We start from the raw sequence: 213,648 nt of genomic DNA, 5'->3' as shown, positions 1-213,648 counted from the left end.
TTCATGCTCTGTCTCAAAAATAAATAAATGTTAAAAAAAAATTAAAAAAATAAAATAAAATATTTTCATGATTCTCTGATTTCTTCTTTGCTGTTGGAATAAACTCCATTGTCAAACAATACAGAGATACATAAAGAGAAGAGTCATTCCCATAGTGTCCTTACAAACCCATCTCTCTGATGTAAATCAAGCTATATATCCACCCTATTCTTCATGCTCCCACAAACATATATATTCATATTTATGTTAACACACAAACATGTAGGGTTTTTATTTTATAATAGTATTCTTTGCAACTTGCAACTTACTTTATCACTTAATGGCTGGTCCAGCCACAGACATATAATTGATTTTAAGGAACACCGAAAACAGATTCTGATTTGATTTGCATCAAGATGTATTAAAGTGGAGAAAGAATTTTTAATTATATTATGTTTTTATTTACTAACATGGCATAAGTTTTCATTTATTGAGATTTTATGTCTTTCAAGAGAAAAAGTTCTTCATATAGTTACAATTTTTATAATTTTCATTATGATATTTGTTAACTTCATTTTTGTTTTTGTTTTTGCTATCGTGAAAAGGTGGGTTTTATTTTTCATTTGTATTTAACTGGTTATCACTAGTATGGTGAATTGTATTAATGATCATTATCTACTCCCTCTATGGTAAGAGGATTATACATCCATGCTTGTTGAATATAATTTGCAATACCTTCTTAGAGAGGAAGCATACTTCCTTTCCCAATTGGGCTGGCCATATGACTTCCTTTGGCCAATGAATATGAGTGAATATGACATAAACACACCCAAACAGGAGCTCTAAATTCAATTGTGAGATTTCACTTAGCCTTTTGAGTTTCTGCTTTTTGACATAAAAATGAGCAGGTAGGAGCTGCTCCTTCAGCCTAGCTCCTGGAATGAGAATACTTGTGAAGCAAACCTGCAACCAACCCATAGCTTAGAGAAGAATAGCAGCCAACTGTCAAGAACTTGAAAGGTCTCATATTTTACCCCACTTTGAAGCTAAGGACTTAACTTGCCAGTTTCATGGATACTGAAGGAAGAACTTACTCCTGGGTCACAGACAAAAACTATCACAACAAAAGCAGCATCCAGAATGTCAACATGATTGTGTGGCTTTCCTGAGTTTCTGTTCCCACACTGGTGATGTGAAGGGGCTCAGATGGATACCTGAACAAAGAGTAGGTTGCATTACAGGAGAGGAACATGGAACTTGAAACCCCATCGTTTCATAGCAAGCCGTGATCAAGCTTGCTCTTTGTCCTAGAGGTAGAAATTATGTTCTCCCTCAAGGTTGCTCATTGCAAACACACCTGAGAAATGGCTGGGTAAAAAAATGATTAGGGTCTTAAAGGCTTAGCAGACCCAACAGGACATGTAGAAGCATGAGACTCATGAAGCAGTGTCTACCAACACCAACCCTCAGCCCCCAGGTAATGAAATTGAGAAATAAATGTTTGCTATTGAGAAATAAATGAAATTGAGAAATAAAACTGCCATATTAGGGTTGTTTTGTTACACAGCACAAAGTTAACCAACACAAAAAGTACAGAGACAAGGCACTGATGTTTGTATATTTGTCTTATATCCTGCCACCTTACCTAATTCTCTTACTTAAAAAATAATTTACTAAAGTTTCTTGGATTTTCTAGGTATAATATCTTCTGCAAGTAAAGTGATTTCTCCCTTTTTTCATCCGGTGTTTATACTGATTATTATTGATTATTTTGTTTTCTTACCTTCCATATTAGCCTAAATCTCCAAAATAGTTTTGAATAACAATAATAGTAAATATGCCATTTATTAAGATATTGTCTCTTAGTTCCAGACCTACCCTTTGATATTTCACTTCTGATGCCAGAACCAGAACTCTGCAAACCATGTTTTTGCTTCTCATGGTGCTCCATGGTAAATTGCTGACAGGGATACTGCTGGGAGATCCCAGGCTGCAGAAGGAAGACTTGTTCTTTCCTATTTTTTTTCTGGGGGATTCTTATTTGTTCCCAGTTCTTATGAGTGTCATCTCACCAATGCCTCTTCATCTTGGCAGCAGCATTTCCATCCAATAGCAGTAGGAGAATTCCATAAATGGTTTTCCAATATGTACAGAAGCCATCCCATTGCACTCCCCTTCCCTTACTCAGAGATGCCAGGGGTCTGAGTTTCATTTTCACAAGGGCCCTTCTCTAAACTTCTAAGTTTTAATAAATCCAATCTCTCTTCTTGATCCCACCCAATCATAGGATGGTGGCTACTTTCTGCAATTACTACCTCTGTGATTCCAAGTTCTCTCTCTTTTTTTAAACTTGTTTTACTTTGTGAATAATTTGCCACTTAGGGAATAATTCCTTATGTTAAATTCTCTCTGCTAGAATAACTGGTGTGATTTCTTCCTTCTGATTGACCCCTGATTGTTAAGTAGGTAGGTATTCCTATTTATTTTCTGATTTTAATGATGATAACTTTAACCATTCACTTTTTAGTATGTGGTTGCTGGATTTTGGTTAACTGCTGTTGAAGTTTGCCAAATGTGTTTATTATATATTGACAAATACATTTTTTCTTTGTTGATGTACTAAGCTAGGCATTTTTCATAATGTTGAATCACCTTTACATTTATGGAATAAATAGCTAATAGTTAACACTTTTGTAGCACTACATATGCTCTAAGAACTTCATATATATTAATTCACTTAATAAACCTACTTGATTATGGCTTATAATGACATTGCCAAATCTGATTGCCAAATGTTTATTTAGAACTTATATTCATAGCTGAAATTGAGTAATAGAATTTTATATCATGTATTGCTTTACTTGTTTCCTACTATCTTATTGTCTCTATTAAACTGAAAGATCCTTGAATATCAGTGCTTTACCAATATTTTTCTCCTACTCAGTCAATATCACAGTACCTTGTAAGACCATATGATTGATAATTATTGACATAAGATATGGGCACCTGGTTTGCTCAGTCAAGCGTCCAACTTCAGGTCAGGTTGTGATCTCATGGTTTGTGGGTTTGGGTCCCACTTTGGGTTCTGTTCTGGCAGCTCAGAGCCTGGAGTCAGCTTTGGATTCTGTGTCTCCCTCTCTCTCTGCTCCTCCCCCATTCACACTCTGTCTTTCTCTCTCACAAAAATAAATAAACATTAAGAAAAATGTAATAGATCTTAAAGTAATCTACTTTTTGAAAAATTAGCATTTATTCTGTCATAAGTTTTAATTTTACATCTTCTTCAATATAAGAAATTAAAACATATAACAATAGATACATTTAATATTATTTCAACTAGATCTCTCAGGGCCTATGTGTTCATTTCAGAACCCTGAAATTTTGTGAATTGTTGCTGATGCTCTCTCCTTAAACATGCTTTCATAGAGTTTTTAAATTTTCCAACACTTAATTAGTAGCAATAATTACTTTTGCATATTTTTGGGGTACTGTGTTATGTTTTGTAAGGTAGATTGTCTCAGCATTATTTCTTTTCTCAGAAGATTAAAGACAAATTAGTAAAATATATGCATCAAGGATTCTTAATGTATGAAACCATTTTTTTTTTTTTAACGTTTATTTATTTTTGAGACAGAGAGAGACAGAGCATGAACGGGGGAGGGGCAGAGAGAGAGGGAGACACAGAATCGGAAGCAGGCTCCAGGCTCTGAGCCATCAGCCCAGAGCCTGACGCGGGGCTCGAACTCACGGACCGCGAGATTGTGACCCGGGCTGAAGTCGGACGCTTAACCGACTGAGCCACCCAGGCGCCCCTGTATGAAACCATTTTCAACAAAATACTTTTTGTTTAGGTTAAAATTGGATTTCCATGGTTTGAGGCTTCAGGGCTTCTCCCACTTTGCTCCCATTGAAGACTTGAACTAGTCATCAAAGTTTATCATGTTGCCCTTTTAAGGTACTAGCTAAAGGATTTGGCAACTATTTTCTATGATTTAGCTTTACTTGATTTTTTTCCTTCAAAGCATCTGTTAATATGTCTTTGTGATTAAAAGACAAGCCTTGCTATTTTTTTTTAATTTTTTTAACGTTTTATTTATTTTTGAGACAGGGAGAGACAGAGCATGAACAGGGGAGGGTCAGAGAGAGGGAGACACAGAATCCGAAACAGGCTCCAGGCTCCGAGCTGTCAGCACAGAGCCCGACACGGGGCTTGAACTCACGGACCGCGAGATCATGACCTGAGCCGAAGTCGGCCGCTTAACCAACTGAGCCACCCAGGGGCCCTGAGCCATGCTATTTTTTATTTGTGTCTTTTTTTTTACATTAAAAATTTTTTTAATGTTTATTTTTGAGAGAGAGAGAGAGCATGAGTGGGGGAGGAGCAGAGAGAGAGAGGGAGACATAGAATCTGAAACAGGTACCACGCTCTGAACTGTCAGCAGAGAGCCCCATGTGGGGCCTGAACTCGGGAACAACGAGATCATGACCTAGGCTGAAGTCAGATGCTTAACCAACTGAGCCACCCAGGTACCCCAATTTGTGTCTTTTTTAAATTACATTTTAAGGATCTTCTATGTGCACAACACAATACTGGGAGATAGATAAGTAAAAATGTATTCTGTACCACCAAGGATCTTGAAATTTAAGGGAGTGACCAAATGCTGGCTCAAATTTTATATTCAAATAATAGTGTAGGGCAAACGTTTTTCAATCCCAATAGCAATAGGAAAAAAAACATCAAAATTAGACAAGCATGTTGCTGAGGTGGCACTCTGAGAGTCTTTTCCCTATCTGTTTTTGTTTTAATTCTAGGTTCTAATTTTTGTGATTTGGTAGGTAATGATTGGGGATTTATAATCACAGTCATGAAGGATCTTTTTCTCACGTTGTCATGTCATGTTTGGGAGCAGTAATGTAAATGATTGTAATCAGAATTTCTGCTCCTACTATTTCCTTTTTCTACCTTCCCTACTATTCTAAATTTTGCGTTCTAATTTTGATTATAAGGAATGATTATTATGTATCCTTTTATTAAAATGCAGTTTTCTAAAGCTTGAGCTGGACTTATTTGAGAAAATACTCTATTTTTAATGTGTTATGTAGCCTGAAAATGGCCTCAAATACTTCTTGTCAGTTTAATTCAGTTTAATTTGTTCAATTCAGTTTAATTGTTTACCTCAGCTTCTTTGGTATGTGTGTGTGTATGTGTTTATGTGGATCATATCCCTGATGATGGCAAAAACCTACACACAGTTTTGAAAACCACAGATACAGGGAACTATTTTGATGATATTCATCTAATTTTAAAAGTAAATTATGGCAGAGAACTATAGTTTGATCATATTAAGTATAGTCTACATTACTATCCTATATTTTTATCTCAGCTTTTCATTTACTTCTAAATATGAGATCCTTCTTTTCAAAGGTTTTCTGGGATTATGATTTAAAGACAAGGAAATAAGAAATACATATAGTTTATAGGGTGTTAAGTGACAGACATAGGAATCTACTTCAGGAAATTAAAATGGCAACTTGGGGGAATTAGTTTTTCTTTTAAATTAGGTTTATTAAGATATATAAATTGTCTCATTCACATCAATTACGTGATATTTAAAAATATTAGAAAGCTTATAGTTTAAAATTTCACACTACTGACTCAGAGGTTTGTTCAAAGTTTTTCACCAACTGTCTGGAACGCCAACCAGACGATAAAGCATAAAATATACTAGCTATTTTTAATATGGTGTAGCAGCCCCTTTATTATCTTGCTTATTATACAGTTATTATGTTTTTCTGATGTTTTTGTTTTTTTAATTGATTTTTGTTGTTTGGTTCTTTAAAAAATGTTGATGCTATTTTCATAGAGAAAAAAAAAAAAAAAGCATAGACCAAAGGAAGAAACTGATGTTGAGCAAATGTTAATGGAAAATTACTTTCTTGGTTTTAAAATTGAAGTTGACACCTCTGAGTTGTCAAGATTTTTTTTGGGGGGGTGTATATTAGTTAATTCAAAATCTCTAAGATTTTAGGAAAATAATTGAAATCAGGAGATGGTCTTGAATGTGAAAAGACAAAAGATGGGGGAAAAAGCGTAAAGAGTAGAAAGGAGAAACTTTGGCAAATGTCTTTGTTCCACAGCAACATCTTTTCTGTTTTGAAAATAAGTCTTTGCAGGTGCATTTCCTATCTTATTTTCCTGCTCAAGGAAGAATGTTGATCATTTTCTGAATTTACCAGCAATTGGTGTGTGCTGAGGGCTCATTTATTTCTTACAAAATGTCGCTAACCCATTCCTGTCCTCTTAAATTTAAAACAGCTGCTACCCACTGGCAGGATCTAAATCTTAACAGAGACAGACAGAATTCCACATTCTCTGTACGCCTGTATTACACTATTGTTAATAATAATCTCTGTCCGTCAAGGTGACAAGGGCACAATGTGCGTCTACGCACATAATTTCTTTGTACGTATATAAAAAGCTAAGGCTTTTATTTTGTTAATAAAAACTCATGATTTAATTAAAAAAGAAACCTCTGACTGTTGCTGCCATTGGAAGCACTATAATTTAGTTTGCTTAAAACACTGCATCATTCAATTGCTGTTTCCTTTCTCTACAGTTTTATTTTTTTTAATATTCTCTGTGAACTAGAATAGCTGATTTACTGAGCAAAAATAGCAGAAGGGTCCAAGCTAAATGTTAAAAGGTAAAGCAAATTTGGAAAAAGGGACATATTTTTAATTTTAAATTTATAAATTTATAATTTTATTTTCAGAATACATTTCATCATTTAGAATTTACACTCTTCTCAACATTTATTTTGCACAGAAGACAGTTCCAACGTTTCCAATGAATGCTTCACTGTTTAAAATATGAATTTTGACATAATCATAAATACCTGGATTTTCAAAGATAACACTGCTTGTCCTTGTTCATTTTTTTTACTTGCTTTTACATTGTTACCTTACCAAAAAAGAAATACTTTTGTGTTTTTCTCTTAGATTTTTCCTGCAGCACAACTTCAATTTCCATAAACATAGATTCATCTGTTTTGAAAAATGCTAAAGCTTATTTTCATGCATAATATAAATCACTGAAAGAGACAGTAAAGAATTCAAAAGGTACTTCATGTTCTACCAGAGTGAAATCCAAATCATTCTTCTCCACAGTGGATTCATGGCTTCCTGCAAGATAAGATCTCGTCCTGGTAAGGACTTCATCTGTAAAGAAAAGAGAACATGATTTCTCAAGGGAACTCCAGTATCATAATTCATAAAATCAAATATATCAATAAGCACAGCTCTTCTTTTAAAATAGTCATCCAAGTCTCTGGAAACTAGAGTCTAGTGCATTGATGTTAAATTGTAATATGCTATAACAATGTAAATATGTAAAAGAGAACACCTAGTTAATTATTAAAAAGTTTTCATTCTCATGAATAAAATTAAAATGCCCAGTAATCCTTAATTAATACATTTAGAATCCCTTCCTTAGTGATGAGAATTAACTTTGCAATTTAATTTGACACTTTGCAGTGTGAAAAAGAAAGATAAAAAATAAGCCTCTTGGGAAAGGGAGGAAAATTTCCAGTCTCTAACTAACCAATCCAATTTAATCAGGTCTCTCTCCCCACCTCTTTCTTTCTCTGTCTTTTTTTTCCCCTGAAATAATTGATATTTCTACCCCTAGTCTCTCCGTCCTCTCTCTCTCTCTCTCTCTCTCTCTCTATATATATATATATATATATATATATATACAGAACTAACTTTAAAGATCTGAGGTTTGGATTTCATTTCATCTTAAAGTATTTGCCTGGATTTGTTGCCAGTCAACATGGTAGTCCAGAATCTTAAAAAGATTAAAAAAATATATAGACTATGTTAAAGGAGATACATGACACTCTAGATATACGAAACCATGAACCAAATACAGCAAAAGTTTCCAAATGTTGAATATTTTTTACAGTGCCCATCTGATCTTGGTATATATTATTCATGTATTCACCAAAAATGTATTGCAAATCTATAATCCATGATGGCACAGGGCCCAGGATTCAGTCCCTGCCTAGAGAAGTTCATAATTTAGTACGAGAGTCAGATAGGTAAACAAATAAGTTTCAGTATTAGATGGCAAATTCTTATATAAACAGTTATATGGTACTGTGGGGAGAAACATGAAGACTTCCCAGAGGAGGTGACATCTGACCCAGGGCAGAACAGAAGGATAAGCAGAAGGTGGGAAATTTATCCTTGGCAGAGAGAAGCTCCATATGCAAAGAAGTGGGTAATGGGGAATGAGGGGATATAAATGAATAAAGTTATCTGAAGGACAGAGTCCATGGTGACAGAGGAAGTTGGGGAGAGAGAAATGAATTAGAGCCAACCTATGAAAGCCTTTGTATGCTTCACTGAGGAGATACTACTTTAGATTGTAGGCAAAGGACTGTAAGCAGAGAAATGACATAATCAGCTCAAGATTATCAGAAGTCAGACTCCCTGAGAAATAGTCACAGAAGCCCTGAGATTTGCATGCAGCAACTCATATAGGGAATAGTTTTGGGAACAGTACTTCTAAGAGAGTAAGGAGAAGGAGGACTGGGAAGAGGGGAAGTTGGGCCTTAAAGCAGATGCATCAGAGGCTGTAGCCGATCCCTTGTAGCTCTTGAGCCACAATGGCTGTTCAGAATTGTCCTACCTTGAAGCCAGGCCACTAGGCCTCTTACCCACACTGAGAATGACTGGATGTGGGCTGTCTCCAGAGATAAGGGGTAGCCTTGGGCATGGCTGATGCCCGCAGATGGGAGAATGCCTGGAGAGGGACACAGCTGTGAACTATCACCAACCAACACGTCCAGAAGCTGGAACAAATGTCTCTATCCAGGGATCTGAAGAGGAGGAGGGATCTGAGCAATGTGTCACAGAAGCCACTGCAGAGGTTTTACGTTTTTGTTGGTGGTGGTGGTGGTGGTGGAGGTTTATTTTTTTAGCCTAAATCTGACCATACTGAGAAGGATGATCTCAAGTGAGGAAAGATTAGTTAGAAAGAGATCAGATGGGATTTTGTGGGGGAAAAAAAAAAAAAAAAGATGACAAAGATGATGCCAAAGGTACTACGGTAATTCAGTTGGGGAAAGATAATTGTAACATAAATGGTGCTTGAACAACTGGCTATTTATATGGGAAAAGGAAAAGAAACTCAACTCTTGCTTCACACTATACAACAATCTAATTCTAAATTGATCATATTCTTAAATGTGAAAGCTAAGCTACAAAACTTGTGGAAGAAATCAAAAGAGAAATTCTTTGTGACCTTGGGTGAGTCCAACCTTTCTTAGATAGAACACTAGAAAATAAACAACAAAGGAACTGAAAGATTGACAATGCCAAATGTTGGTGAGAATGTGAAGGAACTAGAACTTTCATACATTACTGATGAGAATGTAAATTTGTACAGCCACCTTGCACAGCAGTTTAAGATTTTCTTGCAAAGTTAAGGACATACTAACCACAAAATCCAGTCCCACTACAAGGTATTTGTCCAAGACAGAAGAAAACATAAGAGTTGTATTCCAAAGCTTATAGGTGTTTAATCTATAATAGACAAAACTGGAAACAACTCAAATGTGTGTCAATGGGTGAATGGATAACATAGATTATAATATATCCGGAATATTGTATACTATACAGCAATAAAAAAGGGTTTGAACTACTGATACAACAATGTGGGTAAATCTCATAGACATTTCGCTAGGTAAAAGATGCCAGACACAAAACACTATATTATTCTATTTATATGAATCTATTTATATAAAGGCAAAAGAAACACTGGTACTAGGGACCAGAGGAGGGGAAGGGACTGACCACAAAGTAGCAAAAGGGAACTTTCTGGGTGATGAGAATATTCCATAATATATGTATTTTAAAATTGTTTGGTGGGAACATGGCTTTATTTATTGGTTAAAATTCATTGAATTATGTATTTGTTATTTGTGAAATTTTTTAAGTTTATTTATTTATTTATTTTTATTTTGAGAGAGAGTATGTGTGCGCACATACAAGTGGGGGAGGGGCAGAGAGAGAGAGAGAGAGAGAGAGAGAGAGAGAGAGAATCTCAAGAAGCTCTGCACTGTCAGCAGTGTGGAGTCCAATTCGGGGTTCGAACCCACAAACTGCAAGGTCATGAACTGAGTCAAAATCCAGAGTCAGACACTTAACTGACTGAACCGCCAGGTGCCCCCATCCTGTTTCTCCTGACATCACCTCTCTGCTTTGTATTCACTCTAAAGCATAGCTTTGTAGTTCTAATCAGATAATAATTAGAGCACGAGAACTTACATATGACAATAAACTATTGTTTAAATATAAGGTATTTTCCTGCACATATATCAGCTTTTGTCAATCCACAATTTTGTTCCCTGATATCTGAGTCAAAAGAGCTATCACATTTCTTTAATTTTTCTAAATTAAATCCAACCTTAGTTTCCACACTAGAGAGGTCAAAAATGCTATCTATCTATCTATCTATCTATCTATCATCTATCTATCTTTCCTGGCTCCTATTCCTTCTCTTAGGGTTGTACATAAACCCAGAAATAATGGGGAAGAGCCTCAGCCCTTCAGTGCCTGGTAACTTCCAGTCCTGGTCATCCTGGCCCAAGGGTTTTCATCATCCATTCACAGATATGAAGCCTCGTGCCTCTGGATCACATTCGGCCTCAGGACCATCTGTATAGAATCCTAGGCTGGCATCTAGCTTCCCTGGCACACATACTCCCTAGGGCCCTGTGTACACGTGAGCCTCGGACAGAACCTACAACTGGTGTGAACTCCCTCTCAACAGCCCCCTTCCCCGGCCCCCAGCTGACAGTCTTCTCTCACCTTTGCAGTTGTTCTCCAAGTATGGATCCTGGACCAGCAGCAGCACCTGAGCACTGCTTTTTCATTTCAAAGTTTGTCAGGCCACTCTAATGTGCAGCCAAGGTTGAGAATCATTGTTCTAGATTTAAGAACAATGGTGATGACAGAGATATTGAGACTATGCATAATATAAATACATCTTAAGTATTTAAATGATTGAAATCTAGGAAAAGTCGGTTTTAAGTGAATTTAGAAATCAACACTTCGGTCTCTTAATTAGCTGAGAAAAGCTTCTTGGAAAAAGTGGGATTTGAGGAGTACAGGCTGCAGAATATTCTGGAGCTTCTCCTTCTTGCATGCTGGGGGATTACTGGAGCTAGGGTGCCATCTTGGACTGTGAGATGACTTTGGGAATGTAGGTCATGTATGACTGAGCAACAAGATGGAAAGAGCCTGAGTCCCTGATAGGTGACATGGGCAAACTGGACCTGAATCACCTATGTCCAGACATTTTTATACAGGAGAGAAATAAACCAATCTAGTTCAAGCCTGTTATCTTGTGGGGTTTTTTTGTTTTGTTTTGTTTTTTGTTTTGTGATTTGCAACCAATGTCAATAGCAGTACCCACCACATGTCTAGACAAGAGAATCTCACCAAAATAACAGACTAATGAAATGCTCACATTCTATAGAGCCTCAGAGTTTACTTTAAAGTGTAACGTAAAAGTGACCCTGACTACCATTTGTGGTATAGAACAACACAGGAACCTGATAATTAACACTCACTTCCCTCCTCCCATGTGTCACAAGAGAACTGAGAAGCCAAGGAAAGCAAGTTGCAGGCTAAGTGCGTGTTCTGCGAATCAGTCAGTACAACAGTCGCATATGCCTGGCCGTACTGTGAACTCTATTGTCTATTTGCCCTCTATTTCTCTTAAGTATTTTTCTCTTTTGTTTAAATACCAAAAAGGAATATCCCTAATGCACAAAAATACTTCTTCTCTAGAAGACATATATAAACATTGTGAAAAATCTATTTCTAAAGGAAAATGTGACTATTGACAATCATTTAGAGCATTACTGAATTTCTGGGCAAAGCTGTTCATTTTGCAGGTTTTATGATCTTTCTTAAGCTAGAGACTTAAATGATTAAGCCCTTCACTTTCAAGGTTCGTCATAAACTCAAGTGCCTTCAGGGGTAGGTTAAATAGTCCCCAAGGTGGGGTTATGGGAAAATGGGGAACATCTGCACCTCTGAACCAGGCAGCTTCACTCTAGTGATGAATGCCCTGGGGGAGTGGGCAGCCGACATCATCGGAGCTTCTGACTTTTTGGAAGAAGTCAAATGCCTGCTTTTAAAATATGTCATCTCCTGGGGTGCCTGGGTGGCTCAGTCGGTTGAGCGTCCGACTTTGCCTCAGGTCATGATCTCCCAGGTCGTGAGTTCGAGTCCCGTGTCCAGCTCTGTGTTGACAGCTCAGAACCTGGAGCCTGCCTTGGATTCCGTGTCTCTCTCTCTCTCTGCCCCTCCCCCACTCACACTCTGTCTCTCTCAAAAATAAATGAACGTTAAAAAAATTTTTTTTAAAAATAAAATGTGTTATCTTCTTTCTGATAGTCCACTCAAAAATGTAAAAACACAAATCAAACACCTCTGTGAGCTGAGTACCATCTCCAGTTTAATTGGATCTGAGTTTTCAAAATCAGATTTTAAAATATTACTCTGATTTGGCCTTAGTATAATTGCTTTAATTGGTTAAAAACTGCGTGACCCCAACATAAAGGGCAAATAATAAATGACAATTTGTCAAGTGGAGAAGAGACATGTTGAGTTAATTGCCCAGGGGCACTATCACGTACCTTACACGGACTTAACCAGGATAAAACTCAGAGATGGTGGTGGCTTTGTTTTCCCAGGCCAATGAGGTCTTGGGGATAACCACAAATTTTGGTGTCAACAGTGATGACTTTTGTCTCCTAGGTTGCTCCTACCTGTCACTCTGTCCTGGAGACGAAATACCTTCTCCAACTGAGTTCAAGAAGTCTGTCAAATGTTTTTTTATGTGCCAGGAACTGCATGGGGCGCTAAGGACACAAAGTGGAGTAAATCATGCTCTGTCTTCAAAGAATTCACAGCTTTGTGGGGGAGAAAGAAGCATAAAGAGTTTTAATACAACACACTATTTGTTATTAAATTGAAGATGCCATCAATTACAGGAGGCACCATTAGCTTTTGCACCTCTAAGAAAAAAATGAATTGTTGTAAAGATTAAAGGTTTTACAGAGAGTGCTGAGCCTTAGATCTAAGCAAGTGCTCAGTGAAGGTTGGCTATTATTACTAGCAGAGATAGTTAATGGTAGAACTTGAACTTGAAGAAAGAGTAGGTATTTTCTAAGAGATAAGGGAGAAAATAGATTCCAGGGAGGAAGAACAGTATATACAAAGACCCAGAGGTCTGTTTCTGGAATATTCTGCCTGTTGTGCTGTAGTAGGTGAGGTTTTTTTTTCCCTTGAGGAATTGTAAATATTTTTGACACCCTCTCCTTTCTCCTGCATCTTTCACCCTTGCCCTCCAATCCCAACACACTCACAAAAAAAAGGCAGTTTGCTTCTTTCAACTTCATACTCAAAAGCATGCACCTGGCCCTGTACTCAATCATGAACTTGGCTCCTGGGAGCAATGACACTAGTTACTTGTCTTCCATTTCCCTCCATACTCCCCCATCCCACCCTCTTGTGGTTGGGGGAAGCCTTTGTCCAACATCTTTTGTTTAAAAGGATTAATTGCCAGCTCCCAGTGCCTGTCAGTTTCTTTTAGGGAACTTTATGCAAATAAGGCTCCAGGTGGCCTGCCCTGATTTCCCAGAGTTCCCCTGGGGCAACACTCTATTAGGACCTTCACTACAAATAACATTTATTGAGCCCACTGAAGTCTCTTAAGAAGTTACTGGACTTGAACAAAAGTACTCAGTTAATAACAGAGTTGCTCCTGTTCAGTGTTCTGCTGTGATACACTGCATCGTTGTTCAAAATGTTTTTCCTTTTAAAGGATTTTTCTTCTCAGTATTATTTCTATTAACACAGTGTCCCCTTTTCAATATTTATTTATTTATTTATTTATTATTTATTTTTTTTGAGAAATAGCGTGAGCGGGGGTGGGGCAGAGAGAGAGAGGGAGACACAGAATCTGAACCAGGCTCCAGGTTCTGAGCTATTAGCACAGAGCCTGACGTGGGGCTTGAACTCACGAACTGTGAGATCATGACCTGAGCTGAAGTCGGACACTTAACTGACTGAGCCACCCAGGCACTCTGACACAGTCCCCCCTTTTAAGAAAACAACTAGCATCTTGAATAAGAAAACCAGCCAGTCTTTAAATTTGAGTTCATCAATGCATTCATTCCTCCTTCCTCACATAGTTCTTGAGTGCCTACTTAGGGTGTTCAGCTACAAGTTTAGAGGATTTGAGGTTGAACAAGACCAACATTGTCCCTCCTCTCACAGAGCTTACAGTCTAGCAGAGAAGGAAAATTAAAATCATTTTCAAGGCCAAGAGCAGAGACAGCTTAGGGAAAGCCTCTCAGGGGGAGTTCCTGAGAAGAAGAGACCAAAAGGTGGGGGGAATTAGCTAAATAAAGGGATGGGGGAAGACAGCTGATAAAATGAGACACGAAATACTTTGCAAACTGTGTGACAGCAGACGTGTGAAAGACTGTGTGGTTATTAATCACACGCTCCTCCATAGCTCTCCAATCTGTCTCAGGTCTCCATTCCACTAAGCTCCTTATCTCTGCTCCTTGCTCTGAACAATCTCTCTTTTATTCTGTGTAACTCTTGGTTTGTGGATGTTTATTCTATTGTTAAGTTATTAGGACCCTTTTGGGCTTGCACTGGAGACAGGAGCATTTCTGGATACAAGAGTGACCTGATTATTATCTTGGCTGCCTGGAAAGAGACATCTCAGACCAGATCTTGGAGCTGAGACAGATGCAAGGGGGTGGCAGAATGGGATTTGGTGTCTCTTGATCTTAATTCTGAAGGATGAAATATGCATGGAAGTCAGGCAAGAGGTGGCTTGTAATAGTGTTTTTCAAACTTCTTTTGATTGAGACCCATAGTAGGAAATACATTGGCACAGCAACTCAGGATACACACACATTACTGAAACAAGAGTTTCCCAAAGTTTATGCTTCGGGAAAAATTACCCTCATTATGTGTGATACAATCTGATATTTTATATTTTGGATTCTGATTAGGGTTTTGCAGGGTGGCAATCTATTAATGGTTATAAAATCAACTTACTGGGTTATGATGGGCACCTTAAACAATGAAATAGAAGAATCCATGCAAAGACAGGCTGGGGAATAATGAAGAAGATACTTATGGAATCAGTCTTTAGGAGCTAGAATTTACATTTTTGGACTTTCTGAGTCTCTGTTCCCTTTTTTTTTTTTTTAAGTTCATTTATTTATTTTTGAGAGAGAGAGTGCAAGCTGGAGAGGGGCAGAGAGAGAGAAGAAGATACAGAATCTGAAGCAGGCTCCAGGCTCCAAGCTGTCAACATAGAGCCTGACATGGGGCTTGAAACCATGAACCATGGATGAGCCCAAGTTGGATGCTCAACCAACTGAGCCACCCAGGCACCACCCCCTGAGTTTCTGTTTCTTGTGTTGTTACATGAAACTTCATACGGATCGATGGTTATGGCTGTGGATTCTGGCGAATGGATTCAAATCTTGACTTTGCTACTTAGGGGCTGTGTGATGTAAGATACTTGACGTAGTATCCTGTACCCTGTTTGCCTTGTGTGTAAAATGGGAATAATAACAGCATTTATCTTCTCCATTTGTAAGGATTAAGTGAGATAATGCAGTGCCAGGTATATTTAAACACTCAAATAGTAGCTATTATATTTCGACCTTTTATTTTCCCCTAGTATTAATATTAAAGTCCAGCTTTTCTCAGTCTGTAGTGTAGGACCAAGGGAAGTGTTATGAAGTAGAGTGTTCTGGGAGCTAGCTTGCTAGGAGCAGCAGATATCAAAGAGAAAGAGCCATCAGGGGAAATTGAAACCCCAAGGGCCAGAGCAGAGGCCCTTAGTCCCTCTGGTGCTAACCCTTGAATGTCCAGGGCTTTATTTTCTTGAAGAAATAAGTTCTTCTTACAGTTCCTCTCTCTAATATCAACACACTTTTGACCCTAGCTCCTGGCTTCTTATTTAGGTCAGATTCCAGTTTGTCACAGAAACTTGACTAAATCTGGGTGTGTATTTCCTCACAAATTTTTACTTGATGTTCCCTGAGGTTCCTCTTTGGGTGCCCTTTCTGCTTGTCAGTCTTTTCTTAGCCACATTACTTCTTTCCTGCATCTAGAAATATCGGAAGTTTTTGTGTTTGCTTTTGCTTTAAATCTTGAGGTAGCAAGAGAAAAAACAAAAACAAAAACGAATAAGATGGGGAAAAAAAAGAATGCATCCTGTTAAACCATCTTACAGAAGCAAAAGTATTCTATGTTAAAAACACGGAATGAATTTGATGTACACTTCTTATCCATTTCCACTCCAAAAAATGAGAGATGACATTTACTTGTGAAACACTCCCATGGGTACATGTGGAATCTCAAAAGAGAATTCCAGCTTTTGGCATGATATACATAAAACATTTTATAAGTATGTTAACAATGAAATTTACAATTTCTTAAAATTGTTGTTTTGCAAAGAAAAATATCAGTATAATTATTTTGAAAATATGTAGCATTTTTCAAAACTGCTTATTTTTCTATAACTCTGCTCCCTGGGGGGGGGGGTGGGGGCGGAATTTAGTGTTGTAATGATCATGTACAGACTTCACAAACTTCTTATGTTATTTGATAATACTTAAAACCCTGCATAAAAATATAGTAAGAGGTACAAATATTATCCACATCAGAAACTTTTCAAAAATTTCGATTTCTCCTGAATACACATTTTTTCTAACCAGCTCAGATATCAAGAGTTAAAGGCTAATAATATTCTCCTGTAATCTCTCCTTTCTGTGAAAATACTACAGTATTTTCAATGAGAGTGTAAACAAACCATTGTTTCAAGTTTTATTTACACTGGAGCTGCCTGGCAAAATCCCATGCCTGATCTAGCCATTTGTCTTGATTCCAATTAAGTATTTAAGAGATCCTTGCTATCTACAATATTTCCACCTTTGGGTTTACTTCCAAGGCCTGTTTTTCCCATCCTTTATTTTTCTCCCAGGACAAATGTGTCTGAGCCACTTTTAACCATAACGTTTATTGTTTTTCCCGCTTATGAGAGCAATGTAAGAATCCTACAAGCCAGAGATAATCTGTTAATACACTGTTGTTAGTTCCTCGGGCATTTAGTTTTCCTTCTACTGAGTCCTCTTTTAAGCATAACTAGTCCTTTCTAAGAGCAGAAATAAAAGCATTGACCCGGGGCGCTGGAAGGTATGGTCACATGAGTGGGAGGCTGTGGAAAGTTTACACCCGCCAAGAAGTGTACATATTTGTTTACACGGAACCACCGTTTGTTACATTTAATAACGGTGAACGGTAATCCATAAGTAGTTACACAGAGGCCAAACGGGTTATTCAGTAAGAAAGACACACTAAAACCTCTAAGACCGCGCCGGGACAAGGCGGGGTAGGCGGGCGCGCGCTGGAACCGGGAGCCGGAGCCGGAGCCGGAAGGGCGGACTCGGAGGGGCGGGTCTAGCCATCGCGGGCGGGGCCTACCCAAGGCAGGTCCGGTTGGGGCGGAGCCGGGGGCGGGCCCGGGCCCGGGGGCGGAGCCGGGTGGGAGCTGGGCACGGCGGGAGAGCTGACTCCTCCCTCTCGAGGAGTCGCAGGCACCTGGTGAGGAGCTAACGGCTGTTTCCACACGTGGAGAACTTTTAATGAACACGTGAGGGAAGGAGGCAATGTCTGCGGAAAGTCTACCTCACAACTCTGGCGTCCGACTCCAACCCCCAGGGCGACAGCTAGTTCGATGTGTTCCTGGGGTGGGGGTGGGGTGGTCTACGCCCCTTTCCATTAGTGTCCCCGGCCCTCGGCCACAGGTTTTCTGAGAAGCTTTCTCAAGCAGTCCCCGCCCCAGGAGGCGGCCACACAGGCCACTTGCGCCTGCGCCTGCTCCGGGCGCCACACCGCGGGGGCGGAGCCGCCGAGGAAAGGGGCGTCTCTCCCGCCGTCGCGCGCAGGGCGGAGCCGTGGGGGCGGTGCGGCCGGGCGCCCAGAGACCTGACCTTCCCGAACGCCGGGTCCCGTGACGTCACCTCGCCGTGACGCGCACGCTGTAGGAAAACTGTAAGTTTCTAAGGATTCCTGCAGCTCCCTGGGCCTGCGGGGCTCGCTCTGTTGCTCGCATTCCCGGTGTCGGTGGTGGCTGTGGGCGTTTGATCATTGGGCGATAGGGGAGCCGCCGAACGTGGCGAAGGGACAGGTGCCCGCCCAGAGCGGGAGTGCACCTTCTGCGACGGGCGGGACCGAGAGTGCGGGGAGGCGAGGCCGCGCCCCGCAGGACAGGCCCTCACTTTTCCCCTGGGGCCGAGAGGGCTCAAGGAGCCTGCGACCGAGGACAGGGAAGGAGGAGGGTCCACATGGGAGCGACCCCCTTTTTTTCCTTCTTTGATGAAGGGTCTTAGATTCCCCTCAGCCCTGGAGTTTGACATGTGAAGTATGGTATGGAGGGTTTCTTCAGAGACTCCACATCTGGGCTTCTTTGGGGATTCTGCAAGTGACCAAATCGCTGAGGACCGGTTATAAAGATAACCACCTGCTGCCTCAGTTTCCTTTTTGTGTAAAATGGAGGTAAAGCAGCCCCTGGCCTAATTGGCATTCGTACAGAACCGGGGACGTTGTGAGAGCACGTGAGGTAACACAAGCATGTAAACTTGGTAGGTGAAAGCTTAGAAAGGCAGTCCTTATTCTAAGAACGTGGTGGCCAATGGCCATTTAACAAAGGTCTGGTAGGTAGGGATCTTTCACAGTTTTGCCTCCTTAACCCCCTGGTGCCCACTGATCATGGGCAACACTTGAGTCTGATGGGCGATCTGAACTGTTGTCACTGAACTTAGTGGAACAGGGATCAAGAAATGACTGGTAGCCTTATCACAATGTTCTTGACAATGAACAAATGAGATCCCCTTGTCTGGGTTTTTCAGAGAAAGCTTTCAGCTTGCTTGAACTAGTGCATTATAGTCGACACAGGTATACTCAGTTTTAGAGTTTTTGTGTCCACTTGGAATATCTGATGGTCGTATTTGAATTTGAAAGTTTTGGCTTGCCAAGGGTTAGCGCGTTATTGATGAGTTAGTACTGTAATACTTCTCAAATTCAGGGGTAAGTATTTGTTAGGACCTTTGAAGGGAATACTATTGTACACATCACAGGGTGTATTTATTCCAGAGATGGAGAGATCACATTTCTGTAAATTCAGTTTAACCTCCTTTGAGAAGCCTTAGAATTAGAGAGCAGGGGTTTTAGTCTTTGTTCTACCACTTAATAACTTTGTGTCCAAGGACAGCTCACCCAAACTTGGGATTTTCTTTTCCTGTCTCAAATGGGAGATGATGGTGTATTTACTGTTGCTTTCTCAAGGAACCAATGAGAGGGTAAGTGTAAGGATGACAGGGTTTCTAAGTGTGGTTATTGTTATTAAGAAACCTCCGTAGGTCCCCTAGCCTGGGTAAGAGGTGTGTTCGTTCAGAAGTCAGGTTCTGAGTCAGAACTAGAAATATAGCAGCAAGCAACTATCCTGCGAGCTGGTGGAGCTCATTTTCCAGTGGGGGAATGGGCTACAAAGAATAAGAACACAGTATTATTTCAGACAGTGATTAAGTAGAGTGAGGTGAAGGAAGATAAGAGAATGGCAGTGGGGGAACAGAGCAGGTGTAGATAGGGTCTGTCAGGGAAAGGCTTCCGAAAGAGGTGACCGTCGAATCCATGAAACCGGGAGGAAGAGCGTGAGATAAGAACATTTCAGGCAGGGATCATACGAGCAGTAAACACATGGACTCAGTGTATTTGAGGTAGTCTTGTAAACACCAAATTTTTACAGCGAACTTACGAGGTAGGTACTATTATCTCCCATTTTTGTGGATGAAGAAACTGACACCCAGAAAGGCGTGCTCGAGGTCGTACAGCTTAAACATACTGAATTTGGGCAGTTTGACGCGGAGTCCATGCTCCACGTGGCAGTCCTGTCGTGCCTCACAGCAGGGGCAGCGGAGGAACGATGCTGGGAGGTGGACGCTAGCCTGAGGTGGCCAAGGCGTGGCAAGATGAGCGTACAGATCACAGCAAGGAAAGGGGGAAAGTGGTGGCAGGCGGTGTTGGAGGACCAGGCTGGATTTTGGGGGCCCTTGTAGGCTATGGTGGTGTTACTCTAGGTGTGGTAGGAAACCACTGGGAGGTTTGTATCAAGGAAGTAGCATCTGATGTTAGTTTTCTTGGCTGGAGGACTAGCCGTAACGTCATGGAGTGGGGCCACTTGACCATGGGGAGGTAGGAGGCTATCGTTCTGTGCTGGAGGAGAGATGCTGGTGTCTTGGCCTGGGAAAGTGGTTGTAGAGACGATAGTACGTGGTCGAATTCATGGTATGCTTTTGAGGGTAGAGCTGCTGGTGTGGGCTTACATCTGGAGTGTGAGGAAAAGGGCGAAGTCATGACCTCCTCGGTTTTAGGCTGGGAGAACAGTGGTGCTGTTGACGGAGCAGGGAGAAAGGGCTTGGCCGCGAAGGTCATGAATTCGGTCTTGGACAACTTTTAGATGCCTCGTAGACCTAGTAGTACCAGAGCTAGTAGTAACAGGAAGCACTATGTAGCCGTCAACTGTACTGGGCAGGGTTTTAAGCACTTCACGTGTATTAATCAATTTCATCCTTGTAACAGTTATATGTGCTAGAGATCATTATCATCCCCGTTTTACAAACGAGAGGACAGAGGCACAGGTTAGTTAAAAGTGGCTGGCCTAAAATCACCCAGCCTGCAAGTGACGGAGCCAGGATTCAAAACCAAGCAGTCTCTGGCTTCGGATCCACAGAATTAACGTCTGTAACCACCTATAAGTTGACTGGTTGAGTAGGTAGTTACAGACATTAACTGTACATTTGATTTACGCATTTGGAACTTAGAGGAATGGTCAGAGCTGGATACTCAGCATTTACATTTCTGAAAAGAAAGCCTGCTTTTGTGCCTCATCTAAGCCTTGGTTGGCGATGGAGTAAAGAACGCAGGCAGTTGGGCCATGCTGACTAGACTCTCGTTACTTTGCTCGGTTACACGGCCAATATCCAGGATCCCCTTTCCATGAGGTTCTATGAGGGTGAGGTCTGTATGTTTTTTACTTCTCTGTCTCTGGTTCCTAATCCAGTGCCTGCCATGTAGTAGCTGTTAGGGATGACTTTATATGTAAGACATTTGATTAAGTTTTGGGAGTTCAGAGATGAATAAATCATAGCACTCTCCTTGGAGGAGCAGAGTGTGAGGAAAAACCTGTGGGAATAAGACCAGAGTAGACTAAATGCATAAATACATGTTGATTATTTCATTCTGGCCTTCTGCAGCCCCCCCATCCCCCACCCCATATACTTGAGGGATGGGGCATGAAGAGGGTCAAAGGAGCAAAAGAATGCCTTAGCAATTGCATGGTGAATTTGAGGCTCCTCTTCCACAAAAGAATTACTCATAATCTTGCATATTTTACTATATTTGCATTAGTTTCATTTGGCAACGGTGTAATTTTTACCAAATGAAATAAATTCTGCTATTTTAGTATCATTGTGGAGTGATGAGTTTTTCCAGTTCTATTACCTCAGTGTTGACAGGACTCACTAGTGAAATAAGGGAGTTGGCTTGAGATGTTGCAGCTTGCATAATAGAGGGTGATGCAGGGGCTGTGTGAGGTATTTAGGCAGGTTTCCACTGGTTTCAGTGTATCACGCCAAAGTTCCACATATTGGAGTAAGTTTCAGTTTCTCTGCTGATGATCTCTTTAACACTGAGATATGTACATATATACACATACATACATATATATATATATATATATATATATTTTTGTCATAGAAAGGGGATCTGGTGGTGTATGTCATAGGTGGAATTATAGATTACATCTCATATCTGGAATGTGGTAGAACCTAGAAACTAGAACAATATGCACAAAAATAAGTGTCTTCTGTAGATCTCTGTAAGGGTATACTATAACTTCAATACATTTGTCACAATTTTATTACTTCCTATCAGGAGTTTTTGAAATTTGAACCATTACAAGATTATATAAAATTGCACCATGGTAGATTTTGGATTCATTTCAGAGTTTTTTTCTTACAGTATATAAAATTATATCTTGTTTAGCTTTTTTAGCTTTCCATGGGAGAGTTGATCTGGATAACCCGGTTCACCATCACTCTAAACATCTAATTTTTTTTTTTTTAATATTTATTTTTGAGAGAGACAGAGACAGAATGTGAGTGTGTTAGGGGCAGAGAGAGAGAGAGAGAGGAAGACACAGAATCCAAAGCAGTCTCCAGGCTCCGAGCTGTCAGCACAGAGCCCGACGCAGGGCTCAAACTCGTGGACCGTGAGCCGAAGTCGGACGCTCAACTGCCTGGGCTACCCAGGCGCCCCTTCACTCTAAACATCTAAACAGGAACCCTCCACAAATACAGATGTGCCATCTTGTTTTGCAAATTTTAAATCTGCTATTGTTGCTTCCCTAAATTTAATGGAGTTGAAATGATTAGTATTCCTTTATACCACAATCACAGCTGGCTTCCCTAGGAATATCAGATATGCATAAATGGTACAAAGTATTTTGAAGGGCCTGCTGATTGTTCAGCCTTAGTCACTTTTTAAGTTTAGACTTAGCGAGGGCAGGTTGATGGTTATTTAATTGTGCTAGATTGTGGTAAGTCTTCCTGTTTGCAGACAGAAGCCCCTCTTTCTAAATCTGACCATCCTAGATAACTTATACAATCCAGATTCTTAAAAAAAAACAAACTATATTTACATGAGCAAATTTAGAAACTACTACTTTATGTTAAGAGTACACATTTAAATATATGGAAATTGTTTCTTGTAGAAAATTATGTCTAGCCCAGTGATGTTAATGTAGTGGCCATTAAATATAATTTCTAAAATTCTACTTCTTGTAGTTTCTTTTATTCCTGCATATTACCTTCAACTTATATATATATGTATGTACATATGTGTATATATTTATATTTTCTGTATTTGCAGTAAAAGCTGAATATTAGTTGTGGCCTTTTACTTAGCATTGTAAATGATTGAATATATTTAAATAATATAAACAATTGTCACTTAATTTTTTTAATTTTAGTTTTATTGTTTAAAATTTTTTATTTTAGAGAGCAGGGGAGAGGGACAGAGAGAGAGAGATAGAGAGAGAGAGACAGAGAGACAGAGAGACAGAGAGAGAATCCCAAGTGTGCTCCATGCTGCTGCAGGGCTTGATTCCACAATTTTGGGATCATGACCTGAGCCGAAATCAAGAGTCAGAGGCTCGACCGACTCAGTCACCCAGGCACCCCAAGTGTCACTTAATTTTGATTCATTTGACACGTGGTTACTTACAGATTAATTGAGGCTTGATTTTTTTCACATAAACAATAATTATTATTAGTAAGTCTTGGTGGAGACTAAGCTTTAGTGATGGGTTAACCAAATTGCTTTTGCAAAAGAACATGCAAGGAGAAAATTTTAGAGGGGATTAAGCAAAAACAGAATGTTAGTGGAAGGGATAATTTAACCATAACAACCTGCCATACCTAGAATTCTTAAGATGTTACTATCCTATAGATAGCATTTTTTTATTTGGTTCTATATTGCAAAAATGTTAGTTTTAAGCTGCATTCTAGGCCACCAATCTATAGTGAGATAAATACTGGAATATATACAACTATGAATTTAGCTCAGTGGATCTCAACTGGGGATGATTTTGTTCCTTCCCCCAACCTCACTCTTGGGACATTTGGCAATGTCTAGAGACATTTTTGGTTGTCACAACTGTGTGTGAGGGCATGGCACCTGTCATATAGTAATGGAGGCCAGGGATGCTCTTAAATATCCTACAAGGCACAGGACAACCCCAACAGTAAAGAATTATCCATTTCAAAATGTCAATACTGCTGCTGAGAAATCCTGCAAGATATACCTTTTTTCTTTCTTTCTTTTTTTCTTTTTTTTTTGGTGTTTTAGAGATTGAGGTAATTGCAAGTGGCAAGCACCTTACTTGAACAAAAGATTGTGTTCAACTGCTTTTAGTTTGTTGGAGAACTGAGCTAATTTGGTTCATTTATTGCAAGGAAAAGAATTTTTGTAGCTGATGGTTTTGAATTTTTTTTTTTTTTTGATTGCTAGTATGTCTAATGTTTTTGGTTTGTTTTCAGCCATGATTTTTTTCTTGATAAAATTAATTTTGGCATTATATAATCCTGGGTTGTATCAGATTTGCTAGTATGAATCTCCTTCATATTTTGAATTAACTATCTCAGTTACATGGTTGTTTATTCACTTCAAAAATCCTTTCACATTCATTTTGATTCGTGATTTTCATGAACACCCCATGAAATGTGCAGAGCATGCATTACGCTTACTATTTGCCAGATGAGGAAACAGATCAAATGATTTGCTGTATACATTACAGCAAGTTAGGGATGAAAGCAAATTGAGGACTCTCAGAGGTTTTGATGCTTAGGACATTTTTAAAGTTACTAGTTGTTGTTGTCTCATTTGATTTTCCTGGCTGTCCTTTGAAAACTGGTAACTTACTTAAGGTCACCCAACTCATAATGTAGTTTTGACTATTTCCAGTGACCTATGCTGCTTCTCCAGGTATTCTCTAATAAGTATATTTGACAGTTTCTGGATAAATTCACCAAATCCATGCTTAACCTAAGTAGGTTTCTTAACACTGTAAGGGAGTTAAATTTCTCCATCCTCTTTGGTTCTCATTCTGGGCCTAAGTATTAAACTGATATGACAGATTGATAGTCGAAAAACATACAAACTTTATTAAACTTACTTGTACATGGGAACCTTAGATGAAGACCTACAGTAGTAGCCGGAACAGGAAGCTTTTATACATTTTAGACAAAGAAACAATAAATTTGTGAAGAATTGACAAGACCAGAGGAGTTTGGGCCAGGGGTAGTAAATGGTGAAGAAGTAACTAGGAAGATAAGGATTAGTGTAATAGGATTTCTTTGTATAGGTTTCTCCACCTCTAGTTCTCCCCCACCCCTCCCACCACCATCTCTGCTGATAAGAATACTTTTCACATGGGAGTTTTATCTTTTGCTTTCAGGAGGGAAAAAGGAGAGTCATAATGTCCTTGCACCTGCTGTTTCTTAAATATCTTTGATTCAAAATAATCAGAATATCAAAATGGCATATGGGGGGGGGACATTCTGGTGTCCTGCAACACCTGTCAGATGTTCATGTTGTCACTTGAATGAATAGGTAATTCAGTGTTTGTAATCCTGTGATTGGACTTGAGTGGAAACTTCGCTGAATTTTGATAAACCATAAGGTAGTGCTACTTGCTATTTAGAATTTATTGTTCGAGCAGTCTAAGTCCAAAAGCAGACTGAAGAGATGGCTCTCAGCTGTATTTGAGTATATTTGGGTGAGGCAACCTACTTGGCATGATTCATTTTGCCTTTCTGATGAGGGATGTATATTTGGGATAGTACCTCCATTGGTTCTGATTTTTAAATTAGAAACCTATTATTCTTTTCAGCCAGTGCCATCTTCTATGTCACATTTGAGGCTGTTTCTCTTACTTTTTCAAAAAGACTATATACTCAAATATTTGATGAGTTTTCATGTTTGAAGATTATTTGATGATATTCAATTCTTGATGTAAGTTTCAGTAATCAGAAAATTTTTTTTTTTAATATTCAGAAGTGGAATTGGTGGGGCATACGGTAGTTTTATTTTTATGTTTTCTTGAGGAATCTCCATACTGTTTTCTATAGTGGCTGCACAAATTTACAGTCCCAGCAACAATGCACAAGAGTTCCCTTTTCTTCACAGCTTTGCCAATATTTATTATCTCTTGTCTTTTTGATGATAGCCATTCTAACAGGTGTGAGGTGATATCTCATTGTGGTTTTGCTTTGCATTTCTCTAACAATTAGTGAGACTGAGCACCTTTTCATGTATCTGTATGTCTTCTGTGGAAAAATGTTTGTTCAGTTACTCTGCCCATTTTTAAAATCAGATTGTGTTAATGAAGGGCAGTTGGCACACAGTGTTTAATTAGCTTCAGGTGTAACAGCATAGTGCTTCCTCAACCCTATACATCGTGCTGTGCTTACCACAGTTGTCACTATACAAAGCTACTACAATACCTTGACTATATTCCTCATGCTGTACCTTTTATCCATGGGACTTACTCATTCTATAACCAGAAGCCTGTACCTCCCATTCCTTTCCCCCAATCTCCCATCCTTCTGGCAACCACCAGTTTGTTCTCTGTATTTATGTGTCTATAATTGGAAATTTTAATGTTTCGTATAATACATCCACTGGCTGAATGTGGACAATTCATAGTGTGAAATTGTGGGTCTTGGATTAAGAAGGAAAGGAAAAAGACCTTCGTCTGTGCAATTGTATATTGGGCAACAAGGACTATAATTATATTGAAAAGGTGAAGATTTTCAATTTTCCATAAAACTGAATTATCCTGACAAAATATTTTACTTATCTCCATGAAGAAAAATGCCATATCCAAGTGGACATAATATTGTATTACTGAGGGGAGAGACCACCACTGATGTGTAACTGAAGCTGGGCTGGATTCCATACTTGCTAAGCAAGGGAGAGCTCTATGTGCAGAATATAATCCTCCAAACAGGCAGAGATGTACTTAGATAGGGTTTTGAGGAAGCATGGAGTTGTAGGATTGGCATATTTTCAGTGAGACAGTTTAAGGATTGGCCAACTTGAAACTTGGGGTTTAGGGTCTGGCTGGTGCTGAGGAGCAAGTGTCCTGAAGCAAGGCAGTTGCCGCTCGGCTGACTTCCTCAGCTGAGTACTTAAGTGGAAATGTTGAGTAGAGTTGAAGGGTTGATACATTGGGGCATATTTACAACCGGTTCTGTGATTACTTGTTCCCAGCTTGGGACAAGAGCCAAAGAATAATCTTTTCCTTTCTCGAAGCTGGAGAATAGGTACTTTTTATTTTCCACATTTGTGTCAAACATTTGTTAGCAATCGCGCTAATATACACTTTGATTTTGCTTTCCTTCTGAAACTTGTAAAAAAAGAAATGAGTGCAGTGAATGTAATTTGTTTCCTATCTACCAGTCTCAGGATTATATGTTATTTGGGACCCAGGCTGCTTCAAGGATTATTTTGATATATAGTTAAAAAGGTAATATGTTATTTATGGAAATACTTGACTATTTTAAATACTGTGGTGATAGCTGTTACTTTTATGTCTGTTTTTCTCTCTTGTGGGAATGTGTCGTATCATATGCCTGCCACAGTAGTCTTGATGGACGCTGAATTATAGATCTACAAGTTTGTTGTTTTGCTGTTGTTAGAGATACATGTAGAGGTGATTACTTTTTGAAAGTTAACTGGCAAATTCTTATCAACATTTAGGAGATTTAATGGTTATATCATGTGTCTTATATAAGGTAGGCCGAATGATTTTAGTGTCTGTGAATCATTTTACCACAATTATATCATAGTATCATTTTTATGAAGTATTTCGGTTTAATTTTTATTTAGAATATTTTAATTTTTGGAATGAAATAAAGAGCTGTTTATGACAATTGGCTGGAACTGTGATATTTTTCTAAACTGATGTTTCACAGTAGTATTTTAGCTTTAAAAATGTTTTCCTTTGAGGTTCTAAAATAAACTCAGAGGGCATTCTTTATCCTAGAAGTTAGAAAAAGCAAAAGGAGTTTTTGATATACTTTCTATTTTGTGTTGAAGTTTTATTTAAAAGAGCCTGTGTACTGTATTTACATGGAAAAACGTCATAATATTTTAAAAAAAGAATGGGTACTGCCACGTTTATATGCAGCCCTTATTTCCTTTCTTAACCTACAGCTGTATCATACCTCACTGCCTTCCAGATGAGTATTATCCAGTGATAAAGCTACATTTATGATTTAGATAAAGCATTTTTGTGTGAAAGCTCTTTGAAAACGTGAAGCCTGATTCTTGTTTTTACCGATAGCGCAAGTTTCTGACTTGCTATGATAGTTAACCTTAAGAGCTTAATCTCAACCCATTATTAAACTTAACATCATGTTGTTTATGAAGAGCTATTGTTTAATTGGTAAATGATACTCAATCATTTTTAGCCTCAGCATTTAAATTTTCTAAATCTATACTAAATAGGTAGTTAAATTTCCTAGGAAAAAAGGTGTCTTTGATGCCTAAGCATGGTTACACTTTTGTTTATATGTATGAAATAATGGATTTGAAATGTGGTTTTTCTCTGTGCATATAAGCCCACCTCTGGGAATAGGTGGGCTTATATTGCCTAGTGATATGATCAAAAATAGAGTCCTAGGTAGGTGATAGTAAAATGGAAAAAACTGATAATATAAATGGATATAAAATGGTATTTCGTAGTTTTAATTTGCATTTCTTTGATTACTGCTGAGGCTGAGCTTCTCTTCATTTACTTGTTAGCCATATAAATTTCACCTACAGTTTTCAGATTTAGCAAATAAAAATACAGGAAACCCTGTTAGATTTGAGTATTAGATTAACAACAAATACATTTTTAGTGTAAGTATATACCCTTGCATTAGTGGGGATATACCTATACCAATTTTTTTATTGCTTATCTTTAATTCAAATATGATGGGGCATTCTGTATTTTATCTGACAGCTTTACTTCTCAAAATTGTCTGCTTCTGTCTCTTACAAAATTCTTAATTGCATTTCCTGTCTTTGTTGTTATCTTCAAGAGTTCTTGGCATACACTGGATATTAATCCCTTGTTGTTGTTGTTTTTTTTTTTTTGTTAGAAGTTGCAAACATATTCTCCCATACTTTTGCCTGTTAGTTTTGTAGTGTTTTTTTTGTTGAATAACAAGTCCTTCATTTTGATGGAGTCAATTCTGTCAGTTCCATCTGAATTTTCCCATATTGTTTATATTTTTGAGATCTTAAGAAATCTTTCATCACTCCAAGGTCACAAATGTATTACCCTACTTTTCATTTCAACAGCTTCCTAGTTTTACCTTTCATATTTAGATCTTTAATACATTTGGTGTTTATTTTAAGGGAAGAGTATCAGGAGATGAAGTGAGAGAGGTAGTGGAAGGAGCAGATTGCATAAGGATGGTAGGCCATTGTGAGGACTTTGGTTTTTATACTCAGTGAAATAGGAAGCCAGTGGAGGTTTTGAACAGAGGGTGCCACTGTCTGAAATCTGAAATACGCTTCAACAAAAATTCTCTGATGACAATTGAGATTAGATTGTATGAGGTATGGCAGAGACTATTGATTCTTCCTCAGTATCTAGGATAGCCTTTTCTCTGTTAGTATTGGAACCCGTCTTAGAGACTATATCTTCCTACTTCTTCTGACTATAGGAGATATCTGTGTGTTTAGGTTGGGGCCAGTTAAATGTGAGCAAAAGTGGTATGTGCAACTTCTTCAAGGTGAGGTGCTTGTCCTGTTCATCTCCCTACGCTGCCTCCACCTTCCTGTTGACTGGAAAGCTGCATCAACTAGAATGGTAACAACCACCTTGAACCCAGAGACAGGCAGCCTGTGATGAGGATGGCAGAGCCATCCCTCGTCAGCCTAGGTCCCCAGATGACCTTGTGGAACAGAACCAACTACTACTCATCCTCCCCTAAGCACTTGCCTATCTCTTTACTGTTTCCAGGAAGAGAATAAACTTTCTTGTTTCAGCTACTGTATTTGTTGTCATTTTATCACAACAGCTTTCTTCATACCCAATTTAATGCCAAAATTGGTACCTGAAGCGAGGTGTTGCCATAATAAATAGCTAAAGTACATGGCACTGGCTGAGTGGTTGGTCAGCAGACGGTTAGGCACCATGTCCTAGGCTGGAAAACTGGTGACCCTTGTTACGCTATGGCAAAAGCTTGGTGAAACTGTCACCTCTGATAACTTGGAAGGCAGTCAGTGTGTCTACCATTTTGTACCCCCAGGGAAGTGATTGGAAAGACTCCTAATGTGAGGCTGCTAACATAGGTTGACCAGCTGCTTTAGCAAGGAACTGCAAGAGGGTGTCAAGTAAGAGAACAATTAGCTAGTTTGCAATTAGAGCTGGGAGGGGGTATTATTTCACTAAAGGAAGTTCTGAATGCCCATGGCCTATGCTTTGAATTAACTGAAAGGACAGTAATATGGGGTGTTGCAGGGTTGGAAAGATGGTTTCTTCTTCCCAAACAGCGAGAGGTTAGATTTGTTCTTAGGAGACTTCATTAGATTTTCTTGGCCAGAGAAAGGTGGAAGCCAGTCTAGGCAAGGATCAAATAAAGGATTTATCTTCCCACCTGAACCAGTCAATCAAGCTAGGTAAAGCTCCAGTTACAAATACAGAGTTTCAGTTCCCTAGAGCAACAAAAGTTTATTTCTTACTCATAACATGTCTGTGGCTCTGTTCCACCATCCTCTGTCACTCCAAGCCAAAGGAATAGGTTTTTGGGGACATTGCTGTTCTGTTTCCGAGGGAGAGGAGACTTGCAAAACCGCTGCTTGGAAGTAACAGGTGTTACTTTTGTTCATATTTTATTGGCCAAAGCTAATCGGGTGGCTGAGCCTGAAATCAGTCAGGCAGGAAGAACATTTTAAGTCACATGGCTTGCACTGATGTGAATGGGGTGTGGTGGTGTAATCATCCTGTCCTGTGGATCAGATGACCTCAAATTAGCTAACCTTAAATTGAGGGACAGAGGGATGGATCTGCCTCAGAGATCAGCTAATCAAAAAGGCAGAATTGACAAACTTAGCATCTACCACCAGATTAAATCTTTACTTGTCCTTACTTTCACGTGGCACTGACTGAAGACAAGAAGACATGGGGGATTTTGAGACGATTATGTTGCCACAAGTTTAGCTTGCCAAAACTTGTGATGGTTTCACATTGTTTGACAACTAAAGCCATCTTTGACCCCCAAATATGTACCCCCTGGGAAATAGGCTATTAGCTCTTTCCTGCCTCTTTGGAGCACATACTCTCCTGTGTTCACTTCACAGATTGCCAGAAGGGATAATGGAAAAAGATATCTTCCAGAGACAAAGCCAGGCTTCAACAGACAAATGAACAAATGAGTCTCTCTCCCCACCAGGCACACAGAACCTGAGTTAAACCAAGGAACTTGGTTCCCTGGTAGAGTCGGGAGATTTGTTGCCATTCCTGTCCAGTAGTGTTTTGTCATTGGTAAGAATACCTATTTGCCATTCTTTTCAAAATGACTTAATTGCATTAATCTTACTTGTATTCCATTGTATATTGGGTGTGATGGTGGTGGTAGAGAACAAAGTTATTTCTCTATTAGTTTGTGGGTCACTGGATTGGGACAGAGACACATTGATATCTGTTGAAGAGGTTGCGTATCACCCAGAGGTCTTAGGCTTTGAGCTGAATCCAGTAACTGGTTGGGACTTCAGGTTATCCCTTTAGAAAAGGAGAGGAATGTTTCAGAGTGGGAAGAAGGATGCACTCCGACCAGCAGTATTTTGCTGGCACATAGTTCCTACACAGAAACTGTATTCCTTAGGCTTCTTGTAGCCAGATGAGACCACGTATCTAAGTTTGGGCCAGTGGATGGGAGTGGAAGTGATGTGTGCAACTTCTAAACCACATTTATATTAAACATCTGCTGTATGTCGTAGTCTTTTTTCCCCTGTCCCCATGGGTGAGGTGTAGGTGAGCCAGCTTCCATCATACAGACAAGGGCAGTGCCCCAGAGGAGTGACAGGACAGAAGAGAAGGACCCTTAGGAGGAACCCTCAGGGAGGAACCTGCCCACCTTGCTGGGACCACTTGTCTGTCTCAGGCCTACTGCACAAGACAGAAGTAAACTCTGGCTTGAGCCACTACATTCTTGGTTTTATTGTAGTAGTGTAGCCTATATCTTGGTTAATACAGATGGCAGTGATGGAAACAGGAAACAGGAAAATTAGAATCATTTTTAGTGATTTTTTTTCAGGTGAGGCTTTTCATTTATATATTCTTTCTGTGGAAGTTTATCTTTCAAACTGTCTAACAACGAGTTTAGAAATAAAGAAACTCCTTTGAACATTGTGATTTCCTTTATATTTCAGAGGTGTATTTACATATTCATGTAAAAATCCTGACATTTTCACATGATACCAATTTTCTTCGTTGCTGTAGAGTTCTTACACTTGCAAAGTTATTATTACATAACATTTGGTTTCACCATCCTATACTTTTATTACTGTTTGATGGGCAGCAGCAAGCAAGGACCTGCTGAGATGGGAGACTGCATTTGCAGCATCTCTGGTCCACTTGGGTGGGACTTTTATAGCAGCAATCTCCAGTGTGGTTGTGGGAGGGAAGAAGTAGGTTCTTAGATTGGTTTAGGAGAAGGACAAGCCAGCAAGAAAGTTAAGTTTAGGCAAGGGAGTGGGCAAAGCTGGATGATCAGATCCTAGGTTTATGGTGGACACGAAGTGAAGCCTGGAGCATGGCTAATGGATCGGGGAAAAAAATAGGGCATGAGGAAAAACTGGAATCTTCAACATATTAAGATCAAGTGAGATTTATTTATTCATTGATTCAATAAATATTGAGTATTTATCTTCCAGACACTGTTCTCTGTGGCATGGCTACTAAGATCAAAGCAGTGATCAAAACGAAGCGCCTGCCCTACTAGAGCTTACTTCTACAGGGGAGATAGATAATACACATGAATATATGAAAATGTTAAAAAGAAAAATGAGGAAGGGTAAGGGGGTAGAGAGTGATTTAGATGCTATTTTAGATGATGTGAACAAGAAAAGGCTCTTGGAAGAGATGATCTCTGAGCAGAGACTGGAATGTAGTTAGGATACAGCAATGTGAAGAGCATCCCAGGGTATGCAAATAGTATGGCAGACAGAGCCCTGGCCCAGAGCTTGCCTGAGGAGTGGCCAGGTAACTGGGGAGCGTGAGTGAGGAGGAGTTATAATTACTGAGGGCCATGATACTTTAGGGCTGCGGTACGATTTGGGATTTTATTCAAGTGTCATGGGAAACCCATTAGAAAATTGGAATCAGAGAAGTGACGTGATCTATTTTACTTTCCTGAAGGCTCATATTGGCTGCTTTGTGGAGGATTGATTGGCAATGGCGGGTAAAGAATCTAGAGAGCTGGACGGCAAGCGACTGTAGCCTATAAGTAGCATATTGGAGTTTAAGATGTCAGCAGTTGAATGCTTCTGGGTGAAGGATCCCCTTGCCGCTCTTATAAGCAGACACACCCACTCCACAATAGGCATTATTTTCAGTGGATACAGGTCTGACCCCGACCCTTGGCTTATGCCGCACCCTTTCCTGTTTTTGACTCTGCCCCTCACCAGCTTCATTATTCATTCTTCCGTTGGGTCCTCACTTGTCTTTCAGATGTGATGCACAGTGTTATGTTGTCTGCCTAGCCAAGACTTCCTCTACATTTAGGTTCTCAGACCTTTTTTTTGGAGTCTGATTTTAGTCTTCAGAGAACTTACCTGGAAGCCTGCTGTGTAAGACAGGTGAAAGCAGTGGAAACGGAAGTTGGCGGTGTTGTGTTCTGTCCACTTAGCAGCTATTCTCTGACTCCCTGAAGCAACACTGAGCCACCTCCAGGAAACCCCAGCCTCTCAGTTCACATGGAAAGAGCCCTGCCTTGATCTGTGCTTTTGCCTGTCTTGCAGCAGGCCATCTCTGGGATCACCTCCAGTCATACTCTCCAGGCTCAGCCTGTGCCTTCTGAATCTTTAGGCACCTAGCTAACCAAACGACAGTATGCATGCCCTCCATTTAAAGTGGCGTGTTGAGGACTCTCAAAACTATGAGGTAGGCATGGTACATCGTCCCGAGTATTAGTTTTACTTGCGGTTATTTAATTTACTAAATTTGCACAGCAAAAATTAATGTAGTTCTAATCATAAACTATCTTTCTCAACAGATTCTTTTATTGACTCTAATTAAGAATGTAAACTTTTTGGGGCACCTGAGTGGCTCAGTCAGTTAAGTATCCGACTTTGGCTTAGGTCAGGATCTCAGCGTTCTTGGGTTCGAGCCCCATGTCGGCCTCTGCACTGAGCTTGGAGCCTGCTGCAGATTCTGCGTCTCCCTCTCTGTGCCCTCCCCACCCCTGCTTGCCCACACTCTCTCTCTCTCTCTCTCTCTCTTTTTAAAAAATAAATAAACATTAAAGAAAAAGACTGGTACTGAGGACAAACTGAGGGTTGAAGGGGGGTGGGAGGGTGGGGAGGGTCGGTGATGGGTACCGAGGAGGGGATCTTTTGGGATGAGCACTGGGTGTTGTATGGAAACCAATTTGACAATAAATTTCATATAAAAAATAAATAAATAAAAATAAAGAATTAAAAGAAAAAAAAAGAATGGTAACTTTGTAAAATAAGAAAATAGACGTATTGGGGCACCTGGGTGGCTCAGTCGGCTGAGCATCTGACTCTTGATTTCAGCTCAGGTCACCATCTCAGGGTTGTGGGATTGAGCCCTACATTGGGTTCTGTGCTGAGTTGGAACCTGCTTGGGATTCTGTCTGTCTGTCTGTCTCTCCTTCTGCCCCTTTGCCCCACTCGCTCTCTCTCTTTCTCTAAAATAAAAATGGAAAAAATAAAATAGATATATTATAGTTTAGAGTGTAACATCTGTGTGAACTCTTTAAGGGGCAAAACACAAAGCCAAGAAATGTAAAGTTCGTGTGGGCCATTTAGTGCCATGCCTTCAGCCTCTTGAGGGCTATTTGGTCCCTCTGCTTTGCATTGAGGATACTTTGATAGGCAAGGTTAGAACTACCTTTTTAGCTGGTTGGATTTGTAATTCTATATTACTGTTTTTATGTTTAATGGAGCTATATAACATTTTTTTTCAGCACGAGTTAGGAACTGGCTATGGTATAGACTCTGAATCTTTAGGCTTTTCTTGTTAAAGGTAAAAATATGAGTATTTTCTTCCTTTACTCAGGTTTCATTTTGACAGATGTCATTAAAGTAAGCACTGCTGCATTATAAAAAGGTCATCCTGGGCCACAAAATAAGTTTGACACTTTGGATTAAAAAAAAAAATAGGGTATCCCATTGCATTAAAATCTGTAATGTTTCTTGAGTTGAGGGGGATTTTTAAGCAATAAGATAAATTTCTTTGTTTGGACTGTTTGCCATTAGGACATTGATTTAGCACTAGGGATTTTGTCTAACACTGCCAATTTGTAAGGTTAATGAAGGACTTGGTCATGTTCGCTGATGCATCCTGAGCATAGCACCTGCCATGTAACAGTAACTATTTTTTGAATGAATGAATGAATCATCTTTGAGATACCTGTGGAAATAATATTGTCTGGTTATTGATACGGGACAGCATCACAGTTGGATGAAGGCTCCTTCCTTGATGTGCTGTCACAATGTTGCTATGGCTCCTTCAAATTAATGAAAATAGGACATAGCTGTAAGTTGTTTTTATTTATTTATGTTTTTTGAGTCTGCCAGTTGTCAAGTCTATTTAATCATATAAAATACTAATTCTCTCAGTAAAATAGGGGTGGTAGCACAGAATTGGTTTATTGAGTGCGAGTAGCTGCACTAAGATTAGATGAGGTACATAGAGTGGGACAAAATGCATACAGGCAGATGAGATATCTGACAATGGACTTATATCCAGAATTTATAAAGAACTCTTACAACTCAGTGGTAAAAAGGACACCACAGTGAAAAAATGGTCAGAGGACCTGAATAGACATCTCTCCAGAGAGGACTTATAAATTGTAAATAAGCACATGAAAAGATGCTCAGCATCATTAGTCGTAGGCTTATACACATCAAAACTACAAAAGAAAGCACTTTGTACCAACTATCTGCTTATAATCAAAGACAGACAATAACAAGTGTTGGTAAGATTGGAGTGAACATGCGTACAGTGCTGGTGGGAGAAAAAGAGGCAGCCACTTTGGTAAATGGCTTGGCAGTTCTTTATAAGGTAAAAACATCGGGGCCTGGGTGGCTCAGTGGGTTAAGCGTCAGACTTCGGCTCAGGTCATGATCTTGCAGTTTGTGAGTTCGAGCTCTGCATCAGGCTCTGTGCTGACAGCTCAGAGCCTGGAGCCTGCTTCGGATTCTGTGTCTCCATCCCTCTCTGCCCCTCCCCCGCTCACGCTCTGTCTCTCTCTCTCTCTCTCTCTCTGTCTCTCTCTCTCTCTCAAAAATAAATAAACATTAAAAAAAATGTAAAAGGTAAAAACAGAGTTACCATATGTTACCCAGCAATTCCATTCCTAGGTCTCTACCCAGGAGAAATGAAAACACACATCCGCATAAACATTTATACACTAGTGTTCATAACTGCATTATTCCTGATAGTTAAAAAGTAGAAACAAGCCAAATAAATGTCCATCAGCTGCTGAACGGATAAGCAGAATGTGGTGTATCATTCACACGATCCAGTGGAATATCATTCAGCATGAAAAAGGAATGAAGTACTGACCATGCTACGACATGGATGAATCTCAAAACATGCCACGTGAAAGAAGCCAGACACAAAAATGCTCTATATTGTATGATTCCATTTATATGAAATGCCGAGAAGAGGCATGGGGACAGAAAGTCAGTTAGTGGCCGGGGAGGGTTGGGGAAGGGAGTTGGAGAGTGACTGGTAATGCCTAGAGAGTTTCTTTTTAGAATGAGGAAAATGGTCTAAAAAATTGTTTGTGGTGATAGTTTTACAACTCTGAATATACCAAACCAATGAATCGTCTACTGTGAAAGGGTTAATTGCATGGTATGTGAATTATATCTCTTTAGCTATTAAAAAACGAATAAGTGAGGTAATGTGTGGGAATATACTTTGAGCTACTTGAGAAGATATTATTGTAGTTTGACTGTAAGGCCTTTAAATAGTAGCAGGATGACTTAGATATTTTTCCTTGCTTGCAGGTCTGTGATTTTTATGCCATGACTCAACTTTATAAGGCTGTAACTCAGCAATATAAAATATTGAAAATGTTGAAACATTAAATGAAAACTGCTTGGCTTACTATTTTTATTTAATAGGATTTTCTGAATCTGTTAATTAGCAATAAGTAGAATGTCATTAAGGAATTAGGTTTTGAACCATAAAATTTTAGAGCTGGAAGAAACTTTAGAAGTCATGTATTCTAGGCCCCCTCATTTTGCTTTGCAAGTGAGAGAAATGAGTCTAAAGTTAACTAAGATGTCTTAGGTCAGAGAGTAAGTTCTAGAACCGAGTCAGTGCTCTTTCGCTGGACTACCATTGTTTTTGGTGCTGTAATAGTAGTAGCACTATTAATATCTTTAGCAGCTATTTGAATACTTCTATATCCTAGGCATTCTGTTAGGTACTTTATGTATATTTTCTTGGTTACACAGTTTATGAAGTGGATTCATTTTACCTGTGTATTAGTTTCCTGTTGTTCTGTAACAAATTAACAAAAACTTAATGGCTTAAAACAATGCAAATTTATTACCCTATGGAAGCCCAGAATGGGTGTTACTGTCAGCAGGGTGGCATTCCTTTCTGGAGATTTTAGGGGGCATCAGTTTTCTTGTCTTTTCCAGCTTCTAGAGGCTGCCCACATACCGTGGCTTGTGGTCTCTTTCCATGTACAATGCCAGCGGTGGTGGGTCAAGTCTCACATGCAGTCTTTCTGGTTCTGACTCTTTGGCTTCTCTCTTTTCCCTTTAACACCCTTGTGGTTACTGTGGGTCCACTTAGATATTCCAGGATACTCTCCTTATTTTAAGGTCAGTTGCTTAGCAGCCTTAATTCCCGTTTCCATGTAACATAACGTATCCACACATTCCAGGGATTAGGATGGCAGATATCCTTGAAGGGGCATGGTATGCCTACTGTGCCTACCACAGTTTGTTAAGAGGTATTAGATCAGAGAGGTTAAGTCATTCAAAGTTGCAACATTAGCAAATGAAAAAGCCGGTATTTTATAAACTGTGACTGTTACTTAGCATATTTTTTATGACAGCATGGTCTTTTCCACAAATGCTGTTTGACCTGACAAAGTAAATTGGATGGTGAGCAGTGTCCAAATAGTAAATACCTCTTTCTTATTAAAGTAAATGTGATTTTACTTTAATAGTATCAAGGTATAGGCTATATTATTATGGAACAGTTACAAGCATGGTAGAGGAGTATATTTATTGATATGGAAATGTGTATGACTCATCAAGGCTTTTCAGTTCATTAACACCCTCCCCCATTTTTCTCTATTCATTAGTTCCCTTCTGTCATCAAGTTTTTCCTTATCTAGCCTAGCGGCCCCAATTCAAGCTGCACTCCGGAAGATTCCCTCAATTCCTTTGCATCTCTTTGATCTCTCCTATCTGGCAAAGCCTTAGGACTGGATGAGCCCAACTACCTGCTTGTTGATTTCACGTCAGGGATATACTCAGCAGTCTCAAAACTGCCGAGCAGTCTTCCCACGTGGCTCTGTTATCTTACTCCCACAGCATACCTCCTCCATTCTTTCAAACAGCCTACCCCCTCCCAGTGCCACTTGCCATCTTAGCTGTTTTCCATGGAGTGGACTGCTGTTGAGCATCGGTCCTTTTAGGAACACTCTTCTTTTGGCCTTTGTCACACCACCTTTTCCTGGGTTTCCTTTTCCCGTTCTGGCTAACCCTTTTTAGTCTTCTGTGTTGGTTCTTTCACTTTTACCTGACCACTGAAAAAGAAGTTCCTCAAGGTTCTTTTTTTTTTTCCTCACTTTGCACTTTTGGTTTTAAAAATGATTTATATGTCTCCCATATTTATTTTTCAGGCCCAGGTTTTATCAGCCTCAGCACTAGTGACATTTAAGGTGGGGTAAATTTTTGTTAGGGGGCTGTCTTATGCACTGCAGCATGTTTAGCAACATCTCTGGCCTCTACCCACTAGATGCCAGTAGAACCGCCTCTATCCCAGAAGTGACAACTAAAAATGTGTCACACATTGCAGAGTGTCTCCTGGGGGGTAGAATCACCCCCAGTTGAGAACCATTTGGCTAGACTAAAGTTGTCTTGAGGATCTAAGGATAACACAATATTGGCAGCTCCTTTTGAACGTCTCCTAGGCATCTCCTACTTAACATGATCAAAATGGACTCTTGTTATTTCCCCCGATATACTCTTCCCCCAGCTTTCCTCATTTCATTTATGGCCTTACAGGCCATTGGAGATACTTTGACTTTTATTCTAAGTGGACTTGGGAACTATCAGAGGGTGTGGGGCTAGGAAATGATAGGATCTCACTTAGTGCAGATCATTGTTGAGAAGAGACTATGAGTTAGAAGGGTTAATATCTGTAATACTTGAAGAGTTCTCTTAAACTTAATGAGGAAAAAAATATCAAGACTTAGTACATAAGTGGACAGAGAATTCTAACAGATGAGTAATACTGTTGTAAAAATGTAGGAATATGTTCATCATCACAGGTAATCAAAGAAATGCATTTTAAATCTGCCTTGAGTCACCCCTTCTATTCTCTTGAAAGTACTAGAAATTAAAATAATGCCCAATTCTGGTGAGCTTTTAATGAAGTGGGGCCATTCACGCTTACTTGTTTCTTATAGATACTCTCGGCCACTGCCGTTCCCTGAACATGTGTGATTTCAGATTCTTATGCCTTGTCTATATTGCATTTCCCCTTCTTCCTCCTGACCTCCTATTGACTCCTCATCTTTTGAGAGCAGCAGTCAGATGGGAGAGGCATCCCACCCCACTTAACACTGCTGGTGAGCCAGCCTTGATTTGCTGCCTTCAGCATTGCACTGTATTCCTGGGTATATGTGTCAACCCTTGCCTCTTGAGTGGGGGTTCTTGTGATTAGGGGGTGGTCAGTTGTCTCCGGGACTGGCACACAGTGGTTGTTCAGTAAATGTTGAACTAAATTACTGAAATGTGATGGATGTTTTAATGAACTACAAGTATGTCAAGGTGATGTGGTCACTGAAAGTGTAATTATGAGTGTATTCTATGGCAGAATTTTATAACAATACTAAGGTATGTTTACTGTAATTTAACCACATTTGAAAAGTAATATGTAAAACATGAAATTTTAAAGATTTTAAATTATAGGTAATAAATAATTTTCTTTATTACATAAAGATAACTTTGTAATCTTCATGCTAAAATGTATAATTTTTAAAGTCAGCGGGCAGACTTCTCTCACCCTCTCCTCATCAAAGGCTACACTCTTTGTCTTGTTGAGTTATCTGGTTTAACTATCAGGAAACAGGGTAGACCTCCCCAGACTGTGGGCTCACAGGGGTAGCTGCATTTATGTGAATGAATTAAGTCTCCAAGCATACTTGAACTTTTACTATGATTGAATGTATATAGGTTGAGAAGTATTTTCCTTTTTCGTGTTTTTTTTCCCAAATGATTCCATCTCCTAGGTATATGGTGCTTAGTATTTTGGAGTTTATAAATGCATTCACATTATCAATGATACGTTATACAGCTTTCGATGATGTCAGATATAAATGGTAATTGACTTCTTTTACATTTTTTGAGTATCTACCATCTGTCGGTGACTGAGATACAGAATGCCTTCAGGGGAGTCCTTGTCTGGCAGGAAAGATGGGCAGCCATGATCACGTGATGAACATATGGTGGGGTGCAGGAGGAGGGAGAAGCAGTTATTTACCAAGAAAATCGGCAAGATAAGATGACTTTTTTCCCAGTAAGATGACTCTTGAGCAGGACTTCAGAAGATGAACTAGATTTTTGCCAAAAGGCGGAAAAAGGAAAGTATAAACAGAAAGGTGGAGGTGTGGAAGTATATGATGTGTTCACAAGCCACTGAAAAGCTTTAGAGAGGGAGATGACATGATTGTTTTTGTATTTTGGAAAGAAAACTGAGGTCCATATGCAGAATGATTGTTTCGAGGAGACACGTGAAGAGTGGTTCTCAGTCTTCTTCGCTTTGATTTTTGCATGCTTTCCCATATGATGTTTTTGTAATCATCCCTAGATTTCAATTGCAACATAGATAAGACAAGTTATATATTATGCACAGTTCTGGCCAGCCAACCGTATGGCCTTTCTCAAATTAATAGCTGTATAACAGAGTGTCTCTTAGGAAATTCTGGATGAGAACCAGTGGATTAGAGGAATGAGATCAACTAAGAGGCCACTGCAATATTCCAGACAAGAGGTGATGGCTTAAATCAGGGCAGTGACAGAAATGGATGGGAGGGAATATATATGAGACGTTTTCCTGTATAGACTTGGTGGACTTGAAGTGTGGGGGTAGGGAGAAAAAGGAATTACAGATCAGTGTTTCTCAGATTTTAATGTGCACTTGAATTGCCTGGGGATTTTGTTAAAAGGTAGATCCTAATTCAGCATGTCTGGGGTGGGGCAGTCTTATGTTTCTAAAAAGATTCCAGGTCATGAACAACAAGCACTGTTGGTCCATGGACCAACCTTTAAATAACAAGGGTGAGAGAACTTGAGTGTCAGGCTCTAGTTTCCAGCTGGTAATGTCATTATCTGAAATGGGGAACACAGGAGAAAAGAAAGGTTGGAGTGGAGTCCTTTTGGGACATTAGGTATAAAATTGTAGGCACCTGGAAATTTGTATTTTTAACTCAAGAGAGAAATCAGCCCTAGAGATACAAATTTGGGAATCAGGATTTCATCGATTGTAGTAAAAGCTGTAAGAATGAATGACATTACCTACAAGAAAGAGGTAAGGGTAATACTAGAGTATATACTTACTCCCGTTTGCCAGAATTTTAATGCTCCATTTAAGTTACTTTATAAACTAGCAATGGGGAAGAAATTGGATAGACGGCCTCCTTTCTATGAACAGTGTGTACGTACAAATTTCAGGAGTGGAGAAGTCTTTGGAAAACTCCTTTATCTCTTGGTAATGACCATAGATCAGGTTAAATATTCCCTGGTCAGGTTAAAAATGAATTGAAGTACCTTCTGTTAGGTAAATTCATTTATACAAACAAATATGTATTAAACAGCTTCAAAATGCCAGCTACTTATCTATGCTCTAGGGCTAAAATAGTAGCAGATAAGATGTGTCACCCAAATGTCGGATTACGGGGGAGATAAGCAAAGTGATTACAGTAGAGTGTGAGAGATACTGAGGTGGGGGAGTACAGCAAGGACACCTGTGATTCAGTGTGGGGATGAAGAACTATCTCTTGAGGAAGTATCATTTAAGCTGAGAAGAGAAGCCTGAGCCAGATGACCTAGAAGATGTGGGGGAGGGCATGACAGCAAAGGCTGGGAAGGGAAAAGGCCCTGCAGGTTGAAGAAGGGCAGTGGGGCTGACCCACAGAGCATGTGGTGTGGAGAGTAGTGAAAGATGAGGTTGGAGAGGTGAACAGAGTCCATGGCTAGGCCCTTTCTCCTGGGACTAGGTAGAGGGTGGAGGGAGAAAATGATGTATTTTCTAAAGGAAAAAGTATTATTCTGCCTGGGTGTAGTTCAAACAATAGTCTTATGCGTATGGTTTTATAAGGGTTTTATGGACTGGCCCAGGACCGGAATGACTCATAGTAACATTGTTTCTATAGGAAAAATGTTTTGGGCTTCAAAAACTGTCTTACAATTTAACTTTCAATTTTATTTTTCACCATTTGGGGACTGCTTGGATACACATACAGTTCTAGGGCTTTTTGTTATTTGTGTTCAAATTGCACTTTCTTTAGTGTTTATCTACATGGCCACAGTGTTGATTTTCCACAGATGTAGTTGAAATGTTTTCTTTTCTTGAACAGATTTAGAAAAGGTATGGAAATAAAAATAGAAACCTTTTAATACACTGTTTGCTTTTCAGAGTGTTTGTTCTTTCAAGTTAAAGGTTTCCTCTGTAAACTATATTGTGGTATGATGTTATATACCAAGAAAGTTGGAAAATTGTTACAAACAGAAAGTAAAAGACATTGGTATGATTTCACTGCTGAAGTCAAAGGGAATGCAGAAGGTAAACAAAACAAGGCTTAAATACCTAGCTTTTAAAAATACGTTAATAATCATGAGGTTATCACCATCATCTTCTTCGTGGCTAACTATTGTTATTGTGAGAAATACTAGATATTTTAAAGCAGAATAGAGCTGTTAAGGCCTGTCCCTTTATAAAATAGATCTATATGAGCTTCATTTTGTTTAATAAATGAAACTTCAGTCTGGAAGTCCCTCAAATTCCCATGTCTCCAATAGGCAAAGTTAATTTTATTCACATCCATCTGAGTGAAAATGTCTTTCAGTATCAGAATGCTTTCAGCTGGCAAGTGACAGAAGACCCAATTGAAACTGAAAATATTAAGTTAATTTTATGATCTCATATAACTAGAAATTTGGAAGAAAGATGGTGTTATAGTTGGTTCATGTAGCAGCTAACTGCTGTCATGAGGCTCTCAGGATCTTTCTGTCTTTCCTTTCTAACATCTTAGATGAGTTAGCCTTTGTCCTCAGGCTTGTCCCCTTCTGGTCTGAAGATGACAGGCAGCTTTAGTTCCAAGCTTTATGCCCTCATATAAAAGAACCCAAGATTGTAAGAAAGGAAGGTGTCTCTTGTCTTAGTTTAGGCTGTTGTAGAAAATACCAAAGACTGGGTGGCTCAAACCACAAACATTTATTTTGCTTTGTTCTGGAGTCTGGGAAGTCCAAGATCAAGTTGCCTGAACATTCTTGGTGAGGGCCCCTTTCTGGCTTGAAGACCACCACCTTTATGCTGTTTCCTCACATGGCAGAGGGAGAGTGCTCTCTAGTCTCTTTCTCATTTTATAAGAACACTGTAATACCATTAGTGTTCTTATAAACTAAGAACATCCTCATATGAGGGCTCCACCCTCATAACCTGATGTAACCCTGATTACCTCCCAAATACCATCACAGTGGGGATTAGGGCTTTAATCTGTGCATTTTGTCAGGGTGGAGGGAGGCACAAAAATTCATGCCATAGCATCTTTTTTATGTCTTTTTTAAGAGTGAAAAAACACTTTTCTAGAAACCTCTCAGCAGACTTCACTAGTTGAATTTACATCATATAGCCCATTTCTAAACTGGTACGTGGCAAGAGATATAGAAGTCCTGTGATTGGCTTAGACCAGTCAGGATTCGTGGCCCTCCTGACTTCCCAGAGAAGAACTAAATTAAGATTCTGTTGTCCAGGAAGGAGAATGGACCTGGAAGACACCCACTGGTGCCTGCCATACCTTCCAAGGCCAGTTCCTCTGCCTGGGCTCTGAATCTTTTTCTACCTTTTAGAGGACTTTATTCTGTTAATCCTTTTTTTTTTTTTTTTTTTTTAACATTTATTTATTTTTGAGAGAGAGAGCACGCACAAGTAGGGGAGGGGCAGAGAGAGAGGGATACACGGAATCAGAAGCAGGCTCCAGGTTCCACGATGTCAGCACAGAGCCCGATGTGGGCTCAAACCCACAGACCGTGAGATCATGACCTGGGCCGAAGTTGAAGTTGGTGGCTTAACTGATTGAGCCACCCAGGCACCCTACTGTTCATCCTTTTTTAAATCACCTGTGTCTCTTCTCATTCTTTTAAAGCTATATTGAAAGAATCTACATGTGCTGTCTCCATTTCTCTTCCTACAGTGTAGTCCTTAAATTTACTGTAATCTGGATTCTGCTTTAACCTTTCCTTTCCCTTCTGTCATCATCAGTGCCCACCTGATTGCCTGATTCTTCACCCGTATTACCGGTAGTGTTTGGCAAGACCATTGGTTCTGTAGGGTTAGCACACACCAGAATCATGTAGAGGGTGATTAAAAACATAGTTGACTGGGCTCCATCTCTAGAGTTTCTAATTCAGTAAGTCTGAGCTGGGGCTTGTACATTTGAGCTTACTTTTGATATTATTGATTTTACTAACTACTACCTTTTTCCCGAGTTTCAAAACTCAAAATTACCTCTCAAACCTGCCCTTCTTGTTCTTCCTGTATTCTCTGTTTTATTGATGAATACCAGCGTCTTTTTTTGTCAAGAAATCTGGAACTCATCCTGGTTTTTTATTCTTCCTTACCCCCATATATAGTCAATTCATGTGTCCTACTCTAAATGTCCTTCAAGTACATCATTTTTGTCTCCATCCCTGTTGTCTCTGCATTAGTTTGAACACTCATTTCTTTTCACTTATGCCACTGGAATGATCTCTAAAGTGCTTGTCATATATCCAATCGCATATTTTCTCTTATTTATACTTCATACTGTTGCAGAGTGGTTTTTTTTTTTTTTTTTTAATGCAAGTCTGATCATATTATTCCTGAGCTCAGAATTCTTTGGGCTGTTAAACCTTCCAGATAAAATCCAGACTCCGCACCATGCAAGCAAAGAGCTTCAGGATTATGTCTGCCCACCTGTCTAGTGTTTGCTTTTTCTCCCCTCTTCTTTACTGTACTTCAGTATTGAGCTTGACTTAATTCTTCTCTTGGGCTTTTGAGCCTTTGCATGTTTTCTCTTTGCCTGAAACATTTCTCCTTCCCCCTTCGCTGCTTTGGTAGGTCTTGCTTATCTTCCAAGACTTAGCCCAAGGATGCCTCTGCTATTGCCTCACTTCCCTGGTCCCTTTCCTTTTCTATTCCTGGAGATTAGGCGTTCCTTTCTGTACAACCATAGAGGTATATACGTGGTACTCATTTAGTACTGAAACACTATTCAGTTCTGCAGGTTTATTGGGTACTTGCTCCCTCTAGGCTATAATTTCTATGAGGACAAAGATTGTACTTTTCATCTGTTTCCTAATATAGCACCTAACATAATAAGAAATGTTTGTCAAATGAATATTAAGGATCATTTTTACTGATAGAAACTGGTCATAAAATCAAATCTGAAAAACTTAGGACTCAGAAACAAACAGGAGGGTGACAGAAACACCTTAGACTTTATATATAGTTGGATTTGTTCAGGATGCTGGGTGGAATTTATGGTTCTTAGAGAATTTATAGGGGTTGGTGATAGGTTGTAGACACCACATGAGTGATGTTCAAATTAGGTTACCTTTTTTATTTCCTGGAGAGTTAGGGTGAAATCTGGAAATAGGACTGCTGTTAAGTTTTTGGGCTTATTAAGAACTCTGCCAAGTAGGATAAGCACAACTGATTGCAAAATTTTCTGATATATATATCTACACATATATGCATGTGTATATATGTGATATATATATATTATATATGTGTGTATGTGTGAAGGAGGGTGTGTGTGTGTGTGTGTGTGTGTATATATATACACTCCCTATTTCATTGCTTGTTTAGAATTCTATGCAGATTTTAAAAAGTGATGGTTATTATAAAGCTGCCATCTCTGTTATATATAGATTTTATTTTCAATGTTTTAAAGGTTAGCTTATTTATCCACTATTTTTGAAAATATATATCTGCCAGAAATTTCATAGTAGTTGTATGCTCTAAGCTTGCATTGTCCATGTGGTAGCCATCAGCCACATATGATTATTTATATTTGAATTTAAACTAGTTAGAATTAAATTAACAATTCAATTCCTTAATCATGCTAGCCACATTTCAGGTGCTCAATAATTGGACAGTATAGACATAGGATAGAAACAGTGACTTTGAGTGGCATATTAGACCAGATGAACTTAACATATATATCCAGAACATCCCATCCCAAAATGCCAGGATACACATTCAAGTGTACACGGAACATTCTCCGGGATAGATCATTTGTTAGGCCACAGAATAAGTCTCAAGTTTAAGAAGACTGAAAGCATATCAAGCATATTTTTTTCAATCACAGCAGTGTAGAACTAGAAATTGATTACAAGAAGGAAACTGGAAAATCACACAAACACATGGAGGCTAAACAGCATGCTACTACACAACAGTGGGTCAACGAAGAATCAAAGACAAAATGAAATAATACATATGGACAAATGAAGATGGAAGCATAGCAGTTCAAAATCTTTGGGATGCACTAAAAGCAGTTCTGAGAGGAAAGTTTGTAGTGATACAGTTATAGATCAAGAAATAAGAAAAATCTCAAATAAGCAATCTAACCTTACACCTAAGGGCTTTGAAAAAAGAACAAACAAACCCAAAGTTAGTAGAAGAGGGCGATAATAAGGATCAGAACAGAAATAAATGAAATAGAGGCTAAAAAAATAGAAAAGACCCATGAAACCAAGAGTGGTTCTTTGAAAAGATAAATAAAATTGATAAACCTTTAGCCAAACTTGTCAAGAAAAAAAGAGAGGACTCAAATAAGAAATGCAGGAGGAAAAATAACAACTGACACTGTATGAAGGTCATGACATCATGGAATATAAAGGATTATAATAGACTACTATGAAGAATTTTATGCCAACAAGTTGGATAACAGAAGAAACGGGTGACTTCCTAGAAGCATATGATCTTCCAAAACTGAATCAGGAAAAAAATAGAAAAATTGAACAGACTGATTACTAGTTATTAAATTGAATTGGTAGTAAAAAATCTACCAACAAACAAGAGTCCAGGACCAGGTAGATTCACAGTTGAGTTCTACCAAACATTTAACAAGAGTTAATACTGATTCTTCCCAAGCTATTTCAAGAATAGAAGAAGGAAAACTTCCAAATTAATTTTATGAGGACAGCATTACCCTGGTACCAAAACCAGACAAAGATGCTACAAAAAAAGAAAACTACAGGCCAGTAATACCTGATGAACATAGTTGCAAAAATCCTCAACAAAATATTAGCAAACTAAGTTCAACAATATATTAAAAGAATCATTCACAGCGATCACATGGAATTTATTCTAGGGGTACAAGGAGAGTTCATTATCTGCAAGTCAGTCAACATGGTTCATCACATTAACAAGAGGAAGGGTAAAAACCACATGACCATCTCAATAGATATAGAAAAAGCATTTGACAACATTCAACATCCATTCATGATAAAAGTCTTCACAAAGTGGGTTTAGAGGAAACATACTTCACCATGATAAAGATCATATATGACAAACCCGCACCCACAGCTAACATTATCTCAGTTGCAAAAACTAAAAGCTTTTCCTGTAAGATCAGGAATAAGACAAGGATGTCTTCTGTTACCACTTTTATTCAACATATACTGGAAGTCGTAGCTGCAGCAGTCAGACAAGAAAAAAAAATAAAAGGCATCCAGATTGGTAAGGAAGAAATAAAACTTCACTACGTAAGAGTGACATGATACTCATATATAGAAAACCCCAAAAAACTATTAGAACTGATAAATGAATTCAGTAAAGTTGCATGATACAAATTAATATATAGAAATCTGTTGCATTTCTATACACTAATACCAAACTAGCAGAAAAAGATATTAAGAAAATCCCATTTACAGTTGTGCCAAAAAAATACGTAGGAATAAATTTAACATAAGAGGTGAAAGACCTATATTCTGAAAACTATAAGATGTTGAAAAAAGAAATTGAAGATGACTCAAACAAATGGAAAGATATACCATACTCATGGGTAGAATTGATATTGTTAAAATGTCCATAGTACCCAAAACAATCTACAGACTCAATGCACTTCCTTTCAAAATACCAACTATATTTTTCACAGAACTAGAACAATTATAAAATTTCCAGCTCATATAATTACAATTTTTTTCTTAGTTATGTACTACTGATATTTTTAATGATTCTTTGAGATTTTGTAAGTGCTAAGGAATACATTAGTGTGGTGGTGGGGGTATATAATAGTGATTAAAACAGATTTACTTCTTGCCTTCAGGGAAATTATACCATAATGGATGAGGTAAGACAGTGAACACATCAATAAACTATATAATTACCAAAAAAAAAATCCCAAAATTTGTATAGAACTGCAAAAGACCTTAAATAGCCAAAAAAAATCTTGAGAAAGCACAAAGCTAGAGATACCAAGATCCTAGATTTCAAGATATACTACAAAGCTGTAGTAACCAAAACAGTATCACACACACACACACACACACACACACACACACACACACACACACAATGGAACAGGATAGAAAGCCTAGAAAGAAACCAAGCTTATATGGTCAATTAATCTATGACAAAAGAGGCAAGAATATGCAATGGGGAAAAAACAATCTCTTCAACAAATGGTATTGGTAAAACTGGATAGCTACATGTAAAAGAATGAAACAGGACCACTCTTAAACAATACACAAAGATAAACTCAAAATGATTAATGATTTAAATGTGAGAACTGAAACCATAAAAGTCCTAAAGGAAAGCATAGGAAGCATAGGCAGTAATCTCTTGGACTTCATGGCCTTCACAACATATTTATGGGTGTGTTGCCTGAGGCAAGGGAAACAAAAGCAAAAAAAAAAAAAAAAAAAAAAGAGGACTAAATGAGATTACACCAAAAAAGCTTTTGTACAGCAAAGAAAACTATCAAGAAAATGAAAAGGCAGCCTACTGAATGGGAGAAGATATTTGCAAACGATATTTCTAAGAGGTTAATATCCAAAATATATAAAGAACTTAGATAATTCAATGCAGAAATCCCCCAAATAATCTGATTAAAAATGGGCAGAGGACCTGAATAGACATTTTCCCAGAGAAGACATACAGATGGTCAACAGACACATGAAAAGATGTTCAGCATCAGTAATCATTAGGAAAATGCAAATCAGAACCACAATGAAGTATCGCCTCACACCCGTCAGAATGGCTAGTATCAAAAAGACAAGAAATAATAAGAGTTGGCGAGGATGTGGAGAAAGGGGAGCTCTTGTGCACTTTTGGTGGGAATGTAGATTGGTACAACCACTGTGGAAAACATTATGGAGGTTCCTAAAAAAACTAAAAATAGAAATACTATCCAGTAATTCCACTACTAGGTATTTACCCAAAGACAACGAAAACACTAATTTGAAAAGATATGTGCACCCCTATGTTTATTGCAACATTATTTATAATAGCCAAGATATGGAAAACCAGTATATGAATGGTTAAAGAAGAGGTAGTGTATACACAATGGAATATTACTGATCCATAAAAATGAATGATAGATCTTGCCACTTGTAACAATATGGATAGACTTAGAGGTAGTACTATGTTAAGTGAAATAAGTCAAAGACCAATACCCTATCATTTCACTTACATGTGGAATCTAAAAAACAAAACAGACAAGCAGAAACCCAGAAACAGACTCGTAAATACAGGGAACAAAACTGGTGGTTGCCAGAGGGGAATGGATAAAATAGGCTAAAGGGATTAAAAGTATAAAATTACATTTATAAAATAAATGTCGTAAAGATGAAAAGCACAGCATAGAGAATGTAGTCAATAACATTGTAATAATGTACAGTGACAGATGATAACTACACTTAGGCATGGGGAACACTGTATAATGCATACATTTGACAATCACTATTGTATGCCTGAAACTAATATAACATGTATGTCAATTATACTTCAATAAAAACTTTTTTTTTAATTCAGTTCCTCAGTCATGCTAGCCACATTTCAAATGCTCAATAAATGTATACAGATAGAGGATATTTTCATTATTGTCTTAGCAAATAGTTTAGTCAGATGATTAGGATATAATCTCAAATTCCTATTTTTTAAAAATCCACAATGAGAAAAAAATGAAATCCTGCAGCAATGTGGATGGAACTGGAAAGTATTATGCTAAGTGAAACAAGTCAGAGAAAGACAGATATCATATGTTTTCACTCATATGTGGATCTTGAGAAACTTAAGGCCATGGGGGAGGGAAGGGGGAAAAAATAGTTACAAACAGAAAGGGAGGGAGGCAAACCATAAAAGACTCTTAAATACAGAGAACAAACTGGGTTGATGGGGGGTAGGGAAGAGGGGGAAATGGGTGATGGGCATTGAGGTGGGCACTTGTTGGGATGAGCAGTGGGTGTTGTATGGAAGCCAATTTGACAATAAATTATATTTTAAAAAATCCAAATATGACCCTTAAAAATGTGTTTTTATTATAAAATAAAACATATGCTATAAGAAACATATTATAAAATACATGGTTTACTGAATTATTGCAATGCTGATAACACCCAGGTCAGGAAATAGAACTTTGTCCATCATCCTTAAAACTCTTCCATGTGTCCTGTGTCAATCACAATCCTCTCTTCTCTCTTAAGTGATCATTATCTGAATATTCATAATAATCACTTAAGTTTTTAAAAAATTATTTGTGGAGTTAATTAGCTTCCTTAGACACTATAGTTTGGTTTCAACTAAAATAAGAACATTTTAATTGCGATACAATTTCCATGTCATTAAATTAACCCATTTAAAGTATACAATTAGGTGGTTTTAGTGTAGTCACAGTATTGTACAACCATTGCTACAATCTAGGTTTAAGGCATTTCCATCACCCCCTAAAAGAAGACTATACCTGTTGGCAGTCACTGCCTATCCCTATTCTTCCAATCAACCCAGCCTGACAACCATAATCTACTTTCAGTCTATACATTTGCTTATTCTGGTTTTTCATGTAAGTTGAATCTTACTGTATGTGGTCTTTCACTTAGTATAGTGTGTTGAGGTTCATTCATGATGTAACATATATTAATATTTTAATTAATATTAAATTATTATTAATAATTTAATTTTTATTGTTGGATACTATTCCATTGAATGGATATGCCACATTTTGTTTATCCATTCATCAGTTGATAGACATTTGGGTTGTTTCCACTTGTTGGCTATTATGATTAATGCTGCTATGATATTTATGTTCAAGTTTTTGTGTGGGTGTACATTTTCATTTCCCTTGAGTACTTACTTAGTAGTGGGAATTGCAGGGTCAAATGGTACTCTATCTTTTAGACTTTTGAGGAACTGCCAAAATGTTTTCCTAATTGACCGTACCATTTTTCATTTCCACCAGCAATGGAGAGGATTCTAATTTCTCCACATCTTCATCAGTACTTGTTATTTCTATTGTTGATTATAGGCATGAAGTCGTGTCTCATTGAATATCAAATTGATTAAAAATGTATTGTGATTTTCACTTGCATTTCCCCAGTGGTTAATGATGTTGAGCATCTTCTCATATGTTTATTAGATGTTTGTAAATCTTCTTGGGAGAAATGTCTATGCCAGTACCATGCTGTGTTGATTACTGTAACTATATAGTAAGTTTTGAAATCGGGTTATGTGAGTCTTCCAACTTTCTTTTTCTTTTTTAAGATTGTTTGGCTCTTCTAGGTCCCTTGCATATCCATATGAGTTTTAGTAAAAGTTTGTCAATTTTTGGAGAAAAGACATCTTGGATTGTAATGGGAATTATGCCAAATATGTAGACCAATATGGGAGTATTGACATCCTAACAATATTGAGTCTTAACAGTTCATCAACATGGCATGTTTTTCCATTTAAGTTGTCTTTAATTTCTTTTAACAGTATTTTGTAGTTTCCACTGTGCAAGTCGTATACTATTTTTGTTAAATACATTCTAAAGTGTTTTAATCTTCTCAATTAAAATTTTCTCTATTTTAATCTTCCTTCTCAATGGAATTGCTTTCTTAAGTTTATCATTTCAATTTTGGATTGGTTATTGTGGTTGTATAGAAAAAAAAGAATTTTTTGGTATATTATATCCTGCAACCTTGCTGAGCATGGTTATTCTAAAAACTTTTTTTAAAGTAGATTCCTTAGGATTTTCTTCACACAAAACTCTGTCATCTACGAATAGAGATAGTTATACTTCTTTCCAATCTGGATCTTTTTTTGTTTGTTTGTTTTTGTTTTTTTCTTGCTTAATCGTATTGGTTAGAACTTGCAGTGAACTGTTAGGTAGAAATGGTAAGAAATAGGACACAATTCTCTTGTTTCTAATTTTAGGAGGGACACATTCAGTCTTTCATTATTAAGTATGATGTTGGCTGTGAGTTTTTGTAGATGTCTTTTGTCTGGTTGAGGAAGTTCCTTTCTATTCCTGGTTGTTGAATGCTTTTTGTGATAAGAGAGTGTTGGATTTTAGCAAATACTCTTTTTGTATTTATTGATATTATCATGTATTTTTTAAAAAATTCATTAATGTAGTATTAGTTAATTTAGTTAATATATTATTGATTGGGTTTCTTGGTCAGTGGGTATTGAACCAACCTAGCATTCCTAGGGTAAATCTTACTTGGTTGTGGTTTTAATCATTTTTACATATTGCTGGATTTGCTTTGCTAGTATTTTGTTGAGGATTTTGCATCTATATTCATAAAGAATGTTGGTCTATAGTTTTCTTATGTCTTTGTCTAGTTTTGGTATCAAGTAATACTGGCCTTGTGGAAGTGTTCTCTCTTCATGTATGTTTGGTTGGTTTGTTTTGGAAGACTTCTTTAAAGATTGGTATTCTCATTTAAAGGTTTGGTAGAATTACCAGTGAAGCCCTCTGGTTCTGTACTTACATTTGTTGGAAGTATTTTAATTACTAACTCAATCTGTATTTGTTACAGGCCTATTCAGAGTTTGTATGTTTTCTCTGTCAGTTGTAGTTGTTTTTTTAAGAATTTGTTCTTTTTGGGGCACCTGGGTGGCTCAGTCGGTTAGGCGTCCAACTTCTGCTCAGGTCATGATCTCACGGCTCATGAGTTCAAGCCCCGCGTCGGGCTCTGTGCTGAGAGAGGTGCTGACACCTCAGAGCCTGGAACCTGCTTCAGATTCTGTGTCTCTGTCTCTCTCTCTGCCCCTCCCCTGCTCATGCTCTGTCTCTCCTGTCTGTCAAAAATAAACATTAAAAAAAAAAAAAAAAGAATTTGTTCTTTTCATCCAAGTACTCAATTGGTTGATGTACAGTTGTTCATAATATTCCTTTATAATAACTTTTATTTCTGGAAGGCAATAGTAATGTTCTTTTGTTCATTCCTGATTCTGGTAATTTGTGTGTACCTTTATTTTTTCTCAGTCACTCTAGCTAAAGGTTTGTCAATTTTGTTGATCTTTTCAAAGAAACAACTTTTGTTTGCATTGATTTTCTTTTTTTGTTTTTCTATTCTTTATTGCATTTTTTTTTTTTTTTTGCACTTGAATCTTTATTATTCCCTTACTTCTGCTTGCTTTTCTGTGTACTCTTCTTTTTCTCAGTTCTTAAGATGGAAATTTAGGTTATTCATTTGAGATCTTCTTTTTTAACATAAGTATTTACAATGATAAATTTTACTTTAAGCACTGCTTTCTTTAGCTGTATCCCATAGGTTTTGGCATGTTGTGTTTTGTTTTCATTCATGTCAGGGAGTTTTCTAATTCCTTTATGATTTTTTTGACTTATTGGTTATTTAGCAGTGTATTGTTTTATTTCCACGTATTTGTCTAGAATTTCCTTCTGTTACTGATTTCTAATTGCATCCTATTGTGGTCATGGAACAGTCTGCATGATTTTAATCACTTTAAATTATTGAGGCTGGTACATGGCCTTGAATACAGTCTACCTTAGAGAATGTTTCATGTGCACTTGAGGAAAATGTGTATTGTATTCTTGGGTGGAGTATCATATAGATGTCTTTTAGGTCTAGTTGACCTATAGTTTTTTTTCAAATCTTTTATTTCCTTGTGTATTTTCTTCTTGGTTGTTCCATCTAATATTGAAAGGGGATATGACATCTTCCAATTTCATTTTTGAATTGTTTATTCCTTCAGTTCTTTTGTTGTTGTTTTAAAGTTTATTTTTTATGATTCTCATGGTTCTTGTTTGCATAGTGTGTCTTTTTTCTTCCATTTACTTTCAACCTATTTGTATCATTGAACATAAAATGTGTCTCCTGTAGACAGCATATTGTATATGCAGTTTTACCCTTGAATGACACAGGGGTTGTGGTGCTGACTCTCTGCACAGTTGATAATTCACATAAAACTTTTTAAAATAATTTTTTATTATTTATTTTGAGAGAGAGAGAGAGAGAGAGAGAGAGAGAGAGAGAGAGAGAGAAACCCAGGCAGACTCCATGCTGTCAGCACAGAGCCCTATGCGGGACTCGATCCTGTGGACGGTGAGGCCATGACCTGAGCTAAAATCAAGAGTCGGACCTGTAACCAACTGAGCCACCCAGGCATCCAGCACATAAAACTTTTGACTCCAAAGAACTTAACCTATTGTTGACCAAAAAGCTTTACCAGTAACATAACAGACATATTTTGTATATGTTGTATATTATTTGGTATATATTCCAATAAAGTAAGCTAGAGAAAAGAAAATGTTGGTTGTTAAGAAAATCATAAGGAAGATTTTTACAGTACTATAGTGTATTTATTGAAAAAAAATCCACATGTTAAGTGGACTTGTTCAGTTCAAACCATGTTGTTCAAGGGTCAACTGTCATTGGATGTTTAAAAATACAATCTGATAATTTCTGCTTTTTGACTAGGTTGTTTAATCCATTCACAATTAATATTATTGATATGGTTGGATTTACATCTGCTATTTTGCTTTTTGTTTTCTGTAGGTCTCATGCCTTTGTTCTCTTGAATTCTTTCAAATTAAGTGAATTCTTTTGAAATAAGTGAATATCTTCCAGTGTGGTATTTTGAGTCTTTTAATCATTTTTAAATTATACATCTGGAGTTATTCTCTTAGTGTTTGCTCTAGGTTTTACAATATACATTTCAACTTAGAAGAATCTACTTCTCATTTTTACTTATACTCAGTAAAATAAACATTTCTCCTGTATAGCTCCATTTTTCTCTCTCTCCACTTTTTCCTACTATTATTATACATCTTCTATGTATATACTATAGAAACCCAACAATATATTGTTGTAATTTTTACTTTATATAATCCTATGTCTCTTTTAAAGAAGCTGAGAGAAGAAAGGAGAACAAATATGTATTTATAAAGTTAGCTGTATCAGCCTATTTTTCATTCTCTTATATTTCTGTGGATTTGAGTTCCCATCTGGTGTTATATCCTTACTCTAATACAACTTTCTTCTCACTTGCTTCCTTTATGCTGTTATTGCAAATATATAAAATTTCTGTATGTTATTAGCCTAACAGTACATTTGTATGCATATTGTTTTATTGAATTACTCTCTAAACCAGTAAGAAAAAAAAGGGGGAATTAACTGAGTTTTCTATTTGATGTATCTCCTGACACTGATAGAAAGCTGACATCATTTAAGTGTGAATTTCTTCTGCTAATAGAGCCATCAAAATAACAGCTGTCACTTAACTTTGTGTAAAGAAGATAAATTGTAATTAGAATTGAGAGGGAGAAGTTTAAAGAGCATTCGTTTGATCTAAATGAAAAGTCATTCTTTATAGAGTAATGTGTAAAACATCTCCATCTGCTTTTCTTAATATGGTGTTCGAACTAGTCATAAGCAGGGGCAGCAGTATTGAATATTTCTTCCACCTCCATTCAAGGCTGAAGGAGTTGTCTCGAGCTATTCCTGCCTGAGTGCGCTTTTTTTTTTTCCCCCTGAAACTGGCTTAGGTATTGTTTTTGAGAATGAGGTATGAGTTATAGCCCATCCAGAAATGCCTTTATGCTTAAAGTCTTTCAGATTTAACCACATGTTAATTGGCAGCTGGGTTCTCTGCACATGCATCTCATACTGCTCCACAAGATAATGGCAGAACCTAAAAGTGAAAACCCAGGCTTATTATACTGCTACCATTAAAAAAAAAAAAAGCACTAAAAAAATCTAAGATAAATAATACATTGAGTGGGACACTGTGAACAACAGGCATACATTGGGACCATCTCAGGCAAACTGACACACACGGACACTTTACCAGACATGTATTTTTTCAGAAACCTCCTAACTCCAAACTCTGGATTACCATTTTCCCATCAAAAGTCTGTGTCCTCGATATGATTCACTTGTTTGTGACTGTTTAGTAATTTGCACGGCATTATGTACATGGAAAAGAATGCGAAGCATTCTTCCTAGTCAGTTTTATTCATTTGGCATTTCTTTTTTTTTTTTCTGGTACATTTTCTGTTTGTCTTAAAACTTTTATTAAATTTTGCATGCTTTCATTTTTAAACTAAAGAGGTGTAATAAATTTAGTGAATTATATTCTCCCTTAAGTTAGTTATTGTGATATCTTAATAAAAATATACAGTAATTAAAAATTAAATTTGAGAATGAAAGGAAGGCAGTTTCTACATGTTTGATAAAAATGGATTATTTGAATATGCTTATAATAATACTTTATATTCTATTACAGGATTAATTAAAAGGATTTACTGTATATCTTATGACTCTTTACTGGAGCCTTAGGAGATAGGTAAGAGACAAGCATTTTTTGAAAAGATATTTATGAAACATTAAATAATTTGATCTCATAGGTTCCTGACAAAGTGATTTATCTCTTTTTCTCCTCAGTAAAATGTTAGTAGAAATATTATGTTTACATGAATCATAGTATAACATTTCTCTTATACCCAATAAGTCATATTTTCCAGGGAGCCTGTACGTTTATTTTCTGTAGTATTTATAGTGAAGACATTTAATAAGACACATAAGCTTGGCACCTTAAAGCACTAGAAAATACTTAAAGCGCTGAAAATATAAAAAATATATATATTATAAAATAAAATAAATATATAATAAAATATATATGATACATATAAACATAAATATAAATATAAAATATATAAATATATAATATAAATATATGTAACTATAAAATATTTACTATATAAATAATATAATATATAAATATAAATATATAGAAGTATAATATAGATAAATAAAATATATATTATATAATAAAATAAGATATGTAATATATAAAAATATAATAATTATTATTAGATTAGATCTTAGAACTGGAAAAAAAAGGTATTAGTGAAAAAACAGGTGAAATCCAAATAAAACCTATAGCTTAATTAATAGCAATATATCCACACTAATTCCTTAGTCTTGACAAAACCGTGGTTATGTAAGATGTCAGCTTTAGGGGAAATTGAGTGAGGGAGATACAGGAAATCTGTTGTATCTTTGTAACTTTCCTGTAAATCTAAAATTATTCCAAAATAAAAATTCATTTAAAGCAGAAAAAAATCAAGGTTTATTTATTTGAAAATTATAGTTTAGAAGTAACTTTTCTCTGCAATAGTTTGAGGAATCAAAATTATTAGTTATCTTTTAAAAATCCAGATTCTGTGAATAGAGATATAAGGAAATATGTGACCATCGGTTTCACTTTTCAGTTTATAGGAGGTGTGGGATTTCAGTTTTTGGATATTGGCATGGTGTTTGTGACTTCCTTATACCTGATTACACACTTGCTCTTTGATTCTTTTAAGGTGCTTCTGTGGTCTTTGGTAGTTTAGTATAGCACTTTGTATTAACAGAGGTAAGACCTGCAAATGGTTCCCAGTGCACTGTCTTTTCTTTTTCTTCTCTTTTCTTTAATGTACTATTGGAGGCAAAAAGACCAGTGATGGGACTCAGTTTGGAGTTGAGACCCTTCAGTTACATCTATGTAAGCTTCTAGGTCAAGTACTAGACACAGTTGACCTATTGTTAAGGAATATGAATAAAGATGAACAGAACTCTTAAATAGCCATTTCTGTAATTGAGCTAAAATAATTTATTGCTGTCAGATAATAGAAATTCTCAGTTTCAAAAATGAACTCTAGCAGTATAGCTCTTTTAGATTTCTATAAATATTAAAAGACTACAAGAATGGAACTCTGTAGTTTGCTGAAACTATTACATAACTTTTCATTAATAAAGATAAAATAGCCATGCTGGTCTTATAAATGGTTTCCTGCTTCTGTTGCCAACTTTAATGATTTTAGTTAAACTTAAATTTAATAAAGGGAAATAGAAATATATTATACTTGAAGGATGTAGACATTTAAAACAACAAACCCAGGCCTGAGTGATCATTGCAGAATAATTATTAGGCTTGAAGATTTCTGTTTTGCTTGATGGTATTTATTTAGAATTGGTGTTATCAATCTTGTATTATTAGAATGACATCTTTACTTGTTTTTTGTGTAACATCCTTTTGCTAAATCTTGGCTAGGAAGTTCAGAAAAATGGAAGAGAGCTTTTTTGGGACAAGTTTAAATTCCATTGGTCATATGATAGTTCATACATAAAAAACAAACAAAAAAACCCTTTTATTATTCTTTTGTGCTAAAGAAGAGCATTAAAAGTAGTTTTTAGAGACCTACTGTACCATTCAGCTGCCTGACTGTTATTTTGTGGTCATCTAAAGTATAAATGTGAGTAGCTATTATGTATTGAGCACTTTCTATGTACCAGACACTTTATTTATGATCTCATTTAATCTTCCCAAACACAAAAATAGTTTGAAATTCCTTTTCTAGATGTGGTGGGGAAAGTAACAATATCTCTAGGCTGCACCTGAGAGTTTGGTGCAGAACGAAGGGGCGCTGAAGTGTGGTGTAAAGTACCTCCTGTTTGGTTCATAATGTTATCGGCTTCCAGGAAACTCTTAGTCCATGGATACATGGTAAACTTTAGAGTGCTCAACTCTTCTGGGTTAAAGGATGTCTGATCACACTGGGTGACCTAGAGCAGATTCCCCTGGGGTGACTAGCCCGGAGTACAATCTCTCGGTCCCTGTTCCAGCCTTGATCTGGCTCGTTCTACAGTTCCCTAACATGTCAGTTGTTCTCTGTCACTTGATTAACTGCTGAACACTCACTCATTGTGTGCTTCATTGATCATAAGCCAAGAACTTCTGGCAGCTCTGGGAAACATGATCTCAACCTGCCTCCTGGTCAGTGCTGGGCAACTAGAAGTTGTTAGTTGGGGGTGAAAATTTGGATCCAGAAGCTAGAACAAATGCCAGAGGCCAGAGATGGGGTAATTGAGCAGCTGACATGTTGAAATGCAGCTATCCAGGTTCAGTCAATAGGTCGGGACTCAGAAAAAGAGTAGGCATGTGACTTTGAAAGGTGGTTTTTGAAGATAATGATGACTAGGTGTGGACTTGGTGGATATAAAATACAGTCAACCCTCGAACAATGTGGGCTTTGGGGGTCCTGCCCCACCCCAAAGTCAAAAATCCACATACAGCTTTTGACTCCCTCAAAACTTAACTACTAATAGCCTCTTGTTGACAGGCAGACATGCCAGTAACTAAATAGTCGATTAACACATACACATATTTTGTATGTTATATGTGTGATATATTGTGTTCTTACAATAAAGCAAGCTGGAGAAAAGAAAATGTTATTAAGAGAATTGTAAGGAAAATACATTTACAGTATGATACTGTATGGAAAAAAAATCCACATGTAAGTGGACCCCCACAGTTCAAACCCATGTTATTCAAGGGTTAACTGTAATTCCAGCTGCTTTATGAAGAAGAATAAGAGTTACTTAACAACTTATTCATCGTAGTGCTCATTACACTGTGCAGAAATCTATCTCTCTATAACTTCCCCCCATCAGTTTTAGCTATGTCTTTCTGTAGTTCTAAGTCTCCAGTCTTACACTGGAAAGCATAAAATACACACAAAATTACAAAGTCTCTTTTGTTATCTTCTCTTCTGTATGGTCTCCAAAAGTTGGCATTCTCTAGGGCTTAGTCCTCGGCTGCCTTCTACATTTATTCTCTGTGCAGTCTCATGTGACCCCTTGTTTTAAATGCTTTCTGTTCTCCCAGCTTTATTTTTTTACCTTGATCTCTCCTGTGAGCTCTAGGCTCATTTCTATGCCTGCCTCTTCAACATCTATTTGAAAGTCTAATAAACATTTCCAACCTAACATGTGTGAAGTAGAACTCTTGAATTCTCCTCCCCAAACCTGTTCCTGTCTCCTCCTTCTTTATCTCAGTAAATGGTACACACAGTTGCTCAGGCCAAAAACCAGAAGCCATCTTGAGTTTTCTCTTTCCTTCTTAACCCATGTCCAGCCCATCAGTAAGGTTTATACGTCCTGTCTTCTACATATATCCCAAATACCCCTGTATTGCCACCACCCCCCTACTACTACCCTAATATAATACAACCTGTCATCATCCCAAGTTACCTGGATGATAGCAACAGTCTTCTAACTGGTCTTCCTTATCTCCTCCTTGTACCACTCTGGTCAGTTCTCCATATAAGAGCAAAGGTGGGGTTTTCTTTTTAATGTTTATTTATTTTTGAGAGAGACAGAGACAGAGACAGAGACAGAACGCAAGCAGGGGAGGAACAGAAAGAGAGGGAGACACAGAATCCGAAGCAGGCTCTAGGCTCTGAGCTGTCAGCACAGAGCCTGACACTGGGCTCGAAGCCACAGACTGTGAGGTCCTGACCTGACCCAAAGTCGGATGCTTAACCGACTGAGCCACCCAGGCACCCAATAAGTGGTTTTTAAAAATGTTCAACAGTCCCTGTCTGTTTCTCTGTCCAGAACCCTTGGGTGACTACCCATTACACTCAGGATAAAACCCCAAGTCTCACCATGTTCTACCAGGCCCTGCGTGTTCTGCCAGCTGACTGTATCTCCTACCATTCTCTGCCTAGCTCACTTTGCTCTAGTAAATTGCCTTTTTGCAGTTCCTTAAGTTCTCCAAGTTCATTGGACTCCACTAAATCCTTGTTACTCCCTGCCCTACACCCTCATCTCAACCGGTTCAGCCTCTAGCCTGATACCAGTGGAGGGAGATCTAGAGAAAACAAAATTACAGCGCACATAGTAAGTGAGGTTACACTAGAAGTTTTGCAGCTTTATTATTCCAAGTTTCTGTATTTGGAATTCCTTTCGAGTAGAAGAGGAACTAGAGCTTTAGAGCTATGGAAAGACCTGGCTAGAAGCAATGGGAGAAGTTACAGAGAGATTTCTGCTTAGTGTAATGAATGCTATATTGCATAAGTTGGCAACAAGTACACTTGCTTAAAAGTAACACTGAGCTGCTCCACTGGACAGTGAGTTCTCCAGCACTGGCAGTGTACAAGTTGAGGCTGATCAGATTGAGACTCTACAAGTTGTGGAGGGAAAATGGAGATGAGAATTGATTTGTAGATCTTCCCAACTCTGAGAGTATGTGTTTTTAGAATCTTTTATTTTTTTCAGAACACTTACTCTCAGAGTATTCCTCAGATTCCTCTGCCTGCGTTTATATTGGAAGCTTTTACCAATAAAGGGTAAGCACTTCTAATGAAGTTTCCAATATTTAAGAAAAAGAGGAACTACTATCAAGGTTGATTCCACTCGGATTGGCCAGGTCTCCATCTAAGGAAATTACTTTGAGTAATAATTTAAAATTTATTTTTTATTAGTTTTTGGTCTAAAGTAAACAATAAACACAACAAATTCCCCGATAGATTTTAGTTATTAAACAAAAGTTCACTGAGTCGCAGAAGTAAAGAGCATGATACTTGGAAATACCTTTTTTTTTTAATAGCCTTTGATCAGAGTTTGCTAGAAATGGAAAAGTCACCTCATTCTTTCCCTTACCTCAGAAACTCTGAGAATTAGTGATCGTGTGTGAATGTTTCATTGAGAGGGATATAGCCATTCCCTTACCTTCTCTTAGACAAAAATATGATTTAAGTAATACAGAGCTTTGTTATAAGTGCTTTTAGTTAGACCTGAATAATGCTATTCATGCAAATTCCAGTTTCTTTATAACCCTTGAACCTTGGAACTTGGAATTAATGACATAAGAAAGAGTAATTTTGAGAGTCTCTGGATACTAAAGTGCTTCATGTTTGATTGCTTCTGGTAGCTAGGACCTAAATAATAGGATGGCACATCTAAAAGTTGCCTCCAGCGTGACAGTGCTTCTGGCAGCACCAGGGCCTGTCCCACCCAGCATGTGCTCGGCAGACCAGTATGAAATCGGCGCTATGATGAATACCCTGTTGTGACCAGGAAAGCCTGAACTCCTTCACATGCTTTCACCTTGAATCGCATTTTGTTTCTCTGTCTTCTCTGGGTTTCTGACTTTGCTGCCTCCTTTCCCATTTTACCTATCTCTGTCCTTTAGATGTGACTTCTTCCTCGTTACTGTATTGACCTTACCCAGACAAAACTTCTGCTCTGACTCAAAACCTACAATTTGGATTATGTCCTGTATTGAGATTCCTGCCTTGCCCTGAGCCAGGAATTCTCCTAGGAGGAGAGATAAACAGTAGTGCCGACTTGGTTGTATAGGTAGTGTGACCATTGCCTATGCATCATGGTTCTTGACCTCCTGCATCTAGGCAATCAAGATTAAGTATTGCACCTGGCCTTAGCAGAAGACGCATATATCCACATTCCTTCTAAAACCAATAATGATGTAATAAAGAAAGGGAAGGAGCATTTCTTAAATGTAATACACTTTTCTCTGTCAATCTCATCTACTTAGAACAGATCCAGGGATCAGGGATGAGAGGAAAGAGGCTTTTTATATGCTACATTTGGTTGATATTTGAAAATTCAGACCCTAAAATGGTATATCAGGTGCACTTAGAGCCTCTTTATTTGCTAGTTTTCCTCTTAATTGCAAACATATAAATAACACAATGTTTTAAGTGCTTTATCTGTTTTAACTAACTTAATCATCATGGCAATCCTGTGAGGTATATACTGTTATAGTCCCCATTTAACAGATGAGGAAACTGTCTTGGACAGGTTACATCATCACCCATAGTTAACACGGCTGGTTTTGTCAGAGCTGGGATTCAAGTTCAAGTGCATAACCACTTTTTACATTGATCTGTGAATTCTCTGACTCCTAACTCCAACAAGCCTGGTTAACTGGTTTCTCAGACCACAGCAGGTTAGAAGTTTCAAATTTGAAAGAACACATAATAACCTAGAATTCCCACTTAAAAAAAATTTTTTTTAACATTTATTTATTTTTGAGAGAGTGCATGAACACGAGTCAGAGAGGGTTGGAGAGAGAGAGAGGAAGACAGGATCCAAAAGCAGGCTCTGTGCTGTGAGCACAGAGCCCAGTGTGGGGTTTGAACCCACGAACCTCGAGATCATGACCTGAGCTGAAATCAAGAGTCAGCCACTTAAGCAGCTGAGCCACCCAGGTGCCACCCCTAGAATTCCCACTTTAATGTGTTCCTTCTGGTAAGATAATTACTCAAGAACACAAAGATATGTGCAGGAGAGTTCTATATAATGTTATAGAAAAATAGTTAAAGCAAAATAATTGAAAATAATATGGAAGTTCAATAATAGAAGAAATGGATAAACTAGGGTCCTGCTTTTCAAACTTTAATATATATATGAATCACCTGGATATCTTATTAAAATGAGGTTTTGATTAAATCTGTGGTGGGGCCCAAGATTCTACACTTCTAACAAGTTCCCAGGTAATGTTGATGCCGATGCATGGATCCCACTCTGAGTAGCAAGGAATTTCAGTACTCTCATGTTATGTGCTTGTTAAGAACAGATCTGGGACCATGGAGAAGTGAATGGACACCTTAGATGCCTCACTCATCTCTCCCTAGTCCCATCCCTGGGTAAGAATCTTTATTTTAAAAGACCATTCAGTGACTCTTAGTTATGCTTATAACATAATTCAAAGAAAACTCGAAAATGATATTTGCATTATTATTTTCACTTGAATTAAAAAAAGATACCAACTTGGCTTATGACAGTCTAGCCTTAGAGGAAACATTTGCTTCCTGCTACCCACATACATGTCTTCAACCTCCCCAAAAACATCTGCTCATTTTTTTTCCCCAGTAGATATATAGGCTATTTAATGGTTTAGTGAGGGCTTCAGTTCGGGCATCTACCAACACAAGTAGTAAAGGGCTAATATTTTTAAGAACAAAGGTAATGAAATAAATACTTTTTTTGTGCATAATTATGGTTTGGATGTAGATAATCCTACTTTTTAATATTTATCAATATTATTACCTATTCAGCATAAGCTTCTTAAGAAGCAAAATCTATGTTTTTTTTGTATTAAATTCCTGGTGTGTGTGTGTGTGTGTGTGTGTGTGTGTATGTATATATGTACATACATACATACATATATACACACACACACTGTGTGTGTGTGTGTGTGTGTGTAAATAAAGCACCTTTTACATCACCTTCTCCTTTTTTAGTAAGGTATGCTAAGCAAGTTTTTAAAGGGAAGTCAGTTTTTTTTTTTTCCAACGTTTTTTTTTTTGTTTTTTTGTTTTTTTGTTTTTATTTTTTTTAATTTTTGAGACAGAGAGAGACAGAGCATGAACGGGGGAGGGGCAGAGAGAGAGGGAGACACAGAATCGGAAACAGGCTCCAGGCTCCGAGCCATCAGCCCAGAGCCTGACGCGGGGCTCGAACTCACGGACCGTGAGATCGTGACCTGGCTGAAGTCGGACGCTTAACCGACTGCGCCACCCAGGTGCCCCTAGGGAAGTCAGTTTTTAAAGGGAGTTTTTTAAAGGGAGGCCAGTTTTCCTTTCAACCTTTACAGTTCAGTAACCTGAATCTAGAAGTGAAATATCTTTCACTGTGGAGCAGGGAAGGAAGTAGTAAGGAGGCAGGATAGGGAAGTCTGATTCACTTAAAATCTCATTCTCCTGGAGAGGAGTGTGTTGGGCACAGAAAGCATTCCTGAAACCTGCATAGGGGTATTCTTGAGGATCTGGCTGAGCACCAAACTGTGCATGCAATTTGAAACCCCTAGAAGCTGGCAAGGGCAGCCTGTAAGAAATGAAAACTTACCAGCTCTTCATAAGAATGAACCCTAGAATAAAGGTTTCTCTACACAAGTCCTGAAAGAGCTTACAACCAACCCTCAAAAGAATCAGGTAACTTAACTGTCTGGCAGAAGTTTAACACTCTATAAATTAATACAACAAAATCTAGCACTCAGCAACATAAAATTAGCAGTAAATTGCATCTAGTCAATTAATAAAAAAGCAAGAGAAAATTTTCATAACCAGGAGACAATAGAAATAGACTCTGAAATAACAGAGATGGTGCAATTAGCAGACAAGTACATTAAAGCAGCTTTTATAAATATGGTCCATGGTCATAAGCATAATGAGGGGTGAAATACAAAATATAAAAAAGAAAAAATCAGAACATCCAGAGATTTAAAAATACAGTAACTAGGTGTGATTAAGTGCAGATTAGAGTTTTTGGGAGACAAGGTCAGTGAACTTGAAAACATACTGAGAATTCAACCATAGGATAGAGAGAACAAAGATTGAAAAAGATGAACAGCAACTTGGGGCCCTATAGAAGTACCATGAGTCTAACCTAAGTATAATGGATTCTCAGATTTGGGGGGAGGGCGAGAGAGGAAAAAATTTAAATAAATAATGGTTGAAAATTTCCCCAGTTTGAAGTAAACTATAAACCCACAGATCCAAAAAATTAAAAAGACCCCAGACAAGGTAACACACACACACACACCAAGGCACATCATAAGAAAATTGCTGAATATCAATGATAAAGAGAAAAATCTTAAAACTGGTCAGAGGGGAGAAAATATATTGCATACAAAGGAATAAAGTCAAGAATTTTAGGCAGGGCTTTTCAGAAACTGTTCAAACCAGAAGGCAGTTTAATAGCATGTTTTTCAGTGCTAAAAAATTGTCAACATAGTATTATATAGCTAACAAACATTTTTAGGAAATTAAGAAGGAAACAAAATAAGGGAGAAATAGCTTTTTTTTGGTCTCAAAACTTGAGACAACTTATGACCAGCAGACTTACAAGAAATATTAAAGAAATTTCTTTAAGCAAAAGGAAAATGATACCAGATGGAAATTTGGAGTATACAAAGGAATAAAGAATCCCTGAACCTGAAATGGTTCATATGTGGATAAACATAATTTTTTTTTTTGCATTTTAGTTTTTTAAAAAGGTAACTGTTTGAAGCAAAAAATAAAACAGTGTCTATCTAATGGGATTTTAACCTGTAAAAATAAAATGTATGACAATAGCTCAAAGAATTGGATGGGAGAAAGGAAGCATGTTGTGGCAAGAGTTTTATATATGAACGTGTAATATTTTTTGAAGGTAGATTATAAGTTAAAGAGAGCATCCACTTAAAAGGATTAGAAAAAACAGTTTTAATTAATAAGAAACCAATGGTGGATATGAAATGAACTCCTAAAAAATAATCCAAAAGAAGATAGGGAAAAAGGGGAAAAGGAACAAAGAACAGAAGGGACAGATAGAAAACCTACAACAACATGATAGAACTACATATAACTGTATCAATAATCACATTAAATGATGTAGTCTAAATAAAAGGCAAAAGTTGTCAGATTGAATAAAAAAGAGTAAACGCTGTGTTGTTCTCAAGAAAGTCTTAAAATAGGTTAGAAAAAGGGTGGAAAAATATATACAATGTAGGTTCTAATATAAGAACACTGGAGTGGCTATGTTAATATCAAAGTGGACTTCAGAACAAGTGATGTTAATAAGATGAAAAAGGGACACTTCATAATGATAAATGGACTGATTCATCAAGAAGAAATAATAACTTTAAATTGAAATGCAACTAATATTACGTTGTCAAAATACATGAAGCAGAAACTGATAAGCTGAAAGAATACATTGAGAAATCTTCTATTATAGTTGGACATTTCAGCATTCGTGTAAAATTGATGGGATAAGTACAAAGAATATCAGGAAGGCTATAGATGTGTATAACAACACTGTAAATTATCGTAATTTCATTGACATTTATAAAACATTCCATTCAAGAATAGCAGAATATACATTCTTTTTAAGTGCACATGGAACATTCATCAACATAACCCAGCATATACTAATACATAAAACAAGTCTCATTAAGTTTAAAATGACGGAAATTATGCAGAGTATGTCCTTTGGTCCCAACAATTAGGTTAGAAATCAATATCAAAGAGATATCTGAAAAATCCTCATTATTTGTAATTATATCGTATGCTTCTAACGCATTGGTTAAAAAAAAAAAGGGAAATTAAAAGTTGTTTTGAAGTGAATCAGAATTAAAACACGTGAGAATATGTGGGGTATAGCTGAAGCAGTGTTTAGACAAATGTTTAGCTTTAAATGCATGTATTAGAAAGAAGAAAGGTGTAAAATAAATGATCTAAATGTCCACTTTAAGAAGCTAGGAAAAGAAGAACAAATTAAAACTAAAGTAAGTAGAAGGAAGAAAATGATCAAAAAGAACAGAAATCGATGAAATAGAAAGCAGTTAATCAACAGATAATCAAGGAAACCAAAAGTAAGCTCCTTGAAAAGATGAATAAACCTCTAGCTAGTCTAATCAAGAAAAATAAAGAAGGAAGAAAACACGCTAGTAAGTATAATATCAGGATTGAAAGGGGGAGGCATCATTACATATTCTATAGAAATTACAAACATATAGGGGTGCCTGGGTGGCTCAGGCAGTTGAGCGTCTAACTCTTGATTTTGACTCAGGTCATGATCCAACGTTTGTGGGATCGAGCCCCACGTCGGGGTCCACTAAGCATGGAGCCCACTTAAGATTCTCTCTCTTCCTCTGCCCTTCTTCCTCACTCATGCACTCTTTCAAAAAAAAAAAAAACAAACATATAGAAGAAATATTCCAAACCTCTAGAAATAAGTTTGACAACTTTGATGAAACAGATAAATTACTTGGAAGACAAACATTACTGAAATTGACTCAGGAAGAAATATAAAATTAGAATAGTACTGTATCTTTTAAAGAAGTGATATTTTAGTTAAAATCCTTTCCATGCAAACAAAGCAAACCAAAACCCCAAACCAAAATAACTCTACGCCCATACATGTTTTAACTGATGAATTCTATCGAACATTTAAAAGAGGAATAATTCAGAAAATAGAGGAAGAAAGAACACTTCCTAACTCATTTTAGGACACCAACATTACATTAATACCAAATCAAGATAAAGACACTACAAGAAAACTATGAACAGATATCTTTCATGAATGTAGATGAAAAATTTTTAAAAATTAGCAAATCAAATCCAGCAGTGTATAAAAACAGGTTTATTGTTGGGGTTCAAGTTTGGTTTAATATTGGAAAATCCACTAGTATAAGTCATCACTTTATTTTTTTAATATATGAAATTTATTGTCAAATTGGTTTCCATACAACACCCAGTGCTCATCCCAAAAGATGCCCTCTTCAATACCCATCACCTACCCTACCCTCCCTCCCACCCCCCATCAACCCTCAGTTCTCAGTTTTTAAGAGTCTCCTATGCTTTGGCTCTCTTCCACTCTAAGTCATCACTTTAACAGGAAAAATGGGAAAAAAGCTATGTGATCCTCTCAATCCTTGCAGAGAAAGCATTGGACTAAATTCAACAGCCATTCGGACTAAATTCAACAGCCATTCAGAGAACGAACCTCTTGGGAAACTAGAAGCAGAAGGGAGCTTTCTCAACTTGACAAAAGACATCTACATATAACTTCTAACTAAAATCTTATTAAAGTCACAAGTTCCAATGCTTTCCCCCTAAGATAGGAAGCAAGCCAAGGATCCCCACTCCCCTCTTTATGCCTGTCAAACACTATAATGGAAGCCCCAGTCAGTGTAATAAACGATAAAAAGAAAGAAATGGCATACAGATTGGCAAAGTAGAAATGAAACCTCTTTATTTGACAAAACATGATCATGTGTAGAGAAAATGCTGAGAAACCTCCTGAATGCCACTAGAGTTTGTAATTGAATTTAACAAGATTGCAGGACACAAGGTAGATTTACAAAATCAGTTTTATGTGTATATACTAGCAGTGAAAAATTAGAAATTGGATTTTGAATTTATATGGAAATTTAAAGGACCTAGAAAAGTAAAAAAAATTAAAAAAAAAAAAAAGAATTGACAAAGAAGAACTGTATTGGAAAGTTTTCACTACCTAATTTCAAGACTTCCTCTACATTTTAAAGCTTTCTCTTTAAAACTACAGTGATCAAGGCAGTGTTGGCCTAAAGTAGACATATATTCATGGAATAGAATAGAGAATCCAGAAATAGACCCACACACATATGTCGATTGATTTTTGATATTGATGCTAAGGTATTTAAATGGAGACAGAATAGTCTTTCAATATAACATGTTAGAACACCTGGATATCCAAATGTGAAAAAATTAACCTTAACCCATACCTCTTCATGTACAAAAATATCTTGAAAAGAATCATGGATCTAAATTCAAAAGACTAAAACTAGAAAAAAAAAAATCACAGGAGAAAATATTTGTGAACTTGGGATATGCAAAGAGATCTTAGGACACAAAAAGCATGACCCATAGAAGAATGATTGACAGATGGGACTCTATCAAAATTTAAAACTTCTATTCTTCTAAAGACATCATTAAGAAAATGAAAAGGTAATCTTTAAACAGAACATATTCACAATACGTATACCTGACAAATGACTTGTGCTCAGAATATATAAAGGACTTTTACAACTCATTAATAATAAGACAACCCAGTTAAAAAATATATGCACAAGAAAATAATGAATGGCCAGTGCAGCACAGGAAAAGAGGTTCAACATCATTAGACCTCAGAAAACAGCAAATCAATACAATGAGATACCACTGTATATTCATCAGAATAGTTAAAATTTAAAAAGAGCAAGTGTTAGCTGGGGTGTCGACCAATTCCACTTTCATATATTTTGCCATAGGGAAAGTTAAATGATAAAACCATTTTTTTAAATGATAAGACCATTTTAGAAAATAGTTTGGCAGTGTTATAAAGGTAAGCATATTATTACCATAAAATGCAACAATTTTACTTGTAAATATTTACCCCAAAGAAATAAAAATGAGTTTACACACACACTTGTACATGAATTTTCATAGCAGCTTTATTAATGATAGCCTCAAGCTAGGACCAAATGTCCTTCAACTAGTGACGAGATAAACACATTGTGCTGTATCCATGCAACGGAATACTACTTGGCAATAAAAAGGGATAAAGTACTGATAGACATAACATGAATGAATCTCAGAAACATTTTGCTGAGTAATATAAGCCAGACACAAAAGAACACAAATTCCATGATTCAATTTACTGCCTTGGATTACTACATTAGAAATGTTAGAAAAGGCATATTTAATCTTTGGTGACAATAAGCAGACAAGTTATTGCCTGTAGCTGAGTTCAGTGTAATTGACCTGGATTGAGTATGAGAGAACTTTTTGGCATGATGAGTGTGTTCTGGATCCTAAGTGGTGGTGATTATATGGATATATATGTTTATAAAATACATTGAAATGTACACTAAGATATATTTTGTATATAAAATTTTGTATTTGTATTTGTATATAAACTATACTTCAGTAATGTTGTTTTAAAAAAACATTCCACAAATTTTGAAAGTTATTTAGTGAAAGATTAACTTCTGTCTAACAGTAGAAGACTTCTGTGTAAGACTGAAACTGAGTCAGCCTGACAAATCCATTTAGGTAAATCAGTATACACAATATAAGCAGTAATACATGAATTGAATATCCTTAAACCAGAAAGGAAAGTAAATGAATTCTCAGTACACTTTCTAGCGTATGATTTGATGTATTGGGATGGGACCCTAGCATCCTTAGGATTCACTGATATACTTTTCTAAATTCTTAAATTGTATGTGTACAGCATGGTTTTAAGTGTATTGGTTGTTTCCCTTCGTGATCACATAGCTGACTAGGAGCTGCAGCCCTGCCCAGCATCATGAGAGTTCAGTATTATAGTTGTTCAATGTTATGACATACTATTAACCTGGGAAAAGTCAAAATTCAAAATTTGAAGTACGGTTTCTACTAGAATTATTTATTATGTTGTCAACTCTTCTATAATTATTTTTTGGTTTAGTCAGTCAAAGGTTTAAAGATGTAGATCAGTAATTTATTTTGTTAATTTTTCGTTATATCAGTTTTTATTTTTGAATGTGTGTCGATGTATTATTTGCTGTCAGCATCTCAATTAAGAGTTATACCTTGTGTCAGAATAATGAGTCTCTTCCTAATTTTTGCCATGTGCTTTGTGTTTTAGCCGACATGAATATTGCTACCTTAGTTTATATTTTCCTATATGTCTTTATACTTATTTATATTTTTTCTTTATTTTCATGTGTTTTAGATATTTACTAAAAGTAGAGCATAGATTTCATTTTTTAACCTGGTGAGAACCTTTGTCTTTTAAGGATATTTTAACTCATTTATATTTATTGCTAAAATTAATCTAATTGGCTTTACTTCATTGATCTTGTTTAAAGCTTTCTGTTTTAAATTATTTTTTGTTTCCATTGTGTTTTGGACTTTTTGCTCTGTGGTTTAACATTTATCTTTGTTTAATTTGGTTTTGATTTTTTGAATTTGTGGGAATATTCACAGTTATTTACTAGTCAGCTTGTTTTCTAAGATGTCCCTGTCATTCCTATATCAAGTTACAAAGGGCATGGCACTTAGATTCTCATTAATATTTATTCAGTGACAGAAGCTGTCCTCTTTCTGCTTTGAGTCTCTGATAGGCTATTACCGTACCTTGAATGCTCCTAGTCATGTGGTGACCTCAAGTGGGTGTCAGCTCCATTCCCTTTCTATTAATAAGGGTGCTTGTATGTGGGGCTTTCCCATTTTTTTCCCAATATACTTGAGGACTATTTAGGGGAGTAGGATCTTAGATAATACTTAGATAACACTTACACTTGTCTTAGAAACAGTGTGGAAGGAAGAAGCCTGTAGCGGTTGGTAGGGGTAATATCTTTAAGAAAACAGTGATGTTGAAGCTATTTTTAGAGATGGAAGTCTTGTCTTTCTCATATTTTGTTTTTTAGCAGATAATTATGTGGCTGGACTACCAAGATGTAGGGAGTGAGGTGAAGCTGAGAACGGCCTCTCCAGGATTGTGGGTCATGGTGAAGTTCTTGGCAAGAGTCTCATCTTAGTGTGGTATGTGGAAAGCACATGGGCTGAGGAGGCAGGAAAGCCTTTTTCCAGCTTTGGTTCTCTGTTTTTTTGTGTGACCCTGGCAAACCACTCAACTTTCCTGGGCCTCAGGCTAGGTCTGTTAAATGAGGAAGATGACTCGCTGGGATCCTTTCTAACTTTAAAACTCCATGACTGACCAGGGCACCAAGGATAGCAAAGAAGTTTCTGTTTGACAGCATTTTTATTTTTAATTTCATTAAGCAAAGAAGTCATCTTAATTTCATCTTGCAAAGTCAAGAGGAATAAATCACTTATCTTACTACTTTGAGTAGGAGAGTTAGAAGAAGGGATCCTATGTGACTTGTGTATTTATGCTCTGACCTAATATTAGGTAAGTGACACATGTTGTGGTGGGGAGTCCCAATTATAACACCTGGAAGTAGTTTGGTAATAGAATGACTCAGAGGAATGTTAAATCACTATTTTTCCCTGAGAAAGATATTTATCTAGACTCCCAGAAAGTTATTACCTTTTACATTGCAATGTGTGCTTCGGATTGAGAATGCTGGGAGGTAGGCCCACTGTGTGATAATACTCAGACATCAGGCTAAAGATCACACTGAAGGTCTGTCATTGCTGGGCTCCTGAGTGGTAAAAAGGCTGCTACTGCTGAATTTATGTTTCATGAGATCAGCAATAGGATGCTGCCCGAGCTGGCTTTTTGTCATAAGCTAAACTGGGCATGGTCATAAGCAGGGTGGGCAGATAGAATTTTGAAATAATGAACATGTCACAGCTGTGAAAGAGTGAGGAAACAGTGCTGACTGAATACAATCTATACCGCAGTCAAAGGGTGACTCTTTTTGAAGAAAGGCTTTGTTCTGGCTCAATTCTGGAGGATGAGCCACTGACAAAGGCTTCATCCAGAGCAGCATGGAAAAGATCATGCAGCAGACATTGGTTGCTTCTCTTCTCTGTGGTCATCACTGTGAGGGGTTTTATTTCCCTCTCTACCAAGAGCATCTAGGGAAAAAAAGAGAATTGTTTCATTTCAGAAATTTTGTTTTTTGTTCTAGTAAATAAAGACATGTCATGAATAAATTCAAGTAAAATTCAAAATAAACTAGAAGCTTGGATAAAAAATGCAGGTGATAGGCTTTTATAAAGTGCCATTGAATGGTAGACCCACCTAGGGATGCAGAGATCAACATTCAGTAGCCTCTGTCCTTAAGAACTAAACTTGAGTAGGTAGACAGATAAATGGCTAATACTTTTTTTTTTCTTGGTAGAGGAAGACCTTTATTACTGATAGTAACAACCTGAATTCTAGACTCTTCTGTGGGACACTGGATTCCTCTTCAGCTTGTACATAGAGGGGTACTGTATGTCTTTATCGTGTAAAAGGTTATATACCTTCTGTTTGGTGATTTGAATAAAGAGTTGCAAAACACAGCTCTGCACGAGGAAGTTGATGTCATGGCCAAGGGCTTGTGAGGTTAAATTGCTAAGGGTATGTTTCATTTAAGTTTTTATAGAGCATTTGCTCTCCGAAAGGCTCTCTGCTAGATGTTGAGACTACAAGGTAAGATAGAATCCCTGTTCTCAAGACATTTATAGTCCAGAGGGAGATGAATAAATGGATAACTAGAGCACAGGGTACGCTGAAGCATTTGGAGGGAATAAATCATCAGAATGCACAGGAGAGAATGATGTAGGGAACTTTGAATGTGTTCTAATAGAACTAAACAGTCTCAAAGAACCTATTTCTTCAATGGTTGCAGTGATCTGTGCTTAAATTTGTTTTTTTCCAAGAGCTATACATTTCTGATGGTAAGGATAATAATAACAGCCAAAAATTGTACAGTGTTTTACTCTGTGTCAGGCACCATGCTAGTATTTTATGTATAACAAGTTAAGTGATCCTTACAGTCGTCCTTTAAGGTAAGTATTTACATTAGTCTAGAAACTGAGGCATAGAGCATTCGAGTAACTTGACCAATGACAATTAGTATATAGTAGATCTAGGACTTTTTACCAAAGTTCGAAGTTCTACTGTGCAAAGTTAAGGTGTTAAAAATTAAGAGCATCAACTACTGGAGGAACCATCATATGTTTTTGTAGGTATAGCAGCTTAATATTAATGAGTCATAGCTGAGCATCCAGGAGAAGAATAAACATTGTTGATACATGTGCTTTTCATTTTCTACAAATAAAGCTGTATATTATTATAATTATTATTGGAATTACCCTGTACCAGCTACAAATTATAAGTAGAATATTTTTTTTTTAATTTTTTTTTCAACGTTTTTTATTTATTTTTGGGACAGAGAGAGACAGAGCATGAACGGGGGAGGGGCAGAGAGAGAGGGAGACACAGAATCGGAAACAGGCTCCAGGCTCCGAGCCATCAGCCCAGAGCCCGACGCGGGGCTCGAACTCACAGACCGCGAGATCGTGACCTGGCTGAAGTCGGATGCTTAACCGACTGCGCCACCCAGGCGCCCCTATAAGTAGAATATTTTATTTGAAATTAGAGGAAGATACCTTTTGATCAAATACTCTATCCCATTAATTTACAGGAAAGGGCTTTCTTGAGTTTTGAATATATCTAAAGAGATTGCACAGCCTCCCACAATCATGGAATCCCACAGCTCTTTGAGGTGGGGATTTCCTATTCAGCCCAGTGTCTCCTGGACAAGGAAGAGGTTACTTTCTCTAACGCTCATCCGTTGAGATGTGGGTCTCTTTTTACAACCCTGGAGGCCTTTAATTTATAAACTGGATTTGTAAATTGAAGGAGCCCAGGCTGGTTGGGTCTGTGGCACATGTGGCTTACCTCCATGCCTGAACCACAGGAGGCCTGCTATTTGCTGCACTGAGGGAGTTAATAAGAGCTCTTGTGACCTGGTTTGCCCACAGTTTATAGGCTCAAATCTAGATGATCTGAAGGAAAAAAGAATGGGATGAAAAAGTCTAAGTTATGGTCATAAACTAGAGGGAAAGGTAGAATTTTGAAGCCAGCATCAGTATAGCACAGACAAGAATTAGAAGTTAGGAAGAGCCTTGGAGGAGAGATTTTTAATTAGAGCAACACTCAGGACATTTGAGATTGTTATGGTGATTTTAAATAGGCAGCCCTTTGGCTTTAAATAGAATCAAGGACTTGACTCTTTGTCTGTGGTTTATTAAATGTAAACACATAGCAAATTTAAGGGGAAAAGGTAGTCTTTTTATGTAGAAGTTCTGATTTATGGCTTCCTGGACTTTGAAAGACTCCTTGCCCCTTTATTAAATACATTGAGTTGTTCTAAAACTTAATAAAATATATTTTTCTTGCACAAGCAGGTATTTTTAATATAGCAATTAGGAATGTCACTAGGAAGATTATAGAAAGCAGTATGTAACAAAGTTTGAATGGTCTTACTAAAGAAAATGGGATTTTAGACATCATTTGAATACATTAACTAAAAATAAAAGTAAACTTTTCATGTACTACTGAAATCAACCATGGGATTGAAGAAACTTACGAAGATATTTTGTGTAAATGTATTTTCTATTTTGCTTTTCAAAAACTGAATTTTATTTACAGATGGAATACATACCCTTGTTTAAAAAGTTCCCTTTGACCACCACCCTCCAATCCTCCCAGAGGTCATCATTTTGCCATTTATTCTTCCAAACTGTTTTTTTTTAATATTTATATGCATATATTTATATGCATTGAACAGCTGTTTATGTTTTGCATAAATATTTAAAAAATAATCCACAGAATGTATTGTTTGCATGTTCATTTGAAATATGGCCTTCCATTGTATGTTTTGTTTTTAATTCTTCAATAATGTTACTAATAGCAGCTGACATTTATTGACTTGTTACTATGCGCTGGATAAGATATTTAGCATTTTTCATATAATTTAGTTTAATAATCTTCAAATCTAAGTTATGGTCATAAACTAGAGGGAAAGGTAGAATTTTGAAGCCAGCATCAGTATAGCACAGACAAGAATTAGAAGTTAGGAAGAGCCTTGGAGGAGAGATTTTTAATTAGAGCTTCAGAGGTAAGTCGAAATAGTTGGTTTTATATCAATAAATTTTCACCTTCATTATACCTCACATTTACATTAAATTACTAATGCCAGTAGTTTATCATTCTTTTCTTTTTTTAATGTTCACTTATTTTTGAGAGAATGAATGGAGGAGATACAGAGAGAGAGGGGAATAGAGGATTCGAAGCGGGCTCTGCACTGACGGCAGAGAGCCCAATGTGGGGCTCGAACTCACAACTGTGAGACGGTGACCTGAGCCAAAGTTGGACGCTCAACCAACTGGTGCCCCAGTAGTTTATCATTCTTTAATAAGACTTCAAAAATACACATTTAGAATGATTTTTAAAAGTTGCTAAGAGTATAACTTGTAGTTCTGTGAGTTGTGTTATTCTTATTCAGTCAGCCAAGTCCTTGGAACAGCTGTCTCTGCCACAAGGCTGGGAATGTGAGGGTGACTCCTCACCTTTTAGGAATGAAGAGGTAGTGTGTGTCATATTTGACTCATTCTAAATGAAGAACAGACAACCCCAGACGTTTCCTCAGTAGTTAAGGATTTTAAAACCTATGCCTGTGACAGTGTCCTTATTTTGGGGAACAGTTACAGGATACAACACCCAGGTGGAAGGAGGTTTGTTTTTGAAAGTTGCTTTTCACTTTTGCCCTTCATCATTCTGGTATGAGGAAATCGAGGCTGCGGCAGTGGGAGCTCTGAGAATTTTTATGGGAACTGGTAAAGGAAGTGATATTGAGTGGCTTGAGAGGGGAAAAGGGTGGTGCTTATTATGTATACCCTGATTTTGGAATTTGGAGGAAGATCTTTTCAAAATTTCATGACAAAATAAAGAGTTTTTAATGAGTGGGATAGCTTTTTGGAAGAGTTTAAATCTCCGCTCTGCTGCTTAACTAGCTGGATGACCTCAAAAAAGCCACTTTATGCTGTTTCAATCATGTTAATAGTATCCACTTTATAAAGTTGTGGGGTTGAAATTACATAAAACATTTTATACATTGGGAAGTGCTGTACAAATGTGCAAATATTAGGTGATATTCTTACTGTTTTTATGATCATAACTCTTGTCAAGGCTTGTCTATGTTTTGCCTCTTGTGTTATTGCCTCTGTATTGAAGACTTAACCTGCTTGTTGCTTCTATCCTTTATTACTTGAAAGAGAGTACTCTATTAGGGCTCTGTGATTTTTCACGCAGAAAAAGAGACCTTCTTGCTGAGTTATTTAACAAATGTTGAAGGCCTAGTATGTATCAGTCAGCATTTCTTCAGGCCCAGCATAAGAACTGAAAAGATCATGGACAGTATCTCTCAGGAAAGGAGACACGCCGAAGGTCCCAATAATTATCATGTCATTGTCATTATACATTAGTGTTCACAGACATTTTTGATCTCTTTGTCTTCAAGATAAAAGTAAACACATGTAAGTTAACATCTGTCTACCTAAAAAGTATTTGTACTAAATTCTGTCGTAGCAGGGACATTGTTTGAAAAAAAAAAACATCGAATTATCTTGCTGTGGTGTCTTTTTGGTTATAATACTTAAATTATTTTGAGATTCCCAAATAACATTCAATGAGGATATGAGGTTTTTATGTTTATCAGAACTAGACATGAGTAAACAATGGTTAAGCGCTACAAGTAAGCTCTCCTTTCCAGACGGGGAGATAGTTGCACTGAGGTTCCATTTAGTGCACTTCAGGGTCCTCAGTTAATGGGGAGGTGATCTTTACTTAAAAGCCCGCTCAGAAGTCTGGTTTCTTATTCAGAATTTGTTTATTATTTTTTGCTCCCTGTCATTCCCCAAATGTTTCAACCAACATAAATGTTATAGCAACTCCAAATCCATGGAAAGGACAATCAGCTTTAGCTTGTTGCACAGGTGTGGGACTGCCTCTCTGTGAGCCAGAAGTTAGACATCAGATGTTTAAGGGAACTTGGAAGTCTGCAGTTTAAATCTCATTTGCCATCTGACTGATGTTGCCGTTTATTGTCCAAAACCACTACTGGTATAGGCTGTTTCTTGAAGAAGATGTATACTTTGGAGGAGGCACTTTGCTGGGGGGAAAAAATCCTCTGGTTTTATTGTTCCTCTTCTGGATAGTTCTAAAAAGCTATAACCCTTTTGACTTTTGTTGGTGGTTTGCTTTGTCATCTCCGTGTTTACTTCCATTTATTTCTTAACCTACTGTTTGTGGCAAACCATCTCTGTCCTGAAGTTATACCAATGAAAAAAGTTAAATCTTACTCCAAAGTGACCTATGAAATTCCATTCCATATTTTAATCTTAGCCCATTGGAAATATCACTTTTTTCTTTATTTAGTTTGCTGCCCCACCCCAGTACCTTACAGTCTGAGGACGATGGGTGGGTTTGTTTGTTTGTTTGTTTGTTTTTAATTAATCTCTTTTAAACTCACCTGTTTATAGAAACTGAGCATTTCCTCTTTTCTGAAAGGCAGTTGTGGTAAGAGCTGCTTATTTTCTTGAGATCCCAACCCAGAGGTCTCTAGAGGAGTTTAGGATCTGCATAGTCACATTTGCTTTTTCAAATTAGAAGCAAGAAATACTTTAATTTGCCTTGACTCTAAACTGTTTTTTTAAATAGAGTTCACAATTAATTGAATTCTCTGAGCTTCTGGTTTATAATACTGAAGAACTTTTACATAGAGTAGATAAAGGATGGAGTAGGAATTTCTGATTCAGTTGCGCATTATTTATTGTGGAAAGAATGTTTTCCCTACAGACCAACTAGGAACAAGATGTTTAAACATAAGCCAGGGTGGAGACTTATTTGTTTGGTCAGCTTCAGAGGAGCCACGTTTCCCTACTTACGATGCGTCTGCCAACTATTCTGTCCCCCCACTCCTGCCTGATTCTTCATGTTTCTTTGGAATTTTTAGTTAGGACTCTGTTGGATAAGGCAGTGATACAGTGCACACGTGGCATTTAGAAAGGCTAACGGCAGTTTTCTGGAACAGCATACTTTTATCATGTCATGAATTTTTGCTGGTGTGTGTGTGTGCACGCACGCGTGTTTATATAAAATGGCTTCTTTCCTTTTTCCCAGTCCCCTTCTGCTGTTGGGTTTGTGTATTCACATAGCTGGCGGCTCCAGGACTCCATTTATCACAGGCAGTGGGAGGGGGTACAGAGATATGAAAGGGTTACTGTTCACATTTCCTGTGTAATTCCCTCTGATCTTACTGAGCTGTAGTTTCTTTCTTGATGTTAAACATTCCCAGGCTCCTATAACCTTCTAGCCTGCTTGCTCTGGCCAAGTTTGTCCCAGGTGATCATGTAGGCGAACCTCCTGTTTTTAAAGCTTAGAAATCTCTCCTTCCTTCGTGAGATGGGCTAAATGCTCATTCCTTTGCAATCCCAGAAGAAATCCCTGTGATTTAACGCAAGAACAGAGCATACCATATTAGTTTGAAAAATCAAATTCAGCAGCCAAGTTTGTTGTCAGATTAACTGTGTAGATTTTAAAATCTGATTCCTGATGTAGTATATTTCTAGTTAAATGAAAGCCCATGATCTATTAAAGGTTGCATTTTTCCTTCTAAAAACACACTTGAAAAATGGGTTCTGGTTCTAAAAGAGTAAATTTGACTGTTACCATGTTACTTTTAGCTTGCCCGATTGCTAGATCATTTTAAATTGTCTCCGATATAAAGATGCTTAGCTGAAACTGTACCATTTCTGTCTCAATTCAATTCAGAAGGTTGTAGGGAGGGGTGCTGGTACTTGTTATTTTCTACTTTTTCTCTGGTTTTAAAAGTATATAGCAGCTCATTTTTATTCCACAATTTTTAAAATATACATTTTTGTGGTTGGCAAAAGTTTTTCTATTTTTGCCTTTTCCCTTTAGAAGAAAATGCCATGCTCCTGTGAAGCATAAGAATATGTCAGCAGCTGCTAAGAAATTGATAGGGGCAGGGTGTACCTGGGCCAGCACTGCCCTCATTGTAGGTAAGGAACATTTCTTTAGACACAGCTTTGGGTAAGTTTGCTTGTATTGCTTATAGCATATCTCTCTTCTTCATTCAACAGCCTGGGAATCTTGGGGCTTGGAGACAGAAATGAAACAGTGTCTCTTTGAAGGAGTTTCTGGGATAATTAAAGCTTGCTGTTGTTTAGGTCAAAGTAAACTATTTGCTTTGCTTAAAACAGTGAGATAAAGTATTTTTTAAGCACCTTAACTATGTGTGATATGGTTTGACATGGAGATAGGTAGATGAAATTTTAGATTGATTCTGTTTGGATCTGCCTTAAAGAGCCAACACAAATGTTTGATATGTTTCACTCACCTTTCGTTCCCCAGTGTCTGAAACAGAGCTCACCATGCAGTAGGCTTGCAGTAATGGTTTGTTGAATGAGAGAAATAGATTGCCAAATTACTTTTGTATATTCTTAAATGTTTTGTATGTGCATGATCACATACATGTCTAATAATGTTTCATTTACCCTTTCTATTAGTCTCTAATGATAGAGCCTGTTCGGAGTCCTTTGTTATTAAGCAGTTAACTCCCTCAAAGCATTTTGTGCCCAAGGCCATAAAAAGTGTACATCTTCTCGTCTAGCCATGACATTCCTATGTCATAGAAAAAAATGAGATTTAGTCATAAGTTACTTAAATTATAGGTAGTTTATGAACATTTCCTAAAACCAGTAAGCCCATTCACTATTCTCATAATGGAAAACCGCTTATATTTTCTCCTAAAGAATATCTATTCCTAAGACCATCACAAAGCACTGAACAGTAATATTAATCATCAAGAGATACTGATAGAATGTTAATAGAAACAGCATCGTGGCTGTATTGTGGGTTCTCTAAAGATGTGCACAGCCTTGGTCCTCCTACCTAAAGTCTTTCAGACTTTTCAATGAATAGAACACATACAGTAGTCAAGTTAAACAGCAATTTAAGGTACATTAAATGTAGTTATGTGCTAAGTGAGAGTCTTGAACAAGAAGCATGCAGCTTAGTGGAAGGAGAAATCATTTTGACTTGAATTAGAGAGTGGTGAGAAGTTTCACTGAAGAAGCTTGTGTTGGATATTAGATAAATGATTGGATTTTAGATATAAAAGAAGTGAGGCTAGGGACGCCTGGGTGGCTCAGTCGGTTAAGTGACCGACTTTGGCACAGGTCATGATCTCATGGTTGGTGGGTTCGAGCCCTGTGTCAGGCTTAGTGCTCACAGCTCAGAGCCTGGAGCCTGCTTCAGATTCTGTGTCTCCCTTTCTCTCTGCCCCTTCCCCGCTCATGCTATCTCTCTCTCTGTCTCTCTCAAAAATAAATAAACATTAAAAAAAAAAAAAAAAGAAGTGAGGCTACTTTACATTTATAAATATCCATGATAGCTACCACACTTCTTGTCCCAACCACAGTGAAGAAACAACAACCAAAGAGCTTAAGTATTATGATGGAGACTTTTCTCCATTGACAGTTTATTAACTCATTTTTTTAGTGAAGTGAAATTTCAGAATAGCTTCCACTGAGGACATACAACTCTGTTAGTTACCATAAGGATCCCTGTCGGTAGGAAGTCCTCCCAAATTATAATTTCAGTGGTTAGACAGCATACATATTGGAAAGTTATCATTCATGATTATACTTTGGTAATAAAGGCTCCTTCCAGTCTCAATGGCAAGTTTAACAGAGTTCATTGCTGAATTATATCATGATTGGAAGTCTAACATATAAGGAGATAGATCCAAATTCACTGTTTTTTGTTGCACAGACGTAGGTGGCTATAGTAACTCATAAAAATCTAACTTCACCACAATTTTTCATTAACCTCTTGAAGATTCTTCTATGATAATGCAGTTACTGTAGTAATATCACAAATGAATCCAATTTTTTGGTTTTGTAAAAGCAAATTAAAGTATGCATAGAATTTACATTGAGACCCTTTGATTAGATTTACTTGTTACTACTCACTATTAAAAGCAAACACTTTAGTGCATTTAATTTTACAGCCAAACTTCTATCTCTAGTTTTATTCTTTTATTGCATAAACAGTCAAAGGAAAAACAACACAACAAAGAAATGAAGCCAGTTTCTCTAACATAGTAAAGATAGAATCTTAAGACAGTCTGCTGACTTTACTTTTTAGTCTTTTGGCCATTAGCATATTTATGTGGTTCTGTGCATATTTCTGCATATCTCGTTTGTTGCTGCCAGTGTGATAAAGAAGGGAATGATGAAGGGAAACTATAACCAGTGCTTATTTCCTACACTATATTTTTGCCTCAATCTAGTGTCTTTCAAGATATCACTAGGTGATCCGTGATTAAAGAGTTTGGTGGTTAGCTAATGTTGTGAAAGGTGGGAGCATCTCAGTGCATATTGATATTTTATTTAACCCACTGTTTCCCAGATGTATTTGACTTTGGAAATGCCCACTGCTTGCCTGACCGCTTGCTTGTCTTTCTTTCCTCCCTCCTCCTTTCCTTTTAGCTTCCTTCATTTCTTTTCTTTTCTTTTTTAAGGATACTTATTAAAAATCTCCTATAGGACAAGTTTCAGGATCTTACTATAAAGTTTATACACACACTGTTTAGGTCTGTTGCTTATGTCCATTTTTTCTCTTCATCTCCACCTTTTCTAAAGCATAGGATGGGAGATAGAAGGAAGAAGAATAATTTTCAAGTCTTGCTAGCTGTACTGATGTCATGTGTAGTGGGGAAGAGGCTGACACTCTTTTTGAAAACAAGATTTGAGATTTGTGTGAGGATTTCAAGAGTTCTTACTGTCTGCATCTTAGGTAGCTCTGAGCAAACAGAATTTGCCCAAGCACAATAGAAGTCTCTGGGGAGAGGAGTAGGGTGGATTCAAGGTAAAATGGGGCTTTCACTTTTTACTATAAGTATTTATGTTTTGTTTGAATTTTGCCATTAATGTAAATTTCTTTTGTAATCTTAAAAACAAAGACTGAATTAAAAGATCTTACTAGTTGAGAAAAACTCTATAAAAGGATTGCTTATTGCAAGCTTTTGTAAGGACTAGCCTCTTTGGTGTTTTCAAGCTCACTTTGTTTAAAAACATACCAGAAATTGTAAGCCATTTTTTTTCAGAAACAAGATTATATGAAGTAAGGTAAATTTGATAGATAAAATTAATATACCTTGTCCTTGCCACCACTGTATCTTGTACATATTTCAATTGTTGCTGTAACTCACTGTGCCATTATTCTCTACTTACGTGTTAAGTGAGGGACTGTGCTTAATTGTTTCAGCGCCTAACTATGCACCATGCCTAGTATTTAGTAAGCATTTGATAAATGTTTGTTGATACGGGTGTGTGTTGGGGAAGACTTAATTTCACAGTTATTTCTGGGAGAATGCATTAGTGATTGTCACTTTCAAGTCTTAAGAGGACTATATTCCTTTGAAAACATTTTTAAAGTTTATTCTAGTTTTGTATTTATATCTGTCCTCTGTCAGAAATAATTTAAGATAGTATTTATTCATTAGGACACATAATATAAAATAAAGTTTTAAATAAATAAATAAAATAACAAAGTTGGAGGGCTTTGTTACTGCCCATGTGGAAAATTCAATATCAAGTGACAATGACCAAGACAGTATGTCATTGGCATAATGATAAACATGCAGGTTAATAAAGTGGAATTGAGAGATACTTATATTTTTGGTCCATCAATTGTTTTTTTACAAAGGTGCTATTCTGCATTCATTTGCAATTGTTTATAATAGCTTTATTCATAATAGAAATGAGAAACAATCCAAATGTCCATCAACTAGTAAATGGATAAACAAAACACGGTACGTCCATACATTAGGATACTCTTCGGCAATTAAAAAAAATTGAAATGGTGATGTGTGCTATAATATGGATGAACCTCAAAAATACTATGCTAAGTGAAAGATGCCAAATTCCACTCGTATGAAATGTCTGTAATAGAGCCGATCAGAGGAGTTTGGGGGGTTGCGGCAGGGACTGACTTCACATAGACTTAAGGGGATATTGAGAAGTGAAGGAAGAAACGATTTGAAATTAGATTGTAGTGATGATCGCACACATCTGTAATTTGACTAAAACATAATTGAACTGTACACTTTCAACAGGTGAATTTCGTGATATGGCAATTGTACCTCAGTATTGTAAAAATAAGAAAGGTGATAAAATGGGACCAACGTATCTCATAAGATCCCCTATATTTCCTTGAGGTGGATCACAAATTTTGCTCTAAATTTTCTAAAGAGACCATTCTAAGATGAGATGTGTTTACTAGTGTTCACAAGATCAAAATTTGTCAGCATTTTAGGAGAAACTACTAATTGTAATTCAAAGAAAACTATATGCTTTCATTCATAGAGTAGCATATTCAACTCTGACCTCAACAACATCCTTGTAGTGAATAACTGAATACTCTCTTTTCTATAATTGTTTCTTAAACCTCCCTTCAGTGTAGTCTAGTGGCTTAACATCAAAGGCGCTTTACTAAGTACAATAATACTGGGTGAATAGGATGGAGAGCGATAAAAGGACAAAGCCAAGAATGCTGCTCTTTGGTGGTATGTCTTAATCCAGACATGCAGTTTTAGAATAATGAATGGGTGAACTAAATAGATATGTAGCAGCCCTGCAGAAGCTTTTTGTAAAAAAACGGAGTAACAGTTAAGTTTAGCATTTTACTCTCAGGCAAGTACCTGGAGTGTAATTATTCTCAGGTATAGGTTAGATATGGGGCCATTTACTTTAATAGCTGGATTGGGAGTATGATTGGCATCCTCTTAGGAATGTTGGGGAGCCTGAGGAGGAAAAGTATCAGATTAGACTGTCCAGCATGTATGAATAGAGGTAGTCTGAAGAAATATGTGCTGATGGGTTATGATTCTCCCTTAGAAGTAATTTTGGCTGTTCTCCAGTGCTTAGACCAAGGGATCATTCAGGCTCTGAAGACAGTATAACATGGCCATAGGTATTAAACTTGGAATAGTGTGGTTTTCATTATAAATTTTCAAAAGTGATACATGTGTGTTATAAAAACATTCTAGCAATTCAATTCAAATATCAAGTATAGAATATGTAGAATAAAAAATTGAAGTCTTTCTTTTCTCTATACCCTTCTTTTTTAAAAAAAATTTTTTTTAAGGTTTATTCATCTTTCAGAAAGAGAGAGACAGAGCATGAGGGGTTAAGGGGCAGAGAGAGAGGAAGACACAGAATCCAAAGCAAGCTCCAGGCTCTGAGCTGTCAGCACAGAACCTGATGTGGGGCTCGAACCCATGAACCATGAGATCATGACCTGAGCCGAAGTCGGACGCTTAACCGACTGAGCCACCCAGGTGCCCCTTCTGTATACCCTTCTTAAATAATATTCTTATTAATGTATATTTAAATTATTTCCAGTTTTAGCTTTTATAGTGCTGTGGTAAACATGCTGGCACAGGGCACTCCTCCATTTAAATAAATATTTGAATGCACACACACACACACACACATACATACACACAATTGCGTGTACACACATGTATGTATATGTGTATATGTTCATATATATGTATATATTATCACTTTAGTAACAGCTATCAGCTGTTCTATACCTCATATTTTATTTTAATACACCAGTATTTTTTACTTTATACTTTAAAATAATTTCTTTATACTACTACAAGTGTTCAATTTTATATTTGTAATTCTGGTCTTGTTCCAGTCATGTGAAAGTATCTGAACAATCATTTGTTAAATTAACTAAAGGACAGCTTGAGCCTGAGTCTTTTGGCTTTATTATGTAAGTACAATAGTTTATTTAGTAAGAAGAAAATGTTAATTGCAGTAACTTAGTTGAAGTTTCTTATGTTTGGAAAACACTTTTTTTCATTATTTTTTATTTTAGTGTTTATTTAGAGAGAGAGAGAGAGAGAGTGTAGGCATGTGAGTGGGGGTAGGGCAGAGAGAGAGAGTCCTAAGCATGTTCTGTACTGTCAGTGCAGAGATACAGGGCTTGATCTCACAAACCCGTGGGACCATGACCTGAGTGGAAATCAAGCTTAACCGAGTTGGCCACCCAGGTGCCCTGAAAAGTGTTTGTTTTATAATATCCCTGAGAATGTTAGCCTTTTTATCTTTAAGAAATAATTTTACCTTATAATTAACTTTGCAAATTACTTCTGAATAATATCTTGATTTAGGCTTTTGCTTCCAGTAGGGTTGTAGAAGGTGGTGGCAGGACATTGTGACCTCTGTAACAACTTAAATAAATTGCAAAAATCATTGTTGCAATGATCTGTTATTACATAATAAATTGCCCCAACACTTAGTGGTTTAAAACAACAATTGTTTTATATAGCTATGATTCTGTGGATTGGCAATTAAGGCAGATCTCAGCTGGGTGATTTTTCTGTTCTTTGTTGCATTGAATGACATCACTGGATAGTATTTAGCTGGTGGATGAATTGCTTTGTAGGATCCAAGATATTTTTACAGATATATATGGTGCCTGGGCAGAGGTGGAATTCTGGACTTGCTTGACCTTTCTAGCATGGTAGTCTTAAAGTAGCCAGACTTCTAATATTTTGGCTGGGCGCTTGTACAGAGAATTTTCCAAGAGATAGGAAGTAGAAAGACCAGTATCTTAAGGCCTAAAACTGGACACTGGCACCACATCTCTTCTATATTCTGTTGATCAAAGCAATCCCAGTGTCCTCTCAGTTTCAGTGAGAGGGTTTATAGTCATCACCTCTCAATAGAAGAAGTATCAGAGAATTTGTGACCATTTTAAATTTATCACCATCTACCCTCTACCCACAAATTATTTACATTCCTTCTACTTTGAAAATATATTCAATCCTTTCCAAAAATGCAGAATTGTTACCCTACTGTGGCTGTAGCCTCAAGCTTAAGGTCCAGGATATTGTCATTTAAATCAGGTCCCAGATGTAGCTCCTTAGATGTAGTTCTTTGCAAGAGACAAGTTATTTACTCAACAAATAACGGAGACGCAGACATAGAGTAACTGTGGTAAGCATTCCATTCAAAAATGGGGAAACAGGAGGCATGTAACCTTCACTGGTCCATAGTAATTTTGAAATTCTGATGTTGACAGTTTCTTTAGTAGAGCCATTCTTAATCCTTGAAAATGATTATCCATGACTTCTGGCCTTACCTATAAATTCTGTCATTTTTATTTTTCTATAAGAAATGGTTCATGTTTATAATTGGTGGTCTTTTCTGCCTTGCTTCCTGTTTGTAGAAGCCTGAGAGTCTAAAAGTGTATTTTCATTTTGTATTCTCTCTCCTGCTTTCAATCCAATTTCACATAATTCCTTTAAAATCATTATGAGGCATTGATGTGTCAAATTATAATCCACACCTTTGGAAGCCACACCCACATTTGTTTTTAAGATAAGCTTTTTTTCTACTTGAGACTGAGAGTCCATGTGTTATAAAACAATACCCATAAAATTCTTAGAAGCTTATCTATTTGAAAGAGCCCAAAAGGCATACTTCCAAGATTCCTAGAGGCCTTTTATCTAGAAAAGATAGTCTAAGAAGCACATTCTTAAGAGTTTTAGAACTGAATTAGATACAACTTTAAATTATTTTCCACTTCTACTACAGTATTTTTAGAGTCATACTGTAATTGTTATCCTGAAACCATGCTTTACTGGTAGCAAACCCTAGACTTGATATTTACTCTGAAGCTATTTCTTTTCAGTCTGGAGAGAATGGGGATGATTATTCTTTTGAAAGGGCAAGACCTGGCTCCTTTATCTTTCCTCTAAATTCTGCTTGAAAATGAAACAATTCTTTTGTTAGCTCATCTTTGTCTATGTATACGTTAGTACACACAGCTAAAAGAAACTAATACTTTGTATCTTCTGCCTAGAAATCTCCTTACCCAAATCTACCACTTTATTGGGTATATTTTCTCTTTTCTATGTTATGCAAGTAAGTGTTGCATACCACTGTGTAAGAGGGGTTGTAATTTCCTTCTGTTAACGTGTTCACTAATGTACTTCAAGCTTTTATTAACAGTCTTCTTGAGGCTCTTCCAGCTTTTGCTTCCCACCTGGTCCCAAAACCAATGCCACATGTTTTAAGATTTTTATTATGGGACCCCACTTCCCTGTACCAGAATCTGTTATGGTTCTCTGTTTCCATACCAAATTATCTAAAAATTTATAATCTTAAAACAATAACCATTTTGTTGTACCTCATGTTTGTGGGTAATGAACAGGGAAGGCTCAGCTGGTGGTTATTCTTCACTGTGTAGCATCAGCTGAGGTTAGTTGGTGGGCATTCAGCTGTAATGTGGGCTGGTTTGGAGGGTCCAAGACAGCTTTATGGTATTTTGACAAGGATCACTCAAAAGTTAGTTTTAGCTAGATCTTTGAACCAGAGTGCCTGCACTTGGATTCTCCAGTATGACAGTCTTACCCTAGTTAGACTATGATGACAATAGCACAAAAGACGGGAAGGAAGAAACAGATATATCCTGCTGTAAAATTCTTATACATGAAGTGGTATGGCATTATTATAAGTTAAATTGTGATATGTTAGGGGCACCTGGGTGGCTCAGTCGGTTGAGTGTCCAACTTCAGCTCAGGTTATGATTTCACAGTTCATGAGTTCGAGCTCTACATCGAGCTCTGTGATAATAGCTCAGAGCCTGCTTAGGATTCTGTGTCTCCTCCTCTCTCTCTACACCTTCCCCACTTGTGCGCTCACTCTCTCTCTCTCTCGCTCTCTCAAAAATAAATAAACATTTTTTAAAAATTGTGATATGTTAAAGGTCTATATTTTAAACACCAGAGCAACCATTATAATTCTAAAAGAAACAGGTATATCCAGTAAGCCAAGAGTGGAGATAAAATGAAATAGTAATGATAAATGAAATGAAATAGTAATTCCAAACAAGGCAATAAAAAAATGGGAAAAGGAAACACAGAACAGTTTGGGACAAACAGAAAATAAGATGATTAATTCAAATTCAACCATATAACATAATTACATTAAGTGTAAATGATCTGAATACTATACAGGCAGAGATCATCAGGCTAGATAAAAAAGCAAGACCTGCTAACTGCATACTTTCTACAAGAAACCCTCTTCAAATATGAACTCACAGATTAAAAGAATTGAAAAAGATATACCATGACAACACTAATATTAAGAAAACTGGACTTCCTGTATTAATATCCAACAAAATAGGCTTCAAATCAAGGAATATTACTAGTGATACTGAGAGATATTTTCTGCTGATAGAACAAACTCATCAAAAGGATATCATAATTCTAAATGTCTTTGAGCCCAATAATGGAGCTTCAAAATATTTGAAGCAAAAACTAACAGAAAAGAAAGGGTAAGTAGACGTGACTACAGTTATAGATAGTTTTGAACACTTCTCAGCAATTGATATAGGCAGAATATCAAATAAAATATATAAATCTGCAACAACACTTAATGAATTGGACTTCATTGACATTTATAGAATACTGCACTCAATAAGAGAATGCACATTCTTTTCAAGTATGTGTGGAATTTTTATCAAGGTAAATCATTTGTCAGGTCATAAAACAAGATTTTAAAGAATTAAAATCATACAGAGTATGCTCTCTCACTATTACTGTATTGAATTAGAAATGAGTAAATGAGTAAGTGTGGAATATCTAGAATTCTTCCCCAAAATATTTGGAAATGAAACAACATACCTTTAAATAAACCATGGTTCGAAGAGAAATCACAAGGAAAATAAGAAAATATATTTGAACTGAATGAAGATGAAAGCACATCATACCATATTCATGTAGCTTAAAGCGGTGCTTAGAGGAAAATCTATAGCTTTAGAATACTAATGTTAGAAATGAAAGGCCTAAAATTTTCTGAGTTTTCACTTTAAGAAAATGGAAAAATAAAATCCAAAGTAAGTAGAAAGTAGAAAATAAATAGAAATTGATAAAAGAGAAGTTTACAGACAAATAATAGAGAAAATTAATGAAACCAAAAGCTGTTTTTGCTATTTTTTAACAGATCAGGATAGTTGGCTTTCTTTTGTGGCAGTTCAGTGATTTTAGAATATTCCTAGATATATGGGGTTAAATTCATCAGTGTCTTAAGGTCTAGGTCCAGAAACTGGTGTCATGTCATAGTCACCATATTTTATTGGTCAAAGAAGTTACAGAAGTGACCCATATTCAAGGTGAGGGAAGGGCATATATGCCTATTTTTCAGTGGGGGAGTTTTAAAATATTTGTGTTACTCTTAACCACAGCCATATTTATTGAAGATCTCAGAGAGTTGTGAAAGCAAAGACGACAAAATGAACTGAGATTTCAGAAATGGAAGAGCCCATATGAGCTAAGAATACTGACAGTCATTTTTCCTAAGTGTATTTGCCCAAAATGGACACTGGCTAAAGATCAAGCTTGCTATGGAGGTAAGACTTTACTAGGGGAAAGAGAAACCATTGGTGTTTTGATGGTCATATAGTCTGGCATGATGAACTGGAAACCAGAGTCCTCAGACATACAGCTAGCTTCCCCCATGGGTTGTTAACTGAACCTTGGGGCAGGAAGGGAGGCTAGGAAGTTGAGGTGGAAATATACAGAGAAATTTTCTGTAATCTCATAGTGCTTAGGAGAGAGTCTACATGGGATGGTGGTGGGATGCAGTTGCTGTAAACCACACAATTGATTTCATGTTTGAGACATCTTATACCAGAGTAAACTGATCAAATTGAAGAGATCATCTCCTCATCCTACCTGTCTAATATAGGAAAGGATGGGCCCTCACTGGGAAAAAATAATACCTACCACAGTTTTATGTTTCTTACATTCACGGTATTAAGAATACACCAAAAAGTTATATGACATGTGAAAAGTAAAAATCTATCAAACAGCCCAAGGAAGAAGAGAAAATAGAAGCAGATCCACCAATGGCACTGATAATAGGAGTTATCAAACAACAATTTTATCGTCGTATGAATATATTAAAGGAAATAAAAGAAACAGCTAAATAGAGGAAAAGACAAAGAATGGCAACAGAATGGTGGGATCTAGAGCTAAAAAATGTAATCTGAAATTAAGATTTGAGTTTAATAGTAAAGTAAGCACAGTTAAAAAATAAACAACTGGAATTAGTAAACTGAAGGACAGTTCAATGGAAAATGTACAAGTTGAAGCATGGGTGGGGGGAAAGAATGGAAAGAACAAAATAGGTTAAGAGACATATGGATTGAATCATTTCACCTAATCTACATATCATTGGAGTACTGGGAGGAAAGAAGAAGCAAAAACAATATTTGAAAAGATAGTGACCAAAGATTTTCCAAGCTGATGAAAGATAGCCATCCACAGATTCAAGAAATACAAAAAAAACTTAGTGAACTCCAAGCAATATTATATAAAGAAAACCATATGTAAGTATAACATAATGAAACTCAGGAAGAGCAGATATAAAGAGAAAATCTTAAAATAACCCAAGGAAAGAAACCATAGTAACTTGAAAGGAACAATGATAAGATTGATGGCAGATTGTTCTACAGAAATTATTAAAATCAGAGAACAATGTAATAACATCTTTAAAGTTTAAGTGCAGAAAGGAAAAATACTGCTAACCTGAAACTTTATGCCCAGCAAAGTGTTTTTTAAATGAAGACAAAGACAGTTTTAGACAAAAGGTGGGAGACTTTACCACAGGTAGAACCATAGTACAGTAATACTAAAGGAAGGTATTCAGTCTGAAGAAAAATGATCCCAATTGGAACCATAGAACTTTAGGGAAAAAAATGAAAAGCATAAATATGTGAGTAAATATAAAAGATTTTTGCCTATTTAAAGCCATAATAACAATGTCTTTCAGGCTTAAAACATATGTAGAAATAAATGAAAACAGTAGAACAAATTGCAGATAGGTATAAATGGAGTTAAACCAATTATTGTCTTGTATAGGAAGTGGTAAAAGTCAAGTTTTGTAATTCAAGGAAGTATTTGTAATCTCTATGATAATTTCATGAGAAACTACAAAGATGTTTGAACAAAAAGCTAACAGAAACAATCCTAAAATTTATATGGAATCACAAAGGACCGTGAATAGCCAAAGTAATCTCGAAATAGAAAAAGCGAAGCTGAAGGTATCACAATTCCAGCCTTCAAGTTATATTATACAGCTGTAGTTATCAAAACCGTATGGTAATGGCACAAAAATAAACACATAGATAAATGGAACAGAATAGAGAACCAAGAAATAAACCCATTATCTGGTCAATTAATCTTTGATAAAGCAGGAAAGAATATCCAATGGGAAAAAGACAGTCTCTTCACCAAATTTTCAGAAAACTGGTCAGCTACATGTAAAAGGATTAAAGTGGATCATTTTCTTACACCATACAGAAAAATAAATTTGAAATAGGTTAAAGACCTAAATGTGAGAATTAAAACCATAAAAATTCTAGAAGGGGGCATAGGCAGTTATATCTCCTTTGACCGTAGAACATTTTTCTAGATATGCCTCCTAAAACAAGGGAAAGAAAAGCAAAAATAAACTATTAAGACCATAGCAAAATAAAAAGCTTCTGCACAGCAAAGGAAAGAATCGTTAAAATTAAAAGACAGCCTACAGAAGTGGAGAAGATACTTGCAAATGACATAACCAATAAAGGGTTAATATCCAAAGTCTGTAAAGAACTGATACAACTCAACACCCAGACAACAAATAATCCAGTTAAAAAATGGGCAGAAGACATGAACAGACACTTCTCCAAAGAAGACATCCAGGTGGCCAAGAGACACATGAAAATATGCTCAATATCACTCGTTATCAGAGAAATGCAAATCAAAAGTACAGCGAGGTATCATCTCAACCCTGTCAGAATGGCTAAAATCAACAATATAGGAAATGGCATGTGTTGGCAAAGTTATGGAGAAAAAGGAACCCTCCTGCACTGTTGGTGGGAATGCAAACTGGTGCAGATTCCGTGCAAAACTATATTGTACACCTGAATCTAATATAACACTGTATGTTAACTATATTGGAATTTTAAAAAATGCTAACAAGAGATAAAATGCAGTAATAAAAATTTATTAATTAAAAGAAGAAAAAAGATTAGATGGGATGAATATAGAACCAATAGGGTATTTTAAATATCAGTATCTGATTACATATACATAGGTTTAGTCCTCCAACTAAAAGCCAAAAAGTTTTGAACTACATTTAAAAAAAAAGACCCAACTATATCTAGTTTGCACAAGATATATTATATAGAAGAATATGGGAAGAAAAGGTACACTGTGCAAACACTAAAGGAAATCTGATATATTAATATCAGATAAAGTAGACTTTAAAGCAAGAAGTTTTATGGAAGATAAAGGGAGAATTTTATGATGATAAAAGGGTCAATTCAATAGGAAGACAGAATAGTTCTAAATTTGTATGTTCCTGACAATTTAACTCCAAAATATGTAAAGCTAAAATTCACTGGACAAGGAGAAATCATGATTTCACCATCCTATTTGGAGAATTTAATAACCTTCTTTGAACCACTAGATATAATAAGCAGATTTTTAAAAATCATAAAGGTTATAGGATGTTTAACAATACTGTTAACCAACTTGACCTATTGCTGTTATAGAATGTTATTCTCAACTCTTGCAGACTACAATACACTACAAGTATACAAGAAACTTTTACCAAAATAGAACATATGCTGAGCTAAAAAGCAAATCTCAACAAATGTAAAAGATTGAAATCATATATGTTCTACAGTGGAATTAAACTAGAAATAAAGATTTTTTTTTTAATCCTCAGTTTGTTTGGAAAATAAACAGCATACATTTAAATAATCCAGTACCGGTCAAAGAAATACAACCACAATTAGTATCTAAGCTGTGAGAGAACGTTAAAGTGGTGCTTAGAATCTGTAGCTTTAAATGTTTATGCTTAGAAGGTTGAAAGCCAACCATCTATTTTTCATTTCAAAAACCTAGAAAAAGTTCAGTTTCATTCAATAAACTGGAAGGAAGGAAATTACAAAGAAAGAAGCATTCTATAGAGAAGACTGACAAAGATTAATGAAGTCAAAGTTGTTTCTTTGAAAATATTAATAAAATGTATAAGCCCCTACTAAGTAAAAAGGAGAAAGCTCAAATTAACAATATAGATATAAAAAGGAAACATTATTAGAGATCCAAGAAGTATCTAAAGGGTAAAATATTCTGAACATTATGTCAATACATGTGACAACTTACATGAAATGGACAAATTCCTTGAAAAATACAACTCACCAAAATGACACAAAAAAGTAAAAATTGTGAATAGTGCTATATCTTTTAAAGGCATTGACCGCATAATTAGAAATCTGCATCTCTAATAATGTTCTTTAACCTCATTAAGTCTCAGTATTAGGTCTTTGTTGAATGTTTTTAGAAAATTTAAAACTTCACTTTGGCTGACAGGTTCTACACTAAACTCACTTTCCATATAATTAAGGTTGATTTCCATTCAAAGGTTTACATACCTTTTGTTGGAATTTTATACCATATATTCCTTCTTCCAACTTCTAAACCCTTTCAGAAGTAGACATGACGTAACTCAGTTTAGAATAAAAATGTCAACTTTATGTGGGTGGAAACTGGGTAAAAGAGTGTGTTTATATCTGCATGGAATCTTATCCCTATTCCAACTGGATTGACTTAACTTGCCCTGTTGAGTTTACCATGTAGATGACAGGAGAATGTATGTGGGTTTGGGCAGGCAAGTTCTAAGAGAAAGTGAGACTGGTGTCATATGTGGCCAGTCTTTTGCCCTGTCTCACCAAACAGATAAAGCAGAGAAAAAGAGAGTCAGAATGGTGTTTTGTTACCTGTCATCCTGAGTGAAGCCCTACTCTTATGCTCTTTTTTTCCCAAGGAGTCAAACCTACCTTGTTCTCGTGGAACCGTAGTTCTACTGCCGACCTGCTTCTAGTTCCTTATGTCATCTGGGTCCTGTGCTCTATTTTGAACAAGTTTTTGTAACTTTTGTCTTCCCCAGAACTCTTCTTTCCTATCCTCCCAAGAACTTTAAACCTGCCTTTTGTGGACACTGCCAGTTTTTGCACAGCCATCTCAAAAAAAGTATTGAATTCTTCCAATTCTAGATTTTTTTCCAAATTTTAATTCTAGTACAATTAACATACGGTGTTCTATTAGTTTCTGGTTTGCACTATAATAATGTTTCAACATTTTTATCCATTACTCAGTGCTCATCAAGATAAGTGTACTTTTAATTATAGTACATCTTGTGTATTCATCTATTGATGGATCTAATTCTAGAATTTAAAGGATAGTTGATATGTTCCTTTGCTCTCCACTGTCAATTCAGTGATTAGTGTGCCACCTTTGTGTATCAGTTCTTTCTCTTCTAACTCTTAACACTGCCACCTTTCTAATTCTTGGTATTGGTTCACTTCTGTCCCTCTTGGGGCACTTATTATATCTTTCTTGATATGGAGTTGTTTGTGTTTGTCTCCTCTTGTGGTTTGTGGGTTTTTTGATGACAGAAACTCTCTCTTATGCAATTTCATCTTTCCCTGTTCTCCATGATATTAGTACTGAATAGGGCTTGATTGTTGGCTGTATTAAAGAATTTGGTGTCAATCAGTCTTGAATATCTAATAATATATTTTTCAGAATTTTGAGGAGATTGACATAAAAATATATGAAGGAAATGTATTATATCTCCTATTTTAGAAGTCTTTGGGCATAGCTTGAGATTTTTATCTTAGGTTCTTAAATTATACATAGTATAAGTAATGTCAGTTTTATAGGACTTCATATAACTATTGTAGTCTTTAAGGTGTAATCATATAATTGGCTTCTATAAGCTACCTATCAATTCTTTCAATTTCATTACTTCCATTACGTTTTTTTTTTTTCAGATAAAGATGAATGCCATGTCTCATCCAACACTGAAAATTTGAAGTTTAGAAGACATTTACTAAGTCAAATCACCTCGAGTAAGTCTGATCTTATCCATTTTAACACAGCTTAAGATTGATTTAACGTCTAAAGAATTAAGTCCAGTATCTGTGACACTTTGAACTCTCAGATTTCTCAGAATATCTTAGAGTTGCCTTGTATATTGAATTACTGGTCTTGGAAAATAGTGGAAAGATTATTTCTTTGTAAATTTCATATGCTTACTAAAATTGTAATGTTTAAACTCGTGGTATCATTTTAAAAGTGAGATTAACACCTCAAAATGTTCCTTTATTTTTCATTAAGTCTAGTCATTAGGTCTTGACTAAATGTCAAGCGTAATGTTTTTAAAAGTTTTTTTTCCCACTAAAACTATGTTTTTCAGTTTTTTTAAGGTTTTGTATGGCTTTTCTAAATGATTTATATATTCGTGATCATCGAAGGGAGATATTTAGTAATGAACTAGTGCTTAAACCTTAAATGTTTATTTATTCAAAAACTTAGCTTTAAAAGTCATCTTGACCAATGTCAGCTAATATAATTATCTCCTGATGGTCTTCTGTCTTCATTCACTCTTCCTCCATCCTGTATTCCACTGCCAGATAGATCTGCATATAGAACTCCAATACTTTTAAAACACTTTAATGGCTCCCCACTCACTGTTGGATGGAATCCATGTTCCATTGAGTGGCATTCGAAGCCCTCTACCCAGCTCCTAAAAATATCCTTCACCTTAGCCAACTGGACTCTTTTCTGTTCACTGAATTCTCACCATTCTTCATGCCTCTGTGGCTTGATGTGTACTGTGTTCGTTACTTCATGTTTCTTTCTAGGATGTTCTCTCCTTCAATCTTACCGTGTCCTCTGCTTGTTGAAATCTTGTGCAAATCCTCCAGGCTCAGCCCAGGTGCATGCTCCTCCATGAACTTTCCCTGATTGCTCTAGCTAGAAGCACTAGCTTTCACACACTCTGTCTCCGTCTCTCTCTCAGCTGACTTCATCCAATATTTTGTTTTTATCACTGCCCTAGCACATTTTACCAGGCAGCTTTATTACTTGTGTTTATGTCCGTCTTATCTCCCATCATAGGTTGTGAGGGCTATAAATAAAACCAAACTTCTTGTCTAATTTTTGTTTCTCATGGCATTCAGCATAATCTTAATAGTTCTTGGTAAATATTTGCTTAATAAATCAGTAATGTGCCTGGATTTTTCTTTTATCATCTGTCTTTCACCCTTATAGTCACATATGGTCTGTATTCATGGCAACTATTTATTCGTGTTCTGCACTCTTGGCAGACCACCCCCCCCCCCCAACTCTGCCATCTTATCCTAGGAAAATACTGACCATAGTGTAAATAACAAGATACAGTCAGTTCCTAATCTAAGAAAAAAACTGTATTCCAAAAGTTCATATCTAATTCTGTTGTTTGGAATGCGGAAAACATTTTTTTTCCACAAAAACAATGTTATAAATAGTGGTTAGATTCTCAGCCAGGCCTCCCAAGACTATTTAACTCATATGTACCCGTGGTACTTTAACCACAGGCAGCTACCATGCATAATACTGTTTTGCAGAGAAGTTTTAGCTTGGAGTGTGGAATCACATCTCCCATGCCCTAGAAGCAGGATAGTACCTTTCTGGGTTGCTCAAGACACAGGAGAGCCTGAGCTGGAGCTCTGGCAGTGGCTCACCATATCGCTGGATGCTCTCATGCCAGGAAGTTTTTGGCTTTCAGTATTTGCATAAAAGACATTTACCTGTAGGTTACTGATACTCTCATGTCTCCTAAATTGAGGGCAAGGGAGCATTTGCTCTTCTGGCCTCCCCACAGTAGTTCATTGTAAACGACTCTTCAGCTGTTTGATCGTATGGGTGGGTCATTTTAAGTACCGTATTGACATTTTACTACTTCTCCCTTTCTGTTGTTCTATGAACTTAAGAGAAATGAATATATAAACATGGAAAGTACTTCTGTCTATAGAGAAAACATATTTATAGGCATCAACCAACCCTGTGTTTGACATCCTATCAGATTTTGTGGACAAGTAATTATCATTTCTGTATGGGTGTAGTGATGCTTCCCATGAAAAACCCATCAGTGTATGCATCAACAATGCCGAAGGTTGATAATTTATGTTGTCAGGCTATAAGAATACACTTCATAAATTTTGGAGACTTTAATATGTTTAGTCATTGTAAGCTTTGAGCACATGAGTGAATGTCTGCTTTATGTTTAATGCTGTCATAGGTGCAAAGGACTAGGGAATGAGAACCAAAGTTACTAGGAAAAGTTGACTTTCCCTCCAGGAGCCAGAAATACAGGGAGTGAAGTATGGAAAAAACACTCACAGTGCAAACAATATGTTATTAATTGCCATAAAGTACTTCATGAAGGTAACACATGCCCTTGGGGTTATCAGAATGGCAATATCATTATGATTCACAGTGGTTATAAAGATGGTGGTGGGATTTCAGTTAGTCTTAGAGGAATGGTAAAGATTTAAATTTAAATAAAGAGCTAAGAGAGGAAATGATATTCCGAGTTGGATTAACAGCATGATGGAGAAATAGAGGTACAAACAAACAAATCAGCATTACTGGCTGGAACAGAAGCTTTAGTTCATGTTGGGTGAAATAATAGGTGGGAAAATTATACCAGTGCTTCAACCCTGGCAGTGAATAAAAGTCATCCACGGATATTTTTAAAAACACAAGTCCCTAGATCTTTCCCCAGAACTAATAAATAAAATTTCTGGGGCACAAGATGTACGCCTGTTTATCTTTTAAAGCTCCCCGAGTGGTTGAGAACCACTGAATGAGAAGGATGGGCCAAATTTAGGAGAGCCATGAATGCCTTGCCTTGGAGTTGGGCCTTTGTGTCTCAAGCAGTGGGAAGCCCTCAGAAGTTTCTGAGACGGGTGACATGATGGAATTCATGTTTTGCCAAGATAAATGATTCATCAACCGCATGTGAATGGAAGAGAAATAAGAAACAGCTTGAATTAGAGCAGTGGTGGCGGGAAAAAAGAGAAGGTCACATTTTTAAGGGTACTTAGATGTGTGGGAGTTGGCGATGTCAGCCTTGACCTCAGCATGATTTGTTTTGTAAACTGATTATACAACTTCACCCTCATTAATTTGCTCTCTTTTCTCTTACAACCTGGCAACTTAAACAGTAATTTCAGCCAGTTTGCATTTAATGGAAGGAGACCATTGTCTACTCATGTACACGTCTAACTCATAAATAGTAAGTGAAGTTATGTGTATGAGGAATATAACCTTTAACATAATCATTATAAAGCATTTAATAACCACCCACATATGCAATAACACAACCCCAGTTCTGCAGGAGTGTGCCAAGAGCTGGAGTCACAAATGTAAGACAGCTATTGGCACGTAATTCCCTAGCATTAAGTTGAAATTGGAAGAAATATTCTAAATCATGTTATGCATTTTAATATTTTTAGCATCGGATTTGCTAATTGCTTAGCTTTTGTGGTAGTAGGCCTGTGAATGCCTCTTGACATTAGCAGCTCTGAGCTTATGCTTCCCTCCTGCCCACATCTGCAGCCCCCTTAACTTCTTGCCTCTCTTTCAGGCTCATCCCCACCTAGTGTCGGTCATGCGTGCCCCTACTTCATTCTCACCCAAGTGAGCCAGAGAGAGGAGGTACAAAGGAGCTAGCATTTAAGTTCTTTTGTGGCATTGACTAGCCATGTGGTCCTGAGGAATCTCTTTCCTGGGTGATGTAGGACATGATAGCTATTGGGATAACCTACTTTTAGAGTCTCAAACAGTTCCATTAAGTTGGAAGTATGTCATACCTGTTTGATATGTTTTGAATATTTTGTGTTTGGAGACAATGAGCCATATTTATTACATGGCAGAGAATGAGTTCAAGACGTGATGTTTTGATGTGACCTGCCCCTTTAAAAACAATACTCAAGATCATGGATTTTTTTTTTAAACCACTCTCTTGGCCATTATATAATCATACATGACAACAACTTCTGCTATGGTCTTCTTTGTCTGTGACAATGAGCTTATCATTGTGCTTTCAGTATCTGCGTATCCCCTGAGTTACTTTTCTATAGTTATTTAGGGTTTCACCAATCATACAGATTTTGAACCAGAGAATGGACGATCTACTTAGATTTAAGGGATCTGTAGAAGAAAGAGAGAGAAGGGAACTGGCATTTGTTCAGTGCCCACCCTGTGCTATGGTCTTCACATGTGTTTTATAATTTTAACTCCCATTTTACAAATGAGAAACTTCAGATTTACAGACATTTGAAAGATTTATCTGACATCAGAAATCAAAGGCAGTTTTGGGGCACCTGGGTGGCTCAGTCAGTTAAGCATCTGACTTCGGCTCAGGTCATGATCTCATGGTTCTTGGGTTCAAGCCCAGTGGTGGGCTCTGTGCTAACAGCTCAGAGCCTGGAGCCTGCTTCAGGTTCTGTGTCTCCCTTTCTCACTGCCCCTCCCCTGCTCACGCTCTGTCTCTGTCTCTGTCTCTCTCTCTCTCTCTCTCTCTCTCAAAAAAATAAATATATAAATAAACATTAAAAAAAAAAAAAAAGAAATCAAGGGCAATTTTGATCACAGGTCTGGCTATCCTAATGGCTAAACAGCCTGGTCTTAGAAGTCTGCATGACATATTTGTGGGAAAGGTTACTGAACTCAGAATCAGGAGGTTTGAGTGCAGGCTTTTACCTCTGTCACTAACAACCTTGAACAAGTTATTTAACGCCCTCAGCTTCAGTTTCCTCATCTGTCAAATGTGGATAAAATTGGCTTTCCTGACTGTTTGGGGTTTTGCGAGAAATATCAGCTAGTGAATTTCAGTATGATTTTATCAGTTTGAAGTGGAAGATTGAGATATTTTTAATTCAAGCAAAAATAAACTTTAAAAGCCCAAAACATTAAATGAGATGAACTTGGGCCGATTTTGCAGTATTTCACTTCTTAACTTTGCTCTACAAATTTTCTAAGATAATGTTTGTCAATTTTCCAGGTCTCAAACACTGTAGTGTGCCAAACTGCATCACTGAATTTAAAATCTCAATGTAGCAGAGAGAGTCCTGGCAACATATCAAGTCCTTCCTTTCACTTACCAGCAGCAATCATTAGTTTCTATACTGTATCAAATAGGTCTGAACTCCTGTAGATACTGAAGCAATGTTTATAGCCAAGGAGGACTCAGAAGATTCTAAGGCTACTAAATAGTAGTAGACCTATTGGGCTAGAGTTGATGTTAACATAATCAGAACAATTCTTTATATTTTAGAAGTTTTTCTAACAAGGCTGAATAATAAAGTCACATTTTGTAGAACTGATTTCACAAAACTTGTTTTCAGAAATGTTTCCAGGTTTCAGGACAACTTTCACAGGTTATAGGATGGTGAATACTGAAGGGCAGCTCTGAGCTATTGCAATCCACTTAGGCTTCGTTCAAATACACACATAAGAGATAAGAAATTTAGGAATTATAAGTTATATGCTTATGTTATAAACACAGTGCTATGAATGAAATGGCAGTGAATCTGAGATATACCAAGATCATGTCCTAGACTTACCCAAAACCTTTACCCAGTAAAGCTCTAAGTCCCTTATATATCAGACTGACAAAAAAAAAAAAAAAAAAAAAAAAAAAAAAAGCAAGCCTTAGGAAGGCCAGCTGACAGAATAGAGGAATAGTGTTAGACTCCAGGTACGGATCCAGAGGAGTGCACGTGTTCAGTCTTGGATTCAAAAGTGTGTAGGATTCTTCTGCATCTGCTACACTCTGTATCTCAAAGAGGGTTTCCTAGTCCTACAGCGCTGACTTCCACATGGCTTCTCACGTACCCACGCTGTGCCTGCTTCCTAGATCTGGTAGCTGGATGACTCCAGTTAGGGCCTGGTCAAGTGAAAGTGGTCAAGGGGAAGTGGACAAAGTAAAGAAAACAGCAGAGGTTGTGGTCAGATTTGGTCCGTAGATGTGTCCTGTTTGCACAGTGTTTGTTTTAAACATGAATTAGTTATTAACTAGTGTTATTTTAACTAGTAACTAATTTAATTTGTTTTTAACTAATGTACAAATCCACTTTCTGGGTTCTTGTGAAAACTGAACTGTTCATGTGACAGTGATCAGCTAGAGCTGAGGGTAGCTTAGCTGCCCCAACTGGATGGGAGGCTGGGTTTTTCATTCTCACAGCCCCACCCCTGGCTGTTGATTTTCTTTACATAGAATTCAGAGGACAGTTAATGTTATTCCTACTGTCATCTATATGAAACTAGGAAATGACAGATTGGTAAGATGGTATATTTCAGTACAAGGGAAAGACAGTATGTTGGTTTCCCAGGGCTGTCATAACAAGGTACCATAAACTGCGTACCTTTAAACAACAGAGATGTATTCTCTCACGGTCCCTGAGGCCAGAAGTCTTAAATCAAGGTGTTGGCAAGGCCATGCTCCCTCAGAGACCTCTGGAGACATTCCTTCCTGCTTGTTGTAGCTTCTGGTAACCCCATGCTATCCTTAGCTTCTGGCAGCATAACCCCAAACTCGGCCCCATCATCTCATGGATGTCTTTCTCTGTCCCAGTTTTCCTGTTCTTATAAGGACAGCTATCATATTGCATTAGGACCCACCCTAATCCAGTATAATGTCATCTTAACCTAATTATATTTACAGAGACCCTTCCAAATAAGGTTACATTCACAGGTACCAGGGGTTAGGACTTTAAGTTAACATTTTGTGGGACACAATTCAAACTGTAATAGGATGGCATATTTCTTTGGGGAGTGCAGAGTAATAGTTTAAGAACAGAGATCCTTGAGGCAGAGTGCTTGTATTCATATTTACAACTTATTTTCTATGTGATCTTGCACAGGCTGCTTACCCCTCTCAATGTCTCCATGCCCTCGTCTATAAAGTGAGGATAATGTTACCTACCTCAAGGAGTTGAAATGAGTGCAAGATCACTTAATACATATAAATGATTTAGAACAGTGAATGGCACATACTAAGTGCTCAATAAACTGAACAATTACTATCAATTATTATTAGCTCCTACTTATACACAGTTTCTTTACATGGAGTATCAGTGCCAAAAATCTATTATTTATAATTCTATGAAACAAATCATGGATGAACAAGGAGCAGTAGATAGGAATGATGCATGAAAAAGAAAAACTCCCAGGACTTGAACCAATAAAAAAAGAGAGTGAGAGAGACTGAAATTTAAGAAGATTTACTCTTTAATGCAAATAAAGTAATTCTAACACATTTAGAATGCTTAGCTTACTCATTTTTTTTAGATTACCTGCATGGCCTCTAAATGTACTCAAAATCACTAAAGACGCAGGCAACATCTTCAAACCTAGAGCCTTAGACAGTTACCATTGGATTGGTGAGCACATGGACTGCAGACAGTAATGGGGAAGTTACACCAGGGAGAACATCCAAGGAACACATGACTTCTAAGCATCCCCACCTGTCTCCTTGGAGGCATGTTATTACCATCTTCCTTCCCAAAAATACTTGGGTTGAAATTATCCTTGTTTCCAGTCCCTGGGTCAGAGATTGAGGCTGAATAATTATTTGAATATCTACCAAACTTTTCCTCCTAATGGAACAAATATTTTGAGATACATTATTTTGTTTTTCCACATAGCCTTTATGTAAGATAACCATGCAGCTTGAGTTTTTTTAAAAACTGATGGAGAAGGTTTAAAGAAATGACAAGACTTTTTTAAGTACCTGGAAGAAAATCATTCTGTAGGCTAGTGACTCTGGGGTTTGTAATACTACAGAGTATATATGCCTCCTTCTCAAAGATCCTTCTACTCTGGAAACATGAGAATAGTCAGATAGAAGGGACATACATATATGTTACTATGATTGTGATTTTATTTTAATAAAAGAAGTTAGGCTGTTTAATTTTTGGCGAAGAAGTGGTGTTTTATAGTTCAAGTGTTACTAATTTGGAACATTTTGATTAAATGATGAATTCATCAGGACTCCTTTGGTTGCAAGTGAAAGAAAGCCAGCCCACGCCAGCTTATGAAAATACAAGGAACTTAATTGTTTACATAGCTATGGTTTCCAGAGGTGCATCTGGCTTCAAGCATGGTTGCAGCCAGGAACTCAAATGATCTCATCTGGACCCTTTTTCAGCTCTGCTGGTTTCTTTATTCATCATTATTCAGACAGGCATATAACCAGTAAAATGACCACCAGCAGCTTGAGACTGTCATCTTCCTGGTTTAGCAATCTCAACAGGAAGAGAACTTGTTGAGCCGCACATCTAGCGATCGGCCACAGAGAAGATATGGATCAACTCAGTTTGGCTCCACATGTGGTGAATAATCACTGTGGCCCAGGGAACGGAGTATTCTGGTGGGCCAGCCTGGGGCGTGTTCACCAGTGCTGCCACAGACGTGCATCCAGTGACTGAAAACCCCACGGGGTCTCAGGGAGTGAGGGAGTCTTTCTCCAAATGAATTAGAAGAAGAGATTTGGGAATGTGTACTGAGAAGACCAAAACTGTGGTAAATTCAGCCATTACAAATGGTACATGAAGTAACTCAGAAACTGTAACTTCTGATTTTACAATGACGTGTAAAGAACTTTCCACCTTCTCCTGTTAAAATGTCCATTCAAAACAAAGGAAATAAGAAACAAAAATTCCACCTTTTTTTTTTTTTTGATAAAAAGTGGGTGACATCAGTACTTCTCATAAATATGAATACAGAAAGTGTATGATACCATGACTTAGTGGAGTAGAGGAAGGCGAAACCTAAGCACCTACAGAAGAGGATAGTGTCAGGAAGCAGTTTTACCTTATAGAACCTTAGAAGGTTCTGTAACTAAAGGTTAGGCTGAAGGAGGAGGTGAGGCATGGCACTGGAAACAGATGACCAGCTGAAAGTCTGTAAAAGGACCAGCTGGACACCCAGGTCCTTGTCTAACCCCAGCCAGATGAGTACCTTCCCCCAACCCAGAAGATGGGGACACAGGAACAGTGAGCACCAGGAGCCAGACTTCTAAGTACCAAACACAGTGTTAGAGGATTTTCCAGAGAAACAGAATGATCCCAGAGAAAGTCCCCGTAGGGGTTCCCCCACAGAGAAAGCCAGCTTGCTGCCCTGGTTGCTTTTCAGTGACACTCACCTTCAACAAGCTCCCTTCCCCCCCCCACCTCCCCGACACAGACAGAGCTGCCAACTTGCTCTACTAATAATTTACACTTAAGTAGGAATAGACAGCCAAGGATCACCAGATATTTAGGTATGACTCCAATATGATAGAGATAAAATAAACCCAAAGGACACAAAGGAAGACCTCTGATGAGACAGAAACTATAGAGACAGCAGTAAGAAACTAAAGAAAGAAACTATAGGGGCACCTGAGCAGCTCAGCCCAGGTCATGTCATGGTCATGAGATCAAGCCCTGCTTGAGCCCTGATCAGCTCCGAGCTGTATGGAGCCTGCTTGAGATCCTCTCTCTCTCCCTCTGCCCACTCCGTCCCTGCTGCTCTTGGTTTTGCACACACACACGTGCTCTCTCTCAAAGAAAAAAGAAAGAAAAAGAAAAGAAACAGGTCTTTAAAAATGTGAGAAGGTTTTGCATAGAAAGTAAGTCTTTTTAAAAAAGGAGAATTAAAGGAAAGGAAAATTAAAGAACGGGAAATAACTCCCAAAATTAGAAATCTAAAGGCTAAAAAAAATTCACTGAGCTGTTGAAAGATAAATTTGAGGAAGAAGTCATTAGTGACATAAACCAGCAGGTCCAGTAGCAGCCCACTAATACATGAGAAAATGGGAGAGAATCATCCAAGAAATAACATAAGACAGTTTCCTAGAACAGAAGGAAAGATAAGTCTTCAAGTTTCAAGAGAAGGAAAAAATTGTCATATGTAAAGTGTTTTGAATAAAAGCAAACAAGAGACTTCTCAACATCTGTGCTGGTACGGAAACATCTAAATGTGTGAAGAATTTTCTTAAGGGGTAATTTTATCATAAAGAAAGCATTTCTTCCTTTACCTGAGACTTGTCAAATATATCTAAATAGTCTCCTTAAGTCGTTTTTAAAAAAATATTTCACTTATAAATCTTCCATCATTTAAACTTACTTAAATTTTTGTATATTCTGAGGTACACCTGCAAATTTCTGTCAGATTTGAGGCATTTTCACGGTACTTAATCTCATTTTTCTTCTTTTGCTTCACTAATCCACTCAACAGATTATTAGAATGAACTTTTCCCAAGATACAATGGAGTTGATTAGTCCAACATCTATAGTTTCATAGTTTATAATCAGTGACAATAAATGTGATTAATTTAGAAAGTCACTGATGATACTCGGGTATGTGATAGCAGGACTTGAAAAATGTTTGCCATTTTTTTTCTTTGTCCCAACATACAGTGATTTGAAGTTAACAGAATTTGGGCCTTACTCTCTTAAAATGTTTGGCTTTTATTTTTATACATGAATAATATAGAATAATAATATATATAATAATAATAATATACGTGAACTAATAATAATATACTAATAATATAGAATAATAATATATATAATAATAATATACGTGAACTAATATGGAATATTAGTTTTTATCTTTTTTTTCTCAGTGAAGAAGGCAGAGTCCCAAATGGTATTTTCTTCCAGAAAATTAAAAAGGACCTCACAAGTTGAAATTTAGCAGATATATTTTTCAAATTTTAATTATCTGAAAAAATAATGTTTTTAGGATTCAGTGAATATTCTTGTTGACTGTATGACTGATAAAGTATTTTATTATGGTATCATTAGATTGAAAGTTACTCCAAATTGCATTTGGTTTTTAAAATATTCTCACTTTTAATCTGGAAATACTATAAAAGAATTAAAATGTTTAGGTACAATGCACTTTCTCCTTTCTTTTTGGATTAGTTTCTAAAGCCTAATGAAATGGAAGGCAAGTGTCTTTTCTCAGTTTAAAAAAAAAAAAGTTCTATTTTATTCCTTAATGTACTATAATGAAACCAAAATAATATAGAAAACTCAAGACATGAAAGAGTGCCAGGATGGTTCTTGCCAATATAACTTTAGAATTGTGCTGAGTAGCTTTTGCTATAAAACTAGACCAGCTAGTTTATTATGTATTCTCTAGGTAATGACATTTTATAGAGGATTTTTGTAGTTCTTTTGGGTCAGCAAGGTCAAGAACTTTAAATTAGAATTATTAGAACTGGAAGGCATCCTCTTATTCACTTTCTAATTGAGGGAAATTAAGTCCTGAGGAATCATGATTTACCCAGGGTCACACAGCTCACAGTGAAGGTTGGAAGAGAATCATGGCCTCCTGGCAGTCAGGTCAGTGATCTTTGTAAAAGACTTTTTGGATTTATTCTTACCACCATCATGTTATGTTTCAGCGCCCATAACTTATTGTACTGGGCCCAATTAGCAAATTAGAAGTTTATGTTTAATCTCCTAACGCTGAGGGAACATTTAGAATTAGGAATATTGACAATAACAAAAGCAGGAAATGGCAAGTAACATTTTGAAGAAATTTTTGCGTAGGTTAGAAGATATCCCTTGATTACACTCTGGTCCTGGTCTCTAGAGGGAATTCCATTGTTCATTATTCTCTAGGACCTAATTCTGCCTTCCAGAAGGTTCTTTCTTGTTTGTTTTTTTCCAAGGTCAACTCATGTCGTCATTGGGGAATATGTCCTCCTTGGAGGCTATGTAACCTTTATTTCCTACTTTCTGTCCCTGCAATTTTGGCTGCATGAGCATTGTTTTAAGGGTCAAAGGCTTATAGGCAAGGCTTGTGGGGTTTTTGTCCATGTTATTTCCTCTGAAACTTAGTTGGCTCTGATCTATCTTCTTCCAGTTAATTCCATGTGCTAGTAATAGAGTGACTACATGTCGAAGACTGGCAGAGAGTTTTAGTTTATATTTCTTGTGCATGGTGAGTAATAATGCCCTTTCACTCTGAAAACTATCCCAGTTTGGACAATAAATTAATATGGTCACTCTAACCAAAAAGTGCACCAGAAAATCCTATTTTATTCCTTTGCTTCCTTAACCCTATTCCTCCCTCTCTCAACTTTCTGGGTGCTGTACTTCACCAGATCTGCGGCAAGGCTGACTTCCCTCTGTTTACCTGAGAAAACCTAATGGACCATTTTTGCTCAAAGCTTTTCAGCCTTCTTTCTTACTGTATGAAATCCAGAAATAGTCAGTGTTTCTAGCCCTTGGACCCCCCAAATTTCTGGATCCTCTGTTCCCTCTCATTTCCACTCTCAAATCTCTTTAGTTATTGCCTGTGCACCTTTCTTTCTTGTAAATTCTCAGTAAGAGCGGAAAGTAATATTGTTATTCTAGTATTCTGTTTTCCATCTCCTTTTCCCCCCAGCTGTACACTTGGTAGATACCACCGTGCCTTTGAAGCTATCTTAGGCATTTAAAATAATTGAGGTATACTTTACATTCAGTAAACACACAGCTCTTAAGCATTCAGTTCAGTGAGTTTTGACAATCGTGTACATCTGTTGTAAACCACTACCCCAAATAAGATCTAAAATACTTCCATTACCCCAGATGTATGTCTCTTTCCAGTTAATTGTCTGCTTTGCTCCCCTGAAGGCAACCACTTTTTTTTACTTCTATCACCATGGGTTCCTTTTGGCAGGCAATATTTTTATTAAGTGTTTTGTGACTACACGACATAACGATCTTCCCATCCTTTACTCAGTTTCTTTATTTGCTGCTGTGTGGCTGCTAAGCAGTGGCCATACATTTTAGTTTTTTTGTTTGGTCTGCTCCCCACTCAAAGATACCAGTTTTCATGTTAGTGAAAACTACTGTAATAAATGGACTCCAAAAAGTATAATAGGTTAAACCTAGTCAAAGTGTACTTATTGCTAATAACCGGTGTATTGAAGGCATTCCTAATCTGAAGGTGACTTTCTGTAATGTGGGCCTCTGAGGCCTCCAGCGGTTGGGGAAAGAGCAGGAGCACACACCTCACATGCTGCAAGGTTCAGGTTGAACCTGAGAACCGACCTTCAGCCACTTGCACTGACATCCCTCTGGGGAAGACTGTTCCTAAGACCACTATCCATAAGTTACCTGGGGTACCTGGGGGAGGGTTTAGAAATGTCGACTCTGGCTGGGCAGCCACTTCTCAGTGACAGCTGCACACTGTGACAGGGGAGAGTAAAGTCAGGACGATGTTGTCTACAGGTTAACATGGTTAATGTCACAGCTTCTATTTTGTTTCAGTAACATAATACCATTTTGCTTTTCTTTTTTTGTCTTCATGTTACTTCCCTTGCTTTCTTTGTGATGTACTCTTTTATGCCTTTTGAGTGAACATTTTAGCATTTGAAAATAAAAACAATGGTATTGCTATCTCTGTGGTAATGTTCAAAGTAAAAGCAACTGACTTGTTTTTAGATTTTTCTGATGCAATTAAGATTATCTGTGGTCATCAACAGAGACAATGGAGTCTTTTTAAAAAATTCTTTATTTTAATTCCAGTATGGCTATCATACAGTGTCACATTAGTTTCAGGTGTAACACTGAAACAATACAGTAATTCAACAATTTTGCACATGACTCAGTGCTCATCAAGATAAGTGTACTCTTTAATTTTTTTTAACATTTATTTATTTTTGGGGCGCCTGGGTGGCTCAGTCGGCTAAGCGTCCGACTTCAGCTCAGGTCACAATCTCGCAGTTCGTGGGTTCGAGCCCCGCGACGGGCTCTGTGCTGACAGCTTAGAGCCTGGAGCCTGTTTCAGATTCTGTGTCTCCCTCTCTCTCTGACCCTCCCCCGTTCATGCTCTGTCTCTCCCTGTCTCAAAAATAAATAAACGTTAAAAAAAATTAAAAAAAAACATTTATTTATTTTTGAGAGAGAGTGAGTGGGGGAGGGAAAGCGCGGGGGGGAGGGCAGTGCTAGAGGAGGGAAGAGGATCTGAAGCAGGCTCTGTGATTACAGCAGAGAGCCCAATGTGGGGCTCGAACTCATGAATGGTGAGATCATGACCTGACCTGAAGTTGGACACTCAATTGACCGAGCCACCCAGGTGCCCCAATAAGTGTACTATTTAATCCCCATCTTCTATTTCACCCATTCCCCCAACCAACCAACTCCCCTCTAGAAACCGTCAGTTTATTTTCTATAGCTAAAAGTCTGTTTCTTGGTTTGTCTCTCTTTTTTCCCCCTTTCTTTGCTTGTTTTATTTCTTAAATTACATATATGAATGAAATTACATGGTATTTGTTTTTCTCTGACTGACTTACTTCACTTAGCATTAGCATTATACTCTCTAGCTCCATCCATGTTGTTGAAAATGGCAAGGGGTGCCTGGGTGGCTCAGGCAGTTAAGCGTCTGACTTTGGCTCAGGTCATGATCTCACAGCTTGGGTGACATTGGGTTCGAGCCCCGTGTCAGGCTCTGTGCTGACAGCTCAGAGCCTGGAACCTGCTTCGGATTCTGTGTCTCCTCTCTCTCTCTGCCCCTCCCCCCACTCACACTCTGTCTCTCTCTCTTTCTCAAAAAATAAACATTAAAAAAATTTTTTTTGATAAAAAAAGAAAATGGCAAGAGTTCATTAGTTTTTATGGCTGAATAATATTCCATTGTGTATGTGTGCATGTATATGTATACGTGTGTGTGTGTGTGTATCATTTCTTTATCCACTCATCTATCAGTGGACACTTGGGTTGCTTCCATAACTTGAGTCTTGTAAATAATGCTGTGATAAACATAGGGGTACATATATCCTTTTGAATTAGTGTTTTTGTATTTTTTTGGTAAATACCCAGTAGTGTGATTACTGGATCTTAGGGTAATTGTATTTTTTATTTCTTGAGGAACTTCCATTCTGTTTTCCACAGTGACTGTACCAGTTTGCATTCCCACCAACAGTGCACAAGAGTTCCTTTTTTTTCCACATCCTCACCAATACTTGTAACTTCTTGTGTTTTTGGTTTTAGCTACTCTGACAGGTGTGAGGCAATATCCTTATACTTCTGATTTGCGTTTCCCAAATGATGAGTGATGCTGATCATCTTTTCATGTGTCTCTTAGCCATCTGGATATCTTCTTTGGAGAGATGTCTCTTCGTGTCTTCTGCCAATTTTTAAATTGGATTATTTGTTTTTTGGATATTGAGTTGTTTAAGGTCTTTATATATTTTGGATACTAACCCTTTAACGGATATGTCATTTGCATGTATCTTCTCGCATTTAGTAGATTGTCTTTTAGTTTTCTGGGTTCTTTCCTTTGCTGTACAGAAGCTTTTAATTTTGATATAGTCTCCATAGTTTATTTTGGCTTTTATTTCCCTTCCCTCAGGAGACGTACCTAGAAAAAATGTTGCTACAGCCAATGTTAGAGGAAATAATTTAAGTCAGTAAAAGATAAGGACCCTGATATTACTTGTATCCAATATAGAATAGAATAGATATCCTACCAGAGATCCTAGCCAGCAGAATAAGGTGGGGGGTGGGGTCATAAAAGAAAAGGTGTAGGAATGGAGATGAAGAAAAACACGCTGTCATTATTGACAAATGATATGTAGAAAATTTCCAGAACTCTATAGCTAAATTCCTAGAATTAACTAGAGAGTTTAGCAAGGTTTTTGGATGCAAAATTAGTATAGGTAAGCCAATTAAATTTCTGTAGACCAGCAACAACAACAACAACAACAACAACAACAACAAGACAGAGAATATAATTTTAAGAACAATTTATTGTGAAATAATTAACATCCTACATAGCCATGCTCTACTTTCTCAAAACTAAGAAGTTGACACTGGTACAATAATGTTAACTAACCTATGCCTTTATTTGGATTTTCCCAGTTTTTCTACTTACACCCTTTGTCTACTTCAGGATCAAATCCAGGCAGCTGTATCTATTGAATCCTAATCCAATTTGCAGCTATTCCTTGGCCTTTTCTTTTTAGGGCCCTGTCACTTTTGGAGAGTAATGGTGAGGTCTTTTGGAGACTGGACCTCATGATTTTATCATACAACATGACATTACTAGTAGTGTTAACCTCGACCAGTTGGTGAAGGTGGTATCTGCTGGATTTCTCCATGGTAGTTACTATAGTAAATGTAATTTTAAAATTACACAGTTTACAATATAGAATGTAATATACAACACAATGTAAATAACATTTGGATAAATCTTAACAAATAATGTCTATGACCTTTATTGAGAAAACTATAAACTTCTGTTGAACAGTAACTATGATCCAATTAAATAGAAACGCCCTATTCATGTATTGGGAGACTAAAGTTTGCAAAGATGTTAATTCTCTTAATGCACTTAGAATCAGATTCCTAACAGATTTGGGGGGTTTTAACATTACTACTACTCACGCTATTATTATTTTTATTGTTGTTGTTATTTTGGTGATACCTAACATTGTAATTCTGGACTTAAAAGATGCTCAACATCACTCATTATCAGGAAAATGCAAATCAAAAGTACAATAAGGTATCACCTCACACCTGTTGGAATGGCTAAAATCAAAAACACAATAAGTAACCAGTGTAAGGAGGTGGAGAAAAAGGAACCCTTGTGCACTTGTTGGTAGGAATGCAAACTAGTGCAGCCACTGTGGAAAACAGTAAGGAAGTTCCTCAAAAAGTTAAAAATAGAATTACCCTCAGATCCAGTAACCGCACTAGTAGTTATTTACCCAAAGAATACAAAAACATTAATTCGAAGGGGTACATGTACTTGTATGTTTATAGCAGCATTATTTTTCAAGAACCAAATTATGGAAGCAGCCCACATGTTCACTGATAGATGAATGGATAAAGAAGTGTGTGTGTGTGTGTGTGTGTGTGTGTGTGTGTGTGTGTGTAATGGAATATTATTCAGCCATAAAAAGGAATGAAATCTTTCCATTTACAACAACATGGATAGAGCTAGAGAGTACACTGCTAAGTGAAATAAGTCAGAGAAATACAAATACCACATGATTTCACTCATGTACAAAATTTAAGAAACAAAACAAATGAAGAAAGGGAAAAAAGAGAAGAGACAAACCAAGACATAGACTCTTAATTATAGAAAACAAACTGATGGCTACCAGAGGGGAGAGAGATGGGGCATGAGGCAAATAGTGATGGGATTAAGGAGTACCCTTGTCATGATGAGCACCAAGTGATGTATGGAGTTGTTGACTCACTATATTGTACACCTGAAACGAATAGAATACTATGCTAAATATACTGGAATTAGAAACTTAATAAACAAATAAATGAAAGAAAAGAAAATGTTATGTGATTATGTTCACAGTTGTAAAAAAGACATTAGAATTCTATAGAAAATTATATTTTAAAAGGTCAATCAATAGAATATTGGTGTAAAAACTTTTTTAAAGAAGATGATCCAAAAATTACAAAGATACTCCTGAAGAACAAAGTGTTTTTCCTCCTTATTTAATGACAGTATAAAACTAATAATTAAACCAACGTGTTGTATAAGGATATAAAAGTTGGTCATTGGAAAGAATAGAAAATTCAGAAACGGATCCATCTATATATAGAACTCAGATTTCTTTTTTTTTTAATTAATTATTTTTTACATTTATTTATTTTTGAGAAACAGAGAGACAAAGTGTGAGTGGGGGAGGGGCAGAGAGAGAAGGAGACACAGAATCCAAAGCAGGCTCCAGGCTCTGAGCAAGCAGTCAGCACAGAGCCTGATGCAGGGCTCGAACCCACGAACTGCGAGATCATGACCTGAGCCGAAGTGGGACGCTCAGCCCAGGTGCCCCTAGAACTCAGGTTTCTGAGAGAACTGGTATTGTAGATCAGTGGGGAGAGATGGATAGATTTTTTTTTTTTAATTTTTTTTTTCAACGTTTTTTATTTATTTTTGGGACAGAGAGAGACAGAGCATGAACAGGGGAGGGGCAGAGAGGGAGGGAGACACAGAATCGGAAACAGGCTCCAGGCTCCGAGCCATCAGCCCAGAGCCTGACGCGGGGCTCGAACTCACGGACCGCGAGATCGTGACCTGGCTGAAGTCGGACGCTTAACCGACTGCACCACCCAGGCGCCCCTAGATGGATAGATTTTTAAGTAGATGATGCTGAGGCAAGAGATTGCTCAGATGAAGGAGAATAATACTGGATTCCTATCTTACATCATATACAAGATGGGAAATGGTTAAACTACAACTTTTAAATTAATTATAAGTAAACTTAAAGGTAAAATTTGAAGCAGAACTCAGGAAAGAAGTTGAAGAAAAAAACCAAAACTAGCAGAGAAATGAAAACATAATTGGAAGGAGTGCAAGAAAAAAGATGGTACGGTAAAATAGTGAGGTCATAGAGATTAGAAATGAGAGAACTGAACCAAGTCAAATACACAGTCAAAGAATGACATAACACCTTGAGATTTAAAATATTCGTGTTTGTAATAGGCCAGAACTGCATCATTTATTAACTTTTCTCATCCTGCTGAGTTATGTACCAGAAATCATAAAGTGATCTATAAATTATTGTAATGATGTATCTACTGATAACTCAATTGCTCAATCACTGGTTGAAAGCAAAGAATGGAAACCACTTGACTTGCAGAGGGATTTATTATCACTTTGTCAGTTCAGGGAAGTTTATCAAGAAAGCTTAACTAAGACTTGCCAAATGATGATTAAAACCTATTACTAGTTTACTTAGAGACACCTTGTTCGACCCAAAATAGTTAGAAAGCGTTGTTGAGAAACACTATTAATTTTAATACATATTCTCCAATATACAGTAAGATTTTAGAGAAATTTTTTGTCTTAACATATGTCTGAAATGTATTTTTAATCAAAACCTTCCAGCTATAAATGTAGATCACTCAATCTAAGTAAAATGATTGTCATTTAATCTAATTGACAAAGCTAGTCTTCAGTTTCAAGTTTATCTTTCAAATCAGACTTCCTCTGTGGGTAAAAGTCCAACTTGACTTTTCAGCTCAAATAAATATGTTAATGTATGTCTCCATGACGACGATCACACAGCTGAATTCTAATTCTAATATAGATAAATAGATAAGGCACAGAGCCTTACTATGCGTTGCCTGGATACAGTAAGATACTGCTGCCTTCAATATTTCTTTGCTTTGTGTTTGCTGAGGTCTTCCAAAGTTGCAATGATTCTTTTACAATAATAAGGATACAGAAGATGTACGGTCCTTAAGTGAAAATGCCCTCACTACTCCTTCATTCTGCTATATATCTGAACTTATAATATACTAGCACAGGCCCACATACTCCATTTCTTAATAAAATATATGTTACTTGTATATATATATATACACGATGAGGGAAGAACAAATCCTTGTTGTACTGCCTCGATTAAAGGGAGGATTTCTATGTTTGACATCCTGGAGAGTTTTTATATTCCAGGGAAATGCACTAGATAGGATTAGTGAGTAGTATGCCTTTCTTTTGTAAAGTGGGAAAAATGACTGTGAAGGAAGGGAAGAGGAAATGAGAAAGAGACTGACCTTAGCTGCAGGTACATTTCCAGAAAGATCAGTAGTAGAAAAGATGGAAGCTGAAGATCTGGAATTTGATTGCCTTAACACTGTCTGTGTGCACATATCTCTTGGGAAGTCTTCATGTAGCCCCAGTGTACCTCAGTTTGTCGACTACTGATACAGAAGACAGGCAGAGAGGATCCATTATATATATAATTGTACACACAATACCCAAGCTAATGAAGCAAAACTAATGCTTAGAGATTAAGCTTTTCTGAAATAAAAGACAACTGGAATCTGAAGATTGAAAGGGCATAGTGTGCGGCTGGGCCTTTTTTAGTAAAGTTGCTTGACTTCAGAAGTCAAGAAAGATTTTGGTGGGGAGCCAGGCAATAGGTCAAGTTATTTATAAGGCAGGAAATTATGTTGGCTTCAGATTTCATTCAGTGCAAGTTTTCATACAATGGAATATACTTAAAAGATTTTCAAGAAAAGAATAGGTAAGAAAGAACTGATCTATTTCTCAAGAAATAGGAAAGAATCGTGACTTTCCAGTAGTCTCATCATTGATAGAAAGGATCTGAGACAAGATGTTTGAGAAAATCAACTGCATAAATATACTTGTTTTGCTACTGGTTTGACTTCTTAAACATAAGAATGAAGCCATAAGTTTTCATGATACCAGTCTCCAAAAGTTAGTTCATGATAAGGTAGAATCTTAGACATCAACTTTGCTGATACTATACTACGAGTGGTGTTATCAAAAATCTTCCCCAGAAAGATTTATTTTGCTTTTTTCTAGGCAAAATAAATCAAATCTGTAAAAGACCTTGTATGCTTAAGTTAGGAAAAGTCCAAATATGTTTATGTTGGTGAGGAAATAAAAAATATACCACCACTGTCAGTTTGGAACAAAACTACATAGTTTGTGAGCTGTGGTAAAAAATAAGTATCCTGCATTCCTTTTTGAAAAGCCATCTGAAGAAGTAAAACATATATATTTTTTCAGTTGTAAAGAGGTTTAGTGTCTAAACCAAGTTTTCTACTGCCTATATACTCTGGTATTTCTCTTCATGACTTCTGTGGTTGACAGCAACAGATGACTAAAGTGGAAGTCTGCAATAAGTTTATCTGCAAGAGAGCTGACGGTGCTCTTTGCTCCTGATACTACAGCCAGGGTATTGGACATTTGAGCTGTGAATTGGGTTCTTCAGTTTGATTACCCAGAGGATGGCAACTCACATTCACAGAGCAGATAGACCTGCCAAGTAGATGATGAAGGTTTATTAATTTTACTTCTCTCAGAAGTAAAAAGGATGGTGTAGCAACTTCTTGAGAATAAAGTGCCTATGAAGGAAATAAAAATCAATCCAGAAAAACTTAAGGATATCTAGAGGAAAAAATTAGTAAATAACTAGAGTCATTTTTAGCCTAAGATCAGCAATTAAGAAAGAGCTCAAAGGTATTTTGTTTTCTACCTCATTCATATATGATGAATGATGAAGAATCATTTGATTTGAGTAAGTTACCTTTACCCAAATGTGTTATGTCTTTTGGTCTTGCTGTGAAACCATGAATAAGATTTCTTCAGAAAACATAGAAAGAACTGACCAAAGAATTGCTAATGAGTTAGGGCTCTGTGTCTCACAATTGACTAGGTAGAATTCAGAGCTTATTTCAATGAGAAAATGTCCGTTCTTCAGTAAGGTAGAAAGAGACCAGAAGCAAAAGAAGAGTGCAAGCTGGCCAGTGGTATTAATAATGAAGAAGGGGAAGAGGAGGAGAAAGAGTGAAACAGATGAAGGGGAAATTGGAAGAAAAAGTGGTAAAAACAAAAGGCCTCAAACTGAGTCTGCTCCTAATACTGATGAGGCACAGAAAATCAAATCACAGAAACCAAGTAATGATACATTTTAAGTGAATAAGAAAACAGTGTTTACTGATGAAGGGAAGTTGGTTCACCAGTGACCACCAATGTAGAAATGTATTGTGAAAGATACCAAGGAAGAAGATCATACCAATACCAACCTTAATAAAGCAAAAGAAAGGTTTTGGGTTGAGGATAAATTTGACTAAGAAAAGTATATGAAGAAAGCTAAGGCAAAGCATATGGAGAAAAGACTTTAAAAAAGAGAAGCCAAGAAGATGGTGGAGAAGAAGGACCCTGAACTCATCCTGACCCACATTTACAACTAGATACCATCCACATCCAAGACAATAAACTGGAGGGTGATCTGAAGACTGATGGAACTGTGTGCACAGATAGGGCAGAGAAATGGGCCCTCATAACAGAGACATAAGGAACACTAATCCCCATAGTATTTGGCTTTAAAAGCCAGAGAGGCTGAATTGCAGGAGTTTGTAAAACCAGTGGGACTTGGAACCTGGAGTTTCAGTAGTCAGTGGACTCAGTAGTGGATGAGCTAAGAGAGTGAGTGGTAGTTGGGTCTCCACCCTTAAAGAGATAGCAGCCTGCATAGAGAGGCAGCATAAAAACAGTTAACACAAAGCCAGAGGCAAAGAGGAGACAGATCTGTTTATACTGATTTTAGAGCATGTTGGGGGACATCTTTGAAAATGAGGGAGCTGGCAGACACCATTTTCCTCCCTGCATAAACACAGCCATCTGTGGGAGGCAGTGCTGCCCAGACAACAGGTACCTAACCTGCTAGCAGCGGGCCACACCCATGAATTCTCCTGAGGACTCACCCACTCCACGCCTGCTGCCTGGACCCTGGGCTCAGGGCAAATGTTGTTTAAGCCCTGTGAGTACCCTGCCCAGCCACTGATGCACAGCTGCCAGTGTGCATTTGTACCCAGCCACTGCACCATGCCCGGCCTCATCGCCTCACCCCCGCCCTGCCCAGCTGCTCTGGTGCACAGACCCCAGCTGCTACAGCACTTCAGGAGGTTCAGCATTGGACTAGTGGCCCAGTGTAAATTTTGCTAACATCACTGCTCCACTCCCAAGTTCCCTGACAGGTAGAACCCCTCAGAGCTGGCCTGCCTGGGTCCTACTAACACCACAGAGAGCAAGAACAGCCACAACTGGTAGAGAGTCAGTGCAGACGAGTGCACTGAAAGGAAAAGTGACTCAGACACAACAGCAGGGTGTAAACAACATACATAGGATACTCTTCTAAAATGCCAGGTTCTGGTGAACAGGGAACATTGCACTGCAGGGCAATCCAGGACCTCTTCTTCATAAAGTCACTACTTTCAAGAGTAGAAGGCATCGCTGACTTTCTTAACACACAGAAACGGAAGGAGAGGCAGACAGAATGAGACAGAGAAAATTATCCCAAATGAAAGAACAGGACAAGGCCACAGTCAGAGATCTAAGCAAAACAGATATGAGTAACATGTCTGACAGAATTTAAAGCAGTGATCATAAGGATAACCACTGGACTTGAGAAAAGAGTGGAAGATATGAGTGAAACCCAGAGATAAGGAATAACATAGCAAAAATAAAGAGCTCAATAAACAAAATGAGAAACACGCTTAATGGAATGAACATCAGGATGGAAGAAGCAGAGGAACTTATTAGTGACCTAGAAGACAGAGTAATGGAAATAATCCAGATGAACAAAAGAGAGAAAAAAGAATTATGCAAAATGAGAATGGACTTAGGGAACTTAGTGACTCCATCAGACATAATAACATTTGTATTACAGGAGTCCCAGAAGAAGAGGATAGACAAAAGGAGGCAGAAAATTTAATTGAAGAAATAATAGCTGAAAATTTCCCTAATTTTGGGAAAGAAACAGATATCCAGATCCAGGAGGCACTGAGAATGCCCATCAAAATCAACAAAAGCAGACCCACATCAAGACATAGTGTCATTAAATTGGCAAAATACAATGTACACAAAAATATTAAAAATCAGCAAGACAAAAGAAGTCAGTAACTGGCAAGGGAAAAAGCATAAGGCTAGCAGGAGAGTTTTCAACAGAAACTTGGCAAGCCAGAAGGGAATGGCATGATGTATTCAAAGTGCTGAACGGGGGAAATCTGTAGCCAAGAATACTCCATCCAGCAAGGCTATCATTCAGAATAGAAGGAAAGGTGAAAAGTTTCCCAGACAAACAAAAGCTAAAGGAGTTTGTGACCCTTAAACCAGCCCTGCAAGAAATATTAAAGGGACTCTTTGAGTGGAAAGGAAAGGCCAAAAGTGATATAAGGGTGGGATATGCAAAAGTAGTAAAAGCGAATATTTCTGTAAAAAAATGAACCAAGGAACTCACACAGAAGAAAAGGATATAATATATAATAGCATATACCTAAAGCATATACCTAAAACGGGGAAGGGAGGAGAAAAGAACAGTCCAAACTTAAACAGTCATCAACTTAATATAGATTGCTATGTGCGGAAGAGGTTATTATGTACAAACCTGATTGTAATCGTATATCAAAAGCCACTAATAACCATGCAAAGAATAAAAAAAGAAATCCAAATATATCACTAAAGAAAATCTGCAAAACATGAGAGACATGAAAATATCAGAGAAGATCTTCAGAAACAATCATAAAACAAGTAATAAAATGGCAATAAATACATACCTATCAATAATTACTTTGAATAGAAATGGACTAAACACTCCAGTCAGAAGACATAGGGGTGACAGAATGAATTAAAAAAAAATCTCATCTATATGTTGTTTATAAGAAACTCATTTTACACCTAAAGACACGTGCAGATTTCAAGTGAGGGGTTCGAGAAACATCTGTCATTCAAATGGATGTTAAATGAAAGCTGGAGTAGCAATACTTATGAGACCAAATAAATTTTAAAAGTAAGACTGTAACAAGAGAAAAAGACACTTATATATATATATAATAATAAAGGACAATCCAACAAAAAGATAGAACAATTATAAATATTTATGCACCCAACATAGAAGCACACAAATACATAAAAGACTTAATCACAGACATAAATAAATGAATTAATAATGCAATAATAGTCGGGGACTTTAACACCCCACTTACATCAATGGACAGATCATCAAAACAGAAAATCAACTAGGAGACAATGTCTCTGAATGACACACTGGAACAGATGGATTTAACAGATAATTCAGAACATCAAACCCTAAAACAGCAGACACATTCTTTCAAGTGCACATGGAACATTCTCCAGAATAGCTCACATATTAGCCCATAAAACAAGCCTAAACAAATTCAGGAAGACTTAAGTCATACATACTATGCACCTTTTCTGCCCACAATGTTATGAAACTAGAAGTCAACCACAAGAAAAAAGTCTGGAAAGACCACAAATAAATGGAGTTTAAACAACACGCTAATAATCAATGAATGGGTCAGCCAGGAGATAAAAGAAGACAAAAAAGTACATGGAAACAAATGAAAATGACCACATAATGGTCCAAAACCTTTAGGATGCAGCAAAAGCACTTCAAGAGAAAAGTTTATACCAATACAGTCCTACCTCAAGAAGCAAGAAAAATATCAAACAACCTAACCTTACACCTATAGGAGCTAGAAAGAGAACAAACAAAACCTAAAATCATCAGAAGGAAGGAAATTATACTAAATATTAGAGCAGAAATAACTGATATTAAAAACTAAAAAAAAAAAAAAACTAGTAGAATGGATCAATGAAATGAGCTGGTTCTTTAAAAAAATCAATAAAATCGATATACCTCTGGCCAGTCTTACCAAGAACAAAAGAGAAAGGATTCAAATAACACAAATGACAGAGGAGAAATGACTAAGACCACAGAAATACAAATAATTATAAGAGAATATTATGAAAAACTACATGCCAAAAAATTGGACAACCTAGAAGAAATGGATAAATTTCTAGAAGCATATAAATTACTAAAACTGAACCAGGAAGAAATAGAAAATTTGAACAGACCAATAATCACCAAAGAAATTGAATCAGTAAATAAAAAACTCCCAACAAACAAAAGTCCAGGTGGCTTCACAGGTGAATTCTACTAAACATTTAAAGAGTTAATACCTAATTCTTCTCAAAGCTATTACAGAAAATAGAAAAGGAAGGGAAACTTCCACATTCATCTATGAGGCCAGCATTATCCTAATACCAAAAGTGAATAAAGACACCACTAAAAAAGAGCTACAGGCCAATATCCCTGATGAACACGATGTAAAAACCCTCAGTAAAATGCTAGCAAACTGAATCTAAAAATACACTTAAGAAAACTATCACAATCAAATGGGATTTATTTCTGGGTTGTAAGGATGGTTCAATATTCACAAATCAATCAAGGTGATATACCACATCAATAAGAATAAAGATAAAAACCCTATGATCATTTCAGTAGATGCAGAAAAAGCATTTGACAAAGTACAACATCCATTCATGGTAAAAGCCTTCAACAAAGTAGGTTTAGAGGGAACATATTTCAGCATTGTAAAGGCCATATATAAAAAACCATAGCTAACATCATCCTCAATAGGGAAAAACTGAGAGCTTTTCCCCTAAAATCAGGAACAAGATAAGGATGACCACTCTTACCACTTTTATTCAACATAGTACTGGAAGTCCTAGTCCCAGCAAGCAGAGCAAAAAGAATAAAAAGCATCCAAATTGATATGGAAGAAGTAAAACTTTCACTATTTGCAGTTGACAGTATAGTATATAGAGAGAGAAAATTTAAAAGACTCTACCAATTTGTGTAGAACTGATACACAAATTCAGTAAAACTGCAGGATACAGAATCAGCTACAGAAATATGTTGCATTTCTATACACCGATAATGAAGCAGCAGAAAGAGAAATTACGAAAACAATCCTATTTACAGTTGCACTGCAAATAATAAGATACCTAGGAATATATGAATTTTCACCAAAGAGGTGAAGGACCTGTACTTTGAAAACTACAAAACACTGATGAAGGAAATTGAAGATGACACACAAAAAAACAAAAACATTCCATGCTCGTGAATTGGAAGAACAAATGTTGTTAAAATGTCTATACTACCCAAAGCAATCTACACATTTAATGCAACCCCTATCAAAATACCATCAACATTTTTAAGAATTAGAACAAACAATACTAACGTTTGTATGGAACCAACCACAAAAGATCCTGAATACCTAAAGCAGTCTTGAAAAAGAAAAGCAAAGCTGAAGGCATCATAATTCCAGACTTGAAGTGGTATTAACAAGCTGTAATGATCAAAACAGTATGATACTGGCACAAAAATAAACACATAGATCAATATAACAGAGTAGAAAACCCAGAAATAAATCCACAGCTATCTGGTAATTAATCTTCAACAAAGCAAGAAAAAATATCTAGTGGGAAAAAGGACAGTCTCTTTAACAAATGGTGTTGGGAAAACTGGACCACTTTCTTATACCATACACAAAAATAAATACAAAATGGATTGAAGATATAAATGTGAGACCTGAAACCATAAAAATCCTGGAAGAGAGAACACAGGCATTAACTTCTTCGACATTGGCTGAAACAGCTTTTTTCCAGGTATGTCTCCTGAGACAAGGGAAATGAAAGCAAAAATAAACAATTGGACACACCAAAATAAAAAGCTTCCACATAGTGAAGAAAACAGTCAGCAAAAGTAAAAGGCAACCTACAGAATGGGAGAAGATACTTGCATATGACATATCCAATAAAGGTTTAGTATCTAAAATATAATAAAGAACTGATATAGCTCAACACCCCGAAACCAAAGAATGCAATTAAAAAATAGGCAGAAGATGTGAACTGACATTTCTCCAAAGCAGACATCTAGATGCCCAAAAAATACATGAAAAGATACTCATCATCACTCATCATCAGGGAAATGCAGATCAAAACTACAATAACATATCTCCTCATACCTGTCAGAATGGCTAAAATCAAAAACACAAGAAACAACAGGTGTTGGCAAGGACGTGTAGAAAAAGGAACCTTTGTGCACTGTTGGTGGGAATGCAAACTAGGGGTAGCCACTCTGGCAAATAGTATGGAAGTTCCTCAAAAAGTTAAAAATAGAACTAACCTATGATCCAGTAATTGCACTAGTATGTATTTACTCAAGAATACAAAAACACTAATTCTAAAGGTACATGCACCTGTCTGTTTATAGCAGCATTATTTACAAGAGCCAAATTATGGAAATAGCCCGCCTGTCCATTGATAGATGAATGGACAAAGAAGATGTGGTGTATATATACAATGGAATATCACTCATCCATAAAAACAAACAAAATCTTGCCATTTGCAACAACAGGTATGGAGGTAGAGAGTATAATGCTAAGTGAAATAAGTCAGAGAAAGGTAAATACCACATGATTCACTCATATGTGAAATATTAGAAACAAAACAACAAAGGAAAAAAGATAAACCAAGAAATGACTCTTTTTTTTTTAATTTTAGAAAGAGAGCATGAGTGTGGGAGAGGGGCAGAGGAAAGAGAGAGAGAGATTGAGAATCATTAGCAGGTTCCACGCTGAGCGTGGAGCCTGATGCGGGGCTCAATCCTAGGATTACAGGATCATGACCCAAGCCAAAACCAAGAGTCGATGCTCAATCAACGGAACCACCCAGGCACCCCGAAATAGACTCTTAATTATAGAAAACAAACTGATGGTTACCAGAGGGGAGGTGGGTGGGGAGGTGGGTTAAGTAGGTCATGGGGATTAAAGAGTGCAGTTGTCATGATGAGTACCGGCTGTTGTATGGAATTGTTGAATCATTATGTGGTATATCCGAAACTGATATAACATTATGTTAACTGACTGGGTTTAAAATAAAAACTTAAAAATAAAAGGGAAGCCAAGAGGGATACCTTTAGGGTTGGTGTGATGAGGAGGAAGAATTTGATCCATTCACCTCAAATCCTGATAAATACAAATGCCTGAAGAATCAGATAGTGAAGATACGGAAAATGAAATTATGGATACCAGAAAGAAGCAGAGAATGGGGAAAAGGAATAATTGTGAAGTGGAAGAAGTGAAACAAACAAGTTGCAATAGAAAGAAGGCCAACAGGGAAACCTAAGAGCCTCTGGATACAGGTCTGTCTTCGGCAGAGGACAAAAAACTGTTACATCTTCTCAAAACTCAAAGCTAAATACTTCTTGCTTTACTCTTCCTGAAATCCTTTGTCATGATTATATGGGTCAGAAGTCAAAAAAGAGTTGGCTTTGGAATAGTTAGGTAACAAAGAGTCTGTGCTTAAAAAGATCTAGACTCTAGACAACCCTAGACAGAAATGATTATATATCTAACCCCCTTCTTGACCTATCACAGAATATATTCAAAATGAGAGTGGATTAAAGAAATTTCCTTATCCCATTTCCAGCATGTATGCCTTTGGACTCTATCTACTTCTTTATTTTACTGCCAAGTTGTAGAATTCTTGTCACATTTTTAGAAATTCTTATCTTAATATAAAGAATGTACTATGTACTATTAAACAGAATTGCTCAGAATTTTGATTTTTTTAATATTTCCAAATAATGGTGGAGTCCTAATAAATGAGTATTTTTGAATTGAGATTATTAATAATAATCCTATTTTCCATTTTTAAAAATATACAATAATTAAGAATACATTAGACAAATGACCTGCAAAATATGTACATTGGAAACAATAAAACATTACTGAAAATTAAGGAAGACTTGAATAAGTGAAGGGAGATGACATGTTCATGGATTGGACTCTCATTTAGAGGACAGTTTTCCCCAAACTGATCTATAGATTGAACATAATACCTACCATATTCACACAGGCTTTTTAAATAAAATTGGCAAGGTGATTCTAAAAGCTATATGGAGATGTCAAAGATTGAGAATATCCAAAACAATCATAAAATCACAGCTGGAGGCCTTGACTTCATAACATAACTATGCACTACAATAACCAAAACAGTGTGGTACTGCTATGAGGATCAACAAACAGATAAATGTAGCTGAAGAGAGAGGCCAGAATAGACCCACAGTTATTTTGTCATTTGATTTCAAAGATTTAAAGCAACCCAATGGAAAGGAAGGTTCTTCAAGAAATAGTGCTGGAACAACTGTATATCCATATGGAAATAAAAAATCTTAATTCCTACCTTTCACCATGCACAGAAATTAATTTGAGATGGATTATATTACTAAGTATAAAAGGTGCAACCATAAGGTTTTTAGCAAAAAAAATCAGACACTACCTTATGACTTTGGGGGTCATGTAATACTACTTATCAATAAAATGAAACAAAGTACTAATACCTACAACAACATGGATAAATCTCATTATACTAATTGAAGTCTCATACAAAAGAATATATACAGTACAATACTACTCCACTTTTATGAAGTGCTAGAGCAAACAACTTTTATGAAGGAAAAGAATAGATTGGTTGTGTCTGGGGAGTGGGGGAGGAATTGACTGGGAAGGATTATGAAGGAACTTTCTTTGAGGTAATGGTAATGGTTTGGATTACAAGGCATATGCATTTGTAGAAACTTATGGAATGATACACTTAAGATTGGTACATTTTATTTTATGTAAATTTTTACTTCAAAAGAAAGGAAAAAGAGCTTTAAAAACATCACAGGGAGAGAGGCACCTGGGTGGCTCAGTCTGTTAAGCAACCAACTTGATTTCGGCTCAAGTCATGATCTCCCAGTTCCTGAGATGGAGTCCCACATTGGGCTCTGCACTGACAGTGCAGAGCCTGCTTGAGATGCTCTCTTTCTCTTCTCTCTGCCCCTCCCTCATGCGTGCTATCTTTCGCTCTCTCTTTCTCTCTTAAAATAAATAACCAAACACAAATAAAATGATCACAAGGAGATACTATTTTATATCCACCAGATAGGCAAAAGTGTTGGAAAGGAAGTAAAGCATCCTGACCTCTCTCACCCTTGCCAGTGGTAGTGTTAATTGTATCAACCATATAAAGCAGCTTGTCAGTATCTGATAACTCGAGCATATACCAACCAGACAATTCCATTATGAGGCATAGAAACTCTTGTAAATGTATACAGAGAACATATATTACAATATTCCTAGAAAACTGCAAAGAACTCAAGTATCCATTAGCAGAAGGCATAAATTGTCCTATATTCAAACATATCATCATGGATAAATCACATGAGCATATAAGAATACTCATAATATGATTCCAACCAATATAATTTCACCCAAAATCTTTAAAAATTACATAATATGTTGATTAGGGATACATTTCTTATAGAGGAAAGGAAAGACAACAAATTCAGTATATATATAGGATGAAGACATGGCAAGGAGGATTAGAATAGGAATGAAAAAGGCCATAAAGGCGACTTCAAAGTTACTAGTAATGTGTTATTCCCTAAAGTGGCTAGTGGGAAGAGTGCTTATTTTATTATTTTTCTTTATAACTTACATGTTAACATATTATTTGCTATATATTGAATATTTAATAATTTCATGAGAAACAAAATATACATTTTAAAGTTAAATAATCTAAGAATTTTTCATTAGCAACAATATAACATGCAAAAATTAAGAAGTGAGCCATTTATTCAGATATTTATCAAATGCCTGTACACAGCCTGGTTAGGGATGTGACATTAGTTAAGTCCTCATTTGGAGGCTACCATTTTGATAGCTGTATCTTAAAAATGAATTTAAAAACCACTGAAATCTAAAGTGATTATAATCTTACACAGGACCAGCTTTAACCTCACTCCCCTAATCCTACTCCAGGGGATTTCTGAAGACATGCTTTTATGAATTGTAATGTCAGTTGAATTCATCATTGACCAGTCATAAATATACCTTATATTCAGGTCATGGAGAATCTCTCCCATAATTTATTTTCTTGAAACTTAGCTATGATAAAAGTTGTCAGGATGCTGTGGCTAACACGTAGATCTTACTGTTCTTTTGTTGAATCTTAAACATTTTTTTTTTTTTTTTTTTTTTTTTTGGGACAGAGAGAGACAGAGCATGAACGGGGGAGGGGCAGAGAGAGAGGGAGACACAGAATCGGAAACAGGCTCCAGGCTCCGAGCCATCAGCCCAGAGCCTGACGCGGGGCTCGAACTCACGGACCGCGAGATCGTGACCTGGCTGAAGTCGGACGCTTAACCGACTGCGCCACCCAGGCGCCCCGAATCTTAAACATTTTTGAGGGACTTATAGATTTTTCATTTCAACATTTCCTGCAAAATCTGTGAATATTTTTTATTAAATCAACTTCCAGAAACTAAAGGTTGAACTCTGTAGCTCTAACGTGGTCCTGAGTTTGTAGCTTAAAATTAAAAGGCCTTACCCCCAACCCTTTATTCTTTATAAGTATTCAAACATTCCTTTGGATGCCAAATAATAAATTCATAGTGCTACATATCCAGCAAGATGACAGTCTGGTTGCCTATATGAAGTACTTAAATATACCCAATTGCAATTCCAAAGCCTTATTGCTTCATTTATCACAGGAAGTGCCAGAGTTCTGAAATATTTTGTAAGAAAGCTACTCTACTTGCATGAATTCTCATAGGAATGACCAAGAATATTATGCCAATTCAATCCTAAGTATTGAAGTTAGGATTCTAAGGAACGTTTAATGGTATGATTTATTTTCTTTCTTAAACTTTATAAGGCACAAAACAAGATCCTATCCTTTCATATTGCTTTTTATTTTTTAAAGCATCTGAGTGATGATAAAAATCTCAGTTTAAGAACTGTCAGATGATTTATGATATTTCATTTATTTTTCAAAGGATTGGGGTGTCACCAGTAAGCCTATTAGAATTGTAGGTTTAAAGTTCTTCAATTTTGAAAAAGACCAGCTGCATAAACAAGTGTGTTAGCTTTGTAATTTAATTCTGTGTAATTTTTTTTAATACTTCAAAGTACCAAAAGGAAGCTGTTCTTCTTAGGTCATAAATAGTTGTTTATGTCATTATGATCTCAAACTTTCAAGTAGATTTCAAGTTCTACTTTTTACAATATTAATATGTTTTTATTACATTCTTTAAAACCTCAAGACATTTCTCCCTTTGTCAGCCTAAATCTGCCTTTCTTCATGGGCTGACACCAACTGAAGTGGAATGTAGATAAAGTGGAGGAAGATTACTTTTAAAAAATTGGAATTCTGTAGTCATGGATAGACAATCTAATAACCGTCTTTGAGAATGCGCATCTTAAAGCTATTTTTATTAAACTTCTAATTTTGGGATAATTGTAAATTCACATTTAGTTATAAGAAATAATAGGTACCCCCATGTAATCTTTACACATTTTCCCAAAATGGTAACATCTAGAATACCATGCAGATGATACTTTTCAAATACATGATACAATTCAAATCTTACTCAGATTTCCCTAGTTTTACTTGAACTCATTTGCATAGTATACATTTAGTTTCTATGAACTTGTTATCACATGGTGTAACTTCTTGTATCTACCACAGTCAAGATATAGTCAAGGTATAGAACAGTTCCATTACAAGGATTCTTCATGTTGCCCTTTTATAACCACAGTCACCTACCCTATTTCCCCATCTCTAAACCCTGGCAACCACTAATTTGTTCTCTATTTCTACAATTTTTTTCATTTCAATGCTATATAAATGGAATATTAGAGTAAATAATCTTTTGGGATTGACTTTTTATTTAGCATCATTCCCTTGATATTCATCCAAGTTATTGCATGTATCAGTAGTTTTCTTCCTTTTTATCGTTGAGTGGTATTTCATCGAAATCATCTTTGATTTTTAGTTTTCACACACATGCACACACATAAAATGATAAGAGGTGATTAAAATAGCAGTTCAAAAGTTTTTTTTTAATGTTACAATTAACCTATTAAAGTTATAGCTAAGTTTTTAGTGTCCTTTTAGTCATTTAGATCGGATTCATCTCTGTCTTCTCATACCAAGACCAGACGAATTGCTACCTGTATACTGCAGATATATTTCCAGTAGAAAGAAAAAAAGAAAGAGAGATAATTCTGTGTCCTGTGAATAACTTATTTTAATAGAAACTGGCAAGATAGGAGAAAATACACACACGTATACATATATGCATGTCGAATTCCTGTCATTTATGGCAACAAATGGATGGATGGATGGGTCTGGAGAACATTATGCTAAGTGAAATAAGTCAAAGAGAGGAAGACAAATATGGAATCTTTGTCTACTCGTAAACAAAGTAGAAAGTAGAAAAATGGCTGCCAGGGGTTGTAGGGGTATAGTATTGACATTTGCTGAAAGAGTAGAAAACTTAAATGTTTGCATCAGAAAAAAGGGGGTGGGGTTACATATATGAAGTGATAATGTGTTAACTGACTTGATGGGGAGATCCTTTCACAATTACATTGTATACTTTAAATGTCTTGTAATTTTATTTGCCAGTTATACCTCAGAGCTTGAAACATAACATTTGTGATGTCTTAAATGCTTTCATTGAAAGAATCTTCTGGTGGTTCACATATTATCTTACATTTTATTTATCCTAGAAGACCTTTTTTCACCAGCAAGACTTTTCAAATAGCTTTTTTTTTAATTTTTTTTTAACGTTTATTTACTTTTGAGACAGAGAGAGACACAGCATGAACGGGGGAGGGGCAGAGAGAGAGGGAGACACAGAATCGGAAGCACGCTCCAGGCTCTGAGCCATCAGCCCAGAGCCCGACGCGGGGCTCGAACTCACGGACCGCGAGATCGTGACCTGAGCTGAAGTCGGACGCTTAACCGACTGAGCCACCCAGGTGTCCCTCAAATAGCTTTTTAAGGACAGAACATGTATCTAAGCAAGCTGTTCAGTGTGTTCACTAAATAAAAAGTGGAAAAGTGCTAGATATTGCACCTTTAATGATACTGTGAGACACATTGTATTTGATCAGGGATTTTTAATAAAATTTTATACTTTTTTTTGCAAACCTTTACTAAATAGAGAAATGTTCTTATCTGAAATAATAATGACACCCACCTTTTTGACCTGCCAAGAGAATTACTTTCTCTTACCCAGTTAAACTTTATATTGATTTAATGTAGCTGAGAAGTATGAATCATAATTGACATATTCTATTTATTTCTCATTTCAGATTTTTTAAATTATGAAAATTCCTATTTGCTGGGGCCATGTTACTACTCTAAGATTTTGATACTTTTTGTAGTGATTCCCTTGTATGTTTTCAATTCTAGAATATATGAAATTTTAGTCTTGATTTTTGATAGGAGAGATACTTTGAATACAATAGCTTAAGTTTTAACTCTGTTAATTTAGAATTGGCTTAAGAAAAACAGTGTTTACACAAAAAGTCTTAAAAGATACTTTAAAAATTATATTTTATTAAGAATCCTCTGGGTGAAAGAATAATGTGTTTCCAAAAATCTAAGTATATTTTACAGAAATACAACTGAAGATTCTGTTTAAACCAATGATTTTCAGAGGGGAGTGCTATATTACTACTAAAAGATAAAGTTCCTCTCTGCTCCCTTTGTAAGATATGATTCTCCCTCCAACATATTACCAAACCCATGCTGAGAATATTTCATACTGAATAGATTCTTTTATCAGTCTGATCAGATTTGGAAGTGCCTACCACTGTCTTCTACTGTATCTTTGTCTCTTTTCCCACCTGTGTTTATAGGAGGCTGGAAGGGGAGAAAAGGATGTTTTGATATTACCAGATTCTTCTACGCATACTGGAGATACATGTACTGGAGAACTAGAGGAGTCTGGGCATTTGCTGAAGCATAGTCCTCTAGTCTCTTCTTAAGCAACCATCAGCTCTTGCCTTCATTAACACTAATGTTCTTCATCTTGCTCTCTAGAGATTCCTTACTGCCTGTTATCTGTGACCACTTTAAATATGATCTTTCCTCTTTCCTGTGCGTATAGCCTCAGTTGAATCTTCTTTTCCACCCTTGTACATTGTAACTGTGCTCTAGGAAAGCCTTAAGTCTTTCTGTATCCAGTGTGTTCGCATGGGTAGACTACAGAGAGCTCCAGGACCTTGCTTCTCCAAAAGTGCTTAGTTGAACCTAGGGAGCCTCAAAAACTAATGGGAAAGAAGATCAAGCCAGGCACACTGTGACTAAGAGTAAATATGCCATTTATTCTGCCATTACCTTTATTTGGGCGTGAAGATGGTTTCAGAAATCTCTTTGCATCCCTATTGTTATATGTACCATAGTTGTGTGGCTATATTGTGCTGTGGCTATCAAAATTAGAGGAAGACATGTAACATATTTTTAGATTCAAGGCTGTGGTCCATGATGGTTACTATGAGTGCATGTGGCCTTCATGATATACAAATACTGCTTTTTGTTTTTCTCCTAAATTTGATAATTCAATTACATTTTCTAAGAATTTGAAGAAAGTCAGCAGATTTTATTTTCTTGACATTTTGAGACGTCACATAATAAAAATATCAGATAATTTTTGTGCATTGATGTGGTTGTCACAGTTTCAGACTTGCTTTCTAAGGCCTGCTTTAAAATAGTCTTTGGGGCGCCTGGGTGGCGCAGTCGGTTAAGCGTCCGACTTCAGCCAGGTCACGATCTCACGGTCCGTGAGTTCGAGCCCCGCGTCAGGCTCTGGGCTGATGGCTCGGAGCCTGGAGCCTGTTTCCGATTGTGTGTCTCCCTCTCTCTCTGCCCCTCCCCCGTTCATGCTCTGTCTCTCTCTGTCCCAAAAATAAATAAAAAAAAAAAACGTTGAAAAAAAAAAATAAATAAAATAAAATAGTCTTTAATAGGGGCACCTGGGTGGCTGAGTTGGTTAAGCGTCTGACTTCAGCTCAGGTCATGATCTCATGGTTCGTGGGTTCAAGCTCCATGTCAGGCTCTGTGCTGACAGCTCAGAGGCTCGAGCCTGCTTTGGATTCTGTGTCTCCCTCTCTCTCTGCCCCTCCCCTGCTCACTCGCTGTCTCTCTCAGAAATAAATAAACATTAAAAAATTTTTTTTAATAATTAAGTAAATAAAATGCTTTTTAATAGATATGACTTCCCAGAGTGTAAATTTCATAAATGAAGTTTCTTGGTCATAAAATTTATTTTGGGTGTATCAAGTGATAGGATCTTTCTTTTAGAAAGTGCTTGGGCAGACTAAATTTTAGTATTAGTTGTTTGAAATAACATTTTCACATTTCACTATGCACTCCATATTAATTATTTTATTTGCAGGGTGTTTGCAATTAATTAAGAAACCTAGAACAGCTACATTTTTTTTTCCTATTTTGCTGTTTCTTAGAGTTTTAGAACACATGTGTTTAAGAGCAGATCCAAATTGAGAATTTTATTGTGCATACTTCTTACTATTAGGGTAGTATTAAATGGAACAATGTACATGTAAAAAGAAGAGCACCTTCTTGAATGCATCAGAACAGCTTGGGTTCCATTCCAACACTGTAAATTAACCAGACCTAGGAGATATGTATAGAATATTCCACTTAGCAAGAGCAGAATATACATTCTTCTCAATGCATATGAATCATTCTCCAGGATTTCCCAAATATCCTTCTGTTACTTATTTCTAATTCTATTGTAGTCAGAGAACATACTTTGTTAGGCTATAAAACAAGGCCCAGTGAATGAATGTGAAAAGGATGGAAATCATACAAAGTATGAACACAATAGAATACAATCAGAAATAAGACTGCTTCGGATTCTGTGTCTCCCTCTCTCTCTGCCCCTCCCCCACTCACACTCTGTCTCTCTCTGTCTCTCAAAAAAATGAGTAAACATTAAAAAAAAATTAAAAAGAAATAAGGAACAGAAGGATATTTGGAAGACCCACAAACATGTGGAAATTAAACAACACATTTCCTAAATAGCCAGTGGGTTAAAGAAGAAATCACAAGGGAAATTAGAAAATACCATGGTATAAATTAACCTGACATACAACATATCAAAATTTATAGGATTCAGCTAAAGAAAGCAGTGTTTAGAAATGTATAGCTATAAATGTCTACGTTTTTAAAAAAGATCACAAATCAGTAATTGAATCTTTCACCATAAGAACCTAGAAAAAGAAGAGCAAACCAAACCAAAGCAAACAGAGAAAATAAATAAAGGTTAAAGCATAAATTTAAAAACTAGAGAATAAAAAGTAGAGAAAATCAATGAAAGCAAAGGTTGGTTCTTTAAAAGATCAATAAAGCAGACAAACCTTTAGACTGACCAAAAAAAATAGAGAACATTCAAGTTACTAAGAGCAGCAATGAAAGGGAGTCCATTACTACCGATCTTACAGAAATTAAAAAAATAAATAAAAAATTATAAAGGAACACTAGAAATGATGGTATGCCAAATGTTATCTGGTGGTTTAGATGAAATGGACAAATTCCCAAAAAGACAAAAACTACCAAAACTAACTCAAGAAGTAGAAAACCTGAACTTATAACAAGTGATTGAATTATATTTAATAAGTTCCCACAGAGAAAAAAAAAGCTCAGTCCACATGGTTTTCCTTGTGAATTCTATCAAAGATAAAGAAAAATTAGTACCAGTGCTTTACAAAGTCTTCTAAAAATTAGAAGAGGACAAAATACTTCCCAATTCATTCTGTTAGGCCAGTATATCCTGATGCCAAAACAAAGATAACACAAAAAAACTACAGACCAAATATTCCTTATGAAAACAGATGCAAAAATTGTCAACAAAATACTAGCAAACCAAACCTAGTAATATATAAAGAGGATTATAAACAAATGCCTGTGGCTCAGTTGGTTAAGCCTCCAACTCTTGATTTCGACTCAGATCATGAAGCCACAGTTTGTAAGATTGGTCCCCATGTGGGGCTCTACACTGACAGCAAAAAGCGTACTTGTGATTCTCACTCTCCCTCTCTCTCTCTCCCTACCCTGCTCTCACCCTCTCTCTCAAAATAAATAAATAAACATTTTTTAAAAATTAAAAAAAAGGTCAAATGGGATATATATCAGAAATGCAAGATTGGTTTAACATATGACAATCAATCAATGTAATATATCATATTACTAAAATTAAAAAGCCACCTGATCATCATTTAATAGACACAGAAAAAGCATTTGACAAAATCCATGTTCCTTTTATGATGAAAATACTCAACAAGGTAGAAATATGAGGGAACTACAAAAACTCCACAGTTAACATCATACCTACCAGTGAAAGACTGAAAGCTTTCCTCCTAAGATCAGGAAGAACATAAAGATGTGTTCTCTTGCCACTTGTATTCAACATTGCATTAGAGCTTCTAACCAGGGCATTTAGGCAAAGAAAAGGGGTAAAAAAGCATCCTAAGTGGAAAAGAAGTAGTAAAACTTTCTGTATTTGAAGATGGCATAATCTTGTTTATAGAAAACCTTAAGGAATCAACTGAAAAAACTGTTAGAATTAATGAAGAGTTTAGCAAGGCTAAAAGATACACAATCAGTATAAAAATCAATTGTATTTATATACACTAGCAATGAACAGTCCAAAAGTGAAATTAAGAAAACTGCTATAATAGCATCAAAAAGAATAAATACTTAACAGTAAGTTTAACCAAAGAAATACAAGACTTACACACCAAAGTTTAAAAACATTGTTGTTAGAGGGGTGCCTGGGTGGCTCAGTCGGTTAAGTGTCCGACTTCAGCTCAGATCATGATCTCACATCTCATGAGTTCAAGCCCCATGTCGGGCTCTGTGTTGACAGCTCAGAGCCTGGAGCCTTCTTTGGATTCTGTGTCTCCCTCTCCTCTCTCTGCCCCTCCCCTGCTCACACTCTGTCTCTCTCAAAAATAAATAAATGTTAAAAAAATTAAAAAACGTCGTTAGAAAGTAAAGACAGAAACAAATTGAAAGACATCTTATGGTTTTTAGATTGAAGTATAGGTGATATACAGTATTACGTTAGATTCAGTTGTATAACATATGCTCACCATGATAAGTATAGTTACCATCCGTCACCATAAAAGTTACTACAGTATTATTGACTATATTCCCTATGCTGTACTTTTCATCCCCATGACTTATTTATTTTACAACTGGAAGTTTGTACCTCTTAATCCCCTTGAATTGGGAGACTTAACATTATTAAGATGGCAATACCCCGAAATTAATCAACAGATTGAATGCAATCTCTATGAAATCCCAGCTGCCATTTTTTTTTTCTGTAGAAGTTGCCATGCTGATCCTAAAATTCATATGGAAATGCAGGGGAATCATAATAGCCAAACCAATCTTAAAAAAGAAAACAAAGGAAGACTCACACTTCTCAATTTCAAAACTTACTATAAAGATAGAATAAACAAGATAGGGTAGTATCAACAAAAGGATAGATATATAGATCAATGGAATAGAATTGAGAGTCCAAAATAAACCCTTACATCTATGGTAAATTGATTTTCAACAAGAGTGCCAAGACAATTCAATGGGGGAAAATAGTCTTATCCACCAGTGTCCTGGAATAACTGGGTATCACAGGAAAGAGAATGAAAGAGGACTATATTCAAAACTTAACTCAAAATGGAGCAAAGATCTATGTAAGAGCTAAAACTGAAACTATATAGAACTCTGGAAGGAAAGCATCTTTAGGACCTTGATTAGGCGATAGTTTCTTAGTTTGACATGAATAGCAGGAGCAATAAAAGAAAAGTAGGTAAGTTCAAAATTAAAACTTTTATGCTTCAAAGGATACCTTCAAGATAGTGAAAAGACATCTCACAGAATGGGAGAAAGTCATATATTCTGCTAAGGGACTTTGCACTGAGAGTATATAAAGTACTCTTACAGCTCAATAACAAAAAGAAATCCCAGTGTTAAAATGAGCATAGGAGTTAAATATTTCTCCAAGAAAGATATACAAATTGCCCGTGAGCACCTGAAAAGGTGTTCAACATCATAATCATCAGAGAATAGTGACTCTAGTCACTTCTTACCCATTAGGATGGCTTATAATAAAAAAAAAAATGGGCAAAGGTTTAGTAAGAATATGTAGAAATTAGAAACCTCATATATTACTGATGTGTTTGTAAATGGACAGCTACTTTGGAAAAGATTACTGATGTGTTTGTAAATGGACAGCTACTTTGGAAAAGTCTGGCTATTCCTCAAAAGATTAAGCAAAGTTGCCCTGTAACCCAGGCTATATCTATATAGAATATACCCATTCCACTCCAAGTATATACCCAAGAGAAATGAATATGTCTACACAAAAACTTGTACACAAATGTTCATAGAAGCATTATTCATAATGGCCAAAAAGTGGAGACAACCCAAACATCCATCAACCGATAACTAGTAAACAAAACGTGGCACATCTATATACTGGAACACTATTTGGGAACGAAAAGGAATGACTGGTGCGTTCTGTAACATTATGCCAAGTGAAAGAAGTCAGACACAAAAAGGCCACATATTGTATGAACCCACTTGAAAATTTCAGAATAGGTGAATCTATAGAGACAAAAAGCAGATGAAGGATTTCCAGGGACAAGCAGGGTGACTGCTAATGGGTATGAGGTTTCTTTTTAGGGTGATGGGATATTCTGGAGTTGGATGGTAGTGATAGTTGTATAACTTTGTGAATATACTATAAAACAACCAAATTGTACACTTTAAAAGCATGAATTTTATGGCATGTGAATTATATCACAGTAAACAAAATGTTTACATCACAAATACAGAAATTTCACAAATTTACTATATCACAAATACTACTAAACAACATGCTAGTAAACAAAATAAATGTTAACTGAGCTCCTCGTAGGCATTCTGTTACTGTGCCAGATGTTTAGGGTACCAAATGAACACAAAGGGATATGACCCCAACCTTCTAGAACTTCTTTTCCATTGAGGGTGCTTGTCATTATCTGAGTAAAATTACAGTTGTTGTAAGTGCTCTGAGGGAAAGGTACAGGGTTCACGGAGATTATTAATAGGAGTATCTGAGCCAGACTAGGTCAGACAGTTCTAAAGAGTTGATATTGCCTTCAGATCGGAAGACTGAATCCAAGCTATCAAGAAGAAAAGAAGCACCATAGGGAAGGGAACCAGCGTGTGTAAAGACTCTGCTGCCAGAGCCACACTGTGTCCAGGACACCGAAAGAAAGCTAGTGTGGCTGGGACACAGAAAGTGAGGGGGGATGGTGCAAGATGAAACTGAGAAGCAGGCTGAGACTGGACTGTGCAAAACCTCACAGACGTGCTATAGCTTCTCATGGTTTCCATTCTGGGATCGCATGTTCTTATTTATGTTTTGAAAACACGACTGTGGCCATGTTGGTGAGAGAAGGAGCAGGGTTGGAAACAGCTACAAGAGTGTTCAATTCAGTGGTCTTTGAGGGAACGATACAGCCACTGGCACCTCATAGTTGGCAGGGGAGATGAGGAGAAATGGATGTATCTAAAGGCTTTTTAGGAGATAAAAGTGACACAATTTGGTGAAAGCCTCGATCTGGCAAGTCAGGGAGAGAGGTGTAAGGCAGGATTCCTATATGTTGGACTTTTCACTGAATGGGTCGGAGGGCCTTTGCTAACCCAGAGAGATTCCTTCAGGATGTACTTTGTTACCAACAACTTCAAGTACCATGAATGGATTTTTTTTTTTTTTCTGTTAAGAAAAAGCTCTTTCTTACCAAGGCAGTCACGTAATATAGAACTATGTGTTTCACTAATAGCAAATACATTGGGAAAGTTTAAAAAATGAGAAAACTAGACAACTAATTTTTTTATATTTGCCAGATGAATTTTTCTCTGGGAGTCTCTTTTGTCCTAGTCTACATCCTCAGTGTCTTAAATGTACTTGACCTTGCTGATGATTCCCAATGCTGTAGAGATCATCTGTCACTTAGGTTTCTTCATTTTGTTGTAAGTAATGGAAATAGACTCTGAAATAATTTTTTGGCAAGTAACTACCTTCCAGTGAGGAATAATTGGAATGAATTCAGTCTTAGCAATTCTTATTTCCGTGGCCAACAAAAGTCTTAAAATGTCAAGTTCTTCAAAGATGTTTTTATTCTGCAGTTATGTAGAGCGGTAGTGTTTTATTATAATTTCTAAAAGCCACTTTGGTAATTTAAGACTACACTGAAATAAATTTTAGTCTGTGCCCTCAAATTGTTTTTCAAATGAAAAACTGAGATTTGGAATGTCAGCACACAGAACCAAAAGACGGGTAAAGGCCTGGCAAAGAAAAGAGATCATACAAATGGCTTGTGATTTAAGTTAAGTTGTATGGTAACTGTTGTAAGAAAGGCACTCCCTTTTTATTAGTGTTTTATCGCTAATGTACAAGTAATGAGAGAAACATTATAAATCTGTAAACGCCATTGTTTACAGCAAAGCTTGAGGCAAATTTAAATTAGGAGAATCAAGAGTCATTTAGAGAAAATCATAACAACCTGTCTTTTGCAACCCTCTTCTGGGGCATTTTCACTAATGTCTGTTCTCATCAGCCAGCAGACACACAGGAGGGAGTCAGAAACTATTGGTGCTAATTGTTCCATGAGAACACTGAAGCTTGAATCCATTTGAATCAAGTTTCCATTTTTCTTGCCATCAGTATAAGCTCAGCCTTAGGATTAGCTAGCTCTTTACTTATCGGCATTAACTGTATTACATTGTTTTCCATATGTGCTTATTCCATTGTGTATTTGAATTTCTGAAAATTGTCATTGAAATGGGAGCTCTAAGAAAAGAATGGGCAAATTTTTGAGGTTGGGGCATTTGTGGTTAACAACAGAACCAGACAGTGCCTGTCTTGAAAGTTCAACTTCACCATTTACTAGCTGTGTGAGCTTAGATAAATTGCTTAACCACTCTGTGCCTAGTTCCTCATATATAAAATGGTGATCATAAAATATGTACTTAGTAAGTTCAAAATAAATGTTATTTGCTGCCACTGTTGTTACACCAATAAAATAGCTAAGTCCAATCTGAAAATTAAGATGTTATAATTCAGTTATGGTTGTTGTTTTTGTTGATTTCATTTGTTGTTTGGACTTTCTTGGTGGACTAAGGACAAGGTTACATGGCTAACAAGTGGTATAAACCAGGTTTATTAAAGAGTTGGTTGAGGTCAGGAGTTAGTAAACTATGGCTTCCAGGCCACATTGGGCTTCTTTTTGTATGGCTTGCAAGCTGAGGATAGTTTTTGCATTTCTAAATTATTGAAAAAAATCAAAAGAAGACAGTGCTTTGTGACACATGAAAATTATATAAAATTCAAGTTTCAGTATCCATAAATGAAAAAAATGTTATTGGTACATGGCCACGTTTATTCATCTATATTGTCTGTGGCTGCTTTCATGCTACAGCAGCAGAAAGGAATAGTTGTGACAGAGACCATAGGGCCCACAAAACTGAAAATATTAACTATATGGCTTTTTACAAAAAAAGTTTTCTAATGGCTGGCTTGTGGGGTTATTAGTTATATTGATTAAATGAATGAACTCCTGCCTTTTATACTGTCTTGCTTTAACAAAAGATGTAAGCTTGCATAAGAAAGCATATGACTTTAATTAGTTATCCTTGTGGCCAGAGAAGTTTTGTTTTGTTTTGTTTTGATTTAGAAAAAGTGTAACTTTCCATTTGTGTTAAAATTGTGTTGAAAGTAGATAGTTCATGAGTAGACTTAATTCAACTGTAGTAGATTACATAAGTATAGACATGCCAAAAACCATACGTATTCAGTAAAGAGTATTAAGATTTGGATTTCTCTCAAGAATTGTCGAAATGGAAGTCTGGCTGCGTGTATGTGTGTGTGTGTGTGTGTGTGTGTAAGGATTGTAATTCTTTCTAAAAGATTCTTGAAATAAAATGAATTCCGAGAGAATCTGAATTCTGAGAAGTAAAGTTTTTAGTGATAACATATCGTAAGACTATAGTATTATAATCCCATTTCAGAAGTTACTTGTGGTTATTTTTTTCAAGGCTTTGGCTTTGTGACTCAGAGCCCAGTATTTACAAGATAGCCAAAACTTCTGGAGTCTTTTGGCAATTGTGCTTAGAGAACATATGCTTTGATTTTGTCAGACCAATGATTTAGGCAAATAACTTCTTCTTGTATCCTTACGCTATTTTTAACTATGATGTGGATCCTTTTCGTTTGGTTGGTTACATAATCTTTATTTAGGATCTGTGTTGCCCTTGAATATCTGTAAATCTTGCAACTCCTTTAAGTTAGGTTTATATCTTTCAAAGTCTCTTTGTCAAATACTTCTGGAAGACTTCTCCCCTGGGGCTAATGGAAACAAGAGAGACCTGGACCCTGCCCTTGAACAGTTTTGAATCTTTGAGGAAAGATAGACATTAAATCAATATATAAGTATGATCAGCGTTGGAGAATTAAATTGTGCAATGGGAAATAGACTAATTGAACCTAAACCATGGGAGAATTTTAAGAAATTACATCTAGTGCCCCTTTTATTGATGTAGGCACAATCTACTAATTGCTTTTATTATAGATATTAAATGGTTGATTGGTGAACCTTGTGCATTTGATTCTGACAGGAAATTATTTATTGATAATAATGTTTGCTGTGAATTTGGGGTGAGAAAAATACAGAAAGTGATTAAAAGACTGTCACTTACTTTGTTAATTTACTACTTGAAAATCAAAATATCCATTTGTCTCTCTTGAACAGATTTGTGTTTTTAGAGTAGAATCTAGGGTTTCTTCCTCTCTTTTAGAACTGTTATTTATTGATTTTATTATTAAAAAGATGGTAATGTGATTATGTATGCACTGTATAAATGAATGTGTACACACGCACACACACACAATGTACAAAGAAAAAAGGGACATTCTACTAGCCCGTCTCAGATAGGATGACAGTGTACCCACTGTTCGACAGTTTGCTTCACTTAAGGTTATTTCATCGACATTTTTCCCTGTCAGTGTTTATTGAGAACTACCTGTCTCTCTAGATCGATTCATCCTTTGTTGATCTTATCGTTGATACTGTTGTTTCAAGTAGTATATCCACAAGATAAAATATTCAAAAGATTTACAAAAGAGTACACAATGGGAAGTCAGTCTCCCTCCCAAATGTGCCTGCCTCCCACTTCTCTTCTTTCCAGAGTGGCTACCCTTAGCAGTTTCTTACCCTCTACAATCGTCCTTTTATTTTTATATGCCTTTGCTTAGTCAGACTAAAATCAACTCCCTGCCCAGTCATTTATAGGGAAACTGAATGCTTAGTGAATTTACAGCAGCAACCAACTGATTCTGTAATACCAGTGTTTGAGATTGTATACTGAAAGGAGAAAAGATGTCTCACTAGTTGTGTTTCATTTTTGGATTTCATGCAGTGTGATTGTTAGAGAATATAATCTGTAGGTGTATAATCATTGCCAGCATTTTATTTAGATCCTTAAACTGTAACTGAATATTCCCAGGAGAAGGCCCTGCATGCGGGCGGAGAATACTGCCTCCCACCCACCCTCACCCCTGTCTGCTTGTCTCACTTCCATATTGTGAATACAGACCCAAGTCTTGAGGAGCCCAAGCATAAATGGGCTTGCTGCTTTAATCTCAAAGCTAATTGAGGGGTTTCTAGCTAAACTCTGAGACATCTGTGGCTATTTTAATCTAGAACCTCATGGGTTAATAACTTGATTATTTCAACTCAAGTTTGATAGTACCAGAGCCTGGGGAGTGGAAAGGGGGTGGCAGTGGATTGAAGGAGGGACAGACTTACCCCTGCCAGAACCAACTGGAGCTGAGAAGTTATTTATTGAAGTGCTTTCCCTGTAACACTAGGTCTTTTGTCAGCTGCTAATACAAAGGTAGCCTCATGAACAAATCTGACCTAGAAACCCCCTGCTCTCTGATACACTTACCAGGGAATATGGGGTGATAAGTATTTGGGGAAATAGAAATGAACCAGATCCAACCTTCAGAGTGGCTGTGTTCATAGCCTATGGCCTGAGGAGCCCTAGTCTAGTACTTTCCGTTTATGGGCAGTATTTACTTTTGTACAAATTATGTTCCTCAAAAAAAATAAATAAATAAATAAAGAAGTGTGTGATACTATAAAGGAAGATATTCTGTCACCAGAGAACTAGTAAAACATTATATAATTCCTAATGCATCATTTCTTTGGTCGTAGATATATGTCTAGTATAAATAATGTATATTCTGTAAATATTCTTTAATTCTATTACTTTTTCTCACAACTGAACACATATATGCCTGGCTGAAATCCACTATGCTTCCAATAAAGGTTAAAGATTTGCCCACATAAAACACCCTGAATGATTGCCATTTTTGCCTACATTTATGTTGTTTATAAGACTTACTCTTCTTAATACTAGTATAACCACATTTACTTTTTTAAATGATGGTAAAAAATAAAACACAGAAAATTTATCATCTTAATCACTTCTGACTGTACAGTTCAGTGTGTTAAGTATATTCACATTGTTGTGCAACCAATCTGTAACTTTTCATCTTGCAAAACTGAAACTCTATACCGGTTAGACAACAAATCCCCATCTCCCCCGTCCCTCCAGCCCTTGGCAACCACCATTCTACTTTCTGTTTACATAAATTTGACTGCCCTAGATACATCATACAAGTAGGATCAGACAATATTTGTCTTTTGAGACTGGCTTATTTCAGTTAGCATCATGTCCTCCGGGTTCATCGTATTGTAGCAAGTGTCAAAACTTCCTTTTTTTTTAAGGTTGGATGATATTCCATTGTACGTGTATACAATGTTTTGCTTCTCTGTTCATCAATTAATGGATACTCATGTTGCTTCCTGGCTGTTGTGAATAGTGCTGCCAATGCACATGGGTGCACATACATCTCTTCAAGATCTTGCTTTCATACCTTTTGGATATATATCCAGAAATGGAATTGTTGGATCACATGATAATTCTGGTTTTAATTTTTTGAGAAACCACCATACTGTTTTCTAAAGCAATTGTACCATTTTTCATTCCCACCAACCATGCACAAAGGCTCCCAATTTCTCCACATCCTCATCAACACTTGTTATTTTCTTTTTTTTTAATCATATCCATTCTAATGAGTGAGGGGTGACATCTCATTGGGTTAGATTTGCATTTCCCTAACAATAAGTGATATTGAGTACCTTTTCATATACCTGTTGATCATTTATATATCACCTTTCGAGAACTGTCTTTTCAAGTCCTTCACCCATTTTTTGATCAGGTTATTTGTTGTTGTTGTGGTTGTTGTTGTTGAGTTATAGGAGTTCTTTATATATTCTGTATATTACTCCCATACCAGATATATACTTTATGAATATTTTCTACTGTGTTGTAGGCTGCCTTTTCATTCTGCTGATTGTTTACTTTGATGCACAGTTCTTAATTTTGATGCAGTACATATTGTCCGTTTTTATTTTTGTTGCTGTGCTTTTGGTGTCATATTAATCACATTTACTTTTAATCTTTTGAGCCCCACTAATTTTAATTAGTGCAGGATATAATGAAACATTCAAATAATTACAAAATAGACATGGCTGCCTCCTCAAAGTGAACGCTTGGCTGTCAGGGAGTGCAATCATGAACTAACATGAAAATTGTTTCATCAGCTCCTGTGAAAATGTACATGTCTGGAGTACAAAGGGAAATTTGGGATGTGGATCCATATACTGTAAAGATACAGGTTAGGGGAACATGGTCAAATGCATGAAAACAAAAATGAGGGCGGCATTCCTCATCATTACCTCTGACTCGGAATCCCTGCATATCCACAATAAGCCATTGTAGAAACCCTTGCAAGAAAAAATGATTCTCTGTTAGTCTTCTGATTCCCTGTTAGCATTCTGATTTTTCTCACATCTTTCTGATGTGGTACTTCCCCAGAGTCAGTTAACACCTCTGGACAAAGAATTAGAAAATTTTATGCTAAGGTTACCTTTCAAATTTAGAGAAATAAAAAATGTTCTTAAAGTATTTAATTTTAGTGCCCTTAAGTTTTAATAAACTTGCAGCTGGTGGGCAACAAAATCATTTAACAACTAGTCAGAAGTCATTGAGACTATTGAGACTATCACCGATGCACAGAAAGTCCTGTAAGTGTCATTACTAACTGCAGTAGAGTGTATGAAGAACACTCTTAAAATGTTTTCTATATCTTCTGAGATATTTAAAGAAACTGGAATTTAAGAGATTTTTTTTCCTTCACATACCATTTCTCCTTTTAAAATAATGTTGCCATTGTTCCTTGTTCCTCCCACTTCCTTTTTCTTTCTTTTGTGATCTCTACCTATTCATCTTTCCCCCAGCTCTTTAGTCTCAGGCAGATGTTGATAGCCCTTCTTCTTGCCTACTTTTCCTTCCCGCCCACCCAAAGGCATCATTCACTGTCCTCGGCCCTCCTCTCTCCTCCAGCACTGGTAGGGATTAAAAGAGCCTAACAGAGGCTGCGTGGGGAATCATTCCAGCTTCAGGGCACTTGAGGACACACACAGCGAATACTTCCCGCTTGCCAGGTCAAGCGGCTTCCTCTCCCACCAAGAGCCCAGGCCCGGTGTTGGTAATGAGGCAGGAACCTGAACTACCAGGAAACTATTAAGCTTTGATGTTGCTTCTGGACCATGTTGTCCTCCAAACGTCTAAAGCAGTTTGAGTTGTAGAAATTTCAGCAGAAGAAGAAACTACTGAGATATCCCCCTCACACACTTCATTTTCTTTTGGGTGTAAATAAATAGTCATAGTTGCCAGCAAGTCCCCAGTTCACAAAATAGGAGACGTATTGGACCGCAGAAACCACGTGGAGATAAACTGCCCATGACAGAAAGGACCGTTGGCTCAGTGTTCTGCCCATGTGAAGTTTTTACTTCATAAATAAAGCTCTGTAAGAGATAGAGCATTTTATGCAAAAAGATTCCATGTATGCTTATTAAACTTTTTAGTTAAACTGTAGGTGAGTGAAAATTCAAGTTTTCGAGTGGTTACTTTGTTCGGCTAGCCCTCTGGTGCATCATTGTGCTCTATGAGAGGATGCCGTAATCTCATTTGGGAAGTTTTATTCATTAACAAAAGCTACCAAGATAAATTTAGCTTGGGTCACAGTGTTTAATTTAATAGTATTACAATAATAACTACCATAATTAGTTTCAGATTTGCCTTCCTTCCCAGAGGACGAGATTTTTTTTAGTTTTCTGATGCCTATTTAAAGCATGAGAATGACAGGAAAATTAATGTCATGACCTTTATAGCCTGTTTATGGTTTTCTATGTTGTACCCTAAAGGATTTAGGGAGTAGTATACATCTAAAATAAACCACTTAGTACGGACAAGTAAAAATTGGGTTAATTGGGTTCACCTGATTCTCAGCTGGTAGCACCTTAGTCAAGACATCATTTCATATTAGACAAAGGAGCACCGTTTTTACACTATAAAATTATTCTTTAAAACTATACCTGTATATTCCGTAATGTCTTGAAAAGAAAAACATTTTTAAAAGCCTAGTTTTTCAGATATGTAGGATATTTTCTCCCTGATATTTTACCTGGTTTGTCTTTTTCAATTAGGAAATCACTTTGTCATTTCATGGCAGGAATGTACGGACGCTAACTAGTGGGCGATGGTCCATGACATTAGTACCCACTTCCTTTGGGTGATGCTGGGCAGCATTGCTTTTTCTTACAACTAACTCTTTTTTCCTTTTCTAGTCTGTCAGAGATTTTGCACAATCACCTTTCTAAATCCTTGAGATGTGAAACTTGGTTTGCATTTTATTGTCGGTGTTTGTATATTTCAACAAAGAGCAGTGTTTTTATATTCAACTGGAGTTGAGAAAAATATCTAGGCATGCTAGAGTCTTTGAAGCTTTTGGATAGTTGACTGAAAAATTCCTGTGGTGGTTTTTGCAAATCATGGTTTAAAGGCACTTTCATACATTGTTGGGTAAATCAGTATACTGTAACTTCTTTGAGTATGATTTGATAATATCCATAAAGATTTTAAATCGACCTAAGAAATTATTTACTGTGCTTTCATCCTACAGGTGGGCTTGTACATGTTAGCAAAGATATAGGTGTAAGGCACACTGCAGCTTTGTTTGTGAGAGCAAAGGGCTGAGAACAATGTCATTATCAGCCAGTGGGTGGCTGGTTAATAAGCAGTGGGTCTATGCAGTGAAATACTCTACAGCCTTTAAAAAGAATGAAGAGGATCCGTAAGTGCTGATATGGAGAGCTCTTGAAAACATATGAAGTGAAAAAAGAGTAGCACGTATAATCTGCTCTGATTTGGAGAGGGGAGAAAGAGGGATAAAATGTATTTCTACACATGTTAGCTTGTATATACACAGACTGTTTCTGAAAGGAGACCCACATAGATGCAAAGAGTTGTTGCATCTGAGGAGGGGAATTAGGGTTACAGAATGAGAGGGAGGCTTGTTCATTTTTACTCAGCTTTTTCCATGTTGGAGATAATCATTTTATGATAACCTAAGTATTAGACAAATGCCATCGGGGGCATAGAATAACAAGAATTTAGCTGATGCTGAAGAGGTAAATCTGCAAAGAGAGTGCTCCAGGGAAAAGATGAAAGTTTGAATTATTTTAAAAGAAAAATCACGAGAATCATATAAGTGGCCGTTCACACACCCACAAGAACATAAAAAATATGGATGAAGTTAGCAGGAAATCGAACAGTGATGTGTTTTCTTTTTTTATTGAAACAGTCGTTGTAAAGCTAATTGATGGGATTCTAACTTAATGCAGACATGCCATAGAGAAGGAAGAAAAAGCTAAAGATGGGAGCAGGGCTGAGACAGAAATGGACCTTACTAGCAGGGCTGCAAGGAGGTGAGACGGGAAGAGCCGTAGGAGAAAGAGCTAGAGTGTGGTGACAAAACCAAAGCTCCATGGTGCTTTGCAGCCGGTGAGATTTAGGAGAGAAAAAGAATGTGAGGAATCCAAAATGATCTTGAAATTATATCAATTTTCTACCAACCTGCTTTGTTTAAGGATGATTGTATCACTGCATGTAGACAAGAGAAGAGCAAGAATGGTGGAGATGTGATTATTTCAAGGTAATGAATTAAATCTAAACTGATTGAAACACTGCCAGCCAAAATGATCCAAGAGAGTGAAATAATGAACAGTTTCACAATGCGTATCTATATCATGAATGTGTAAATGACACCGTCTTTATTTTATGTATTTATTTTACTGATAACTGTCATTTATTACCAAATGGTGTACTTTTATGCAGTGACTTCATCCTCATCATGATGGTAACCTCACTGGCCGAACAACTTCATTCTTTTAGCATTGAGAATCCAGGCGGGAAATTCCAAGGATGTTCTAGTTGATGTAGAAACACCCAAATATTTTTCTTACATCAGTATCTTTTACATTTTAATAAATAAGTAATAGAAGGATGCCTGTTTGTGAAAACTTGCCAAAACTTGGATCTTTTCAAATATACTAAAATGCACGGAGGACTTTTAACAGAAGAGCCACAGCATCAACATATTGCACGTATAGATAATGCTGGGAATCATTGTTTCCTAGGACTTGTTATCTGTAGGTGATGACACTTAAAACAGTGTTGATCTATCTGAAAAGCTCTAAGCCTTGTACTTGAGAAATTGAAAGTAGGACATTTTTTTTAATAGTTATTGAAGATAATTTTTAAGTCATTTTAGTAGTGTTTCAGTCCTTCTGAAAACAGAACCAGGCAGTCTGTCAATGATCAAAGGAAATTTACTACTGAAAAAAATAACTTAGATAATTATCTGTCACTTTAGGTTATGGAAAAGTGTAATAATGGCAAAATTAAAATGACATTACCTCAGATTTTAAATTTCACTATTCATTAAAAATATTACTTAGAATTTTAGAAACTTACTATTGCAAACTAAAAGATTTAAGTGGTATGAAAAGCACTCAATGGAACCGTAGAAGTATTGTTAATTAATTCCTAGCACTGTTGTTTTTATAGGACTGCTGACATTTATTCATTCAATAAACACTTGTTAAGCCTTGTTATATACCAGTCGCTGCTAGGTTCTGGAAATACCAAGGTAAATATGCCATTGTCCCTACCATCAGGAAATTCATAAAATTAAGGGGAAAACACACAGATTTAAACAGATATTGCTGCTAATAGAGAGCCAATGTGTGTTGGAAGATAATGGATAAATCAACAAAAATGTCTTGAACTGGCCAGGTGGACACTGCAGAAGAAGTTGAGTAGGAAGTATGTAGCAAGATAGGGGAGAGAAGCATCATGGAGGCATATGAGGGAACCTGTTTGGCCAGCTTCAGAGATGCAGCTCTTAACAGTAGTGGGATGACCACACAGTCCAGTGTGTGGAAGGCTTCATGTGCTGTGTGAAAGAGGTCAGGCTTTATCTTGTGGACAACAGGGAGCCACTGAAGGACTTGAGGTCTAGGAAAAGCACGATTAGATTTGCATTAAAAAGACCATTTATGGGAGGTGCCTAGTTGGCTCAGTAGGTGAAGCATGGGATGCTTGATCTCAGGGTTGCAAGTTTGACCCCACATCGGGTTTAGAGATTACTTAAAAAAATAATAATAAAAATTCACAGACCACTGGGTAAAGATGATGGTTGGAACTCAGTTGAAACACTGGAAGATAATATTTTTTCCAGAAAGAGCACAAATGAGAGAGAAAACATAGGAAAAGGGGGATAAAAGGTGTAACTGTCCAGAAAGGGTAGTTCCAGGCGGGGGGCGGAGGTGGGGGGGGTGCCGAGGGGGAGGGGGTGTAGGAAACAGAGAAAAGTAAATTAGGAAATCTCAAAAAAATAATTGAATAACCCAGGGTCTGAATATAGGGGTTCCCAGGTTGAAAAGGCCCACCAAACATTTGGCATATGGATGAAAATATGCTGAGATACTTCATTGTGAAATTTCTAAACATTGTTTCCATAGAGAAAAAATGAAAACAGACTGCATCCAAAGGATCACAGATAACTTTGGATTTGTTAACACCAACATTGGAAACCAAAAGACAGTGGAACAACACCTTTAAATTTCAATCTAGAGTTCTATACTCAGAAAAATTGTGGGGCACCTGGGTGGCTTAGTTAAGCATCTGACTTCAGCTCAGGTCATGATCTCATGGTCTGTGAGTTCAAGCCCCATGTTAGTCTCTGTGCTGACAGCTCGGAGCCTGGAGCCTGCTTTGGATTCTGTGTCTCCCTCTCTCTCTGCCCCTCCCCTGCTCTCTCTCTGTCTCCCTCTCTCTCTCTCTCTCTTTCTGCCTCTCTCTTTCAAAAATAAACATTAAAAAAATAAAAATAAAAAATAAAAATTACTAAGCAAAGTTTTGTTGATGGAGAGATAAAAATAGGGATAAATCTTCATTTTCCACAGTGGAACATCAGTAAGTAGATACTGCCTAAAACAACAGTCAAGAAGTAGGGTTGTAAGTATGTTATCCACAGATATGGAAAAGAAATACTGGAAGAATCAGCTCTGAGAATTCAAAGTGCTCGTCTCTGGGAAATCTAATGTACAGCATGGTGACTATAGTTAGTAACACTGTATGGTTTCCTGGAAATTTGCTTAAAAGAGTAGACCTTAAGTGTTTTCAGCACACACACACACACACACACACACACAGGTAGCTATGTGAGATGATGGGATATGTTCATTAACCTGATTGTGGTAACCATTTCACAAAGCATATATATGTCACATCATTGTATTGTACACTCTAAATATATACAATTTTATCTGTCAGTTCTACTTCAACAAATCTGAATAAAATAGAAATTTTTCATTATAAAGGACAAAGAGAAAGATAGTTCTAGCTCTATCACAAAGAATAGGCTGGAAAGATGGAAGCCTGGAAGCCAGGAGGTAGGAAGACAGTTTAGGAGGCTGTTGTAATAGCAGCAAGACCTGACCTAAGGCAGTAGTGGGTATGGAGCAGAGGCGATAACTTTGAAAAACACCTTAGAGGAAACAGGAGCTTCATTTCATCTGCAGGTAGCCAAGTGGAGATATGTAGTAAACAGAGAACGTTTCGCCCTGGAACCTGGGAACTAGAAATATAAATTTAGAGTTGTAGTTAGAGCCACAGGAGTTGGATGAAATTATGTAGAAAACCTGTGAAGGGAAAAGAAATGAAGGCCTCAGGCTAGAACATATTTTCCTGGACAGATTTTGATTGAGGTGGAAAAATGCCCTCCCAAACATTCTGCCTTGTTCAGTCGTACGTGTAGCACATGTGAAGGAACTCTAGTATACGAGCACTTTATGAGGGTAAATGATTAGATATTATGGTTGGAAATAATGTTGTTTGTGTTTTGAAGTATAATCTGGTATATTCCCTTTATTCTTCTTGGAAATGCCAAAGATAGCAATAACCATTTCTTAGTTTTTGGAAGAATCCTGGAGAACTTTATTAACATACAAAACACGCTGTTTTTTGAATAGTTTTTTTTTTTTTTACAATGTATTTTCAATACATAAGACCTAGTTTAATGTTTTATTCAGCCAACAAGTGAAGTATTATTATCTCTCCCTTCCTAATTTGGGGAAACTGGAACAGAAATAAGATAAAATGACTTCTCCAAGGTCACACAGTAAGAAGTTTTAGTTAAAAATGTACATCTCCTCAGTTTGCTGATCCTTTTCCACTTTTAACTCATTACATTGCATTTAATTCATTGAGATTGTGCTGGAACATGGTCCTGAAAATTAAGGGTCATTCTAGTCTTTTAGGGGTGTTTGGTTTGGGGAAGAATAGTGAGCATCTGGCAAGAACATGTTAAAAACACAGCTAAAAACTTAGGGGATGTAGGACTATGTACTTCCAAAGTTTCCCCAATTCCAAGTAGAAAAGAAGTTGCCTTGGAGGGTCTTAAACAAATTAGTTCCCCAGGATGACTCTGTAAAGCACTTGACTGTGTCAGTGGCTGACATTCAGAAATATCTGAATTTAAAGAGGGGCTTTCTTACTGAACTCATTAGCAGTATGCAGCCATTTAGGGAAGGAAGGAGATTGTCAAATATTAATACATTATATTAATGAAGCACTAAGAATTTCCTAAATGGATCCAAATATATTCTGTAGATCCTCTTTCAGCTTTTCTAATCTTTTAGTACCAATTTGAGAATTTTATTATTTGTTTCTAAAATAGGACAGAGATAAGAGCCTTTATTACAACTGAGTGAATGATGAATGCTACTATTAGTCAGAATTTACGTACTATAAGCTTATATTATTTTAACAAAATTGAACCTTAAGGTATTTGGGTCCTCTTATTTATGTAAAAATCTCAAAAAACATGAATTCCATCATTGTTTAGAAGAGGTAGCTTTTTAAATCAATGAAAACCTCTTTGGAAAACAAGCAATTAATTGCTTATAAAGTTAAGCGTACATTTAATATACCACCCAGCAATTCCACTCCTAGGCTTTCACCAAAGAGATGTCTACATAAAGACTTGGACACGAATATTTATAGTGGTTTTATTCATGATAGCCCAAAACTGGCAACAACCCAGATGCCCATCAGTGGGTGCATGAATATCATTCGGCAAGAGAGGGGAATGATTTGATGCACACAACATGAGAATTCGTATTGTTTGACTGATATGAAATAATATGAAATTCTAGAACAGGCAAAGCTAATTTATAGTGACAGAAAGCATCAATGATTGCCCGGGCCCTGTAATGAGGGGTGGGGTTGATGGTAGCGAGCACAAGGGAACTTCTTCAGGTAATGAGGGAACTTTCTGAAGTGATATTAATATTTTATATTTTCTTAAAATATGTCTGGGATTGGTTTCAAGTATGGTATGATGTGTAAAACAGAGAAAACTACCTTTGAAAGAAGAATGTATTACTTACAGTCCCTTAAGAGGAGGGGCATGCCATCCAAGGTGGCCACATTGGGAAGTTCTGGCATTGGTCAGGAGGCAGAAGGAGCTATGGGAAAGCATGGCCTGGAGCCTTTATTGTGGTTTTCCTGGGAAAGACAAGGCAGGACAAGGTAAACAGTTAGGATTGGCTAGTTTGAATGATTTCAGTAGCTCCAGGCTTTAGGATGGTCCTAGTCCTCTAGCACCTGGCCCTGGGGTGATTTAGACCTGGGAAATTATGGGCAAGTTATGTGACAGCAAGATAATGGAGGTGGTTGGGGATGTGGACTTTGTATATGGAAGGTGTGTTCACAGCGGAGTTGTTTGCCATCTCCAGGATTAGCTAGCCCTGAAATGGGCACTTGGTCCTGCCAGCCAGGCCCCTAATATGAAGCAAGAATGTAATACTACAGTGGCGTTTATGTTTATGTATATGTTTGTTGTATATAAATTATACCTCAATTAAGTTGATTTGAAAAGTAAAAAAAAAAAAGTGAAATATAATGGCCGCATGAAATTACTTAAAACAAGCTAGGAAAATTCATCCACAAGTGCATTAAATTCTTTCAAACAATACCTAAGTATATAAAGGACAAGAGCAGCATTGAATACCTCACAATTATAAGTTCATTCAAGCAGTTCCTTTTTCTCCTCCTCTGTGTCATGACCATTTTCAGTTCCTTAATACATAAGAAAGTTGGCTTTTTCAGTTATACATTGTCTGAGGTCACACAACCTATCTCAGTCCTTTCCTGCCACGTTCCTAATGTGTACATTATGTATTCTTAGGTCTCATTAAAAAAAAAAGCATCAGTCAGCTTCTTCCTCAACTTTTTCAGTGACAGAGTTTAAATATGTCATGTAGCATGTTCTGGAATAGGTTCCATGGCTGAATGTCATTAATCATGAGGAAGTTCTTCTTTGTTTCACTGATTTTCCTTCAATTCTAGTGTCCAGGACAAAAGCATTCTATGTAGTATTTCCATTGACCTGGTCGACCCTATTGTGTGTGTGTGTGTGTGTGTGTGTGTGTGGGCATGAGACTATAGATGCTGGCGAGGATGTGGAGAAACAGGAACGCTCTTGCACTGTTGGTGTGAATGCAAACTGGTGCAGCCGCTCTGGAAAACAGTGTGGAGGTTCCTCAAAAAATTAAAAATAGACCTACCCTATGACCCAGCAATAGCACTGCTAGGAATTTACCCAAGGGATACAGGAGTACTGATGCATAGGGGCACTTGTACCCCAATGTTTATAGCAGCACTTTCAACAATAGCCAAATTATGGAAAGAGCCTAAATGTCCATCAACTGATGAATGGATACAGAAATTGTGGTTTATATGCACAATGGAATACTACCTGGCAATGAGAAAGAATGAAATCTGGCCTTTTGTAGCAACATGGATGGAACTGGAGAGTGTTATGCTAAGTGAAATAAGCCATACAGAGAAAGACAGTACCATATGTTTTCACTCTTATGTGGATCCTGAGAAACTTAACATAAGACCATGGGGGAGGGGAGGGGAAGGAAAAAAAAAAGAGGTTAGAGAGGGAGGGAGCCAAAACATAAGAGACTCTTAAAAACAGAACAAACTGAGGGTTGATGGGGGGGTGGGAGGGAGGGGGGGTGGGTGATGGCTATTGAGGAGGGCACCTGTTGGACTGAGCACTGGGTGTTGTATGGAAACCAATTTGACAATAAATTTCATATTTAGAAGAAAAAAAGGAAGGGAGGGTGGAGAGGGAGGGAGAGTCTGCATGGAGGAGAGCATGAGCATGTCTATGAATTTAGGAATCAGACACACCTGGGGAAATTAAGTTGGGTCATCCTAATGATGTTGCATGTGTTACTTAATTTCTTTGAGCCTCAGTTTCTTGACTTGAAAGATGACAACTGCTGATGCTCATGTGAGGATAAGAGAGATGTGTGAATTAACTTACCAGCATACAGTAAGCACTCAGTGCAGAAGAGTTACAGTATAGAAAGGGTAGGTGAAGTTGTCATCTGTGGATTCACCAACTCTGGTTCTAGCCTCAAACCTAAAACCTGTGCAGTCGTCACTGTCCAGTACTTGAAAATCAAAAGTCACGGTGGAATCAGAAGTAGAGGAAGGCCTGAGAGGCAAGCAGCTACCCAATTCACATTATTTTAACATACAAAGAGGAGCCTGTTATAATTACCAATGGTGAGGTACCCAAGACTTTATTACCTTTTAAAATATTTTCATATTTCAAGTTCTCCTGGCCAAATTTATTATATTATGGCATTTATCTGAATGACACTGTATCAGGCAGGTGATGTATGACATGTTTATTCTCTGGGAAATAGCTCCCTAGAAATAATTATCTAGATGAACATCCACATTGCAGCTCTGTTTGGTGCCCATATACACACAAAGGAGAATGCACTGAAACACACATTCACACCATGCGTTAATGTTAATAAGCTTGTTGAGCATGGAGTAAATGATTTTTACTTTTTCTGTAAGTTTCTTTGTCTAAATTTATTTTTAAGACAAGGTAGCATAACAAAGACCAGGTGCTATCTGCCTTAGTTTCCCTCAACTAGGAATAAATGGGAGATTTCCATTTCCAGAACCATCAAGCTGTCACTTCTCAAGTAACCAATTCACCTAATTTTCATTTTTAATCAACTCTTTAAATATGACGTATTAACTAAAATTAAAAGTAATCATGTGAGTGATTTATAGGGCATATTGTATTAAGTCATGCTATAATTTATGGCATTCACTGTTTGCATTCATTTTTTTCCCTTTCAGATAGATTTTTCTGCTTAATATGTTTTTTGGCATTCAAATAAGAAAAGTCAGCTTATTGCTTTGGATTCTGTGTCTTCCTCTCTCTCTGCCCCTCTCCTGCTCACGCTCTGTCTCTGTCTCTCTCTCTCTCTCTCACACACACACAAATAAATAAGCAGTAAAAAAAAATTATTAAAAAGAAAAGCTAGGTTATAATTATCAGAGAGTGTATATACTGTGAAGGACACACTGCCTGCTAGTGCTGTATCACGGTACCTGGAGTAAAGATGCATATTGACTTTGCTTGTATGGTATTTGAAAAATACTGTTAGGTCCTGTGTATTTTTAATGCAACTTTTCCTCTAGCACATTTTTGTAATGCACTTTTACTTCTAATCAGAAGATGCAAGATTATGATTATTCATAAGTTTTCTTCACTTAGCATTAGGCATATTTATTACATAATTTATTCATTTACTATAATTAAAGTAGAGAATTAAAGACAGCAGTACTTTATGTTTATGTGGCAGAGGAAGGCATTAGACTCCATTTGAGCAAATTTTCGACTTCAACTGCCAAAATATTGGGGGTACAGGTAAAATTATTTTAATGGCATTCCATATATAGCATTCCAGAGCAATAATATAAAGACTTTTTTTTTCTTTTTTTCTTTTTTTTTCTGATAGCAAAGATACTATTTATTCACTAGGGAAACTTAGATATCCATAAACATAAAAAGGAAAGTAAATAGCAATTAATCCCCACTCAGAAATAACCCCTTTTAATATTTAGTAGCTTTCTCATGCATATTTGGGGGAGAAATATTGAACCATACCTCTCTGCAACCAACCCCTTTCATACAAAAATGTATGATAAGCATTTTTCATATTTTTAGTATTTTAAGAAGCATTGTTTGTAATAGTTTTATTGTAAAAATGTATCCTAATTTACTTAGAGGTTTTACATTTGGTGTGTATGGCACCCTAAAGAATTCTAAAAAGGTAATAAAAATGATGATAATGAAGATGGATGGCAATATAGCTTTGCACATTATCATGATGACTTTCTGAAGTGGAGGAAAGGTCAGAATCAAAAGGAATGCCGAGCTTTAAGGCTTAGTATGCATATTGCAAAAATACCCCTTAGAGTCTCCATGTGAATATCACTCCCCATTAAGTAGGTTGCCTTGTTTTGTTGGTTTCTTTTGCTGTGCAAAAAGCACAATTTTGGTGTAGTCCCAATTGTTCATTTTTGCCTTTGTTTCCCTTGCCTGAGGAAAAAAATGTTGCTAAGGCTGATGTCAAAGAATTATTACCCATGTTTTCTTCTAGGAGTTTTATGGTTTCACATTTAGGTCTTTAATCCATTTTGAGTTTTGTTGGTTTTTTTTGTTTGTTTGTTTGTTTGTTTTTTGTATGGTGTAAGAACCCGACCCAGTTTCAGTCTTTTGCATGTAGCTGTCCAGTTTTTCCAACATTATTAATTGAAAAAACAGCCTTTTCCCCATTGTATTTTCCTGCCTCCTTTGTCATAGAGTAAATGACCATATAATTGTGGGGGTTTTTCTGGGCCTCTGTTCTATTCTGCTGATCTGTGTGTCTGTTTTTGTGATGCTGCCATACTGTTTTGATTACCACAGCTTTGTAGTATAGTTTGAAATCTGGAATTGTGATGCCTCTACCTTTGTTCTTTCTCAAGATTGCTTTGGCTCTTTGGAATATTTTGTGGTTCCATACAAACTTTAGCATTATTTGTTCTAATTGTGTGAAAAATGCTGTTGGTATTTTGATGGGGATTGCATTGAATCTGTAATTACTTTGAGTATTATGAAGATTTCAGTAATATTAATTCTTCCAGTTCATGAGCATGGAATATCTTCTCATTTGTTTGTGTTGTCTTTAATATCTTTCATCAGTTAAGTTTTATAGTGTTCAGGTAAGTTTTATAGGTCTTTCAACTCCTTGGTTAAATTTATTCCTAGGTGTTTTGTTCTTTTTGGTGCAATTGTAAATAGATTGTTTTCTCAAGTTCTCTTTCTTCTACTTCATTATTAGTGTATAGAAATACAACAGATTTCTGTATATTGATTTTGTATCCTGCAACTTTCCTGAATTCATTTATTAGTTGTAATAGTGGAGTCTTTAGGATTTTCTATACATCGTATTATGTCATCTGCAAATAAGGAAAGTTTGACTTATTCCTTACCAATTTGGATGTCTGCTATTTCTTTTTCTTATCTAACAGCTGCAGCTAGGACTTCCAGTACTATGTTGAATAAACATGTTAAGAGTGGACATCCTTGACTTGATCCTGATGTTTGTGGAAAAGCTCTCAGGTTTTCACCATTGAGTATGATGTGTAGGTGTGGGTTTTTCATATATGGCCTTTGTTATGTTGAAGTACATTCCCTCTAAATTGACTTTGTTGAGGGTTTTTTATCATGAATGGATGTGGTATCTTGTCAAATGCTTTTTCTGCATCTATTGAGATATTAATGTGGTTTTTATCCTATCTCTTGTTAATGTGAGGAATTATATTGATTGGTTTGCAAATATTGAATGACCCTTGCATCCCTGGAATACATCTTACATGATTGTGGTGAATAATTTTTTAATGTATTGTTGAATTTGGTTTGCTAGTATTTTGTTGAGAATTATTGAATCTGTGTTCATCAGGGATATTGGCCTGTAGTTTTCTCTTTTTGTAGTGCCTTTGGTCTAAAATTTTGCTTATACTTTTTGCTTTTATGTTATTGGGGGTGTTGGTCTGGAGGTTTCTTTCCTTCTATTGGCTTTTTATCTGGTTTTAGTATCTGTATAATACTGGCCTCATAGAATTACATTGTTAGAATTCCCTCATTTTCAATTTTCTGAGAATATTTGTATATAATTGGTGTTATTGCTTCTTTATTCAGTAGATTTCATCAAAGCAACTATTTGGGACTGGTATTTTCTTTGAGGAAACATTTTTAACTAAAAATTCAATTCTTTGAAAATATAAGTCTCACTTCTTTTTTTTATTTCTTTTATTTTTATTTATTTATTTTTTATTCTCAAGTTAGTTAACACACAATATAGTCTTGGCAACAGGAGTAGAACCCAATGACTCATCACTTACATATAACACCCAGTACTCATCCCAACAAGTGCCCTCCTTAATGTCCATCACCCATTTAACCCACCTCCCTACCCCAACCCCATCAACCCTCAGTTTGTTCTCTGTATTTAAGAGTCTCTTATGATTTTAAGGCTCACTTCTTGAGTGAGCTTTGATAGTTTGTGTCTTTCAGGGAATTTGTTCATTTTATTTAAATTTATCAAATTTATTGCCAAAATGTTGTTTGTAATGATCCCTATTTTTAATAGCATTAGTGTCTGTAGTGATGTCACCTCTCATTCCTGATATTGGTCATTTGTGTCTTCTTTCTTCTGATGAATTAAGCTAAAAGTTTATCAAATATATTGATATTGTCAAAAAAATCTTCTTTTTATTTAATTATTTTTATCTATTTTTCTGTTGTTCATTTCACTTATTTCCTCTCCTTTTTTCCTCTCCAATCTCTTCTTTTTTTACACTTTGGGTTAAATTTGTTTTTTCTGGTTTTTAAGGTAGAAACTGAGGCCATTGACTTGAGATCTACTTTATTTACTCAAAGAGATGCTTAGTAGTCTCAATTTCTCCCTATGTATTGCTTTTTGATATGTTGTATTTGCATTTCACTCAGTTCAAAAGACTATAATTTTCATTTTGATTTCTTCTTTGAACCCATAGGTTATTTATAAGTATGTGATTTAATGAACAAATATTTGGAAATTTTTCAGGTAGTATTTGTGGGTTTTCTTTATTTGTTTTGCTTTCTACTTTAATTCCATTGTGGTCAGAGAGCATATTATACATACATTATATGACTTGAATCCTCTTAAGTATATTGAGACTTGTTTTTATGGCCCAGAATATAGTCTGTCTTGATAAATATTTCATGTGCTTTGAAAACAATGTGAATTCTGTTATGTTGGGTGAAATATTTTATAAATGTCAGTTAGGTCAAATTGACCTCTAATATCTTTAGTGATTTTCTGTCTCTTATTATTGATTATAAATTATTGTATATTTCTCCTTGAAGCTCTGTCAGTTTTTGCTTTATGTATTTTGAAGCTCAGTTATTTGGGATATAAACATTTGACATTATTGTCTCTTTTTGATGAGTTGACCTTTTATAATTATGAAATGATCTTCCTTACGCCTGGTAACATTCATTGCTCTGTAATCTACTTTTTCTGATACTAATATAGCCATTCTACCTTTCTTTTGTCTTGTACTAGCATGATATATCTTTTTACATTCTTTTAATTATAATCTATTTGTATCCCCATATTTAAAGTGCCTTTCTTACAGGCAACATATAGTTGAACCTTGCATATTTATCCAAGCATTATCTTTTATTATGATATTTAGATCATTTGTATTTAATATTATTATTGATATGATTAGATTTTAATCTATCATCTTGCTCATTTTTTTGTGTTTTTCCCATCTGTTTTATTCTTTTTTCATTTTCCCTTGAAAAACTGAATATTTTTATGATTCCATTTTTGTATTGTTGGCTTTGTCTCTAAAATTCTTTGTTTAGCGACTTTAGGTATTGCTTTCAGATGTATAATATATATGTTTAATTTACCATAATCTACCTCCCAGTGATATTATACCACTTCACTGATAATATAAGAAACTTAAAATTATATACTTATATTACTCCCCTCTCAATTTTGGTCAAATTGTTACCATATATCATTTTTACATACGTTATAAACCCCACATTGCATTCTTAATTATTTTTATTTAAATAGTTATATTTTTAGGAGATTTAAATATTAAGGAAAAAAAGCCTTGTATGCTTACCATGTAGTTCCCATTTCTAGTATTTTTCCTTCCTATATATAAACCCATACCCTAATCTAGTGTTTTATTCTTTCTGCCTAAAAGATATTGTTTAGCATTTTTATAGTGTAGTGGACTTGTAATGAATTCTTTCAGCTTTTGTATTTACAAAAAAATCCTTCATTTCTCCTTTATTTTTTTAAAGATACTGTCTCTGAACATAGAATTCTAGATTATAGGTTTTTTTTCTTACAGTATTTAAAGATGCTGCTCCACTGTCTTCTCACTTGCATTGTTTCCAACAAGAAGTCCTCTATACGTAAGATATGTTGGGAATGCCTTTAAAAAACTTTTTTTTTCCCACTATTTTTGAGCAACTTGGTCATAATATTCTTTGGTATAGTTTTCATGGGTTTTTGTGCTCCAGGTTTTCGAGCTTTTTAGATCTGTGTGTTTATAGCTTTACTCAAATTTGGAAAATTTTCTGCCATTATTTCTAAAATGATTTTTTTTTTTTTTTTGGTCTTTCCATCTTTCACCTCTCCAATTACTAATATATTTAGGCTGCTTGAAGTTGTCCGTTGCTGGCTAACCATTTCTCCTTTTCTTCTCTCTTCTTTTTTTACTCTCACCTTCTGAGTTTCATTTTAGAAAATCTCTATTACTGTGCCTTCAAGTTTGCTAACTTTTTTTTTTTTTGACATGGCTAATGTGCTATTAATCCCATCCGGTCGGTGTATTTTCATTTTGTATATTATAGTTTTCATCTCTGGAAATTTTATGTGGGTCTTTTTAATATCTTTCCTGTCTATATTTAACTTTTTGAACATGTGAAATAGTTATTACTTAATTACAGTTTGAACTTTGACCACTAATTCTAATAGCTGTGTCAGTTCAGGGTCAGTTTGATTATTTTCTGCATTATGGCTCATGTTTTCCTGCCTCTTTGCATGCTTAATTTTTAATTAGATGTTAGATATTATGAATTTTACCTTGTTGCGTGATGGATATTTTTGTAGGTCTGTAAATAATTCTTGAGTTTTGTTCTAAATGCACAGTTAAGACACTTGGAAATAGCGTGTTCCTTTTCACTCTTGCTTTAAGATTTGTTATATGAAACCAGAGAGGGGTGCATGGGTGGCTCAGTTGGTTAAGCATCCAACTCTTGATTTCAGTTCAGGCCATGTTCTCACAGTCGTGAGATTGAGCTCCATGGTGGGCTCCACGTGGGTCTCAGCACTGGGCATGGAGCCTGCTTAAGGTTCCTCTCTCTCCCACTCCTTCTGTCCCCACCCCCCTTGCATGTGCTCACACATATGAGCTCTCTCTCTCCCCCCTCTCTCTCAAACAAACAAAAGAAACCAGAGAAATGCTTGGTGTAGGGCTTAATTAAACTATTTCCCTTTACTAAGGCAAGACCCTTCTTTGTGCTCTACTTGATGTCCTGTGAATTAGGGGTGTTTTCAGTCTGGCTGGTGGGAATAGGCAATATTCCTGCCCCACTGTGAGTGTTGAGCAGCTTGGATCTTCTCATGATGAAAGGTAGTTTCTTCACTTGCATGTGCTGAGCAGTACATGAGCAAATACTTGATGGAGACCTTCTTTATTGCTGTTTCTCTTTTTCTTTCGAGAGCTTTTTCCCCACTACTCTGGGACTCTCCACAGGGTTCTCCCTTCCTACAACATTGCTCGTCTCATTTGTTTCCTGTTTCCCAGGACATCAGTCTTTCGTGATCTGGTGTCCAGTGTTTTGAAATACTGTTTCGTATATTTTGTCTATATTTTTGGTTGTTTCAGGCAGGAGGACAAATCTGGTCTCTGTTACTCAGTCTTGGCTATAGCAAATGTCATGCCTTTTAATTTTGGCTGATTTTCTATTTAAAAGCATTTAAAATTCTGAATAGAAAAATTCGTGTCTTTACCTTCATGGCTTCTGTCTTTGGTGTCATGCTAGAAACACTTTTGTGTTTGATGGCTTATAAGATATTTACCTATGTTTTTTTCAATGTACTTAATTGCCTTATTTTTATATTCAAATAGTGCGAGTATATATTGTAGACTATTTGGAAATATCTTGCATTATAGACAGGTTGGAAAATAGCTCAGTTAAAGGCAAAAACAATGTAATGCCTCAACAAACACCTTGCCAAAACATATCTTAACATATTGCCTGCCATGCATTTTGCAATACCTTTGTTTTTTATATAGTTGTAATCCTACAGTATATGTCATTTAGGGTGTTCACTCAGTGCATTTTCCATTGTGCTACATAATCTTCATAATTGTATCTTAGTGTCTGAATTATATGTCATCAAATGAGTATATTACAACTATACTACCTTTACCTATATTGTTAAACATTTTAGTTATTTCTTCTTAAGTAGAGTATACGAAACATAATTATCTGACAGAGCATTTTCAGGGAATCTTAATTTTGCCAACTTTCACATTTCCCTGGCCTTCATTGGGCAGAGATGCTGATATAATTCCTCTCTCGTGGTGTCATTGCTTCCCTCTCTAAGCCCATACTAGTACATTCAGTAAAATCCTGCCCGTATAAAAATGAGAAGGAAATAAAAGCATTAGTTTCTTAATAGTTCAGTCCATTTCTTATTACTCTTACAATTATAAATTGGAAGAATTTTTAAAGAGCTTATAATTTATATTTTTCATGTGTATGAACAAGGCATCTGAATTGTTTTCTAATTATTATTTGTGTTTGGTTATTTTTTAGGGACATTGTTATTCAAGTCAAAAACATCATAATGCAGAATTTTTTATCAATACCACCAAAAGATCAACAAGGTAAGATGAACCATGCTGAGGAAAATGGTCATGTGTATGTTATAAACAGTTTTAATTGATACATTCAATGCCACTGTCCTCTGACCAGAGGTAGTTTATTTCCAGGAACTAAGAACAAAATCCTAATTATATAGGAAAGTTGATTTCCTTTGTTAAATTACTTAAGTGTATAAAAGGACATGTATCCTTGACTGAGAACTTGAGAGCGGGTCATCTCAACCCACACAAAACTCAGAACCCAGCCTATTAGCTGGCACATAGCTGGTACCAGTAGATGTCAAATGAAACTATGGAGTATTGGCTTTGGTGAAGCTGAATCACATGTGTCTTAGAAGACTATATATATATTCTTATACACATGCACATACAACAGATATGTAGAGGGAGGGGACATTTGACTTGTTTTTTCCCATAGTCATTTCAAAAGAAACATACGAAAAACCATTCCCCAGCCCCATATGATTTATAAAAAAGAAAATCGTGGTTTTTTAAGAAGAGCTCCTGGAGTTTTCAGAAAAGCAGTTTACAGGTGGAGATAGAGTCTTTTCTGAATAAAGAGCAATTAAATTTTCTGCACTGTAAAGGGCAAATTCCAACCTTTAGGAAGAATTCAAGTCTTTCACCTGCCCCTACATGCTCTCTTCTACACAGAAGAGAAGTTTTGATATGTTTGTGAGAAAAATAATGTCTTCAATGATACAAAATTAGGCTTCCTTCATGGAAGAGAAATAACTTAGCCAATGGAGGGAATTTGCTATAAAGAACCCTTAACAGAAGCAGACACTCCTTGATCTCTTTACCCAAAGGAAAGACAGTGTCATAACTGTTAAGAGCACTGAGTCTGGTTTTGACACTCAGGTCTACCACTGATTTGCATGTCTTAGGTGCATCACTTGACCTCAGCTTTCTCATCTATGAATCTTTAAAGTGAACATAGTAAGTACTACCTTATAGGTCATATAGAGATTAAAGGAGAAATATATATAAATCACCCAGCATATTCCAAATTACATAGTGGGCTCTTCATCGTTGTTTTTGATACCTGGTCTCCCTGTATGTGTGGAGGCTGATGCATGCAGTGAGATGAACATGGCTGCCTCCTGCTTCTGGTGCCTACTGGCCGTAAAAGGCCACGCATGATCCAAGGTGACCCAAGGGACGTAAACATGGGGCAGACTTCTGGCTTAGTTCTCATCCAGACATTTGGCCAAAGGGATGGTAAGATTGTCTGAAACTCACACAAGATCCGTCCACAAACATGAGGGTACGAAAGGACATGGGATGAGAGAGACGAGAGCAATCCTAACCAGAAATAAAATGTGTGCATTTCCTGTGAATGTTTTCTGGTTTATATCCTTTGGAAGATTTCTGCAGTGGTAGGTAGCTGATCAAGGGTTTGGAAATTTAGTGTCCTAGTTGGTATCACCTTCTTCATCTCAGCAAGATGTGTGACTGCTTATGAGGAAGAACGCTGGGCCAAATGTCAAAACAGCTGCCCTCCTTTCCCTCATCTGCTGCCAACCAACTGTGGAAATTCAGACTGGTTATTTTATCCCTAAACCTCAGTTTCCCTGTTAGTAAATCCAGGATTACTAGACATTCTTTTCCATCTCTAAAAGGTTGTAAGTGTGTGTGAATATCTAAGCAACAAGCTGCTTGGTTTCTGGCTGATACAGGGCAGTAAAACATGTCACCACGCACACCTCCTGCCTACTTTGTTTCTCATCAAGGCTTGTTTTGTTTGTTTTGTTTTGTCTACCTCTCGAGCTGTTGCCTAAGCATAGTTATACCGCCATGGACTTGGCCAGAAAATAAGACCCTTCAAGCCTAGCTAGGAGTTCAGTAGCTCTAGTAAGTACTTGGTCAGTCTTTTCTGGGACCAAAGATGCTTAAGCCTCCAACCCAGAATTTAACAGAAAAAAAGAATAATGAAAAGAGCTCAATTAATCAAGTGCCTCCAGGGTAATAGTCACTCTACCCACAACTTTACATCCTTTGTTTTATCTAATCCTACCCTAAACTAGGTATAATCTTTAATCTAAAGGTTCAGGGAGATTGGTTACTTTTACCAAGATCACCAGTCAGTTAAGTGACTGAGCTAAGATTTGAACCCAGATCTATCAAAATCCAAAACTCACTATTTGTCCCCTGTGTCACACTGTAAATCTATAAAGAATATTTCTAATTCTGTTTTTAGATGATCCCTCTTTTTCTTCTCTGATCAAACATGCTAGTTTTTATTTCTGTCATCAAGTATAATCCATTATGTGACATGAGGAATGTGTTGGGCACATGTCATTAATTAAATGCTGAGTACTTTATTTAACACACCATGGATGGCTACCTATAAGGTATGATACTTTTAAATTTCAGACTTGTAAACACACATGCACATATACGTACTAATGTATGAAGTTCGGGGTAGAATGTTACCAGCAGAGTTGTGGGGCTTAAGAAAATCCAACGTATCACGTACTATCTCCTATTATTTCAGTGGTGGAAGCAGCTTTAATGATCACCAGTGTAATACTTAACGAGGAGCTATGTCAGATCCTAAAGATCGGAGAGATCCAAAATAAATCAGACATCCTGTGCTTTTACAAAACACAAAATCCTATTAGAAGAGCAGACATGTATATAATTAACTAGAATAACGCGTGACAGATGATGTACTGGAAGTGAGTATGACATACTTGAGAACATGGAGGAAGGGATACTTGGGTAGGCCAGAAGTTTTGAGGCTGACATTTTGGTCAGGAAACACAACAGAAGGGTTGATATTTGTGCAGGACATTAACACATGTGTAGAAGACAACCACGTGGAATTTAGGAGTCAAAGGATATAGGTTTAAAGTTGGGAAAAACTAGAGGAAACTAATTAGAAATTCTAGTGCCTTCTATTTAAATGTTTTCTAATTTTGGATAAAGAGATTTAATATTGTAGTATTACTCTAATGATAATTTGTACTGTATTAAAAGCTTTTCCATTATAATTTAGTGTCATCATTATTCCTGTGTGAAGTTATTATAGAATCTCCAGAAGTTCATTAGACTTATTTCATTACAATTTTCTATCTTTTCATACTTTCAGGATTTGGGGATAAGATTTATGATTTTCCCATAACTTTCTGGTTTTTTGTTTGATATTTTCAAGTGATAAAATAATAGAAATATCTTTTTGATATTTTCAACAATAAGATAATAGAAATATAAGGGCAGGTATTTTGTGTAGAAAATAGCAAATTGTAGCAAATAATAAACCATGTCTTTGAAAAAAAAGGCACAAAACAACAGGAAAAGGCCATCTACGGTTGTTGGTAACTTCTACTTTAAATCTGTTGACAGACAAAACCACTACAGTGACTGAAAATTCACAGGAATTTACTTACTTGCCAGATAAGGAACCTCACACAGATGTACAGCTTTGCCAAATGGTTCTGTCACAGGGACAGTCTATGTTTGCTATGTACTATAAAGAAGTTCACTGTGGTGATGCCAATTAAGGATTGAAGTTTGCACCTTGGAGAAGGCAGGATGAATTTTAAGTCTCCATATAGTTTAGTTAAAACAAGTCCTGCTGTTCATTGGACAGGGAAGAGTCTTCATTTAAGCCCAGGGAGGGTCAGTTTTACTGGAGTCATTCAAAATTCTTAGTTATCTGCCAGCTTCACAATTCGGTTTTGCCATTTACTAGGCAAGTCTGCTGCAAGTAGAAAGGTCTTCTTATACGGGTCTTCTAACACTTTTCTCAGCTCTGTCTTAACACATTTGCATTGTTTAAAGATAATTTTCAAATTGTGAGTGCTATTTTTATTCAATGAGACTATTAGTAAAGGGGGGTGAGAACACAGCAGATGTTTTAGGCAAGAGGGTCTTAATGACCCCCTTTGGAACTACTACAGTTAGTTAAATACACACTGTCAACCCCTACTAATTTTCAAAATCTGTACAGTATTTAACTGCAGTCATAGCCATTACTATGTATCATGTGAATTGAGATTTGGATCTGAAAATAAAAAACAACCCTGGATTTTCTGAGTTTAATAAAATACTTTTAAAATAATTATAAAAATATAAAGACTTAAAAATATATATGTGCAGCCAGACATAAACATTCTGGTATTAGTGAATGTAGCATGTTAGAACTCAAGGAACACTTGGGGAAACTAGTGAATATTCATATTTCTTTTAAGTTTAGAAAAATGATCTTATTTTAAGCTCCTAGTACTTCATAAACTTCTTGATGAATTTTTTGTCTTTGGCAGCCTTGAAAGCACTTTGGCATGTAGTGGCTTCTCATATATACATTAAATTTTGTGGAAAATGCTTTAAACTCAATTTCATCTATGACTTAGATGCTGTGAAAACATTTTAATCTTTGCTTCTTGATGAGACACCAGGGTGGAGTTTCCAAGTCTGTGTGTTCATTTAACAAATATTTATTGCCTTTGGAGAGGCCATGAGCAAAGAGCACAGGGGGAGAAAGGAAACCCAAACTAAACTCTACTGTTACGGCTCCATTTCAGTAAAGCTTACAGCCTATCAGAACAGTTTTCTTTTTATGAGGGTTTAGCCTAAAAATGGTTTATTATCTTATTATTTAACTAAAGTTTGACTCATTCCAACATGGTATTAAAGCTGCTTCTTAAGCTCCTGTCCCATTTTTGTCTTTTCTTTCCTTCTCCCCCGTCTTTCTCCCCTCCCAATCTGGTGAAAGACCGAATTCTCAACTAAGAGCTGGAGCATTGAGGTCTTTTTTACCCTTCCCCCCTTCTTTTTAGGCTCTGTGATCTTGGCTAATACAGTGAGCCTCAGTCCCTTCATCTTTCAAATGGGGATATTAATTCTTGCTCTAGAATAGCCAAATGAGATAAGGTACAGTTGATTCCCATCATTCACAATTGGCACGTTCTATAACGTCACCACAAACACTGAATTGGCTAATACTGAATTTTTGCTCCACAGCATTGAGGTTCCTGTGAGCTTCTGGTCACAACACATTTTCATTAACTATTGATACAGAACATAGTTTTATGTTGAGTCCTTAACCTTGAACTCACAGACACAATATTATAACTCTTGCCTGAACAAAGCTTATGTAACACATGTATTTTTTTCTGCGAGGCACGTCGTCTTCTTACACTTAGGAACACTGGACAGCACAGCAGTACTATGCTTAAGGACTATTTTAAACAGTGAAATCACCAACCAAAAAGAAAAAAAAAATAAGAAAAACGTGACACTGTAGACCACAAAAATGATACTTGTCATTCATTGTAAGGGGAGAGCTGAAACAAGACAGAGCATCAGCCACTGCTGAGAATGTGCACTTGAAGTGATTCAATTTTTTCCTGCCTGTGCATGTCCACAAATGGCCATGGAAACGTCATCAGTATGGATTTGAGGGCTGCAAATAAATTGCAGCGAGCTGGCAAATTTGCACATACAGAATCTGTAAATGATCGACAGTATATGAACACTTTCACCTTTTAAACTCTTAAAGCACAACCTATGTCTCAGAATAATTTGCAGAATAAGTTACATTTAACTCAATAACATTAAACTCAAATATAAGAATTTTGTGCAAAGTTGATATTATCAGTGTCAAGTTAATAAAGTAATAAATATATTATTTGCAAGAGACCCCAAGTTCTTAGCTCAGTAAAGCTATGAGTACAACTATTATCGCAAATTGTTTAGCTCTTCAGCCCTCACATTTAATGCACAGTAGCAAGGAGAACCACTATAATTTGATGCTTTGCATTTAGTGGTTAACATGCTTTGTGACCTCATTATTGGGGTGGGGGAGACATTCCCTACATATTACCAAAATGTTTTATTTCCAAATATGTGACATTCGTATGGAAACATTTCGATCTTAGCCAGTGGTGTAAATGCTGTTCTTGGATTTTTGGTACCATTTTATGTTGCAGACCAAGTACAGATTGACATTTTCAAGCTGGTTTTGGTTAACTACTTAATGTTGGCAATTGGAACTTTCCAATGTAATAACCTCTAGAAAATATCACTATGGATTAATAGTATGTTATGCTGTTGACAGAAGTACAAATGGAAAACACACACACATACACACACCTATAGAAATTTCCTCATAGAACAAAATGGAAATGACCTGAGTGGCCTAAAACTTACCAGGTAGATGTTGTAATGGAAGTTACTTTCCTATTTTGAGATAAAATGCTAGAGTTTGGAATATCCTTATTAGTAAATGAGGTTATGAATACTTTTATTGTTTGAAATAGCCATATTTCCACCTGCTTAAAAAGCAGGCTACTAATCAGATAGTCTGCTCGGGCATGTATCAATGTCAGTGTGGCCATTTGGCAGCAGAGTCTCTCAGAAACTCCCAATTAACCATGCAAATATATTTCATAGCATCACATTCCACTTTGTCAGAACCCCTGCTGCCTTTATATTATTAACATAAATGCAGGTGCAAATAGCATTTATGTTCTTTGATAGAAAGCAGTTGGAGACATTTCACTGAGGGACATAACACTTTCAGATTGTGTACATCTGTTCAAATAATGTATCCAGCCCCAGTGACATGAACACAAGGATGGAAACATCTGCCCCTGAGACCATTTGCCATATAGCAGATGCTTACATCTTTATTTATGCAGATGGCTGGTGTGATGAGTTAGGCTGGGATAAAAGCAGAGTTTGACACAGGTATTTAGGATGCTGTGCAAGCCAGAAATATAGGCTAGGCATTTCATGTTTGTAAAGGTCTAATACTATTAAGAGAAATGCATAACTGTTTTAATGCTTTAATAGAATGAACATACTGTTCATCCATAAATTACTTGGCATCAAAATCCTAAAAGTGTTTACAGAAATTCCAACATCCAACTTACACTGGAAACAAAAACTTATTAGTTTCCTTTCGATAAAATAATTTAAAATGATTTTATACTACCAAGAAAATCTCATGATGACATTTCTTAAAACTGGGGGGAAATACAAATGCAATTAGTTTAAATATAATTTATGACCTATTCCATGAATATAAATTCAAATTAGGTAAAATAAATTTCTGAATTGTTACACCTTTACAAGATTTTTGTCAAGCATTTTATTATTTAATATGTATTCTAGCATTTCCAACTACTGATATTTAAATTATAACTGATATTTTTATTAGGATAAATTACTTTTAAATGCTTTTTTTCAAAACTCTGTCCTATAGATCTACCATATTACATTCTCATTGGAAACAACAATGAAGGAAGTAAAAACTGCCGGAAGTAAGACATTTCCAGATTTTATCTTCTGTTCTCATTCACACACACAACAAAAATATCACAGAATCTCAAAAGAGCTGGGGTATTAGATTTCATCTAGTTCAGCAGTTCTCAAACTTTTTACTTTCAAGACCCCTTTATACTCATAAAACTTTGAGGACTCTAAAGAACGTTTGTTTATGTCCGTTACATTATCCATTGGCATTTATCATATTTGAGATTATAAACTGAAAATATATATATATTTGTGAATTCATTTTAAAATAATCATTACAACTTAACATAAATGACATATTTTATGTACTTAGAAACTGTTGGAAGACTGGCCTTGACTTTTGTTTAAATATGTTTAAAGTCTGACTTCATTAAAAATGTCCGAGTCTCAGCACTGGGTGTTGTATGGAAACCAATTTGACAATAAATTTCATATATTGAAAAAAAAATGTCCGAGTCTCATATCCAGTTCTACATTCAGTATGTTGTGATAATGTCCTTTATGTTGAAGTGTTTGTAAAAAATCTAGCTTTACAGTGGCTGGAAACAGAAGGAGAATATTAATAGCCTTTTCAGATAATTGTGTATATTTTTCTTCGCTACAACACCAAAATGTGTCCAATAACTATAACTGACTTTAAACCAGTCAGGAAACCCCTTAAACTTTAGTTGAGGTATGAAATTTGAAACCATGGCAAGGTACTCCTTGTATTCTGTTACTCTTTGGCCTTACACTTGAGTGAGTCATTTACCCATCCATGTAACATCATCTACTGGGTATTTGGGAGGTTGGGAAGCATTTACTGAGTTTGCAAATCTTCTATACATCCTTTTATCCAGTATTCTAAAAGTCCTATTTGTTAATGGAACCACCATCCTCCTCTGAAAAATCTTAAAGCATTTGGAGGCTTCAACCTCCTGGTGATGGATTCAAGTTTTCCAAAATTCTAACTGCCACTTGAAAGAATGATTTTTATCACTGGCAACGGTTACCGTCAGATGTTTTTTCTTATAGTGACAGGTTGTGTTCGTTCACTTTTGAGAAAATGTCTGTCAGATACCTAAGTTTGACCATGACCTTTGAACATGTGTCTGTCAGGTATTCTTTCAAGTAAAATGGTCTTCCATGACAAAAGCCACTAGTTCAGCTTCACAACTCAGTGGCACAGATGCTTTTCCTCGAGGCAACCATCTTCCTTCCGTGTGCAGCATAAGTGCTGTATGAGCGTGAACCATTTCATCACACAGAATTGTAAAACACGTAAGGATCATGGTTTTTATAAAACTAAAATTTCAGACTGCTTCTGTGTTGTCCTGAGTGTGTTGGCAAAGAACATGGCTAAGTGGACAGTTTGCTCCCACTGCCTGAATTCAGGCTAAGGTGCCAGAGCGGTTTTACCTAATTATCCCCTTTGCCCTATCACTGACTGCAACGTGTGCAGAGGTCAGCACACTGAAAAACACAGATGACATCTTACTATTAGTATGAGAAGAGAGTGTTGGGACCCTTCCCAGGGTTTGCAGGCCACACTTTGAGAACTGATGGTCCAATATAATCCTTTCTTGTTAAAGGGAGCAACTAAAGGGCAATAAAGATTATCTTGCTCAGACATTTTCTGGTAGCAAAAGGAAAAACCAAAGCCAGACCTCTGCTCTCCTTCTTACATGTAATTTGTTTGCTTTTCCCTGAGGAGTTCCCTCTCCCTCCACTCCACCAAAAAAAGGAATATTCCCCAGACCAAACTATAGGCCACGACACTGATGTTTAATCAAGTTTATTAAAGAGGTAGGACTTGCCACATAAGAAATTCAGAAATTCAACATTTTTTAGACTTTTTCATTCGTCCCAATGTTCGTCAGTTACTTCAGTTTTAGAAGCAGGTGGTATGGGATTAGAAAATGTATATTATTTCTAAAATTGTAAAAGACCTTTGTAATGACCTTTTTCTTCATTTTTGCACATCACAAAAAAGTGTCATTAAATTTATTGTGTAATTGTTCAGCTTTAAAAAAGTTATTTTGGTGTGAGCCTGCTTTGCTCACCAGAAGTTCTGTAAAAGAAGGCCACCCATGCAAAAGCCTAGCTTTTAACATCCAGGACATTGTGAAGGGAATCACTTTGTACTAACTGCCTCTCAAACAACCACGCTATGGATTCCTGTTAAAAATAGAAAGCTCACTGAGGTGCCTGAGTGGCTCAGTCGGTTAAGTGTCTGACTTTGGCTCAAGTCATGATCTCACGGTTCATGGATTCCAGCCCCATGTCAGGCTCTGTGCTGACAGCTCGGAGCCTGGAGCCTGCTTCAGATTCTGTGCCTCCCTCTCACTGCCCCTCTCCTGCTCATTCTCTCTCTCTCTCTCTCTCTCTCTCTCTCTCTGCCTCTCAAAAATGAATAAACATTAAAAGAAGAAGAAGAAAGAAGGCTCACTCTCTCTCTTGAGGGTTGCACTCTCTGATTAGAAAAGGTTAGTAAAAAAACACCTTTATTTTCTCAACATAGATATGGATTATGTGGCACTCACCAGCCACTGGGGGAGACTGACAGATAAGTGGATAAATTGCAAAACACCTTAGTAATAAGTTCAGTGTGATGGAATGGAAGGGGAACAGTTTTGGTGTCAGACAGACCTGGGTTCAAATCTAACTTTCACTTACCAGCTTTGCGCCCTTAAAAGAAATACTCAGTTTCCATGTCTGTGGATTGGAAATGTTAATATTAAGAGTTGGTGGTGGATTAAGTGAGATATAATAGATTAAGCACCCAATCTGACTCCTGACAGAAGGACATTTTAGTACTTCACAATGGAATTTGGGGTGTAGGGGATTGAAGGATGGATAGAAGTTGATGAGTAGAGACAAGGACTATATATACTAACTATTAAGTTTTCTCATGAAGAAAAAAAAGAAGATAGGGCAGTATCTTGAAGACAAGATAGAGCCCAAATAATCTTTATTGGCATTTTGGATTTTATATTTTTGTGTTCAGCAAAAGCAAAAGAGAAAGCAAGACAATACGGTTGAGAGTTATAGTTCACTCGTTTAGTAAATAACATTTTGTGTGACTACCGTGTACCAGATACTGATCTCTAGGGACTGAGGTCCTGGCAGTGAACAAAATAAACTCCTGCTTTCTTGGAGTTTATATTCTAGCAGGAGGAGACAGATAATAGAATCACAGTATAATGAAGGACAGTTAAAACAGAGAAAGAGACAGCGGTGACTTTATGGGACTGAGCAGGTACTTCTAGAAAGGAGTCAGGGAAGAATGGAAGCTCACTGATGATAGAGGATCCCTGAGCCAGCATGAAGGGTATGGAGAGAAGCATGGGACACAGAACAGGGTTGGGAATACTCCCATTTCCTTATTCTGAAGTGCACATTTTTTTCACATTTTAGTGTCTCAGGACTTGAGGGGATGAGTTGTATATTTAGAGTGATAGTGCTTCTCCCTCCTTTCCCCTTATTCCAGAAGAAGTAAATTTATTTGTGTTATAGAATTGACATATGAGAGTTTAGAAAGAGAAAGAAGGAACAGTAAATGAGTTCCTACCTGATGACTTCTCTTTTCTCCATGAGGTCTTAGTCACTCCAGGCTGCTATAGCAAAGTACCATAGAATAAGTGTCTTATTATGAACCACAGAAATTTATATCTCACAGTTCTGGAGGCTGAAAGTACAAGATCAAGGTGCCAGCATGGTCAGATTCTGGTGACAGCTGTTGGGGAGGAAAAATTTTTCCTCTACCCTTTTTGATTCTTTGGCTGATCCAATAATCAAATTAACATAGGACAGGAGAAAAACAAATTTAGTTATGTATGAATGGAGGCCCCACAAAGACAATAAGACCCCAAAACAAGTCCCATAATTGAGGCTTATAGGCCACCCTGAGCTAAGGAACAGGATGGGGCCTGGGGCTCCAAAGGGGAGGACGGTAATTCATAGGATAATAAATAGAGCAGATATTTGATAATTAGATATGTGCCATGCCATACAGATAAGGCATTCGGATAAAAGTTCTGTCTAGTAATAGCTCTCTCTCTAAGCCAGGCCCCCTAGCAGAATTCTTTTAGGTAGTTAGGAAGAGGTAAAAGTTTTTCTGGAGTCTCCTGGATCTCGATTATGTTCAGCTCAAAATAATTCATTTACCAAAGTAGCATATTTTGGGGTCACGTATTCTGTTCCCCTTTATAGCTCCCTTCTGGGTTGCAAACTGCCATCTTATCATTGTATCCTCACATGGCCAAAAGAAGGCAAGAGAATTCTGTGGGGTCTCTTTTATAAAAACATTAATCCTATTCATAAGGGTTTCACTCTTATGACCTATTTACCTCCCAAAGGCCCCACCTTTTAATACCATTACACTGGGGCATTAAGATTTCAACATATGAATTTTGGGGGAACACAGACATTCAGTCCATTGCAAGATCAGTGCCAAAAATCATTGGTGAGAGAGACGGGAATAAGGTGGGGGGGTAGAGGAAGAGTGCCTCGGAAAAGCAATGGGAGAAACCTGAGCTAGCCCCAGTGAGGAACTGAAGGGAGTCTATTAGGGATTAAAAAAATAATAATAATAAGATTGTGGACTAGGTCTGCAATTCAACACTGGAAACTTTAAATTTGTAATGTTTCGCAGTGTTCACAGTGGTTGGATTTCTCAGCATTAATCAGTTAGCAGTGGGAGTGGAGAGTACAATGTCAGGCCAGGTGGGGTAGGTGCCATAGGAAGACAGTCGTGTGCAAAACCCACCATATACTAGGAATGTCCACGGATGGTCAGCCACTACACCAGCTCCAGAACCGGGGCAACCTGCGTGCGCACACATACAAATGTGCAGTGCCTTGAGGAAAAGGGAACACAGGTGGACCACATAATCACTGAATCTCTTCAGGGAAGATGGAGAGTTAACTCTTACGTGTTTCTGAGGCATAGATGAGAGTATGCATTCCTTCAACCACACTTTGTCATTGCCATCCGTGTAGTAATAAAGGTGTTGATGGAGGAGAAGCCAGGCAGAATTCAAAAGGAAAGGATTCCAAAGTGGTCCCACAGCTTTCCAACTCTGATGATTTCACTCTCTGTAGTAGCTCACGTCAGCATCTGATTACCTACCTTAGATGTATCTCAGAATCTGTATTTGCTGGTTAGCTCACATACAACCTATCTGGTCGGCTCCACAAAGGTAACCACTGCTGACCCAGTTACCTCAGTACCTGTGGGTACCCGGTGCTTCGTTTCCTCTTTTTTAATTTTCTTCAGTGTGTCAGTATTAGACGTAGTGTCTCTATGTTATTCAAGGTGCATCTTGACTAAGAAATAAGTGACAGTCAAGATTTACAAGCAGGAATTTTAGGGAATAATTATGCACATGATAAAGGAATATGTAGTCCTGTGTATTTGCACTTTCAAGTCATGAGCTATTTGACATAAAGGCTGAGGTATAGAGGAACTTGCAGCAGAAAGTGTTATAAGTCACTGTGAGTTGAAGATAAATCAGAAGTGAAAATAAAACATCTGTAAAACTGTGCCATAAAGCAGTGGAACAATTATTTCATTTTTTAAAGAGGCGGTTTGCATACTCCTTAAAAATGTCCATTCTATAAAATAAATCTACTTTTGAAATCACAGTATAAAAATAAGAGTATCTTCGTGATTCCAGTCCCTTGCTTTTAACCATACTGGTGTTGAAACATCATGATCCTTATTACCACTTTGGTTTCATAATCCTGGTATTTTGACCAAAGGCAAGAACCTTCTGCCTGTGTCCTCGTTTAATTGTTCCAACTGACTGCACATTTGCATGGTGAAACCTTATCTTTCTGTTTATTCCACGAAGGAAAAGGTTTTCGTCACCAACTGTCATCTTGTTACTCATCCTGGATACTTAACTGTTCCAACTGATATTAAAATATAAGATTAAAAAGAAGGGGCCCATTTTTAATTTGTTCATGGAAGAGTTCTTGCCATGAGATATCTTAGCAGCTTCCTAAAGCTCTTTCACAGGAGATGTTTCCTCGCTCACCCATTGTGTTGAAAAACAACTGACTCGGAAAATGTCGGAATCTCCTGGAAAGACAGTGTGCACAGGTATTTGCTCTGAGTGGTAGAACATCAAATGAAATGATTTGCTGCTTTTACCTTGATGAAGTTCAGTTATCAAGGTCTTCTGAATTTTAACTATGTGACCCAACTGAATCTTAATAATTCTAATAATATTAACAACAAGATGAAGAATGAGAGAATGGGGTTAATAAGGCATTTCAAAAATTTCCACTTGTCTTGCTTTGTGTCCCCCCATAGGTCATTAGCTTTTAGTTAAATTTTCATGCTACTTAGTCATTCTTAGATTTGGGTAAAGATACAAAATTGACTGTTTTCTAATAATGAATAAGACCTAGGGCATGTTATCATTTTTTGGCCAAAAAGATTAATAACTTTGTATTCCTAAATGTATTAAAAATTAAAAGATTTCATATAGTTTTCAACTGCTTTTCATCAGAAGTACTGGAAATCAAAAAGTCCTCCCAGAAATAAGGACTGATAAAAGGACTGATAATTAAGATGGAGAAATTCATTGAAATTGAGGATAATTAAAATATATTTTAAATGATAATGCATTTTAAATTTTCATTTCATTTGGGACACGAATTATATGGCTCAAAAAGAATAATAAGTTACTTGAACTTAACAAACCATGTTGTATTATTTTTCCTTGTATTGCCATTAACATTTTAGTTAATTAGCTTTTAAGTTCTTCCATAAAGAGTGCTTGTTTCCTCTCACTTCCTGATACATTTACATGTCTAATTAATTCAGTTTTGTGGGCTCCTCTTTCAGTGCCCAACTTTTCTTCCTGTATTCGAGCTATCTTAAATTTCTTTCTTAATGATTTCCTCAACAAAATACTGAAATCTACAAGAACGTGCTTTCAAAATTGTGGTTGACTTGCCCGTACGCTCTGTGAGAGTCCACTTATTTTTCCTCCTGAATCAAACAATCACATGGCCATTGCTCTCACAGTCCTGCAGACCTGTGGCCAGTGTCCCCATTTCTACCCTGGGCCCCTTCCCTTCCAGGGCCATGGAGACCTGGACTCACCCCCACCCCTGAAAGGTCTACTAGGGGAGCTATTATTTTCTTCCCAGGCAGTGTTGAGAACAACAGCAATTAGCATCAATACTCAGTATAAACAAAAGCAGGGAGGAGTGTCCCCACAAAACAGCTCTTTAAAATGCACATATGTTAACTCCTATTCACTGTAACTGTTCATCTGATTATCACTTTGTCAATGGGATGTGTAAAACTTAGGGGCAGGGGTAAGAGAGGGTGATAGGATTGATCAGATGTAGGAAGATTGAGCTGTGGTAATAGGTGGCTGGAGAAAGGGAGGAAAAAATGCTTTACAGTTCTAGTAGGACCATGATTCACAAGTTATAGCCATTTCTTCCCTCTTTCCTTCATTTACCTCTCAACAAAGAAACATCAGTTTAAGGATTCAGTACTATTTCCATATGATTAGCATTCAACATTTGTGGGTTTTTTTTTTTCTACCCACCAAAAATAACTCAGGAACCTCAGGCTTTTTGTCAAGAGAAAGTGCAAGGCTAATGTCTGCTGAGTACCTAACTGGTAGGCGCTATCCTGGCACTTTTCCTGGGTCCTTTTTTCTTTTAATCCTGTCCATGACCTTTGCAGCGAGATACTCTTATGCCATTTTTGTAAATGAGAACAGTTAGGCTCACTGGGAATGACTTTCCCAGCCCACAAGACAGAGCCAGGAGTTGAAACCACATCTGACCCCCAAAACCATGTTTGCACTAGAGACCGTGATAGTGGCCATAACCGTGCATTATAGCTCAGGCAGCATGTAAAGGTGGAAAGAGACCTTGGAGGCAGCTGGGCCAAGGCTTGAGTTCCAGCACTGCTACTTACCAGCTTCGAAACCTTTATCTATAAAATGTACATACCAGTAATTTCTAGCTCGGTTTTTTTTGTGGATATTAAATGAGATAGTGCATGTAAAGAATTCGATAAGTGCCAGGAAATAAAGAAACTCTGGTGCTCCAAAAACAAGAATTCCCTTTCTTGCAGAGCTAGGTAGTGAATTCACGGTTTGTCAAGACAGCTCTCAAAGGTGTGTCCTGAAGGGAGGTTGCCTGGATATCACTAGTGGTGTTACAGGAGGGAAGGAGAAGGCCTTAGCTATCTTAGCTGCATAACTCTGCACAGCAGGGAAGTGTGCAAAGAGAATGGACAAAAATGGGCTCCGGATACAAGATCTGTGATTAGGAAGTGCTTATTTCCTTTGTATAGTATCAGATTGCTAGAGATCTGGGTCCTAGATGTACTGACTCAAGGAGGTCTTAGTGCTACAGATAAGTGAACTAGAAATGGCACCCTGAGTCTGTAGACACAAAATACACTGGTGCCTGTTGCCAGCGCATGTTACAGGGCGCTCTGTAGTCACTGCTCCATAAATTCCTGTGGACTCTTGCTGCAGTGCCTGGACAGCGCCCTGGGGAGAAGGTGGGCGGTAGCTAAACGTGCTTATAGGTTTTTCAACAAAATAAGCTGAGCTCCCTTGGGTTATGAGGCATTTCTTTTATCTCCTGCTTCTCCAGGCTTTTACCATATTTGTTTTAACCAGAGACCATCTTGGGAAACAGTTTGAACCCCAACTGGAATTTCTCATTAGAAAGCCAAGTGAGAGGGAGAACAGGGATGCCAACAAATAAAATTAAAAATAGGGTCTTTCAGTTTAATAAAATTAAAACCTAAACAATGTCTAAAAGTTTTGGCACTTCTGTGGCTAAGACTTTGGCAGGACTTCCGTTCTGAGCCTCGGTCCAGGGAGCCCGTTTCAAGAGCAGGGGCTCTCGTCTCTGTGCCCAATCACTACTCCATGCTGAGCAGCAGGCCGGTGGGTCAAACAGATGGGATGATGGAACCGGGCCCAAACTAATGAAGGGACGAGTGGGAACAACTTTTGAGAAGCCACAGAGCAGGCTGTGGTTCTGCCAGTGGAAAGGAGGGGGTGAGTTGTGGGCAGGCTTGTAGAAAACTGCCTGCCCTCATACGTATTCCTTAGTAGCATCTCTGCCAGCCTTGTCGTGAGGCAGTGCGATTGGGCTAGCTTGCCTGCTGACACTGAGTACCATTAGCCCTCATTCTGCCCTCTGGGTCTCTGCCTGTCAGACCAGTCCTCTGGTGGTGACAGAGGAGGACGCACATTGATTGCACTTTCTCCAAACAACTATTATCTGGCAACTCTACTGGACTTGTCAGAGGCCTATGGATGTTAAGGGCAAATTCGCCTTAAAAAAAAAAAAAATCTGCTTTTACCTTCAAATGACTATTAATTGTTCATGAATTCTCTCCTAACAAGTGGGCTTTCAGAAAGTGTCGTTTAATTGTAATCGAAATTTTGGGATATGTATGACAAGCCATTTCTATTTCAAATTTCCCCTTTTGTCTCTGCAAAATTCAGAGATACCACTGTATTTTGGAGTTAATTAGGAAAACTTGGTATATAATTTAGCCCCTTTGAGGAGAGAATGAAAGAGAGGAAGGTCATTGCTTCAGATCGGAATGGAGATCTGCATGGCGTGGACTTTAGCACATTACTTAAGTCCTCAAGTCTTATTTTTCTTAATCTGTAAAAAGGGGACAATAATATTTATTTGCAAAGCTTGTGTGAGGGTTCAATTAAAAGACCTAGCACAGATTCTAGCCCTAATAAGGACTCAATGCCTCCGTGTTTCCCTTTAATCCACAGTTCTATCGGTTTTTCACCAACTGTAAATGTCACTTTTCAAAATAGTTTTTTTTTTATACACTTAACGTAGTAAAAACAGCCCATACTTAAAATCCTAATATTAAGTTTCACGTTGTATAATTGCACAGAATTAATTTTACTGAGTGCGCCTTTTATGTTTTCAGTTAATAAAAGTCCATGTTTAGTGCCTGAGAGTCCTGTGAGTCTCTTTAACAGTGTTATGGGAAATTTTGCAGGATTTCCAGAAATTATGAATGTCACTGGAAATTTCTACCTCTCATTATTTAGTGCACACTTCTTTGAGATCTATAATTCAGTAGGTGACGGGGAGGGTTTGTAGATCACACCATCTGGGGAGGCCTTGTAAATGTGTGTGGACCAAACCACTGTAGTAACTGCATTGCCAAGAAAGACTTCCTACAAGCACACATCCTAGTATTTTGGAGCTTTAAAAACTTAACAGCATTTTCAGCTTCTCTAAGGACTCCTATTGTTCAAACTACTTTAAAAAGAAAAAAAAAAAACTCAAGCCTGTGGTTATTGTAGCATAACTGACCTTTATTGCAGATTGCCTCGTTTTCTCCTGAAGAGCCTAGTGTTTGCAGGAACAATTCTCAGGACTCCCATTGTCCTTGGGAAGTAATGAGCTCTAATACTTCTCAGTGCTTAACTTTGGGGGGTAGTTATGCACGGCCTGTCGGATTATTAGATTACTTCCCTTATCATTAGCAATTCTTGTCCTTAAATAGGCAAGGAAAATAAAAACAGAAGACACCGTGTGTAATGTAGACACAGTCATTTATGCAAAGACACACACTTACCCACCGTGACTGTCCCCAAAGGTACCCCTTTTAATAACAGATTCAAAAGGGAAACTTCATTTTCCTTGCATTCATTCAGCAGATAGGTGTGAACCTCCTGTGTGCCAGGTGCAGAGAGTATTCGGTGGGAAATAAGCACGTGTCCTATCCTGACCTCTTAGTTTCCTTTCCCCCCAACCCAAAGGCCACTACCGATGCTAGTTTCTTTTGTTTACTTTTAGAGATATTCTGTGCCTGTAAGGAATATATTTGTGTGTGTACCCCACTGTTTTTTTAATCTAACACAATAATAATAATCTATACATCTCATATCTTGGAGAGTGTTCCAGATCAGTCTACCCCGCCTTTCTTTTTTACTGTTGCATAATATTACATTGTATGGTTGGATATTTACTTTATGAGTACCCTGTTGCTGAACATATTTAAGTAATTCCTAGGGGTTGTTCTTCCGTTTTCGGGCCTTGCCCTCATTCTCCTGCCTTATACATTTCTTCTAATGCATCACTCCATTCCCTGTTGTTCCATCATTAATGGTTCTGGTGGTGCAACACCACCTTCACAGACACCCTCACCCTTGTCTGTACTTCCTGATAGATCCAGGCCAACATGAATAGGTTACATTTATCTAATAAGGCCTTATCTTTCACCCCAAAGATTTCTTATGATTATCTTATAATTGTTGATCATAAAGGCATTTGATCAACTTTTCTACTCCAGGATCCACTTGGTTGAATTGCAGCAAACTTGAGAGTTGACTCTTTTGGCAGTCATCATACCTGTCACTTATGACTCTCATTTCCGGTCGCCCAGGTTGCTCACTGCTCAGTGTTCTCCCTTGCTGGCACAACCAGTTACCCTGAGGGGTTTCCTTCGCTCCCACATCAGAGTTGGCCTCCTTTTCCTTTGAATGGCACTGCTCTTCCTGTGTGATTTTATTTCCACCGTAACGTAGAAACTTTTGAAGATAGATCAAAGCACATTAACTTTAAATGCATCATAATTAGCTCGCTCCCTTTTGGATGGCTCTGTAAAATATATCTAGTTTCACTTCTGGAAACCTTAACTGTCAGAAGGTTGCTTTCTTAGATTTGGTCATAAAAATAGGAAGCCCCTTCCCAACTTAAATCTTCAGAGACTTCGAAGTGACCTTGACCACTGGTTGTTGCTTCAGCTGTACCTTCTGGTCTTTGTTATTTCTGCTCTTCTTCATGTTGACATCACCGTCCTCTGCTTCTGTGGTTCAGTTTTTCCATTTCCAGTTGTCTCTTCTCTCTTAACTCCAATCCCTGCTGTGCTCCTCTATGGATGTCTGTTTTCTTTAAAGCAGTTTCTTTTTCAGAACTTGCTTGTTTCTCTATTTTATCTTGTACCCGAGCAGCATAATTTATCATTCCCTTACTCCCTCAGATGGCCAGTCAGTGGGCCTCACCTATTCTCTTTATATTAAAGGGTTTTAGGGGCACTCAGGGTTGCTCAACTGGCTGGACATCCGACTTCAGCTCATGTCATGATCTCATGTCCATGAGTTTGAGCCCCACATCAGGCTCTAGGCTGACAGCTTGAAGTCTGGAGCCTGCTTCAGATTCTTTGTCTCTGTCTCTCTGTCTCTGTCTCTCTCTCTCTCTCTCTGCCCCTCCCCTCTTGCACTCTGTCTCTCTCTCTCAAAAATAAAGAAACATTAAAAAAAAATTTTTTTTTAAATGAATAAAGGGTTTTATTATGGTGCTAACCAATTTTCTTATTTTTTAATTTTAGAAATTTGGAGATGTTAAAGGTCGCTTTTAAATTGTGGCCCTCTTTTCTTCTTCTTTTTTTTTTTTTAAGATGATTTTCTAAGCTCAGTCTATGAATTCTTTATTTCAGCCATTAATCACATAATTACCACTTACAAATTCAACAGATAACTGTGACATTTCTGCCACATGCCTCACACTGTTCTGGACCCTGGAGACATGGACAAAATCTCTGCCCTCCACGTCAGCGACGAAAGGCAGTGGCCCATGATGTAATCTGTAAGATGGAGTAAATGCGCTACAGAAAATTATGACTGGAAAGGAGGGAAGTTCAGAACGGGGGTAGTTTTAACTAAGGTAGTCAGAGAGGAGCTCCCCAGGAAGAAACCATTTGACCAAACTTGAAGGAAACGCTGCAGCAAGTACTGGGCATTTATCTGGAAGGCGGAAGCTCATCCTGGCAGTGAACACGGCAAGTACAGACACTGAGAAAGCGGGTGTGTGCACGTGGAAGGAACAGTGAAGAAGCCACTGCGGCTGGAGCATAGCTTAGCTAACAAAGGAAGTCAGTCAGAGAGGTTCCCAGGAGCTGAGGGCATGAGGCTTTTCAGGCCATTGCAAGGACTCTGACTCCGGCTCGGAGATGAAGAGCCCTTGGACAGTTTTGAGCAGATGAGTGAGGTGATGGGTCTTGTGCTGTGATGTATTATTGTCACATATTATTTCAAGAGGATTTACAACTGATTAAGGACAAAGCAGCTTTTCTTCCTGTTCTTTTGTACTCAGTCCGCTGGGAGTATGCAGTAGACATTTTCTCTTCTCTTCCTTCCTCAGCCTCGATTTGTTGTGTAGATTCCAAGACCATTACTATTGTTAATGTAATTATTTAATAAGCCTTGTCTTTAAGCAACCAAAAGCTATCAATAATGTTAAGCTTTCTGTAAACTCAATCCCAATTTAACATTTATTTACAACTGACTTCAGCACTTCTTCCGCCAAGATGAGAAGACAAGGCTAAAAATGGAAGGCATTTACATTTAAAGTCTATAGATAGAGAACCAAAAGATAAATAAAAGTATGTGGGAAGAAGAAGCAATCTGTAACAGACTGTTGTGAGATGATGGACCAGTTCATTCACCCATGAGCTTTGGGGTAACAAAGCTAAAGAGGGTAAGAACAGATCCCACGGTTCTCCTGACCTGAGTTTTCCCATAGCGCTAGTCTTTTTCCTTCTTACCCCAATGCAGGCCACCATGTGAAACATGTTTTTAACATACTTTTTCTTCACCGAAGAGGGATTACTTTCTAGAACAAGCTGATCGGTATACATTTCAACCTTATTCCTACGCTGCTTACTCATGCGAGGAGTGTCATTTTTGCCAAAAGAGACAACCTTCTGCTAAAATTGTTAGTTCAGTAACTGTAGACGTTAAAATTTAGGCTGATTTAAAATTTTTGTCTGTTTCAGTAGATGGAAGTAGATTGCCAGCTTCCTAAGGTAGAACTTGTGTCTGTTCATCTTTGTATCGTTGGTATCCCTAGAAGAGTTCTTCAGTCCTTCATCCACAGCTCCAGACTCTCAAAAGCCCAGAAAACAGAAAATGTGATCAAAAGTTGGAAACCAAAACTCATTCAGAGGCAAAACCTGAACAGAGCAAGACTATTTTAAAAACCCTCCGTTTGTCCCACTTTTTGCGAATACTCCTATATTTTACTACAGAAGTGGTGGTAGGTTTAAATTGGATGCTCTGCAGACCCTGCTGGGTGTTACTTAACATTTGGCTTATGCATCTCGTTACTTTTCTAAAATTTGAAAGTGTGAATTGCAAAATACATCTGCCCCCAAAGGCTTTAGAAAGGGGATGTGAGCCTGTCATAGCCAATCCCTCGAATAGTGTAGGTACCTAGCAAGCGTGAGTGGGAGTAAAGTTTGGCTGAAATGAGGAACTTAGAAAAGGGGAACTTTACTGCAGCCAGGCCTTGGGCCTTGAGGTCTCAGGGAATAAGAGATGATTCAGTTCTTAGAAGCAGTGCATTGAAATGTTGCCTTAATTATTCTCTGAGAATAGTTGTACTTGGTCTTCAGTTAACCTAGTAAATAAGGAATTGGAAGTGTTATTGTATCAGTTAAAATTGTACCTATTAGTGTCCTAGCAGGTGCTTTTTACGTGATTCATGCCTTTTTTATGTTATCTCTGTATCTTATCATTTTCTATCATTCTGTTTTTATTCAACATTTTTTAAGGTGTCACATCAGCTTTTTTAATGCTGGTGATTTAATTGCAAAAGCACACATAAACAGTTTGAAAGGTGTGAGAAGAAATTCACAAGTCACACGGGAAACAGCAACAAAGCTAGCATTCAGTGTGGAAATTCCTCCACTGTGCAAAACAAACTGCACCGGCCAGTGGGTCAAATGGTGCGTCCTGGAAGGGAGTGAGAAAGGAGCTTGATACAAGAAACATTTGTTTCCCACTGAAGATACACTGGGAAATATGGATCTGAATTAAATAGAGGCTTTATGCTCACAAAGCTTAAGTTTAATAGGGAAAACAAGATATGTCTATAAAATAAATGAAATACACAGCGGAACATACCAGAGGACAGTCTCTGCAGCTCGGGAGGGCGGGAAAGGAGACCAGGAATCGGAAGTAGGTACGTGGAGAGGATGGACGTGGAATGTGGAATGGGAAAGACAGAGTCCAACTTTCAAGAATCTCTGTGTTGAGTAGGAAAGACACACAGATAAACTACTGTGGAAAGTGGTAAATGTTATCCTGGGGGCTTTGGAACCATAGAGGAGAATAATCCTCTTGGTCCTTGGGAAGGTGAATGGGAGTTGTTTAAGGCTGGGTGTTGAGGAACACAGGCATTTGCCCAGAAGGCCAAGGGTGAGCCTTGGAACGCATCACAGGCAGAGGAAATGATGCTTATTTGCACTCTCCACAATAGGACAGTTACACCAGAGTGACTTTTTATACTGCCATTGTCATTGCAGGTGAGTCCAACATCTCTTCTGGAACGATTCAGAGTGGGAAAGGTTTGCAGAATAAGAGTCAGTTTAGGACCATTGCACCAAAAATCATGCCCAAAGTCCTGACATCCAGAGTGCTGCCGTGCCCTTCATCATCACTCTCTGATCAGGTGAATCCAGGACCCTCCATCAACGCCAAGCCTCTGGGGGTGCCCACCCAAAATTACGCTCTGATGCAGGTTGCTGGACAGGAGGGGACGTTTTCTCTCGTCGCTCTGCCACATGTCGCCTCCGCTCAGCCAATCCAGAAACCCAGACTGGCGCTGCCTGAAAATCTGAAGCTGCCTATTCCTCGATACCAACCCCCAAGAAATAACAAAGGATCGAGAAAGAAACCCACTCGGGGTTCCTCTGAGAGTGGTGCTGGCATACCTCCTGCCCAAACCCAAACGTCCCCCTCCCCACCTGACCGTCCCAAATCCCCACACAGACCTGGTCAATCAGAGCAAGTGCCATCACTAGACCCAGGCCCATCCAGCATCAGCATGGCGGCACTGACCAACCATGGTGGCCCCAGAGACTCTCCACCCCCAGGGACCAACGACCATGGAGATCTGAACCCTTCTGCCACCCCGATGGTATCCACACCAGAAGAGCCCTCAGCCAAGCCGGGCCTCACAGTGACTCCAGGGAGAGCAACCTTGGTGAGTGAGGAAACCTGCAGTAAACCTTCTCCCGTTGCCAGTGGGAAACGGAGAGAACAAGCTGATCTTACAAAAGCCATGACCATTTTATCACCAGCTGTTTTCAGCAGTGCAGTTCAGCTGATCTCTCCAGTCCCCAGAGGTAAACTGCCCATCCTGCCCTATGCCAGAGGGAGAACAGTGGAGGTGTGTGGAGGCCAGTCAGACGTGAGCCTCACAGATGGCTCTGTGCCCGGGCTCAGGGCAGCCTGTGGTAAGGCATCCTCCATCCCAGAGGGCTTTACTGCAGCCACCAAGGTGCTCGGCAAGACACCTGCTCCACAGAGCCCCTGTGAAAGTACCTTTTGTGCGGCCACCAGACCAGATCTCAGCCACAAAGCAAAACTCAGTGGTGGGGCAGCAAAGAGAAGAGTAAGAAAACGAAAGGTACCAGATGAAATTTTGGCATTTCAGGGAAAAAGGAGGAAATGTGTCCTTAATAAGTGTAAAGATAGTAAAGAAAGAGTAAAAGCTGATCCGCAAGAATCCAGTGACCAAAAACCAGGGTCTCTGAAGAAATACCGCAGCATTATGCCCAAGCCTCTGATTGTCGTGTCTGCTTTGGCTCCCCTGGCTTCTCCTGCAGGCGTGTTCCAGCCCCAGACACCAGGCAGCCTCGGGCAGGACATGTTGTTAAACAGTCCCCTCAGCCCTAAGTATCCCGGCTGTAGGCAGGATAGCAGCACCTCCCCGAAGCCCGGCTCTGCGCTGAGAAACGGACTCTCGGGCATTAAGAAACCGTGGCACAGGTGTCACGTCTGTAACCACCACTTCCAGTTCAAACAGCACCTTCGTGACCACATGAACACACACACTAACAGACGGCCTTACAGCTGCCGAGTCTGCCGCAAGGCCTATGTACGTCCCGGCAGCCTGAGCGCACACATGAAACTCCATCACGCGGAGAACCGTCTGAAGAAACTCGTGTGCTGTGAGTTTTGTGCGAAAGTGTTTGGCCACGTCAGGGTCTACTTCGGCCACCTAAAAGAAGTGCACCGGGTTGTCATCAGCACGGAGCCTTCCCCCGGCGAAAGGCAGCCGGGAGATGTGTCAAAGAACAGAGGCCTGACCGCTCGAGGGCCCGAGGGACCCGTGGAGAGGTGAGTGCTAAGGGGACGGAGGCCTGGCAGCAAGGGGTGCTTGGATTTGGAGAACAGGGCGGTATTTCCTCTTCAGAAAGATAGGTCTGTAAAAACATTCCTCAGATCAACATTCCGGAAGGTCGTTACCTCGTCCTCCATGTCTGTGAAGAGTGATCTCATTTCTCATCGCTTTCTGAGCAGTGATGATTCTTTAATTCCTCTAATCCCAGTTAGCCGGGGCACAGACACCAGTTTGCGGTATGCTGGGGTCACAAAGAGAGGATTTTTGCATCTGAAATAGGAAATAGGAAATCACTGTATATAGTTCCTGGTACCCTCTACAAGTAATGTTCCCAAACTTGTGGCCACAGAATTTATATCTAAGTGTCATTGTTTGCCCCAGAATATAGTCTGACCCATGGTAGGGACTCCGCGTCCCCCATATTGACCATACTTTCAGGTCCCAGACCCAGCCCTCTACATTTGCGCTAGTTTTCCTGTCAGGCCAGATTAACATTTCCCGTGTCATCATTGCCTTGTGCGGGTACTGATTTCTGGTGTTATGAACAAGCAGGCTCTGTAGTTTGAAAGCCTGGCAGGCTGGGCTTAGAGCAATGGGTCTGCCAGGGAAACCCCAGCAGTCCACCTGCTTTCCACTGGATGATGGAGGGAGAGTCACTGAAATGAACTGTCATCAGCACCATGAAGATTAAACAATTCTAAGTTTAGGTTCTCTGTCCCTCATAGTTCTTAATCGTCCTAATTGTTCTCAATACTTTCTATTCAGTTTTGGCTTCTGCTCCCACCTTCATTTTAAAATCAGGGGTGCCTGCCTTTTGTCTTCCTGGCTTTTCTAGAGTTTCTCTGCCTTTCTTCAGACGTTCCTATCCACTGAGATATGTCTGTGCCTTTTATTTTATTTTATTTTATTTTATTTTATTTTATTTTTAATGTTTAGTTTTGAAAGAGAGAGAGAGACAGAGTGTGAGCGGGGGAGGGACAGAGAGAGGGGGAGACACAGAATCCAAAGCAGGCTTCAGGCTCTGAGCTGTCAGCACAGGGCCCGACGTGGGGCTAAATCTCGTGAACCGATAGATCATGACCTAAGCCGAAGTCAACACTCAACTGACTGAGCCACCCAGGCACCCCTGTCTATGCCTTTTATTAACACATCTAGCAGCCACCGTAAAGAAACCTCTCTTCTGAATTGTTTTCTGTAGTACATTTTGATGTTTAGGTTAACTGTCCAAGCTGCATTCAGTGCTCAAGGTTAGGAAGGGCAGCAGCGAGTGGGTGGTGTGGCTGAACAAAGCGGGTCCCTATGGTGCCTCACTTGGTACTACCTGACTCTGGAGTAGATAACACCTAGCTGGTAACCAAAGAATAGTTAGCTCCCCTGGGGGAGAGATAGAAAGGGAAACACTCTTTCACTGGAGGCTGGTAGCTTGAGAATGGTGTGACCCCAACCGGGAGTGACGGTCGGTGTCCACCGTGGTCTGCGCTTCCCATGTGCCGTTTCCCCTGTTCCCCGTCCTTCGCCTCACTGGGCGTGTTCTGGATCCCTGAACAAGAAGTTCCAGTTATGTTTTGCGTGAAATCTTACACACACCGTTTTCCCCCTTTTCAGGGAAAACAAGTCAAGCCTAGAAGAAGACCTCCTCCTAACCCAGGCAGACGAAGTCAACTTACAAATCAAATGTGGCCGTTGTCAGATCACTGCCCAGTCTTTTGCTGAAATCAAGTTTCATTTACTTTACGTTCACGGAGAGGAAATTCAGGGCCGGCTGCAAGAGGAGATCTTACCGGGAAGCACAGGAGCTCAGGAAGAACTGGTGAAACACACTGCTCCTTTCAGGAAACAACATCCTGAGAGAAGGAGGCTACTCAAGCGTGCTCCCCCTGATGAGGACTTAAATGCATTTCCTAAGCTGAAAAGGCAGCTGTGCCTTCATCATCACACTGATGTGGACAGGTTCAGGAAAATGGAGGGAGCCCAAGCGGGACCCAGGGAGCCGCTGCCGGGGGCGGCCCCCCAGGGCTCTGCGAGTCCCAGCCCCCACACCCTCCTCTTTGGGGCCCGTTCAGGCTTTAACTGTGTCCTCTGTGCACAGACGCTGGCCAGGAAGGAAGAAGTCCTCCAGCACTGGGAACAAGAGCACAACTGTGAGGACCCTCCCAAGCTGTGGACGATTTTAAATGCATTCTCTAGCCAGGGGGTGACCGGACCTCCCGGGGAGACTGAGAAATGAAATCTTGGGGGTGGGGGTAAAGAGAATGCTGCTTGCTTGCTCTCTGTTTCTCTCAAAGCCCTGCATTTTTATGGTGGTGCTTAATTATAAAAGTCAGACAAATTAGGATCAGCATTAATGAGCACAAGTGATTTTTGTACATAGTTTTATTTTCTTACAAAATATACATATATATATATATATATATATATATATATATATGCCTTTCGTGTATATTTTTCTAACCATATGCAGTTTTACTTTAAAAGTCTGTGTACTAACCATTAATGTCTTAGACTTTGAGAATAAAGACCAAAATTTGGCAATTGAAATGTAAAAAATTATATAGGCTGTTCTTCAAGTACAGTGTTCAGCGTGTTTGAGCGTGCGCATATATCATTTTGTTCAGCTGTTTGCTGTTTAAGTAGACAGACAAATGTGAGCCAGGCCAGTCTCAGCCACACGTATGGTGTTGATATTTATCAAATTCTCTGGTGTATTTGAATAGGCTGTAGAGCAGTACATTTAATAAGGTTCTCATCTACCATAATTTAAAATTACATGTTTCCTGGATTTTTTCCAATATTTTTGCTATTTTCTTAAATGTACGTTGCCTTGAAGATTAGATGTTGGTCAGTCTTACAGCTGTAGTGTTCCATATCAAAGTAATCAAGCATTTTTTAGTACTTCAGCTAATAAAAAACCACTTTTTGGTTAAAAGTTCTTCTCAAATAGTCTTTCGGGCCAGGAAATTTACAACCTGGAAAGTGTGCTAGACAGTTCAGCCCAGATGGCTAGGTGTCTGAACCGCTCACCCTCCCTCCCAAGGAGCTTCACAGGGTCATCGCTAGCTGATCAATTTTCTTTTTAAAAATTTTTTTTTTTTTTTTTTTTTTTTATCATTTATTTTTGAGACAGAGAGAGACAGAGCATGAACGGGGGAGGGTCACAGAGAGAGGGAGACACAGAATCTGAAACAGGCTCCAGGCTCTGAGCTGTCAGCACAGAGCCCGACGCGGGGCTCGAACCCACCGACCGCGAGATTGTGACCTGAGCCGAAGTCGGACGCTTAACCGACCAAGCCACCCAGGCGCCCCTCAATTTTCGATGTAACTGTGCCTTTCAAGCCCAGGGTTCTCTTTGAAAGCCAAGAGTAAATGATTGCCTCTTAAATTCCTGGGAACCAGAAAAGTTGCCACTTGGAGCTCCTGGACATCCTGGCTGCAAAATCATTTTCTTAGAATGGGGGAGTTTAAGCAGTCGTCCAGCTGAGGTTCCAGCCTCTGGGTGAAAGTACTGTGCATGTGGCCGTCTGCCTGAAGCACGGCCCAGGCGTCGTCACAACATGTTTCTGTGCTACAGGAAGTTGCCGAACCAGGAAGAACTGAATTCGAATTGATAAGCTAGTGGTTTTTAAGTCATCTTTTTTTTTTTTTTAATGTCTTATTTTAAAAGAAAGTGTTCATTAGCACGATTTGGCTCAAATTTTCCAGAAAGTCAATTCTTGACTTTTTGCAAATAGTTTTATAAATTTGAGACTATGAGGGTAGGCATGGAAATCTCTGAAAGATTTTGCTGCCGTGGTGTGTCAATCATCGTGCTTTACCCAGTTTGAAAGAGATCATATCAGACCTTCACTGTTTGATATTTTTAGAACCAGGTTAGTAATGAAACCACTTTACCATTCAGTGCAGCACCTTTTGGGAAGATTGGTCTGAAGGCCTAAAAGTGAGATCAACCAAGAACACTACTTGAATTCAAACCATGAAACTTGAATTCAAACTATAAAATAATTCGTAGACTACTCAGTCCTCAGATACTAAGCAGTATTTCTGAAATACTAGCCAGTCGGCCAAGGCAGAGGAGGGGGTCTGGAGTATGTACAGAGGCAGAGTTGTGGGGGAGAGTGCCCCCACACAGCAAGTAAAGGAAACTCTGAAGTCCACCAGGTTGTGGAGACACCTGCCTACAGCCAGTGTTTTGCCTACAGCAAAACACGGAGGGTATAGACAGCCTGTAAAAAGTAGAGACTTATGAATGGGGCACGGGCCCAGGTAGGAGGGTGTGACTGGCTCATGATTAGGTGCCCTGACTGGATCCCCTTCTCATCAGGGCCCTATACCATAGGTTTGGGGCAAGGGGCAGGGGGGTCAGCACTCATCTTTAAGAAAGCTCTTATTATGAGAAAAGGAGATGTGCAGTGCAGAGGGCCTCACTGGATGCCTATGTGTGTGGGTTCATTCGGAATAGAATGTTCTAGTTCTCAGCTTCTAGAAGCACTCCCCTGCATTACAGTGGGAAGGGTCCTGCTGCCACCCAAGATAAGGGGCTTCTGGCCCTTTAAGAGTGCTTCTTCAGCTGGAGTGGCACTGAGAGGGACTCCTACCGGGGAGCAGGAAGGAAAGAGAGGGTCATTCAGCTAAAGAGGCTCTGGGAACAGCTCAGATTGATAAGCCAGTGGGTCTTCATTGATGAGCCTTCCTTGGACACAGACATGTTGTTGGTGTGGTCCCAACCTACATCCTTGACCCACAGGCAGTGAGGTGTAGAAACGTGCTGCTCCGTGTGACCCTCAGAGCGTTACCTGTCCAGGACTCCATTCCCTCGTGTGTGCACAGTGAGTGATGCTCCTGCCTTGGGCCTCGCAGTAACCGGGGGCTGATATTTATTATGTTTCTGGCCAGCCTTGGAGAAGAGGTGTATTAGACCATAGGAAGACCATTTAAAATGGCTCAGGTAGGCTCTTCCTGTAAGCGGCCTCAGGTGATCTCTGAAAATGGTCCGCCATTCACTGGACCCAGAAAACCCTACAAAATCATGCAAATGAAGAGATTCAAATCTTCATGTTCACTTTATACGCATGTATCCAAGGTCACATGACAGTACCTGAAAGTACCTGTGAAAGATGTCACTTTGCAGAAGCAATGTGTGCCATTCCGTCGCTACCATGGGGTATTTGGTAGTTGTGCCCAGGGCAAACAGTGGGGCTGGACACCGGGTCAGTGGCCCAAAACGTGCTGAGTTTTTACTGCAGATGCTTTAAAACTGCAGAGTAATGCTGAACTTAAGGGTTTAGATGTAGAGTCTCTGGTCATTGAGCTCATCCAGGTGAACAAAGCCCCCCCAGGATGTAGTGGAGAATTTACAGGGTTCATGGTGGGATTAACTCATACATGAGCTCTCCCTGCCACGCTGAGACGATCCTTACTGAAAAAGAACAGAGTATTCCTAAACCAGAAGAGGAGGTTGCAAAAAAAAAAAGGTTTTGCTCAGAAGAAAAAGACTTCCTGGAAGAAACTGAAGAAACAAAAACCTATGGCCTGGGAGTAAATTCTGCATAAAATAAATGCAAATAAAAGTAAAAAAAAATAATACAATTTTAAAAATAAAGCAGCTCACGTAGGTCTCAAGTCCATAATTCAAAAATGAAAACTCTACTGAGAACCATAGAAATTTTCATCTTTGCATAAAAAGTGTATTTTAATTTTTCAGTTATCAAAGTAGGATCTGGAGTACATGGAGGCTGCCAAGTGTTTCTTTATACAGAAAGTGGCATTCAGTTATTTCCATTCTGGGCTCTACTTTGGCCCTCATGTTCCTCCCTGAGGCTGCCCCTTCCTGGCCTGGATCTGGCCAGCACCGCAGTGCTCACCCCCGGGTCTTGAACTTTGAACTTGACAGTGGACTTGTCCACTTCCCACACTAGACCATAAGCCTCTGGAGGGCAGGGATTGTGTCTTTGTTCAGCACACAGCCCCAGAGAGTCCAGTACCTGATATGGAATAATGTACAATAAACATTTGTTGAAAAAATGGATATATTAGCTAAATACAAATGGAATTGGCACTTCCCTTTTTACAAATAAAGCCAGCTTCAGGAGTAACCAAACTTACAGCTAGGAAGGCATAGAGGCAAATTTGGTCTTAAATTCAGCGTACTCATTTTGCTTAATGTCTTTTGCTTCTTGGAAAATTGTCCCAGAGCCAGCAAAACGGGACGTTTTTCTTTTCTCTTGGCCCTAAATTATTTCTGAAAGTTACAGCATTTTAGATTTGTATTGTTTTATTAGCTGTCATTTTTATTCATGTCCCCTTTTGTTACTCTCTCTTTCTCTGGACCTCTTCCTGGTTTAGCTTGACTATTCCTCCGTTAAGCTGTTCCTCATATGGAAAGTTGTCTCTTCATCAGCACGCCATAAATAATCAAACCTGGGCGCGTTCCATTACCTTCTCTGGCTCCACACTCCTGCCTCCCAGCTGCACGGCTCCAGTTTTCCGTGGCCCCAGTGACATGATTGTTGGCAATAAATGCTCAACTTCATTTATTTATTAGAATTCTCGGATCTGGACTGGTTTGCTCCATTCAAGCTGCTGACATGCTTTGTTAGATACATATTTTATGGAGTCTCCTCCTTTCACTGAGCTCCTGAGAAACAATGCCCCGGTAGAGATGAACTGGGATTTAACAGAACAGGCTTTTAGCTTCAACTTTATACAGACTTCCCTGACATTAGACAATCAGCAGCTTATCTAGGCTTGTGGTGCAATCCAATATATATTTTAACTATATCCATCTCTTCGAGAATGTTCCTTTTGAGGTGAAATGTTTATTGTATCTCCTGTTTGGTCATGGTCATGGTTATCACCATAATAAAACTATAGCCACAGTTTTGCAAGCATATTTTAAAGTTGTGTTCAGCGTGCAGACGTTAGCTTAGTGGTACATCACATTTTCCACACTCTGAAGTGTGAAAATGTTTCAATGTGTTGCCTAACCCTAGGAAAAATCGCTATCTATTGAAGGAAACCAAATATGACAACTCAAGAGAAACAAAGATTATTTGTTCTAATTTTGATATGAAGCTAATCAGGATTTTATTTGTTTGTATGAAACTTGCCCCCACCTTCAGAATTGCTCTCCTGCTCCTCCTGCTTTGTTACCTTAGCAGCAAAGAATTCGCCTATAATAGGACAGCTATATTACCTCTTTAGGTATGTTCTAAAAACAAAGTCGCAAGCAGTTAACATGATAGATCATTTCTTTTTTTTTTTTTTTTAATTTTTTTTTAACGTTTATTTATTTTTGAGACCGAGAGAGACAGAGCATGAACAGGGGAGGGGCAGAGAGAGAGGGAGACACAGAATCCGAAGCAGGCTCCAGGCTCTGAGCTGTCAGCACAGAGCCCGATGCGGGGCTCGAACTCACGGACCGTGAGATCATGACCTGAGCCGAAGTCAGACGCTTAACCGACCAAGCCACCCAGGCGCCCCATGATAGATCATTTCTGACAAGTCAAACAGCCACTAAGCACTACTCAAGTAACAGATTTCACCTTGTATTATTAAATATGATTTTAATCTCCAACTAGGAGCCTCAGGTAGAGATCACCAGATCTTCTATAGGCTTTTGCAGAAACAGCAGTGAGCGGGATCTGACTACTTCCTGAGTTGCAACGCAGATCTTAGCACAAGAATTTGGCCATGGGAAGAGGCCCAGGTAGCTCAAACATAGGACCTTCGTAACTATCCCAAAGCTGTGTCTGTATCTGGAAGTAATATTTAGGAATATGTTCGTAGGAAACTAAAACACTGCCTTTTCCTAGTGTAATCCAAATTAAAGCACAGTTCAGTTTTTCATAAGATATTCATGGAGCCAAGCCTTTTGGACAATGGTTACACCCAAGGAAAGCTAAAATATCCAAGAAGATGAAGTCTTTTGAATGGGGTTTATTCTTTCTTGAAGTAAAGGGTGGGGATGGGGGAAGCAAGAGGGCAGTCCTATTGTGTCAGGATGTGGTACGAGGAGGTTTTTGATGATGAAAAGCCCCCACGGGGCACTATGAGGGTAGCATGCCTCCTGGATCCAGTGCCCACAAAGCAAAATGACAGTGATATTTTGGTACAATCACAGTGGAGCAAATGAAATGTGACAAATCAAAATCTAAAATGCACAGACCTCTTGATCCAGATACTCTGCTTCTGGGAATGTGTCCTACAGATATCAACGCACAAGTGCACAGACGGGTGGATGAGGATGTTCACTGCAGCACTGTTGATAATCAGTAGAAAACGTACACAACTGTCCACAGATCTGGTATAGCAAAACTGCAGCGCACCATATGATGGAATACCATCTAGAGTGTAAAAGATTGATGTAGCACTTTATGAGCTCAACTATGTGAGGTGTGAAGGAAACAAGGTATGGAACAGTGTACGGCACACTCTTGTTTGCTATTTATTTATTTATTTATTTATTTATTTATATTTTATTTTTTAAAGGAGGAAGTGGGGCACCGGGGTGGCTCCATCAGTTAAGCATCTGACTCTTGGTTTTGGCTCAGGTCATGATCTTGCAGTTTGTGGGTGTGAGCCCTGCATCGGGCTCTGTGCTGACAGCATGGAGCCTGCTTGGGATTCTCTCTCTCCCTCCCTCTCTCTGCCCCTCCCCTGCTCGCTCTATTTCTCAAAATAAATAAACTTTAAAAAGGGTTTTTGAAAGAAAGAAAGAAAGAAAGAAAGAAAGAAAGAAAGAAAGAAAAGAAAGAAAGAAAGAAAGAAAGAAAGAAAGGGAGGAAGAAAGAGACGAGATAGATGTATTATTATAGATGCTTGTGTGTGCATAGAGAATTTCTGGAAGGTCATGTCAGGAAAGGGGTACCAAGAGACGGGAAAGAGGGACACACTTTTGCATTACTGAAATATTTTGCTACATTTTATTTTTTCCAATTGAAAAAAATGGCTTTACCAGATTAAGCTGTAGCTCTCCTCTTCTCTTTCCGGAATGCCTCAGCCAAACTGTGAAGGAAGAAAAGTTTGTCTTACCCCTCAGCTTTGGGGCCCACACAGATGTCCTCAACTTTGCCCTGCTGCCTAACTACCACAAAGATAGTGATCCACGGTGAGAAAGACAGCTTTTTAACCTAGTGTGCATGTGGATCCACATATAGATGCAGATACCTATAATCCAGATGAAAATTTGACTTCATAAAAATACAGTGTATGCAATAATGCACATTGCATTTCAATATGTTCTAACATTGTTTAAAGGCTGGCTACTTGATGAGGTTCCAATAGTTCAGTTTTGCTTTTATTTCCCTTGCCTTCAGAGACAGGTCAAGTAAAGAAGTTGCAGCAGCCAAGATCAAAGAGGTTGTTGCCTGTTTTCTCCTGCAGGATTTTGATGGTTTCCTGACTCACATTTAGGTTTTCATCCATCTTGAATTTATTTTTGTGTGTGGTGTAAGGAAGTGGTCCAGTTTCATTTTTCTGCATGTTGCTGTCCAGTTCTCCCAGAACCATTTGCTAAAGAGACTGTCTTTTTTTCGTTGGATACTTTTCCCTGCTTTATCAAAGAGTAGTTGGCCACACACTTGTGGGTCCAATTTTGGGTTCTCTATTCTATTCCATTGGTCTCTGTGTCTGTTTTTGTGCCAATACCATACTGTCTTGATGACTACAGCTTTGTATTGTAGTAGAGGCTAAAGTCTGGGATTGTGATGCTTCCAGCTTTGATTTTCTTTTTCAACATTACTTTGGCTATCCGGGGTCTTTTGTGGTTCCATACAAATTTTAGGATTATTTGTTCTAGCTCTGAGAAGAATGCTGATGCTATTTTGATTGGGACTGCATTGAATGTGTACATTGCTTTGGGTAGTATCGACATTTCAACAATATTTGTTCTTCCAGTCCATGAGCATGGAATGTTTTTCCATGTCTTTGTGTCTTCTTCAATTTATTTCATAAGTTTTCTATAGTTTTCAGAGTATAGATCTTTTACTCTTTAGTTAGATTTATTCCTGGATATTTTATGGTGCGTGGTATAATTGTAAATGGGACCAATTCCTTGATATCTCTTTCTGTTGCTTCATTATTGGTATATAGCAACAGAATGCAACCGATTTCTCTATACATTGATTTTATATCCTGCAACTTTGCTGAATTCATGTATCAGTTCTAGCAGTTTTTTGGTGGAGTCTTTCAGGTTCTCCATGTAGAGTATCATGTCATCTGCGAAAAGTGAGAGTTTGACTTCTTCTTTGCCAATTTGGATGCATTTTATTTCATTTTGTTGTCTGATTGCTGAGGCTAGGACTTCCAACACTGTGTTAAACAAAGGTAGTCAGAGTGGACATCCCCTTCGTGTTCCTAATCTCAGGGGGAAGGCTCTCAATTTTTCCCAAGGATGATATTAGCTGTGGGCCTTTCATAAGTGGCTTTTATGATGTTAAGGTATGTTCCTTCTATCCCGACTTTCTTGAGGGTTTTTATTAACAGAGAATACTATATTTTGTCAAATGCTTTTTCTGCATCTGTTGACAGGATCATATGGTTCTTACCGTTTCTTCTATTAATGTGATATATCACGTTGATTGATTTGCAAATACTGAACCAGCCCTGCAGCCCAGGAATGAATACCATTTGATCATGGCGAATAATTCTTCTAATATACTATTGAATTCGATTTGCTAATATCTTGAGAATTTTTGCATCCATGTTCATCAGGGATATTGGTCTGTAATTCTCCTCTTTAGTGGGGTCTTTGGTTTGGGAATCAAGGTAATGCTCGCTTCATAGAATGAGTCTGGAAGCTTTCCTTTCATTTCTATTTTTTGGAACAGCTTGAGAAGAATAGGTATTAACTCTGCTTTGAATGTCTGGTAGAATTATCCTGGGAAGCCATCTGGCCCAGGACTCTTATTTGTTGGGAGATTTTTGATACCCCAATTCAATTTTTCACTGGTTATGGGTCTATTTAAATTTTCTACTTCTTCTATTTTGAGTTTTGGTAGTGTGTGGGTGTTTAGGAATTTGTCCATTTCTTCCAGATTGTCCAGTTTGTTGGCATATAATTTTTCATAGTATTCTGTAATAATTGTTTGTATTTCTGTGGTGTTGGTTGTGATCTTTCCTCTTTCATTCATGCTTTTCTTTATTTGGGTCCTCTCTTTTCTTTTTGAGAAGTCTGGTTAGGGGGTTATCAATTTTGTTGATTCTTTCAAAAAACCAGATTCATTGATCTGTTCTACAAAATCCCAAAAAATGGATTCTATTTTGTTTATTTCTGCTCTAATCTTTATTATTTCTCTTCTTCTGCTAGTCTTGGGCTTTGTTGCTGCTGCCTTTCCAGTTCTCTGAAGGCAAGGGAAAGAAAAGCAAAAATGAACTATTGGGACCTCATCAATATAAAAAGTTTCTGCACAGCAAAGGAAACAATCAGCAAAACTAAAAGGCAACTGACAGAATGGGAGAAGATATTTGCAAATGACATATCGTATAAAGGGTTTGTATCAAATATCTATAAAGAATTTACCAAAATCAACACCCAAAAAGCAAATAATCCAGTGAAGAAATGATCAGAAGACATGAATAGATACTTTTCCAAAGAGGACATCCAGATGGCAAGCAGACACACGAAAAAATGCTCAATATCACTCATCATTGGGGAAATACAAATCAAAACCACAATGAGATACCACCTCACACTGGTCAGAGTGGCTAAAATTAACAACTCAGGAGACAACAGATGTTGGCAAGGATGTGGAGAAACGGGAACCCTCTTGCACTGTTGGTGGGAATGCAAACTGATGTAGCCACTCTGGAAAACAGTCTGGAGGTTCCTCAAAAAATTAAAAACAGAATTACCCATTGACCCAGCAATAGCACTACTAAGCATTTATCCAAAAGATACAGGAGTGCTGATTTGTAGGAGAACATGTACCCCAATGTTTATCACAGCACTATCAACAATTGCTAAGTTACGTAAAGAGCCCAAATGTCCATCAACGGACAAATGGTTAAAGAAGATGTGGCATATCTACTATGGAACATAACTTGGCAATAAAAAAGAATGAAATCTTGCCATTTGTGACAACATGGATGGAACTGGAGGGTATTATGCTAAATGAAATAAGTCAGTCAGAGGAAGACAGTTATCATATATTTTCACTCATATGTGGAATTTGAGAAACCTAACAGAAGACCATAGGGAAAAGGAAGGAAAAATAAGTTACAGAGAGGGACACAAACCATAAGAGATTCTCACATGCAGAGAACAAACTGAGAGTTGATGGGAGTGGGTAAAATGGGTGATGGGCATTAAGGAGGGCACTTGTTGAGGTGAGCACTGAGTGTTGTATGTACGTGATGAATCATAGGAGTCTACTGAAGCCAAGACTACACTGTATGTTAGCTAACTTGACAATAAATTATTAAACAATAAATGAATAAAAGAAAATTTACACTCAACCAGAAATAAATGAATAAGTGAATGAATGAATGAATGAACAAATAAATAAATAAATAAATAAATAAATAAATAATTTGCTTCACACTAAATTGATTTCATGACCCACTAAAGAGAAAATACAATCTGCAATACACTGCTGTAGACCTCAGATTTTCTGTCCCCACCCCTATGCCATCTTGGCCTTTCTGGGCTGTCACCCAGTTGCTCAGGTCTGTGCTGCCAGAGGCGTGATGGGTGACTCTCCTCTCTCTTCACGAATATGCATCTGATAGGCCTTTGAAGGGTGACCTCAAGCTAAATGGATGACTAACTAGGGATTTTGGACACCCTGTGGCGAATACAAAGGCCTTTGGTGCCTCTCCAGCAATGCCCTGGTGGCTCTTGAATACCCCTTTGGAAATGGACAAGGACATCATTTAGGAATGAAGAGACACTGCTGCCTAGCTGGGATTCACCCCAGAAAGGCACTGGGGTTGCAACCCGTTTATAAAGCTTCACTTGACTAGAGCTGCTGACTAGGGGTTTGGGTTGGTTTTGCAACTGTCTCTCATTTCTTACCCTCAGTCACATAAAACGATGTGGCAGAAATCTAGTCCACTGAAGAAGATACAAAGTCTGATAGCTTTCAAACCAACAGCCTTCCTCCATGCTCCGCCTGCTCCCCCTTTCCTGTCCTAGGCTAAGAAGCCCACACTCGCTAGTTTTCTGAAGATATAAACATGACTACTCCCTCTCCTCCTCCCAGACTCACTTCCTAGAGAACCTTCTGCCGTTTGCTAGGCCTGCAGTATAACTGAGTCACAGTGGTAGAACATGGCCAAAGAAAGGGCTTCTTGGGGTTCAAAGTGATCTTTATCCTTCCATTGTCTCTTCAAGGAGATGTTCTGACATTAGGCCGAGGCTCTAACTGATGCAAACAAACGCTAGTGCCCCCCACCCCGTCTCAGACATGCAGCGCCACTGTGATGAGGAAAATTCTGCTTTTCGCTTGGCTGTCACTTGGTCCAAACCATTCAGAGGTAACACCTAGTTAATTCATCCCCCCATGTGTATTCCTCAGAGGTCCCTCTTTTTCAGTTTCTGTGTTGGCTTGAAGAAAATAGGTCTGGTTCCCCTTTTTATAGCAGCTTAAATGGGTCCCAGGTTGCCAAAAAAGTGTTTATGGAACTACTCACAGGTCCTCTGGGGATATTCCAAATCAACACACAGCTCCTGAGTGCGCAGGCTCACATGAAGAAACACACACCCAGCATGCCCTCTCTGGGGGTCACTGGCCTGCACAGTCAGATGGGTTTACCTAGGAGGGGCTGCAGCTACACTGTACTTTTCCATATGCACATGGACAGAAGAAAGTTTGGCTCTCTCATTGATAATAAAAAGGCCGTAGGAGAGAAGAAAATTGGCCGGTATTAGCCACTGATTGGTGTTTTCATTTGGCTTTGGTTTTCATCAGTGCACTGAAATACTACTTCAAGCATGTGCTCCATCTAACATGGAAAATAACAATTACAGCAAGAACTGTTGTTAACTCCAAGGGCCTTATTGTTGAAGAGGGGATTCTTATACCAGTTTCACAAAAGCCTCATGCTCTTCCGGGTCCTGCGGGATTAATTGGGGATTTCAGTCCAGGTACAATTGGGAAAATTTCCACATCACAAAATCCATTGCCATAATGGACACTAATTGGCCTCGTCGTGGCCAGTCCCAGAAGAGAAAGCTCTGGACCCCAATACTGAGCAATGCGCTAGAAAGTTGAGACTGTAGGTAGAAAGGAAATCATGCTGTTTTGACCCACAGTTTGCTTTCTGTGGAAAGGAAGTGTTTGGGTCTGCAGGGTCACTGGCAATCCGTTCAGAAACAGCAAAAGGCCTTCTAGTACAACAAGGAACTTAAAATAGGTTCAGTAAGACGTCCAGCACAGTCCAGCATTAATAGTCTTTCAGGGAAGAAGCCACTGAATTTCAGTTGCTGGCAGAGCAGATTGAGGGGGTAGATGAAAGAGCTAATTCTCCTGAAGTGACCATATGTGACCATGTTGCAGAAAAACAGGCTAACTGCTGTCTTTTGAGGCGTTGTGGCTGGGAGGTGCTATTTGCAGGGACCCCGTGAGTCAGGTGACATGAGTAGTTGTGAGGTCGGAGTTAAGCCTTTTGCACTGATCGGAATGGCACCCAACTGTTAGCTAACACCTGCCAATTTCCCACTAGGTGCGATCAGACGCTGGTGCCAGTACAGCCAGCCGCGAGCCCTTAAGTCGTCCTGGTATTTTCTGTGAGATTCATCGCCGACATCTTTGAGAAAACGTCTTAAGTGGACAATTCTTTCAGAAGACCATTAAAATAAAACAGAAAAGATCAACAAACACTAAAAAGTCTGTTGGCTCTGTAGCATGAAGAAGCTTCACCCCTCCCCACACTGTATGGGCTGCCGTATCTCTCCCCTTTCAGGCCAATATTGACGGTGTAACCGTGGTTTTACAGGCCTGGACACGTACCTGCTGTCCAGGGACTATGGACGCAACTAGCTCATCTCTGGCTCTGAGATGCCCCCGGACCTGACCTGCTTCCCCACTAGCAGCCCTCCTTGCCTGCCTTCTGCTCTGGTGGTGGGGCCCCGCTCTGCTCTGCCGGGCTCGCCCTCGGTCTGCCCACCTGTTCACTTGACCCCTCGCACGTGGTCACTAACGAGGGAGCCATTTCGTCGGAGGTCCCTTCTGTGCTTCCACTCCACCCACAAGGAGGGCTGTGCCCTCCTCCTCCGACAGCGACACGGTGTTTTAAGGCCCCAAAGTGGGAGGGAGGCCTCAATTTCTTGCAATGAACTTTGATCCCTTGCTTACCCTCTGTTTCTGCTCACCCTTGAGCAGGCCAGGTTGGAGGTGGCCAGGGAGGCTCTGTGGGCCGCTCAGTGCCTTGTGCAGCCTGAAGCTCTGGGCTCTCCCTCTCACCCGGTTGCCCAGCCCCTCTTGCTCTCGGAGCACAGGTCAGTTCTCATAAACCTCTAGACGCCTTGTCCAAATCATCCCGCTATGAAGGTTGAGAAAACCCGCTAAGGATCTTGGTTTCCTAATTAAGTTGTGCTCCTCAATCTCCAGGGCCCTGTGCGGTTTCTTCCAGAGCTTGATTAGCAACTAGTTCAACAGAGGAAGGACCGGTAGGCGGTAGACCGCCAGGGCTCCCGCTCCTGACCAGCTGAAGCAAAGAAAGGTATGCATTTCCAGGGCAATGGAAGTACTGACCCCGCTAAGCAACTAAAAATGCATCCCTCGAATGCTGAGGCAAAGGCTTCTAGAAAATAAACGGATGTTCCCTTCTCCAAAGTAGAAACCAGCACCAATTCGCAAAGTCAGCCCAGGATGGGTTTCTCCAGCCACTAACAAACGCTTCCAAGGTGGTGAGCGGGGCACAGGCCCACCAACAATGGCTGATTTGATTTATTAGTGGAAGGAAATTTGGAATTGAACTTTACCGTTGGGATTCGCTTGCATTTGAAAGCATTGCAGTTAGTAGTTCATCTTTCAACACTGAATGTATTTTCTCCGCTTTTATATCTTTCTGATGAATTAAGGGCTTATGTAAGGTGAGGGCTTGAAAACATTAACAGCTGAATCTCTTAGTGGCTCGGCTTGCCAGATATGGCTGGATGGAAAAACACAGGGACCAATTTTACATTGTTTCTTCACCGATTCATATCAGCCGTGAACTGTGAGGCTTTCCCAGTTCTACAATGGGTGGATAATTGGAGTTCCTTGCCCTCCAGTTCTCCAGGCCATTTTGAACAAGGTCTGCTAATTGAATTCAGTTGTTTGCAGTTTTAAATGCTCCGTGTTTTCCACAGAGCAAGAATATATTAAACTCATTTCATCTGTCATCCAAGAAGAATTGGAGCCTGAATTTTATTACCAACTGACTTGTGTTCACCTTTATCCTAGATTTTTTTTTTGAAATGTTTACAATGTAATTAAAAACAATCAAGTCAAATTATCTATTTGAATGGGTCCCTTTTGGGAAAGATTAAAGACAAGAAAAGGTGCCTACAATTACTTCATTTTTGCTGAGCATTTCTGCTTTCCCACACAGAAAGACATCCTGCATCTGGCCACCAAGAGCATTTTGTAACGTTGCTGGTCATATAACAATGACAAAATATTGTAATTAAATGTTCAAATGCTCTCTTTCATTTTTCCCATTACCAACGATCCTGGAACTTGATCAACTTCAGCCTTGTAGAAAGAACCTGGCTCTGGTAATATTGTTTCTTGCAACGCACACCTCCAGGGGAAACTATGATCTGCATTCTGAAGTCAGAACCAATTAAACTCTTGCATTTTTCCCACTGCAGCCGTAAGATGAGCCACATTTTTCAGGCATGGCTCAAGCAGGCATGTCAGCTCTCCGGGGCTCAGTGCCTTTTGCCAGCTGTGAAAAAGCATTCCCCAGGAACAGTTGCAAAACAGGGAAGAAAAATGATCAAATCCACAAAGGCAGGGGCCATGGGGCCAGTTGTGCATGCTTCCCCAGCACCGGGCGGCCCGGGCCTGGTAAGGAAGCCAGTTTGACACTTTGATGTTCACAACGGGGTGGGGAGCTAAGACGTGGTGGAGCAGAAAATGAAACCTCAGTTTTAAACGTCAGAAGGGGGAGAAAGGCTTCCCTCAGAACTGGGTCTGGGCTGATTGAATGCAGGAGCCAGTCCTTAGATAAGCTGTCAGATCAGAAATTGGCAAACAGGGGCCATTGATCAAGTCTCCTTAGTTTTAAAGTTAGTTTTAATGATTCCCCAGACAGTTTATAGAAACGACTTCAATGTCCTGAGTTTCTCCTCTAGAGAGTAGAACGTTGTGTAATTTTACTCCATCTGACTTTCCCCCTGACTTTGGTATTACATAAACAAACAACAACAACCGAAACCTCCAGGATAATTAAGGTGGAGCAAATGAGTTGTCAGAAGAAAACTGCCTTCTCTTCCCAGGAGGATTGTTGCCAGTCTGTTTGCTTTGGAGGATTGAAACAGCTCTGCCCCATGAAGCAATAAATGCAAGCCCCAGATTTTCTACACAGAATGTTTGTTTTACAAAGGAGCTTGTTTCTTGCATCTTCCTCTGGGACCTAAAGAACAGGGCTTTGACATGTGAGGTAGAGGCCAACCTCTTTTATCACAATTAATTTACAAAGTAGTCAGACATCAGCTTTACAGCATCAGAGATACCACAAAGGGCAAAGCCACTGTGATGAAGTCTGAAGGAGCCCACCAGCCCCTCACCAGTTTCCCGACATCCCGGACTCCAGGCCTGCTTGGAGGTTCCTTACCAATATCCGCTCTGCTCAGTCTGCTCCTCTCTTTTCGCCTTTTGCTCCTCACATATGTCCATGAATTCATAAATCTTTAACATGGGCTTCCTCTAGACATTTCCCCAAAGTTCAGCAAAACGTGGTGGGTTTTTAAAAAATGTGACGTAAGCAGGGCACCTGGATGGGTCAAAGCCTACTTGGGATTCTCTCGCTCTCTCTCGGTCTCTCTCTCTCTCTCTCTCTCTGTCCCTCCCTCCCTCTGCCCCTCCCCTGCTCACTCTGTCTCAAAAATAAATAACCTTGGGGCGCCTGGGTGGCGCAGTCGGTTAAGCGTCCGACTTCAGCCAGGTCACGATCTCGCGGTCCGTGAGTTCGAGCCCCGCGTCAGGCTCTGGGCTGATGGCTCGGAGCCTGGAGCCTGTTTCCGATTCTGTGTCTCCCTCTCTCTCTGCCCCTCCCCCGTTCATGCTCTGTCTCTCTCTGTCCCAAAAATAAATAAAAAAAAGGTTGAAAAAAAAAATAAATAACCTTAAAAAAATGTGACATGAACAATAATTAGCTCATTCTTTCTCATTAATGCTGTCTCACTCGTAGCCACGCAGAACATGGCAGCACATCCTTTGTATTTACAAAGAGATGTTACATGTGGTTTCAGGATCCTTCTCAAGGTAATCAACTTCCAGCTGTGTGCCAGCACCACCCTGGGGTCAGAAGGGAGGTCGTTGCCTCCTGAGCTAAGTGAAGACAGCCTGAGGGGCTGGACAGAACTTGCCGTCCTCCCCATATCTGAGTTGTGGTCTGGGAAGGTTCCAGACTGGCAGCCTCAGTAATGCGGTCCCCGCATGTGCCTGAACAAAGACGGAAATACCACCTGATAGCCTGGTGCAGGAGGAAGATAGACCATGACCTGTCAGCCAGGAGGGCTCCTGCTGGGGACCCTGGAAGGGAAGTGAGGGAGGCCAGGTTGCCCCAGGGCACACAGAGAGTGCTGGGTCTTGGTGACCGTGTTCCCAGGCTGTCACATCTGCAAACGGGGACGCACCCCAGCTGTCCCGCAGCTGGAGAGCCAGACCCACCCAAGACCTGAGGCTCTTGCTAGGCCAGCGCCCTTCAGCTCCAAACTGGCCACCTGCAGGCATCACTGGGCAAGGGCTCTGGGGCTTAAGAGCACCATGAGGAATTAAAGCATGCAGAGCACTGTGGGTGAGGGGGGAGTTCAATCAAGGGGTCAGAGAATGTGTCAGAGGAGGAAAAGTGAGTGGACAAGTTGGGGGGGGGGGGGTCTCTGGGGGGGGTCGTGGTGGCCTAACAGGAGAGGCCAGTTGGAAGGAAGCCAGCCCAGGCAGGGCCCTTCACCGGCTTGGCTGCGGGCTCAGTCCAAGGGGCCAGTCCGGGGGCAGGGGGCTGGGGGAGGGGGTCCAGGACCAGAGGTAGAGCCTCGGGGGCCGGGAACGCCACCTCCCGCCTCTGCTGGGCCCACAGGGAACCACAAAGGCAAACTCTGCTGGGCTCAGCACTGTTTTCTAAAATGAGGGATGTTTACACTAAATCAGATTCTCCATCTTGGTGCTTCGGGTAAAAATCCTGTTATAACTTCTAAAACCCAGTCGGATTTATGACTAGAGAGGTCTGGCTGTGTGGGAATTGAGCTGTTTGTGACACCCGCCCTGCCTCCCTCCCGCAGCCATTACCCAGCAAGGGGCCAGTTTCTGCTCAACACCCCCACCCCAACCCCCCACCACGAGCCTGGCTGAAATGCGCCTCTCTCCAGACGGCAGAGATAAAACAGGATTTAAAGGCAATGCATTTTCTACCCGGCAACCTTATCTGGATTGACTGCTCGGGGTTTTCAGCTAAGTGCGAACGTGACGGATAATTACCGTCGTGTGTTACCTGAGATTACAGGCTTGTGTTCCAACTAATGACGCCGCGAGAACCAAGCACTTGTTAATATTTAATCTGTCTCTTGGCTTAACAATTGGATAAATGAGGTGTGTAATTACACAATTATAAAAGACATTTCGGATAGGAATGGTGCTGGTATCAGTACCGAAGGGGAGAGCTGCTAGAAATCCACCACCAGCTCATTCCAGAGAGATGAGCAGAGAAGACCGTTCGAAGGGGGGAGATCTCCCTTACGAAATTGTAAGCACGGATCTCAAATGCGGTTTGCCCATACGGACTCTCGTTCTGCCTTTGGGGCTGTCAATACTGAACATCAGGCCAGAGGTTGGTTGACGTCCCAGACGACCGTCCCTCCCTGGAGTGTTTAATGGGCCCCAAGAGGCAAGCTCCAGAGGTCCCTCAATTGCATCCTAAAGGTGAGTCCTGTGTAGGGGCCGTATGTGCTGGCGGATTTGGGCTTGTTGATTTCTTATTTTTGGTTGACGTTTGGGAGAGACTGAGCCAAAACCCAGGACGGTGAACCTTCTTGGGGCTGTTTCTCCAGCCCCTGCCCAGCCCCCACCCCGTGTGGCACCTTTCTACCAAGGAAGCAGCCCCGTCCTGCCCACGAGACGATCTACTGGCAACTGCCCTGTGGTCTCACTGGACATCTCAGGTGCTCACAGCTCCTCAGCGGAAATGAGGGGCCCGGGCAACCAATTAGCTGAGCATTCTTCCCCGGCCAACACCTGGAAAACACAGCCAGGAGCCCCTTCATAGTGCCGGGCACATTTTAGCACCCAAACTCAGGGCTGTTATCCACCAGGACGATGGCAGTCCCGTGACATGAGTCCCAGTGCAGTGTGTGGGATTTATGAAGATTCTCATCCCTCAAGGGTCATTTGTCAAGGCTGCAAAGAAGCCTTTTAAGAATCACCTGTATTCACGGTGGCCAGTGACCCACAGCACATAATTAGCAGCTAGGAATGCCCGTCCCCAGCTCCCCTGTCTGGTGGCCCAGCCTCCGTCTCCTTCCTCCAGGGCCTGGGTCCCCAGGCTTCATGGCCTTCATTTCTTTCTGGGCTGCAGGGAAGGATTATGTCAGAAGCCCCTTTTGCGCCTCACCTACCTTGCAATATCCAAGAGGCTCTCCGAGATGAATGACGGAGGGAAAGGAGCCTCAGCTCATTCTATGGTTCAAATGTCACCCCTCTCGGAAGCCTTCCTCAGCTTCTCTAGACAGAGCCCACCTCCCCTTGCTCTGGAACCCTAGGAGCCTTGCTCTTAATACCATCTGAGCTCACAGTAAGTACTCAACGAGCACTAGTAATAATTCTCAGCCAGTTAGCTTTCTACGGTGGTTCCTATATCGTTCCTAAAAATCAAAGTTTCACACTTTACCGTCCCTTCTCAAAAGCTGAGAGAAAATTCAAAAACACCCAACATGAACTCCTGTACCTAACAGTTTGGTGAATGAACTGAATGCACGGTAAAGGTGTGCACCTCTCGCTGTGACAACATCGAGGATGTCCCATCAGTACTCCCTGCCTGCACGCGACATATGCCAGCATTACTGACATGTCCCTGTTAAAGCAGGTCCCATGACCAAGTCCCTTTGGCCTTGCTCACCGCAGACACGTCATAAACAAGTCCACCCAGAGCAGGCAGATCATCAGAAGTTTACATGTAGAACCATCTAGTTCTGTAGGTTTGGGCGTCGCAAACGAAAAGAAGCACATTAGGTAGAAACTCAGGGATCTGGCATGGGAGCATCTCTTAACACCTTGCACTGAAATTGTTGGGGATACTAGAGAAGTATTTATTCTATTTATTGGGGTTTTTGTTTGTTTTTGAGAGAGAGAGAGTGAGCGAGCAGGGGAGGGACAGAGAGGAAGAGAGAGAATTCCAACGGGCTCAATCCCCCAAACCAGGAGATCGTGACCTGAGCGAAAAATCAAAAGTCAGATGCTTAACTGACTGAGCCACCCAGGCATCCCAAGAGGAGAAATATTTAAATCATAACACAGTGGTGCCCCCTTATCCACAGGTTCACTTCCTGCAGCTTCAGTTACCCACGGTCACCTGGGCTCTGGAAGCAGGTAGAGTTCTGGCTTATCATCAAAGGTCAATAGTAGCCTGACACCATGTCAAGATGCTTATGTCATTCACATCACTTCGTCTCGTCACATAGGCATTTTATCTCACATAATCACAAGAAGAAGGGTAAGCACAGTACCATAATATTTTGGAAGCGAGACCACCTTCATGTAGATCTTATTACGGTGTCTTTTTATAATTGTTCTATTTTATTGTTGTTAATCTTACCATGTTCATTTATAAATTAATCACAGGGATGTGTGTATAAGAGAAAATATAGCATATGCAGGCTTCCGTATTATCCGTGGTTTCAGGCATCCACCGGGGGTCTTGGGACATGTCCCCCATGGATAAAGGGGGACCACCATAATCACTATTAACTACTTGGAAAAAGCGAGCAGGTGAAAGCGACCAGTCCCCAGCGGAGACTTCAGGGGCTGATTATAAGCCTGATCATGCAGCCCTTTCTTAAACACAAAAGCGAAACCCTCCAGTGTCTCTGTGCCTCAATTAGGTGTCTGGCCAAGTAAGAAACCCAGCAGAGAATGGTGCCAATGTCTTTGTAACGTGTCCGCGTCATCCCCTCTCCTCTCGTCATGCCTCCCCCAGTGCTCAGACTTCCTGGTCTTTCTCACCAGCCTGGTGTTGAAAGGCAGTTCTCAGCTAAGTGAATAATGTTGGGATGAAGCCAAGGCACTTGAAAGTGAGTTAATCCTTTCCCCATCAAAATCCCCAGCAACAATCTGGGTTTGTTTAGTCATTTGGTACTGGTATTTCATGGCTTTTTAATAAACACTAAGGGAATCGCTCACTTTGGCAGTGGCCAGTGTGACCGTCATACCCAGCCGCGTAGTCACTCTTGCTCATAAGGGACAGCTCGTACCCTTCATATTAGAAGATGGTCTTAACTCTGCTCGGTTGTCCAGAAACCTGGATATAATTCTAGCAACATGTTTAGCAGCTAACGTGTGCCAAGCACTGGGGTAAGCTCTTTACATATATTAGCTCCTTTAAATCTCAGTATGTCCCTCTGAGGTATTTTTATTATGCCCCCTTTACAGATGAGGGACTGAGTCACTGAGAGGTTAAGTAACTTGCTGTCAGGTAGTTGTTACTGGATTCAAACCCAAGAGCCTATTGTACTCAAGCCCCCTCAAGACCACCCTCTCTCCTGAAGCCGCAGGAGACTCCGTTGGTCTGCAGGTGTTTCCAGAGTCTTGGTCTCTGAGCAGGCAGAGGCCTGGATTGGGGATCAGGGAGGAAAGAACTGTGAGGTTACTGTCACTCTGTGTCCCCAACCCCTGTCATCTGACCTGAGGTAACCCAACATTGCAGACACACTGCTCTATACTGGCCTTCACCTCTGCCCCAGGTGGTTGTGCATTCTTGCACCTGCCTGCAGGAAGACTCCAGTTCTGGGGCATGCACTGTGCTGGGAGGAAGAGGAGGGATAAGGGAGCAGGAGGGAAAGAGGGAAGAGTAGAGAGGTGGTTTATAGACCAACCTGCAAGCTTTCCCTTCCAGTCTTGAGAGGACAGGGATGATAGGAATGGTTTCTCACTTGTAACATGGAGCTTTGTAATTTTTCTCTTCCTGCTGATTCTGGAGAATAAACTCCCTGGGCTTTCCTGAGTAATTTTCTGCAGTAATTTGCATTTTTGATGATGGTACTTTGAAGTAAATATCCTGTGGGGTTTTCTTGTGTGTATTTATTTAAACATTAAACCTTGCTCACTTGGGTCATTTGTTATGTTTGCTATTATGTTTGTTAGAGTTGCTATTTCTAGGTCTCTCTCTTTCTCCGAGACCATGCGCTTCTTGAGGATGTATCTTCTGCATCTCCGTGGCCTAGTTTTAACTTGGCACATAGGAGGTGCCCAAAAAGTGTCCGTTGGCCAGGTGACTGGATTAATGGGAGGTCTCAGACTGAAGGGGCAGAATGGGAGAAGAGAGTGCAGGGCTCTCTGGCAGGCATGTCGAAGAGGCTGTGGCCTCTCCTGTAATCATCCCAGACCTAAGCGCTCAACCCCAGAACCGCTGGTGATGCACAGTCAGGCTGAGCTGGTATCTCTTTACCCCCTCTCCTTCAGGGCCCCCTTTCCTTGCCCACACCTTCATCCCCATTTCAATTTCCAGCCATTCTTCCCTTCCAGCCTTGCCCTCCGGGCACTGATTCTACCCTAGAATGCTGCACTGGCCAATGTCACGTACAGGTGTTTATCTCAGCTCTTCCAAATTGTCCGTCTGCACCTTTTAAAGGTCTGGCGTTATTTTCCAAGGTCTAGAAGTAAAGCCATTTTGCAATGAGCTTCCTAGTGATCGTGTAGTAGTCAGGATAGGTTGCCAATGACAGAAACTCAGCTCAAACTGCCTCAAACCAAAAACCAAGGGGAGGGTGGGCCAGGTGCTGAAAAGTTGAGACAGACAACCACTTCCCGGTGCCCAGACGATGTTATCAAGGCTCCATGGCTTGTTCTACTCTTGGTTTTGTGGGGTTTATTCTCTGAATAGACTCTGCACGCAGAGACAAGACGGACACTGGCAGATGCAAACCTACCAAGCCTTGTATCTCACAAGAGATATGAGAAGGAGAAACAGCTTTCCCAGTTGGCCAGCAGAAGTCCTGGAGAAAACCTGGGGGACCTGGCCATGGGTTTGGGTCATGTAACCGTTGCTGCCGAAGCTTGGGTCACATGCCCACTCTGGGTCTGGGTGACGGGAGGGGGCGGGGAGAATAGAAAGAGCCCCACCCAAAGCCAACACGGGTGCATGCACCCTGGAGAAATGGCTCCCCCGAAGAAGGCATGCTGGACAGACAAAATCAGATGATCCCATAACGTGGTCCCCTGAGTTTACATCTAGAACAAATTTTCTGCAAGAGGATTTCATCTCGCCCAACCGAAGAGAATCCCAAAGAGTCCTGTTGGAAGGCCCCGAGAGGGCCTCTCCACGTGTTCAGTGGGCAGTAAGCAGAGGCACTGAATGCATGAATCTTCCCTTATGGGTGGTACAGCTTTGGTGTCTGGTTCTCCCAGTGACATGTGGCTGGAATGACACACTCCACTGAGAGAAAAGGCTGGGCTTGGGGGAAGGGTCTGAGGTGACACCGCTTCCAAGGCCCAGCTCCGGCCTGGCCAAAGTTTATCAGCAAAATCCAGTTCCTCTCTGGAGTATTGATTAGGTTTTTTCAAAGGCCCCTAGGACTTTGGAAATCTTCCCCAGCACTGTGATAGGGACCCGAAGTTGCTCGTTCAGGGAGCCTTGCCCGGGCGCGGGGCTGCTGTGGGCTTGGCGCCGCCTCCCCGGGCAGAGCTTATACCAGGCACCTTGTCTGGCACGGAGGTGCCGCCTCTGAGGAAGCAGAGGCTTTGCAAGCCCCCCGGGGCCCGCGTGTACCGTGGGCCATGCCCTGAACCAGCCACGCCGCGCACTTCCTCTCCCCCGCGTCTCACGCAGCCTGCTCAGGTGAGTGTCACGGCCACCCTGCCCACACGTGAGGGACGCACAAAAGTTCTGGAACTTCCCTAAGAGCACGCAGCTGGTAAGTGAGGAGGGAGCCCGGGTCTGTGTTACTCAGAGCATGGATTCCTACTGGCTTTCTTCTTGCGACACTTCTTCAGCTGTGGGCGCAGACAGTCCTCCGAATTCAGGCCCTCGGTTCTCCCGCAAAGTCCCCACGGCCCGCCCTCCCCTCAGAATCCAATCCAGGTCTTAAGGTTTGACCTCACGTTGCGGTGGGATCATGATTCACCAGCGGCAGAGGATGACGGGCCGGGGCCCCCGGGGCCCTGGGTGAGTGTCTGCTGCCTCACTTACTTTCTCTCTAGTTCCCGACGTTTGCGTACACACACTCACACATACACGCTCATGTGCACTCATACGTGTGTCTGTATGCACATCCACATCCACACACATGTGCCACGTGCATATCCACAGCCACTCACACACACGTGTGCTGGCAAAGTGCACGCCCACAAATGTACACCTTACACGTACACGCACTCACACAGACACACATACTCACAGGCATACACACAAACACGCACACACTCATACATGAGTGTATACTCATACTCTCACAGTACACACATCTGCACCCACACGTGCACACGTATGCATGTGCCCACTCACATGCACAAACATGTGCACAC

The 213,648-nt window shown here is 38.2% G+C and overlaps 1 protein-coding gene and 1 pseudogene across 9 annotated transcripts; both read left to right on the top strand.

The window, feature by feature from the left end:
• Positions 1 to 17,349: 17,349 nt before the first annotated feature.
• ZNF438 (zinc finger protein 438) lies at positions 17,350 to 190,187 on the top strand. 9 transcript variants are annotated; one of them, XM_049624767.1, is made up of 7 exons: positions 17,350 to 18,147; positions 57,155 to 57,214; positions 91,027 to 91,191; positions 96,670 to 96,747; positions 163,296 to 163,366; positions 185,952 to 187,770; positions 189,380 to 190,187. In XM_049624767.1, the coding sequence occupies exons 5-7, from the start codon at positions 163,327 to 163,329 to the stop codon at positions 189,999 to 190,001; spliced, it is 2,481 nt and encodes an 826-aa protein (XP_049480724.1). In that variant the 5' UTR covers positions 17,350 to 18,147; positions 57,155 to 57,214; positions 91,027 to 91,191; positions 96,670 to 96,747; positions 163,296 to 163,326; the 3' UTR covers positions 190,002 to 190,187. The 9 variants fall into 9 exon arrangements, with proteins under 9 accessions (XP_049480724.1, XP_049480728.1, XP_049480729.1 ...); XM_049624766.1 differs by lacking the exon at positions 17,350 to 18,147 and adding an exon at positions 29,043 to 31,255; XM_049624764.1 differs by lacking the exon at positions 17,350 to 18,147 and adding an exon at positions 54,286 to 55,482.
• On the top strand, positions 109,125 to 119,152 carry LOC125919770 (probable ATP-dependent RNA helicase DDX10; annotated as a pseudogene).
• Positions 190,188 to 213,648: the final 23,461 nt, after the last annotated feature.

The sequence above is a fragment of the Panthera uncia genome, chromosome B4 (assembly GCF_023721935.1).
Source record: "Panthera uncia isolate 11264 chromosome B4, Puncia_PCG_1.0, whole genome shotgun sequence".
Lineage (NCBI taxonomy): Eukaryota > Metazoa > Chordata > Mammalia > Carnivora > Felidae > Panthera > Panthera uncia.
Note: the sequence above shows the minus strand (reverse complement) of the source record. Positions and strands in the feature narration are given on the sequence as shown.

Bases quoted from the DNA above. Each gene is read 5' to 3' on its own strand.
- ZNF438 (XM_049624772.1), top strand. From the start codon at position 163,327: ATGCAGAATTTTTTATCAATACCACCAAAAGATCAACAAG. The intron at 163,367-185,951 runs GTAAGATGAACC...TTGTCATTGCAG, and splicing joins ACCACCAAAAGATCAACAAG to GTGAGTCCAACATCTCTTCT. The intron at 187,771-189,379 runs GTGAGTGCTAAG...CCCCCTTTTCAG, and splicing joins CCCGAGGGACCCGTGGAGAG to GGAAAACAAGTCAAGCCTAG.